Source organism: Lethenteron reissneri, chromosome 7, assembly GCF_015708825.2.
Source record: "Lethenteron reissneri isolate LAM-NWPU_2019-01 chromosome 7, ASM1570882v1, whole genome shotgun sequence".
Taxonomy (NCBI): domain Eukaryota; kingdom Metazoa; phylum Chordata; class Hyperoartia; order Petromyzontiformes; family Petromyzontidae; genus Lethenteron; species Lethenteron reissneri.
Window position 1 is genome coordinate 1,655,876 of NC_083785.1, and position 288,358 is coordinate 1,944,233.

General features: G+C 45.9%; 2 protein-coding genes across 2 annotated transcripts; both read right to left on the reverse strand.

The window, feature by feature from the left end:
- Nucleotides 1-3,951: 3,951 nt before the first annotated feature.
- On the reverse strand, nucleotides 3,952-222,908 carry LOC133355737 (nebulin-like). Its single transcript, XM_061573054.1, is given in 144 exon segments — nucleotides 3,952-5,248; nucleotides 6,123-6,232; nucleotides 9,669-9,818; nucleotides 11,465-11,557; nucleotides 12,274-12,460; nucleotides 14,863-14,970; nucleotides 17,406-17,498; nucleotides 19,237-19,329; nucleotides 25,543-25,635; nucleotides 26,647-26,739; nucleotides 28,012-28,104; nucleotides 30,311-30,415; nucleotides 35,016-35,120; nucleotides 36,081-36,176; nucleotides 37,752-37,865; nucleotides 39,036-39,146; nucleotides 41,303-41,413; nucleotides 42,530-42,634; nucleotides 45,315-45,419; nucleotides 53,865-53,963; nucleotides 54,202-54,315; nucleotides 54,654-54,752; nucleotides 55,651-55,755; nucleotides 56,433-56,534; nucleotides 57,788-57,898; nucleotides 58,176-58,286; nucleotides 58,917-59,024; nucleotides 61,643-61,747; nucleotides 62,592-62,696; nucleotides 64,042-64,146; nucleotides 67,904-68,011; nucleotides 69,267-69,371; nucleotides 72,295-72,399; nucleotides 75,692-75,796; nucleotides 76,965-77,069; nucleotides 78,692-78,796; nucleotides 79,674-79,778; nucleotides 80,433-80,537; nucleotides 82,190-82,294; nucleotides 84,937-85,041; nucleotides 87,393-87,497; nucleotides 89,294-89,392; nucleotides 90,614-90,718; nucleotides 92,724-92,828; nucleotides 93,264-93,371; nucleotides 94,712-94,819; nucleotides 95,905-96,012; nucleotides 96,618-96,722; nucleotides 97,732-97,836; nucleotides 99,108-99,305; nucleotides 100,293-100,406; nucleotides 100,903-101,007; nucleotides 102,283-102,387; nucleotides 103,543-103,647; nucleotides 104,787-104,891; nucleotides 106,153-106,350; nucleotides 107,041-107,154; nucleotides 108,014-108,118; nucleotides 110,082-110,186; nucleotides 110,480-110,584; nucleotides 110,953-111,057; nucleotides 111,542-111,853; nucleotides 113,852-113,959; nucleotides 115,592-115,693; nucleotides 116,136-116,240; nucleotides 120,485-120,589; nucleotides 121,867-122,178; nucleotides 122,394-122,501; nucleotides 122,633-122,737; nucleotides 123,344-123,547; nucleotides 123,822-124,133; nucleotides 124,261-124,368; nucleotides 125,845-125,949; nucleotides 126,370-126,573; nucleotides 127,546-127,746; nucleotides 127,748-127,858; nucleotides 127,959-128,066; nucleotides 129,385-129,489; nucleotides 130,907-131,110; nucleotides 131,226-131,537; nucleotides 131,634-131,741; nucleotides 132,132-132,236; nucleotides 132,358-132,561; nucleotides 132,747-133,058; nucleotides 133,167-133,274; nucleotides 134,847-134,951; nucleotides 135,076-135,279; nucleotides 136,872-137,183; nucleotides 138,619-138,660; nucleotides 138,662-138,727; nucleotides 138,831-138,935; nucleotides 139,182-139,385; nucleotides 139,798-140,109; nucleotides 140,225-140,332; nucleotides 141,281-141,385; nucleotides 143,540-143,743; nucleotides 144,147-144,458; nucleotides 145,169-145,276; nucleotides 146,805-146,909; nucleotides 147,297-147,500; nucleotides 147,867-148,178; nucleotides 148,448-148,555; nucleotides 148,909-149,013; nucleotides 152,712-152,915; nucleotides 153,425-153,736; nucleotides 154,040-154,147; nucleotides 155,134-155,238; nucleotides 157,809-158,012; nucleotides 158,415-158,726; nucleotides 160,614-160,721; nucleotides 162,701-162,805; nucleotides 163,487-163,690; nucleotides 164,315-164,626; nucleotides 165,467-165,574; nucleotides 166,110-166,214; nucleotides 166,823-167,026; nucleotides 168,911-169,222; nucleotides 169,673-169,780; nucleotides 170,780-170,884; nucleotides 173,130-173,336; nucleotides 174,648-174,959; nucleotides 176,111-176,218; nucleotides 177,814-177,918; nucleotides 178,298-178,396; nucleotides 180,074-180,181; nucleotides 181,547-181,744; nucleotides 183,405-183,518; nucleotides 185,308-185,415; nucleotides 186,759-186,863; nucleotides 187,183-187,281; nucleotides 188,830-188,934; nucleotides 189,382-189,486; nucleotides 193,675-193,779; nucleotides 194,317-194,433; nucleotides 195,681-195,788; nucleotides 196,592-196,696; nucleotides 197,930-198,034; nucleotides 198,573-198,677; nucleotides 199,487-199,591; nucleotides 204,904-205,008; nucleotides 211,457-211,564; nucleotides 212,951-213,079; nucleotides 221,774-221,983; nucleotides 222,688-222,908. Coding segments are annotated over 143 exon segments (19,812 nt in total). The 5' UTR covers nucleotides 221,948-221,983; nucleotides 222,688-222,908; the 3' UTR covers nucleotides 3,952-5,074.
- Nucleotides 222,909-261,111: 38,203 nt separating this feature from the next.
- Nucleotides 261,112-279,667, reverse strand: LOC133355747 (tumor necrosis factor-inducible gene 6 protein-like). Its single transcript, XM_061573066.1, has 7 exons — nucleotides 279,557-279,667; nucleotides 275,466-275,636; nucleotides 274,640-274,777; nucleotides 273,823-273,984; nucleotides 271,021-271,246; nucleotides 270,137-270,177; nucleotides 261,112-264,509 (listed from the first exon to the last, which is right to left on the reverse strand). The coding sequence occupies exons 2-7, from the start codon at nucleotides 275,599-275,601 to the stop codon at nucleotides 264,328-264,330; spliced, it is 885 nt and encodes a 294-aa protein (XP_061429050.1). The 5' UTR covers nucleotides 275,602-275,636; nucleotides 279,557-279,667; the 3' UTR covers nucleotides 261,112-264,327.
- Between the last annotated feature and the right edge of the window lie 8,691 nt (nucleotides 279,668-288,358).

Consider the following 288,358-nt stretch of genomic DNA (forward strand, 5'->3'; position numbering starts at 1 on the left):
TAGCAGGCATCGGGGTTGGGATCGAACCCACGACCTTTTGTATACCAGGCGAGTGTAATTAAAATCTCACCACCATTCCCACCAGAGCCGTCCTAACAGCACATCTGCCTGGTCAGTCCTCTGGTAGGGCGAGCTCCATCATCTCTGTGCTGGCGAGCCCGTGGTGCCACGCTGCCACGTGTTGGAGCAGTAAGAGGCTGCTGCAGGCATGGTTTTTGGCAGCTGATGGAGAATAAGATCTTATTTTGTATGGCTGATGTAGATGCAGAGCAACAACTACCATTTCATATGCAGGTGGTCAAGACGGATGACATTTTTTTTACAGTAGCGTCATTCTTGTCAACATCATCCCATAAGGCTGTACATTCACTATTTATGAGGACCAAATCCCATTTCTCGGTTGGCTATGCACAGCGCGAAAGATGCCCAACACCACACACACAGACCAAGCGAACGAAAACCTCTACTAGAGATAACTGCGTCACGAGCAGCGGAGTCTATCGCTGTAATGAAATTCCAGAGAATGAAATGTCTACTGCGATGAACTCCATTGCTGATGGTTCGGCGTGGAGGTGCCTGCAAATCACTTTCTCATGCTGCTGCTGCTGCTGCTGCTGCCTCCGCTTTATGGAGTGCGAGAGGACCCCTTCAGAGGTGTGATTTGGCCTACTCTTCCACACTGGCCAGATGTTTTATATATGTAAAAAATTTTAACAATTTTAACCCACGACAAATGAAAGCTGACAAAAGAAGCGCAAATACAATCGAATTAAATTATCGGAGTACGCGTGCCTTCTTCTCTGCACAGCCTTTGTTTGACTGGGTGTCAGTGCAGATGGGAGATGTGCTGGCCCAAGAGTGTAGTTTAGTCCTGCGGGAGTTTAACCTTTTTATCTGGATCCGTGACTCGCTGACCCGACCCTGACCCAAATTAACACCGCTATCTTACCCGCAACCTGACCTGATCCGACCTGGTTTAATCTCACCTGACCCTCAACCCAACACCGAACCGCAAAATGTGTTTGCAATAACATCATTCTTCTTTGTATGCAATCGTGAATTCGTATTCTCGCAGTGTCGCGTATGGTACATTGAAAGAGAACGATGGTCCTGTGGTGGCCACGTTACCCCCCCTGGGGGTTCCCCATGCTTCCGAGAGTCCGGCGAGGGAGGCGTGAGGGAGAACGATCGAGACACGAGGTGTGGCAGAAACCCACGTGGGAGAAGGTGTCTCCTCCCTCTGTGCTACTCTCACGACCCTGCACCACTCAATGCCAGTTTTCTGCTGAGTGTGCCCTTGGGGAGCCTAGGATGTGTGCAATTTAAATGTCTAATATCTCCTATTGAGGTGTGGCACTGTGGGGGGGGGGGGGGATCTTTTTGAGTGCTCTGTTGTAGAAAATTGTTCAGTGACGCAGGGTCTAGTATGTTGTTCTCGCTGTGTTGTTTCAAGGCTGTTGACACAAAGGCCTGGGACACTGCGATAGAGACACGGGGACAGCGAGGCCGAGACCACGTGAGACCGAGAAACTCCGAGACAGGCATGGAGAGTAAGACGGAAAGGGTCAGATACTGGGAGACACGGGTCGACACAAAAGCACTGAGGGACACCTAGAGACCCAGGGAGCCACACAGACTCTTGGGGTAAGAGCTGTTCACGAGCACCTATGAAGGTTCGCATGGTGGGTTCCCAGCACCACGCCCGGCCGCCTTTGTCTCCCTAGTGGCAATGTTTACACACCGCATCAGGTACTCCTTTGAGGGCGAGTCGACCTAGGGGAGGTCCAGGACCGGTTCCGCTAATCATCATTGTTGGCCGTGAGCGGGAATCGAATTCTGGTCACAGGGTTTGTAGCACAGTGCGCGAACCACTTCATGACTGCAGTGGTTTGCGCACAGGGAGTCGCAGAGACGCAGGGAAACAAGTGAGCCCAAGGATTTCAAGTCCATCTCGACATAACCGTGACAACGATCCAGAGTCCCAGTGTGAAAACGAAGCTGAGTAACCGTGTGCAGTGCTCGCATGATACGTATCGGTCCAACTCTGCTTATCTTGCAACCGTGGTCAAGTGCGACAGGGAGCAAGCAATGCCAGGAATATAAATACAAAGCGGCCTATCGGTTTGGTTTCATTTTTGGCTTAATGGTAGACCCGAGGCTGGGACATCAGGTTGGCACGCACTGTTAGCCACTGCATGCTGCCCATGGCTCTCAGTCGTGTGCGCGGACGACAGCTCGACTCAACTTTTGACAGTGATCGTCAGCTTTGGCACGCGTGACCCCTGGTGTCTGGCTCAGCTCAATGCTGACTCCAATGCGCCGGTGGCAACGCGACTCACCTTGGCGGAGTTCCTCCACCCCCTGCTTCCAAGCATCCGTGACCTCGTCCCTGGAGTGGAGGTCACGGCCATTGTGCACCGAGGGCCTTTTCTGGATCGGCCGTGCTAACCCAAAACTATTTATTTTACCAGGTAAAGGTCCACAGCTCGTGTGGAATATATTTGTATTTTATTTTATTATTGCCATGAATGCACCAGGCCAATCAGGGATTATGAATTTCCCCATTGATACTCGAAAAATGTAGTTGTGGAGGTTTTGGTGTTTAGCCGTTTCCCGTTCTGAGACACCTGCAAGTTGCAGGGTTTGTATCCCTCGTTCACCGCTGAATCTCGAGCGGTTCTGCGTCAATTTTATCCAAAGAGACTTGGCGCTGCCGTTTTTAAAGATGTTGCTATCACCGCAGAGAACCGTAGCGATACAACCGCAATCTACGACAGTTGGCGCCAAACATTTCCGCACACGCACTCCCACATGGCCTTTTACTTCCGATACCGTACATCATCAGATCTGATGACGTACGTGTATGTCATCAGAATGGGAAAGGGCTAATATTAAAGAGATGTCTTTTGCAGCCGAGCTTGGTCTCTGTATCTCGTGGTCCAGGGGTGAGCGCTGTGAAGGCCGTGTGCATGGATGTAGCGGAATAGGTGACCTACGCCCCTGCTACAGGTTTATTGTCGGTCATCCGCGATGAGCATTTCCCAACCCGCACCCAAAACATAAAGACCCCTTCATTCCAACCTGTAGCGTAACAAGCGTGGGGGCAGGCAGAGGGCACCTTGGCTCCCCCCCACTGGTGGCCGAGTTGGGGCCCCCTTGACAACCACCATGAGATGTTTTCAACAACGGTGTAAAAGAACAAAACACTTATTTTACGACGTTGGAGCACCCCTACTGCGTTCCGTGTTGGAGGCCGTGAGCGTCACGACGATGCGATTAGGCAAGGGAAGCCGCGATATACAGGGTGCTTCAAAAAAATGTAAACACTTCCGAGAATTTGCAACAATACCACAAGAAATGCCTCCGGGCTGTGGAGACCACCTGGAGAAGATTCCATACATCTGTTGACAATGATGGCGAACAAGTGGAGACTCTGACTTTTTGAAGCTATTAACATACATTTGTTATCATGTTAAAGTGTATTATCAGTTCTTATTCAATTAAAATGTGTTAACATTTTTTGAAGCACCTAGGTGAGACTGTGCAAGAACAAGTCAAATACTGAGGCCCCACCTGACCCGATTGCCGCACCCCCCCCCCCCCCCCCCCCCCCGAGCTGATGTCGTTACGACGCCACTGGGTACCCGCCACTGGACAGGCCGAGCCAACCAGGTCCTGGTGGGATCAGTGGACCTTTGTACGTTTATCAAACAAAACTATGGCGGGTCTCCAATATAATGAGGGCGGCTATAGCATATCTCCCGCTTCACCTCTGCCTGATAACTCACCGCTTGTCATAAAAATTCAATTCTTTATTTCCAGGGTCCCATGATTCAGTCACACGTACACTATATAATATCAGCGTTGAATACTAAAATAAATGGACAAAAAATAATGCTCCATTTGATTGCGCGTGGAAACGTACGCAAAGAGTACAGATGACGACCAACATAAGCTTCATTTTTTAGCTTTATTATATGTGGCAGCAATGTGCAACTATGTGTTCACACTTTAGCCTTACAGAACTCCATATTTCCACAGCATTCGAATGGACAACACGTGGCTATTGATGGCGTCAAACGGGCAGGGTGTGTGCTGTGTTTCTTGTGCTCAACCACGTCAGCAGTGAATCTGAAAAAATACGTCTCCCCATTTTTCTGCACGTGTAGCAAGTATAAATGTGAAATGTTCCACAGAGTAACCAGAATCAAATGTAGTGTTGCAGTGATGCATTTTTAGAAACAGGATGGTAAGATGGAATGGCATTGTATTGAAATGGCTCGATACATTGGGTTGAGACATGTTACTTTCATAGCCACGGTTGCTTTGGCATCATCGTTTTAATGTTGAACTAAAACAACGCCTTTTAATTAAGGTTTCTTGCGAAGTGTATCATTGCTCAGGTATTGCATAGGCACTTTTGGCAAAAGGCGTATTGTGTATGTAAGGCATGTAATACTCTTTTATGGCAGTCTAAAGTAAACCCTAGTGTTTCTGTTCGAGGCCACCTGGAACCGATCTTTATTTTGTTAGGGAGCGCTTTAAATTTTAAGCTGATTTTTGGAAGTCGTGCTTGCACATGTGATACTCTCTGGTGCTCATTTCCGAGTGGCTTCTCTGATTAGATTCTGGGTTTGGAATAGAATCCTTAACATGACCCCCAAATAGCTTATTCTAGAATCAATAAAGACCAAAAATTGTACCGGTGTAAACAGGTACCACTGCTTCCAGTTGTCAACGCCTCCGCTGCACAGCTTGTACGCACAATGTCGCTCGATGTTTATCCCACGGATTCCGCAACCAACCTCCCACATGTCAGTTATGCACGTTCATGAGCAATGCAATGGCTGTTCCGCGGTGCTTCAGTAACGCACCACCCAATTTAACTTTAGTCTGAACAAAAGAGACTGGATCGAGAGCATCGCGGTTCACATGTCATGAGGTGGATGGGGAAGAAACCAACGGAGGAGGAGGCGGGCGTCCCGATGCCAGATCAGGGGGCGGAGGTCACGGTGGTGGCGATGTGGGTTAAACTACGAGCTGTGCAGCGTGGGGGGCGGGAAGGTGGCACCGATCAGATGGCCTCCACGTAGTTGGCAGGCAGCATGCCGGTCTTGCCAGAGCGCTGCACGGTGCCGTACATCCAGCCCTCGTCGATGGGCTGCACGTTGATGATGACGTCGCCATCCTTGAAGGTCACCTCATCGTCGTCGGCGCCCGTGTAGTCGTAGAGGGCTCGGTAGGAGCGCTGGAGGTGCACACACGTGTGTGTGTGTGCGCGTGTGTGTGTGTAAATGCGTGCGTGTGTGCGTGCGTGCGTGTTCCAGCACATGTTTCACAATTACTGATTTTGCCTTGCAGGGAAATTTTGCACTGTACGTGCATCGTATGGCAACGATTACATTCTGTATGGGAAGGATTACATTTTTTATTTTTCCTGAAATTATTTCAAATTCCAAGTAAGATTCTACAAAACCAGCTCATAATATGTCCTACTGTAACTGCTTATACGCTGTCGTATTGCACATGCTCTTACATCGTGCATTATATGGGAAAACATGTGCCTTTACTTTTGTAATTTCGGATACCATTTAACTCAAATAATCATCGGGCATGTTTGTGACTGAAGATAAATTACTACATATACAACATCATCATTTACATCCACAGTGCACAGCGGGAATATTACAAAATCAATGTATTCAATGAATGCATTTAATCCATCTTTATAACTGGAGCTCAATTTAAGGACAATGGCCATGCAAAGTAACATTTCCTTGTCACACGTACCTTCAATCAGAACATCAAATCAAAAACCTTACCAGTGTACATGAGCTTGGCCGTCTTTGCGCTCGGGAAATAACCGACTACTGTACACGAGATTTAAACTTTTCATAAAGCGGTGATATGTATTCAGAGTCCCGCTTAGCACTGCTTAGTCGGCCACGCGGTCGACACGATTCTGTTCTGAGGCAGTAGCGATAATGATGAGGATAGTGGTGACGCGCATGACTCACGCTTGTGTTTAAACGCCACCGCCAATGCGCTCCCCTTACACTTCATTACGAACGGAGCGGAACATTTGCGGACTTCGCGACATCGCGAGTTTGGGGGCAACTTACGCCGGTGGTGGACGGGTGGGACGGGATGGAGGAGACGGTGGTCTGCTGGGTGACCACGGAAGACGACCTCTGCTGTGGAATTACCACTGTCTTCACCTGCTGGTAGCAAGCTGCAGAAACAAAACCCAAAGAGCTTAAAAACGAACCGCCTGCCACGTGCACTGCCCCAAAATTACGACTGGCACCGCCTTCATCCAGCAATTTTTATGAAACTATAATAATTGTTAAATTTCGATTTAAAGCTTTCGTGACTGCAGGGATTCATCTTCTTGGTTCTTTCGGTAAAGTCACGTAGAAGGGAAGTAATAAAATAATAAAAATAAAACATAATAAAACAATTCTCACGACGTTTCGGCCACAACGCAAGCAGCCGTCCTCAGGTGAAAACCAGGTAAGGCTCACTGATCTATATAGAGCTGTTTTTCAGAAGCAACCTGGCTATCACAAGTGATACCTCAACGAAGTGGCTCATCCCATAGAAATGTATCGCAGCCAAATACTCTAAATGCGTGTTAATTCTAAATGTGGAGAGAGAAAACCAGAGGACCTGGAGAAAAATCCACGTGACTACAGGGATAGAGACATGCAAACTCCAAATATTCAGGCTTCAGGGTCGGGATCGAACCGTGACCTCCAATAATGTCATCATTGTCATCGAAATCAATAGCGTGTCCAGGCGAAACAGCCGACTCATGAGGTTACATAATTTGCCAAGTAAAGCCCCTTTGATTCACGACTGTGTACAACGTCCCCTGCAAGCGACTGCAGCCTGTTTTAAACAAAATGCTCCCATTAGGCCTTGCTGCCGCTGTGGCAAGGACGATTCAGTAAGTACACTCTGTATTACCGCTTCATTGAATGGCGGGAACATCAGCAATGTACTTATAAAGTACGAAGCTTTCACGCTACTATCAATCCTGGAACGCAGACTATGTCATACATTTTGTAAATTATTGTGCACCTCCGCATAAAAGAAATATATTGTTCTATAGATGTTCTGACATAATTTTTCTGCTGTGGAATAACGATGTCGAGTCTTTTGAAATGCTCTGAATATGTGCACAGAATCAGCATAGAAAAGTCGGGGTTTTTTTCAGGGGGAATGCGGAGTAAATATGCACAGGCCAGGTGCAATATATGAGAATTTGTGTAACTGGCGGTGCCATCTTAACACATGTGCAACACGGTACCCGTACAGAGGGCCCCAGCATCATGGCCCACTTTCCCCTATCCACAGAGGGCCCCACAGTGTTTTAGATGGGTCAGCAGCTGAGCACGTGATCAAAGTTAAACCTTTGAATCGGCCAAGCAGAGCAGACCTAAATAATCATAATAATCTGAACTCAATTGGTCATGCATGCCATGTCCAATATGGCGAATCCATGATGAATCTCTCTCTCTACTTGTCTCTCCTTCGAGACGCGTCCCTGGGGTGGCAGCAAAGCGTTGTTGTGAATGATTCCAAATGGTGAGGGGAAGAGTAAACGTTCTAATCCCCTCACTTCCTTGCTGCCATTATGGAAACCACTCCATTCAAACTCCCACAGAACCTGGCATTGTTGACGAAGAAGGCAACAACGTCTGGTCACCTCCACCAGTCCTGGAGCAAGAGCCGTCCAGTGCTGTTGACTTACCACATAATTGTGGCACTTTTCTCATCGACCCCATAGGAATTATGGGCAGATGTGATCCCAGAGAGGATTTGAACCCACAAACTTCTGATTCCGATCCACGCATTGCACCGGCAGTGAAACCTCGCTGGCTTATACATCACTTGACAAGATAGCTTGTTGGTATTTATCATTTTCCAGACCCTGTCCTCCCCTGATAGTCAAGCTTTCTTTACTTTTAGAGATGAAAGACTCTGGTGTATCTGTGTAATTTTGGTCCAGGCAAGGGTAAATGGTAAGTGTGTAATGGGGGGGGAGTGGGGCTGCAGCTGGAATTATGATCATGCAGAATTTAAATATTGCATTACAGGGGAATTCAACATACATATAAAATGTTCGCTGTTACAGAAGCTATGTACAGTATGTTGAACTTCTTTTGCAACTTACGTAGCCAACCGTGCTAATCGGAGGTGCGGGGGCAGGACAACAAACTAAACACAAAAAGTAGTTCAAGAAATTAGTTTTAAAACTAACTTATTTGAAAGTGCTAGCTCCCAATGGCTTCCTAATTTCGGAAGGAAGAGCGTTCCAGACGGTCGCAGAAGTGCATCTGAAAGCGCGCGATGCGGTGACCGTCTTTATTCGATGGCCAGCCAAAAGCCGCTGCGAGGATGATCAGAGTTCGCTTGATGGTTTATGCTCCTTGACAAGGTATTGTGGTTCATTTGTGGCAAGCACTTTGTGAGTAAGCAGTGCGACCATATATATTATATCAATTGTTACTGACAAACATTTCTACTCACTGACGTATTTTTAGGAACGTCGTGCTTTAGAAATAAACGGACGTGTTAAAGATGTTGCTGAAGATGAGTGAGATTTTATTACTGTACTACTAAATGCGTGCATGCTACAGGGATCGAATGGTAATGATGGTGATGCAGGGTTATGTGTGGGTGGCGACGTTATCAATACTTCGAGTCTTCAGTGTGCGGTATGTACGTATGTATGTATTAGTTGAACTTCTTTCGAGCCGTACGTAGCCAACGATGCTCATCAGAGGTGCAGTGTGGGTGGGATTCACACGGAATCCCGGGAACCCACCAGGCCTACCCAGCACGAGGCGCCACGTTGGTTTCTCAAGCGCAGAAGCCGAGCCGTGCAACTGACGTCACGTGGAATGAACGAGTCGGGACGCGTGTCGAAGGGCAACATTTGAGAAATTAGCAGCAAATTACTCAATTGTAATACTGTATGTGTGTTGAACTTATTTTGCACCGTACGAAGCCAAATGTGTGAATCGGAGGTGCGGGATGTATGCTTGTTTGCCGAGGCTTTCCTGGGCAAACAAGCAAAATAATAGATGATGCTGTTTTCTCCCCATGTACAGACTGACATCGCACTCAATGATAAAAATGAATAATCCTGGCCCTGCTTGGCCCCAATCCAGATTCAAATCTCGCCACTGTGGGTGCAACGGTGGTAAGATGTTAACTACCTCACCTGGCATACAGGATGCCTGAATATTTGGAGTTTTCGGTGTCTCTCTCCCTGTGGTGGCATGTATTTTTCTCCTGGTCCTCTGGGTTTACCCTCCACATTTAAAAACATGTATTTCGAGTATATGGCTGCTTTAAATTTCCACGTGATAAGCCACTTTGCTGAGCTATCATTTGTGGCCAGTTCGCTTCTCAAAAAGAGCTACGCAGCTCAGTGGGCCTTAACTGGTAAAATAAAACATAGTTTAGTTTGTATCGTTTCGTTTTCGATGCGCCTCAAGAGGTGGTTTTCGGTATGCGGTACGGTTCCGGCTCGGTAAATATCCAGGGGAAGCCAACGCGTGCCGCGAGGGCTTCTGGCGCCGACGGCTCTGCCCGCAGGTACCGGTGGGGAAAGGGGGCAGCCCGCGGGCCGCGTGCGTGTGCAGTGGGGCCGGTACCGCTGGCGCTGGCGCTGGCGTAGAAGGCGTTGTTGCTGTAGTAGGAGTAGTTGCGTTCCAGCTCGGAGCCCTCAGAGCGCTCGTCGCCTGTGCTGATGCTCAGGGCGCTAGCGGAGCGAGAATGCTCGCGGCTCCGGCGCTGCGCTTGCACTGTTGCAGAGAAGGGGGGGGGGGGGGGGGGGAATGAATAGTCATTGGCAGACAAATAACAAGGAGCGCTGCATGTGAGAATTCGTGTCAATGATTCTGGTTGTTGCCCGGTAAGCTGGGCCATGGGCTTCAAGGGTTCTGACGCGGCAGTGCTGAGATCCTGGGATTTAAAAAAAATCGTGTTTCGGCCACCCGCCCGTGAAAGAAAAAACAGATTTCCAACTGTCGTCATTGTTGATGATCTCGGCTCAATCACCGATGGCACCGATGAACGCACAAATCATTTTCAGTTTGATTGCCATAGGACAGGGGTCGGCAACCAAAATAACAAGAAGAGCCATTTCTTTCCAATTCGGTACAAAATTCAGTATTTCAAGAGCCGCAATGCATCTGAGTACATACTGTACATACGTACATATCGTCAAGAAGCAGCCCGTAAAGAGCCGCATGCGGCTCCGGAGCCGTAGGTTGCCGACCCCTGCCATAGGACAAGGACTCTCTGTAGGGTATTTGAAAGGTGTGACGCCCCAATGTAGTCAAGAGCCCAATTGAAGTCACTTTATAAAGTAGTTCCATCACATCACCTTCCACAGACCATTGCCTGACTCAAGCCGGTACAATACCAGCTGTAAGTGTTCTGAACATGAATGACTGCAACTGATAACATGACGCCACTGAGCTTAAGCTGATGAAATAAAAAAAGTTTCGTTTAAGGTAAAACATTTTATTTTAGTGATTTTCTTACCTTTCCTATACTATTGTGTTTTTTTGTATTGTTTGTTGTGGTAACTTTCTGACCTGCCCCTGCTGGACATCTGTGAAAAGAGCATCATAGCTCATCAGATTTCTCGACAATAAAGATTATAATTCTGATGAAGGGAAAGAGCAGAGAGGTGTCTGCGGGCAGTACAACAAGTAGGTTGCTGAGCTATCTGTGCAGAGCGTGAGTGTTATTCAGGCGCGCCAGCTTTGTGGCACGTGCAAAGGGAATTGGCCGATCATTCCAAACAGATTCATCCCTAAGGAATTTGAGATTCAGTAGGGCTTCATGTGATAAATAAATCGTCTTATTACTAAAAGTAAATACGTGGACAATGGTCAGGATAGACACATTAGTTGAACAAACCTAATAAAGGTAGCAATACCATGCTAATAAACTGACCGAGCATTTATAATGGTTTATACTGTGGTGTGCATGTCATATAATTTTATAGTTGTGAAACAATAACAAGCTACAATGTGTCTCATAAGTGCGTTCTGATCATAACACAGACTGACCATAGTTCTTATTCATGTTAAAGTCGTTTCACAAGCTTTGGAAAGCCATAAATGCAAAAGAATATGGGCACATCCAGAACCACAGTGCCTTTAAAAGTATTATTTGTGACGTCTCAAATGTGCTTGTCATAACCGATTTCGAGCCACTGTGGTTGCACAGTTGGGCCACACATGGGCATATGCAACAAACTCAGAGAAATGGAATGGCGGTGACCATTCAAGCGTTACAGAGTGCGTACAAAGCGTGTGTACGCGACGTACGTGGGGCGTGCGCGCAGAGACGGGCAGCTGTGGGTTTGAGAGCAGAGGAGGAGGGAGGGGTGGTGTGGGTAGTGAACGGTGATGGGCAAAGAGAAGGGGTAGCTCACCATTCATCAGATACAGGCTCTTGGACTGGATGTTGTCCTCCGCAGGGTCGTAGTCAAAAATGGATCCAGGGTTGGTCCGCCACACACGCAGGTCTGAGGGCACGGAGGCAAACGTCGGAGGCGGAGAGACCACGGGGCGCAGGTGAAGCGTGGCAACGCGGCCAAGGCGCGACTCAAGACGTCATCGGCCGCGTCTAAATAATTTTAATACTGTGGCTTTTTGTTTACGGTCTCCTGCAAGTATGCACATTAATTGTGGCACCTAAACTCGGGAACTCCTTGCCCTTTGAGGTCAGGACTTCCAAGGCACTACAAATCTCGACTAAAAACACATCTGTTTAAAGTGGCTTTCTCTCTCTTTAGTTTTCAAACGTCTTTCTCACTTCTTCCTTTGTTTGGTTGACGTTAAACTATTTCCGCCTTTTCAGCCATAGCGCCCTGAGGAAAACGGTTGATTAAGGGTGCGTTATACATTTTTATTATTACGGTACTTTTATTGTACACAACCGTGCTCATGGACACAAAGACCCCCTGTTGGGGCAAGTGCTGTTAGCGCACAACACTGAAGGCCGGCACGGCACACGAGGGGGTGGGTGGCTAACACCACGCCCGGCCACCTTTATATCTCTAGTGGCGATGCTCACAAATCACACCAGGTACTCATTTGAGGCCGAGTCGACCGAGGGGACAGCCCAGGACCGCTGCAGATAATCGTTACCGGTGTTGGCCGTGAGCGGGAATCGAACCCGGGTCGCCAGGCTCGTAGCGCTACACTACCACTGCCCACACGCACGCGCGCACACACGAACCGGCAGTGGTCTCCTGCTCGGCCTCAAGGCGCCGCTGCTCGATCTCCACGGTGCGCCGCTGGATGCCGCGGTAGCTGATGTCGCTCACGTCACGCGTGTTGCGCTTGACGCGCTCCATGATGGGGTCGTCCACCACGGCCGTGAAGCCCTTGGCCTTGATGCGCTCAAAGTCCTCGTGGTACTTGACCTGCGCGGCGTGACAGTGGGCGACGCGGGGTCAGGGAACGCAGTGCGAGACGCAACGGACGGCCGTGGCGCCTCCAACCACGGTATCTGCAGTACGAGTCATGGAGGAAACAACTTTGTAGTTAAGCATCCCAGTAGCGAAGGTGAAGGCAGCAGGGGCAGCCCTGCAATTCCTTACTCGCGCCACTGCTGGCGGAAAGGGCTTCACTCCCCCCGCCACCACACGCGGCCTGCCCATCAACTCGCTGCGGTTGAGCCAATTTACACTGCGGGGCGGGGGGAATTCAAGGAGCTTGTGCCATCGTTTCAACCGCCACGGCAAGTAGATCCACCCGGTGACCTGTGGACTCATTCTAAGAGTGATTTAACAAAGTGTAATTTTAATGGGGAATGTGTATAAAATTTAAATTTAGCAAATTTCTGAATAATGACCACTGAATGTAATTGGAATTAAAAAAACGGTTGCCAAAGGGAACTATTGAATAAATGTACCCTGGTTGTGAAGTTATTATTAAGATTAAGACTGCTGAGTTTCAATTTTAACTGATTAACCCCAATAAACCAGTCAAATTACAAAAATAATTAACACCGGTGTTTATCCAACGAACAATGATGGTTGCTGCATTTGTGTTGATATCACCAAATAACCCAGATTTCTGAACACCTTCAGACAACTCGGAAATTGCAAAAAAATAATAAATACAGGACAACAGGACCTCTTCTTAAGATGCGCTGCGAAAGTAAAACGAACGGTGTAAATTCATTACTTAATTATATTACTTCCCCAGGGATATGCCCGGTGAAAGAAAATACATCTTAAAATTTCCCACTGGGATCCCAGTGTGGTCTCCAAATCTACGCCAGTCAAGTCTTTCTCCACTCTGCTTTCATTATAAGGCAGTATTGAGGATGCCTGTGGTGAGTTTTTATTGTCATCACTGTGCAGCAGAGTGCTTGTTTAGGTGACACGCAACGGCACTGTTGAACGCGTTTCTCCATTGGTCCGATGTTAACCACATATTAACCATCAGCAGATGCAAGCTTCTGTAACAAGCGATCATAAAACTTTAATCAGGAGTTCCATTGTCAAACCTTGCTGTTATTCTTGAAGCTTGGTGCCAAGTGGGCCCCGATAATGAACGCACAGCAACCACAGAAAGACTAAAACTAGACTAAACTTTTTATTTTACCAGGTAAGACCCACTGAGCTTTATAGCTCTTTTCGAGAAGCGACCTGGCCACAATAGCTCAACAAAGTGGCTTATCATGTGGAAGTTTATAGCAGCCAAATATTCTAAACGCATGTTTCTAAATTGTGGAGGGAAAAACCGGAGGGCCCAGATAAAAATCCGATTGACCACGGGGAGAACACGCAAACTCAAAATATACAGCAGGCGTCAGGGTTGGGATCGAACCCACGACCTGTAGACCAGGCGAGGAAGTTAACATCTCGCCACTGCGACAGTACATATGTTGAACTAGTTTCGCACCATATGTAGGCAACCATAATAGAGGTTTTTTGGTTAGATCGTGTAAATATATTGTGCAAAACTAGCTACTACTGGCCAAGATTAATTAGAGAATCTATCGAAATTGAAAGAAATCTAAATTACTTTAACCGTTCGGATAGCTACCGTCTTAGTGCTGCGTGGAAGCGAATCATCAAATGATACATTATTTAAATGCATGCCTACAAACGGCAGCGTACTTCAATAGGGATTACCGTTGGTAGGGCTATTTTAATAAACACAATAGACAGGAAGGACAAGTTCAAAGGGCCCCCCATAATACACATGCATAATGTACGATGCCTCAGTAACCCCCCCCCCCCCACATTGTGCAAGAGCGCAGAAGGGTGGTCACGATATCTACGCCTCTATATAAGGAACGAAACAGGAAGACTTCTCCACAAATCTGGCTGTCGCCTGATGAAGCTAGTTGTAATTACTGGCGAAACGTCGTACTCAGATTGTAAATGTTGTGGCTTGGCTCTCCAACACAATGGCGTGCTGTACTAGTGACGAATTGGCATGTTCTGTTTACGTGACAACCCTTACTAGTTGGCTGTGTAGGGTGGTGGTGGGTTTTAACGACACATTTATATATTTACGCGATCTAACCCAAAAATCTCTATTATGGATGATATTGGTCGCGAAAGCCTACGTGTTAAACATATGTAGCCTACCACGCTAATGAGAGGTGTGGGGGAAGGACAACAGAATGAACACAAAAAAGCAGCTCTAAAGAAATACGTTTTTAATCTCTGTGTTACTGCCCGTGTGCTGGTCTAGCTAGTCAAATATCACAAGGCGAGGCTATGTAACAAATGGTGAGGAGACCCATGGTCCAGTCCTTCACCAGGCCGCACCAGGGTGTTACCGCGTGTGGGGCCGTGCTCATTACCAGGGAGAAGTTGCGCTGGTTCTCGCGCACGCGCCGCATCTCAGGCGTGTCGAGCAGGCAGCTGGCGCGGCCCTGCATCTCCCTCCTGGAGCGGTCGGCGTACAAAACCTGGCGGGAGCGAGGGGTCGGGGGAGACAGAATGGTGACGTGGCCGCTAAAGTCTCACAACGCCTATCGACGTACCGCTTACACGTTATGGCACGAAGGCCATTTCACTTCAGAATCAGGATATTTATGTATACTGGAGGAATCCGATCATGTCCAGTAGGTTTCACAGATGTTCAGTGGGCATCACGTGGTCCGTGGGCCAGAGCAGAAATTTGGTGTCACCAAATGTTCGTCGTGCCGACGTGTTTATACGGCCAATAAGAGTGGATCTTTGTAAACTCACTCAACTCAAATGGTAATCGCACAATCCGCCCTGTTGTTTGGCGATGTATAGAAATTGGAAACGCTGAAGAAGATGCCACCCCAGGTGGTACCGATAAAATAGAAATTTTCTCTATGCTCATGGACTAATTGGGAGCAGTGGTGGCCCCCTGTAGTCGAACACGCTGAGGCAAGGGTTCACGGATCAGGGACATTTGTGGTATATCCCATTATGGGATACTGGGAGGTGGGCGGGAGACGGCTGCACAGGAAATTATTCCATGAGCCCATCTGTGCTCACAATTAAATAAGCAGACGACACATCCTCCTTCCCATATTTGTCCCTCGACATAAAACAAAGTATTATTTACACATCCTATCAGCCACCACGGTGGTCTTCTGCTAGTGCACTATTTCAGAAGCCTTGATTCAACACAATCATGCTCTGGACCGGTTTTGACATGCAGTACCTCATCAGCAGAGTCAGGCTTGCCTGAACCAAATGCTGGTGAGCTGCCAGATGTTGTTAATAAGCAATGTTAGATAATGGGTCCTTATCCGACGCATAAACCTGTATAATACATAACAAAAAAAAAGTCTCATCTTAACGTAATTTATAGAGTGCCTTAACTAAGGCGCTTTACAGATAATTCAGAACGATACAACGTGTGAATGTGATGGTGGAGATGAGGTGAATTAAATCGATGAGAGGAAGCAATGGGGGGCAAATCAGTGATGCGTGAGTTCGGTGAAAGTGAAATTGATGACGGTAAATTACGATGATGAATGGATTCAATGGATGGGGTTAATGAGTGACAGTCAGTGACTCATAATATGAAGATGGAAAAGTAATGGTGGCGCTTATGAGGGGGAGATTAAAGGGGGGCGGGGGGTCATGACTTCGGGAATAATAAGTGAGTTTTGAGCGAGGAGCCGAAAGTCGTTCATACAACACAACACAAAACTAGGCAGCGGAGTCCGTATTGCAGTGTGGAATTCAGAGAAACCTTCGAGGAAAGAGATAACTTGGAGCGGTTTCAGGTTCACAAGATGGTGCCACAGGGTGGAGCCCCGTGTTATAGCACGCTGCTCCTGCCAAGCGTCACGCTGTCTCTAGAGCATGTGCTTGGCATCTTCTGGCCCAGGGAGAAATTGAACACTGCCAGTGTTACGTTCAAAACGGTATCAATTTACGAGTGCATTGCCCCTTCTGAATGCGTTACACTAAAACCTAGTCGAGGCTTTTGTTATTCATGGCCAATCCACTAATATTCTTTCGTGGGCCAAAATTAAATTGGCTGCTTTATATAATATATAATGTATAATTTTCCAAAATATACCACTTTAATGATCTGTAAATGGTAACAGGAAGAATAGCCGGGAGCGGTGCCAGATGAAGGGGAGTTGGAACCCTTTGTACATTAATTTATATGTACGTACAGCCCTTCTGTCAATCCACTGCTGGATGAGGGCCTCTCCATGCTGTGCGAGTCATGGGGATCGTTCGACCATACTTCACCACTCTGGTCGGTGTTGGCTGGTGAAGGTGGGGAGCACAGACGCGGGCACATGGAAGTGCAGTGTAACAACGAGTGCTGCTGCACTGCCCCCTGCTGCCCACCATGTAACTCTATTACAACTTGTGCGTGATGGCCGCCCATTTCAGGTGGTATCCAGGCTCAACACCTGCTGAGTTTCTCTGAGATCTAACGAAATGGGGCACATTCCAGGTGATTTTAGTCCTACAAGGTGGGGCCCTTTTAACCTGGCACTTAAAAGGATCTACATCTATGTATATAGCGATGTCTAGGAACTACCGCCACCCCACACCCAAACTAGTGGGGGAGTGCTAGGCACACACTTTTTGAGAGCCTCTATCAGCGCAGGAACCCCTGCAAATTTTTGCCAGAAATGCCATTGGGTTAATGTGGCCCATTATGACGCAAGTCACGGTAGGTGCCCCCGCACTGTTCCCGTTTTGGTGTAACGTGCACCGATGCCTACAAGATTGAGGGCGACGTTGGCACGAAAAATAAAGATTGACCGATCGATTGAGGTGTGCGTCACCAATGACACGGCCCCGTCGGACCTCTCTCGAGAAGTCGCGATGCCGAGACGGGGGGAGCAGCGCCCCGCCCCCCCCCCCCCCCCGGCACACACACACCCGGGCGTACCGCGCTGACGTTTCCCTGAGCGCGCTTCACGCGCTCCGTGTCCATGGTGGCGTTGATCGGGGTCATTTTCGCGAGCTGCTCCTTGTATTTCACCTGCAAGGCAAGCGAGGCATGCGGATTACAAACACCTAGCTTTAATTATAGTCAGGCAATGCTTTCACATTTTGAGTAGATGCTTTAAGGTGACTCTGTACTGTAATGGACCTATAATTAACAAGGATGAGTTTTGCACAATGTGCTGCCCTCTTGAGTTAAAAGAGAGGGAATGTTGAAGAGCAGTACAAACCAAGAGACGTAGCGCTAAGTAAACCATGGGTACAGGCAGTGGCCAATACCTACAGCGACTCTCAGGGAAGCAAGCATGCACAGTTGTCGACGATTTTCCTAAACCACAGCTAGCATGAATGGCCAACAAGATGGAACCAATATGAAAGCAATCGTATGTAAAACAATCAATAAAAATACATCATCATTGTAGCTCGGTTCATTTATCAGTGTTTGCTTTAGTTTAACACAATTGTCAATGTTGTGGGTGTGCTGAAGAAGTAACTAATTGGCATATTTTGTTGACGTGTCAAACCTTACTAATTGGATGTGTCGGGTGGTGGTGGGTTAACGACAAATTTATATTTACGTGATCGAACCCAAATACCTTTATTATGAGTATTTTTCTTGTGAAAGTTTTCAATGGGTAGTACTCCAGACTGATTGATTAACGTGAAAACGCCGCATGTTTGTGAGGTGTTCTGACGCCACCGACTTCTAGATCTGGACTCCAGAGAGCACTAGGGGTTGTGAACGATCCGAGGAAAAGTCATCTCCACGGAGATCACGTGGAGACATTTACAGACGTTTACAGACCCACGACGAAAGCGATTTCTGATAAGAGCCTTCGCCCGTCATCGCTTTGCTGCTCTGCGGCTCGCTAGGATCCATCATATTATCGATGCAAGATCCTCCTCTATGAAAATGACCCTCGGATGCGAACCGCCGGTTCGAATGAATGACGACACAATCGAGAATCGCTGTCATTCCACACGGGAGCGAACTTCGCTGAGCGACGTTTTATAAAAAGTGGCGTCTGAAAATCAAAACACCACCGCGATGTTTGCAGAATAATATAAAGAATACATATACATAAAATTTCACCTTTTAACGCGCAGCGCCACATTCGCTCGCTCTCGTAGAGAGAGAAGGACCCAGCGGCGCGAGGAACCACGGACGAGGGTGAAGGCAGTCACATGGTGAGCCGGCACCAACAATTGCACAAGCTCTGCCGTCCTCTATATATTAAGGTGCTCTTGGTCGATTAATACGTGTTTACATGTGGGAGGAAACCGGAGCACCCAGATAAAACCCACGCGTTCGAGGGGACAACGCTCGATCCCATAAGGACGGAACCGGCGGAGTCCAAATTTTTCCTGTGCTGCCTTCTCCTGGCGAGCCAGGGTATGGGACCTCCTCGACGCGCACAGGAAGGGAGTTTCGTCATATTTGTACGGTGATCCACCAATCCTCGCTACTGCCTCCACAGTGTTGAGTTACGGGCGACGTCAATAATCACCTTTCCCTCTCATTGGTGGTTAAAGTAACGCGAGCCTTTGGTTGTATCTATGTAGTTGAACTTCTTTAGCAACGTACGTAGCCAACCGCGCTAATATACGTATGTACGTTGCACTTCTTTCGCACCGTACGTAGCCAAACCGCGCTCATCGGAGGTGTGGGGGGGGGAAGAACAACAAACGCCTACTGAAACCGTCGCGTGACCGCGAGTGAAAGCGCGTCACGTGGGTGGTGTGTGGGTGCACGCGGAGCGGGCTTGAGGACTCACCATGCTGATCAGCTTTTGGTTCTCTCGTGCGCGCTGGTACTCGGGCGAGTCCGCCACCACCGTGGCTGTGCCGATTTGTTCCTTGTATTTAATCTGTGCGGGGCGGCAGGGCGTGCGAGCGGTTACAGAGCGATCGACTATAAACACGGGCACTCGTGTGCGGGCAGGCATGACGTCAATAACACTCTTCAGTGGCAGATGGGCGAAACGACGTACTCGAATTATAAATGTTGTGGGTTTACTCTCCAACACACCGGTGTGCTGTACTAGGAACGAATTGGCATGTTTCGTTTACGTGTCAAACCTTACTCAGTGGCTGTGGTGCTGGCGACGGTGGGAAGAGTGGTGCTTGTTGGTGTTTGTGGTGGCGACGGTGGAAAGAGTGGTGGTTGTTGGTGTTTGTGGTGGCGACGGTGGGAAGAATGATGGTTGTTGGTGTTTGTGGTGGCGACGGTGTGAAGAGTGGTGGTTGTTGGTGTTTGTGGTGGCGACGGTGGGATGAGTGGTGGTTGTTGGTGTTTGTGGTGGCGATGGTGGGAAGAGTGGTGGTTGTTGGTGTTTGTGGTGGCGATGGTGGGAAGAGTGGTGGTTGTTGGTGTTTGCGTGGCGATGGTGGGAAGAGTGGTGGTTGTTGGTGTTTGCGGTGGCGGAGGTGGGATGAGTGGTGGTTGTTGGTGTTTGTGGTGGCGATGGTGGGAAGAGTGGTGGTTGTTGGTGTTTGCGTGGCGATGGTGGGATGAGTGGTGGTTGTTGGTGTTTGTGGTGTCGACGGTGGGAAGAGTGGTGGTTCTTGGTGTTTGCGTGGCGATGGTGGGATGAGTGGTGGTTGTTGGTGTTTGCGTGGCGATGGTGGGATGAGTGGTGGTTCTTGGTGTTTGCGTGGCGATGGTGGGAAGAGTGGTGGTTGTTGGTATTTGCGTGGCGATGGTGGGATGAGTGGTGGTTGTTGGTGTTTGTGGTGGCGACGGTGGGAAGAGTGGTGGTTGTTGGTGTTTGCGGTGGCGGAGGTGGGATGAGTGGTGGTTCTTGGTGTTTGTGTTGGCGATGGTGGGAAGAGTGGTGGTTGTTGGTGTTTGCGGTGGCGGAGGTGGGATGAGTGGTGGTTCTTGGTGTTTGTGGTGGCGATGGTGGGAAGAGTGGTGGTTGTTGGTGTTTGTGGTGGCGATGGTGGGAAGAGTGGTGGTTCTTGGTGTTTGCGTGGCGATGGTGGGAAGAGTGGTGGTTGTTGGTGTGTGTGGTGGCGACGGTGGGAAGAGTGGTGGTTGTTGGTGTTTGCGTGGCGAAGGTGGGAAGAGTGGTGGTTGTTGGTGTTTGTGGTGGCGATGGTGGGAAGAGTGGTGGTTGTTGGTGTTTGTGGTGGCGACGGTGGGAAGAGTGGTGGTTGTTGGTGTTTGTGGTGGCGATGGTGGGAAGAGTGGTGGTTGTTGGTGTGTGTGGCGGCGATGGTGGGAAGAGTGGTGGTTGTTGGTGTTTGTGGTGGCGATGGTGGGAAGAGTGGTGGTTGTTGGTGTTTGTGGTGGCGATGGTGGGAAGAGTGGTGGTTGTTGGTGTTTGCGTGGCGATGGTGGGAAGAGTGGTGGTTGTTGGTGTTTGTGGTGGCGATGGTGGGAAGAGTGGTGGTTGTTGGTGTTTGTGGTGGCGATGGTGGGAAGAGTGGTGGTTCTTGGTGTTTGTGGTGGCGATGGTGGGAAGAGTGGTGGTTGTTGGTGTTTGTGGTGGCGATGGTGGGAAGAGTGGTGGTTCTTGGTGTTTGTGGTGGCGATGGTGGGATGAGTGGTGGTTGTTGGTGTTTGTGGTGGCGACGGTGGGAAGAGTGGTGGTTGTTGGTGTTTGTGGTGGGAAGAGTGGTGGTTGTTGGTGTTTGTGGTGGGAAAAGTGGTGGTTGTTGGTGTTTGTGGTGGGAAGAGTGGTGGTTGTTGGTGTTTGTGGTGGCGGAGGTGGGAAGAGTGGTGGTTGTTGGTGTTTGTGGTGGGAAGAGTGGTGGTTGTTGGTGTTTGTGGTGGCGGAGGTGGGAAGAGTGGTGGTTGTTGGTGTTTGCGGTGGCGGAGGTGGGAAGAGTGGTGGTTGTTGGTGTTTGCGTGGCGATGGTGGGATGAGTGGTGGTTGTTGGTGTTTGTGGTGGCGACGGTGGGAAGAGTGGTGGTTGTTGGTGTTTGCGGTGGCGGAGGTGGGATGAGTGGTGGTTCTTGGTGTTTGTGGTGGCGATGGTGGGAAGAGTGGTGGTTGTTGGTGTTTGCGGTGGCGGAGGTGGGATGAGTGGTGGTTCTTGGTGTTTGTGGTGGCGATGGTGGGAAGAGTGGTGGTTGTTGGTGTTTGTGGTGGCGATGGTGGGAAGAGTGGTGGTTCTTGGTGTTTGCGTGGCGATGGTGGGAAGAGTGGTGGTTGTTGGTGTGTGTGGTGGCGACGGTGGGAAGAGTGGTGGTTGTTGGTGTTTGCGTGGCGAAGGTGGGAAGAGTGGTGGTTGTTGGTGTTTGTGGTGGCGATGGTGGGAAGAGTGGTGGTTGTTGGTGTTTGTGGTGGCGACGGTGGGAAGAGTGGTGGTTGTTGGTGTTTGTGGTGGCGATGGTGGGAAGAGTGGTGGTTGTTGGTGTGTGTGGCGGCGATGGTGGGAAGAGTGGTGGTTGTTGGTGTTTGTGGTGGCGATGGTGGGAAGAGTGGTGGTTGTTGGTGTTTGTGGTGGCGATGGTGGGAAGAGTGGTGGTTGTTGGTGTTTGCGTGGCGATGGTGGGAAGAGTGGTGGTTGTTGGTGTTTGTGGTGGCGATGGTGGGAAGAGTGGTGGTTGTTGGTGTTTGTGGTGGCGATGGTGGGAAGAGTGGTGGTTCTTGGTGTTTGTGGTGGCGATGGTGGGAAGAGTGGTGGTTGTTGGTGTGTGTGGTGGCGATGGTGGGAAGAGTGGTGGTTGTTGGTGTTTGTGGTGGCGATGGTGGGAAGAGTGGTGGTTGTTGGTGTTTGCGGGGCGATGGTGGGAAGAGTGGTGGTTGTTGGTGTTTGTGGTGGCGATGGTGGGAAGAGTGGTGGTTGTTGGTGTTTGTGGTGGCGATGGTGGGAAGAGTGGTGGTTCTTGGTGTTTGTGGTGGCGATGGTGGGAAGAGTGGTGGTTGTTGGTGTTTGTGGTGGCGATGGTGGGAAGAGTGGTGGTTCTTGGTGTTTGTGGTGGCGATGGTGGGATGAGTGATGGTTGTTGGTGTTTGTGGTGGCGACGGTGGGAAGAGTGGTGGTTGTTGGTGTTTGTGGTGGGAAGAGTGGTGGTTGTTGGTGTTTGTGGTGGGAAGAGTGGTGGTTGTTGGTGTTTGTGGTGGGAAGAGTGGTGGTTGTTGGTGTTTGTGGTGGCGGAGGTGGGAAGAGTGGTGGTTGTTGGTGTTTGTGGTGGGAAGAGTGGTGGTTGTTGGTGTTTGTGGTGGCGGAGGTGAGAAGAGTGGTGGTTGTTGGTGTTTGCGGTGGCGGAGGTGGGAAGAGTGGTGGTTGTTGGTGTTTGCGTGGCGATGGTGGGAAGAGTGGTGGTTGTTGGTGTTTGTGGTGGCGGAGGTGGGAAGAGTGGTGGTTGTTGGTGTTTTTGGTGGCGATGGTGGGATGAGTGGTGGTTGTTGGTGTTTGTGGTGGCGATGGTGGGAAGAGTGGTGGTTGTTGGTGTGTGTGGCGGCGATGGTGGGAAGAGTGGTGGTTGTTGGTGTTTGTGGTGGCGATGGTGGGAAGAGTGGTGGTTGTTGGTGTTTGTGGTGGCGATGGTGGGAAGAGTGGTGGTTGTTGGTGTTTGTGGTGGCGATGGTGGGAAGAGTGGTGGTTGTTGGTGTTTGCGTGGCGATGGTGGGAAGAGTGGTGGTTGTTGGTGTTTGTGGTGGCGATGGTGGGAAGAGTGGTGGTTGTTGGTGTTTGTGGTGGCGATGGTGGGAAGAGTGGTGGTTCTTGGTGTTTGTGGTGGCGATGGTGGGAAGAGTGGTGGTTGTTGGTGTTTGTGGTGGCGATGGTGGGAAGAGTGGTGGTTCTTGGTGTTTGTGGTGGCGATGGTGGGATGAGTGGTGGTTGTTGGTGTTTGTGGTGGCGATGGTGGGAAGAGTGGTGGTTGTTGGTGTTTGTGGTGGGAAGAGTGGTGGTTGTTGGTGTTTGTGGTGGGAAGAGTGGTGGTTGTTGGTGTTTGTGGTGGGAAGAGTGGTGGTTGTTGGTGTTTGTGGTGGCGGAGGTGGGAAGAGTGGTGGTTGTTGGTGTTTGTGGTGGGAAGAGTGGTGGTTGTTGGTGTTTGTGGTGGCGGAGGTGGGAAGAGTGGTGGTTGTTGGTGTTTGCGGTGGCGGAGGTGGGAAGAGTGGTGGTTGTTGGTGTTTGCGTGGCGATGGTGGGAAGAGTGGTGGTTGTTGGTGTTTGTGGTGGCGGAGGTGGGAAGAGTGGTGGTTGTTGGTGTTTTTGGTGGCGATGGTAGGATGAGTGGTGGTTGTTGGTGTTTGTGGTGGCGGAGGTGGGATGAGTGGTGGTTGTTGGTGTTTGTGGTGGCGATGGTGGGAAGAGTGGTGGTTGTTGGTGTTTGTGGTGGCGATGGTGGGATGAGTAGTGGTTGTTGGTGTTTGTGGTGGCGGAGGTGGGATGAGTGGTGGTTGTTGGTGTTTGTGGTGGCGATGGTGGGAAGAGTGGTGGTTGTTGGTGTTTGTGGTGGCGATGGTGGGAAGAGTGGTGGTTGTTGGTGTTTGCGGTGGCGGAGGTGGGAAGAGTGGTGGTTGTTGGTGTTTGTGGTGGCGATGGTGGGAAGAGTGGTGGTTGTTGGTGTTTGTGGTGGCGATGGTGGGAAGAGTGGTGGTTGTTGGTGTTTGTGGTGGTGGAGGTGGGAAGAGTGGTGGTTGTTGGTGTTTGTGGTGGCGATGGTGGGAAGAGTGGTGGTTGTTGGTGTTTGTGGTGGCGATGGTGGGAAGAGTGGTGGTTGTTGGTGTTTGTGGTGGCGGAGGTGGGAAGAGTGGTGGTTGTTGGTGTTTGTGGTGGCGATGGTGGGAAGAGTGGTGGTTGTTGGTGTTTGCGGTGGCGGAGGTGGGATGAGTGGTGGTTGTTGGTGTTTGTGGTGGTGGAGGTGGGAAGAGTGGTGGTTGTTGGTGTTTGTGGTGGCGATGGTGGGAAGAGTGGTGGTTGTTGGTGTTTGTGGTGGCGATGGTGGGAAGAGTGGTGGTTGTTGGTGTTTGTGGTGGCGATGGTGGGAAGAGTGGTGGTTGTTGGTGTTTGTGGTGGCAATGGTGGGAAGAGTGGTGGTTGTTGGTGTTTGTGGTGGTGGAGGTGGGAAGAGTGGTGGTTGTTGGTGTTTGTGGTGGTGGAGGTGGGAAGAGTGGTGGTTGTTGGTGTTTGCGGTGGGAAGAGTGGTGGTTGTTGGTGGTTTGTGGTGGTGGAGGTGGGAAGAGTGGTGGTTGTTGGTTTTTGTGGTGGCGGAGGTGGGAAGAGTGGTGGTTGTTGGTGTTTGTGGTGGCGATGGTGGGAAGAATGGTGGTTGTTGGTGTTTGTGGTGGCGACGGTGGGAATAGTGGTGGTTGTTGGTGTTTGTGGTGGCGATGGTGGGAAGAGTGGTGGTTGTTGGTGTTTGTGGTGGCGGAGGTGGGAAGAGTGGTGGTTGTTGGTGTTTGTGGTGGCGATGGTGGCAAGAGTGGTGGTTGTTGGTGTTTGTGGTGGCGATGGTGGGAAGAGTGGTGGTTGTTGGTGTTTGTGGTGGCAATGGTGGGAAGAGTGGTGGTTCTTGGTGTTTGCGTGGCGATGGTGGGAAGAGTGGTGGTTGTTGGTGTTTGTGGTGGCGGCGGTGGCAAGAGTGGTGGTTCTTGGTGTTTGCGTGGCGATAGTGGGAAGAGTGGTGGTTGTTGGTTTTTGTGATGGCGATGGTGGGATGAGTGGTGGTTGTTGGTGTTTGTGGTGGCGGGGTTGGCGCAGCGGTTCGTGCTACACTGCGCTACGATTCTGGCCACCCAAGTGCGATTCCCGCTCACAATCAATAACAGTGGTGAATATTAGAACTGCTTCTGAGCCTTCCCGAGGTTGACTCAGCCTCCGTGCCCGTTATCTCCCTATTCCCTTCACTCCCCGTTGTGTAAACATCACCGCCAGGGAGACAAAGGCAGCCCGGCGTGGTGCTGGCCAACCACCCTCTCGTGTGTCATGCTGGCCTTCATCGGTGCTACTCGCTAACAACATTTGCCTCAACAGTCTGTTACAGGCTACACGGGGGGAGGGGGGGGCTGGAATCTTTGTTCTTCATTTGTGGGTGGCGATGAAACGGGAGGCGGTGGAAGATGTCGGTGTTGGGGCCTCGGTGGGGGGTGAGTGGAGCGGCGCTGGGCGGACGGTCTTACCGAGCTGATGTGATCCTGAGTTTGCTTCACACGGCGGATCTCCGGCGTGTCTTTGAGTGAGGTGCCGGCCTTAATATGGTCCTTGTACAAAACCTTGAAACACAAAGCACTTATGTAAACTTGCGCACGCACACACACACAATGCACAAACAATTGCATATTTAATTACCTTCAATATAACCATGAAATCAACCCGAGGGCGAAATAATACTGCAATTGTAAATAATGTCATTCCAAGACCCAAAGAATATGAATATAATATAATTCCATTATAGAAGCGCACATGAAGGGCAAACACCTGAAGGTAAGTAAGACATTAGATAAAGTGATTCGTATGTCGATTAAAAACAGGATTTGGGAAATATGTTCCTCCTCGACGGTGCAGAAAGATGCGATGCAGCCAGTGTAATTATGAAGTCTACTCCTGCAGCGGTGCATCATTTGAATACACCAGCTCTACGTGACTCTGTGTGTCGTAATGCCAGCCCTGGTTTAGCCAGGGTGTGCGTGAATAAATGTGCTCTTTAAAATCCCAATTAATAACCCATAACTAAAAAAGCACAACATCATGGTAACCTGTACTCTATAAATAATAAATTCGTAACATGCAATACATTGACAAAGTGTGAAATCTGACACGGGAGTTTAACGAACAAAAATAAATGATCCAACTTTATTTTGTAAATTAGGACAGTGGATGTATGAATAGATTATTTTCACGCGGCCTATTATACAAGAAAACATGGTCGACGCCATAAGTTGCTTCATGGGTAATGTTGTTGGTGTTTTTTTTGATAAGCAATTTTTATATTTTTTCAAGAGCTCAGGACACAGGAGGAATATCAGAAGGTTGGGGCGAGACGGCGAATAACAAGACGTGGGATTGCCGCAGCGCGTCACTGCACCATCGCGATTAGGGAATGGGCGAGAGCACCTGGGCTCGCCGCTCTGCCATGTCAAGGGAAACGCTCGGGGGACAAAGTATGTCAAAGGGGAGTGAAGGGAATAGGGGGATCACGGGCAGGAGGGAGGAGAAATGTCGTTTTTTTTAATAATCACAGAGTGTGGACTGGGGGTGATTTGGAAGTGGGTGTGGATGGGTACCGAGCTGATGTTCTTCTGAGTGGCCCGGACGCGCTGCAACTCCGGCGTGTCGTTCACAGCGGTGCCCGATTTGATGCCTTCCTTGTACAAAACCTGTGATTGTTTACAACGGGCACACAGACACACACAACGGGCACACAGACACACGCAACGGGCACACGGACACACGCAACGGGCACATGGACACACGCAACGGGCACACAGACACACGCAACGGGCACACAGACACACGCAACGGGCACACGGACACACGCAACGGGCACACGGACACACGCAACGGGCACACAGACACACGCATCGGGCACACAGACACACGCAACGGGCACACAGACACACGCAACGGGCACACGCACGCAACAGGCACGCACCCACGAACGCGTACGGAAAAGAGCACATCCGGAGCACGTGCGCATTCATTCAAACACGTCAATACCAACACACAACAACGCACACCAACGCACATATACAGACACACAGACGCACGCACCAACGCACATGCAAAAGCACGTCACGTGCATATATATGTGCACGTGATGACACAGACACCAACACGTCACGTGTATGAATACATTCATACCAACACAGACAGGCACACACACCAAAAAAGACAGACACCGACCAAGATACACAAACACAGGTGCACAAATAGGAAGACACATACACACAAACACCAGCACATCACGTATACACATAAACACATACCCATACAGACAGACACACACACCAACACGGCCTCACACACGTGCATGCGCACACAACCATGCAGGCACATTCAAAAAGCAACAATTTTACAAACACAAAGGTATCACAAACGAAGAGAGACACATATACAGTACATCGATACACATACCAAACACACACACACAGAAACATAGAGTCAGTATCATTGGCAATGTTTTTATATTAATCTAAACATTGAATGGGTAACATAAATATTGTTAAACAAAATAACTGTCATCAGTGATGTGAAGCAGTGTGAATTGAACACGAGGCATCGAGCAGGATTACTAAACACGGTGAGTAGAAATACAAACAGAATAAAAACGCGTGGCAGATCGCTCGTATTGAAAGCCGAAAGCTGCAAGAGGAACAGAAGACGCTGGCGTGGAACGGTGTGAGCAAACGTCGGGGGGACAGAGAGAAAGAGTGGGAAACAAACGCAAAGAGACTGACTGGCAGCGGAGTAGAGAGAGGTTGTTAGAGCGTGGAGAGAAATGCGAGGTAGCGACCTGCTGTATAGGAGGTAGGTGCCGAAGGGAAAGCTGTTAGGAGACTCGCAAAGGGGATGGTGAATAAGGACACGAGCGGAGGAGCGAACTGTGCGGTGCAGAGGTGGCCCACGCTCCCGTGGGCCAGGGCGAGTACCGAGCTGATGTTCTTTGTGTTTTCCTTAACGCGTCGCAGCTCGGGCGTCGCGTTCACCGAGGTGCCAGCTTTTACGTCGTCCTTGTACAAAACCTTGCGATGGAACCGCGCACATGCACAGGCGTGAGTGTACACACACACACGGCCACAAACGCACGCACGTGCAAGCAACCACGCACGTGAAACGAGTCAATTCGGGCCTGTCCCCACACCAGAACAAAGTCAATATCCGTTCCTTGTTAAAAAGAGGTTAAAAAGTGTGCACACCTTGGCGGATTAAACTCAGAGCAGGGAATTACTTGTACCCCTATTCCACTCGCACGTCCGAGCCGTGCCAGCACGTGACCAGCATGGGCATGGGTGGTTTCTCATTGGAATGTTACCGAGCCGAGCCGGAACAGAGCCGTGCTGCGCCGCCCTCAGCAAGACGTGAATCTGGCTCGGGTCCGAGCCGTGCTAGGGTTGGAGCTAATCTTCTTCTTATCCTTGTCGTGTGGCTGCTGATGTAGATGCAGAGCAACAACTACAATGTCACATTCAGCCGCTCAAGCCAGATCACAACCGCGTCAAGTGGAGCTAATGACGGGTGCTAATGACGGTCTCGTGGCAGTCGGTACAATGCAAACACTGCATCAACGTGTCATCGCATCATTTAGCGTGCATCTTGACATCACGAATTCCACGTCAAAGCATGGCTCGGCTCGTGCAGTGGAAAAGGAAACCCGTGCTTTCTGAGCCATTGCCGTGCTGGTTCGGCTCGGTCCCAGTATGGCTCAAGATGCGCAAGTGGAAAATAAGTAAAATAGGCAGTGGGAAACACCACGCAAGGTCAGGGAACTTCAGTTATCCTAGTCCAGGGTTCACACATTCTTCACAACAGGTGTGGCAAACACAGGTACAGGTACATAAAGAGTTTACAAGTTATTACGTGAAGACAAGGGAAAGTGTTACTCTACTAGGGTACCTGTGCTGGCGACATGTTTGCACACCTGTGTGGCTCTATTCGAGCCAGGTGATGCAACCAGTTTAGTGTTAATATGACATCACACAAGGTTGATTTATGTCGCGCCTAAATGTGTCCGCATCTCAAGACACCGTCCAGGAGCGGAGGGTTTATTTGTGTTGTAGAGTCAGTCCTAATATTGTGCTAGAGCACGGTGTTGAATGCAGCTGCGTCCAGAGCCCAACGTAACCTAAAAAACTAGAAGAGAACAGATGTAACGATGCATTGATTCATCTATTTAGCTCGCAATACATGCCTAAATCACGTGTGTGGAGTAATGATGTGTTGTACGTGTGTGTGTTGTATGTAATTGGCTAAGGCGTAGACTGCAGCCACTAGAGTCCGCGATATTTATCACAATTTTAAAACATTATAATAAATTCTTGAGTCTAGTTGCAATAATTTATTGAGTTGTTAATCGTTCAAATCCACGCCAAAATAAGTACGTTTGCACTTGGACTATCATGTAACAACGCTCGCATCACGTGAATAATAAGATAACCGCGATGTTATAGGATGCCTGATGGTTCATGATCGAGCATGTATTAATGTTACCTATGATGTAGCAGTTACAGCTGTCATGATGAAACCTAATATTTAGGGAAGCACTTCGAATTTCGATTTAAAACTTTCGTGACTGCAGGGATTCATCTTCTTGGTTCTTTCGGTAAAGTCACGTAGAAGGGAAATAATAAATCAATAAAAATAAAACATAATAAAATAATTCTGTGAGAATTATTATATTATGGTTTATTTGTGAGAATTATTTTATTATGTTTTATTTGTATTATTTTATTATTTCCCTTCTACGTGACTTTACCGAAAGAACCAAGGAGAAGCACTTCGAAGTTAGCACGAAATCGGTGTTGCATTGTATTGCTCCTTGAACAGAAAGAAAAATCACCAGTGACACACAGCCACGGTCAGTTAATGTGAACCCCCCCCACCGCCAACACGCCCGCAGCGGTTTAGCTGTCCAGAGTTAAGAGCTATTCATCAGCCTCACAAATTCAAACAACAATCCACTCCAACCGCACACACACACGCGCACGCAAGCTCGTTAGGAGTCGTGAGCTGCAAATTGGAAGGTTAGCGCGCGCCAACAGTGCACGAGGAAGCAATTAAAGTTGCGCGAAAAAAACCGAGTACAGCGAGGGGGAGAGGTGGTTGAGGAAAACAAAGGCGGCATCATTGGAGGAAAACTGTTAAGGATCACAAGGGGGGGGGGGGGGGGCAACAAACGGACAGACAAGACAGCGCGTTTTGCGCTTTCGGCAAAGGGTTTTTGGAAAGTACCGAGCTAAAGTTCTTCTGGTTTTCCTTGACGCGCTGGATCTCCGGGGTGTTGGACACGGTCGTGACCTTGCCCTTCTGACTATCGGCATCTGCTTTGTACTGCAGCTGTTCAGGTGGTCAACCGTGGCAGAGGAGAGAGAGAAATCGCGCGCCAGGAAGTGTTTAGCGATTGTCCCCAAAAACAAAGTCGCGTTACAGACACAACAATCTAAAACTTTCAACGTCATTCACACGGGCGGGCTTGGATATGCGATGTGATGGCGGTGTATCAACTAAAGTAGTCCCTTGGTTAACGTTTTTTAAAACTACTGTTAATCGATTGTAGGAATTATACATTAAAAAGCATTTATCCGTTCCAAGATGATCCGAAGTTGACCTTTTTGACCCTAAAACATAGTTTATAACATTTAAACACTCAATGTTAATAATAAACATTATAAGACCGTATTGAAGGATTAATATTAATAGAAACACTTACAAAGCGTACGGTTTGGCCAAAATTTGCACCCCCACGTGCATAACGTAAACGTGACCGTTGAACAAAATATTTATTTTAGTTGAAATCACGGGGTCCTATGGGAGGCGAAATGTTAGCCGAAAAAAGCGTTAACCTGATGTCACCGTTAACCGAGGGACTGCTGTATAAGGAACGCCATTCTCGAGAAGTGGACTCGTAGTTAGTATGGGTTTTATAAAGATCTCAGCTGTAGGGTAGGGTTTCTACAGCGTTGGGAATTGGGGCCAGCATACTCTGGCTGTTATCCAGGAGTGTGTGGATATTATCCAGCACATATGGACGAGCCATGAGTGAGTTCAGATGTCGGAAACCATTATATAATAGATGGCTCACTCCTGAAGAAACCTCGCACGGTCATCCGATTACTCACTTTTGGCAGGAGATTAAGGTTGATCAAAAGAAATACTCCTTTTGAAAATACATTTTAAAGTGGGGGGATTCTCAAGTGTACGCCGCTCTTTGGGGCCCCTGCAAGAAAAAAGGTGGCGTTTTGCAGGCCCACCATGGGGATTAAATTGGATAGAAATGGCAGTCACACCTCGTCGTGACCCACGCAAGGGGAAGTCAATTAAATTAAAACAAAGTGGTCCGAGACATCCTGCATGTGTTTTCCACATTGCCCATGCCAGGTGTAACAAATTGAGGGTAAATGAGGGTGGAACCCGATATAGAAGAGCGGTTCCCGAGCTCGCCAAGCGAGGCACTTTGCAGAGCCGATGATTCAGAATCAACCGTCGTCTTGGCATCTGTGGGGGGGGAATTACTTTTGCTGCGAGGTAGGTAGCCAACATCCCCAACCGGGTGGGGAATTACCCGCAAAAGTAGGCCCCGCCACCTGTGCGATGGCCCGACTTCCAAAAACAAAACGATTCACTGTCATGTATTTAAATATGAGAATAATAATATATACTTGGAGCACGCACACAGCATTTGCTCGCTCTCGAAGAGGGAGAATGGCTCAGATGCGCGTCGAGCCATAAACAAGTGGGGAAAGGCAGCCAGGTGATGAGCCAGCGCCAACCCACCCCACACTCCCCATCCCCTGCAAGCTCTGCAGCCCTCTATATATTCAGGTGTTATCGGCTACTTCATGAGCATTTACATGTAGGAGGAAACTTGAGTACCCCGAGAAAACCACCGACATGTGTGCAAGGCAGCAACACTCTATCCCGTACAGATGGAAGATGGGTCAGACCACATTTGCCTTCTCCTGGTGAGCCAGGGTTACGGGACCTCGGCACCCGCAGGAAAGGAGTTTCAAGACATTTGTGTGATTCACCAACCCTTGCCTCTACCGTGCTGGATTATAGATGTGTGCGCGCCACGGCTCGGCTATGTCCTTATCCAACTGTAGATTCTTATCATAAATCTGTTCTCATATAACGCAGCAGTTGCGTTCCTGAAGAACATCACGTTATAGTAATCATATATAATATGGGGTGAAGCACTGTCCGGAATAACACATGAGATGCGTACGCAGGCTGGGTAGCATCTAGAAGCATCCAGCAGCATCCCAATGACTTGTGCGATGCTACGCCGAGGCAGCCGTACAACTGCTTATTCCTACTCGCGCGACCTAGTTTCGTTCACTCAATCCCGTTATATCCAGTTCGCATCCGCGTTATAAAAAATGTGTTCCCTGATACATTCATCGCGTTAAATCCAATTCGCATTATGAAATGTACGTTCAAGGGTAAAGTAATAACAAGGCGACTACAGTAAAACCTCTCGTTGTCAATGATCAGTTTTAATCTGTGAGGATCTCTATTGTAGCTGTACAACAAATCTGCGCATCCCGTTGTCTGCACTGCCCATACCTGGCATGTGCACCTTTGATGGTTCGTAAAAGGCCGAACTGTGGAGGTGGCTGGATGGGCTTAGAGGTCAGAGCACTTCACTGGCACGGGTACTGCACTCAGTTTGGGAATAAATAAATCGATTTGATTACGATGCGTTGAACAACGCTCTTAGTGGCCGAGTGGGTGGGACAGTGCTGCAACCCTGCCGTCGAGAACAGGCGGTCCACATGGAGGGATCTCGGAGGTAGCTCTCTGATGTCTGCTTCTACCGGCCGTGATGCCTGCGCTTCCTGCTCTACTGAAAGTTTCCTAATGATACAGAACCCTGGCAGCGTAGTTGGACTTGAAATTGGAAAAAGATTGCGAAACATATTTAAAAATAGCACGCTCTTTCAAAAATAGGCACGCGCCTGGGTATGGGCCCCATATATTCACCCTGCATATATCTGCAAAAAATTCAAGGCAGCATTTTTGAAGACTATAAACGCACAGATTTCCAAATGTGCATTTTAACAAGACGAATATATTTGAACTATTTGAATTCGTCCGGCAACGTTTCTGTTAATCGACTGAAACCCAATTTGTTACGTGTCTGAATGGCTGTAATCCATTTAATTTAAATAATAAACACTCGTCAACAACAGTGCCTGCAAAGAAATATATATGAATAATCGGCGACGATTCGGGAAATTACCCTTATTTATAGCACATAGTTCATTCTTGTGTAAGGAGCATAAACCATCACGCGAACTCCAGTCATCCTGGCAGCAGCGGCTTTTAGCTGACCGTCGAACAAAGACAGCCACCGCATCGCACGCTGTGAGATGCGCTTCTGCGGCCGTCTGGAGCGCTCATCCTTCAGATATTAGGATGCCACTGGGAGCTATGCACTTTTAAGTCTAGGTTGTAAACTCATTTCTTTAGAACTGCTTCTTGTGTTTAGTTTGTTGTTCTTCCCCCGCACCTCCGATGAGCACGGTTGGCTATGTACGGCTCAACGTACAACACGCTGGTGGCATAACCCGGCCAGGTCACATGTTTTAGGTCAATACTGTAACCCGATTAGTACTCAAAAAGAGGACTAAACTGTGAAGCATACACCAGAATGAGCAACCGTAATTCCCGAGCAGAATGTAACAGCCACAACATTTGAGATGTGAGCTGTTAACCTGAGGATGGGGGGTGTAATTATTCTCCAGCGATACGGCGTAGCCATTTAAATGTTGTGAGATTCCTCTTCAACAACAACAACAATACCGCCGCTAGTGCTGCTGGTAAATTTGGCCACGTTTGATTCACGTGACGCTTGTGTTCATTGGCCGTGTCAGGTGGAGGAGGGTTCACGACACACAACATTTTTACACCACGACCTAATCCAAAAACACAATTATTAATTATAACATTGGTCGTAAAAGCTGAACACCAAACGAATGTCAGCGGTAAAACACAAATCACTCGGCATGACTATGCCACAATAATGCACAGGGAATAAGAATTGGGTTACTTATTACCATGACAGAATTCCTGTTGGGCACCCATTCCAGTCAATGGATATTTTAGCACGAGAATCACCCGTAGGTAGACTGCCATTCCTGCAGGAATCATCCGTGGTAGATGTGCGGTATTTGGATCCGATTTTTGCAAGAATGGAGAAGCACTAACGGCCACGTGTACATGACAATGAAGAGGTATCAATCACCTGACCGCGACCACATCTCAAAACACTGTGCAAATAGGGGTGGGGGGATGTGCACCAGGAGGGGGGGGGGGCGTGGAAGAGAAGAGGGATTTGTGTGAAGGTGCAAATGGACGCCCTTCTCAGAGAAGAAACGCTCAGCGCCACGGCCCGGGGAGACTATCGTTGACCCTAAAAGTAAATCGAGGAAAGTCCGGACAGTGAGGACACCAGGGGAAGGGTGTAAGCACGACTCATTGCAATACCATTCATGCTATTACTACCAATTCATATGATTTGATCCTAACACTGTGATATTTGTGTCTATATCTTCGAGGATTTCCACGATATAATTGTTATTATGCTGTCACGTACTCCAAGTACAAATACAGATTCTTAAGAGTTATTCAAATGCATTTCACTCAACATCAGCCTGCCACGGGTCTTCTTATCGCGCCAACTTTACAATCTAAAACTTTACAAACAAAATATTTCCAAAAAACAAAACGAGAATTTTGCAAAACAGACGACACAATTATCGATGGCCTTATACCGAATGTTGTATGACAGGACCGTTGTACCGCGGCACCATGAACACCTACGCGCATTTTTCACCAGTTGCTTGTAGAAGGCTTTAGCTCGATGGGAGGGCCCACGATTATCTACACACACGGGGGGGGGGGGGGGGGTTGTGGAGGGGGTGGAGACACTGACCGAGCTGAAGTGCTTCTGGTTTTCCCTGACACGGTGCAGCTCCGGTGTCTCCATCACAGTTTGGTACTTGGACATGGCTCTCTGCGCATGTTCTTTGTATTGTTTCTGTCGGAGCAGTAAGGCACAACGCACGGTGAGTGCTCCACGCTCGTGTCACTGTGTCCAAGTCAAGTTCCACAGTTTAACACCTAGCAGGAGGCTTTCGCGACAAATATCATCCATAATAAGAGGGATTTTTTGGGCTAGATCGCAGTAAATATAAATGTGTCGTTAAACCCACCACCACCCAACACAGCCAATTAGTAAGGTTTGCCTTACTAATTGGCTGTTACTGGTTCAGTATAGCGGTACGTTGTGGGTTCAACAACACATTTATATTTACGCGATCTAACCCAAAAAAAACTCTATTATGGATAAAGTGCCACACATTTAAATTAATGGGAGGGAAATGAAAAGTGCATAATGACGTCACCTAAGAATAATTACTGCTCTGTATCAAGAAACCCACTCTGTTTCAGGAGGTTCCTGCATTCGGATGATTGGCCAACACCATATGGGAAGGAACCAGAGGACCCAGAGGAAGTGCAGAACAGGGGAAGAACACACGATGTCCGGAGGCACAGGTGTTACCACTGCCCCACACTGTTGTTGCTTTTTGACGTGGCTGAGTTGTAGTTGTGCTGTCCATTAAAAACCTGACGCTTGATTCATGGCAAAAAAAAGGCTGAAAGGTAATGCTCAAGCATGTCATTGCGTCACTCTCGTGACATCACCGTGACATCACTGAGACATCACCACAAACATTTAAACATGAACACAATGTAAACAACGCCGTTATTAAATCACGTGCTGTGGTGGCACGTGTGACCTTGACTCGACGGCCTCCATTCTTATTAACGATAATTTTAACCTGTGACGGACATCCAAGGACACACGGGCATAGGTAAATATCTACATGCTCAGCGCTATTAGTTTTGCGGGTTATGTCTCCCTTGAAGAAATGGAATGATGCTGTCAACCGCTGCGCACGTGCGCGTCATGACGGCGTTGGACTGCGTGGCGCACCTGGCTGGTGATGGTCTTGACCTGCTGAGCGTGCAGGATGTCTGGGGTGTCCACGACGGTGGTGTAGCTCCCATCACCCGTCTGATTGTACTTCGCCTGTGAGCAAGTGAAAGGAAAATGGGCGAGGGTAAACAACTGTAAGTTAACATTGTTAAGCCTACAGAGTATCAGAATCTGAACATTTATTAATCCTGGAATAATCCGATGAGCTATAAAGATATTTTTTTCACAGACGTCCAGTAGGGCGGGGCAGAACGTTACAACAACAAACAATACAAAAACACGATAGGAGTGCAAAGTTTAGGAAAAATAAGCGAGTCACAAAAATAAATAAATGTACATAAAGTATATAAGATAACATTGCAAAAGTCTATCAATTCCTGCCAGTTTTTCAAAAAGTAAATGCAAGCTTGGGAAAGGCAGAAAAACAACAACAGTCCCAAACCACAGCAAGACAACACCACCACAGTCCCTCAATAAAATTGCACATTAATAATAAAATAACTTTGGAGAGGGGACTCCATTGTATTCTTTGCACCAGGGCCAATGCCAACCACGCCACTGATGGCGAAGCCCTTTAGCCAAGATCAACCAAGCGTACGCTGATTAATAATCTTCTCTCAATGCAATAGCGTGTTTTGTTAATACTAATTCGAAATGACCATTGGGGTGGATATCTGTCGTGTGAGAATTGCCTACAGAAACGCTCCTATTTTTTACATATTGTTACCCCGACTTTGTTGATCTCGTCCAAACGATGCATATGTGTTGTCTCAAGCCAGCGTGGGATCTAATTGATACATTTGTTTGTAAGGATTGTTCTTCATCTCATCGGTGAGTTAAAATAGTACTAATTGGCACGTTAAATGCTTTTGCACGGAACTTGCTTGGCTGTGCCGGGTGGTGGATGGGTTCTAGATCATTATGTGGCCGAATGAGATACCATTGGGCCACGTCAATGTTTCTGCAGCTGATAAATACATTTAAAGTTAAAAAGCAAAAAATCCACTCAGTGGAATAAGCAATAAATAATATAAGGCTGATGAATAGTGAGAAGTCACGGGGAAGACACCACTCACTGGGCAATGCTTTATAATCCATGTCCAGCGTGGCCAACATTAACATCGTTAAAGTGACTAATACACTTTATTTTATACCTGAACCTCCTGAGACACGCACGGCACAAATAATAAATGAAGCACAGAGCAGACAGCAGCGTCTGCTCTGCCTGGACCTCGCATGTCTGCTGTCAATTTGTATAAAGACAAAGATCCCCCGTGTAGCCTTAACAGACTGTTGGAGCAAGTGCTGTTAGCGAGGCCCTATGAAGGCCAGCACGGTACTCGAGGGGGTCGGTGGTCGGCACCACACCTGACTGCCTTTGTCTTCCCAGCGGTGATGTTTACACACCACACTAGGTACTCATTTGAGGCCGAGTCGACCTAGGGGATGCCCAGGACCGGTTCAGATATTCGTCACTGGTGTTTGTGGCCGTGACCGGGAATCTAACTCGGAACGCCAGAATCGTAGCGCTAACCACTGCCCCACCGCCTCCACCAACAACCACCACTCCCTGGGTTCATAGTGCAGTGCGCAAACCACTACACTACCACTCCACACTGTGAATTTGTACACACACACGTTTTGAATTTAAACACCAAAGGCACGAACCTGGCTTAAGATATCGGTGGCATTCTTCACACGGTGGAAGTCGGGGGTGTCCAGTCCAGTGGTGGTCATCCCTCTGCCTCTGATCTCCGCCTCCATATCCTTCTTGTACTCGCGCTGTGAAGCCAGGGCAGGGGCGACATGCACAGACCCCACGTACAAAACGTGGCGGTATGGTGACACCGGGTTAAAACCCATGGCCGTATTCCCTCCACATATAAATCGTCGTGTCCCTACGCGTGCTCCCCACTTGGCTGGGGCAGCGAGTCCAAATCCCCCCCCCACCGCCATCGTACGGTCCTGCCGCACCGAATTTAAGTTGCTGCTCACAGAGTTTCTGTTCCCTTCCAATGGCGATTGGCGTATTGTACAGGGCTCACATTGTGTTGCAATAAAAAACTTTTAAAAAAGTAATATTTTAAAAAACTTTTTTTTAAACACGCTTTTATGAAATGTACGAGTAACGGTAGAACTCCACGACTCCAGGAAGTAGCCCCGAAGCTTGCCATAACATAAGGGACCGTGGACAATTACAGCCAACGTCAGTTGACCGTGGACAATTAGACCAAAGCCGAAACATAACATATAATAAAGAATGTTTAAAAATATATATTTTATTTTTCATGATAGAAGATAGTATTTCCATCAGTATGACATAAGTATACCAAGTTTGCAGTCGATAGCACATTGGGAAGTGGGTTAAAATTGAGTTACCAGATTTGAGGCTACAACAACGACAACAACAACAGACAGAGTGAGTTAAAAGAAAGCGTGTAACAATAACTTGACGGCTGTGCATTGTGGTGGGAAACGCCGTGGTCATGGCATCACGGCCATAGCCAGCTATGCGGATAAAGCATCATAGACTTGGGAAGAACTGCTCTGCACGTGAGAGATTTCGGGTGGGTGGGTAGTGAACTCTAGCAAAGCAGCAGCTGAACATTCACCGGTTCAGGCTGGCGTACGAGGAAGTTGGAGCTCTGGCTCCGCGCCTCTCAAGTTCTCGATCGAACAATGTGCCCGTTTAGCAAAATATGTGCCCTTCATGAATAGTGTATTATTATTCGAGATATACAGAACCTGTATCACAGTTCTTGTTGAACTATCTTCAAAAAATTCAGTGTCCAAATCACAGGATAAAAAATTATAATCCACTCATGACCAAAAGTTTTTGTTTTTTTTCAAAAACAGCTGCAAATGGAATCGTTAAGCAACGTGATAACTGGTGAGCTTTAATAAATAGATTTAAGACGAATTGAGGAGTGTCGCTCCACCTCCTTTTCTCACCTGGCTCAGAATATGGGTGGCCGAACGGGCCCTGATCATGTCCGGTGTCACCTCCAGGCCAGTGAGGCCTTTGCCTCTAGTTCCCTCCTCCAGATCCTTCTTGTATTCTTTCTGTCGGGCGAGTGCCACACACGGCGCGATGAGCATGGCCAGAAACAGAGGGCGTCATCGCCAATAACCGACGCCAATTCCCACTGAAACAAATTCATTGGAGACGCTGAGATCCTTATCCGTCAGCGGTTGTCATTCACATTTTTTGCCTGATTTTTTTTTATGTCATTAACAGACTGTTGTTACATTTTTTTTAAATGTCTGGTTTACAATGTTGACTCGAACAGGCTTGAGAAATAGATTCACTATCTCAACCGAAATACCGCCTCACAAATCTAAGAGATGAGATATATATTTTACGAAAAACACTTTCATTTCACAAACTTTTTAACAGCATATAATTATAGAGATCTCTGTATAAGCAGGACCCCCAACTGAGCAATCAGTTGATTTCTCCAGTTGCAGAGACATCCACATATGAGTGAAGTGATTCAGTTTCATGCAACCAAGTTGCCGCAACTACTCGCAAAGAGAATGCTAATAGCACACGGTTGCCATGGCACATGTGTAAATACAGCACAGCAAAACCTCTCAAAGCTGGACTCAATTTTAAATGCTTTCCCCGAATAAAAAAAAAATCAGACCGGAACATCTTGTGCGCGCTAATTAAGCCACAAAACGCATTCGGATGCGGCATTCTCGAGTGATTCCTAGTGCATCGGTCTACCGTACAGCTGAAAGCTAACCATGTGAGAAATTCAACAATAGGAAGTGTCAGACCCATTACCTGGAATATTTACCATTGTAATATATATCACAATGGTCAAGGGAATACATATTATATTCTTGGTTCTTTCGGTAAAGTCACGTAGAAGGGAAATAATAAAAGAAAAAAGAAAACATAATAAGATTCTAACGACGTTTCGGCCACAACGCAAGCAGCCGTCCTCAGGTGAAGAACAGAGCTGTCTTTCCAGCAGCTCCGACAACTCTGTCCTAATGACACTGTCCTTCCAACAGCTCTGTTCTTCACCTGATGACGGCTGCTTGCGTTGTGGCCGAAACGTCGTGAGAATTTTATTATGTTGAATTTTTATTATTTTATTATTTCCCTTCTACGTGACTGTACCGAAAGAACCAAGAATATGAATCCCTGCAGTCACGAACGCTTTAAATAGGAATAAATATTACGTAGCCTACCGATTAGCGTGTTTGGCTATGGTTGGCTACATACGGTGCGAAAGAAGTTCAACATACATACGTGTGACTTACATTTAAGTGGTACACTTATCTGCTCAGTTATCCGAGTGCTCTATTTTTTTATTTGACTATATTTAGCAAAAAACTAAACACTTTAAGTCCATCGGAAAAAAATTTCAGCCGTCATTTGAAACTTTACTGGACATCTGTGGAAAAGAGCTTAATAGCTGATCGGATTTCTCCGGTATAAAGATTTGGATTGTGAGCTCAGCTTTCTTCCTCTGCTTCGAGACGATGGTGAGTGAATCGAATTCAACCGCACAGTAGGCATGTTAAGGTGTTGATAACTTGTAAACCGTGAGATATTTCATCACCTTCATTGAGTGTAATTACATGTTTTAGGTGAGAATTATGTGTAAATGTAATACATTTTAACGATTATGTATTTAATTAAATAATTTTCAGGGTATCACAGAAAAGCCCCCATTAACCAAAAATCACTGCCCCCAACGAGTCCCACTTCGGGAGGTTTTACTGGCATCAGGTTTTCTAGGGAAATGTACTCAGACTTCTTCATACATTGACCATGGGATGGCAAATAACATTAATGAGATTACGGGTAGGCATGTGGTTATTCAACCAAGCACAACACAGGGTAAACATATTAACAGAAAGCGATATCGGGGATACAAATCGCGATCGTCATTCCAATTTATGGAGTTGCCATTCAGCAAAAAACACACGGAGCAAAAAGCGTATATATTGCGAGGTTGAAAAATTCAACAAAAATTACACTTCCCTCCACCAAAAAAAACACTCAAAAAAGCTAAAGAAAAAATTATCGGAAAGCAAAAAACAACTGACATTTGCAACGAAATAAAAAAAAACTGCAAAAAGGGCAGCGAATCAAAAAGGAAGCCAGCGAAAAAGAGAATGAAGCCAGCAAAACGAAAGTACAGCCAGCCAGCGGTAGCAGCGCATAGACCAAGCAGTACAAGAAGCCGCGGTGAATCTACCTCATTGACCAGACCACTAGCGTACTTGGCATGCAAGTACGCTGGCGTGAACTCAAGCTCAGACAGGTTCCTGCCCTTCATGCCTTCCTCATAGCCTCGCTTATACTCTTTCTGGAAGGGAGAGGGTGGGGGGGGGTGAAAAGGGTGGGGGGGACGTGAAAATACGAAGAGTGTGTCGCAGTGACCGTCACGGAGGAGAAGACGGAAAGCAACGATGAAGGAGACTACGTTTTTAAATGAATGAGTAGAAAGTGGTTGAACTTGGGGTGTTAAGTTGTAAGATTCGGTGGTTTTGCGCGAAGGTGGAGATGCGTGTGCAGGGTGTTTGGAGGCTATGAAAGCGTTGCACATCATTCATCTCGTCGTGCGGCAGTGGAAAAAAGGGCAGTGCCGATTATGCGGTACAAGTTGATGGGTACAAAAGCAGACAGTTCAAATTGTATATGTAATTAAAATAACATAATAATAACCTCTATTTTATGAAGTGCCTTTCAATCGGAGTGTCTCAAAAAGCGCCGTATGTAAAAGTTAAGCTTACACTTATGAGCACAGATAAAATCTACACTCGTGAAGACAATCACACAAAAACGGTTTGCAGTGGTTCTCAAAAGATGTGAGCCACCTTAGAAACGTGTCAGAAAATCGACCAAAATATTGCTTTAGTTGAAGAGAAGAGTGTGCATAGAATGTAAATGCGTATACTCTATATGTGACGTTAATATGCAAATAATATAGCAATCAAGAAGAAGAAAAAAACAAGAAACAGTTTTTAGAACACAACAGTAAAGATGTCACGCTCACCCAACGTTCACGTTAGCCTCGTCTTTACGCACTATTCATACAATTTTATAATCAAATAAGTGCACTGAAAGCAAACATTGCTGTTATATGTAATGCTGATGTAATGCAAGTGGCTGGCTGATCCCTAGATGGCTAATGCCCAAAGCAGGGAATGGACTCCACAGCACTGAGAGCCAAATTTCAGGCCTGGGCATGGATCCAAGGCAAAAAGAGTGGTCAGTGACCGCACTGAACACACATCAGACACATTTGATTTTGCAATTAACTCAGCCTATCCCCTCCCTCTTATGAATTAATATCGAGTATGGACATCTCTCAAAAAAACTGGGATGTCCAAGACACTTTTATCAGCTGCTGTGGCACATCAGGTTCACATCATTGACGAGTCTACTTGCAAAAGGTCATGTTGCGGAGAATGGATTTTACCTCGCTCTGCATTTGCTGCGTCTCCTTGTTTGTGACGTACGTAGGCGTCTCAAAGTCCAACATCCCCTTGCCCTTGTTCTTCTCGTACTCCTCCTTGTACTTGTACTGTGAAAGGGAGAGAGAGCGTGAGAAGCGGGCACAACGCACGCGGTGGAGTGATCCTTCCGGCCCTTGGAGAGTGCCACTCCACCGCGGAAGAGGCGGCCATCTTAGCCGCTATGTTGTCGCAAAGATAAACTCCCAGTCAACTCAAGGTCTGGGATTCATTCGAATGAATCAGCACTTGCTTGGCAAGCTTGATGTGAACACCTGCACTCAACAAGAAGAGACGTGGTTCTGTAGGAAAAAAATATGCGAATTAGCCAGCGTGACAAGGATCGGCGTACTTGTGCGAAGCTGGCATCTGCAGCGTTCCCCCCGTTGGTGACTAAATTGTGCAGCTGTTTGGAAGGAAGGACGCGTATTTGTGTGTTCCATGTGAATGCCGCGTATTTGATCCTTTTGGCGGTACCCCGGGGTACCAAATAATACAAAATGGCCGAGGCAATTAAATATTTGATTTCTGGGACACTTTCTTTTCCAGCGGTGTACTTAACTCCGCGACTGGGGTACTAATCAATCCAAAATCAGTGCCACTCCGCGATGTCGAAACGCCAATTAGCATCAAAAATCCGTTATCGAAAAATTCAACTTTGAAGAGTGCACCGTGCACAGCTCGTCGAGATGAGTCGTTTGCCGCATCGCTGACCATCAACTGAATAAAAATGACTGCATCACGGACATTATGCGAGAGCCGGGGTACTGCCATAAGGTTCATTTATCAAACACAAACACTCACTTGGGCAAGAACCGCAGGTATGGCTCACCCCTGAGTAGGATGATGGAGATCAGTTGTCAAAGTGTCAGTAGAGGTACGATGTAGCCATTTTATTAATTGTTTCAACTTTCGGTTACTGTGATTTAAACAACACTCCTGACATCTGGAATTATTTGTGTTGTTTAGGTTTATAGTCTGGAACTTGTTTGATGTATTTATTTAAACCCAGAGATCCCTTGAAACATGGACTCCTGGCCTAAATTGGGTCTTACCTTGTTGTAAAGGTTGTATAAGCATACTTTATAATTTCATGCTAAGTAAAACAATAATTAAAAAAATCAACCTTACCGAAATGTTCTCCTCAGGAAAGAATGTAATACTTTAACTCTCTCTATGACTAAGTACACAGATGTATTCCATGTAGCACACCTATTTTTATGTTTGTCAAAACAATGTGTAATGGAATTGTTGCATCAGGGTCCATCTTGTTGTTGGCACAACAACAAGAGGGACTCTGTGTTACAACTTGTTATCATGGTCCATGTCCCAGAGCAGACACCGGTACCACCGAAAGTAACAAAAGATTAGTAGTGTAGGACTTGAGAAACACGCGTCACGCGTTGGGTTGAGATGCGTGCACGCGGCGGACAGTGAAGGCACTTACTGTTGTTGTTGTACCAATTAAGGTGGCATGGTAGTTAAGGGGGGCCTGCAGGTGGCCGAGGGTAATCGAGGATGCAGGCCGGTGATTGGACGAGAGGTATGGGTGTCTGAAATTGGCACCACGGTGTCTACAACAACAACACCACGTGGGACTGGGGGCGAGTAGCGAAGCTGGGGATGGTCCAATTAATTAAGGGGAATTGGTTCAGGGATAAAGGCGGAGAGCGTGGGGAGAAACGGGAGTTGGTGCCTGGGACGAGTAATGAACGGATGGAGAGACGGAGCAGCGGATAGAGAGAGTATAGTATAAGGTAGCAGTGGACAAAGAGATTATAGTATAAGGTAGCAGTGGACAAAGTGAGAATAGTATAAGGTAGCAGTGGACAAAGAGAATACAGAGTATGGTAGCAGTGGATAGAGAGAATACAGATAGAGTAGCAGTGGAGGGAGCGAGTAAAGCGTAGGATAGCAGCGGAGTAACGGACCTTGGTGGAGAAGCTACGACGGAGTGGGACGGCAGAGAGAACAAAGAGCGACCGAGCTGGAGAGAGCGAGAGAGCAGAGAGGAGGTTCGCTGGAGGAGAGGAGCAGAGGGAGAGCGAGCGAAGCCAACGGAGCGAGCGAGCGGAGGGACATTGAGTGATGTTGATGGAGGAGATGTGAAACTATACGAGTTAATAAAGAACCGAGAAAAACAAAAAAGCTGTCGCGTCAGTACGAGTCCTACAGTAGCACCAATTAATTTTCACTGCCAATACTGGTGAATTATTAAATAACCACACTCATTTCAAATGGTTATCACATAATTCAATGTTATTGACCACGTAAAAAAGTGTTGAACCACGAATTGAACAATCATAACGAATACATTACTTTTATAAGGCGACTTTGTACTCGGTACTCAAGGCAATGGTACAGGGTGGTCCAGATGCCTTGTGACCACCATTCAATCCTCTAAAATGTCATATTTTTGCAAGTAAGGCTTATTTGTGGATCACCAAATCTCTGGACAACCCTGTACACATCATAACAACAAAGTTACGTCGGCTAAGGGGAGGATAAACTGAGGAGAATTGTAAGAAGGTAATTCAGAGAAGCGGGAGCAGGAGAGAAAATACAATGTCACGCTGTATCTGGTGGTACCGACTTCAGATCATAACCTGATCTGGGCTCGTGGACTTAAATGCCACAACAACAAAATTCACACCACACACGCGCACCGTAGGGAACCGCACGCGAACGCGTGGACGCTCACGGGGCAAGGAAGCGAAACGCCGCCGCACGGCACCCGCGCGCACGTGTTACCTGGCTCTGAAGATCAGACGCCTCCTTCAGGTGTATCTGCTCTGGCGAATCGGCCACCAGAATGTAATGTCCTTTATTATCCTCATAGACTTTCTTGTAACAATACTGAGCGGGGGAAGTGGACAATCAGCACATGCACAGCGGTGTCAACCCACGCAGGGTAAATGCCGACTCACTCGCGAAACCGTATTTAATCACCCGACAGGTGACCGATACTTCTCGCTGAAGTAAAACTGCAGGTTTCCCTCCCTTTATAATAGATGCGTTCCAAAAAAAGGGTGCGCAAAGTAAAACCCCACGAGACAGCTTCCTGCTGAGTAGCGGATACAGTACACACAAAGGACTGCGGTGCGGCTCTTGAAATTCGGAAAAAAAAATGGCTCTTCTTGTTATTTTGGTTGCCGACCCCTGACCATAGAAGTCTAGTTCACCATGGAAGTCCAGTTCACCATGAAAGTCACGTTTACCATGGAAGTCCCGTTTACCGTGGAAGTCACGTTTACCATGGAAGTCACGTTTACCATGGAATTCCAGTTTACCATGGAAGTCCAGTTTACCATGGAAGTGCAGTTTTCCATGGAATTCCAGTTCACCATGGAAGTCCAGTTCACTATGGAAGTCCAGTTCACCATGGAAGTCCCGTTTACCATGGAAGTCCAGTTCACCATGGAAGTCCAGTTCATCATGGAAGTACAGTTCACCATGGAAGTCCAGTTCACCATGGAAGTCACGTTTACCATGGAAGTCCAGTTTACCATGGAAGTCACGTTTACCATGGAAGTCCAGTTTACCATGGAAGTCACGTTTACCATGGAAGTCCAGTTTACCATGGAAGTCCAGTTTACCATGGAAGTCACGTTTACCATGGAAGTCCAGTTCACCATGGAAGTCCCGTTTACCATGGAAGTTCAGTTCACCATGGAAGTCCAGTTCACCATGGAAGTCACGTTTACCATGGAAGTCCCGTTTACCATGGATGTCCAGTTTATCATGGAAGTCCAGTTCACCATGAAAGTCCAGTTTACCATTGAATTCCAGTTCACCATGAAAGTCACGTTTACCATGGAAGTCCAGTTCACCATAGAATTCCAGTTCACCATGGAAGTCCAGTTAACCATGGAATTCCAATTTACCATAAAATTCCAGTTTACCATGGAAGTGCAGTTTACCATGGAATTCCAGTTCACCATGGAAGTCCAGTTCACCATGGAAGTCCAGTTCACCATGAAAGTCCCGTTTACCATGGAAGTCCAGTTCACCATGGAAGTCCAGTTCACCATGGAAGTCCCGTTTACCATGGAAGTCCAGTTTACCATGGAATTCCAGTTCACCATGGAAATCCAGTTCACCATGGAAGTCCAGTTTACCATGGAATTCCAGTTCACCATGGAATTCCAGTTTACCATGGAAGTGCAGTTTACCATGGAAGTCCAGTTCACCATAGAATTCCAGTTTACCATGGAAGTCCAGTTCACCATGGAAGTCCCGTTTACCATGGAAGTCCAGTTCACCATAGAATTCCAGTTCACCATGGAATTCCAGTTTACCATGGAATTCCAGTTTACCATGGAAGTCCAGTTTACCATGGAAGTGCAGTTTACCATGGAAGTCCAGTTCACCATGGAAATCCAGTTCACCATGGAAGTCCCGTTTACCATGGAAGTCCAGTTCACCATGGAATTCCAGTTTACCATGGATGTCCAGTTCACCATGGAATTCCAGTTTACCATGGAAGTCCAGTTCACCATGGAAGTCACATTTACCATGGAAGTCCAGTTACCATGGAAGTCCAGTTCACCATAAAGTCCAGTTAACCATGGAAGTCCAGTTCACCATGAAGTCCAGTTTACCATGGAAGTCCAGTTCACCATGGAAGTCACGTTTACCATGGAAGTCCCGTTTACCATGGAAGTCACGTTTACCATGGAAGTCCAGTTCACCATAGAATTCCAGTTCACCATAGAATTCCAGTTTACCATGGAATTCCAGTTTACCATGGAAGTCCAGTTTACCATGGAAGTGCAGTTCACCATGGAATTCCAGTTTACCATGGAAGTGCAGTTTACCATGGAAGTCCAGTTCACCATGGAAGTCCAGTTCACCATGGAAGTCCCGTTTACCATGGAAGTCCAGTTCACCATGGAATTCCAGTTTACCATGGAAGTCCAGTTCACCATGGAAGTCCAGTTCACCATGGAAGTCCCGTTTACCATGGATGTCCAGTTCACCATGGAATTCCAGTTTACCATGGAAGTCCAGTTCACCATGGAAGTCACATTTACCATGGAAGTCCAGTTACCATGGAAGTCCAGTTCACCATGAAGTCCAGTTTACCATGGAAGTCCAGTTCACCATGAAGTCCAGTTTACCATGGAAGTCCAGTTCACCATGGAAGTCACGTTTACCATGGAAGTCCCGTTTACCATGGAAGTCACGTTTACCATGGAAGTCCAGTTCACCATAGAATTCCAGTTCACCATAGAATTCCAGTTTACCATGGAATTCCAGTTTACCATGGAAGTCCAGTTTACCATGGAAGTGCAGTTCACCATGGAATTCCAGTTTACCATGGAATTCCAGTTTACCATGGAAGTGCAGTTTACCATGGAAGTCCAGTTCACCATGGAAGTCCAGTTTACCATGGAAGTCCAGTTCACCATGGAAGTCCAGTTCACCATGGAATTACAGTTTACCATGGAAGTTCAGTTTACCATGGAATTCCAGTTTACCATGGGGCAGGGGTTGGAAACCTGCGGCATTGGAGCCGCATGAGGCGCATTAAGAACTACCTCATGACGTTATTTATTAAGCACCGCCGCCTCGTATTCACCACATGCATTGCAGCTCTTGATTATATTGAGTGTTTTTTTACCGAATTGTAAAAAATGACTTATTGTTATTTTGATTGCCGACCCCTGGCATAGCCACATCTGGGTGAATTCAAACCGCAATAGAGCAAATTTTGGATAGAAATAGATTAGCCGCATATAGGCAAAATTGCGCAAACCAAACCTGCATAAAGCGAAGGAAACCTGTAATGCCATTCAAACAATAAGGTAATTAACCTACTACTGTATTACTCATATTAATAAATACATTACTGTGGTGCACAAGTAAAAATGTCGTCTCTCCAATGACTCAACCTTGAAGCCACATCACTCTGCCCATGTTCACTTTACTGTGGCACAACTTCTTAAAATGTAATTCCTGCAACTCTATTTCCAATGAGCTCTATGAATCCTAAACATTGACAACTTAAGTTCACGTAAAATGTTTCTGTCCAGAAACTTCATTTAGTTTTCACAATTAACCTCATTATACCTCCTCATGGGTGACTCAAACTGGTCTCCCACTGACTTTTCTTACCAACAAAAAATCCTCTCCTTGCTTTAAAATTCCCTCACGGCCTTGCTGAGAATGTGTCAACCGTCACTCTGGTACCATTTCTATTTCACGTTCTCAGCCGACCCCCATCGCTGACTGGTGACTGAGCGGCAGCCAGAGAGGGCTCCACCATGGAGACAGAGCGACGCTCATGGCCACCAACACCAGCGATAATTTATCTGAACAGATCCTGAGCCTCCCCTAGGTTGACTCGGCCTCAAATGAGTACCTGGTGCGGTGTGCAAAACATCGCCACTAGGGAGACAACGGCGGCAGTTCACCTGCTTGTGTGCCGTGCCGGCCTTCATAGGTGCTCGCTAACAGCACTTACCACAAAAGTCTGTTAAGGCTACACAACAGACTTTGATGAATGGTGAAGGCTTTTGGGAGGACTATATCCAGCAGTCGATAGAACGTGGATAATATTCATGACTATCAACAGTGTCAGCATCATCATGAGATGTCTTCTCCTCGGCACACTGAATGGTCTTTTCGTTGCTGCACATATCTCTGACCTGTTAATCTCGACTGAAGTTCTGTCTTGTCTGTATAGAATGGCTGATCCTGTATTCAAGTAAGCCGCTTATTGTGACAATCATATATATACCAGTATGTTTTTTTTTTTATCTTTCTCCTTATGTACCGTGTCCTTTTCCAAAGACGTGGGCGATCATGGCCTACTTCCTTTTAGCTCTGTCCATATTTACTAAAGAGTTTTGCATCAGACACTCACAGTTGCATTAAATTGAACATTTTACTTTTGTAATTGAATTAGACATCTTGCTTATTCAGCCTTATAATTCTATAAGGCGTGGCAACACTGCTTCATCCTCACAACGTGTATCTGTTACTCCTATAGACATGTCTACTGTGATGGTCATGGATTGTAACTGTATATAAAAACCGAGCTGAAAACAATGAAACGGATGAGGACACAAACGCAGAACCTTTTAGAGAGAAAATGTAGGGTTAATGGTTCGTTGTTAAAGTGCACAAGCTGTGACATTAGTCGAATTGAGAAAGTCAGTCAGGAAGTGCAGTTGCCTAGTACGGTAAAAGCAAACTAAGTTATGCAACGTGTGGTGCTTGTTGTTACTGTTGTGACCTTAAACTAAATTATACAAAGATAAAATAGCAAGGTGGAAAACAGCGGTGTGCATGACGGGACAATGTCAGAACAGCGACGTCTGATAAAACTGTGAAGTGGAAAAACGTTGGGGTGAGGTTGCATCCAGAAGGGGGGGTGTATGGGCACACGGGGTTATTTGAGTCCAGAGTCCAGGTATGTGTATGGCACCGTCTCTAATGCACACCCTTCCCAACGCAGCGTTTACAGCGATCGGCTTCGTGCGTTTGGCGGCAGCACCACTGCATGCAGCACAATGAGGTGCACTCCTCGCTGCCTCAGTCTTCATCCACCAAGAATGTGTAACTGTGATATTTTTTGGAAATCAATCAATCAAAACTTTATTTCTTCAAGGGCGCTTTTTCTTAAACCAAGGCCCCTGTACACAAACTATTATTCAAAGCCTCCTTAAACGTGAATCCAGCAACACTTGGTGCAATCGTGAGTAGAGTAATCAGTGGTCTGGCAAATAATGTGAAACAGAGGGGTGCCATGAGGATCAAAAGCTGCTATCAAGATGTAACTTGAGTTATTTTGTTATGTTGCCAATTTTTTCCCCCCAATGTGTGATAATTGTGCCATGACAAAGAGAACGTGCATCCCACATGCCACACGACGGCTCATTGGAAGTGATTTTTCACAGGACTTGCGAAAAATCCTTGACACGTGAGGAGGCGCACCCTCCCACAGGCTCTGCTGTGAGATAATTTATTTAGTGTGACAGAGCTGCAGTGTAGCCATAATCAAGGGCAAGCCAAATGTTACTCTGTGTGTGTGATGGCTTCTGTGCAGTCGTTGGTGACCAGGCCGAGGCCAATTCACCTAATGCACTTGAGAACCCTGTTTTAAACGAGGGTGGCTGAAAGCCAGGCTTCACCCACGGTCTTAGTGGTGCCAGCCTCAACGCTCTGAGCCACCCAGGCACCTCCAACCTACACCGTGAGTTCTACATGATGTGCTGTTTGTTCTTAAGCATTCGGAGTTGATCTCGCAGTTTATGTGAGAGTGCTTTTTTAAAGACACACACCTTTACAAAGGCTCTTTTATTCTCTGCAAATGTATGCTTAATTGTTGAAGCAACAGAAAAGTATTGGTCACGTGCCGTGGCATACCGTTGTTTTAGTGATCATAGCCAGGTGGATTATGTACAACACAACAAAAGCACAAATTATTATTTTCATCTCCGAGAGGAAACCATAGACGTTTCAGCCAGCTAGCCCTCCTCAGGAATAACCATGGAAAACGAGGTTGATCTCACTCTGCAATCGAGGTTACACAGACTATCACAGTTGCTATGGATGTGTGCATTTTGATTAGATTGCCCTCTTGTTTAATGTCAGGCAAGAGCTCTGAACAATCGCCAGTGAAGTGACCTTCGGTTGACGGAGGATAATGGAGCGGTGGGTGAGTTTTGGTCACTAAGACATGGCTTTGTAGATCAGCAAGTACGGTTCACTGTCCTATCGCTTGGAGAGCTTTTTCTCACAACACCAGCTTGGCTCAAGCTGGATGGACACACACTCTTACTGTCTACTAATATGAACATTAATTCTCCTTCAAAACAGTTTCTCACGGGGCATTTACACCCACCAGGCTCCTGAAAAAAATATTGTCAGGCTCGGGAGCAAGAGCACATCACAAGGTCTCGTTGGATTTGCTTATTCAAATCGGTTTGCTCTTTTGTTATCAGAGTCAAAGCAAAGGACTATGAAATAGACATCACGCGTGACATCACATTAGGGAAGAAACCCAGGAAAAGAGACCGCAAATCTACTTTTGGTGTCCCTTCAAAAGGCCTCTTTTCAGCCAATACGCATTGATTTACATTTCTCTCTGCAAGGTAGATGGCCACATGGCTCAGCGGAACAGCGAGCAGCTCACAATCGGAAGATTCTGAGTAAAATTTTGGCTGGGAGTTGACTCAGTCCATCACCCCACTGCAGTCGATAAAATAACTACCAGTTTGTGGGAAAGGAGTTGTCCTATTGATAAACTTTCCCTCACCATAAGAATGTGGAATTTCCATGACTGACTCAGGGCTGTAAACAGGAGATGAGCACTGCCAAAGTACTCATTCGAGCAAGGCGGATTATTAATATTTAGTATCAAATGAGTTTCTACAATAGTATTTGGGCAACAATTGTTAACCGGAATGAGAACTTAAACTCAATAAAGTTTAAATCTTGACTTAAAGCTTTCGTGACTGCAGGAATTTAGATTCTTTGGGTCTTTCGGTAAAGTTACGTAGATAGGTTAAAAAAATTATTTCAACTACGACGTTTCGATCGCAACACAAGTGGTCGTCATCAGGTGAATGACGACCGCTTGTGTTGCGATCGAAACGTCCTAGTTTTTTAATAATTCTTTTGAACCTATCTACGTTACTTTACCGAAAGACCCAAAGAATATCAATAAAGTTTATTTTACCTCTCTCATGCGGCCCACTATGGCTTCACACTCAGAAACTTAACAGATCTGGCCAAGTGCTCTGACACAGGCAATAGCTGACTGCATTCACAAGCTTGAGCACATTCAGCCGTGAGCACCTGGACTGGAACGAACTTGGGCGAGGAATATTTTACTTCAACGGTACTGAGGAGCGTGGTCAGAACCAAACTTGTACGGGACAAAATCTAAGGAAACTTATCTGACCCAAATGTAACGTTGCAACGTAAACAAAATTGTAATGATGCCCACGTTGACAAGTGTAGCTTTTTTTAGTGAATTGGAATGGTCTTGGAAGTTACCAGACATCCATTCTGTCAAAACACGTATATAACGACCATGATTTTAATCATCAGCCTATTGGCTTTTCAAACCAATATTATCTAGCAGTCTTTATGCTAGAAAATTCTGTATGGGTTTTGCCTTTCTGGGTCTCATCAGCAGAGACAGGCTTATTAAACAATAGGCCAATGACTAATAAACATTGTATTTGTATGTGGAGACAGAATGTAAGTCTATTTATAAATGTTATTGCCCACAATGATCTACAGTACTCAATGATGAGTCTCTAAGATAGCAATTGTTTATAACGGTGTTTCACATCCACGTAACCTTTTATACATTTCCTTCGGAAGACCAACCAGCTGAAACATCAATTCTACATTCCCATCTGGGTGAGAAACATAATTCCTTCCCAATTATTGTCCATCAACACGCTCTACATAATAGCAGTGACCATTATGCACAGCCATCTTGTCCGTGAATTCTCCGTGGCTTTGGGGCAAAGCGATCCATGAGTAGCAGTGTTCACCATGGATCCCAACAGATTCACAGTGTAAGATGACCAGAAGGGGAATAAAAACACAACAAAAAATCATCCTGGCTGTGATATCATTGACAGCAAGAAGTCCCAGCGAGCAACATCGGCTGGGCCCTGTGGGGTAATGCACGATGCATATACCACTGGGATGTGATGCGCAAGCAGTCGGTGAGCGATGATGACTGGCTCTGTTAATTCAAGCGCGCACCAAAGGACACTCCTCATAAACTTACTCGGATGTCACCACAAATCATTCACATGCCGGCCAGGTGGCTCGGCGGGAAGAGCGAGCGGCTCGCAATCGTTCATCCGGGGGTTAGTAAAATTAATACCATTTTGTCGGGAAGTCAACTGTGGTTGAGAAACTCGCCCCCCCCCCGCCACTGGGAGCTATGCACTTTTAAATAATCTAAATTAGAAACTCATTTCTTTAGAACTGCTTTTTGTGTCTAGTTTGTTGTCTTTCCCCTGCACCTCCGGTGAGCACGGTTGGCTACGTACAGTGTAAAAGAAGCTCAACATACACACATCCTTGAGAAGGGAATAACTTTCACATATCTCATCCACAGAGTTCCAAGGTTAGAACAAAGACAGTACTAAACGAGTGCTGCGGTCTACAATATCACAGGCAGGAGGATTTCCACTTCACTACGGGAACGACGTTGTTACAAGTGGTTAGGCGTGACGAGTGTAAGACACCCAGCAGAGTCCTGTGACCGCATAGTTGTGGATGTGTACAGCGATTTCTCTAGCGAACAGACAAGACGACGCTTACCTCACTGGCCAGCTTGCTGGTGCCCGTCACGTGCTGAATGAGCAGCGAGTCGGCACAAGCCGGGTTGTGCATCTTCTTCAGGTCCTCCTTGTACTTCACCTGTGGTGTGCGCGGAGTGAACGGCAGCAAGGTTCACGGCAGCGATAACGACAAGAGCAGCAGTAGTGTGGTGGAAATAGAAGAGCGATGGCGCGGCGACTGTCCCGCCGATGAGCGGGTGAACGGATGGTGGTGAATCAGTAAATGGGGGGTCATTAATCAACCTGGCTGATGCACGTTGATTCAACACCGACAGCCATAGTTTGCGTTGGCTAGATGGGTTGCTTTGAGCTCTCACCTCGCTGGCCAGCGATGTGGCGTCTTTGGCTGTCTTGTATGTGGGCATTTCCTTCATGTCTCCAGTCTGTTTCTGTCCCTTCACCTCTTTGTCAAACTTCTCCTTATATTTCAGCTGTGGGGGGAAGACGTTTTGGCAAAGACAGGAAAGTCTGCCTCAAGAAACAACGCTATCAGAGAATATTTATGACCAAGAAAAATCATTTTTTACCAACTAATCTCCTTGCATTTTCTTGCTCTCCAACATATTTACTGACATTGATAACACCGTCTCGATGGCTCACATCCCAGATAATAGCGGCATTTTCAGAGGTAGAATCTAACAAGGCACATTTACGCCCCAGCTGCTGGTTGCGGCTTACGAAGATAGGCCTTAATTGCAATCACAACTAAACGACGCAAAGCTACGAACCAGCACAGCTCAAACAATTAAAACTGGGCAGTGGCGCTCACATCACTGGACAGCGTCACCATCTTCTTGAGGTGCCTCATCATGGGCGTATCGTACGATGCTGCTCCGTGTCCTCTCAGCTTCTGCTTGGTGTACTCCACCTGGTTATCGCCGTATCACGCCCACACACGAACGATGCAATTAAACAGGGGAAGAGAAATGCCACTGTCAGTACAAGCTTTTGGGGCCATGCCGATTGCAGCAACTGCAACCAAAACTACGGGCCACCGAATAAAAATCACTGTAGCATGTGCTGCTTTAACGAAGGAGGAACGACACAATTACATGAACCCTCTCTTGATGTTCTCTTGTGGCCAGCAGAGCTCGACATTGAGCATTTTAACTCAAGAGATAATATTGCCATCGGACGCAAGAATAAAACGGGGCCCACGCTGCGAATGGTGGACAATCACCGGATGAAATCGCTTCACTGCTGTCGTAGTGGAGCTGACGTTTTGGGCATTAGCCCTCCACGGGCAAGTGCTGAGAACAGTTGGACACGTGTTTGTAGGGAGCGGTATTGTGGCGGTTAGCGCGCTGCGCTACGAACCCGGCGACCCAAGTTTGATTCCCGCTCACGGTCAACACCGGTGACAATTATCTGAACCGGTCCTGGACATCTCCTAGGTCGACTTTGCCTCAAATTTATACCTGGCTCAGTGTGTAAACTGAGCCAGAGAGACATATGTGGCCAGGCGTGGTGTTGTAAGTTCACGTACTCCTCCAACTCGCCGGCCTTCAGGCTCGCCAAGCACGCCGGCGACCTCATCACCATGGTCAGTGTGCCTCACAGTTGTGATTGACACGTGTGTAAATATGTGTAAGTGTGTATGTAGAGACAAAGGCGGCCGGGGGTGATGCTGGCCACCCACCCCCTCGTGTGCCGTGCCAGCCTTCATAGCTGCTCGCTAACAGCACTTGCCCCAACCGTCTGTTAAAGCTATCAGGGGGGATCTTTATCTTTGTTTGTGGGTGCCGAGCGTTTTACAGCAGACGGACCTGGCTCGTCAACTTTGACACCTCCTTGGCCAGCTCGATGTCAGGACGTCCCACCATGGCGCTTGGGTGAGCTTTCTCCTCCTTGGCCTTTGCCCTGTACTCGATCTAAAGCAGAAAACAACATACATGACGTCATCGCCGTCGCAAACGTCGGCAATAACAGTCGCACAGCGACGAATGTTGCGCTGACAGGGGCCTACCTAGCTTTGGTGAAGTTCTATTTATTTCTAAACTGTTCGTGAACATTTGACGTATTAGTACATTTAATAAGGTGTATGATGAATGCTTATAAATGCGTCAATGGTGGCATGTGCTCATATGTGGTTGAAAACACCAGCTGTGCGTGGGATTTGTCGTTAGAAAGTAATTTTACGGTTTGGGAAATAAGCCACATGAGGTTCGGTTAGTTTTGTCACAGTTTTTATTTTTAAAAAGAATTCTAGTTTTAGAACCATTTCCAAGAAATGAAGCCTCTGATTTTTTTTTCGAGCCTAAAATATATTCTGCTATGTTTCAACTTACTACAATGCAAACAAGATGTATGTGAATGCAGAAATCTGGTTATTTTACACTGAACAGAAAACCATACTTTAACCTTATACATGAGCTCTTCGTGAACATTAAACTTGCGTGCTTTCCATGACACCACGCATTCTATAATTAATGTTCAGGCTACACACCCATCAATGCGGATACATTGCGTTATATTGTGTCTGCTTTATTAATTGCAATGCACATTTATGCATATACATGTGAATACTGCAGATGTCCACGTGTCTCACATCGCTGATCAGCTTTGCTGCCTGCTTGGCCTTCAGAATGTCAGGACGGTCAGCCACAGATGTGTAGGGCAACTTGGACTTGGCATCTTTCTTGTAGCTCAGCTGTAACCAAGGAGCAGCGCAGCACAAGCATCCTTTAGAACGTCATGTTAACAGGAGGGTGGCATGCCAGAAGGAGGCGCATCCGCTGAGGAAATGTAAGCAATGAAATCAGCTCATGCCCAGGAGCCGGATGGACTGCTGCATCACCCGCGCGGGATGGTGATGATGTGGGAAAACATTCATCCAGCAGCAGATAGATAATGGACGATGGTGAGTCGTACAAAATCGAGTACGTCACATCAGTCGAATATAGAAATCAAATAACGTGCAACACAATGTTTAAAGAAACAATACATATTGTAATACCTGAGGATTTCACAGTGGCAACATTTTTACACATTTGTGCACATTTGTTGATGGACCCAAATATTCGCGGGCATAGTTACCACTCTTAGGCACGCTACCTGTCGCAACACAGGTTTCAAAATCTACGTAAGCCAGCGACTATGTATGTACTGTATGTATTTTTGTCTGCAGAATTCCTCCAAGACCACTCCGCAAAGTTCAACGAATGAGGTGCCATCTGAAAGCGTATCAGATGTAGTTTACGTGAACGAAGTCGATGTTCTGAAGAAGTAACTGACCTTTGCCTGATAAAGTCGGCTAATCCATTATACAATCTACAATGGACTGATCAATGTCACGAGGCCTTGTTTCACAATCACACAATGGATAGGCACGTGCCTTCATGGAAGGGCAAGGGGCTATTTGTGGGAAGCTCCCTCCAAGCAACGTGTCACCATTGAACCTCAATGGGCTTCCCACTGGGTTTCTACGGAGTGCGTGGTCAACATTGGTAGCAGAAGTGAGCCGTCACCAATGCACAAGACACCACCAGAATACAGATGAAATCAAAAGGCAAAAGTGATTTCCTGCAGCAGTGCTCATCTCCCATTTACAGGCCTGAGCCAGCGGTGGAAATTCTACATTACTAATGTGGGGGTGATTCGATCCAAAGGACAACCACTCTTGATTTCCCCCGCAAAGCAGCAGAGTGATCATTTTATCAACCGTGAGGGGACTACATGTCGAGTCAACCCCCCTCCCAGCCAACCATTGCGCCACGTGGCCAGTGGTTGACATCTGCTCTGGTTGTTGCTCTGGTTAGAGCTGCTACAGGTACCGCCAGCTCTCTCGGCGACAAGAGGCACGTGCGCGCTGTGTGCGTGTGTGCGTGTGCGCGCTGTGTGCGTGTGTGCGCGCTGTGTGCGTGTGTGCGGGGCGCAGCGTGTGGGTACAGCGCGACAGCTCACGTTGCTCTGCTTCTTGGCGACGTCCACGGCGTGCGTCACGTCGGGCGGCGCCACCATCATGGCGTAGTTCGACTTCCCCTTCTCCTTCTCAAACTTCTCCTTGTACGTATTCTGTGGCGCGCATACGGAAACGCAAAAGCGAGAGGATCACCACACGCAGCGGCGCTAGCGAGCACAGAAGCGAGTGTGTGCGCACCCACGCCCAAGCAGCGTTGTCTACCCAGTGCTCGGTTTGTGGGCACAGATAACCGAGTCTTGGTCCCACCGAAATCCACATATATACCGGCGTTGACTCTCAAGAAAACGTATTTCCCCTAAGCGCCGTGACAAGGCCACAGCCTACAAACGCGAACGTAGATGCAGCCATAACAACGGCTGTGCCACTCACATGACTCTGCATCTTGGACACCTCCTTGATGTGCGCCGTCTCCCGTGTCTCAGGCATGTGCGTAAACGAAGCCTTCGGCAGGATCTTCGCGCTCAACGCCTTGTATTTATTCTGGTTTCGGAGCAAGAAAAAAAGACACGTACAGATTCGCGCAATTGAACCTCATTATTACAACAAAAGCAACAACAAAATGTTATGAAGTATAAAACGGTAACATTATATTAATTACAGTTTATTTGACTGGAATCACAGTGCATAGCAGTGGATTATAACGAAACACTATTTCATAACCAGGTGAGAGGCCAATGACCTCCAGGATCCTCTTCAAGGCAGATCATGGTAGTTTGAAGTTCGATAACGAGAGTTCTTCACTCTAATATTGAGTTGCTGACTATCATCTGGTGGATGTGCACGAGAACACCAGCATTCAACGTTCCACAGTAAACAGTGATCGATAATATTACATCATACATTTGTTTCCAAACGTATTCATATCGGTTTTGCACCAATCTGATACGAGCGACTGATAGCCAGTGGCCAGGCCTGATTCTGCTGATTTAACAACCTGATGTACGAGGTCAACACCAAGCAGGCTATTGTTATTTCTGTTTCAGTGTTTCAGCATTCTGTGGTGACCACATCAGATGACTAACATCTGCAGAAAGCCTTCTTGCTGTGACTACAGGTGGCAGCTGGCCCACTACTGTCACGTGATGCTGAGGTCAAGGCGGTAAGAGGTACCTGAGACACCATATCAGTGACGCGCTTCATCAGGTTCATCAGAGGAGTCTCGGCGACTTGGATGCATGTCCCCTTGGTCACTTGCTCATACTTCCTTCTGTATTTCACCTGTGGGATGAAAGCAAATGGTTATTTTGAATCACTTAATTTGTATTATTATGTTTTTTTATCTACGTGACTTTACCGAAAGAACCATAGAATATTAATTCCTGCAGTCACGAAAGTTTAACTGCCTCTACAGGGAGGGATTCCACATAACCATCAGATATTTTATCAAACTCCGAGACAAGAAAGCTCATCTGATCGAGTCACTCACATTGCTGAAGAGATGCCGCGACTCTAAGGTAATACGATCTCATTTACACTGACTTCTGCTGCTGTCACATCTTCCAATGCCAAACGAATCTTGTTCAGGGCTCGCTTTGCCCTGATCTCAGAGAGAATTATACTGCTCCGTACTGAACTAGATCATGTAGACAAGACACTCTTGAAATCACACTTAACATTGACAGAAAAAATGTCTACATCTGATTGGGAACATGTAGTTAACATGACTGCTTTATCAGCCGCTATGTCAGCTAAATGTAAAGATAACCTGATTTCCAAGTTCAACCTCCTTTGCAAGAATAAATCAGACCCACACATTAAAAAGTTAGACGTTGACAAGGTTGTTATTAATCTGAGTAATAGCCCAATTTCCGATGGTTTAAAGTCAGTTTTAGCTAAAGGGTTCAACGTTGCAGTCGCCCCCAAACAGATACCAGTGGATGACATCATTGCCCAGGTCGATGTAGCTCTTAAGGGTTTTGGACACATCACTGCAGACGTGACAAGATCTGAAATCGCTGCAACCCTCAAAAGCGCTAAGATACCAGTCAGCAACATCAGTAAGGATGAGCGTTTTGAGTTATCTCAATTGAAAAAAAGGGATGATATCGTCATCCTGTCAGCCGACAAGGACAATGCCAGTGTTATCATGGACAAAACCGTGTAGAATAACAAAATTCAGGACCTACTTAATGATGGTAGCTACACAAAAATTAAAAGAGATCCCACCAACAGCCTCGTTACAAAAACGAATAGTATCATCACTACTTCAGCTTCATTAATTGAACAAACCAAACGGTTTTTCTTAAAACCTTCTGCTGCTAGACCACCCAGACTATATGGCTTACCAAAAATCCATAAAGAAGGTACACCACTCAGTCCTATCGTCTCCACCATTGGCTCACCCACCTACAAACTGGCCCGATATCTGTCTGAGACCTTGCAGCCATTCACTGGTAAGACCACCTCTTATGTACTTAACTCAGCTCACTTGGTATCGTCAATTAAAGACATCTCACTGTCCCCAGGTGATTTGCTCGTTAATTTAGATGTAGTTTCTTTGTTCACCAAAGTTCCTGTGCCCAATAGAATTGCAATTATTGAAAATTTGGTCCAACAAGGATTGAATGCTGATGTACCAATACATACTTCACCTGGAATGGAACATTCTACAAACAAACTGAAGGCACCACAATGGGTTCTCCTTTATCTCCGGTTGAAGCCAATATTTTCATGGCAAAATTTGAGACGGACACCATCCAGGCATCCACTCTACGCCCATCCTTGTGGAAGAGCTACGTGGATTACACGTTTGTCATCTGGCCACATGGCCGACCGGCTCTGAACCAATTCCTCAATCACATCAATTCCATGCACCCAGCCATCAAATTCACCATGGAGGTAGAAACGGATGGCATGCTACCTTTCTTGGATGTCCTAATCAAAAAGATACCAGATGGCTCAATGAGCAATTCTGTCTACAGGAAAGTGACCCATTCTGACACGTACCTAAAACCTGATTCCCACCATCACCCATCCCAGAATAAATCCCTCATCAAAACGCTACACCATAGAGCTAAATGTATCTCCGACTATGAACAGCTAACCAGTGAACTCAAACACGTACACCAAGCTCTCAAGGCGAATGGATACTCTGACTCCAGAATCTGCAAAGCCATCACCCCAACCGTGAGGAAGGAGCCATCTGAGGATCCAATCAAAACCATCACCTTGCCATGCATAGCAGGGGTAACCAAAATATTTCCAAAATCTTGAACAAACAAGATCCAGGTCCGATTTAACACAGTACATAAAATTCGTGATCTGATCCCATCTGTGAAGGAAAAGATTCCTGACATGCAATATCCCGGCGTCTACAAACTAAGCTGTATCTGCGGCAGCAGTTACATTGGGGAAACTAAGCGACATGTCTCGGACCGTGTTCGTGAGCATAAGGCAGATTTGAAACACAGTAGGACCAATACTTCTGCCGTGGCTGATCATTATTGTAATGCAGCTGGCTCACGCGAAATTGATTTCTCTAAGAGCCGACGTATTGAGCCGGCGCTGAATTCCCAAACCCACCTCCGATGTCCTCTATTCATTAAGATGTTATTGGCAAAGAAATGATTGTGGGAGGAAACCGGACCACCGGGAGACTACCCCCACGTGAGAGGGGGCGACACTCTATCCCATATATAAGGGACAGGTGACATTAGTCCGCACATTGCTGTACCACATTCTCCATTGGCATGATGGCACCTCCTCGATACCCACAATAAAGAGAGTTGCACAACGTTTTGTGTGATCCACTGACCCTCGCTGCCTCCACATCGCCGTTCCGCGTGTGCATGCGTGCGCGTCACTGGGTTGCAGAGGCGTGTGGAAATGGCCCTCACCTCGCTGGCCAGCTCATTTCCGTGCAGGGCGTGGGCTACGTTGCGGTCGTCCACCACGGACAGTTTGCAGCCCTTGAGCATCTCCCGGTCGTACTTGTACTCCACCTGCAATCGAATCGTCAGCAAAAAAAAGGTAAAAATGCAACGCGATCCCGTTGGCCACGTAGCCACGCAAAAAACCCATGAAACTCACAGGTGTAGCCGGTGTAGGCTTACCTGTGATGAATTGCACGTGTATAATTGTGCCCTCTGTAGCATATGAGAACCTAAGAAACCAGTTTGCAAAGGCTATGGGTAGCCAGGTGCGTTTAATTAATAATAATTTACACTTATAAAGCGAGTTTCACCCAGAGGTCGCAAGGCGCTGCACAGAGCGAAAAGCAAGTAAGTAAATAATGCTATTCTAAAACCTACTATAAGCATGCAGGCTCATGATTTAATCATGGGCACAATTATTATAATTTAACCTACATGCATGGTAGAGTACGAGGCAGCCCCCCCCCCCCCCCCAAAGTAGATGTGGGGGCCATCTTCTGGACCAAGGAATTCAGCTGCGGTGTTGTGACGTGGAGGGGATCTCCGATCACAAATGCAGGTACTCAATTTGCCCTTCTGAAGAGGACTTTTGAAACAAAGTTTTGCCGTTTCACAACCCGCCCCCCGTCCCCCGGTGTTCAACCGTTGTCGAGTCGCCCACTTCTCCGGAGGACAGAACACAATGCAGAGTCACTGCTCGTCGTCTCCGTACTTTATTATTTTTATTGTTGTTATTGTTGTCAATTTAGCTGACCTCTCCCACCCCCCCTCGAAAGGATTCACGACAGAAGGAGCGGGGGACAAGGCGGACCGGCTACACCGGCGATGAAAGGCCCACGTGCACGCTGCACAATGCACACTGCACGCTGCACACTGCACGATGCACACTGCACGATGCACACTGCACACTCACGTCGCTTTGCTGCAGGGTGGTCTTGACGGCGTGGATAACGTCGGGCCGGTCGGCGATCCAGCCCCACTTGGCCTTCGTCTTTTCATACTGAGTCTTGTATTCCAGCTGGGGGAAGACGATCATTGTCGTTACAGCACCAGGTATACGACTTTTAAATAAACGCCATCGTTTAGCCAGGTAAAGGATTAACTTCTGGGGTTATGTTATTCAGGCGGAGAAGTGACTTAATTGCATAAAAAATTATCTGCTATATATTCGCCATCCCAGAAGGCTGTGGTGCTGTAGGTAGGTATGTATGGTGCACCGTACATAGCCAACCGTTCTAATCGAAGGTGCCTACACCAGAGGCAGCCTTTTTTATGGCCTTGCCTCACCAGTGTTAAGCCGAAAGACGAACAGTACAAAGACAATGCAAGTATTAGATCACTTATAGCTTGGGTCGAGCAGTTATATCTCAAGAAGGCTGTCTCTGGTGTAGGCCAATCAGTTTCAAGGATAATGCATAAATTATCGGAACATGTCTGTTTACATGTTTTGTCACAAGTATGTGTGGTTAATGCAGACGTAATAATGCCTTGCAAAAGGCATGTATTTGGTGTTTGAACATCTTAACACCTGTTTTATTTCCAGAAATGGCAAAAGTGATTATTATTTTTCATCGTTTTTGATACTGGCAAAAAGGTCCCAAAGATATCTACACAAACGTGAGAAAACACTTTAAAAAGCGGCGGAGAAAACCACGATGAACAGAGCACTGCAAGACGACGCCTCTGCAGCGGGGGAATGCCGCCCGGTCGGCGTTTCCCACATCTGCTAACATGTGCGCAACGTACAATGTGTGATGCGGCGCAGATTAAACTGAAACCGTTCTCAAACTTGAGGTATGCTCCAATAAAGTTAGACATTGATGAATTAAACAGCCACTCCAGACCCCCACGCCTCCCCCCTCCAAACCCCCCAGAATACATCCAGCTTCCTGATACATTCCACGAAAGTGATATTAAACCAAATGCACATTTTTTATAGCAAAAAGTTTCATATAAAAACACTGCGCTATTTTATGGATGTTGGTTTTCATGGGGGGGGGGGGGGGTGGGGCGGGGAGAAGTAAAATACATATATACATGCAGCTGAGTGACAGTCACAATCAATTATACATTTATTTGCAACTTACACAAAGTTGACAAGATTCAACGTCAGGGTAAGACCTGGTTTTTGCTAAGGATTATTCCAGCGGAAAAAAATATTGGCAACATTATTCACTTGGGAGTGTGATTTTATAAAGAACACATGTGGCCAGTTATACTCAACACCTTAAGCAAAAATTCCCTTCAGTTTACCATTTCACACAGTGCAAGTTAAGGCGGAAAGCCTGCTTAAAATGTGGTTTAGCTACTGGCCATTGTGTTATTTGTGGTATTAACACAGAACATGATTTCACACAACTCACGTTGCTTATTGCTTTGTACGCCTTCTTAGCAGCGAGGATGTCCCTGTAGTCTTCGGGAATATTGATGTGGGCCTTTTTCTTCTCGTAGTCCTCCTTGTACTTCATCTGCAAGGGAAGAGCCACAAGAACCACGCGATTGTTGGAGCGGACGTCCCAGCACTCGATGTGACCCAACCGCACCCATTCACGCGGAACACCACCTGCTCATCAGCACAATGCCGAGCGGAAGATGGCCACTTTCAGTGGATGCCCTTCCATCCGATATTTGGAAGCCAGTGGAGATATTAACTTTTAAATCTAGATTGAAAGCTAATTTCTTTAGAACTGCTTTTTGTATTTAGTTTGTTGGCCTTCCCCCGCACCTCCGATTAGCATGGTTGGCTACGTACGGTGCGAAAGAAGTGCAGCATACGTGCATACGTACTGTTAAAGTGATTTATCATGTTGAATGCCATCATCAACCCAGTACAACGGACATCGATCAACGATCTCCCAGTCTCCACAGCAAACAACTCAAGCGTAATGCTAGCGCTTCCTCATTGTTGCTGTGGCCTACGCTCACTTTCAGAGTGGCGACGTGTGATTGCGTACGAAAAATAATCATTTGTTGTTCTTCTCAAGCTACAGCCCCTCATTGTTATTGTTTACCATTGCGATTTGACATTCGTTTATACCTGTCCAAAGGCATACCAACCATATTATTAGGACCCTGAGAGAGAACTCGCAATGCAATATTGTTTTTAAGATACAATATTATCACATCTTGTATTTATCCTTATCTGATATGAAGAAGGGCTATTGTCTAAAATATCACCGATTATACGTCGTTTTTCTTTCAGGGCAGTGTTATTGACAAATGTGTTAAATTTGTTATCTTTGTGTGTGCTTGTGCACAACTGCCAATACAGCATCACCAACTAATTTATTTGGATATTTTTGTACAGGCCACTACGAAGTGGTGCACATCAGCACCGGTGCGTGGAGCATTCCTCATTGGCAGGGGTTGTTTGGTGTTGAGTCCTCAAGGCCTCAACGCCTGGGGCCAGGCTACAGCCCAAGGGTTAAGAATGATGGGATTTGTTCTCAGTCTTGGCTCATACTTTGAGGAACTTCAAAACCAGCCCAATTGGGGCAAGTTGCCAGCCCTGTGCATAATAAGCGCCGTGGAAAGCCAAACATGTGCTGCAACAATTTACAATTTGCGCTCTCGGGCAACGTTTCTCAACCTTTATCGTGCTTGGTAAATGATGACTAAAAGCAATATGTCTTTTCCCATTATACATTTTCTAAATGTTTTATTTGCCAAGAATAATTCAAAGATAGATACTGTGCTTTTCTATCCAGTGCTTTTCTGCAGGCAAACAGATTTAATTACTGTCAACTGCACCGGGGAATACACTGAGAGAGTATACATAGATAAGCAGTAGGGCTATAGGAGACACAGATTCCATGAAGGGGATATATTTATATAAAACAAAGCTATGTTTCAGAAATCAAATATTATTTTACCAGGTAAGGCCCACTGAGCTATATGGGTCTTTTTCAGAAACGACCTGGCCACAAATGATAGCTCAGCAAAGTGGATTATCATGCAGAAATGTGTGGCAGCTCAATATTCTCAACGCATGTTGATTCTAAATGTGGAGGGAAACCCGGAGGACCCGGAGAAAAATCCACGTGATCACAGGGAGAACATGCAATCTCCAAATATACAGGTGTCAGGGTTGGGATCGAACCCACAACATTCTCCATACCAATAGATGGAGATAACATCTCACCACCGCGGCGCCCATTATACTGTGCTTTGGATAACATATACTGCAACTCATAACAATATACCATACTTCGAACCATTCATAAATAACCATCTATCTATATGAACAACATGTTGTTGAAACAAAACATCACTTACCTTTATTGAAAGGCCCACCGGAAATGCTGTGGGTATCACGCATTTTGAACCGTTGACGACTCACCCGCCATTGTTGTTCTATGAAGGAGGGCCACTGCCCGAAACTTCCCCTATTATATACAGCTTTCCTTTGGAGGCCACACACTGTTGTTGACTAATGTGTTGAGTTTTTCTTTTAACTATTGTTGCCGAGAGGGTAGAGGGTTGTGTAAGTAGGAATGGCTGCATAGGAGTATTTTATATTTAATTCAGTTTGACAGGGAGATTTTGGACAGTCTCTTAGAATTGTACCGATATTAAACAGCATCAAATGTCTAACAACAAAATATTCCATGGCTTGAGTTGGGTGCCTTCCTGAGACAACGCTTGTAATTATTTCATGATGAGCTTTTGGAAACGATATTTCACATTAGGTGGAAAATCGCGACGTGTGTGAAACACGAGACGTCCACGGCTCTCGAGCAGAGCTTCCACAGCGCGGCACGGACGCTCGTCCATTTCATGGATCGTGATGGTGCATGTCGGAAAATAATCTCGAACTATTCAGTAATATTGGAAAATATTTACACGAAGATACCGATTGGGTGATCTGTTGTGCATCATAGATGGCCAATTTGTCTTCGAGGACATTGCTCTGTAGAGATGTATACACATCTCGCACTTCTGATTAGCACGGTTGACTACGTACAGTGTGAAATACATTCAGGCTGATCCATTTATAGATATCCCAATAAGATAATACAGAGAAATTAAAATCGAAAAACAATGCTTCTACGTGTCTCCCAACAATTTGAATACACGTATTAATCCGTTAGCTCTCTCCAATGTAATATACGAAGCCATCACTGTCCCAATATTTAACAAGCTGTTGCGAAGAAAGCTTGAGGGTCATTCGAATTCCGTGGGGTATCTATAAATGGATCAGCTTGTCTCATGGAAATTAATTAACCAAGTCCCCTGAAATGAAGGGTGAATAGCAAAAAGCATTATAATAACTAGGGTTGCTACACTATCATCTTTCACCATAATATGGAGTAAGAATGTCAAATGTAATGATGCAATGATAGTCTTGATATCAGTTTCGCATAATGTCGTAAATGCGTTCCACGTGTTAACTGTATTGTGTTAGCACTTTGCTGCACTTCTAGTACGAATAAAGTTTACTTAAAATATGTTCAACTGCAATTTCATTCAAATTAAGCCTGCCATAACTATTTCCGATCAGTACAATCAATAATGCTATCTAGGGCAGATGCTGTCCGTTTCACAAAAATAAGTCATTCAATGATCAATACAAATGAGAAAAGTCACATATTTGCTATTGCCATGAATTACTAGAAAATTTTTCAAACCACTACCCTCATGGATAAGAGCTATGTGTTTGCAACGCTCATTAGTGACTTTGCTCTTTCGTATGTATAGTGTCTGGACATAATATATATACGTCTATTTTTAAACCACGGTCTGATGATATTTTGAAAAAAACAGACTATTATACTATTATTGTGGATCTTACATCCTAAGATGCATCGTAGTGTTGCCATGTCACCAACTATTTTTTATTTTACCAGGTAAGGCCCACTGAGCTATATTGCTCTTTTTCAGAAGCGTCCTGACCACAAATGATAGCTCAACAAAGTGGCCTATCACGTGGATATTTAGAGCATCCAAAAACTCAATTTATGTTTCTAAGTGTGGAGGGAAACCTCGGAAGATCCGGAGAAAAATACACGCAACCACGGCAAGAGAGAGCATGCAAACTCTAAATATACAGACTTTAGGGTCAGGATCAAACCCACGACTTTCTGTATACAACGCGAGAAAGCTAACATCTCACCGGCGCCCCACCATCACGTGAACTCACCACCGTCAGGGCAACCCTCATAAAAACAACGTGAATCCAAAGAGTGCAAGCGTGCGCACACACACACACACACGTAATGCGCTTACAATGCTCATTCTGTCTTTGATCTTGCCCAGGTGCATCTGGAACGTGGCGTCGTGGACAGGCGTGAACCAGTGGGCTTTGTTCTTGTTGTACTGTGCCTTGTACACATTCTGAAAGGTAAAATGCAATAGGTAAATCAAGGTCAACGTGTCATCGTGGCCAAAGCCGTGGACGCCACCACCGACGCGTTCTGCCCTCCGCCAGGTCATACAGCAGCAGCTACTGCTGCACAATAACAGCTCAATGGATGGGTGCTTTAGATTAAGCGAATTTGTTATGGTCAGGATAATGAGATTGGATATACAAATTTCGTAAAATTCATCACAGGTGTACAGATGAAGAATGCATGATGAGACACAAATGAACAACTAATGTGTTTAGAAATTGATGGGGAAAATTTCATTTACTTATTTAGGCAAAGTGATAACTGCATGCATAGTACATTTATGGATGTGGTATTAAACGAGACTGAATGGATATTCTGAACACATAAACATGTCTACGTATTATGAAGCGGCTAAGAATACCGGGGGAAAATACTATATACATACGTGAAACATACTGTGTATATGAAATGACCAATATATTTAAGGTGGAAACAAATGAAAAAATGTATTATAAACATGCAATGAGACAGCTCTACCAGTATGAATAATAACAAATGGCCAACGATGTGCAAGGCCGGATGAATTACTGGGTGGATGGATAACTTTGTTGCAATGGTTCTCAACATATATATAGACCAAGGACCACTCACAATCATTGTCAAAATGCCACGGCCCACTATTGCAGTACACAGTGTTGAATCGTTATGAATTTTGGAACGGGGCGGGGGCAGTTGCTGACATGAATATCCACTGGGGACCCACCCAGTGTCGTAGTGACATTAGGAGCTGGGGGGGTGGGGGTGCAGCAATCGGTTAGGTGGGGGCCCCAATATTTTATTTTACTTAAATTAAAATCAAATGTGGTTACAAAAATGAAAGCATTTCATCCAAATAAATTTAAGCCGCGTTTTAAACAAGTGTTTAATTATCTTACACTGTTGTTGAAAACATATCACATGGTCGTTGTCAAGGGGGCCCCGACTCGTAGCTTTGGCCACCAGTGGGGGCCAAGGCACACCCTGCCCCCATGCTCGTTACGTTACTGGGACCACCGCCTTTTGTAGACCCCTTAATGTAAAGCGCGACCATATTGGACGTATGGAAAACAGTGGATTACCATCGCAGATCGTGATACCTTTGAATCTATCTGGTGTCAGTTTATTTCCTCTGCACGTAACTGTGAATTCAAGTATCCCAAACACAAAGTGCAGTGTGATCTATTCTCATACGCATTTGTGTTTAATGGAAAGCCACTCGCCTCGCTGATGAGCTTCTTCATCTTCAGTGCTTGCAAGTTGTACGGGGTTTCCAGCACAGATGTGTACTTGTCTTTGTGCTGCTCGTACTGATGCTTGTAGACCCACTGTGCACATCCAGTGTCCAATGCGTGCAGGAGAAACCAGACACGTGCATTACTGGACATGCCAACAAATCGACAACTTTTCATATTTTAAAAGGTGGATATACATTGCTGTATTCCTTCCTTGTTCATGAACTTGCTATCCACGATTTTGGCTGTCTGCAAATCGCATCTGGAACTCTACACGACTACATTTGAGAGAGATGAAGTGATGAGAGAGAATGTGATTCAAGAGAGTGATGAGAGATAAAATGATGAGAGATAAAGTGATGACAGAGAATGTGATGCGAGAACATGATGAGATAAAGCGATGAGATAACGTGATGAGAATGCTAATGTATTGCAGGTAATTCATAAAAAAGATAGGTTTTCGCACCCCAATATAATTATCCGAGAAATGTGTTATTCACGAGCATCTCCGGAACATGTATCTCGCTAATAACGAGGGAATACTGTAATGAAAATTGGCCTTGCATTGGTCTCGTAGGAGAAAGGGCACTCATGAGTACTGCACTGTTTGAAGGGACTGCTCTCAGCCCTGGGTTTTATCGCCCATGTTAGGTGGAGTTAATCACGAAAGGCAACAGAAAACATAGCCTATCTGCATGCGATCGGACTCCCTCCGATGTTTGAAAAGGTTAAAGTGCCCGCTTTCTCAAAATAAATATCAATCAATATTGTCAGAACGTGCTTACATTTTGGTCACTCAAATACGTACAATAAACTACAATTTATAAAGTGCCTGGATTTGGCTACATCTCGAGACTCTGTAAACATAGGAGAGATACGCAGTATCGAGAAGGCTTGGAGGAGAGGAGGGATAATTGAAAGTGGTTTTTTTTCGTGGGTGGTAGGAGGCAGCAGAGGCAGGGAAGACGGCTTGGTGAAGGTGTGGGTGAAGACTGAGTGGGGATAGTCACAGGCAGAGGAGGGAAAGTCACAGACAGAGGAGACGAGGCACAACAAAGACCAAGGGTGAAAGCCACTGTCTCTCTAACATAAACATCATTCAATATACAGCAGGCTACCCACAATGCAGAAAATCTGTCTCAACACTTAGAACATAATCTATGCAATGTAATATCCACCCTTTAAAATTGGTTTGTAATTTAACTTGAATACACATTTTATTCTCCACCTCAGCAGTAGCCAACAGAGTCTGGGGAATCTAGGCCTCACAGCGACTCTGTCGGCCACACCTGTGGTGAAGAATGCATGAATATCATAAGCACTGAACAGGCCCTAAGAAGTGGCCCTGATGGTCTTATTGAAATTGCAGTGAGTAAAACATGAATGTGTAATAGAAGCACCAACAAGCATGCGGTGTTGGCCAAGTGTTCTATTACACCTGATAAACTGGTTTGGGGTCCGTTACATCGAAGGGAGTGTTGAACCGTTACAATGTATGATTTGACTTAAAATTAGTTTGAGGATGGCAAAGCATACGTATTTTTTATCAGGTCTGTAATTAATTAACTACTTTTTTTTTTTACAGAATAACCCCAAGTCGTTTTCATGTCAATATATACAACGCAGGACATATGCAGACGCCCACATGGGAAGGATTGCATGGCCACAGACTCCGGAGATGGTAAAGCGCATACATGACAGGAATGTGTGTAGTGAGGGCCCAATGCTCTCACTGGGATTGTGTTCTCTGTAATGAGGCTGAATTAAAATACACTGGCACCGGGCAACGGTCACTGATTGAATGGAATTGAAGGAAAATCTGAAAATGCGTCAATGCGTGTATAATGGCCATTGTTTTAGTTTTGTTTGAAGAAAATTACGTCTGATTAAATTACTGCATAGCTCCAGCAGACGGCACATTCCACCTGTGCATCGTTTCAACATCTTCGTTAAAACTATAATCGTGAGCGTCGTTGTGGAGAATATAAATAACACAATTAATAAGCAGGCAATGCGTCTCCTTCATACATCCGTCTCTTCACGTAAAAAAAAAATCCTCCTCTGTTAAGATCGGCAGTTCACCACCTTAAACCAATGCTGCTGAATGTATGCACTCCCAGAAGGCCGTCAGGCAGATGGGTTGTGGAAGAAATAGTTTGATTTTTTTACGTGGAGAGACGGGTATGTGACTGAGATGTATTGTCTGCTTATTTATTTTGTATTGACATTCCATTTTTCACTGACATCTCATCCAGATACAGGTTTTGTTTCTATTAGGAATAACATATTATTTTTAAATACAGCGAATTGTTGGACTTTATATCAATCCTATTGTAACATTGTCTACCTCAAATCTTGACTTAAAGCTTATTGTTATAGATCTAGAGGTAGACTATATATTGTATTACTTCGATATCAGCTATTACATATCCTGAGGAATAATATATTTTATGCATGCTCCACTGTCGGCATTTGTGTATGTAAATACAGTATCTTATATTTCGTAGTGCTTCTTTTCTTCGAAATGTTCATGCGATTCATTAATTTGACAGAACGTAATTTTTGACAGCAGTGACTTTGGTGTTTCTAACATACTTTCCCATAATTCACTGCGCATCTGATCTGTTGCATTTACAGCAATGTGGCCGGAGTGCTCAATAATACTCAACGGCTATAACGCTGCTATTATACCTCTCCATTGCTAAGTAGCATTATCCGCTGTGTAATTGTGCCTGGATGGCAAATGATCACGCAGGTGCGGCGTTAGGCCAGTTTATAAATGCTTTGGTGAGCTGCTGAGCCGGAGTGGGAAGCAGGTCGTCCGATGACAGGTAGCAAGGCTGGTGGCATTTAATGTGACGCGTGGCGCAAGGGTGGGGTTTGTATGCAGTTAGTCACAATTAATCGCGCATATCGGACAAACCAGGAGCCAGCTGCTTGGTGGGTTTGCCTCTGACACTTCTCAGCAGGTTGGATGGGCGAGGATGGGATTGTGGGTAACAGGTGCTGGCCATACCTTATTCGTCAGAAAATCGGCATACTTGGCCTGTCGAATGTCGGGCCGGTGAGCCTCATTGCAGCCGTGGTGCAGGCCTTCCGTCGCGGTGGCCTTGTACTCTCGCTGCGAGCGTTGGCCGTGAAGCCGACGTGGTGCGTGTGCGTGTGTGTGCGTGTACACGTGGTGTGTGTACGTGCGTGTGCGTGTACGTAATGTGTGCGTGTACATGTGTGTGCGTGTACATGTGTGTGCGTGCGGGAAGGGATGGGGCACAGTCGAGTCACACGCAACACACTTGGAAAACCAACTACACATGAGGTCACTTTGGCTGGGACTCTGGAAGGCTTTTAACAACTGTATTGCAATTGTTTTATTGTTCATCATAAATAGACATATTCCCAGGCTGATATGTTCCCGGGCTGGTCAAATTGGCCATATTTCATCGTAATTTGTGTGTGGTCTTGATGGAAATACTGACATTATATTATATGTCACGTAGCAACTTAATACTGTGAAAAGATGTTACAAAGGACATTTTTTCTCAAGAGATTATGATTAAAAATGTAATATGTCTAATAGCTCAGGACCTTTGAGAGTGGTCAAATATTGGTCACGTGCAGCACCTTACTGAAACTAATTCACAGGTGTCGCTGAAAGATTTCGTCACGTGCCTCTGAACGTCCTTTTCAGGTTAAATTTGTGCATGCTACAAACGTGACCGATGAACGACTGAATGAATGAGAACCGCGGGGTGTGACGTAAAGCCATCTGGAGTTGTCAGCCACAAATGCCCCATGTGAGACAGCATTGTCCGGGTGGACAATCGCGACACCACAACTTTGCGCATGATGCTCGAGAGCCCGGCGTTTGCAGCATCATGAATCGCATCATAGACAAAGACAGATGCGGCATCGCCGTGGCGATGCGCATGGCAACGCAATTCCCCACGGTAACGGAGAAATGGATGCCATGCAACACTGCATGCTCTGCGGAGGAGCCCGCACTTTACCTGGCTGTACTGCTCCTTCATGTCTTTGTTCAGAAGATGTCTAGGTTCCTCCAACACTGTATGGTACTTATACTTTTCTTTCTCATAAGTGGCATGGTAAGCTTTCTGTAACCATTCCAACATGTCAGAAGATTCAGCACAACTGGCACAAAAACATTTCACATTTAGCAGCTCATATGTAACGCGTACAGACAGCCACACGAAGGCTCGATGCCTGGTATACATCTAAGCATGACGAGGTAGACTGGAGGTCAACCTGCATGTCTCTATCACATCTTAAAACTTTTCTGAGCTCTTATAGAAAAGGCCCCTGCAAATTAATGTCTTGACCATAAAAAAGTAAGATGGGCACCATCATTCGAACCAAACAGCTTTATCCGGACACGTGTAATTATGTTACGGGAACATATGCCTATGGACCACAAAGTCCCTTTGTCAAATGAATACCAACATAAGAACACGACCATGCCTTGTACATTTGTCAGGCATTGTTAACCAAAGGCACACGTTGCGTCTTGCTCAAGGCTGTCTACAATTATGCGAGTTTTCACCGGCTGCCCAACGGATTAATACCAGGTGAGAAGCGGGCCAATGTTAAATCTCACAATCTAGAGTGTTGTCAAATTCTGCAGAGGAGATGAGTATTCATCACGGTGCCTTTCTAGATTTTTTTTTACCACACTAAGCCTGTCAAATCCTTTGTTTACGGTTACCTCATAGAAACCTTCACGAAGAAAAATGCGTCCCAGCTCAAGAACGAATAAAATGTCCTTCCCGAATGACAAAACAGGCCATAATGGAGACGTTAAAGGCTATATAAAAAGACCAACGGGCCTTTCCTCGTAACGAAATTTCCTCCCAGCAGGACAATGCATATGAACCACAATGGGTCTCTGCGATGCCCAGGTGGAGAATAGAGACGCGTTGTAAACAGAGGCCAAACTGTTCTGATCTCTCTCGAGCAATAATGGGAATTAGTCCAATCGAACTTCGTGTGATTTCTGTTTCTTTAATGCTTAAAAAAATCGACTTTATCCTTGGTTTCAAAACGGCCTTACACTCACGCTCCTCTCAGCTGCTGGGAGTCACGAGTTCTAGAAAACACGGGACGGGACGTCTGACAGCTTGGTACCTGTGGGGAAACAAACTTGGCCCACTTCAGTGGGATAATAACACGTTTATTATTATTATTATTTATTAGCTAACTCGTATATAAGTATCTGCATTCATCATCTGCTTCACAAGCATCTGTCATTTTTCATTATGCTTCTGCAGCTAAGAAAAAGGAAAGGCATTAAAACGTGACGTGTAAACACAAATATAAATATGAAACTTTAATAATAAGCAATGGGCAAAGTAAAACAGATTAAACTAAAAGCTAAATAATGTAAAGAAGATACCAATACTTGCGGTTTGGATTGCGACCCATGTATCCATGACTAACAAAGATCTGTACTGTACAAAATCTGCACTGTCGCGTGACATTGAGCTTATTGGGTCAATGACATCGAGCTTATTGAGCCCTTCCTACTGAAATAATTAAAATCTATCTATCTTAATCTATCTAAAATAATACAGGTGGTTCCACGACTGTTGAGGGAAACCATCAATCACGTGACGTGCGTTTTATACACTCAACAATTAACAGATCTCAATTGAATGAGTTATATTCACGAGATGCTTCACATTTTTTCACCGTACAAACGTGTTCGCCACACACCAACGACGTCCTCACCGAAGCAAAAACTTTTTCCTTCCCCCATGGGGGCAACAAACCCCAGCAATTATACATAACACACAGCTCCAAACGTGCAGAATGCTGCTACGGTCCTCAATATGCTTTCACACCAAAGTTAATGTATTGATGCTTAGCATACATCTGTAATGCATTGAACTACTAAAACCAAAATAGACTTGTTGGGCTGTTAGCGAGTAGCACCTATGAAGGCCGGCACGGCACACGAGGGGGTGCTTGGCCAAAACCACACCCGGCCGCCTTTGTCTTCCTAGTAGCGATATTTACACACCGCATCAGGTACTCATTTCAGGCTGAGTTGACCTCGGGGAGGCCCAGGACCGGTTAAAATATTCACCACTGGTGTTGGGTGGCCATGAGCAATAATTATCGAACTCGGGTCACTGGGTTTGTAGCACAGAGTGCTAACCACTGCGCCACCGCTTCCCACGCTATACATGCACTCAAACACAAAGGCAACGATGCTCCGTATCGCCTTGAAAGACTGTTGGGGCACGTGCTGTTCATGAGGACCTATGAAGGCCGACACAGCACACTGGGGGGTGGGTGGCCAGCATCACCCCCGGCCGCCTTTGCCTCTACATACACACTTACACATATTTATACACACACACACAAACGTATCAATCAAAACTGTGAGGCACACTGACCATGTTGATGAGGTCGCCAGCGTGCTTGGCGAGCCTGAAGGCCGGCGAGTTGGAGGAGTACGTGAACTTATCGCGCATTGCCTCGAACGGCTTCGTGTACTTCACCTGCAATGCACAAGGTACGTACGTTTGTGTGTGTCGAACCTCTTTCGCACCATACGTAGCCAATTGTGCTGATCGGAGGTGCGTCGGTAGCAGGGCTGCAAAGCGGAGCTGTGCTCATGTGAGCAGAAGTTGTGGACTTTGACAATGAGGTAAAAGCTATTTGCTTTTGCGGTTGTATCTTCCTTTTAATTTGACCCATAGCAGCTCCTGGGGCCCTTTCTCTCTCTCTCTCTCTGTGTGCCGCGTCCTTTCTCAAAGACATCGGCGGCGATCATGGCCTTCCTTCCATTTAACTCCGTCCATGGCTCAAGAGTTTTTCAGTAGATTCTCCCAGATGCATCCAATTGTTTAAATTACTTACGCAACTTCATTTGTTATCTTCCACGGCTTCCTGTGGTACTTGTAATTTCCCACTCAAAACAATGTATTGTTTCTTGTTTTCTCATGAAATGTCCTAGATATATAACTCTGCCTTTCTACAATTATTCTTATTAATATGCTTTTTGTACCCTGCTATCCTTAACAAATGTGTTACTCATCTTGTCTGTCTGTGACATTTTTAACATTTTTAACATCTACACTATGGGGACCTCATTTGCCAGTAAAAATATGATAATTGGTTCTTTACCCTTCTATCTGGCAACAAAAAGGTGTCAGTTTTGTTGCCAGATAGAAGGGTAAAGAACCAATTATCATTTTTAACATCCTTTAAAAAAAAACGCATTCTGTTGCTTCTTATTTGCTTTGTAGGGTCTTTGTAACTGTCCAGCATTCACATGCGTATAGGTGGATGGACCATGCACAACACTAGACTACCGTGTTCTAATTCTTGTTGTCATAACAAATGGCTAACACTCGTTGATATGGTGTATTTCTGTACGACCGACATGCGCCACACTGCTCTGAATTCAGCGCGAAGTGGTCGGAGGAGGAGGGGGGGCGCCGTGCCAGGCCGGTGATAGATGCTTGAAGACGCCAACTGGGCCACTGCGGCACGTGTAGCGTCGTCTTTCGTTGACGTTCCCCGGCCACGACGAGCGGCACTACGCCAGCTTCCACGCGGTAGCTTCTTCATCTGGGAGCCCAGCGCGGCTCCGAGTATCGCACTCCGCATGGGCACGGCGGGGGGGGGGGGGGGGGGGCGACCAGACCTCGAGTGCTCACTCACATGGCTGTAGAGGACTCGGTTCTGCTTGGCGTGCGTGAGGTCCGGAGTGTCGTAGGCGTAGCTGCCGATGCCCTTCAGCCAGGTGAGGTCCTCCTTGTACTTCACCTGCAGGGGATCGAGCGCGGAGTGAGACTAACTCGGCGAGCCCGGGCGCGCCATTGTGGTGCGGGGGATTTTATTAAACAAAAAGCCCTCTCGCAACTGGACATCAAAGTTTACAGTTTTTGGACGCAATAATTTGGAATGTCGGCTTGAAATTTTGCACACCGTTACGTATATCCATGTACAGTGTGGAAGAGGCGACCTCTAGAGTTCCCTCTCGTGGAGTCCCTGCCGTCAGCAGTGGAGCGAGCAAGATATTGCAAGGCTGCGCCTTAACCTTCACCCATTAATGTACATATATCGAGATCATTCTTTTGATCCTTTCCCATAAAAATTAAGTTACCAAAAAAAAGAAAATGTACTTAAAAAGATCTGATTGTGGAACGAGTGTGACTTTATCAAATGTTTTACTGTCCCGGATGTATAAATGTAGTTCTGTTCTTGGTTTATTTTGTAGTCAGGCTCCATGAAAAATTCGCAAATAAGCAATGACCTTGGTGCCATTATGACCTGAATCATCCTTAAACTAACAATGTACATTATCTCTCAGGGAGCAATAATACACGTATCATTACGAAGTCGTTTGTAAGCACAGGGTCAATTCTAAATGTTGAGCTTAGAGTCAAACACTTGTGTTATTTTTATCATGACATGTTGGCAAGTCATTTTTGTTTTCGAATGGGCAAATTTGTATAAATGTCTTTGTAGATTTATTCATTTAAAAACAATTGTAAATGTGTTGGTCTTCCAACACACGCTGTAATAACACAATTATAATGACTAAACTGTTATTATTCAACATTTTCTTAATATAATTTGGAGCTATTTTGAGAAGTTATAATAGTTTGGTTAGAATTTAACAATATTCATGTGGAAGCACTGTTGGGAATCAGAGGACCTCGGGTGTTTTCCGATGGACTATGTCATTGGTTGACGAACATGACCTCCGTACCACCTCATAGTAACGATACAAATCATAACAGTGATTTGTTTTTGTGAGAGCGTCCTACACCCTTGAGCATCTCAGAGCACACGTGATAAGCGACTTGGATCAGATTGTTGCTGTATGTAACCCCGATTGGGGAATTTTTTGAAAATGAAAAAATAAACCATGACGCCGGGCACATAATGGCCTCTTCGTTTCGAATAACATCGATGGATATTTAACGTCCATACGCCCGCAGTAATAGCCAGGGTGGTCTACTTGGATTCAATCTGCACAAGCTTTGTAACAAGTGGCGAATGCGCTCAGGCTGGGCCATGTCGCTGACCCACATGGGCGCCACATTGGCGAGATGTTAACTACCTCGCCTGGTATACAGGAGGTGGAGGGTCAATCCCGACCATGACGCTTGTATATTTGGAGTCTGCATGTGTCTTTCCCCGTGGTCGCATGGATTTTTAACCCACATTTAGAATCAACATCACGGGTTTAGAGTATTTGGCTGCTATAAATTTCCACATGATGATAAGCCACTTCGTTGAGCTATCATTTATGACCAGGTCTCTTCTGAAAAAGAGCTATATAGCTCAGTGCGCCTGACCTGGTAAAATAAAAATAGTAGTAGGAGTAAGTGTTAGGTTCTGGTGCCGAGACAGCAGGGTCCATGTGGTGCACCACGTACATCGCTCACGAGCTCCGTAACCAGTCGGTGGTGGAAGTAGTCTGGGCGGTCCGGGATGGCATGCCAGATGCCTAATTGATTCATGTACTTCTGCTTGTATTTGACCTGCACAGAGACACACGACGCATAGCAGAGGACACATACGAACAACTCATTTGGCAGCCGAGGGTACAATCTACAGCTTCACAGATTGTTGTCACAAGTGTTGTTGGCGAGCGCCCATTGGGACCAGTTTGGCGCACGAGGGGTGAGTGTGGCCAGCAGCACGCCTGACCACGTCTGTCTACGTGGTACTGATGTTTGCACATCACACGAGGAGGTACTCAATTGAAGTTAATTCAACCAAAGGGAGGCCAATGACTGGTGCAGATAATTGCCACTGTTATTAGCTGGGGCCGGGAATCAAATTCAGGCCACTGGGTTCTAAAAAAGCAGTGCACTAACTATTGCACCACTGATCTACCAAACACATGGACACACACACATGCATGCTGCACCAATGTTATGTTATGAAAAATATTTTTTAAATTTCCTTCCACATACAAAAAACATCACGCAAACCCATGCACTGAAGAAATGGGATTAATGTAATGTCCAGCTTCGCATCTTGGTGAAATGGCGGAAACCCATCACCTTGGCGAGTTGTCTAATTATGTTTATTGGTGGTAAAGAAATCGGCAAGCTTTTGCCAAAATCAGACAAAAGGAACATTGGCGAATACTTAAATAGGCGTCTCAATTAGTTATCACCAAGCTTATCGATGTATAATGAGTGCCCCCTGGTGTAGACATTTTAAACACTTTCATTTCACCGAACCACCATTCAGCGTTCCGCAATTTGCGATGAACGAACGTAGGTGGGTGATGAATGTCGGGCAACGATAAATAACCACGTATGCATATATGCTGAACTTCTTTCGCACTGTACATAGCCAACCGCGCTAATGGGAGGTGCGGGGGGTTTGTGTAACGACGGCGCTCACGTCACTGATCTTGTCGGTGACTTTGCGGTGGTGCACGATGTCGCGAGCGTCCTTCACGGTGTGGTACTTCCCGCGCAAGTGCTGGTAGGCCTCCTTGTAGCGCAGCTGCCGTGGTAAATAAACACAACATCGCGGTTTGTCAAATAATACACTGGCAGGCGAATACGAGGCTGCACGTCCCAGCTTCATAAAGGTCTACATTTCCTCAAATATCCCTCGCGCACGCCACCACTACTCTATTCATAACATTTTTTTAAGCGTTTACTAAATTAGATTTTAATCATTCACCTCTTGATTTCACTGTTCACTTTATAAGAAACTTTATTTCAGTGGTTAAGACAATTCCCCATGTCGTAAACATTTATATTGCAGTTCAAGAAAATCACATTTTACCATCGTGTCATCGTGTGATTAAAATCACGATGACATATTTACATCATGTTTGTTCATGAGACCGGTCATATTAGGTTATGTGCAATGTTTAGTGTGACTAATATTGATCAACATATAAAATATTGTAACAAAAATTGGGAAACAGCAAAATCTAACATACTATTTCCTGAGGTATATATGTCATATACATGTATAATGGTGCTCCAATTTCCACAGATTTTAAAGTCTTATCATCTGTTGATATCTATGGTAAAACATATTCTAATTTTTCATCATCATCATCTGTTGAGTATCCACGGTGAGTCGCCACAGTCATCTCTTGTTGTGCCTGCGGAAGTGAAACGGCATGAGGCTTGTGGCACGTACATCGCTCGCATTCTCGTAGGCCTTCTTGGAGATCTTGTGGAAGGGCGAGTCTGGGACGAGCGTGTACTTGGCTTTGTTTTGATTATACTCGTGCTGGTACACAATCTGCATCCATCAGGACGGGGGATAAATAACACGCAACAGCATAAGATTTTAAATTTTGATGATTTGCTCTCCAACACACGGGTGTGCTGTACTAGTAACGAATTGGCATGTTCTGTGTACATGACAAACCTTACTAATTGGCTGTGTGGGGTGGTGGCGGGTTGAACGACACATTTATATTTACGCGATATAACTCAAATAACCTCTATTATGGGGCATAAGACCGCTTGACATTTGTGTAAGGTGTGAGGTGTTGCTATGGTTAGAGCGGTGTTTCCCAAACTTGTTTGGCCTATGGACCATATAGTCGATTTCCATGGACCATCCAGCCCCCTCACCCCTGGTGACAAAACGCATTCACTTTTCTATCTGAATACCAATCATACGAAATGATTCATATCACTGGAACATAATTTATTTTCTTAAACGCAGCTATAATATTTTTTTTTAGGGGAGCCATTTAAATCTTAGGCTTAGGGTTGTTTAATCAGGGTAGTTTACTTAACTTCATTTAAACATGAAATATCATGAGTTAAATATAAATGAATGTCCGAAACAAAAGGTATAAACGTTGTTATTATTGGCCTGGTAAATTTGCTTTGCATCACAGCCCGTCACGGACCACACCGGTGGTACCGGGGACCACACGCCGAGAACCCGCTGGGTTAGAGCAGTTGACTCGGAGTCACCAAGACCAGTTGCTCGACCCTCCACGAACTCGTCTGAGATCCCGGAAACCAATATGGGATCGCCATGTGAGACAACTGAATGAGTTCTGCTTCCGAGCATCAAAACAAAATACTTATGGAGGGCCCTGCCACTGCTCCGCATGGCTTTGCTCTGCCAAGATTACTGTGGTGGCTCCATTGTCAACTGCTTCCGATCAATGAGCGGTCACTACGAGCGCCTCTTCTACAAGCAGGAAATTGATTCAAGTGCAGCGACTGCGGCCGCCGGAACGAAACAACGGGCCACATCGCGAACGACTGCACTCCACGCCCGGTGGACTGGAAATCATTAGTTGCACCACTCTAGAAGCCATCATCACGTGTCTCACAAACTTAAATCTGGACGTATACTTTACACATACTTGCCATATGCTAGAACAGGGGTCGTAAACAAAGATAACAAGAAAAAAAACACAACATTTCAAGATATGAACAAAGTCATGAAGCAGTCCTTAAAGAGCAGCATGTGGCTCCGGAGCCATTACAAATGCAATACGGATCTGATAATATAAAAAAACGGTTTCAAACTGTTTTGCTCAGTTTGCCGAACGGATAAAAAACCACAAAGAGAGGGTGATCATGCTCGCTGGCTAATGACTCCTGAAGCATGCGTTCCTGGGTTTGTATACGTCCCCATGAAAATTATATGAATTAAATTCATCAACACGTGCCCTGTAATAACACCAACGTTGGGCCAACGTCGGCATGCGGCTGGAGCGTCTGGCCCAACATTCCCATGTGGACTGGGTGTTAACAGCACGTGTCAAGCAACGGCCATGGCAACATTATTAATGATTCATTATTTAATCCACGCTTCTGACCCCCTTCTGTCCTTCCGATGGGAGCCAAGCGTGCATGCGTGTGCGCACGTGCACGTAAGCAGCACATGGGAAACACGAGCGCGCGCAAGCAAGGTGCCCTCACGTCGCTGTTGAGGTGCTTGACGCTCTTGGCGTGCTTCAGCAGCGGGGTGTCCACCACCGAGTGGATGTGGGGCAGCTCACGGTGGGCCGTCTCCTTGTACAGGTACTACGGAAACCACCACACACACACACAAGAAAGAGAGCCCGCTTCACACAGGTCCCGCAGTGTACAAAAAAGCACACTCAAACACCGCCGCGAAGAATGACATCCGCCCCGTTATCGCACGTGTACAACACGATGTAGACAGGATTGCATAAAGTGGCGTAATAATAATAATAATGATATAGTTTAATTTAACTCTCACAGAGAGAGAGATCATTATTCAGAGACGTGGAAAACCACAGACAAGCGGGAAGGCAGCCGGAACCGGTGGCAACAATTGCCAAAGCTCTGTGGCCCTATATTTGGGTGTTTGGCCAACTCCATTAATGAGTTATTCTTTGGTTCTTTCGGTAAAGTCACGTATAAAGATAAAATAATAAATTAAATAATAGTTTCGATTGCAACACAAGCAATCATCATCAGGTATAATGAAATAGCGACATAAAATATAACCAGAAAACTATAGACAGACATATAAGCAGACAGATATCACCAAGATACATAGAGAGAGCAACACAGGTACAGAGAGGGGTGATCGTCTCTGTGGGGTGGCCTTAAATAGACAGGGGGGCGGAGGCAGAGAGAGGGAGGGGGTAGGGAAAAAATTAATGAGTGTTTATACATGCTGGTGGACGTCTGAGTAAACCCTCATGTGCTCGGGCCTCCGATTACAGATGGAATAAGCATGTAATTAAATCACTTGCTGTACTGCGATACCTTGGCAAACCAGGAGATGGCGACCTCTATGCATGTCAGTAACTTGTTTTTTCACAGTATAAGGGGATACCTATGCAGTCTGTTCTCCTTTTAACGCGGTAGTTGTGTTCCTGAAGAACACCGCGTTGTGGAAAAATCGCGTTATCATAACCACCATTGATTGAATGGGAACTAAGGGGTTAGAGGGTAGGAGATTTAGAAAACGCCAACATGACTGACATTTTTTTATGACAATTTGTTAGACCATTGTTGATTTTTACATGTTCTTTAATAATTATTTCAAAGCGAGACAAATCATACAGGGTAAAGCACAGTCCGCGATAACACGTGAGATGCGTACGCAGGCTGAACAAAGGCCAAGGCGCGTGGATACCATCTAGAAGCATCCAGCAGCATCCCAATGTTTTGTGCGAGGCAGGCATACAACGGCTTATTCCTACTTGTGCGACTTAGTTCCGTTTGCTCAATCGCGCTATATCCAATTCGCATCCGCGTTATAAAAAAATATGCGTCCCTAATACATTCATCACGCGATATCCAATTCGCTTCATGAAAACAACACACGTTACAGGAGAACAGGCTGTATCGCATGTATCGCATTTTAAAGCGGTGGCAGGGTGGCTCATGGGACAGTGCTGAGCTGTGGTCGCAGAGATCCTGGGTTCGAACGTTTGTAGTAGCCACGAGTTATTTAATCGGGTTTTCCAAGCATAGGGAGTCATTGTTCTTAGCCTGGTCACCAACATTCATTCAAATTAAATACGACTTTTGAATACGTTTTGTTTACACAGGAAAGCCTCACCGAATTTCATGACTCTTTTACAGGAGGGTCCTGCGGAAGTGTTTCGCAGTTAGGCGGAGCAATGTCTGCCATGCATGAATAATTTGTGGGCAATGTTTCACATTTGGAAAATATGGACAATAACGCCGGCACACAATAGACTGCTCTCGCGAATGACGTCACGGGATCTTTAACGTCCACACTGAAGCGAACGGCGCGTCAATTTTTGTTTATGGATTATACACTTGCAGTAATAATATAACCAAGGTGGCCACTGAATTTGAACCGTGAACTTCTTCCACAAGCAGTGAACGTGCGACTTGTCGGGCCATCGTAACACATTTGTTTTTGCAGTTAATTTGACTGAATTCGGGTGCAAATTGTTGAATTAAATATCGGGTTGGCTGTCATTCGAAGGACATTACTGTGTAGCAGGGCGGCTGAGGAATTGATGGCGCTGTGTGCGTATATGGGATGACTGGAAGGGAACTCAGAAGTAATTCTGTGATATTTGCTTCTTCTGAATATTTTCGAACACATCATTCACTGCTCTATGCGAGTTCGAAATTAATTCGGTTTCATCAATAGGCGCAGATAGCACAATCAGGATAACGCTGTGGGAGGTAAATTACGCTTTAGGTTGCATTATCAGTGTCGCAGAAGCAACCGGTTAAAATGTGTCATTGTAATGAGCATTTAGAGTTGCCGAGCTTACATCATTTATTAAGTATAATAAATCAACCAACTGTATTTATCATTACCTGTAGTTATAACTCTTTCACATAATTTTTACAGTTATAAATATCAATGGTCAGTTGCATAAATAAACTCAAGCAAATACTACTGTCCCTTGCTTTGTCATCGCCATCAACAAAAGCTATGGGGGATCAACTCAAGTTGTTTCATGCAACAAATAAAACACGAAACAAACATTCCTGAAATACCATTTGATACCATTCACGTGCCATTTCCTTTACTTCATTGCCATACCTTGTGTTTGTTTGATTTAGCTTTTGTCATTTTGGTGAACCAGATCACACTCTCGCGCACGACACTCATCCTGATCTCGGGGCCTCACTCGGTTAAACAAAATAAAATGTAACCTGGACTCAAACCATTGGACACATGTGCACTCATCTATCCTTACCTGGCTCTGCATTTCCTGCGAGTTCTTGGCCAGCATGTGTGCTGGGGTGTCCACCACGGGTGTGAACTTGGTCTTCACCTCATTCCCGATTGCGCGATAAGCCACCTGCAGTTGTTACAGCCACAAAACGAGCCACATTACCCACACATTCAGATACACCGAGGTGGTGCTGAGAACAGGGCGGTTGCTTGGAGCCCACCATTTAAAAATGGCTGACAATACATCTATTATAGAATACAGCAAATTAATGACGTTTTTTCTATAATAAATTCATCGGTGTAATCGTTTCAGCACTATGAAGCAGTCGTCGACAAAGTCCGCGTCATATTTTATTGTGCGTGTTATATGTAAACAAAAAAGGCTATGATTGACCTGTAGATGGTGGTGCGGCAGGAAACTATTGCCAATGGAGCAGAAAAAAACAAGAGACTTAGAGAGGTTCATGGAGCCAGAGACCTCCTAACGCAAGAAGGTTTTCTTTTCTTTAGTGGCAATGTGAAGGGAGAATTTGCTATACGCTCGGAGCCAGGTGTAACTGCAAACAACGGTGGTCAGAGTAACGAGTATTGAGAGAGGACAGAGATGGTGTACCACCATGTGGCAGGCAGCAGTTTTACCTGAGGGGGTCACAATGCTGTGCCTTTAATATATGAATGTTGACCTTCTTTCGCACCATACGTAGCCAACCATGCTAATTGGACGTGCGGGGGTAGGACAACAAACTAAAACGCATACGTGTCCCCTGAGAAACATCCACAAAATAAAAAATATTTTTGAATTGAAATAAATAAATTCACCTCATTCCAAAGTAACTGTACGCGCTATCTCACTATTATATTCTTGTGTGTGGCAATATATTCAGGATCTGTGGTAATGTCGAGGTCTGCTACCTATGACGAGAGGGCTTCGGGAAAGAGTTTGTGTAGTTTTGTTATTCCTCTTCCAATGAAGGAGTTTCAGACTACAGTGGTTTACAATATGGTCCAGTTTCGGTTGCATGGCTACAGTCGCATGACTGGTGCTGGTTTTTAATTTTCCACTCATGAATAAGATATATGCATCGGCCTGTTTATGTTCTGATGCGATTGATGGTTCCATCACCAGTGTCTTTGAGGCGGAGGAATGTCAAAGTCAGAGGGTGCAGAGACATTCTCCCACAAACAGAAAACATCTCCACAATCTCCAAACAATGTTTGACTAATGCTCATGGTAGGAGAGCCAAAGGCTCGTTGCCACAATGTGGCTACACTAACGACTGGGGATTCATTGAGCAATGCTCGTTTTTAGTTGATTCCCACAAAATGTTGCTTGCAGTGTAAGCTGTGCTGGTAATTGTGTGCTGGTATTTGTTTTTGTACTGGCTGGACAATGTTGCTCAGCTGGACTGGGAATGCCTGGAAATTCCCCAAGAAGAGCTAGAATCTGTCGCCAGGGAAAGGGAGGTCTGGACCGCACTACTCAACATGCTGCCGCCGGGACCCTAATCAGGACAAGCGGACTGAGAAACGAACGAACGAATATTACTTATTATAGTTTTCTTTTATAAGGTATTGCTTAATTTAAATATTTTTGTCTGAATGTATTCTCGAGTCTCCCAACCAGTGACTACGGCTAAATATTGCAAAGCTTCTTGTAGAACAATGTTTATTACAATTTAGAAAACAAAACACAAAAATGCACGATTACAATAAAATACTATGTGTGCTCTGAACCTGGAAACCTCAGTGTGATTCCATGCCACGGCGAACATCAGTGGTGCGTTGATATCTGAACCCGTCTTGGGCTCCTCCTTCGCCAACCCGTATTGACCAGTGAGATGAAATGTGGTCAAACAAGTCCCAAAACAGATATGGTGTGGGGAGGCCTAAATCCAGCAGTGAATTCACATCGGGCTGCACATCATTATTATTTTACATATGTTAGGGCTGACGAAAGGCATATCGTATCGTTAAACCGCATTAACTCCGCAGGTCTCGGCAAGTTCAACGACTTAACATTTGAATGCGGGCCCCTTTTGGAATGACGGTGAGTTTGATGCAATAAAAAACAAGGGGATTTAGAAATGCTCATTGAGTTGAGGGTCGGTTAGAACTGCTTTTTGTGTTTCGTTTGTTGTTCTTCCACCATACCTACGATTAGCGTGGTTGGCTACATACGGTGCGAAAGAAGTTCAGCTTACAGTACGTACATAGGGACCGATTGAGAGGATAGACGTGGGATTCGTTGAGTGAAGGGAGTTGGCCGAGACCATTCGAGAAGGTCCGGAGATAGGATAAATGGGGCGCGTAGGGGCAACTCCATGGGCGCCTTTTGAATACAGCTCCCTATGTGTACGTGCTGTGTCGATGATTTTAATATATAGAAGTCCTACCACCACCAACTTCGTCCGAGGCTCGTTTAACAATTATAAAACACGGGCACCGATGAGAAGTCATCAAGAGTACTGTAGCGCTCACCTCGCTCAGGTGATCCTTGAGCTGGACGATTCGCACGTACACCGGGGTATCCAGGACCACGCAGTACTTCTCCTGAGCTTTCTTTGCCGCCAGCCCATAGTTGGACTGTGAACGGGACAATGTGGATAGGCGTGAAGAGGTCGGGTCACTTGGTGTAATGGTGCTCAGGGCAATGCACATTGCAATACACACGGTATTTGGTATGGCAGCAAACTAAAATGGGAATTCAGTGATTTACACCCAGCAACGCTCAACATGAAGTATGTATGAACCTCATTGCAAAAAAAATCACGTTGTTGATTTGCCCAGTAATGAGCAGTGAAGACATTTGGTGCTTTGTTTTCCACAAGAAATCTGACAAATGAATAATCTTTAAGATTGGAAAAAGCATGATGGCACACTGTACACCGTTGTACCTGCCGACTTTAAAATTACACATTTTATGGAAGAGCCAGTTGTTTCATGGCTATTCAACTATGAACTTTTCTTTTTTATTTTGCCAGGTAATGTCAACTGAGCTATATTGCTCTTTTTCATAAGCAACCTGGCCACAAATGATAGCTCAAGGAAGTGGCTTGTCGCGTGGACATTTATAGCAGCCAAATACTCTAAACGTGTGTTGATTCTAAATGTGGAGGGGAAGACCGGAGGACCTGGAGAAAAGTCCACACGACCATAGGGAGAACATACAAACGGCAAATATACAGGCACACAAGGTATCAGTGAACACAACCAATGCAAGTGGTGGCCAGGAGTGTTATGGGGCTAAAGCCTCCATCAATCTGAGCCAGTGCAAACTCCCGGTGTGACTGAGCCAAACACTCAGAAAGCAGAAGAATGGGCACTGCTCAAAACATCACCTTTATTATGAATGTTCCTCTTTAGGGCACTGTAATTGACGGACACGTTGAGTTTTCATTCATTGTGCTTGTGCAGCTTGTGCAGCACTGCTAACGCGTATCGCTGAGATGCCTGGTTTGAATTCAAGTACAGCCTGGCATAAAGCTAGGATTCACAAGCGTAGTAAGTTGATGGTCTGAAACTGGACACCGATGTCAAATCCACTTGGCCTAAGCCCACATGGGACAGCTAACATGTAGCAATATACAGTATTACACGTGAGGTAAACTGAGAACTACTCTCCATGCAGTACTATTGTGCATCCTCTAGCACTGGCTAAGACGGGCCCCTTTTGGAATGGCTTCAAAAGTACTTCTGTGGTGTCGTCTTCTGAGGCTCTTCCCTGAGAAGATGGGATACTGAAGACAATCTGAACTGCTGGCTTGCTTCAACTCAGTGCAGTTGTGAGTATTAACATAAAAAAAAATTAAAATAAGCAGTCAATTATGTTTGGCCGTGATAGTTCAAATTGGCAGACCACCTTGCTCAATTAAATGAGCCCATTTTTTATTATGTGTCAAATAAATAATTACTACCTAGGAAGCTACATTAGTCTAGATACAGGTGAACATTTATTCTTTATTGGCAGACAAGTGTTCTCTTTTTGAAATGTGAACTTTCTGTCATTGGCCCAGGCACAACAATGGTTTTTAGAGTCTCACAAAGTGCATTAAAATACTGACAGCACCTTGACTATTGAAGTTACAAAGTAACTTTTTAAATAACATTGCAGTTAAAATTATTTTTTAATAAAAAAAATTTACTTTGGTCACTGCCTTCAATGTTGTCCTGAGCTAAACTCTGCCACTTTGCGCGTGATTAAACAACGGTTAAAACTGCCGACTCACTCCCTTAATTCATTCATTCACGTATGCTAACATATTGTCATTTTAACAATGAAATGTGATGTATTTGTTTTGATCCAGTAGGTTAAGGAGAGCATGTCTACTTGTGCAATGTCAACCGCAGTGGTCAGGGAGCGGTGACTGGGAGTGACTTACATTGTCCGCAACAATCTTCTTGGCATGTCGCATATTGGGAGTGTCATGCAACAGGCAGCTAATTCCCTTGAGCCACTGCATGTCCTCCTTGTATAGAATCTGAAGGAAAGGTAAAGAGAACGAAGTGTCCAAAGTTATTCCCATTCGCTGTAATGCGGCGGAAAGCCCAAAAAGCAAAGACACACAAGCACGGAGCAACGTGACTCCACATGCATAGTTCACGTTATTCGATGATGAATTGAATATCTAAACAAATCAATGTGCCGGATTTGTTTGTTACAAAAACAGTGCATGTAATTAAGGTCTCAACTAATGCAAAATAACATTAAAAAAATTGTTGCACAATCCAATCACTTTGTTTTTATATCATAGTTTAAGCGACATTTTAGGCAGGCATGTGTAATGAATGTATTGTGAGATCAAATGAAGTGGAGGAGAAGAATAATGATGTATGCCATTCATTATGATGAATCGTGCACGTGTATAACGCAATGCCAGGTCATATCAATTTTCGGATAATAAATATAAAAAATATACTGTACAGTATACAGTATGGTTTGGTATGTTAATAAATCGACCATTATATAGCACACTCCAGATCAATAAAAGCATCTTCAGAGCACTTCAGATAAGATCAAATTTACATGAATGCCCAACATTATATTTATAAAATACATGACATTTAGTTAAAATTACTAAAGCAGCGTTACCTGTGCAAAAAATGCCTTAAAACTCAATTGGCTTCCAGAAGACTATTTGGTGAAGATAGCTTATGGGGCATTGTTGGGGATCAGCTGACAGACAGCACGAGGTGGTGGCGGTGGTGGTGGTGGCGGTGGAGGTGGTGGGAGAGGTGGTGATGATGGTGGCGGTGGTGGTGGTGGAGATGGTGGCGGCGGTGGTGGCGGTGGTGGTGGCGGCGGTGGTGGCGGTGGTGGTGGTGGTGGCGGTGGGAGAGGTGGTGATGGTGGCGGCGGTGGTGGTGGCGGTGGTGGTGGCGGTGGTGGTGGTGGTGGCGGTGGTGGCGGTGGTGGCGGTGGTGGTGGTGGTGGCGGTGACAGTGGTGGCAGTGGCGGTGGTGGCGGCGGTGGTGGTGGTGGTGGTGGTGGTGGCGGTGGTGGTGGCGGTGGTGGTGGCGGTGGTGGTGGCGGTGGCGGTGGTGGTGGCGGTGGTGGTGGCGGTGGTGGCGGTGGTGGTGGTGGTGGCGGTGGGAGAGGTGGTGATGGTGGCGGTGGTGGTGGCGGTGATGGTGGCGGTGGTGGTGGCGGTGGTGGTGGTGGCGGTGGCGGTGACGCTGTGCGCTGGGTTGCATTCACTTACATCGCTCGTGATGTTGCCCACGTGGCGGTGGTGCAGCAGCTCAGGCGAGAACGGCAAGCTGATGTAGTGTCCCTTCAGACGCTCATAATCTGCCTTGTACGCCAGCTGGTGGGGTCATGGGGTCAGGGGAGGAAAGCCGGCAGACGCAAGGATCATAGCACGGTGCGCTAACCATCATAGACACTGCAAGCTGACACAAAAAGCAAAAGATCCCCCCAATAGCCTTAACAGACTATTGGGGCAAAAGTCGTACTCAAATTGTAAATGTTATGGGGTTATTCTCCAACACATCAATTCACATGTTTTGTTAATGTGACAAACATTATTAATTGGGTGGTGACGTCTTAACGACATATTTATATTTACGCGATCTAACCCAAAAACCTTTATTATGGGGCAAATGCTCTTTGCGAGTAGCACCTATGAAGGCCAATACGGCACACGAAGGGGTGGGTGGTCAGGACCACGCCCAGCCGTATTTGTCTCCCCAGTGGCGATGTTTACACATCACACCACTTATTCAATTGAGGCTGAGTCACCAAAGGGGAGGCCCAGGACCGGTTCAGATAATTGTCACTGGCATTGGCGGCCGTGAGCAGGAGTCCAATACAGGTCACTGGGTTTGTAGCACAGCGTGCTAATCACTACACGACTGCTCCCCATATTACCCGACACGCGCATGCACGCGCACTTGCTTACAAACCAAATGGTTTGTGCAAAAAAATATGCACATACCAATTTATTTTTATCACATAAACAAGCTTCAGTGATGAATTATATGCATAGACACACACACACTTATCAACAACTGAATGCAATTAAAACAATATATTGTTAGAATTCTTTAAACCTATGTCTTAGCAAAAATAATACGTGGCATTTATTTAAAATTTTCTCTCATGCAAATCTTAAATAGCTTATAACTAATTTCACATTTAACAATACTTCACAGCTTTTTGTCAAGACAGTGCAGTCCTGGGGTGCCACGGTGGTGAGATGTTAACTACCTCACCTGGTCTACATTCACTACGGTCACTCAGTCACTTTAAATCACTCCTTGACATTGAGTTCCTGCCGAGCTGCCACTGTTGACACTTCTATGGGGCTATCGTTTTTAATGGATAAATGAACGGATAATACACTGTAACATGATAACAAATGTATGTTAATAGCTTCAAAAAGTCAAAGAGTCTCCACTTGTTCGCCATCATTGTCAACACGTGCCTGGATCTTCTCCAGTTGGTCTGCAGGGTCCGGAGGCACATTTTTTGTGGTATTGTTGCAAATTCTCTGAGGTGTTAACATTTTATTGAAGCACCCTGTATAAATAATGAGACGACGTGTGGACATAGTCTGCTTGTAAGTGACCTCTTTTGTCTTCTTGTGCCTTGTCTGCACAACTCTTTTTTTTAACGATGCTGCATTTTGCTCGGTGCAATGTTATTGTTGATTGATGGCGCATTTCTACTTTTTAAAATGTTTATTGGGGATTAAAATTGAGTGTTTCTTGGGAAACGGTGTTTTTTACCACTGGCACTTTTTACGCATAATCTTGCATTTTTTTGATTCCTTAATTGGCTAAAACTTTTAAAAGATACATTTGATATTTTAAATGATATGATTTCTTACCTTTTTTATTATTCATTTATTTTTCTCTAATGTGTTATGTCTGGCACAGAAACGGTCTGTTTTTATTGATGAAGCTTCTTAGCTCAAAGGGTACTTCAAAATAAACTAAACTAAATTGGTATACAAGAAGACCCCTAACGAGACATGTTTCAAAACTGAACTAAAGTTAACTCGACTAAACCTGTTGGTGTAGTGTTGCCACCTTTAACACTGTATACCAAACCCAGACATATTTCTCAGTCAGTGCGAGGTCAATTGTCAAAACTGTGCAGTATCCTTCGATAAAGGTCAACACAATTCCACTAGATCTTGGTACATATCAATTCCTGCTGCCACCCAAAGACAGATGCCATGCCAATCCCCCGACTGTCTGGGTCAGACCCGGACGGAGGTGGCAAAGTTATGTCGGTGAGGTATGAAAGCAGGCCCCACATAGCGTTGTGGTACCGGGACGGCACGGCACTCTCTCCAAGGTACTCACATCGCTGACGGCGTGCTGCGTGATCTTGACTTGACGCAGCTCAGGGGTAATGGCCGACGGATGGATCTTGTCTTTGTTCTTGTGGTAAATCTCACGGTACAAGCGCTGGAGAGATACACCGCATTAATCAATTGCACACCAAACGGGATTACACGCCGGGCAAAAAAAATATCAATGTGTTCATCGAGCTCGCTGTTAAACGATGCATGGCAGCAACAGCTGCGCTTTCAATAAAACAGTCACAAACACTGGAGGTGTATTGACGCATCGATTCATAGATTAATATTACAATTTACAATTTCAAATTGGAACGCACAGTTATCAATCGCTCTCGAAGAGAGAGAACGGCTCAGAGGGGCGAGGAACCGATGGCTCAAATATTTCAGTGCTGGCACATGCACCTTTCCCCAGGGCGCCAAGACGTCCAGCTACGGGGCTCTGTCATTCTTTCGCAAACAGCATCCCGCGTGTGAGCATCCCAAAGGCAAGCGTAGAGAGGAGTGTTTGTGGGGCCCGAGTCGGCCAGGGTTTTGGCGATACCTCATTCTGCACATTCTCAGCCCTCTGCACGCTGCGGAAGAACCACGCGTCGGGGATGAGGTGGTACATCTTGGCTTTGTTTTTCTCGTAGGTCTCCTTGTACTTGCGCTGTGGGTACATAGGAACTGCGGTGAGTAACGGAGAAACCCGACGGGATTTTCACTTGGTAACGCGACCGCGGTGGCAAATGCGGACGTTTTGACGCTAGAGCTTTTGCTCTCATTGTGGATTGGTGGTACTCTTGGCGAGGTTAACGCTGTTGTACAGAGATGCATCCGTTTTTGTTCAAATTTTCAGTAAATGAAACTGTGGCTGTTGTGGAATTGGTTATATCTGGTACACTTGTTGTCAGTGGTGGTCTTATTAAGGCCAGCGGTGCTGTGGTTTCTGCTGAAAGACTATAGATATCGCTGCTGTGTTTGTTTTTTGCAAGTACATTGCCGTGAAGGTTGAAACAACACACAGACACGTGTAAACAGCGCCCAGGCTTATGGTGCATTAGGCAAAAAACCATCAGCATTTCCTGAAGAAATGCATTGTGGTCGTCTTGTCTTTGGTCACCATAAAAATAATGTGACCGACTCACAGGCGACAGCGATACAGAGATAGACAACTGTTTACCGGCTTCGTCTTTTATGTGGCTCATCAGCACAGTATCGTCACCGATGCTCACTGCTGCCTCTGGGTACCATACACGTGGAGTGGCCACATTCACACTACTCCTGTTATAGTGGCTCTTTCTCGTAATTTACAGATCTGATCATTTGCTTTTGTTGCGTTAGTTTTATGAACAGCACCGCATGTTGCGATGGTCGATAACTTTTGTGGTCATTGTCCATTTATACATTTTACAGACATGGCCGCTGCAGCTGATTCTTTTGCTATGTGTGCAGCTGCAGGAGCAATTGCTGATGCTTTAATCTGTGCTTGCTGAGAACAGGTCCAAAACGCCACAACACGCCCAGTGGCCAGCAACAAACAGCACATGATTGAAGGTGTCGTAGATAAGAGAAAAATGCACTCCTTGAATTGAGCGAGGCTATGAGAGCTTTGCGAATGAGAGAGACGATGACATTGCAAAGATTTGCAGTGCGAGGAGCTCCTGTGAGTGTGTGTGTTGCGGTAATTGTTATTAAAGGTATTGTGCGTGTTGTGGTATGTGTGTGTTACGGTAGTTGTTATTGTGTGTGTGTGTGCTGCGGTCGTTGTGTGTATTGCGGTGGTTGTTGACAGTGTTGTGTGTGTGTGTATTGCGGTGGTTGTTGTTGAAAGTGTTGTGTGTGTGTGCTGTAGCAGTTGTTATTGTGTGTGTGTATTGCGGTCGTTGTTGTTGAAGGTGTTGTGTGTGTGCTGTGGTAGTTGTTGTTGAAAGTGTTGTGTGTATTGCGGTGGTTGTTGTTGAAGGTGTTGTGTGTGTGCTGCGGTAGTTGAGAGGCTGTGGCCCTCACATCGCTGAGGATGTTGCCGGCCTTCTTGGCTTGCACGTAGAGAGGCATGTCCACGGGGATTTTGTAGCCAGAGGGCAGGGCCTTGCGACTGGCGTTCCGATACAGAAACTGGGGCACACGGCACGCGGCGGTTAGAGCACAGTAAGGACAACAATAACAATAATATCAATTTATTATATTTACCTCGTGTAGAAAACTTGCGCGTGACATCAACAGGGGTGTGGAGGGGGGCAATTGAGATACGGTTGTTGTTGTTGCTGAAAGGCTGTGTTTGTTTGCCGCTCGTGAAGTTTTGAGTAAGGTGCCGAGGAAGAAATATAGACAACAGAAGGAACGCCTCCTCACTGTGTGCCAGGACTCCTTGTCAGGAAGGCCCAACATTGGGACGTTTGGCATTACTGTTCTGCACGTGGAAGGGAATCTGGAGTACCCGGGAGAAAACCTCCCCCTGCAAGTGAGGGTATACAACTGAAATGACTGCACAGATGGGATCGCTAAACCATTCGGATGTTCTGCGATCTCGTTGGCCACCTCACCGCCCAACGGGTTGGTGGGGTTCAAAAGTCGACATGATGCACCCACTCCTGCCTCCAAGGTACTGCATTACAGGTGTGTGCGCCATCGAAACCTGGCCTATTAGTAGAAGAGTAATAATAGTTGACAGTTTGTAACGCACACAATTTACGTTCACTCTCTGAGAGAAAGAGAATAATCCAGTGGCATGGAAACCACACACTAGAGGGAATTCAGTCACATCCGGTGTCAACAATAATCCAAGCTCTGTGGTACTATATTGAGATGTTTGGCCAACTGCATGAATGAGTGTGTTTAGTGTGTTGCTCTTCCCCCGCAACGATTAGCGCGGTTCGCTACGTACGGTGTGAAAGAAGTTCAACATACATACGTGAGAAGAAACCAAAGTACCCGGAGAAAAACCAGATGCGCGAAAGGGGATAACTCTTATTCGCTGGTCGAATGGTATACAGCAGTAAATTAATCCTGCAGCTAAACTGCCAGAAAGTTTTTCACGAATTTGTGCGATCCACCAACCCTCCCCCCTGCCGCCAGCGACGGTGCTGCTCGAGAGGCCGCGTGCGGCGTAGCCTGGCTAAGGGCAGCCAACGGCGGCGCTGCCTCCTGCCGAGCAGCACTAGTCCGTGCCGCTCCAAACGACAGGCGGTGTAGGGCCTCACCTCGTTCTGTATGAGGGCTGCGTTGCGCGCACGGTCCAACTCCACCGTGTTCTTGACCGACGTGACGTGGCCCCGGATGTGGTTCACGTAGCTGTGGCGATAGTTCAGCTGCAGGGATTAGAGGGAGATGAGAAAATAATGTTAAAATGCAGGCAAGCGTCACCGGTCTTCCGCACGTGCCTGCTGGCCATGATGCTAAGGACAAGCAACGTGAGTACTGGCAAAAGGGATGTAGGACATACAATCTAATTTTGGCGTTTAGCTTAGCGGTGGCTTTTGGCTGGCCATCGAACAAAAAGGGCCACCGCATCGCGCGCTTTCGGATGCGCTTCTGCGGCCGTCTGGAACGCTCTTCCTTCCGATATTAGGAAGCCGCTGGGAGCTATGCACTTTTAAATATAGATTGAAAACTCAGTACTTTAAAACTGCTTTTTGTGTTTAGTTTGTTGTCCTTCCCCCGCAACGCCGATGAGCACGGTCGGCTACATATGGTGCGAAAGAAGTTCAACATACATACAAACATCTTGCAAAGTAGCATTAAAACGATCCACTCAGAAACAAGGGAAGAATCTATCATATAAATAATGTGTCAAGAGCGAATAATATTAATTAAAGTATTTGGAATACACATCTGGGGTGCCTATAATGGGATGTCGGGGGGGCGGGCGGGAAATCAAAGCTGAGTGCCAAGGAGTCTGCGTATGTGTACTCACGTCACTCAGCTGCTTGGCGTTGATAATTGCCTGCTTGATTTCAGGAGCATCGTCCACCTGCGTGTAATTAGACATTGTCTCCCACGCCTTAGCCTTGTATTGGTTCTGTGGCACCAGGCACAAAGGGGGTGAAAGGATGGAGAACAAAACAAACGTCAATTTCAAAAGAGTCATCGCAGCCATCGCCATTGATGACACCGCAATGTTGTCGTCACTTATTTTCTTCCGCTCGATTCTACAAGGTGCTGAAAGCTGCTACACGTTCAGCGGTTACAGTCACACCACCGCCGTCTGGCTGTAGGTCAGCCCCGTTGACCTCTGACCTCTGGGCATCACTCAAAAATGGCTGTCTCAGTAAATCTCTCCTCCTCCATCCTGCGCACCGTCCCAACGTCACAGGAGACCCTTATATATCTTGGGCTTATCCGCGAGCTATCTACTCAGTATTTACATGACTATTTATTGTCTTGGAATGTTTTTTGTAACGGGTTTTTAGATTTTCTTTCAATTATTTAGTATTTAGTTTTATTTTGGCATTTCGTACGGTTCGACATTTCCATTGTGATGTTGTCTATTTTTGGTTGCCGTGTATCTAACCCCATTATTTAGGTAAGGCTTAAGTATTCAATGTCACTGTTTCCAAGAACGTAAACCCCTAAAATATGCGCGCAGTTGATTGTAGACAGTGGCGTCAGAGCAACCTAAGAACACATGTTACACCGTAAGCACTCTTAGAGGACCAAGGTTTATTCTAAATATTTTGAAAATGATACATCTGATCAACTCATATCACGTAGCCATATTCACAGAATACCGCCATGTTAGCAATAGCTATAAATAGTCTACGTCTGTTGAAGTTTGAAAGTAATTTCCCTTTACATTAGCTTCAAAGGTGCAGATTCATGTATCTGAATTTCAAGTATGTTACATTAGTCACAATGGTGCCAGAAATGATGAACCAAAATATATATTTTTAAACCAATCTCATACGAGCTAACACATTTTCGTATGAGTGGGCATTTACCAGTTTCTCACAGATTCTTTAAAATAAATAATATTTTAAAAAGTGATGAATGTGTTTACGTGACCACATGTTTCTGGAGGTGGACCTTACATCGCTGCGGTTGTTGTAGGATTCCTTGGCGAGTTTGATCTCTGGTGTGTCCCACAATGCCACACCGACCCCCCTGATCCAGCTGAGGTCGTCTTTGTAATACACCTGAAAATAGAATGTCACGCGAACGGTTAGCAAAGTAAGGATGAGGATTTAAATGCCGCAGCATCACAAGGCCCCTTACAACACATCTCATTAAAAACATTCCAATGCTCAGCTATAGTTTTTTCCTTTTTTTAGCGTAGGGGACCCGCTGAAAACAGTTGTCCCTGTGCGGTACAAGGTGACAAGGCACAGGCCACGCAAATGGGCATCACTCTGCCCATACCGGGGCGATGTTGCTGTTAGTTATTCCAAACGTACAGTCACCACTGACCACCGGATACATTAGTTTCAATGAAGTTGGAATTAATTCATTTGTTTTTAGGCATCATTTGCTTGTGGACATCCAGCTTATGCACATTTATACATCTATCTATTACACATTTTTACCACCTTAACACACCTATACGTGAACAATGCCTCGAACAACAGCTGCAATTTGCCACTTCACGCTATCTACGCGAGGCTAGGTGGGTTCACTCTTGAGGCCACGTGGATTGGACTTGTGCAAGCTCATCGACAAGAGGAAATAAGCATTATTAGCACGGTTGGCTACGTACGGTGTGAAAGAAGTTCAACATATATTGTGGGTTAACAGACTAGGGTCACTGACAATACATGACAAGAGTGGTACAGCGAGCACTGGGTTAGATTGTCTTTGGCTATCCAGGGATAATGTGGACCTTACGCCACTATTTTCGACTGAGTCAACCTAGAGGAGGCTCACACCTGGTAGGTACAAATTGCCACCAGAGTTGTGCATCACCAGGTAAAAAAAAAAGAATGCTTCTCGGATCTGTAAAAATTCAGTTTTAACCACAATTATTTACCTTGCTGATCTCATCAAGGAGCATAGACCGTCAAGCAAACTCTGGTTATCCTCACAGCGATGTTTAGTTAGCCATCAAAGAAAGACGGTCACTACATCTCGCGCGTTCACATGCGCTTCTGCGGCCATCTGGAACTCTCTTCCTTCCGATATAAGGAAGTCACTGGGAGCTATACATTTTAAAATCTAGATTGAAAACTAATTTCTTTAGAATTATTTTTTTGTGATTAGTTTGTTGTCCTTCCACCGCACCTTCGATTAGCATGGTTGGCTACGTACAGTGCGAAAGAAGTGCAACATGTATACGTACATACGATTCTAAACTAAAGTTACACACAAATTCACGCATACGCTCCCTCATTCTTCAACAGGGCATAAAAAAAGCAAATGAACGCCATGCACGTGTGTGCACGCACGCGTGTGCTAAAAACACACATAGACTCACGTCGCTCAGCTGCTCGTTGACCTTACGCGCGTGGCTGAAGACTGCCAGGTCTGGCTTGCACACCCAGTGGTGGAGGTACGTGCGGTAGTCCATGCCGCTGACCATGCGCTGTGTGGCCTTGGCGCCCACCATCTCGAACATGTCAGGCGTGATGTGCACGCGCGCCTTGTTCTTCTCATACGTGTCTCTGTAAAGGATCTGCACGCCAACAAAGACAAAACATCCCCACTCCCGTATAGCCTTAATAGATTAACGTCCATTGGCTGTAGAAGCCACGCTTGTTCATAATGTCCATTTCTCGGATGAGCAGGATACCTTCAATAGCTCTCTCTGCCACCGTGGGGGGCAGGTTAACGTTTTATGCCGGCACAAAAATATCACGAATACTGCGACGTATAAATTGCGTATCTGCTACCACGTGCCATGACGGGAGGTTCCATGTTACAGGCAAGGTGTACAATAACGTGTACGTAAAATATATTTTTAAAATATCTACTTTAATGATTAAACTGTATCTCTGATACCATCTGTCACTACAGTTAAAGGTAACGAAGCATTCTGTTGCATACGACTGATTTTGTAAACACTCCCATTGCTCTGATTGTGTAATTGAAATACTTATCCTGCGTTTGTATGTTTCTGTGTCAACGTAACCGTAAAACTCATTTTGGCTACACAGCACCTCTACGTGTACGCGTGTGTGTGTTTATTTGGACATTGAAATCAAGCTCTTCTGTATGTTTGACCTTTCAAAATAAACTGACAGGTCCCGGTGTGGCCGATACCCGTTAAACGTGGAAACGCTTGGCCAACGTTGGGCCGAAGTTGGTCTAACGGTTCCAACATCACTATGGGGACCTCATTTGCCAGTAAAAATATGATAATTGGTTCTTTACCCTTCTATCTGGCAACAAAACTGACACCTTTTTGCAAGGAGTCATGTTTGCATAGACCGCAATACCTGCAGCCAATGGACGTTAATCTATTAAGGCTATCACGCTAATGTTAGTCCAATGTTGGGCTAACATTGGACTAACATTGGCTCAACGTTTATGAACGTTAGTCCAACGTTGGGTTAACACTGGCCCAACGATTCCAACACCCACGCCAACGTTGGCCCAGCGTTGCAAAATGTATTTGATGTTCAACACGCGGGCGAGTGAAATGGTGAAAATGCTTGCGTACGTTGCTGCGGATCTGGTAGGCCTTGAGGGCTTGCATAGCCTTGGGGTCCTCCTGTAGAGAGCGCGGCAGGCAGTAGCGGGCCTTCATCCGTTCGTACTCCTCCCGATACTTGCGCTGCAGAGAGGCACGAGTGGGCGAGGGGTTTACGCACGCGCGGGACTTGAGCCTGGCGGCTGCGCTTAGCTTGAAGGTGCACAGGGTGACGCTGTTTGTGCAGCTCGACAAAACCCAGGGTGAGAAATGCTGCACTTTCAGTTACAGTAAAACTCCTCTTAATGACTATATTTAAACAACGGATATTAATATATAAAAGACACAAACATCATTATCAACACATCATATTAAACAAAAAATGGGTAATCAATGCATTAATTCATATTCACTGTAGCTACAACAGCCCGTCGTTAACAGGGGAATGGTCGGTAAGCGAACACATTGGACTCTATGGAGGCACTCCACCACTATACACTACACTACTCTACATTATACACAAAATCAGCTCTGACACTGAAACAAAACGGTGAAGCCGGTACTGCGCTGGCAAGGGCGCTGGCCTCTTGTCAGGTGATGCGCCGTGTCCATCTCGCTCGGCAGTGGCAGCTCCACTCACGTCACTGTGCTCCTTCTGGTCCTTGGCACTGACGAAGGCCCACGAGTCGCTGGGGATGCTGTAGCTGGAGGCCTTCACCTGATCCCACGCCTCCTTGTACAGGTTCTGCATCATCCCGTGGCGCACGGTCAACAGTGACGACAATATCCGCGGCATTGTAAGATGGCGAGCCCCGTTACACGGGCGCACACACGCTAACCATCGAACCTCTGGCTAACCATCGAACAAAGACTTCTGCGGCCGTTTGGAACGCTCTAACTTCCGATATTAGGAAGCCCCTGGAGCTTTGCACTTTTAAATCTAGATTGAAAACTCATCGTGATGACAATATTCACGGCATTGTAACATGGCGAGCCGCATTACGCGGGCGCACACACACTATCAAACCCATACCTGCCAACCCCTAATCAGTGTCTACCTTATTAGACCAATTCAGACCTTATTGGTCACTCCATGCCCTTATAAATCTCAAAGTTCACCACCCTACAAAGTCCCATCACAAGAGAAACACAAACAAATGGACAACATTTTTTTTTTTTGCCCGTATGGACCTGTAAACTCAATTTCCCTGCACAAAAATACTGGTAAACTGTATGGGTTGACAGGTATGCAAACCTTTGGAAAACCATCGAACAAAAACGTATGCGGCCGTCTGGAACGCTCTTCCCTTCGATATTAGGAAGCCACCGGGGCTATGCACTTTTAAATCTGGATTAAAATGCATTTCTTTAGAACTGCTTTTATGTTTAGTTTGTTGTCCTTCCCCCGCACCTCCGATCAGCGCGGTTGGCTACGTACGGTGCGAAAGAACTTCAACATATATACATACAGACGACATGGCGCAATATTAAGAGCAGCGAACAGGTGGTCAGGTGGACAATCAAGATAGTCACGTGGGAAAAGGAATGGAAAAACACATTCAGATTGGACAATAGATCGAACGTAACAATACATGCAAAAATATATGCACTTTTCAACGAATGTATGCTGGTATAGGTTAATACAGTTAATTGACAAACCATCTTCAATTTAACGTACAATACTGGATAATTGATCATCAGGGTGAATTTATGGAGTGTCCAGTTACATGGGCAGAAAGTGACACGGTCGCACGTATGACTGAATAAAGAGAAAAAGCAATGATGCTTAAGTTACGGTATATGATGGATTATAGCGTCACATCCGCATAAGTGTCTTAAACGTGACGAATATCCCATGGACTCTTGGAGCTTTGGGAAGTGTCGTTCATGATCCTGTTGTAAAAGTTTGAAAAAAGTAAAAAGAAAACTGTCGGCGTTGAGGTGCTGCGGCAACGACTACTCGTGCGACTACCAGCACGCGTGTGCGCACGCGTGTGCGCACGCATGCGGTTAACCTCACATTGCTGAAGAGCTTTTGAACGTCCGACGAGTGCACGTTGGCCAATGTATCCGAGGGTATGACACACTTCCCGCGCTCACGGATGAACGCTTGTTTGTACTTGTTCTGTGGGAGGAAGCAAGACGGTGGGGAGGCATCAGGAACACAGCCACTTCTCGTGGGCTACTCTAATGTTGCGTTCATGCATTGCGATGACCTGACATCAACATTGGTAAACCTCTTTAACCCTAATACTCTGTTGTGTGCGTTATCCCGAGGTACATCGAAGCAAGCTGGTACAATACTCACGATACAACCTTTTTGGGTTTTAAACTGCCGCTGCAACAATAATTATCACGAGTTTCTAAGGGTGTGAGCAAATCCCAACTTACTTGCAAAGTCACCCCGCCTTAGAAACACTCCAGCGTGGTTAATAACCACACCACAGTACAGTGGCTGTTCTTGTTAAGATTTTACCATGCACTGCGTGTTACTTGATTACAGAGCGTTTGACACATTCACCATAACATAGCTTTGGCTCGCCATTCCAGTCTAGGAGTATCTACCATGGTACATCAATGGATATCATCATATATTTTCCAATGAGTCTGTTAGCGTCTCTCTGCGAATGCAGTTCCTGACCGACTGCAACGAGTGCCATATCGTTTTCTTCTAAACCATTCTCCCCGTACGTGCTATGTGTGCATCTTGGGTAATTGAACAATAACGCATTATCGATATCTTCACTTGCATGTAGATGACTGACAAACCGACTCCTGAACGGCTCTTCTCTTGAACGGATGCCTGAATTATTTTCAGCCGAACTCTTAAAAACACTGACCTAATTCGCATTCGGTTGTGAGGATTCTACATGATTCACTGAACATCACAATTGTCGTATAGTGATATATACCCACGGACGAAATCAACTGCTCCAGCGTGAAAATTACGAATGAGGTAATACATTCCAATTTCAAAGTATATTTGAGAAATCAACTAATGTAACTCCTTTGTAAGATAACTCTCAACAACATCTTCATTCTTAGGAGCTAGGGAAAGAGATACTGCACTACTTGTGCGGGGCAGTTTACGTGATATCTACGACTCCCATAATATTCCAGTGGTTTTTTTTGCAGGCCGATTTGACCGCGCCTAATGATGGCCACTGGCCACGGGCTGGGATCACCACCATTTCCTCCGGACCGACGGCACGGGGCAGCTCAGTACGGTGGTACGAAGCGGCTGGCGGCGACACGGGCGGCGACGAGCGCGGTGACTCACGTCACTCAGCTGGTGGCCGCAACGTAGGGCGGTGATGTAGGCCGGCGTGTCGGTCACCACGCTGTACTCCTTCGTGGCTTCGATGGCGGCCGCCTTGTACTTGTTCTGCAGAAGCATGAAGGCAGACGCACACACAAACAAAACCGTGGCTCGGAGGCTGGCGTCTAGTACGTTGTTCACGAGCAGCATTCGATAATCCTCGCGCACGCGTGTGCGACTCTTAGTCAGTGGACGCTTCTCCAAAGTGAATTTAACAAACGTTGTTTGTGAAAAATAAATGTTTCAAAACATTTCTTACAATCAGGATTTCCAATCTACATGTTAGCCTGCTTCATCAGGCCTGAAGACGACCGCTTGTGTTGCGATCCAAACGTCGTGATTTGTTTTATTTGATTTTATTTCTAACTATGTGACTTTACCGAAAGAACCAAAGAGCATGGATTCCTGCAGTCACGAAAGCTTCAAATTTGCTTCATACCTGTCAACCCATACGGTTACCCATATTCTTGTACAGGGAGTACAAATTTTGTGTTGTCTATTTGTTTGTGTTTCTCCCTTGTGATGGGTCTTTGTAGAATGAACGTTGAGCTCTATAAGGGCACAGAGTGACCAATAAGGTCTGAATTGGTCTGTAATAAGGTAGGCACTGATAAGGAGTTGACAGGTATGCTGCTTTGATAACAGAGGGTTTAGTACCTGGTTATAGTTATATGTTTCGCAGACATATACGTGCAGTGTATGAGTATATGTTTGAGTGACAAAGGAAGCAGGCGGGTGGCTCAAAACTCCAAGCGCTGAGCTGGTATCCAGGCAGCTGCCTGTGATTAAACTAAGTTCTCAATGGTAGTGAGTTGATGGTGTCAGCCCGGCCCCCAAGAGCCCTATTCAAAATCCACCAAGAAAAAAATAGCTTTTGCACTTCATATGGCTAAGTTCCAGCTCTTGAGAATTACAAATATTGGTTCTGACTGTCATGCAAGGAACATCAGTCCATCTAGCAGTACTGCCCCTTGTACGGTGTCGCTTGAAGGGATCCCAGAAGCATTTCTGGGATCTCAGAAGCAGTTCTGTGATATCTGCTTCAGTGGACTGTTCTCGACCAAGGGGGAGGGAGGGGGTTGCACTGCTCTGTGACAGTTATGAAATGATTCATAACCTCGAGAAGTGACTGCAATAGCACAAGAGGGTTAATATCGGAAGCAAATACGATCCATTAGAAAGTACGAGTCACAAAGGGTACTCACGGAACTGATGAGGTCACAGGCGTTCTTGGCCCTCATGATGTCGGGTGTTTCATAGACATTGCAGCCAATTCCCTTCAGCCAAGTCAGGTCGTCTTTGTACAGAATCTGTAAAAAAAGGAAACGTAAAGGACACAAGTATTATAGGATAGGTATTGTTTTCTGTTGTGGTGGGGTTTTCTCGTCATTTAAAGATTTTAGCATTATACAATGTTTAACTGACTATTTGTTAAATATTGTACAATACCACCATTGGAACCTCATTTGCCAGTAAAAAATATGATAATTGGTTTTTTACCCTTCTATCTGGCAACAAAACTGACACCTTTTTCAAGGACAGTGCATATATTATCAGAGTTATGTTTTTTGTTTGCATTATGGCTGCAGGTATTGTGGTCTTTGCAAACATGACTCCTTGTAAAAAAGGTGTCAGTTTTGTTGCCAGATAGAAAGATAAAAAACCAATTATCATATTGTACAATACTCCGTAAACATGTTTCATGACCACAGAAATAATAAGCTGCTTCTTTAACATAAAATAATATTAATAATAATAAAGAATCAAAGAGTACGGTGTAATAAATTAAGATATGAATAAATACTTCACACACAAAAACAAACATCCACTTTAAAAACAAATGACCACATGGAAAGAAAAGTGTTGGCCTTCGAGGCCTAGGGTATGCACAAGGCAATGCCTTGGATTGGTAGATGTTCTTTGAGTGATGTAATAGACGTAAAGATGAGGAGGATAAGTGGAAGAGAGAGAAATTAAGGGTAGAGACACAGAGAGAATATACCTGTAAGTATCACTGTTCGAAGTTGGGAAGCATGTAGCAACTCAGACACTGTTTGGACACTCATCAAGAATACCCTTGAAGAGGCTTTGCCCTGTTGTGTGGCTATCTGGCTGAGGCTATCAACAAGTGCGTTCGTTTTTTTTGTATTTAAAGTCACTGACAACATTTGGAAGCCTCTTTCGAATCCCAATCACCATCAGTGCTGCAGAACTGAGAGCGAAAATTGGTTGGCATTAGACTTGTTAATGGATGGACACAGAGTTTAAGTAACAAGTGTGAGACTGGCACGGCTGCATTTGAGAAATCGTGCGGGAGATGGGAAGAAGTTCCTGTCGCCTTTGCCGTTATCGCGCCTCCCTCATCGTAAACAATTTCAGTTGTACCTCTGAGCAGATATTTCTGCTGCGAAGTTAAAGTGAGTTTCGATGTTGCTTTTAAATTTAACCAGGCGAGAGCTCAAGTGGTACCCGTCGTTGTTGCTGACCACTCCGTGTTCACAAGACCCGGGATCCCCCGTTTAGCAAGCGCGATGGTGTAAAAGGCGTTGATGCAGGCACGGCGCCACTCACGTCGCTCTGCATGTCGTAGGCCTTGCGCGCCTGCAGCACTTCATTCTGCTCGGGGTGACACGTCCACTGGTGCAGGTGACGGCGGTACTCCAGTTCGCTGAGGATCTGCTGGCACTTCTTTGCCTGCAGGTTGCTCAGCATGTCCGCCGGGATGTGGACCTTGGATTTTGCCTTCTCGTAGCCCTTCGTGTACTCCAGCTGAAAGCGAGAGGCATTGCACGGCGAGGTTGCCTTGGTCTTAAAATCGCGGGCGCGTCATTCGAATTTCAGTTGAAAGCTTGCAGCTGAATTGGGTTTGCTGACGGCAAATGTTGAGGGAATTACAAAAAGATGTTTAAAGAAATTCTTACTGTCCCCTTCATCGATCCTGACAGTTAACACTGACTTTAGTTATATGTTGTACTAAAATTGTACATGCTGTGGGTTTACTCTCTAACACACTTGTGTGCTGAAGTAGTACCGAATTGGCACATTTTGTTAACGTGACAGACCTTACTAATTAGTGGTGTCGGATGGTGGCGGGTTTAACGACACATGTATATTCACACGATCTAACCCAAAAAAAACCCTTGCGTTGTTTCAAGAGAAAATTTTAATATACTAAAAAGGCAAGAAAATTACATGTGGTCATATGAACCTGGTATCTGTGAATCTGACTGATGGTGTTCAAACAAAACCATTCAAGAATGCGCCCATCTCTACATACAAAACATCACTTTGTCACACTTCTATAATACATCTCAATTACACTGCATTGCAATAGATGTGTTGAATATGTTTTGTTGAAGGATAATGTCCAACAATATTGAGCTCAAAGTTCAGCATGCATTTAGCTGAGTGGCTGAAATATCACCACATATACGACTGCGCCGTGACGTCAACACGAACCTGGCTCCTGTTCTTGGCGAGGTTGAGCAGCAACGCGACCGATGGGAACTCCTTCATGGACTTCATGCCTCGGATGTGCGCCTTGGTCTGCTCGTACTCCTGTTTGTACTTCAGCTGCACAGACGCAAAATAGGGGAGCCGAGGTCATCCGCAAAGTCCCCCGCGCCTGGACCAAGTCCACCAGAACTTAAGACCTGTGCGCCTCTCAACTCACACCTCCCCACCCCCTCAGGCCAAAGTTGATAACTCCAAATGTGCACGTGACCAATAGATTTTTGCGAGGGAGGATGAAAATAAGTCGGGTGGATGGCTCAAGGGTAGTGGCGAAACTCGGTTGTTTCAAGGGTTTCAGTGCCACGAATTAATTGAGGCCCTCTGTCCAATTTCAACCCTCCAGCAAGGACTTTTGAAATAAAAAAAATTATATGGAACAACTCATCAATATATGATTAAGATCATTGAAACTTTGCCTCAATTAACAATGTTATGCAATCATGGTAAATGCTAGACACATAACTATTCAATCCTTCAGCAATTTTATTAATCGTCAGAATCCAATTTTTATTCAAGAATCGATTATATACTTTTCGATTATATTTTTATATTTTCGATTATATTTTGGCTCATCTTACCAACTCGTTTGTATTTTCATAAAGTTTTCTGTCTAAATTTGTACATTCAAGTTCAGTCACTAAAACTTAAATGTTACACTGGCATGCCATTTGCAAAGAGAATGTTGCATACATTTTAATTAATCAGTTCCCATGCACAACATTCGATGGACCTATACATCATGAGCATGAGAATTTATTTTAATTTGGTGAATCAATACAATTGTTACAGGCGCCATGAAATAATGTGCACGTCTGTAAAGCAATAAATAATATTCTCGATGTCGCTTGCATTGGTGTCAATGCCTGCTCTAAACCCGCCTCCCCCTTCCCAGTCCGCCTGTTGAGGGTCCGCGACTCACCAAGCTGTTGTTGCGTATGTTCTTGGCATTGACCAGAGGCAGGTAGTCCACAGGGAGGATGTAGCCCGTCGATTTCGAATTGTCCCAGCTCTCCTTGTACAGCTTCTGTAATGCCAGAGGAACAAAAATACTGCCACTTACTGCCGTGCAACATAAAGATGTAGTGGAGACAGGGAAACAAAACATCAGCAGCATTTTTTATCAACATTGGCTCACAGCAATAAGCGGCATCCGAGGTGGAAGCCACAGCGTCTATGTGGTGTGGTATGTCTCAAGGTTTACTGCAATTGGTGCCAGGAGGTACGGCGCAACGTGGCACATCCGACTGCTCGCTGGGTACCTAGCTTTTTGCGGATATGTGAAAGGGTCGGATATGTAAACGTTGACAGAACATTGGTGCTGCATACACCGCCGTGCTCACAGAGGTCACTGGACAAATGTAAAGTGCAAACTACTGCTTTAACTATGTGAACATGCTAAACTAAACTATTTTTATTTTAGCAGTTAAGGCCCAATGAGCTATATAGCTCTTTTTCAAAAGCGACCTCAAAATAAAAATATTTATTTATTCTGGAGAAATCTGATGAGCTATGAAGCTCTTTTTCACAGACATCCAGTAGAGGCCACGGGGTCAGAACGTTACAACAAAGAAAACAAAAAACCTATAGGAGTGCAAAGTATTAGAAAGGTAAACAATTCACTTTAAAAAGTATACAAATGAAACTAAACAATTGTTTTTATCTTATCAGTTAAAGCCCACTGAGCTATTTGCTTTTTTTTCAGAAGCGACCTGGCCGCAAATTATATCTCGAAGAAGTGGCTTTTCACGTTAAAATGTATAGCAGCCCAAATAATCAGTGTGGTGCTGTGCTTCAGGAGTAAGCGAATGTACGCGAGATCAAGAACATATTGCTGGGTGTGCTGGGTGCGGGCGGTTAATTAGTGAGGGCAGATTTGTGACGGATATGCAACGTTGTGCTGAATTTTTGTTGCGCTCACTCACAGTGCAACCACGTCCGTGATCCCTTTTACCTGGCTTCGTCCTTTGTAATGACTTACCCAGAGACGTTCATGGTCTTTGTATATCCATGAGGGACTTATTTTCTGTAGATTTTGGGCAAATGTGCTGATTGGTAAGATAGAGCTCTAAGCCTCATTTCATGAATTCACATTTGTAATTGTATTACCATAGTATAATGTGTTTACCCAGAAAAACCTCGCCGAGTCTCGTGGCCTTTCAGGAGGGTCCTGCCAGGTTTTTGCAGTATATTACTGCTATGTAGAAGATGATTGCTAAGAAACATGCGTTGGAGAGTATTTGGCTGCAATAAATGTCCACGTGATGATACGTTATTTTGTTGAGCTATCATTTGTGGCCAAAATAGCTCAGTCGGCCTTACCTGGTAAAATACCAAAATAGTGAGTAGTTTTGCGGGTATTTTTTGTTTGTAATTGTCAGCAATGACCTATTCTTGCAAATGACATCACGGAATATTTAACATCCACTCTGAAGAAGATGGCTTAAACATTTTTACGGTTAATGCACTCACAGTAATAACCAGGGCGGCTGCTAGATTTGAACAGTCAAGGTCCAGTATGTACTTATCTAACCTATAGGTCATAAGATGTATAAGAAAAGCTTTATCTTGAACCCTATCTGAACAATAGTTTTTCAACTGCCAAAGTTTATATTTGTTTTAGCTATATATGTAATAATATCATTTTGACTTGATGCATTGCATTACGACTTCCTTGATCTTCTCCTGAAGATGCTCGGCAAAGTTCGAAGCAGAACTCCGTTTAAAATAATTGCCGAATTTCGCTGTGAGGATTGTTCTTCTACTTACGGGCGGGAGAGCTGAGACAGTAAATATTGCCGCGTGCACACGTGACAATTTAACTTGTTTGGCTGTGTCGGGTGGTGAAAAGTCTTACGGTGGTACATTTGTCCAGATCATTCCAGTACCAAACAAATCTATTACGACTAATAATACTAATGTTATGTTTGCATATCCGAGTGTGGAGAGGATGCATGAGCCCTCCGTGTGGATGGCGGCGCTGCAGGGACCTCGCTGCACAGCTTGGAGGCCTCGCGTGACAGGTTGAACTGCGGGGCGTCCGGTGACATGTGGCTGTTCCCTTTCTCCAAGTTGAAGGCCTCCTTGTATTTCACCTGCAAATCAAAGGCATACCGCCCGCATCATCATTGTTCCGAAGCCGCTAGATTTAAAAATAACTTGGTTAACAAGCATCTAATTATGCACACATTCAAAGATCAACGCATTCATTCTAGTCAGTTTAACATATAGGCTTTCATGACCGATATTAGCCATAATAAAGTTATTTTTTTAAACAACACATTTATATTTACGCGATCGAATAAAAAAACGCAATATTGTGGATTAATTTGAACGTCCTCTTCTCACCGCATGGCATTGACTGGTAATGTGTTTACATGGAGCTCACATCGCTGAGCTGGATGCCGCTTTGCAGAGCAGTGAGGTAGGCGGGTGTGTCGGTCACCACGCTGTAATTCCTCGTGCCCTGCAGGGCCGCCGATTTATACTTGTTCTGGAACAAAACAAACGCACAAAGCGTTGGTGCCGTATCAGTGGCGTGCGGGCACATCAGCAACGAAGGATCGGTGTATTACGGTCATCACAGGGTAAGTCTGTGGTGTGAGTGAGTTTAAGGATATTATTGATTGAAATGAATACATTATCCTTATATAAGTATGTTGCCAAGTCATATGCTAATCAAATATGAGTACTAAATACTTACATTTCTCCCATTATAAATTAATCTCGATGACAACGTTATAATAACTATGGTTATAATCATTGGGAAAGTCAAGACGAGGTTGTTAATAATTGATGATGCAACTCTTAACAACGAATGGCCTGAGATGCCAATAAAATTAAATGCAAAAATCAACTCACATCATTGAGTATATTCTGTGCCCTTTTAACTTTCTCCACATCCACAGATCCGGTGGGAAGCCATCCACAACCTCGGAGCCATTCCAGGTCGGCCTTGTACACATACTGCAAAACAACAGCATGAACGCACTCATAAACATGGATAAAAGATACATCTTAGTAAAAGGCAGAAAAACAATAATCCACCCACCCCATGACAACTTTAGACATTCTTCATTGACTCACATCAGGTGATTTCCATTAGAAGTATAAAGAATTTAAACTTATTAATGGATGAAACAGAGTGGAAGTAATTAGCGTGATACTCTGGCACGGCAGCGTATGAGGAATCTTGCGGAAGAAGGGAAGAGTTTCCCATCATATTTGTAGTTATCGCACCTCCCTTATCGTGAACAACTTCAGTTATATCCTTGGGCATATATTTCTGCTGCAAAGTTCAAGTTAGTTTCAAGTTTGCTTTCGTTTTAACCAGGCGAGAGCTCAAGTGGTACCCTTCGTTGTTGTTGACCACTCCGTGTTTATTGGACTCGGCATCCTCCGTTGAGCAATCGCGACGTTGTTAAAGCGTGACACCGGATGGCGCACTCACGTCGCTCTGCAGGTCGTAGGCCTTCCTGGCCTGGATGACGTCGTTCTGGTCGGGCATGCAGGTCCACTGGTGCAGGTAGGTGCGGTAGGGGATGTCGCTGATCATCTCCTGGTACTTCTTGGCGGCGACGACGTTGAGCATGTCGTGCGGCAGGTGGCACTTGGTCTTGGTCTTGTGGAAGTCCTTCTTGTATTCCAGGTCGCTCTGCATCTTGCCCACCTTGGCGCAGTGCTCGAGCATCGGGTCTTCGTGGACGCTGTGGCACCCGATCAGGTGGCCTCTGTCCTTGATGTGTGCGTGCTTGTATTTGATCTGTGCACGCATCGGGCATTTGTTAAAATTACACACGTGCAGCATGGACATCAATGGACATCTGTGAAAAAGAGCTTTATAGATCATCAGATTCCTTCAGTATGAATACATATTCTGTTTCTGGGCATGTATGTGCACAGGGGCTCCACTGCATTAAGAACCTTCACAGTTATGTGTGCCTATCTGCGTCCGTGTCTCTGTGTCTTCCTGTCTATCTCCATGTATCTTACTGCGCCTGACTCTATGTGTCAGTCTTATTGTATCTCTCTCTTCATGTCTCACTCTGTATCTGTCTCTTCTGTGTATTTCTGTGTCTCTCCTGTATGTGCGTGTGTTTCTACGTCTCTCTTTGTCCCTGTGGTTTGACTCTCTCTATCTGTTTATTGCGGCCTTAATGTTGAGATGGATCTGCTTGCACAAGATGATGCCGCCAATAGGGAGGCATGAGTCATTTGCAGATATATTGCACATAGTGCCCCAAGTCATATCTTCATGCAGCTTGGAAACATCATTATGTTATTTTTGTGACTGATTATGATCACTCGTTGTACTGGGAAAAATCTGAATATATTGTACATAGCCGGGCAAGTACTCCTGACTTTCTCTGAGTGGTAATTATGTAACAACATCACTTTAGAAAATAGGGATAATTAGCGAAAAAGGTGATCTCCAAATGAAGATATATGTACGTGTATATATATTTTATGTTCTAAATTTAATATGATGCAAGAGTTTTATCCTTTGAGTGAAGTGCTAGATTTTTTTTCTCAAACGTAATAGTTATTTTACGTTTGCTTATTTAATCAAGTGTTCACGCTGAAGTGGTTGGGAGTAATTTACATATTGACAGAATGTAATATAAACCATCACGCAACTCTGGTCATCCTCGCAGCAGCCGCTTTTGGCAGGCCATCGAACAAAGACGGTCACCGCATTGCGCCCTTTTAGATGCGCTTCTGCGGACGTCTGGAACGCTCTCCCCCTCCGATATTAGGAAGCCACTGGGAGCCCTGTACTTTTAAATCTAGATTGAAAACCCACTTCTTTAGAGCTGCTTTTTGTGTTTAGTTTGTTGTCCTTTCCCCGCACCTCCGATTAGCAAGGTCGGCTACGTACGGTGCGAAAGAAGTCCAACATGCTTACATACATAAGGTTGGTGTCTACGCCATTGCCTCTACGAGCTCCCCCAAGTCGCACCGATCCGCCAGTTCTAAACGGCTCTCCACCAACGTGCAAATCAAATCCCTGAATATCTTGAAGCAGTGTAAATTTCCACACAGTGTGCATGCAGGGCTGTTTTACATAATAGAGGCCCGGATACAACCACGGAGATAATTAAGCAAGATACTATTTACACTGCTACCAGTGACCCAGCACACCAGTAACTTGTAGGCAACTGTCACATCACTTGACATGCTGTGCTATTAGGATTGTGCAACAATGCTACAATTTGGAAACATCGCCTCTTAAAGCTCAAGATACGTACATCGAATCGTGCGTGTAAGAATCTACGTTTTTGTTATTTTCCATTCGTATATCTTGCCAGTGATGGGTTCACATGACCCTTTCAGCCACTCGTGGCCACTACATTCACGACAATATAAAAAAAGACGTATCAATTATTTTCATTCGTATTGTTATGCCGACATGAATTTTCCGGGTGGGAGGGTGAACAGGTAACCCCTACGAACGGCCACACTTTCAACTGTGAAGAAAGGTGGCTGCATCAGCCTGTTTAGAATATGTACGCACTCTGGTGGCTCAAAACGCATTGCGGGTTTACGTGTCTATCGGCCTGAGTTTCAATCACCTGAGCGTGTATTTGGCAATTCTTTTTTTTGTTGCGCATGCATTGGGTGCAGACGATGGCAGAGTCGTGTTTGGTTGTGCCTGCAATGCACCTTCTGGCCCTGCACGTTCTTGTTTATAAACAACGCTCGGCGCTCACACGTGAGTTTTATTGCAAGGTGTCTGAGTCTTGCGTGCACTGTTGCTCACCTCACTGGTGATTTCCTTGAGCAGTTTGGCTTGTTGTAGATCCAAGGAATCTGCTGGGATCTTATAGCCCGTCGCTTTCATGTTTTCCCAGCCCTCCTTGTATATTTTCTAGAAAACAAAAGGAGGTATTATTTTGTGATGGATATACGTTGAGAGAGGGCATTCTTTTATACACATTATTCCATCGTTCTCATCGTAGTCAACTTCATTTCAACTAAACTATTTTTATCTTACCAGATAATGCTCACTGAGCTATATATCTCTTTTTCAGAATCGACATGGCCACAAATAATAGCCCAATGAAGTGGCTTATAATAGAGAGAAGTCAAATACTCTAAACACATGTTTCTAAATGGGGGGGGGGGGGGGGGGACCGGAGGACAAGGAGAGAAATCCACGCAACCACGGGGAGAACCAGCAAACTCCAAATATACAGGCGTCAAGGTCGGGATCGAACCCACAACTTCCTGTATACCAGGCGAGGAATTTAACATCTCGCACCTGCTAAAGCACACCCCACTCTTGCCAATCAACATTCTCACGCTGGTTAATAGCGATAGTTTAGCGGGCAGCAAAGAGGATGAATAAATACGAATGTCAACAATGCTGAAGGTCGCAGGAATACAACTGAAAGGAGAACATTGTAATTGTACAGTAAGATATATGACGCATCTATTCTAAAGACAAACTCCCACACTCGACCAACAATTACGTTAACTTGTAGCATTTGAGCAACAACCAAACGATGCAAGGCCGCGCACATATTTAATGGCATTTCCCCCCCCCACCCATTCGTTACAAGCCGTCACAAGACTGTGAGTGTGTGTGCGAGTTTAATCATCAGTGGAGGTTTGTTTCATTGCTTAATAGTGCAGCAATTTGTCAAGGATCGTAATTGAGAATTTTTCACGAGATTATGCACGACATACAATTTACGCTTCGCCACAGTGCCCTTGATGCACCACGCGTGGTCGCATTCGAGCTGTATTAGAAAGCTGCGCCTTTAAGTTGCGTAGCGTTGCTTTAATATGTTACCATTTACTGCAACGAAATAAAGCAGCGACGTCATTAATAAATGGTTAAATTCACCAGTCACACACTGGGCCCATAATTAACTCACAAACACAAATTTCAGTGTGGCGCATTCCCAATCTCAAAATGTCGCAGGCATTAGACATTTGTGGGGTTCATCGGCCTAAATGACCTAAATCCCAAGTAACCTGTAAGATCACACTCTTCATCTTCAATAACCTCCATGAACTCACCCCTGTTTACCTCTCCCCTCTCATCTCACCCTACTCCCCTTCAGCACTTTCCGACATCTCCCCTCTCATCTCACTCTACTCCCCTCTATGCACTCCCCTGCCTCTCCCCTCTCATCTCAAACTACTCCCCTCCACGTACTCCCCACTCCAGCAACCAAGGTCTTCTTTAGAACCCCAAGTCAACCTTTGCTCGATGGGAGGTCACTCCCTCTCCTATGCTGCCCTTGGGTCTGTATGTCCCTAACCCAGCCATCCATGCTGTCAGCTCCCTGCCCCAGTTTAGGTCGAGGCTTCAGACCTTCCTCTTGTCCTCTGCCTATGACTGACTGCTTCTCTCTCTGTAAATACGTATAGACTCACACAGTCTATATACGCCCCCCTTGGTGTATGTATGTATTTTATGTGTGACACTATTGCACTGTATGTAGATGAAATGTAAGAAAATTCACAGTGCATAGTAGTGCGAGCGACGTACCGAGCTGAGGTTCCGTGCAGCATCGCGGGCTACGTCGTACAGGGGGCAGTCCGACACCGTCACGTGGGACTTGTCCCTGTTCCATGCTTCTTTATACTTGTACTGTAACGGCATTCTGGTCATGACTTTCCGTGCCGCACACTCAAAGCAGTGCGTGTGATTCAAAACTGAGAAAATAACGAAAAGTGCTCTTTAAATGACAACATGTACACAACAATAATTCCATCGACGTTTTGACTCCTTTAATCGAGGAGAATTAGAGTATAACGAAATAAAATCCCCAGACTAAGATTCCACGTGCTGCCAAGTCAAACTAAAACTGCTCAAATTCAAGAAGCCACTCGAGCAATGCACGTGTACATCTATATAAAACTCATTTCTTCAAACTGCTTTTTGTGTTAAGTTTGATATCCTTCCACCGCACCTCCGATTAGCGCGGTTGGCTATGTACGGTGGTGCGAAAGAAGTTCAACGTGCACACGTGCACAAGATCAACGTACGCGCCGAAGAGTCACGAACGGCGAACGAGAGGGGATTCACTCACGTCGCAGAGCTGGTGGGCGCTCAGCACAGCGTTGATGTAGGTCGGCGTGTCGGTCACCACGCTGAAGTCCTTCATGCCCTGGTAAGCCTCGGCCTTGTATTTATTCTGCAACATGAGTTACAACAAGAGTCAAAAACGCTGCACAACAATGCGGGGTTAGGTCTACGTGGGGCAAGCGTGGTGAAAATCGGCACTATTTGAGGTGCTATATGTCAATTAGTCATTCACGTGAAAATGTGTTAAAATGGCTATTTCAATGGGTTAATGATGCTGCAATTTAGACAATGGTGCCGGTTCATTAAATCCCGCCTCCTCTGTCCACCCAGCAGGTAACAGTGGCTACGCCACGGTTGTTGGATCGGCAGGTCGCGTGCGGTGGGGTATAGTGCGGTTACTGCCATGCCTTTCCAAGAAGTCTGCTCAGCATAGAAGAGAAGGCGAAAAACCCTCTGGAGAGGCTCTTCTAGAGCTTCCACCAGTAGAGGCCCTTCCGCTCGCAGTGGTGCGAGCGAGTCACCACTCCTGCACCTTTTACCGTCGATAACTGAAGGTGTGCTGTGATTACCATTAGAGGCTTATACCATTGACCGAAGTTTCCCCAACGCCCGCGCTCACTTATATACCCGAGCCCTTTTCACAGAGTTTGTACGCTTTTTCTATTTTTACCAATCTTCTCCGTTCACGTGCAAATGTGCTTATTGTACCTTCGGCTCATGTGATGACTGTAAACCTGGACTTCATAGGGGAGCAAGGAATGGCGTTTGGTGAAAGATACGTTAACAATGCTTCAGACCTTCTCCTCTGCCCATGACTGACTGCTTCTCCCTCTGTACATACGCTTACACAGTCTATATATGCCTCCTTGCTCTGTATGATGCCAACTGCATCAGATCTGGACGCAATGTAGTGCTACCAATACGCAGATATATGATTACTTAGCCTGTGACCAATTCCCCAGAATAAACCTGATTTTGTGTGAGAGCTCAGAAGCAAGAAGCAGGTTTGAGCCTGGAGAGTGCTTGACTGGGGGGAACCGATGTGCGTGACACAGGTGCTATAGGCTGCTGTGTGGTACCGCAGTGGTCAGCAGCAAAAACCCATTATGGTCACTTTACTCCTCACCTTGACCGACACGCAACAATCGGCACGGTGAAGTACGGTGAAACAACAGCCACGGCCCGCACGACATGCGGGGGTGCCCTCATCCAGCAGTGGATTGACAAAAGGGCTGCACGAGCGTGTATATGTGACTATTCGGTGGTGTAGTGGTTAGCGCGCTGCGCTATAAACCCGGCGACCCAAGTTAGATTCCAGCTCACGGCCAACACCAATGATGCTTGTCTGAACCGGTCCTGGGCATTCCCTAGATCAACTCAGCCTCAAATGAGTACCAGGTGTGGTGCGTAAAAACATTGCCACGAGGAAGACAAAGGCGTGGTGCTGGCCACCCACCCACCCCCTTGTGCCGTGCCGGCCTTCATAGGTGCTCGCTAACCGCACTTGCCCCAACAGTCTGTTGAGGCTATAAGGGGGGTTTTGTCTTTGTGTCTATTCGTATACATGAGCTGGAGAAGTTGATTGAGCAGGTGGTAGTGAGAGGGAATGAGCTGAAGGAGGTGACTGGGCAGGGGGTAGTGAGAGGGAATGAGCTGAAGGAGGTGACTGGGCAGGGGGTAGTGAGAGGGAATGAGCTGAAGGAGGTGACTAGGCAGAGGGTAGTGAGAGAGAATGAGCTGAAGGAGGTGACTGGGCAGGGGGTAGTGAGAGGGAATGAGATGAAGGAGGTGACTGGGCAGGGGGTAGTGAGAGGGAATGAGATGAAGGAGGTGACTGGGCAGGGGGTAGTGAGAGGGAATGAGATGAAGGAGGTGACTAGGCAGGGGGTAGTGAGAGGGAATGAGATGAAGGAAGTGACTAGGCAGGGGGTAGTGAGAGGGAATGATCTGAAGGAGGTGACTGGGCAGGGGGTAGTGAGAGGGAATGAGATGAAGAAAGTGACTAGGCAGGGGGTAGTGAGAGGGAATGAGCTGAAGGAGGTCACTGGGCAGGGGGTAGTGAGAGGGAATGAGCTGAAGGAGGTGACTGGGCAGGGGGTAGTGAGAGGGAATGAGATGAAGGAGGTGACTAGGCAGGGGGTAGTGAGAGGGAATGAGCTGAAGGAGGTGACTGGGCAGGGGGTAGTGAGAGGGAATGAGATGAAGGAAGTGACTAGGCAGGGGGTAGTGAGAGGGAATGAGCTGAAGGAGGTCACTGGGCAGGGGGTAGTGAGAGGGAATGAGCTGAAGGAGGTGACTGGGCAGGGGGTAGTGAGAGGGAATGAGCTGAAGGAGGTGACTGGGCAGGGGGGTAGTGAGAGGGAATGGGATGAAGGAGGTGACTGGGCAGGGGGTAGTGAGAGGGAATGAATGAAGGAAGTGACTGGGCAGGGGGTAGTGAGAGGGAATGAGATGAAGGAGGTGACTGGGCAGGGGGTAGTGAGAGGGAATGAGATGAAGGAGGTGACTAGGCAGGGGGTAGTGAGAGGGAATGAGATGAAGGAGGTAACTAGGCAGGGGGTAGTGAGAGGGAATAAGCTGAGGAGGTGACTGGCTGAAGGAGGTGACTGGGCAGGGGTAGTGAGGAATGAGCTGAAGGAGGTGACTGGGCAGGGGTAGTAGAGGGAATGAGCTGAAGGAGGTGACTGGGCAGGGGGTAGTGAGAGGGAATGAGCTGAAGGAGGTGACTGGCAGGGGTAGTGAGAGGAATGAGCTGAAGGAGGTGACTGGGCGGGGGTAGTGAGAGGGAATGAGATGAAGGAGGTGACTGGGCAGGGGGTAGTGAGAGGGAATGAGATGAAGGAGGTGACTGGGCAGGGGGTAGTGAGAGGGAATGAGATGAAGGAGGTGACTAGGCAGGGGTAGTGAGAGGGAATGAGATGAAGGAAGTGACTAGGCAGGGGTAGTGAGAGGGAATGATCTGAAGGAGGTGACTGGGCAGGGGGTAGTGAGAGGGAATGAGATGAAGAAAGTGACTAGGCAGGGGGTAGTGAGAGGGAATGAGCTGAAGGAGGTCACTGGGCAGGGGGTAGTGAGAGGGAATGAGCTGAAGGAGGTGACTGGGCAGGGGGTAGTGAGAGGGAATGAGATGAAGGAGGTGACTAGGCAGGGGGTAGTGAGAGGGAATGAGCTGAAGGAGGTGACTGGGCAGGGGGTAGTGAGAGGGAATGAGATGAAGGAAGTGACTAGGCAGGGGGTAGTGAGAGGGAATGAGCTGAAGGAGGTCACTGGGCAGGGGGTAGTGAGAGGGAATGAGCTGAAGGAGGTGACTGGGCAGGGGGTAGTGAGAGGGAATGAGCTGAAGGAGGTGACTGGGCAGGGGGTAGTGAGAGGGAATGGGATGAAGGAGGTGACTGGGCAGGGGGTAGTGAGAGGGAATGAGATGAAGGAAGTGACTGGGCAGGGGGTAGTGAGAGGGAATGAGATGAAGGAGGTGACTGGGCAGGGGGTAGTGAGAGGGAATGAGATGAAGGAGGTGACTAGGCAGGGGGTAGTGAGAGGGAATGAGATGAAGGAGGTAACTAGGCAGGGGGTAGTGAGAGGGAATAAGCTGAAGGAGGTGACTGGGCAGGGGGTAGTGAGAGGGAATGAGCTGAAGGAGGTGACTGGGCAGGGGGTAGTGAGAGGGAATGAGCTGAAGGAGGTGACTGGGCAGGGGGTAGTGAGAGGGAATGAGCTGAAGGAGGTGACTGGGCAGGGGGTAGTGAGAGGGAATGAGCTGAAGGAGGTGACTGGGCAGGGGGTAGTGAGAGGGAATGAGCTGAAGGAGGTGACTGGGCAGGTGGTAGTGAGAGGGAATGAGCTGAAGGACGTGACTAGGCAGGGGGTAGTGAGAGGGAATGAGCTGAAGGAGGTGACTGGGCAGGGGGTAGTGAGAGGGAATGAGATGAAGGAGGTGACTGGGCAGGGGGTAGTGAGAGGGAATGAGATGAAGGAAGTGACTAGGCAGGGGGTAGTGAGAGGGAATGAGCTGAAGGAGGTGACTAGGCAGGGGGTAGTGAGAGGGAATGAGCTGAAGGAAGTGACTGGGTAGGGGGTAGTGAGAGGGAATGAGCTGGAGGAGATGATTGAGCAGGGGGTAGTGACAGGAAATGAGCTGAAGGAAGTGACTGGGTAGGGGGTAGTGAGAGGGAATGAGCTGGAGGAGGTGACCAAAGAAATATTCTTTGGGAAAAGACCAAGACCAAGATAGAGAATGGAGATGCGCAACAATGTTCAACAAGGACATGCGGGCAGATGAAGAGATCAGCAGGCGCTGAATGAACGAACACGTTAGCTAGCTGTGCCAAGATCTTCAAGTCAGCTGACACTCACGTTGCTGAGTATATTCTGGGCCTTCTTGGAATGCTCCACGTCCAAAGAGCCAGTGGGCAGCCAGCCACAGCCACGGATCCATTCCAGGTCCGCCTTGTAGATGATCTGCAAGGCACCACACGACAGCGTTCCCAAACCGCCCGTCAACTAGGCAATCCGTACCGTGTTCAACCACCGCACTGCCGGTCACCTCACCGCTCTTGTCCACTTCTTCCCTCGCACCGCTCCACTTTGGAACCCCCTCTGCCATCGTCTCCATTCCCTCCAAACCCTGTTCAATTCAAGAGACGTGCTACGACGCTGTTCTCGGCCGCAACTTCAACAGTGCTTCATGGGACCTCCTTTGCCAGTACCAAAATATGATAATAGGTTTCTCCCCTTTTTTCTGGCAACAAAACAGCTGTGTTAAGATGTTAAAATACCAAACTGAAACCTTTTACCAGGAATCATGTCTGCATTAAGCACAATACTTGTGGTCAGAATGCAAACAAAAAACGTACTCTGATAATTATCAGATAATGCAAACAAAAAACGTACTCTGATAATTATCAGAGTACTTTTTTGTTTGCATTCTGACCACAAGTATTGTGGTTAATGCAGACATGATTCCTGGTAAAAGGTTTCAGTTTGGTGTTTTAACATCTTAACACCTGTTTTGTTGCCAGAAAAAAGGGTAAAACCTATTTTCAATAGTGCTGTTTGTTGCTGCCCGCTTGTATCTATGTATGCTGAACTTCTTTTGCGCCCTATTTAGCCAACCGCGCCAGTCGGAGGTGCGATTGACATTTCGGGCCCTTGGGCCTACTGTGCTCAGCAATTGTGCAGAGAGAAAATACAAACCGAAGATTCGGAGGGGCTGGATGGGACTGCAGGGGAATAATGCCCTGCCCCTCCGCCCTACTGAAATCAATGCCCCCCCTCCCACATTCTTACCTTCTTCTTCCATACAGCTGCTGATGTAAATGCAGAGCAAACGACTACAATTTCACATTCAGGTGGGTCAAGCCAGATAACCGCATCAGGAGCAGCGGAGTGTATCATCATCGCTGTGCCGTCTCCTTCGTATTTGTGCATTGTGGCATTGCATCGTTAAATGCTGTATGGTCTGCTCTGTTCATCAGGTCAAATATGCTGGTACAGGGTACAGCTTCTCCTCATATACTCAGGGAGTGAGAGATAGAGTCGGATGCACCACAGACAAAAGCAGATCGCATCGTCACTCATGCTGCTTAGAGTTGGTTTAAAATTTATTTTACACTGACTTAGTGTGGCTCCATGCTCAACGGAGTGTGACTCTATGTTGAATTACCTCTGCATCACCTGAGATAAAGAGGACCTGACTTTCGCAAAGGACGCATTCGTCCAAGGGAACCGCAACTCACGTCGCTCTGCAGGTCGTAGGCCTTCCTGGCCTGGATGACGTCGTTCTGGTCGGGCATGCAGGTCCACTGGTGCAGGTAGGTGCGGTAGGGGATGTCGCTGATCATCTCCTGGTACTTCTTGGCGGCGACGACGTTGAGCATGTCGTGCGGCAGGTGGCACTTGGTCTTGGTCTTGTGGAAGTCCTTCTTGTACTCCAGGTCGCTCTGCATCTTGCCCACCTTGGCGCAGTGCTCGAGCATCGGGTCTTCGTGGACGCTGTGGCACCCGATCAGGTGGCCTCTTCCCAGCTCGTAGGCGTGCTTGTACTTGTACTACAGGATCGAACAGATGGGGGGCAATGAGCAAAGGTAATTACGGTGGTTGTTGGTTGTAGTAAAAAAAAAAATCCGTTACTCTCTTCCAGCAAGAATATTGTAACATCCGATTTAATATCGTGAAAATAAACATCGCAGCTGCACGATCGACAGTCAGACGGAAACAAGTGCATATGAAATACAACAGAAAGTGATCTTCTCAAGGTACGCACGTCACTGATGATATCTCTGGAGGCCTTGGCAGCTTTGATGGCAATAGCATCCGTCTTTAAGTGGTAGCCATTTTGAAGCGCGTCCTCCCAGCCCTGCCTGTATTGTTTCTGTTGAGAACAAGGCGCACAAACGTTCGAGTAAGGCACAGACGTTTACAAATGTAAATGATAAAAATGGTAAAACCAAAAAAAGTGAATATTTTATTTTTAATATAAAACTGAGGAGAAACTTCACTCACCCTGCTGACGTTGACCGCGTTGGCACGCGAGAGGTTAATCTCTGGAGTGTCCGGCATGATGTGAATCGAGGTTTTGTTTAACTCCCAGTCTTTCTTGTACTTCCACTGCAATCAAACAACACGGACAGAAATGGGGTCTTAATCTTGATTTGAAGCTTTCGTGACTGCAGGAATCCATAGTCTTTGGTTCTTTTGGTAACATCACGTAGGTAGAAAAAAAAAATCACGACGCTTTGATCGCAACACAAGCGGTCGTCCTCAGGCGGAAACAATAATCCAGCATTGTCCACAATAAATATTAGAAGCATATTTTCAGTGCTCGGCTTAATGAGCAGGCAAACGACAATAGCGCGATACTGAAACTGGTGATTTTTGTTACTCACAGATGCTAATGAGTTAATGAGGCAATATGCTCTTGACTCGTTCAATAATAGTTAGTCTTATGTTCAATACGAATAAGTAAAAAAAGAAAAGTAGGCCTATAGGTGGATTCTCCCAAAAAGCAGACTTTAAAGTACATACCCACGATACAAAGAGTGTAACTTATCTTAGCTTCTCCCCTGTGCATAGTCACTTAATCCCAGGAGGCACAAGCCTCCAAAATCCCAGAGAAGTGGTTGGTGGAGGGTGTGGTGGTCAAATAAAAATAGGGCCGCAAGCATGCAATCAAGCTGGACACACCCACAGCAAAAGGGGTGGGGGGGGTCTTACTCCGCTGATCTGGTCCGCGTTGGTCTTGGCCAGGAGATATTCGGGGGAGTCGATGACGCTGGTGAACTTCAGAGAGGAGGCAGGTTGCCGGTACATTCTGTCGTTGAGGATCTCCTGGGCCTTCTTGGCCTTTAACACGTCCAAGGAGCCCTCCGGCAACCAGCCACACCCACGGAGCCACTCCAGGTCCGCCTTGTACACCCACTGCCCGTGTGGGGAAACAGAAAAACGCATTGGACGCATGCTTATACCAAATGGGCTTTTTTAATCGCATAACTCGGGGTGGTAGCAAGACACCGAAATCCATGGAACATGTGACCACTTCGCCCCACATTGTGATCAACATCTCCCAACCACTACCACCATCATTTGCCTTTTTTTTATTGGTCACATACGTCCACGTGGTGTTCATGTACTGGCAATAATATCAACGATGAAAACCATTTTGACGTAATTACACCGTGGGGCATGTGCTCACGTCGCTCTGCAGCTCGTAAGCCTTCTTGGCCTGGATGACGTCATTCTGGTCGGGCATGCAGGTCCACTGGTGCAGGAAGGTCCTGTAGTTGAAGTCGTTGACCTGCTTCTGACAATGTTTGGCGGCCACCACGCTGATCATGTCTACGGGGCTGTGGAACTTGGTCTTGGACTTCTCGAAACCCTTCTTGTACTCGCGCTCACTCTGCATCTTTGCCACGTGCATGGACCAGACGAGCTTGGGGTCGTCCTGTATGTTCCTGCACCCGACGTGGTGTCCCCTCCCCTTCTCGTATGCCATCTTGTACTTGATCTGTGCGCGCAAAGTGATCATCGCGAAAGGTCAAAAAAAGCACGAGAACTAGTTCGTTAAACGAGCGTTTGTAATCGAAGCCCCGAACGGGAGAAAGGTGGCACGGGCGTTGACGACGTGAACTCACGTCGCTGGCGATGTCTCTGGCTTTCCTGGCGGCCAGGACAGAGATGGCATCTTTATCCACGTGGTACCCTTTCACCTTCGCCTCATCCCAGCTCTTCCGGTAAAGTTTCTGCATTCCACACCCAGGGATGCGCACATTATATAACATTCGAGGAAGCGGCGTCTATTTCCTTACATTCCACGTGGAAGTTACATTCCATTGATTACTGCGATACATTCGTAGAGTAATGTATTTTATAATATACATTTGTTGTCCTTCCCCCGGACCCCCCACGAACGCGGTTGGCTAAGTACGGTGCAAAAAAAGTTCAACATACAACATAGATGTGTCATTTGCGCACCACTGAGGATGTGGAATTAAAAAAATATGCAATATTTCGGGGGATTTTCCCCCATGAAAGGGAGAAACACAATATTGGTTAACAATGGTTCAACATGAGCTCAAATATTAAACAGAGATATTTAAACTACCTTTTTATGTCGTTTTTAAGAAGTAGGATTGTTATTGTGGTATTGTCAAAACTTGTCCTGTGGCGCTGCTGTGGCACTTCCTGCGCTTTATAAAGGGACTCTGTGAATGATGTAGAATTCATATTGTGCAGCACTCCCAACCTGCCAGGTTGCAAGGTAGCCAGCAGAGGGCAGTACGGCAAGTATGTTGATGACCTATCTGTACGCATTATAACTTCTCATGAATATTCTTGATTTGAAGCTTTCGTGACTGCAGGAATCCATAAGTAGGTATAAAATAAAATAAATCACGACGTTTCGGGCGCAACACAAGCGTCCATCATCTCATGAATAGGATTTTATTCCTGACACTAAAGTTCCTGCTTCTTAAATAAATAAAAATGTAATATACTCGTTTTTAAATTAAATTACTAAATGCAAAAACCTGAAACGCTTAACTGGCTAAAGGATTACAGGGCGCCAAGGTGGCGAGATGTTAACTACCTCGCATAGTAGACTGGTCATGGGTTCAATCCTGACTCTGATGACTGCTGTATATTTGGAACTTGCATGTCTCTTTGCCTGCAGTCGCGTGGATTTTTCTTTGGATCCCCTGGTTTTCCCTCCACATCTACAAACATGCGTTTAAGAGTATTTGGCTACTATACATTTCCACGTGATGATATTCCACTTCGTTGGGTCATCATTTGTGGCCAGGTCACTTCTGAAAAAGAGCTACGGTAGCTCAGCGGGTCTTTCCTCGTAAAATAAAATAAAACTGTTTAGTTTTTAGTTTTATCAACATGGTCATAGCTTTCTTTTGCAGATTCGCAGGTAGTGGCTTCCTTATTGTTTCCAAAATACTTAATGGTCTTATAGGAATAGGGGAGAAAGAGAAGCATTTTTTTAAAGAGCTATATACGTTCAATGGGCCTTACCTTGGAAAAATAAAAATAGTTTAGAGTTTAGTTTGATATTAGGAGTTTCCATGGGTGTGTAAATAGAGGCTTTGTTTGAAACGACCCAATAATATAATTGTCCTTTTTAAGCAACAATGAAGAAAGGTCTAATCTGAGAGATAGCCTCGTCCAGTCGCCCGTTGTAACAGCACAAGGAAGACAGACGGGGTGCTCACGTCGCTGATGTTGATGGAGTTGACCTTCGACAGCTCGTACAACGGAGTGTCTGGTGGGATGTGGCACAACGTCTTCTGAGTCTGCCACGCTTCTTTATATACTTTCTGTGGATGCCAGCACAACATACCCAGATGTTATCAATTCAAAATACATCCTCGGCCCCAAGATATGTACAAAGCTATCCATGCACCCGTCCTTCATTATACATTTTATTGGAGCTATTGTAGTTATTATTACAATTACTGCCAAGTTATTCTGCATTATAGACATTATTCAAACCCCCACACTTGTATTTTTTTACTCGTATTATTGAAGTGACAATACTAATTTTGATACAAATGCATTGACACTAAATCGTATCTTGTTACGTCAATCAAGATGTTAAACGTTTCCTTTACCGAGTTTCGAGAGGCCATGGTGCAGTCAGACTAGCAATTGAATCCAAAAGTACATGGCATAGAAACGGTGTGTACATAGCACATGGACAGCATGTGAACAGCATGTAGGTGTCATGAAGAACGCACTTCGCTGATGAGGGCAGAGTTTGTTTTGGCCAGAAGGAAGATGGGGAGGTCGGTGATGCTGGTGAACTTCTGGTTGCATATCGGTTGCCGGTATTTTCTTTCGTTGATAATCTCCTGAGCCTTCTTGACCTTTTCCACGTCGACGGAGCCATCAGGCTGCCAGCCACAACCACGGAGCCACTCCAAATCTGATTTGTACAGCCACTGATGGTGATAGATAAAAACAAACAAAAACAAACTTATTCTCTGGCGAGAGTGGCGAATTTCCCTTAAATTAAATGACACGAGGAACGGACGTCCTGGTCAGCCAATACGAACCCCTGTTGTGCTATCATTGGTGAACCCGATGACTGAACAACAGTGGCTAAAATGCGCTCCAGAAAAGCTCAACATTCACAAGTTAAATTCACCATCGTCATCATCATCTCATATATTCAGTGGCTGTCAGCGTACGTGAGCATTTGCGATAGTGTAAAGTTAGCGGTGTGCATTCGTAGTGAGGTTATACTAATTGGGTTACGAGCTTACTCGGCGTTGACCCTACAGGGCGAGGGCATGGGGAAGCAGGAGCGCATGTGCCGCCCGTTTCACAGGTTGGCGGTTGAAACCCCATGGCCACTCTGGTTAATACTGCGAGATTCTTTATTTGTTTTTTTTGCATGATCACCACAAGTACGTGTGGTTAATGCAGACTGGATTCCTTGAATAAGGATTCTGTTCGGTGTTTTAACATGTTGACACAACTGTTTTATTTCCAGAAAGGGTAAAACCTATTGTTATATTTTAATACTGGAAAGAAAGGTTCCATATTAAGATTATTCACCGTTAGAATGCTCGATGTCTGCTTCACTGTGGACGTTAAAGATCCCATGAAATTATTCCAACAAAAAAATTCTAACGACTGCAATTTGTATTGACACTGCTTAATTTTACTAACTATTTACAGTTTGAACTTTCGCAAAACAGCAAGTTGCACAACACGTATTTAAGGGGAAAATGCAATGGAAGAGAATAACTTAATTCTTTCTTACAGTATTGTTTCTTGAATTACAAAAAATAAAAGAGAAAATGAATTCTGATCGTAAAATACTGGATGTGAACGGGATAAAAAGTATACATATAGCCTTGCATTGTAATTGCCAAATATTCTATTGCTGAATTATCATCGATACTCACGTCGCTCTGCAGCTCGTAAGCCTTCTTGGCCTGGATGACGTCGTTCTGGTCGGGCATGCAGGTCCACTGGTGCAGGTAGGTCCTGTAGTTGACGTCGTTGACCTGCTTCTGACAATGCTTGGCGGCCACCACACTGATCATGTCTACAGGACTGTGGAACTTGGTCTTGGACTTCTCGAAGCCCTTCTTGTACTCGCGATCAGCTCTGCATCTTGGCCACGTTCATGCAGTGCACGAGCTTGGGGTCGTCCTGCAGGTTCCTGCATCCGACCATGTGACCTTTGCCCTTCTCGTACGCCAGCTTGTACTTGTACTGTGTAACACAACGAAGAAGCCGGTGTTATTGATTAGCTCGAGCAATGGGATTACTTGGAAACAGAATGGCAGCGAATTTGGGAAAACTATTGACTCACGTCGCTGGCGATGTCTCTGGAGGCCTTGGCAGCCTTGATGGCGATGGCGTCTGATCGTGAGGCGTAGCCCTTTTGAATAGTGTCCTCCCAACCTTGTCTGTACAGTTTCTGAAAGTAAAAAAATCATTGATGAAATATGTATAGCAGAAGCCACAGTGAGAGCAAGCAGGAAAAATATTACGTTTGGTATAACATACATAATGCAATTAAAATAATAACGTAGGAAAATACAGGAAGTCCTCAACTTACGAACACCCAAATAACGAATATCCACACTTACGAACCAACTTTCATAAGATAAGCATGTTTTTAACATCCACTTGAGAACTCACACTTGCAAACTGAATTGCGGAACTATTTTGTTCAGTGGAGCGATCCTCCAAGAGCCGTAATGAGTCCGAGCATCTCGCTGGGAGTGACTGCTTGTGTATGTGTGTGCGCGCACACGTGTGTGTGTGTGTGTGTGAAACTGAGTGTGCATGTGTGTGCACGCAAGTGTGCGTGCGTGCGGGAGCCCATGTGTGTTTGTGAGGTGTGGTAGTGCAATGGTTAACACGCTGCGCCAACAACCCGGCGAACCGAGTTCAATTCCCACTCACAGCCAACACAAGTGACAATTATGTGAATGGGTCCTGGGCCTCCCCTAGGGCGACTCAGCCTCGAGTGAGTACCTGTGGCGGTGTGTAAACATCGCCACTGAGGAGGCAAAGGTGGCCGGGCACGGTGCTAGCCACCCACCCCTCGTGTCGTATTGGCCTTCATAGGTGTTCCTCGCTGCCAGCACTTGCCGAACAGTCTGTTTAGGCTACACGGGGGATCGTTGTCGTTGGTGTGTGTGTGTGTGCACGCGTGCCCTGTGTGTGTAATCGTGGTGACTCATACGGCCAATTCCGACAAGCAAGCCTGCATTACGACTCAAGGGAAGTGAATATAAAAGATGTATTTTTTTATATTTATGTTCCTTTACTTAATGTTTTATTTACTATTCCGTATTACATGCGAATATACAATATTTCTCCTTTTTTATGAGTTTAACAATGCTTCCCCTTTTCGTTGAAGTGTGACACATTTCATAACACTGACTATATACGCATTTAAATACGGTGCATTATTGTGTCCCGACTTACGAACGGTTCGATTCGCGAACGGGTCTCAGGAACTGAACCAGTTCGTAAGTCGGGGACTACCCGTGCTGCACCAAAAAAAAAAAAAGATTTTTAGTTTACAAACTATAATTATAGTTTACATTATAGTTATTGAACATATATTGCCTTTAACGTTAGAACCAGGAGGAAGCCGTCGCTCACAAAAGTCCCCAGGTTTATTGACGGACTCCGTGATGCAGTGCGCAACTGCGGCAATGTTGTGAACGTCTTTCACAGTGTAAGAGAAAACTGCAACATCAAAGGCCAAAAAAACTACTTACGCCACTGATGTTCATACTGTTCAGTTTAGACAGCATAATCTCAGGAGTGTCGGGCATGACATGAATTGAGGTCTTGGCATTTTCCCACGCTTCTTTGTATAGTTTCTGTGAGAGAAAAAAAACGTTCAGGCATTAGCATTTGAATAACACACAGATCTGCAATCACAATAGTAATAAGTATCCCGCTCACAACATCACGTGAGAAGGTGCTGCTTGTGCAAACATGGATATGAATAACTTATTAAAATCCACGCTTTTATTCCCAGCAAACGTGATCAGTAATCCCAACCATAAAGGTTAGTTTTTATAGTTTTGACAGTTAAAGGATCTTTGTTATCTTTTTGTATTCGTTTTAATTGTCTTATTAAAAGCTCTCTGTAAACCATTGGAACCTCCTTTGCCAGCAGCAGCAAAATATGATAATTGTTTTTTTACCCTTTTATCTGGCAACAAAACTGACACCTGTCTTCTATACCCGTTACAAATATTTGGCCATATCATGTGGCTTTGAAAAAAGAAAATCTATTTCGAATAATTTTCAGCGGCTGTGAAACTAACGTGTGGCGTGAAGCGAGCGCGCACGGTGACCGGGGCATTCTCGACACGTGCCGTGAGCCCGTGTCCAAGTTACCCTCCCGACGGTCACGTAAACCCAATGAACGACCTTCCAGTGCCATGCACGTTAGAGGTCTTATTTCATGCTTTCCTGCTCCCATTGCCTGCTGAGATACTTTCAATCATCACTATGCGGTGTTCTCTGAATCAGTTTCTCGTTTTTTTTCCCAATGGTTGTACAAAGTCCTTCGTAAATAATTTTTTTTGCCTTTTCTCATTCTTCGCACCTCCCCGTTTACCCATCATGTTCATTTGCGATTCTGCACAGCATGCTCTCTGCTTCCTTCTTATGTTGTCATTGCATTGGCGATTCCCATGGTGGTTAAGTCTTTATTTAAAGTGGGAACACCCGTTTTATTATTTTACACCTCGAGCCATTTACATTTCCTGAAGTATACGTTGATGGTAACTATCTTTCTTGTGCCTATAATTACCATTGTCCCTTCTGTGGTCATGTTGTAATTCAACTTACAACGCACCAGCCTGCGATCATCTCTTGCACTGAACTTGCGAAGGATAGAGACATTTCAGACATTATCGGGTTTGCCCATGGTTACTAAGCCAAATTCATATCTAATTTCTCGATTTATGATCCACCAAATAAATTTCATAGATCCCTTGTCATTGCGATAATCTAAATATATATATAACTGTATAAATATATAAACTATATTTGTTTGTAGTTAATGATTGTTGAGGTGGCTAACATAGGTTTCTGACTTATCTGAATGGATTATAGAGCCATCCCCTCATATTTATGCGAGTTCTCTGGTTTCCTGTCACGCGAAAAACACTTATTTAAAAAAATTACCGACCATACAATAGTAGGATCCACTTGAAACGATGATGAATTGACATTTGTTTTTATTACGTTTTTTACACAACTAGATGTCTGATTGCAACTCACATTGCTGAGCTGCTTTGCGTTGACCTGGGCCTGCACCATGACAGGGTCGTCCACGATAGAAGTGAACTTGAGGCTGTCGGGATTCTGGCGGTAAAACTTATTACTCAGGATCCTGCCAGCGTGCTTCACTTTCATGTGCTCCAGAGATCCATCGGGTGACCACCCGGTGCCACGGAGCCAGTTCAGATCATCCTTGTAGATATTCTGCAAGAGTTTGTCGAGGATAAACATTCAATGAGAAAACAAACACCGTACATGGGAAATAAGTTAATACAACATATATTCATAGCTCGTGATATATATTTTAAATATATCTTACGTCGCTCTGCAGCTCGTAGGCCTTCCTGGCCTGGATGACGTCGTTCTGGTCGGGCATGCAGGTCCACTGGTGCAGGAAGGTCCTGTAGTTGAAGTCGTTGACCTGCTTCTGACAATGTTTGGCGGCCACCACACTGATCATGTCTACTGGGCTGTGGTACTTGGTCTTGGTCTTCTCGAAGCCCTTCTTGTACTCGCGGTCGCTCTGCATCTTCGCCACGTGCATGGACCAGACGAGTTTGGGGTCGTCCTGTATGTTCCTGCACCCGACCATGTGCCCTTTGCCCTTCTCATACGCCAGCTTGTACTTGTACTGTGGACACAATAGGTAAACGATGATAACCATTACATCTGCAGAAATGTGGATATACAGATTTCAGTGGGTTCCAGTATTCCTTCATAAACTCACGTCACTGGCGATGTCTCTGGAGGCCTTGGCAGCCTTGATGGCGATGGCGTCTGATCTTGAAGCGTAGCCCTTTTGAATAGTGTCCTCCCAGCCTTGCCTGTATAATTTCTATTTCGTAACAGAGGAAATAAAACAACAGACCGTGCCATTATTGGGACCATTAAACGTATGATTTTTGTTTTGTTCGAGATGCTTTTGTTTTACTGGTTTAAAGACCTAATTCATTATGCCCGTGTTGGAGTAATAACATTTTAAAATATTTAATTGTGCAAGCAAAATTTAAAACATTCACATTCCATACTTCACGCCACACACCATTTTACTTTCTAATGTGTGACAGAGCATACTTTATTTTTTGACCAACTTGAAGTGTCGCCAGAATGACAACGACATTCAACCATAGAACCAGATAATTGAACACTCGAGAATGCTGTTTTTAGGAATCTACTCAACTGGCACAGTGCTGTCGGACAAAGTGACTGGGTGTGGGGGACTCACGTTGCTCATTTGAACTGCATTTTGCTTTGCCAGATTGAACTCTGGCGTGTCAGGCATCACGTGGATATTGAGCTTGTCCCTGTCCCAGGCATCTCTGTACAGCCACTGTGTACACAAACAGGGTGGGGAGGGGGAGTCACAAACATGTGATGTCATACGTGTCGCGACATCGTCCAATATGGGTCACAAAAATCTCCATTGAGTGGAAAGCAGTTTGAAAAGTCACCTTGCTGTTCTGCCTGGCATTGGCTTGTGCCAACACCATGACGGGATCGTCCACGATGGAGGTGAACTTAAAGGTTTCTGGGCTTTGCCGGTAATGTCTTTCACTCAGGATCTGCCCGGCTTTCTTCACTTTCTCGTGCTCCAGGGAGCCCATTGGGACCCAGCCGGTGCCACGCAGCCAGTTCAGGTCTTCCTTGTAAATATTCTGTAAATGATGACAATGTTATCAATTAATATTCACAATTACGAAACAGACTCTAATTAATATGTTTCAAAATTAACTCGTGGGCAGAATCTGTAAGACCAAAAGGAAAAAAACAAAGTAAATGGAAAATAAATTAATACAACGCATATTCATAGCACGTGATATATATTTTAAATATATCTCACGTCGCTTTGCAGCTCGTAAGCCTTCTTGGCCTGGATGACATCGTTCTGGTCGGGCATGCAGGTCCACTTGTGCAGGTAGGTCCTGTAGTTGACGTCGTTGACCTGCTTCTGACAATGCTTGGCGGCCACCACGCTGATCATGTCTACGGGGCTGTGGTACTTGGTCTTGGTCTTCTCGAAGCCCTTCTTGTACTCGCGCTCACTCTGGATTTTGCCCACGTGCATTGACCAAACAAGCTTGGGGTCGTCCTGTATGTTCCTGCACCCGACCATGTGCCCTCTGCCCTTCTCGTACGCCAGCTTGTACTTGTACTGTGGATGTAACGAACGCGTGATTATTACAGCAGCCCAGAAGAACGCTAAAACACAACAGACAAATCGTAATCGTTGTGAGCGTATATAAAGAGACAGAGTTCTCACATCACTGGCGATGTCCCTGGACGCCTTGGCGGCCTTGATGGCAATGGAATCTGCCCTCGAGTCGTAGCCCTTGCTGATGGTCTCCTCCCAGCCTTGTCTGTAGAGTTTCTGGAAATCAAAGCACAGAGTCCACATCGAGTGTGCCAAGAGGCAGGACTTGCGCTTACAGCCGTACAGTACCGTATTAATGGCGGGGTGGGGAAATCTAACTTGAATACTCGTTTCTAAAACCTGATTACTGTGTATATTCAAATGCGTGATGTTACACAATAAAAGTGTAATTGGAAATTATCAAAGCGTTGTATAAATAAGTTCATCTATTTCACTTACACGCAACATATGCCTAATTCCTTAAATGTCTATTCAACTTCATACAGGGATAATAGGTTGGTCTTAGACAACGACCCATCAATATTTCTGCATTTACAGATGTCCTGGGTTCGAATACAAAACTAACGCCAAAATAAACAACAAAATATAGAACATAGTCGTGTCTGCTCAAACAAAAATGGTGTGGAACTCATCCCCATTCAGGGCAATGACACGCTCGTGAAAACGACACATTCTCTTGGTAGGAACCAGTCTCCATCACAGGACCAACAAAATAGTGGCTCCCTGCAAAGTAGTAATAGTTTTATTGACCCATTGTTGGTAGTCAATAAAAAAAAGAGTACAGGGACTCCTCTACTGGCGAACGAGTTAGGTTCCCATGGTATGTCCGTAAGTCGATTTGTTCGTAAGTCTAAATTTACTCCTGTCGATTCCAAACATGTCGTACGGCATGTACACTAAACACGGGGAATGTGCTTTAAAAGTTGTATAATCTCCTGTAGATGTAGATGCCACTGGTTCTTCGTGTTCTGCAGATGTAGATGCCACCACCGCCATCTATTTTGCACAGCGGTTGAACTTATGCTTCTCGGTCTGAACAGGCAACTGCACATACGGACAGGTTTGTTCGTATCTCTGAAAGTTTGTAAGTTGAATGTTCATAAGTAGAGGAGTCCCTGTGCCACTTTGGGATTCAAACTTGTAGCGTGATTGTCAACCGCTGTGATCGCACTGTCACCCATCTGGACGTCTTTGGTTTCGTTTTTTTGTTACCACATTCTCAGTGCTCTAGGGGTGTCAAAAGGGGACGATGCATTCTCACTTTGTCTACTAAGATATTGATATTAGTAAGAATGCAATTTTAGCTGAAGGAAATTAAAAAAATGTGATTAACACTTGTTTTGTAAAGTCACAAAAACATCACGACACTATAGAAGCTGGTTTGATCGTGGGCAGCTGAAACGCAATTTAAACCCAGGATCTCAGGGGTTCTGGGGTTTGGCCACCGTAACGACCTGGCCAAACCACCACAACCTGACAAGTATAAGCGTTAAACATGTGGATCGTTATCGTTCCAGCACACTGGTTGAGCTGTCAAACAAATCTCACAACAAAATAAATATATATCAATTAGATATTCGACTTTCCGCTTGAAACTGCAGAACAACTGAGTCACCTGACCCGGCTTCTTAAATCGGTCTCATGACATCACAGGAACAATCAATCAAATTTAAGCATTACAATTTGATTAGTTACAATTTTTACTCTAATTTATTCGAGTCAATGGTTAACATTAAAGGTTTTTTTTCCCCATACAACAAAAAAGCTGCGAAATAAATGACGTGGTACCTGGCTAATGTTAGCGCTGTTGAGCTTGGCCAGTGTGATCTCAGGCGTGTCGGGCATCACGTGGATGCTGCACTTGTCCCTGTCCCAGGCATCTCTGTACAGCCACTGTGAATACATTAAAAGCGTGGGGGAGGAGGTGTCACAGACATGTGATATCATACGTGTCGCGACATCGTCCAACGTGGGTCACAAAAATCTCCATTGAGTGAAAAGCAGTTTGAAAAGTCACCTTGCTGTTCTGCTTGGCATTGGTTTGTGCCAACACCATGACGGGATCGTCCACGATGGAGGTGAACTTAAAGGTGTCTGGGCTTTGCCGGTAATGTCTTTCACTCAGGATCTGCCCAGCTTTCTTCACTTTCTCGTGCTCCAGGGAGCCCATTGGGACCCAGCCGGTGCCACGCAGCCAGTTCAGGTCTTCCTTGTAAATATTCTGTAAACGGTGGCCCATACAGAATGAGTGGCTCACAAACGTATAATTACGTGAAATTAACAAATTAGTGTATTTACCACTCAGTTGCATTGTGAATCCATAAAAAGAAAACAATATTCATCACTTGCACCAGAACACACCGAGTTTTATATTTGCTCTTAAATAATCTACATATAATAATTGTGGACGCTTGGTTTTTCATTACTTTATAGTAAATGGGTTTAGTTTACATGTTTGGGAGAATGTGATCTTAATATCAGCCTTATCATGTCATGTGCATTGAGGTCCCTACAGAAATATGCTTCACATTACCTCTTCCCAAGAGGTTTACATTTGAGTGCTGACTATTCGTCTCGGCCCAGTGCAGTGTTAATAATCTGGCCATTAATTAGATCTGCCCCTCTCATTGCCGTCGCTCTCAGCACGAGGTTCATGCATCCGGAGAGATTTCTCACACACTTTTGAGCGTGGCAATTGGATTCTAAAAACGCGATGCTGTACAGCCATATACGCACTGTAAACACTATTACTCCTTCTCCCCTGATGACAAAGAACACCCTTGAAGGCCCGTATCTGTTGACGCTGATGCACGCTGAGGGATTGCATATCACACCCCATAGCTGACTGGTCTCACGCATAATCTCGTCCACGTTCAGTGGCACGGAGTGAAGGATGCTCACGCTTATTACTTTTCAAAAATAAATTTCGATTCATCTTCTTGGTTCTTTCAGTAAAGTCACGTAGAAGGGAAATAATAAAATAATAAAACATCATAAAATACAATTCTCATGACGTTTCGGCCACAACGCAAGCAGGCGTCCTCAGGTGAAGAACAGGTCTGTCTGAAAGACAGCTCATTCAGACGTTGTCTTTCCGACAGACCTGTTCTTCACCTGAGAACGGCTGCTTGCGTTGTGGCCGAAACGTCGTGAGAATTGTATTTAATTATGTTTAATTTTCATTATTTTATTATTTCCCTTCAACATGACTTTACCTAAAGAACCAAAAAGAGTTTTCAAAAATACATCACGTGGCAAAAACCTTTTGCACTTGGAAGCGTCGCTGCTGGAACTGTTGTATACACGTTCGCATTTTACACGTTGCAGCACATGTTTTCGTTGTTTTAATGCTACTTTGTTGAATCGTTGCAATGTTATTTCTGTTTTGCTGTTCCTGTAACCCCCCTCCCCCAATCCTGGGGTTGCCTTTGAAAAATAACTCACTAGCTCAAATCAGCCTTTCCCCAGGACACCGCTAATAAATACAATTAGAAATATCGACCCTCTCCAAAACACGAGTGTTCTGCACAGCTCCGAGTATCGGCTACGGTAGACACGAACTCAGTTAGAGCATGGGATCCTTGCATGAATAAGTATCCCTCCTGGATAAACTATGAGGAGTAGCTCTGTGATATTGTTTTCCAGGGAAATTATCCGCGACAAAGAGACAGAAAAATTGAAATAAAGTAGGAAGAAGAAAAATCTGCCAGGCTCGTGACCGTAAACAATAACCGTGCAAGTAATAAAGTCAGGGTTGTAGCCATCCGTGATTTGTAGCCGGTTCACATCAACTTTAATGCGGCTATGACTCACATCGCTCTGCAGCTCGTAGGCTTTCTTGGCCTGGATGACGTCGTTCTGGTCGGGCATGCAGGTCCACTGGTGCAGGTAGGTCCTGTAGTTGAAGTCGTTGACCTGCTTCTGACAATGTTTGGCGGCCACCACGCTGATCATGTCTACTGGGCTGTGGTACTTGGTCTTGGTCTTCTCGAAACCCTTCTTGTACTCGCGCTCACTCTGCATCTTGGCCACGTGCATGAACCAGACGAGCTTGGGGTCGTCCTGTATGTTCCTGCACCCGACCATGTGCCCTCTGCTCTTTTCGTACGCCAGCTTGTACTTGTACTGTTAAAAAAAAACACAGCAATTGCACAACAGTGATTTATTGAGACACTCTTGTGATTCCGTGACAACAATAAACACAACAACGTCAAAAGTCGTACCTACTTATAACTTAATCAGAGGTAATAATAACAATTATCGAACATGAAATACCCCATTATTCAGGTCACATTGTACAAAACAGTAAAACAATACCAAGTCAGATCCCAGGTAACCGGATTCGTGTCACAAGGATTTATTATGAGTATTGCTTTATCAGTAACTAGCTTTACTACCTGGCTTCGCCCGGGTGCATTGTGTACAGTCTGGAAGCAACCCACATGCCAAATTTCAAGTTTGTTGCATATCGGGAAGTATGCTAAACATTTTGAACAGGTACACATATTCACAAATTTCCCTTTTATATCAGTAATGAATAACCTTACGCAACATACTTTTGCCACTTAGCCAATGCGAAATATACTGTGAATATATCCATTCCCTTGACCATCCAATAAAATATTCCTAGATGCTATTACCAAAGCATTCCACTTGACTTTGCCCCCTGACCCCATCCCCCACACACACATTCACTCGTACATCCTGATCTCTGGACTGCACATTGCACTACATCGCACTACCACACTGGTTTAAATATCTTATTTCTTTAAATACTTTATTTAAATAATATTTTACATTTTAAAAATTCTTGACTGTTGTTTATTTTAAGTTTATTACATTTTTGATTATTTATCTTGTGTTGATCGCCGATTGTTTAGTTATGTCTGTTAATTGTGATTAATTTTTTAATTGCTTTGTTGCACCGTGGGACCAAGAGAGAGGACTGTAATTTCATCTGTGTTGTATGTCATGCATGTAACACACTTGACAATAAAGTGACTTTAAGACTTTAAGACATAGCAGACTCTGCGATGCAATTCTCAAGCCTGGGTATACAGTGGCTACAATAAAAATGTATAGTTAAAACGAAGTCATAAAAAATTAATTACCAATTATATGTAACTATGGTTATACAGCTCAGTAAGTGTGATCTGAAATGGTCCTGGGCCCAGAACACTGGCAAATGTGCCCTTGAACGTACAATGCCATGTGTTTGAGTTTTGTAGAAAAACTAAACTATTTATTCAACTAAACTATTTACATTTTGCAGGTAAGGCCCACTGACCTACATAGCTCTTTTTCAGAAGCGACCTAGCCACAAATTATAGCGAAGTGTCTTATCATGTGGACATTTACAACAACCAAATACCCGCATGTTTCTAAATTTGAAGGGAAACACTGGAGGACCCGGAGAAAACTCAACGCGACCATGGGGAGAGAGACACCACAAACTTTAAATATACAGCAGGTGTAAAGATTGGGATCGAAACCGCGACCTCCTGTACACCGATGCGAGGCAGTTAACATCTCGCCAAGAAAAGGGAAATGTATTTCTCACATCGCTGGCGATGTCCCGAGAGGCCTTGGCGGCCTTGATGGCTGATGGAATCTGCCCTCGAGTCGTAGCCCTTGCTGATGGTCTCCTCCCAGCCTTGTCTGTACAGTTTCTATCAGCGCAAAATCAACGAGCAAATTTAGAACAAAACGACGAAGTAACAATAATTACGAATGACAATTAGAACGTGCGGCAATGTAATACGAGCGATGTACCTGACTCATGTTGGCAGTGTTGAGTTTGGACAACACTATCTGTGGCGTATCTGGCATGATGTGAATGTTGGTCTTGCAGCCCTCCCAGGCTGCCCTGTACAGTTTCTGTTGGCAGAGACCACAATTAACAAAGGCTCAAAATTTGCACGATGACATCACACTTCAAAAATGCAATTAGAACATGAAAAGAGGAAAGTCTTAAAGTGACCGCGTGGCATATGTAAGAAGGAAACACTCCGTGTACCGTGTTTTTCATTCAAACAATAAAAAAGCTTTGACATTTTTTCGTGCGCACATTGGAAAAGATTGGGTGTCTGGAAGAAGAATGAGAAAAAACCTTTCACTGCTTACGTCGTTGATTTGCTTGGCGTTGATCTGTGCCTGCACCATCACCGGGTCATCGGTGATGGACGTAAACTTGAAGGTGTCCGGGCGCTGACGGTATTTGGCCTCGCTCAGGATCTCCCCGGCTTTCTTCACCTTCTCGCTCTCCAGCGAGCCCACTGGGACCCAGCCGATGCCACGCAGCCACGACAGGTCACCCTTGTACAGGTACTGAAACGAACAGCGCCAACGCTCAAACCACAAATGGCAATCTGCGTACGTTTGTGAATCGAGTGTTAAACATAGCTGAGATTTAAGTAACAATCACATTAAGAATCAGCATATTTATTTACACTTGAGGAGTCCGATGATCTATGAAAAACTTTTTCAATGTTATGTTACTACATAATATTAAACTCTTGAGTTCCATCAATTGTTTATATTGCAAATTTTTAAAGAGTAACAAAACACGAAGCTGAGAGTTTCATCATCATTAAGAGAACACATGTTAATTACAGAACTAAGTTTATATTTAACAAAGACACACTCAATAAAGGTGTGCAATTAATCACACTCTCTATGGAAACGTTTCACAGAAATAGCAGATTTATAATCAAATAAACCTCCAAGGTGTTGTACTCACGTCGCTCTGCAGGTCGTAGGCCTTCCTGGCCTGGATGACGTCGTTCTGGTCGGGCATGCAGGTCCACTGGTGCAGGTAGGTCCTGTAGTTGACGTCGTTGACCTGCTTCTGACAATGCTTGGCGGCCACCACACTGATCATGTCTACGGGGCTGTGGTACTTTGTCTTGGTCTTCTCGAAGCTCTTCTTGTACTCGCGCTCGCTCTGCATCTTGGCCACGTTCATGCAGTGCACGAGCTTGGGGTCGTCCTGCAGGTTCCTGCACCCGACCATGTGCCCTCTGCCCTTCTCGTACGCCAGCTTGTACTTGTACTGAAGTCAAATACAGGATCACAACTTTGCTTTTAAAAGTGGCAGAGTTGGTACACGCATTAATAAACATGACTAAAGTTCTCAACACCTTTACAATAATGCACGATGAGCTTACATCACTGGCGATGTCTCTGGAAGCTTTTGCAGCCCTGATGGGGATGGCATCAGCTCTCGAGTCATAGCCCTTTCTGATGGTCTCCTCCCAGCCTTGTCGGTAGAGTTTCTGCATTAAAAAAACAAACAAACAAAACGTGGATAAATAGAAACATGGAAATATGTTAAACAATGAGAAGTTTTAGTCATTGATAAGAATTTTTTTTGTTTGATTGATTGTATTTGTTTAAGTGAGTAAGAAACATTCAGCTTAAGCTGTTTTAGAAGAATGACCCACGAAGTACCTTGGTGAAAAAAAAGTGAGTTTACAGCAGCAAATAAACAAATAACAATGCTGTAGACACTGAGTAGCACACACGATCAAATAACATTCAGGTCATGCACCACTCGAGTAACACTGATGGCGGGTAACACAGAACTAGATAACAGCAACTTTCACGGGGTTCGCCAACCACACCCGCAAGAAAAAGGGAAATCTTATAGATCGAAAGAAATAATTTTAAAAGGTCAGGGATGGGAGGGATTTGACACAAAACCACGAAGCGAGCTCCTTCCTAAAGCGAGGGGGGTTGGGGCATCGACGCGAGATGATTTTCCTACCTGTAGCCGGATCTCACGCCGGGTTACATGAAGGAGAAACAGAGAGGAGCTTCGGCAAGGCGACATGATGAGAAGAGGCGATGACGGGAGGTGGGGGCGGAGGGGTAATTAGCCAATTTGTTTCGGAGTATTTAGAGGATGAACAATGCCCAATGACGGCTGGCTGCCACAGAGTATCGGTGATAAACCACATAAGGGTTGGAGTCCCAGCCAAGAAGGTTTGGTTACATTGTTGAGTAAAGGATAATGCGGTTGCCTGGATCAAAGGTTAAATGAGGTGGTTCATGGGATTAACGTAATATCGCATTGACTTCTACGCTTACTAGTATAAAGTACCAGGCAATGCTCTGTGCTTACGAAGATGTAAAATAACGATCGATTACGTATTTATACCGCAAACCTATTAATACATGTTATTTTTTGACCTTATCGATTGACAACTGTGTGCAGGCCTTACCTGGCTGACATTGGCGCTGTTAGTTTTGGACAAGAGGAACTCTGGAGCGTCCGGCATGATGTGAATCTTGGTCTTGGCATTCTCCCAGGCATCCTTGTATAGTTTCTGTATGTTTACAAAAGAGTGGTGGAGGTTTTAGGGTGCGACACAAGAGCTCAGATCACTCGCATGCAAAGAGCATCATGATCGATCAACATTTAAAAAAGAACATTTAAGCTCTGCAGACGTAAATTATGGCAATTATGCTTTTAAGATGATGACTATGAAAATGTAAAAATCTATACCATCTGAAAAAGTACCAGATATATGATCAGTATGAGAAATAGCAATGCAGCATAAACACACGAGGATATGCATTACCAGGACTAGATTATAGCATGTGTCGTTCGCTGTTGTGTTTTTTCCATTGATCAGAAGAGGATTTGTGGCAGTGTAATCGTCACAACTGTTTACATAAAGATGTGCCGATGAATGCGTAGATGTATTTTACCATTCGGGGGTGCTCATTATTATTTCTATTACACGCTTTTATATTTAACTCACTTCGTCTGTTGTATCCTCAAAAGAGAAATCTTGTAACCCAATTTTTACACACTTCCAATGTGCTATCGACTGCAAACTTGGTATAGCTATGTCACACTGATGACAACACGATATTCTATCATAAAATCCAAAACATCTATTTTAAAACTTTTTACACGCTTTTATTTAACTTACTGTATGTGTTGTATTCAAAAATCTTGTAACTCAATTTCAACCGTATTCCCAATGTCGCATCGACTGCAAGCTTGGTATAGGTATGTCATACTGATGACAATACTATATTCTATCATTAATCTTTTTTACGGCTCTAATTGTCTACGCTCAACTGACGTTGCCTGTAAATCACCACGTGGTCCCTTACGTCACAGCAAGCCTCGGGGAGCCACGCCCAGGGGCGGGGGATGTGGAAGGAGGGGAGGGGCGGTGGGGGAAGGGGGCAGGGGGAGGGGCAGCTCGGACAGTACATTTCATTAAAACGTGTTTTAAAAAAAGTATTTTTGAATATTTTATTCCATATTACGAACAAATTGCAGTGTTAGGAACGCCTGTCCGTTTGTGTTTAGCCTTCAGTTGGCCATTATTCAGATATAGTTAATCAAAAGTTTGGATAGAAATTCTTCTTCACTTAAACCTCCAAATTGTAAAGGTGTGTGTAATGATTGTCAATTAAACTCACCTTTCTCGTCACAGTTGGCTCATCTGTAAATCCACCACTGCTGAAACCATCAATAAAATATATAATTGCTCGATTACTGCAACTCTCTTTATTATTGGCTCGTTTAAATCCATAATTGTGATAATTTTCCACTTTATTAAAATAATACTGATAGGCAGGTGAATAGCTTTCCATTCTCAATTTTAATTCCCAACATGCATCTTTTTACAGGCTTTCGCTGTAACTTAAGATTTGAAAAACAATGTTGTTGCCTCATTGGATTACTCTGCAATTATTATTGTTCGTCTTTATCATAGTTGTTCATTTTATTTGAATTTCCAGAGTAGTCATTGATACGGTTACCTTCAGCTTTCTGTTTCACTTAGATTGTATCTATACTGCAGTCTTATTTGTATGCAGTGCTTTGAAATACTACAATATGAAAGGCACTTTATAAAGTAGAAGTTATTATTGTTATTTTAATGCCTTGTTGCTGTACATTTTAGTTTTTTCTTCCATTTTCTCTGCCAGTTTCCATGTTTCTAATTCACGTCATTGTAGCCAGTATGTAATGATGAAACACTGTCCTCTTTCCATAATTAAATGCCTTTTTCCAAAAAGCACTCTATTCTGCTCTTGCTCACCTGTTTCTTTGATCACTTTGATCTACTCTGCCTTCAGTAAATGTTATAGATATATCCTCCTCCGTCCATATTTGCCAGTGGAATCCCACCAACGATGGCTCCGTTCACCGACCGTGTAACAGGCACGGTATTCGCTCGTAATCGAAGAGAACGACTCGGAGGTGTGAGAAACCACTGGCTCGCGGGAAAGCCAGCCAGGCAGTGAGCCAGTGCCAAATTCCCCACCCCACAGCTTTGCGATCCTGAAGGTGTTTCAGCCATTTGAATGAGTATGATATATATGTGTGGGACAAATCCACGCATGTGCAGCTGCGACACTCTCCCCTGTGGAGATGGAACAGGTGGAAATAAGTAATCGTGATCATGTAGTATTACTGTGTAAGAACAATGTTACATGTCACTTTTCTTTGAACTCACATTGCTGTTCTGCTTGGCGTTGATCTGCGCCTGCACCATCACCGGGTCGTCGGTGATGGACGTGAACTTGAAGGTGTCCGGGCGCTGACGGTATTTGGCCTCGCTCAGGATCTCCCCGGCTTTCTTCACCTTCTCGCTCTCCAGCGAGCCCACTGGGACCCAGCCGATGCCACGCAGCCACGACAGGTCACCCTTGTACAGGTACTGAAACGAACAGCGCCAACGCTCAAATCACAAATGGCAATCTGCGTACGTTTGTGAATCGTGTGTAAAACATAGCTGAGATTGAAGTAACAATCACATTAAGAATCAGCATATTTATTTATACTTGAGAAGTCCGATGATCTATGAAAATCTTTTTCAATGTTATGTTACTACATAATATTTAACTCTGAGTTCCATCAATTGTTTTATATTACCAAGAACAACAAAAGACTAAGCTGATAGTTTCATCATTAATAAGAGAGCCAATGTGAAGTACAGATTTAAGTTTCATTTTAACAAAGACACACCAAATAAGGTGTGCAATTAATCACGCTCTCTATGTAAACGTTTCACAGAAATAGCAGATTTATAATCAAATAAACCTCCAAGGTGTTGTACTCACGTCGCTCTGCAGGTCGTAGGCCTTCCTGGCCTGAATAACGTCGTTCTGGTCGGGCATGCAGGTCCACTGGTGCAGGTAGGTCCTATAGTTGACGTCGTTGACCTGCTTCTGACAATGCTTGGCGGCCACCACGCTGATCATGTCTACGGGGCTGTGGTACTTGGTCTTGGTCTTCTCGAAGCTCTTCTTGTACTCGCGCTCACTCTGCATCTTGGCCACGTTCATGCAGTGCACGAGCTTGGGGTCGTCCTGCAGGTTCCTGCACCCGACCATGTGCCCTCTGCCCTTCTCGTACGCCAGCTTGTACTTGTACTGAAATAAAATATATATCATGAATCAAATAAAAGCTGAATGTTCGCGTTACAAAAGCAGTCATGGTCAAATGTCATAGCATTTGCCTGTGCAATAAGCATTGAGGAGCTGCTCATCTCCGGTTTACGGAATGGTGGATATTCCATATTCCAATGGCAGTGGTCAGTTTATCCTATCGGACAACAGCGATTGACTTTCCCACAAATTGGTATACATTTTATTGATCCCAGAGGGGTGATGGGCTGAGTCAACCTCCAACCAGGATTTGAACTTGCATCCTTCATATTGCGAGCCGCTTGCTCCACCACTGAGCCAATGGCCAGTGAAGCCATTCATGCGGTTGAGGATAACTTGAAACTACGAACGAAACTTTTTTTTACTTTTTACCAAGTAAGCCCCACTGAACTACATAGTTCTTTTTCAGAAGTGACCTGGCCATAAATGATAGCTTAACGAAGTGGCTTATCACGTGGAAATTTGTAGCAGCCAAATACTCTTAAACGCATGTTGATTCTAAATCTGGAGGGAAAAACCAGAGGACCCGAAAGAAAAAATCCACGCAATCACGGGCAGAGAGAACGTGCAATTCCCAACTATACAGGCGTCAGGATCGAACGCACGACCTCCTGTATACCAGCCGAGGCAGTGAACATCCCGCCACCGTGACGCCCCACTGACAATTGTAAACGGCATAAGAATAAAACACTCACGTCACTGGCGATGTCTCTGGAAGCCTTGGCAGCCTTGATGGAGATGGCGTCCAGTCTCAAGTCATAGCCCTTCTTGATGGTATCAAGCCACCCTTGTTTGTAGTGTTTCTGTTTGACAATGTATTGCGACAATATTGTTTATGACATTAATATAATGTACGGCAGATTTCATGATTACCCGAAGCTAAATATAAATGTATCAATGCATTGAAATAACTTACTGCCATTTTTTAGAACAACTTCATTCTTAATAATTAAATATATATTTAAGTTAACATTTTGGTTGCCCCGTGATGGTAGGAAAGGCTTATTACTAATGACGGGGAAACATTTCCAAAGCACATCCCCTCAAAATGATATGGGACTCTTTTCTACGGCGGCGTTCATCAACAATAACAGTGGCAATATGTGATAAGCTGGAAGATAATATTCGAAGATTAACATCGTAGTAGTCTTTCAGAATTACTAATTGTGTGACACATGCCTTGTAATAAACAGGACGGCTCACATGATTGTTGACGGCTCACCGGACTTCCCCAACTGCGTCGAGTGTCCTTCGATTCTGTGGTCTGTGCAAGACTCACCTATTCAGACTAGCCCTCTCATAAAATCTAAAATTTGAAAATATAAACCGTCTCTTTACTTTTCATTAATTTGTATTTACAACTCAGCTTTCTTATGCTATTCGTTGTGCAAGGTTGCAATTTTCTTTGCTCAGTCAGTGTTATCTGCTTCCTGTTGCTCTGTACCCCATGTAACGTTCCTGTATGCCTGTAATGTGCAATGACGCCTACTTTATGTAGGCCAATATTGGCACGTAAAATAAAGATTAATTGATTAATTGAAGAGTGGCCCTTCCAAAATTCGATGAGGAATAAACTTTTGTCATCCACGAGTCAAATGTCGATTTAAAGCTTCTTCGTGACTGCAGGGATTCATATTCTTGGTTCTTTCGATAAAGTTACGTAGAAGGGAAATAATAAAATAATGCAAATATAAAACAATACAAATTCTCACGACGTTTCGACTGCAACACAAGCAATCATCACGAGGTGTATTTGTATTATTTTATTATTTCCCTTCTACGTGACTTTACCGAAAGAACCAAGAATATCCACGAGTAATTTAAGCAAAATACAATCAATGTGTAAACATCTGCCACTGAAGCTTTTTCACCTAATAACTAGTCAACTTGATCTGAGGATCTTCTAAAATGGGCCCCCTTGATGAATCACTGGCGAGATGAATATATTAAAAGATGACATTTGTACAGTGAATTTTACTTCTCTACATCCATCAGTGCTTGGCAAAATCAATGAAAGGGATTTTTAAATCTCTAAGCCAACAACATCTGTTATGTCATTTGAAGCCTGACTCAAGGGCGAAAGAAAGATTGCTTGAAATGAGAAAAATCCCAGCATATACTTTGGATTATATATGTACACATGTACAAATGCTTATTTCGGTTAAAAACTGTCAAGTGGTTATTCGTTTTGATAATAAATGAATGTGATGATTTAGGCTTCATTAAATTCTTACACTTGAAAACACAAGCGACAATAAGTCAGAGAGGTGCTATCAGGATGCTGATAGACCACGTGTCAGGGATAGCGTGAGGCCTCATCGAGTTCGGTACCTCACTGACGTTCACTTTGTTGAGTTTGGCAAGAAGGAACTCTGGGGCATCGGGCATGATGTGAATGCTGGTCTTGGCCTTCTCCCACGCCTCCTTGTAACGTTTCTATTTTCGACACAAAAACAAAGCAGATACGACGATACACTGGTGAGACATGAAGCCGCCGCCCTTCTTTTCAGCGAATTTAACATTCTCCATTCCCTTTAAAGCCAGCACAATCGATCTGTTTTCCATTTGTTCAATTGGAAATGCAATTTTTAAAAAGTCTGAATGTAAATATGTGATTGTTCCTTTCATTGAAACCAAAATCAATTTTCAGCAAAATCATAACTCAGGATCATACTCCTTTTCACACTCTAAGGGCCAAAGATGTCAGTATGAAGAAATAATAGGAAGTTGAATATGCAATATCACTATATTTTTTCCAAATAACATTTTACTTTCCATTCAGCATCTTCAAATAGTCTCTCAGTCCAGATTAGCGTCACTTACTGCGTCCAATTGCTTGGCGTTGATCTGCGCCTGCACCATCACCGGGTCGTCGGTGATGGACGTGAACTTGATGGTGTCCGGGTGCTGACGGTATTTGGCCTCACTCAGGATCTGCCCGGCTTTCTTCACCTTCTCGCTCTCCAGCGAGCCGATGGGAACCCAGCCGATGCCACGCAGCCATGACAGGTCACCCTTGTACAGGTACTGAAATGAACAACGCCAACGCTCAAACCGATATGGCAACCTCCGTACGTTTGTGAATCGAGTGTAAAACATAGCTGGGATGTACGTAACAATCACATTTAAATGCCGAATTCCATCAATAGTTTCAGAGTAACAAAACACTCAATGGAGAGTTTCATTATGAATGAGAAAATTTACGTTAATTAGAGCACTCACTTAATTTTGTATGTATGCTGAACATCTTTCACACTGTACCTAGCCAACCGCGCTAATCGGAGGTGTAAACACACTCAATAAAGATGTGCAATTAATCGCACACTTTATGGAAACGTTTCCGATAAATATCATGTTTATAATCAAATAAACCTCCCAAGGTGTTGTACTCACGTCGCTCTGTAGTTCGTAAGCCTTCCTGGCCTGGATGACGTCGTTCTGGTCGGGCATGCAGGTCCACTGGTGCAGGTAGGTCCTGTAGTTGAAGTCGTTGACCTGCTTCTGACAATGTTTGGCGGCCACCACGCTGATCATGTCTACGGGGCTGTGGTACTTGGTCTTGGTCTTCTCGAAGCTCTTCTTGTACTCGCGCTCGCTCTGCATCTTGGCCACGTTCATGCAGTGCACGAGCTTGGGGTCGTCCTGCAGGTTCCTGCACCCGACCATGTGCCCTCTGCCCTTCTCGTACGCCAGCTTGTACTTGTACTGCGTGTAGGAAGATTGCATGAAAACATGTGTGAGTGGTTGGTTAGCGTGATTGGTAATAAAGTGTGAAAATGTACATCATAATAATAATCCAACACTGCCCGCATGAGTAATATTACCAACATCAACCAAGCCTCGATAGAGGCTATTAAATGGCTTAATAACCTCGATATTCACACGGATAATCTTGCAAGTTTACCTTGCCATATGAACGGAGAAGTGGGGAATTTTTTTCTTAACCATGCTTGTATTGTTTTAATATCACTCACATCACTGGCGATGTCTCTGGAGGCCTTGGCAGCTTTGATAGCGATGGCGTCTGATCGTGAATCATAGCCCTTGTTAAGATGTTCCTTCCAGCCCAGCTTGTAGAGTTTCTGTATGGAAATAAGTCACTTGGATCACTGTGGGTAAGAGTCTCTGTGTGCGTGTAAACATTTAAAAACAAAAAACCATTGCTAAATGCAACATATTACGCGTGCAAATAAGTCACGTTCACATCTATTAATGTGGGAATACTTTACTAATTGTGTGCATGTGCTTTAACTACACGAAAAGCGCTTACACATGTTATATGTAGTTGAAAAGCTAAGGGAAAGATACCCAATACATATGGAACGTTGGACCAACGTTGGGGCAACGATGCACGCCTACTGGCATTATTTTACACAAGTAACATTTCCACATACATATTTCAGTTGAAATAAATGTCTTGCAATGGCTGCTTTACCTCACTGGCGTTCGCACTGTTGGTCTTGGCCAAGAGGAATTCTGGAGCATCGGGCATCACGTGGATCTTGTTCTTATCATTTTCCCAGGCTCCTCTGTACAATTTCTGTCAATCAACCACACACGCTGCACGTTAGCGTTCTACACGTGAGAGAAACATACGGGGCGCTACAGTCCAGTCCTCGTTACAACGTTTTACACGTAAATAAATCACGTATGAGTCGATCCCCCATATGGCAACTGTATTTCTGTAATTGCGATGTTACATCGGACTTTTAGCAGTTGCTTCCAAGAACGCGTTTCATTCTTTAAAAAAAAATTACCATGAAACCGCTCGTTGTTCTACCTCTTAGCAAGGTCACACCAAAAGCTGGCCACTCTCTCACAGGAATAAGGGAGATAAATGACACACATACATATAGTCCAATAAAGCAACTGAATTCTAGCAGGTAACAGACGACTAATTTATAGAGGAACCTACAGTAGAGGGTTTCCCAAACTCCATGACGTGTTTGGGTCACGTGGAATACGTACACACACACAGAAAACGTACACACGGAACATGTACACTCACACGCAACACGTGCACACACACACAGAACACACGCACACACACACAACACGTGCACACACACACACAGAACACACGCACACACACACAACACGTACACACACACACACGGAACACGCACACGCAACACGTGCACACACACACGGAACACATGCACACGCACCGAACAAGTGCGCACACACGCAACATGTGCACACATGCAACACGTGCACACACAGAGACGGAACACGTGTACACATACAGAACACGTGTACACACACAGAATACGTGCACACACACGGAACACGTTTATATATACACACACACATAAGAATACGTGCACATACACGATCACATTGAGATCTTGATGAGTTAGAATCGGCTCTATTAACGCAGACAGCGTGAACGGCTCAGCCCGTCATTGGGGTGTGTGTTTAACAATCATCGGCCACGTGCAGCGTGGAACGAGTTAACTTGTATTTGAATCGAGAGTAAATTAGTAAACGCGAAGAGACGGAGCGTGGCAGTGGGTCACAAAGGAGTTTGGCAAACCCTGCTGTCGTGTTTATTTTGTTGGAGATAAAGACTGCTCTACAATACGATGTTTCATTTGAGAAAAAAATGCAAATCAGGAGGGTATTAAGGTGGGATATTAAATATTAGATTCCTCTGCTCACGAAGAATGGGTTTACATTGAATTGCGACTTCTCTGAATAGAGAGGTCACAATCACAATGCATTTTGGTGGAACACAAATGGACAAAATTGGAAATATGACTTCCCGTACGGGGCAAACATGAAGGTGTCCCAGAATCCTATATCAAAAGTACATTAAATGAACTGCAAAGCCAAAAATAAAAAGTTCCGTTTAAAAGTGTCCAAAATGCTCAACCTTTTGAGCATAACGACTGCAGAAGGTACCAAATCTATAAACAAAATGCAAAGGGTTTATTGTAAACGCTGTAAAAAAATCTATAAAACATTTCACAGAGTTGTGATCCGGCACTGTGATAACACCGGTCAACACACTTTTTTCTGGCATAAGGTATTCCAACGGTTTTAAGGTAATTTTGGGGTGCTGATTCCAAATCTGGCATCAGTTTTTGTCTATCACATCAGGTTTTGTGAGATATCAAATATTGAATTTTCAATAAAAACTGCAGAAGAAAAATATTAAATAAATGTGGATATCTACATAAAATTATATTATAAACAAACTATCCTAAAAATACAGCACCATATTTTAACACTAAAGCAGCCACTGACTCGCAACAACTTGCAATCATAAGTGACAGAGTTAATTTCGGATAAAATCAATGAAAATGGGGTATGCCGATAGCATAAAAATGAGATGTGATAGAGCAAATCTGAGATCAAATTTGGAATCAGCACCCTGAAATTAGTCTAAAACAGCTGCAAAAGTCCAGGCCAGAAATTTTTTTTTTTTTGACCAGTGTAATTAACCATGGGTTATTCAATGAGATGTACTTCAAAGATGATTTGGCAAACTAAAATCATCCACAGTATAAAACAAATACAGTAGCTAACGTCTGAAAGCAGACACTTACGGATGGAGGAAATGTAGAAATAACTCTATATCAACTTATTAAGATACTCACACAAAAGCAAATTCCCTTGTAGTTTGACAGTAGATATCATCAATCTGCTGCCAACTTTTAGGAAGCTACTGAGAGCTATACAATTTTAAATCTAGATTTTGATAACTAATTTCTTTAGAACTGCTCTTTGTGTTTAGTTTGCTGTCCTTCCCCAGCACCTCCGATTAGCTCGGTTGGCTACGTACGGTGCGAAAGAAGTTCAACATAGCCATTCCTATCAACCCATTATCAGTGCCTGCCTTATTACAGACCAATTCAGACCTTATTGGTCACCACGTGCCCTTATAAATCTCAACTTTCATCCTACAAAGTGCCATCACAAGGGAGAAACACAAAGACATTTTTTTGCCTGTATTGAAACAGCTGTAAGCCGTATGGACCTGAAAGCTCAATTTCCCTGTACAAGAATACGGATTAACCGTGTGGGTTGACAAGTATGGCATACATACAGGAGTGAGTGTGTAGCAATGTGTAGTAGTGAATATGTACTGAGTGAGTATTGAGTGTGTAATAGTGGGTGTGTACTCAGTGTGTAGTAGATTGAAAACGAATTTCTTTAAACCTGCTTTTTGTGTTTAGTTTGTTTAGCCTTCTCCCGCACCCCAGATTAGCGTAGTTGGGTGCGTATGGTACGAAATAAGTTCTACAGCAAAGTACACAAATCTCTCACAAATCCTGCGATTAAATAATCCGTGCTGGCAACCTGAAACAGGCGCTAATTCCGTTGAGTCCATCCACGCGGTGACCAGCGCGTCGTCTAATCTCGATCGCATTCATTTTTTCCTTGTCGCGAAGTAACGAGAATTAAATGCTTCATCACAGCCGTGGCCGCCACGCTCCCGTGAGAACGTGGCACGCGAGAGAGGGCCACACAAATGATCGCGTTGGCGCAGCACGCTACCGACCACCACGTATATGTGGGGAGGGCCACGAGTGGACTTGCGCGTCAATAATAACAGCGCTCGACGCATTTACACAACGCGAGCGGTAGTTGTTGTTCTTCGTTCTGTTAACAAGGCAAATACAAAATGACACATTTATGTATAGGAGATCATAGATTATCCGGTGGCTTTAGGAGGGGGGGGAGGGGGCGACCAGAATTTCAAAACGTCGGATAATAATCGCCAAGCATTATTTAACGTTGCGTTTATAGGTTTTGTGTATATGTTTTTTGTGTGCTTTTAAATGTGTTTACTACGTGAAATTGGCATGAATAAACGTACAAATAGACAAAAATCTATATCCTGTAAAACGTTGCTGTGTTTACCGTCCTGTATATTACTCGCTAACGCAACTGAACACATTGCTGTTCATGAGCCTCCTGTACGTAGCACTGCTACGCTCTTGTTTCAACAAAAAACTTGTGTTTGTTTGAAGATCGCCTTTAGACCGGTGTTCCGGCGAACGCAGAAATGACACAACGCACTTTCCGCCTGATCATGCCGTACATTTTCTGTTTTCGTTCGTTATTAAGTCGTAACAACATGTATATGTAGTGTTTTCATTGTTTAAGTTGTTGCATGTAGTATGTAATGCACTTTGATAATCGACTGTATATATGTTAAAACGTTAGGTAAGAGGGCAACAGTATACGCATTAGCCACAGTACAAACTTCAAAGCGGCATGGTTACTCACTTCACTGAGTTGCTTGGCGTTGATCTGCGCCTGCACCATCACCGGGTCGTCCGTGATGGACGTGAACTTGAAGGTGTCCGGGTGCTGCCGGTATTTGGCCTCGCTCAGGATCTGCCCGGCTTTCTTCACCTTGTCCTGCTCCAGCGAGCCGATGGGGATCCAGCCCGTGCCACGGATCCAATCCAGGTCCGCCTTGTACAGATTCTGAATGAAAAAATAACGATAATAAAAATGCTATTTCCAAATATTTTCCCACTGAGTCTCTAGGGTATTTCAGCAGTGCCCTGCATCGGGCTGTTTGTCCAATATTCATTGATACGTGTTCAACATATCGGAGACAATTGGAGCGCCCGGAGGAAACCCACACGTGTGAGGGAGCAACACTGTTGGATAGATATAAATTAGTCCACAGGAAGGGAGTTTTGCAATCTTAGTGTGATCCACTAACCCTAGCTGCCTCCAACAGTGGTGGATTACAGGCCACGTGCATAGCCACCACCACTGTCAATGTTCTGAAGCTGCACATTATAACGTAACTATTTCACTCAGCTACAACTCACAGTGTTGAAACTATTATTCAATTGTATGATTTAGCTCGTGTATTATAGAGAGTTGGACTATTTTAACACTTGCAGGGGCATCGTGAACAGTCCCGTTTTAAAGGGGACTCTCTTGCGTAAAACAAACAATTAATCGTGGCAAAGGCCTCTTACGTCGCTCTGCAGTTGGTTCATGTGCTTTGCCAGCTGCACGCTCATGGCGTCCGGCATCACGTTGGTGTTGTGGATGAGCGTCTTGTAGTCGTAGTTGCGAGCGATGGCCTGAGCTTGTTTGGCGGCCACCACGCTGACCATGTCTACTGGGCTGTGGAACTTGGTCTTGGACTTTTCGAAGCCCTTCTTGTACTCGCGCTCGCTCTGCATCTTGGCCACTTTCATAGAGTGCACGAGCTTGGGGTCGTCCTGTATGTCCCTGCACCCGACCATGTGACCACGGGCCTTCTCGTACGCCTGCTTATACTTGTACTGTGGACACAAAAACCGTTCGGTGGGACGAAAGTTAGAGTGTTAATGTTGACACATCATTATCGCACATTTTGTTTTGTTAAATCTTAAATCATTCTTCACTTTACTTTAAAGTTCAAAATGTACATGCCCTCTGCCCTTCTCGAAACGGAGCTTGTAGTACTTGTACTGACACCAGACGCAATATGAATAATGCACATGTATCTCTTTTTCTACATAGCATAAATGTTTAATGCAAAATAAACAATTACAATGCGTAAAGGTGTACAGATTGTGTGTTTTAGTTTTAAGAATGTCCATTACGTCGCTGGCGATGTCCCTGGAGGCCCTGGCAGCCTTGATGGGGATGGCGTCCGCTCTTGAGTCGTAGCCCTTCCTGATGGTCTCCCCCCACGCCGATTTGTAGGTATTCTACGGTACACACAGTGCAAGAAATACAGCGGGAAATTATGTCAAGAGTTTTCAAACCCCCGATTCGCACGCTATTACCAGCTGCACGCTCACGGCGTCCGGCGTCACGTTGGTGTTGTGGATGAGAGATGCTTTGTCGTCGTAGTTGCGAGCGATGGCCGTGGCAGAGTGCTTGACTCACCGCTGGAAGGCTCACATTGTGCAATGTCCCTTCGGAGAGATGATTAAGCACATACCTCCTTCTAGGGTCGATCAAATGAGTTCCGTGTTGTCAAAAGGCTGACCCCTTTAAGATAAGTCTATAATTCATACACCTTGCTCGGGACCCATCATTGGAGATGAGCAACGCCTAACCTTCATTTGATCAGTATTTTTTTATACTTTGAAGTTGTTTGCTTGTGTTATCTATACCGTCAATAAATATTAACAAACTCAATATCCCAGTAGGCCTGGTATAGGGACAAATGGTACCTTTCCAGTGTCTGATGGACTTCACATATATCCCTGTATGAAATGTAACATTCTGCCTGGATACTATAATTATTGTAACACAGACGTGGGGATCTCTGAATAAAGAGTGCATATATTTGCATGGTGCTCATCAGTGACTAACATAAGACTATGAAATGAAAACCATTGTTATTTTCCATGTGGCCCAGTTGCATTCAAGACGGTCACTGCATCGCACACTTTCAGGTGCGCTTCTGTGGCCGTCTAAAATGCTCTTCCTTCCGTTACTAGGAAGCCACTGCATCTATGCACTTTTAAACCTAGATTGAAAATGTATTTCTTTACAGCTGCTTTTTGTGCTTAGTTTGTTGTCCTACCCCCGCACCTCTGATTAGCACGGTTGGCTACACACAGTGCCAAAAAAGTTCAACATACGTACAAATAAAAAAGAAAATGATCATCTCAGAGGCACTGGCTCAGCATCCTGGCATGGACCCCTTTCTCCTTGTGGAGTGTTTGGCAGCATCTCATCTCACCACACTGAAGTTGTAGGCGTTGAGTCTGGCCTGCAGGAATCCAGGGGAGTCTGCAGGGATTGAATACTTTTGCAGCGTCTTTGCCGCACCAGCTCGGTACAGTTTCTGGAAAAAAGAAGTCCAAAATGTTAACTTCAGTTGTACACCATCCATGAAACGTTACCAAATGCACACTTTTCATCTTTAAATGAACAAATTATGTCGGCGATGCTGCATTGGCAGTGGTACAAAAGTACAATTCATGAACAAAAAAGTAACCGAATACGTCCTCAGATCACACTGCGTGACCTTGAAAGAAAAAATATATAACAGGCGACGCTTTGCGCAATGGGTCCTTCTTCATAGCACGTAACTAGACAGGCCAGAGAGACAGAGTGGATAATGAGTTCAATTGCAGCAGACTCTAGATTATCCACGCTAATGACGGGGAGGACGGCCGCAGGTAATTCAAAATCGCGGATAATCCAAAAATATAAATTTTATGCGGATCTTTATGCAAAAAAACATGAATATAGGTTTCCATTATGGTTAAGTAAAGATTTTTTTCTCTCTACGTGGCTTTACCGAAAGACCCAAACAATAGGAATCCCTGCAGTCACGAAAGCTTTAAGTCAAGATTTAAGTAAAGAAAATAGATTTTGTTAATGAACATAACAAAAGTTTGAAAAAAGAATGAAGTGATCTTGTTTTATTACAAAAGTCCATGCAAAAACAAACTTAATTAAACGGGTTTGAAAAATTCAGATTTAAAGTTATAACAACACGCTTCCGTTTCTCTGCCATCACAGAGGTTCGTAAATTAAAACTCACAAAATCAATTATAAGATAAATCACCAAGATGAAGCACAATTGACGGTTTTGATTGAAGATTTCGAACGAATACTAACGATCGAACAATCGATGCGCGTGCTCAGTGTTCCCGCTCAGAAGACTCGGCCCACTAAGTGGACAGCAGCAGAGCCACGCCAATCAACAACAAACTCCGCCCATTGTTGTAAATATATGTAACTACTGTACTGTAGTGGCAATCACGTGGATTTCGAATTAACCGGAACAACATATTTGTTCGGTTTAAGCACGTGACTTGTAATAAACTTCTCCGATAATAACAATGTATAACTGTCTTTAGATGATTAATTTGGGCTTAAAGGGAAATCCACGAGTTATTAATTTATGTAAAAATCTCAGGTGTGCGGTTTATCCAGAAATCGGATAAACTGCGCGCGGATAATCGAGAGTCTACTGTATTAGTCAACAACAAAACGAAAATTTATTTGTCGACAGGCATTACAATGAAGAGTTTCCATAGGCAATTATTTCACATATTTAGCACTGATCAGAAAGTCACAGCTTGCTCCAACATTTCAAAATAAGGTTCCTGGCCACAGTCATTAAGGGCCAACATAACTAATGTCAGACCCACTTAAGAATACTACTCCCACATAGTTTTTTTCTTCCATTTTCTGTTGCACAAGTCTTGATGGTATTCTTGTTATTTATTACCAGTAATATACAAAGAAAACATAACCTGTATTTTATTTCACAGGTCTTACTTCAGTGGAAAAACACGTATTGGGAATGCAAATGTCACAACTGCTCTGCAGATTGTTGATAAAAGAGCGGTTTTCTTAACAGCTGCGTGCATTTTACGTAACAATATGATGCGTAAAACATATTTTTTTTTCTGTGAAGGGACAGATTTGTGAAGGAGGTGTATTGTCCACTCACTTATTGTGTTACTCATATTCTCCACAACAATACCAAGTATAATGTTGTGTTGTGTGTTGTATACTATTGAGTCAAACTAGGACCCAGACCGAACAGAGAGGATCCTTGCGTATAAACAGTTCACCGGCATTGGTTCAAGCAAGCCTGACTGCTGGTAAGTCAATAAATGTCAAGAGTTTGTTTGTGTTGACCCAATAGTAGTGGCGGTTAAATTTCGATTTAAAGCTTTCGTGACTGCAGGGATTCATCTTCTCCCTTTATTAGTGCTACCCCTATCCCCTCCCTTGGATGCTGCTAATCCTGCATAATGCACGGGCATAATATGACTTTGAAACCCCTGCCCACCTCCTATGCATTTCACAAGTAGTACTAATCACATACCTGCATTTCCCATAAATATGCTAAATTCCTCTTGATATGCAAATTCTTTTGTCAAGGCGCCCTTCCCCCCTTCCAACCCAGCTTAAATATACGCTCCAAGCGTGGTGGTGTTTCATTCAGACGCTGTCTCCCCGACAGACCTGGTCTTCACCTGAGGACGGCTGCTTGCGTTGTGGCCAAAACGTCGTGAGAATTATTTTATTATGTTTAATTTTTATTATTTTATTACTTCCTTTCTACGTCACTTTACCGAAAGAACCAAATATTGTTTAGTTATTTAAAAATAAACTCCAATGGGGCAGGTCTTCAGGTACTGGAAACAAGCCTCAATTCGTTGTGCTCAAGTAAGTTCAGGCTGGAAGTGACTTGGCCAGAACAAATTTGCCCAAGTGTAACTGTAGATCGAGCGATCAACACCGAACATTGAATTTCAACCAATGGCTAATGGGGGTGAGCACCAACTCATTTCCTTGTCGACTTGGACATCGGGCTAGGGCTTAAATAATTTCGAGAGACTACACAGAAAGGTACATTTGATGCAAACGTATTATTTTTGGGACACTCACCTCACTGTTCTGCTTGGCGTTGATCTGTGACTGCACCATCACCGGGTCGTCGGTGATGGACGTGAACTTGAAGGTGTCCGGGTGCTGCCGGTATTTGGCCTCGCTCAGGATCTGCCCGGCTTTCTTCACCTTTTCCTGCTCCAGTGAGCCGATGGGGACCCAGCCAATGCCACGGATCCAATCCATGTCTGCCTTGTACAGATTCTGCAACAAATAAACATTGCGTGAAGCATGACTCAAAGTGGTAACTCATATATGGACCGCTAAGTCTTAAATATCAATTGCATTACACAGCCATTTTGTTTTTGTTACATGTAAAGTTAAAGCAGACATTATGGTCACTGCAGACTTAAAAATGCAACTAGAATTCTCAGGGTTATGTTCTGGTGGGACCAATGTTCATGGTCATATGCATATAACGTAATAACACTGTGAGCAAGAACATGCGGATTTGCATTATTTTACGTATTTTTAAAAAATTCTATTATGGTTCTTCAAATGCCTGCAAGATGACAAAAATGATCAGCATTACTATTCAGAATGGGCAACTCATCACGATGTAATACATCTCGTTCACTTTGACGTCATGAAGCTCGCCGCCCTTACGTCGCTCTGCAGTTGGTTCATGTGCTTTGCCAGCTGCACGCTCATGGCGTCCGGCATGACGTTGGTGTTGTGGATGAGCTGCTTGTAGTCATAGTTGCGAGCGATGGCCTGAGCTTGTTTGGCGGCCACCACGCTGACCATGTCTACAGGGCTGTGGAACTTGGTCTTGGACTTCTCAAAGCCCTTCTTGTACTCGCGCTCGCTCTGCATCTTGGCCACGTTCATGGAGTGCACGAGCTTGGGGTCGTCCTGCAGGTTTCTGCACCCGACCATGTGACCACGGGCCTTCTCGTACGCCTGCTTGTACTTGTACTGTGGACAGAGAAGAACCGTTCAGTTTATTTTTGTTTTAGCAGGTAAGGCCCACTGAGCCGAAGCAAAGTGGCTTATAGTAGCCAAGTACTCTAACCACATGTTGATTCTAAATGTGGAGGGAAAAACCGGAGTACCCAGAGAAACATCCATTTGATCACGGGGAGAACATGCAAACTCCAAATATACCTGCGTCAGGGTCGGGATTGAACCCACGATCTACCCACGAGGTAGTTAACATCTCGCCACCGTTCAGTGGTTAGAGAGTGTGAATGTTGATCAATTCTTATCTCAAATGCTTAGTTTTAACTTTATGCACCAGTTACCTTTATTGTAAATTAAGTGATAACTATACGTCCATATAAGTGATAACTATACGTCCATTTGAGAAATACATCTCGACGGTATTGCTTGGCAAACCACAATGTGCCGACGGAAACGATTCCATAATAGAGGTTTTTAGGTTAGACCGCGTAAATATATAAATGTGTCGTTAAAACCCGCCACCACCCGACACAGCCAATTAGTAAGATTTGTCACGTAAACAGAACGTGCCAATTCGTCACTAGTACAGCACACCGGTGTGTTGGAGAGCAAAGCCACAACATTTACAATCTGAGTACGACGTTTCGCCAGTAATTATAACTAGCTTCATCGCGACAGCCAGATTTGTGGAGAAGTCCACCTGTTTCATTCCTTATATAGAGGCGTCAATGTGGTGACCACACTTCTGCGCTCTTGCACAAAGTGGGGGGGATTAATGAGCCAATGTACATTATGCTTGCGCATTATTCGAGTCCTTTGATCGTGTCCTTCCTGTCCATTGTGTGTATTAAAATAGCCGTACCAACGGTAATCCCTATTGAAGTATGGTGCCCTGTATAGGCATGCATTTAAACAATGTGTAGAGGAGTACTGTGAGTAACCGTGAGGGGGCGAACAGAAGGAGGTGCGAAGCGGGTTGACAGTCAAGGATGCCGTTATGTCACGGGTGGTGTAAGAGGGACCTTCGGGAACAAATGCGGGTACAAGCTAGGAGGAGGAGCCGCCAAAGGGGAACTTAAGGGGGACCCCGTGACGAAGGCGTGGTCGTTGTGGGGAGCCAGGGCAAGGATCGTCTAGGAGGTGTCTCTCCCTCCTCATCGTGGAGAAGTGTTGGATGAGCACTAAGTCGGTAGCTATCCGAACGGTTACAATAATTTTTCTTTCTTTAAATTTCGATAGATTCTCTAATTAGTCTTGGCCAGTAGTAGCTAGTTTTGCCAAAACTTCAACATTATTAAAATCAATTGAGTGTCCTTGTTGGCATGCGTGTTCTGCTACTGCTGGCAGTTGTATTTGGGAGTATTTAATATTTCTCTGATGTTAATTTATTATGGATGAGTAGGGCTTTCGCGACCAATATTATCCATGATAGAGGTTTTTGGGTTAGATCGAATCGTGTCAATCGTTTTAGTTCATCAGCCACAAAGGTTATGTTGATCCTATACAACGAGACTTTGTAACCTGGTAATAAAATGCACACTTGATGAGCTCTTCCTCTGCCAGTCTTTCACGAATGGCAGCAGGTCAACCTCGGCATATTTACCACCGCAGATAAATGACACAAAAAATTGGCGTAGTGGTGTAAATTTGCATATCCGCACTACAAAGGGGAATCTACCAAGTGATGAGAAAAAAAAACTGTGTTTTCATATCACGCTGAAACTAATATGGCCACACCGATTGGTTTCCCCAATACCACAGCATTCGAAATGACTGCCCTAGAAGAGACCGAAATTTAAATGTAGTGAACAGATCTCACAGGGGAAGGAAATACCGATGTCTCATTCTGCCGAAGAGGAGGTCTAAATGTTCGTTTTAGCGATGCAGGATTTTAAAACTCACGTCGCTGACGATGTCTCTGGAAGCCTTGGCGGCCTTGATGGGGATGGCGTCCAGTTTAGAGTCATAGCCCTTACTGATTGTCTCCTCCCAGCCTTGCCTGTACAGTTTCTGCATTCACGACACACAACACGGATGGGGGAATCACAACGCATGTCATGTTACGCGGCGTGAATCCTTGTGAACATTTACAGAGCATCACCTGTGCCAGCAGAAATAAAAATGCCCTCCAGCTTTCTTTGGATGGGTATTTTGAAACGTTCTGCAATACAAGTCGGAATATCCAGAGAATAATAGTAAAATTTATGACGCACGCAAATTTGCGGACGTAATGGCCGCAACTCAGAGGCGCGGAGCCCAACTCAGAGTCGCTCGAAAGCACGTGGTTATAGAGGTGAATTTTTAAGTGTCTCTTGAAGGAGGCGATTGAGGTGATGCTGCGAATGTGCAGAGGGACAGCGTTCCAGACTGTTGGGGCTGCCACCGAGAAGCGGCGCATAGACACGATGACCATCCTGGATCTTGGTATCAAGAGGAGGTCGTGAGTCGCGCTGCGCAGGCATCTGCCGTGTGCTGAGCTGCAAGTCGTCAATAATGAAGAACGGTACGGCGGGCAGGCAGATGTGAAGGCGTGGTGGCAGAGGCAGGCGATCTTGTATGTGACCCTGCTGGCGATGGGTAGCCAATTGAGGGCACGGAGACAGGCGAGTGAGTCGAGACGGGGATGAGTGTGGCCAATGACAACGCGTGCTAGGTTGTTTTATAGTCTTTGAAGTTCATTTTTTCCTGTAGTTTCCTCTGGTGAACATTCCCCTGGCTCCAGCTTCATAGTCAGATGAAGAGGCAGCAAATGCTGCCCCTTCGTCTGCATAACTCCACCACTGCTTACCCGAAGTGGCCTACAACAGAAAACTCTTCAAACATCCCTGGAAAGTTTATCTTATTATTTGGTATTTATTATTGATTAACATGTGTGTCAACTCATAAACATAAACATTTTTATACACTTCATCACATTTAGTAACACATTGTTTTACAGAAATATAGGCTAGGAATGCAACACCTGATGTAAACATTATGTCTATGGGAAATTAGAGTTTGCTTTAAGTGATTTGAGTTAAGTGGCATTTCCCAGAGGGTGATTCCTGTATAGTATTGTCTACATGGCAATGCTTTGTCATTTCCACACCATTTAGTCTATCCTTCACCGTAGATTAAGTTCCACCACAGGGACCTGAAGACGACACAAATACCTCATATCCATAGACGGCCGACTGCAGTTGACTCGAGTGCCCTTGAGCTGGCCTGAACTCGAGTTGGTTAAAAAAAGTGGCATTGCTACGATTGTCCAAGTTACTTGAATTCTCACAAGAGTTGAGCATATCTTCCCAAAAATACTTCCAAGTAAGACAGCTTCATATGTACTGTCGTGTTGAGGCTGCATTGTGAACAGCATTTAATGTTTAAAGTTCAATTTAATATACAATTAAATGTTCCACAACCTGCTACTTGTTTTGATTGTAACGAGGTTTGTTGGTTGTGTATTTCTACTCAGCCTGAAATCTGACGCCTGGTACTGCGAACAGACAACAGGAAACATCAGCTCATAGAATTCAGGTTGCCTCATCCAAAATGGCTGCCAACTTGAGTTCACCAAAAACCACGGAAAGACCGTGCTGGGCAGGTGGGTAGTGGGGCAGCTCGAGTAAGTACTCAAGTTGTGTTTAGTTTGTTGTCCTTTCCTTCGCACCCCTGATTAGCACGGTTGGATAAGTGCGACGCGAAAGAAGTTCAAAGTACGTACGTACATATGTAGCAAATTCTCTGGTTCATGGAAGAGTGGTGTGGATGCCTGCAGATGAGGTGAGGCTCCACTGGCATGGGGGCACAGACTCACTTAGGGCCAGCCGCCAGGTGAGTGCTGGGGTGCGTCCTGCACCTCTGCAAATGTCCCTTTGAACTCACCAAAGCTCACGCTCCGTCGCGGTATTTCTCTGTTATGGTGCCCCCCCCCCCACACACACAACGACTTTGCTGCCCCCCCCCTCCCCCACCATTTGAGAGGATCTGTAGCCCGGCCGGGGACTCACTTTGCTCATGTTGACGGCGTTGGCCTTGGCAAGCACCAGCAATGGGTCGTCCACGTTCATGGTGTACTTGTGCTTGGCTGCCTCTCCGCCGGCCTTGTACAATTTCTGTCGCGTGCGAGGGATGACACAGAGACCGTGGTGAGTACTCCCTCAAGATGTTGCCATTCGTTACAGAAAGAGGGACCGCCCTCACTCCGCCGGACTCTCAGTGGTGGCATCCACCTAAGAGTGGTTCTCAAAGTATTGTCTGAAAATATGTAACACACTTAGGCATGTGTCATTCACTGCGTCTGGAACGCTCTTCTTTCTGATATTCAGAAGTCACTGGAGCTATGCACTTTTTACACGCTTTCTATTAACTCACTCTGTTGTTGTTGTCGTTGTATCCTCAAATCTTGTAACTCAATTTTAACCCACTTCCCAATGTGGTATCGACTGCAAACTTGGTATACTTATGTCATACTGATGACAATACTATTTTCTATCTTTCGGCTTGGATCTAATTGTCCACAGTAAACTCACGTTGGCTGTAATTGACCACGGCCCCTTACGTTATGGCAAGCTTTGGGGCCACTTCCTGGATTTCGTGGAGTTCTTACATTACTAGTAGGGTACATTTCATTAAAGCGTGTTTAAAAAAAATTTTGTTTAATGTTACTTATTAAATCTATACTGAAAACACATTTATTTAGAGCTGATTTTTGTGTTTAGCTTTTTGTCCATCCCCCGCACCTCCGATTAGCATGGTTGGCTACGTACGGTACGAAAGAAGTTCAGCATACTCACTTCACTGTTCTGCTTGGCGTTGATCTGCGACTGCACCATCACCGGGTCGTCGGTGATGGACGTGAACTTGATGGTGTCTGGGTGCTGCCGGTATTTGGCCTCGCTCAGGATCTGCCCGGCTTTCTTCACTTTGTCCTGCTCCAGCGAGCCGATGGGGATCCAGCCCGTACCGCGGATCCAATCCAGGTCCGCCTTGTACAGATTCTGGAACAGAGACAATTTATAGGGTCAAGCTAAACGTTCCACTGTGATCGAAACGTCACACTGAACCGAATCTTACGAGCAAATGGTGAATGTGACAGAAAATGGCATTTGAGGCATGATTATTACTGTATGGATCAGAGTGTTGGATGTTAACTTGAGATAGATGCCAGGCAAGACAGCACAAGCAATGCAGACGTTCAGAAGTGAACATGGCAGGTGTTGTGTTGTGGATATTAGTAGGCTAAAACAGCTGTTCTGGGACTTGTGTGAGGATCAGGGGAGGGCCGATTGCCGAGACATTGGAGTCCGGTGAGAAAACATGGTCGTGAATAAAGTAAGTGTGCTTGGGACGGGACACATTGCGGGAAGGACTGAAGAGACGAAAGTCAAGAATAGTCACAGCGTGGCATCCAAGGTGCAGACTACGTCCAGGAGGCCAGCATGGAGCGACGAAATCAGTTCGTACGTGCAGGTGCTGGGTGGATTGCTGCATTGCAAGATCACGAGAGGTGGCCGACGGATTGGGAAAACCTTCATCCAGCAGTGGATTTGCCATGGCTGATGATGATGACTCACATGATGGTTATTGTGATGTGTAATGTCTGAAAACGCGCCCGCCCTTACGTCACTCTGCAGTTGGTTCATGTGCTTTGCCAGCTGCACGCTCATGGCGTCCGGCATGACGTTGGTGTTGTGGATGAGCTGCTTGTAGTCGTAGTTGCGAGCGATGGCCTGAGCTTGTTTGGCGGCCACCACGCTGACCATGTCTACTGGGCTGTGGTACTTGGTCTTGGACTTCTCAAAGCCCTTCTTGTACTCGCGTTCGCTCTGCATCTTGGCCACGTTCATGGAGTGCACGAGCTTGGGGTCATCCTGCAGGTTTCTGCACCCGACCATGTGACCACGGGCCTTCTCATACGCCTGCTTGTACTTGTACTGAAATCCGATACAAACAGAGTGCAAATGCATTTCATGTGTGAATGGCAATTTAATTGCAGACTGTGACCAAAAATCAATACTTGCTATAACACATACATACAGGGTGTCCATGAAGGTAAGATCCATTATTAAAAATAATCATAATCAAATGCCAAATTGAACTGCATTGTTGAAATGTTGGCCAATATTTCTAGGTAATTCAAGATTATTATTTTTTAATAAGTGCTCAGATGAACGCCCTCCAACAAAATATTCTCATTACAAGAGAACGCAAAATGCCTCATTTTGTCTGCAAGGTTTGAGATTGTTATCCGGATGAACTGAGAATTCCATGCAATTTATTGGCAAAAAATCCACCTGCATTGCAGAGTATTTTGCAACAGTATCAAACTTTTAAAAATAGTGGGCGCAATGATAATAAATAACATGGTGGCAGGCAGCACCCGCCGAGAGAGACAGTCCACAAAGTTCGACGTCACACAGCTTCAGCGGAACTTGCTGTCTCTTGCAGTAGAGTTGACAAAAGTTGTGCGTACACATTTCAAAGTGCGCGTCTGCAATAAGGCCGAGTGTGAGGAAGCATGTGATATGGCTACACCATGGTGGGCGAGCGGAGGTTCAGAGGGATGAAACTCACGCTGTAAAATCTGGGTTTGTGTATACAGCAGTGACATCAAGTGAGCTTAAAGTGCTGTCTAGTTATAAATAACCTTGATAGATTATGCATTCACCTCAGTGGGTTTGTTTCTTTAGGATCATCGAGCGAAGGAAGCTCTTTTTGAATGGCGACCCGATATGTTTATTGGACATGTTTTAGAATGTAAAATATGAACTCACGTCACTGGCAATGTCTCGCGAGGCCTTGGCTGCCTTGATGGAAATGGCGTCCAGTCTTGAGTCATAGCCCTTCCTGATGGTCTCCTCCCAGCTTTTCTTATACTTGCTCTAGAACAGCAACAACAAGACAACAAGCATTACGCGCATGCATTTGACACCGATGTGACGTGCAGATGATATTGGGCAATGTTCCTGGTTTTGATGGGAATGCCTTCTTTCCGTAGCAGGCTTTTCCTTGCTTTGTGTGTTTCTAACGCCGTGCAATGGAATGCATGAGCACATGTCACGGAACATACGAAGACATTGTTGAATGGCGCCTCTACACAAAGCAAGACAAAAACACCACTAACATCGTTTTTCCTTTGTCCATTTAAAGGCAATTTCTGACAAACGCAATCACGTGGGCCTTTAGATTAAATTGCTTATGGTAAACCCCGATGCAGTAAATCCACTCGCGTAGTTTCACTTGTGTCTTCTTTATACTGCACGAGCTTTGTTGCACCAACATAGCACAGTATTTTATTTGCATCGACAAGAACGTATGAAGCCAGGCAGAGATGCACTCTTCTCGATTAAATGACTGTCAGGCTGCACTGCCTCTGTCTGCTGCAACAAACTCAGGTGTTCACTGGAATAGAGATACCTCACTGATGTTGATGGCGTTGGCTTTGGCCTGCTGGAACTGTGGTAGGTCCATGGGCAGCGTATACTTGTGCTTTGCTGCCTCACCAGACGCCTTGTAATTCATCTGAAAACACATTTAAAAAATACCAAGCACTGTGATTGACGTTTCAAGTCACAATAACAACGATAATCATCGTTTCGTATTTGTGCTCGAAACCGAAAGATAATAGGGATATTATTTTTAAACTGAAGGTTTTTTTCCCATGACATCATATCAGAATTTTATCCATGCAGAATAAATGAATGTGAAAATTAAAATATTTTTCAAAAAAATCCCTCTGTGTTGATGTTTCACACTTATTTTGATTCTCATCATGTAACGATACAGTTCACCACAAATAATTTATACGGTGTTATTTTTAAGCTGTGTACGAAATATTGTTTTGCCTATTCTGCACTCTGACCTCTGAGCCACCCCATCACCTCTGGGCCCGCATATTTCAACATATTCTATGCTCCATGACAAACCACATCCGTAGATATTGTACCAATTCTTTGAAATCATAAATGCATATGGCACAACCTTTCACCTTTAGCCCAATCAAATTAAAATAAAATGTGGGCTTATATATTTTGCATGCATTCAAATTATTTGCCGGAATATTCCTTGAGCTGGAAGATCTCCTTTTCAAGTGTGTCCAGGGAATAGGTACTCCTCATTTAGGAACTCACGTCGCTGAGCTGCTTGGCGTTGATCTGCGACTGCACCATCACCGGGTCGTCGGTGATGGACGTGAACTTGATGGTGTCCGGGTGCTGACGGTATTTGGCCTCACTGAGGATCTGCCCGGCTTTCTTCACCTTGTCCTGCTCCAGCGAACCGATGGGGATCCAGCCCGTGCCACGGATCCAATCCAAGTCTGCCTTGTACAGATTCTGCACGAGCGACAGTACCACCAAGTGAATAATAATATTACACATGAAGATGATTGTGGTGTGGTAGGTCTATGAGAGATGGGAATGGATTTCAGGAGGCTTCCATGTAGCAGTGGCTTAATCATGGCTGCTGCTGATAAAACATTGTTATATAGTGTCCTGTATGCCGGAGCATCATCACATGTCAACAAATTTTGGAGATATACCCCAGCCGCAGCTGTTTGCGGGTGACACAAGGTGACACAATGTGCATAAGTCTGCTCCTAGCAGGGGGCAATAATTCCTGGCGATCTAACTCGTTGTGGCAAAAACGACAGGCAAGCTGAGAGGTAGCCATAAACTGGCACTAACCCTTGCCCAAACTCTGTGGTCTGTCAGTAGGAGTGGGGGGATACTTGCTACGTATAATTCCAATTTAAATAATTTTCAGGTAGTTTTCAAATTTGCCAAATTTAGGACCCTGATAACAGCCTCCTCTCTTGGGAATTACATCGGGGGGATGTTTAACGTCCACCATGAAGTGGCACGGTTTGTGTCGCGCCAATTATTATTCCCGCGTTAATAACCGGGGGCGGCCGCTACATTCGAACTGCGAACCTCTGCTACAAGCGGCAAGCGCGCTACTGCTGGGCCATGGATCGTGAATAGTTTTCATGGCCTGTGAAAAACCGTTGAGATATCCCGTTTGGAAATTTGTAGAAACAGAATGAGCAGCATGTAATGATAAGTATTCAAGACAATATTGGCGTGGAAAAATCGGTGACATTACTTATCAGTGGCAAATGTAGCCAAACAATGTTGACTCATTATAGATTGCTTGCAAGTTAATAAATAAACTATCCTTACTTAATGCGATATTATTTGCACCAATAAGTCGTTGTTATTCTTGGATATAAACTCACAAATGTAGCAATTTGTAATAAATATTGTAAAAATTATTTAACGTACTCGCCAAGTGAAACAATAATTGACGTGTTAAACCCATTTAAACACGTCGGCTTTCGCGACTAATATTATCCATAATAGAGGTTTTTGGGTTAGATCGCATAAACATATATGTGTCGTTAATCCCGCCAATACCGGACAGCCAATTAGTAAGGTTTGTCATGTAAACAAAACGTGCCAATAGGTTACTAGTTCAGCACAGCGGTTGTGTGTTGGAGAGTGAACCCACAACGTTTACAATTCGAGTACCATGACTTTTCGCCGGTAATTACAACCAACATCATCAGGCGACAGCCAGAATTGGGGAAAATCCTTATCCTGTTTCGGTCTAAAATAGAGGAGGGATAAACGTGATGTGAGCCAGATGGGGATCTCAAACAATTAAATGTGAAATAAATCAATAACGCAAATGGCAAAGTGTGCCAACAGCCTTCGGCAACACATTCCGTAATACCCACAACAGTAAGGTTGCCACTCGATACGCGTCTGGCAAGTGAAGTACCAATTTTACGGGATCACATTCTGCTCTCAATTAACTACTTTTGGGTGTAAATGTCAACAGCTGAGTATCTTATGTCTGCTCTGTTCACATTTACAGGTTGCTCAGGTTCCTCTCCCCTTCTCCTCTGCATGCACGCCCACACGACGAGTCTGTACGTATCGACTGCAGTGGATTTAGCCGTCTCCGTTGACATACCATAAAATATCATTGACCTGCCCCTACTGGAGATCTGAAAAGGAGCTTTATAGCTCCTCGAATACCTCCAGTATGAATAAATATTCTGATTCTGATTACGGGATTGTCTGTAACCTCGCAGTGCCTTCAGTTTAACGGGGAAATTAATAGAACATGGAATTAATCTTGAATTTGGATTGGCACCCTAACCCACGGTGACGCGTTTGGCTGAGGTGCGTGGCTCATTGTCTTGCCGCACTTACGTCGCTCTGCAGTTGGTTCATGTGCTTTGCCAGCTGCACGCTCATGGCGTCCGGCATCACGTTGGTGTTGTGGATGAGATGCTTGTAGTCGTAGTTGCTCGCGATGGCCTGCGACTTCTTGGCCGTGGCCACGCTGACCATGTCTACTGGGGTGTGGTACTTGGTCTTGGACTTCTCAAAGTCCTTCTTGTACTCGCGCTCGCTCTGCATCTTGGCCACGTGCATGGAGTGCACGAGTTTGGGGTCATCCTGCAGGTTTCTGCACCCGACCATGTGACCCCGGGCTTTCTCGTACGCCTGCTTGTACTTGTACTGTGGAGGAGACAGGTGATAGGGTATTTGAATGGTCAATAACACTCACAATGAACAATCATGGAATCCAAGCTGTGTTTATTTCAAAACCTATTGTCTGTGCACCCTCTGTACAGATTTGTTTATAACAGTGTACACTGTTGTAACGAAGTTATCCATGTTGTGGATTTGTACAGTGTGTTGAAGAGCAAATCCATGTTATGGTGTGCTGTACCAGTAACAAATTGGCACGTTCTGTTTACGTGACAAACCTTACTAACTGGCTGTGTCGGGTGGTGGCGGGTTTAACGACACATTTATATTTATGAGACCTAACCCAAAACATTTGGATTATGGATAAACATCGTTCGTGTGCCAGCTTGAAGTGGCAGGCCCCGACGCGATGGGCCACATGAAAGGAAGTTGCGGGCACAGACGCTCTCCAAAGGAGGCACGCACGCGCTAACTCACGTCGCTGGCGATGTCCCTGGAGGCCCTGGCAGCCTTGATTGGGATGGCGTCCGCTCTCGAGACGTAGCCCTTGTTCTTGTCCTCAACCCAAGCGTGCCTGTAGGAGTTCTGGACGCCGACGACAAATATTCATTACTTTCACGAGAACTGCCTGCGTTTGTGTGTGTGTTTGTCGGGGAGGGTGGGGTGGATCCGGATGTAAAACACTCAAGAACCTTGTAGAGTCTGTTTCATATCGCGGTAGTTGCATTCCTGAAGAACACCACGTTATGGAGAAATCGCGTAATAATAAATAATATATAATGTATGGTAACTCAGAGTCCGGGATAACACGTGAGATGCGTACGCAGGCTGAACAAAGACCGAGGCGCGTGGGTAGCATCTAGAAGCATCCAGCAGCATCCCAATGCCTCGTGCGCGCTTATTCCTACTCGCGTGACGTAGTTCTGCTCGCTTAATCGCGTTGTATTCAGTTCGCTTCCGCGTTATAAAAATGTCTTCGACAATACATTTATCGCATTATATCCAATTTGCGTTATGAAAACACACGGCATTATAGGAGAACAGACTGAATGCGTGTATTATTGTTGAACTTCTGTCGCACCGTACGGAGCCAACCATGCTAGTCGGAGGTGCGGTGGAACGGACAATAAACTAAACAACAACTGCCATTCGCCACTAAGTGGTGGTGATGTCACCACGGCCAGGCTATGCGTACTTTAAGGCCGCATGAAGTGTCAAACGCCCACTGGTAGGAGGTAACGGGGACAGACCCAGGTGCCATGAGATGACTGGCCGATGCACCACCTGTGCCCCCTACTGTGCAAACTTGCTGTGTTTTAGCCACCCGGCGCTCCTCTCATTGGTGTGAGCAACGAACTAAACACCTGACAACGCAGGCCACGCGTTCGTTGGCAAGCGCCCCTTCTCCTCCAGCCCCACGGGAATCCGTCTAATTGACTGCCACACAGAAACTGGCCAATGTCACGCCCTCCCCCACTGGCCGGCTTCACACATTTCCAGTCTCATAACTTGAGAGCTCCGTGTATGACAATTATCTGATGAAATTATCTGATTGCACACGATGGGGATGGGGGACGAACTTACTTCGCTGAAGTTGACGGAGTTGATTTTGCTCTGCAGGAACTGGGGGATGTCGTGGGGCATGGAGAACTGCTTCTGGCTCTTTTTCCCTGCCGACTTGTACAAATTCTGTAAGGAAAAAAACAAAGATCCGCCGCGTGGCCTTAACAGACTGTTTGGGGCAAGTGATGATAGCGAGCACCAATGATCGACAGAATGGCACACGAGGGGGTGGGTGGCCAGCACTATGCACGGCCGCCTTTGTCTCCCCCGTGGCGATGTTTACACACCACCGCACCAAGTACTCATTTGAGGCTGAGTAGTCCTAGAGGAGGCCCATAACTGGTTCAATTAATCGTCACTGGTGTTAGCCGTGAGCGGGAAACGAACTCGGGGTCGCCCGGTTCATAGCAGTGTGGCACTAACCGCTGCACCACCGCTCTGCACCTATTCTGCAACACTGTCCTCTACCGGTGGCAAGTTGAAGGAGGGGAGGGGGTGGTGATAGGGGGGGGTCATCGCCCTCCCAAACTTGAGACCCCTAAAATCGGTATCTGATTGAGATTCACTCAGAAAATATGTTGAATTTTTTTTGTCTTTGTATTTTTAATACAAGGCCCTATTTAAAGAGCTTGAAATGTCAATACTGAACCCCGCTTCCACCTTGGCCGCCACCCCCACTTTGGGAAGTTAAAAAATCTGCCTCTGTGCTCTACACTAGAGGCCGAAACTGAATTTCTGGTTTCGGCCAAAACCGAAAGTAAAAAATTGACTTTTGGCCGAAACCGAAAGTAAACTTTTTGGCTTCGGCCGAAAGAGGCCATCTGCCAACTTTCGGCGCCGAAACCGAAACCGGATTTCGGTCGGCCTCTACTCTACACACAAATTGACGAACAGATAGCACCAAAAGCATGTAAGCATACGTGAATAACAAATAAGTAGCAGAAATTAATGCTCACATTTTACACCGTATCACCGTTGGTGTTGACATATCCAAAAAGTCATGCCGAACAACAACTGACATGTAAACTGGTCATGCATCAAGTATTTTGAGTATACAAAAATATTAAATGTGTATTCATGAATATTAACTCCTGGGGTAATTAACTTCTGAAGTCTTCTGACTTCTGATTGACTTTCTGGAAAATCACATTCTTCTTCTTTGCTGAAGTGTTAATTTAACAGATAAGATTTGTTTAATTTACAAATAGTCTGGAGATGCACAGTAAATATGACATTCAACATTGATCAAGCTGATACAAGGTGTATGTGGTATATGAGTGACATTCAATGTTATATACCATATGCGGTGTACTGCTATAAAGGAAAACGTCAGAACATGAGAAAGATCAGTAATGAGAGGGGGCAATTAGATCCATCGAACTCGTTGGGGAAAAAACGAGAGGCAAGCTGAGAGGTAGCCACAAACTTGCACCAACCTAAGCTCTATGGTATGCCAGTCGGGAGGGGGAAAACTTGCTCTGTATAATCCCAATTGCATAATTCTTGGGTAATTTTTCAAATGTGGCAAATTTAGACCGTGAAAATTAATTTAAACAAAAACAATTTCAACTATTTTCATTTTTCCAGGTAAGGCCCACTGAGCTATACAGCACTTTTTCAGAAGCGACCTGCCTATCACAAATGATAGCTCTATACAGTGGCTTGTCACATGGAAATGTATAGCAGCCAAATACTCTAAACGCGTGATGTTGATTCTAAATGTGGAGGGAAAAACCGGAGGACCCTGAGAAAAATCCATGTGACCACAGGGAGAGAGACACGCAGACTCCAAATATACAGCAGGCGTCAGGGACAGGATCGAACCCATGACCTCCTGTACACCAGATGAGGAAGTTAACATCTCGCCACCGCGGCACCCATGACCCTGGCACACAGTTGCTTACTCTTGCTCAAGATGTTATGAGATCTTTAACGTCCACTGTGAAGCAGACGGCATGTATTTTTGCAAAAATGGTTATTACAGTAACGCAGTATTTATCAAGGCAGCCACTGGATTAAAACCATGAACCACTGCAACAGGTTGCAGATAGGCTACCATGAGTGGTATGCGATGGTGTTCCACACAGTGTGCATAGGCAGGTATGTGGTATAAGTCATGTGCAGTGTGTGGCATATGCGGATGCGTGGAATATGCTTTGCGGGCATCAATTGTGTGATGTACGTTTGGTGGGGTGGTGAAATTTCATGCATGGTACAATCACTTAATATTTAAAACACACCCACAACAGAAAGTTGATCAAACTCATTAGGTGCACGTGTGCACTGCAAAATATACCCATAAACATGCAAACATTTTGATCGATACAGAATGACAAATCAGCCACTGTTATTTAAATTTTGCCCGACTTACATCGCTGAGCTGCTTGGCGTTGATCTGCGACTGCACCATCACCGGGTCGTCCGTGATGGACGTGAACTTGAAGGTGTCCGGGTGCTGCCGGTATTTGGCCTCGCTCAGGATCTGCCCGGCTTTCTTCACCTTGTCCTGCTCCAGCGAGCCGATGGGGATCCAGCCACACCCTTGGATGATGTTCACGAAATCTGACCTGTACAGGTTCTGGGAGAGAAAACACAAGAGTAAATAAAAGAAATGTAAAAAAAAAGTTGCACCAATCACACACGTTAACGTCACAAGATCATCACAGCCAATACCACAGCCAATACAGTTGATGACGCTCCACCTGATCAATTCCTTTATTTTGACACATTCCAACGTTAACATGAGACCTCTAAGTTCTGCTGCTACAGTATCCTGCTTTTTGTGTTTAGTTTATTGTTCTTCCAACTCCCCCGCACCTCCAATTAGCACGGTTGGCTCGGTACAGTGCGAACAAAGTTAAACGTACATACATACATCCTACGATCTGACTTGAGGTCTTCCCCTTGGCCACTGTCCCCTGGGAGCCCACTCAAGTGCCCTGCCCCATCCTGCACACGTGTTCACCCCACTATCCCCATTGGGATCTGCCTTTCCTAATGTCATCCAAAACGCTTTTTTGTTGGTACATTTTCTCTTCCTAACTACAAAGTTTCCCACCTCACATCTTCCATATACAGCCCTGGCAGAATGTCAGAAGCATTATTCTTAGTTTCACATTCAGTTTTGGTTTTTCATTTGAATCACAGATACATTCTAAAAAACCCCTTCACCTTTTCTTGTCGCTGTCTCATTATCTATTTGGATGCACATTACTTTTGCGCTTGGCAGTTTAACATCAGTAATAATTTAGCATCTTAGCCAGTCAGTGAATCACATAGATAATGGCATTATTTATAAACATGGTGTGATATGTTCTTGTAAAGTATTCTACAGGTATCAACCCCGATGTTCTATCTACAAGCAGAAGCGTTGTGGTCTTGTTAACGTGACCAGCTGGTGATGATGTGGCAGAGAAGTCAACTCGCCATCAAGAACCTCTGAATGGCAACCCCAAGTGAGGGTTGATAATCAGTGAATCTAGATTCAGAGAACGTTCCTTCATCGATGATGCTTCTTGAACCTGGAACAATCTCCTCATGACCAATGTTAATGTTCCAAACGCATGTTGCAGGCTCACCTCTGACACAAACTGCAGTACCAGAGTATTGATGTGCTGTCTAATCGTTGTCTCGCTGTGTTCTTCATTCCCATCGCTCGTTTATTTATTTTGTAATATATGAGGTAAATGGCTTTTGTGTCCACCCTCCTCGTCCATGAGACCCTCACATACCCCGTGCTGTGAATGAACTCTACCCGCATCTCTGTGTGACTCTGTGTCTCTACGTAACTCCGTGCAACTGCGGTGCTCCGTCCAACCGCCGCCACCGCAGCAAGAATAGCGCGCGTCACCGAGGCGAACGCTTACGTCGCCGAGGCGATAGCACTTACGTCGCTCTGTATCTCATTAGCCTTCTTGGCGAGTTCAAGGAGGACGCTGTCCGGCATCATGGAGTAGCGATGGTGGCGCTTTATGTAGCCGTAGTTGCTCGCGATGCCCTGCGACTTCTTCGCCGAGACCACGCTGACCATGTCTACTGGGCTGTGGAACTTGGTCTTGGACTTCTCAAAGTCCTTCTTGTACTCGCGCTCGCTCTGCATCTTGGCCACGTGCATGGAGTGCACGAGCTTGGGGTCGTCCTGCAGGTTCCTGCACCCGACCATGTGACCGCGGGCTTTCTCGTACGCCAGCTTGTAATGAACCTGTGGGAAGAGTTTACGGTAGTACACATGTTAAAAGAATTTTGTTAAGGTATGCTCCATTTTTTTTTCAAATTGTGGGGTTTTTTTGCTCTGAGAGAAAACCGGAGAACCTGAAGGGATGTACAGTAGATTCTCGATTATCCACACTAATGATGGGGAGGATGGCCGTGGATAATTCAAAAATATCTATTTTCCACGGATCTCTATGCTAATAACCAGTAATAAAGATATAAATAAGAACGAATACTAACGATCAACCGATCAATGCGCATGCTCAGTGATAGCACTTTCCTGCTCCCGCACAGAAGACTCGGCCCACTAAGTGGACAGCAGCTGAGCCACGCCAATCAACATCAAACTCCGCCCATTGTTGTAAATATATGCAACTACTGTACTGTAGGGGCAATCGCGTGGATTTTGGATTAACCAGAGCACATATCTGCTTGGTTTCATCACGTGACTTGGAATAAACATTTCCAGGAATAACAATATATAACTATTTTTAGATTACTAATTTGTCTTAATGAAAAATCCATGAGTTATTCATTCATGTCAAAATTTCACGTGAGCAGTTATCCGCAAATCAGATAAACCGAGAGTCTAATGTATGTTGAACTTCTTTCGCACCTTACGTAGCCAACCGTGCTAATCGGAGAACCAGAGGGAGAACATACAGACTCCGCGTAAAATGGCGCCCAAGACGCTAGTCGATAGCAGGCCCTTCTTGCTTTGAATCACGGGGGGCCACGAATAATGATTTCTCCTGCATTGAACTTGGTTTGTGTGTACACTTGGGTGAGTGGGTGGGAGCAGGTCTGTGGGGATGGTGCTGCAGTGGGTTGCGTACTGCAGGTTTGGATATGTACAGTGAGAAAAAGTTCTACATACATACATGCACAGTAATTTATGTTCAACCCTTAGCCACGCACAATTGAAAAGTAGCATTTGAACCTGTCCTGGGCATTCTCTATGTTGTGTAAACATCATCATTGTGGAGATAAAGTCAGCCATGTCTTGTGTCTGCCATAGTGTCTACGGCGAGACGTTGGGATCTTTGTTGTTGTGTGTGACCAGATATTTTTGCGTGTGCAGTGGAGGTTATAATTCCGGAACATATGGCAGTTAGAAACGAACATTGGTTGCACACTCACGTCGCTGGCGTCCTTCCGGGCCTTTTTAGCAGCGATGATGGGGATGGCGTCCAACTTCAGGTCATAGCCCTTGCTGATGAGCTCGTGCCAGCCCGCCTTGTAGGAATTCTGTGGGATCCCAACAGATCAGCGACAACACGTACCGCCACCCAAACATGCAATGGTCACATATTCATCAAGCACAGCAAATACATGCAAATACACGGGCACAGTCACATCTTGAGGAAAGGCCTGGTAAATGCACCATTTTGTCAACTTTCCCCATGACTGGTGGTGCAGACATGAGCATTTTTTTTTGTAAAAATAATTGTATGAAAACATGAATTCACTGAGCCCTATGACCTTACTGGTGCATGTAGATAACCCAGCATGTTGAGAAAACTATTCCTTAAGAAACTCACCAATTGATTAAAACCAGTAAGAAATAGACTATGATGCCAATCTTCTGGCTTCGATAAGCCCAGGCAAACATTGGGACTTCCTGACGAGGTCGACTGGGCACGGGGCCTGTTTTATTATTGGGGTGCCGCAGTGGCGAGATGTTAACAACCTCGCCTGGTATACAGATCATGGGTTCGATCCCGATTCTGGCGCCTGTATATTTTAAGTTATTGTGTTGTCAACGTGGTCGCGTGGATTTTTCTCCAGCTCCTCCGGTGTTTCCCTCCACAAGTAGAATCAACAGACAGTCCCAGGGTTACGGAAGGGTTAGGTTCCCCAGAACGATTCGTAACCCGAATTTTCCATATTTCAGAAACGGAACAATTTTCATCCAAAATCAACGATAAAATCCCATAGCCGGAAATAGTTGTACCTCCCCTACCCGATTACTAGTTGGGTTTCTCTCAGTACTGTGTCGCGCTGTCGTCCGTTTTATCTCGCGACCTTAATCGTATCGCTGTACATACGCTCTGCACTTCCTACTCTTCTTTAATTTCATTGACTATCTTCCCTAACACTATCCATAATGAAACTAATGGAACATTTCCTGTATCCAATTGTTTATGAATACCACGAAACATTTTTAAGTTAATTGTTAACGGAAAGCAGTCACTTCCGAATCTTAGGCTAGGCCTAGGCTTCACCGATCGCTGTTGGCTGAGACCATAAGCAATGGAAGTGTATTTGTGTTAAATAAGATACACACAGTAAATAACTCATTAAATAAACTCAAAATGAAGAAAACTAGCAATAGAAACATGGTGAAAAAGTGGATGTTCTAAGCATAGAAAACAAACAATTACTTAATGCTACGAAAGGAAAAGAATTACGTAACGCAACGAAAAAATCCATTTACCTTAATCCTAGTGATGCTCGAGCGAGGCATAAGGCAGCCCGCCGTACGCCACGCTCCACGGTATTCATCTGCAACCTCACCGTGCTGCACTATTTGCGTTTAGGTAACTGACGCAAATATTTCCGCAAATTGCATTTTTTTTACATGATGTATGGGAGTATTTCTGTAAGATCGGAATTCCATACGTCGGGTCTTCCGCAACCCGGGGACTGTCTGTATTTGGCTGCTACAACATTTACACGTGATAAGCCACTTCAATGGGCTATCATTTGTGGCCAGGTTGCTTGTGAAAAAGAGCTACATAGCTCAGTGGGCCTTACCTGGTAAAATAAAAATTAAAAATTCCCTTTCCCATGGAGGCCTACGCCGATTCCCAGCGAGTCCCTCTTTTGTGCGGGGTACTCGCCTTGCTGATGTTGTAGGCGTTGGCTCGAGACTGCAGGAACTCTGGGGCATCGTGTGGGAGTGTGTACTTGTGGAGAACATCCTCACTGGCTGCCTTGTACTTCCACTGCCATTAGACAAGAGCAGATAAAAAGAGAAATTACACAGAGTCATTAATTAATGTGATAAGTTTTCATAGGCCTGTATCATTATCCCCAAAATTCGCTATTCATGAGCATCTCCAGAACGTATCCCTCGCGAATAACGAGAGAAACATGGTTTACAAATGGGATTAGTCGATCAGCAAAGTCACATGCCGTGGAACAATGCGTGGGGTACCCCCCCCCCCCCCCACCTCTTCGAAACACATCCGGTCAGCGCGAAAGGGTAGGCCAAAAACTTCCAGAACTGTCCTCTCGCGGAGGCCCTTCCGCAAGCAGTGGCATGAGCGAAGCAATTGCAGGGGCTGCGCTTTCGCCCTTTCTCACGAGCGGCGAGGTACTCACGTCACTCTGCTGGTCCTGGCTCACTTTGGCCATCTGCTGCACAAGGGAGTCGGTCACCTGCGTGAACGGGATCGTGTCTGGGTGCTGACGGTATTTTTTCTGTGAATGAGACATTCAACGAGATGCGCGCACACACACACGCGTACAATAAAATGTCAGTTCTCACACGGTCACGTGATTTACGTCTATCTTATTCTTCTTGGTAATCACTCGTCTGTGAAGATGATGGCCACTGCAGTGGACTGTGCAGTTTCCAAGACCGACGATAGATGGACGGTGGATGTGAAGGTCACCGCTGGCTCCTGTACCGATGATCGAGCCCAATCCTCCAAATTGTTTTTCTCTGTTTATATTCAAAAAGCGAAAGAAATGATTGCTTCATTATATGCAGATGACGACCGTTGCATTCATATTTTACATGAATGGTTAATGTGAAGTCCTTGCGCAAGAGCCATTCATTCCGTTGGGATAAACCAAATTGCTTTCTGAAAGCCTTGAAAATGGTTATACATCTCATAAATGAAGTTTGTGATTTTGAGATGATTTGATTTCATGCTCACACGGAAACAATGTTATTTTGTTCATAAAAAAACCTGTTTAAATGTACAAAGTAATACAATTATCTCCATCAAATTGACTTGTTTTTTTATTGTTTTTGGAGGAATTCATAGCAATGTAATGTCAATGTTGAATCTACACGTTACTGGTCTCGTCAGGGAGTATAAACCACCATGCAAACTCCGGTCATACTCGCAGCAGCGGCTTTCGGCTAACCATTGAACAAAAACGGTCATCGCACGCTTTCCAATGCGATTCTGCGGCGGTCTGGAACGCTCTTTCTTCCAATATTAGGAAGCCACTGGAGCTATGCACTGTTAAATCTAGATTAAAAACTGCTTGTTATTGTGTTGAGTTTTTTGTCCTTTCCCCGCACCTCTGATTGTCATGGTTGGCTACGTACGGTGCGAAAGACGTTCAACATACAGTACATACATAAACACACAACCTTTCATGAGTATAGTTATGCTCTTGCATCTGTTTTGTTAAGCCAACAAAAGCTAGGTGAAACATCATAAGGATAGGTCAGGAAAAGTGATAGAATAAAATGTCCACATTCAAATTATCACTTGAAACAATCCGTTTTTTTCTATGTTAATAAATGTAAACCTGCAGCCCGACACATCAGTTAGGTTTTAAAGACTGGAGTACAACTGTAAAACAAAAGGCAGGGCAAGTGAAAAAAGATAAGATACGCTGGCACAGATCTGCCAGTGATGGAGAAAAATATCCGCGGGCGACTGCGAGGTGCGGTGGGACGTAGCCATCAAGTGCTTAGGCTGTGCTATTGCACCAGGGCCCGTGGGTCGGAATGGCCCAGGCGTGAGGCTACAGAGAGGTAGAAAGGTGGGTGGGTGGAGGGGGGTAGCAGGCGAGTGAGCACTGGACAGGGGGCCATAATTTCATTCCTTCCATTGCACCAGGGCCCAAGCCAATCCGAAAATAGACCACCGGTAACGTGGATTTGCATGTGGCGCTAGAGCGTTGTTCTTCATTGCAAGGCCCGTGGGACACTGGCGGCCTTTAGTGTGGCTCCCCCGACAATACACAAATGTGAAAACACCCCCCACCATCATCGTGCTGTCACAAACCCCCAATGGTTTCAAATGCGTGGCGGCCCTCACACTGACGATGTCTTATCGGCGAAAGTGGCACCCCCTCTCAGAATTAGTGAAGAGCGCTGCACTGAATTGTTCACGTGGCTACCGCTGGACTCACCTCACTCAGGATAGTGCTGGCCTTCTTGGCAGAAACCTGCTCCACCGACTCGAATGGCTGCCAGCCAATGCCCTTGAACCAGTTGTTGTAGTCGGCCCTGTAGTCATTCTGCACGGGGAGAAGGGGCGACTGTCAACACACCGTGCAACGTAACAAACACCTTCGGTGAGAGGTAGGCGACGGTCCACAAAGGCTACATCTCACGAGGGTCCCACCATCTTCGGTCGGATAACAGCATGGGGATGAGCAGGTCAAGCCAACGCGACGTTGTGCTCGGATGCGAACTGAGGTGGTGCTCATCTCCTGCTTACGGTCCTGAGACAGTGGTGGAATTACCACATTCCTATGGCGGCGGCGGGGGGGGGGGGGGGTCCATCTAAGCGTGCAAAAGGAGCTTTACATCTCATCGGATTCCTCCAGTATTAATATTCAATTCATGTTGACTTTCCCACACAAGTGGTAACTATTTTGTCCACCCCAGAGGGATGATGGTCTGAGTCAACCCCCAAACCAGGAATTGAACTCGCAGCCTTTCAATTGCGAGCCGCACGCTCTACCGCTGAATGTACTTGAGTACACCTGGGTGCAATGTCATGTATGGATTAATGAAACATGATTATTACAGCTTAATTAATATTTAAAGTCCATACATGAAGTCGGAGGGCACAACGGTGGCAAGATGTGAACTACTTTGCCTGGCATTCAGGACGGTCGTGGGTTCGATCCCGACCCTGACGCCTGTAATATTTGGAGTTTGCGTGTCTCTCTCCTCGTGTTGCATGGATTTTTCTCCGGGTCCTCTGGTTTTTCCCTCCATGTTCAGAAACATGCATTTAGAGCATTTAGCTGTTGTAAATTTCCACTCAATAAGCCACTTCGTTGAGATATCATTTGTGATAGCCAGGTCATTTATCAAAAATAGCTATACAGCTCTGTGGGCCTTACCTGGTAAAATACAAATATATAGTTTATATCATAGTATAGTATAGTAATGAATATATACACAATGTATATGATCGTACGAATGTAACAGTAATGCTCAATGGAGCAGGAAATCACTGACTTTTTTGATACTTGGCAAGATTGCTGCTCAGATTCGACCAGGGGTTGGCAATCTGTGGCTCCAGAGCCGTGGCTAATGACCGTTCTTTTTAAAGGACCCACTGTCTCGTATTCACTCACACGCATTGCAGCTGTTGAAATATTGAGGGGGGGTTTTTGGACAAAATGAAAAAAAACTTTTATTGTTATTTTGGGTTGCCGACCCCCTGGATCAGACGCTTCGGCGCTACACCCGGTGGGGGGTGGGGGGAGTGGGGGGGTGGGGGGTGGGGGAAGTGGGGGGGGTGGGAAGGGTGGGGGGAGGGTGAAGGGTGGGGGGAGGGTGAAGGGTGGGGAGGAACCAATGTGGGCTCAAAAAGCTGCTGTTCAGTGGTAGGCCGCGGTGCGAGCTCAAGAGGCCAGTACGCTCACGTTGCTGTAGAGCTGGTTCCCCTGCTTGGCCAGCACCACGGACATGGCGTCGGGAGGCATGAAGTAGCTGTGGACGGGCTGCTTGTAGCTGTAGTTGCTCGCGATGGCCTGTGACTTCTTAGCCAACGTCACGTTCATCATGTCCAGGGGACTGTGGTACTTGGTCTTGGCCTTCTCGTAGTCCTTTTTGTACCCGCGCTACACAGGGGAGAGATCGCGTGTTGAGAAACAGAACATCGGCCTTCAACTGCACTTGCCGAAACCATTCACACCTACCGGAATATGCCTGATGCCTCGCCGGTGCATAGGATACTTTGCTCACATTTCATCGACCCTACTACCTCATTCAAGACCCAAACAACCAATGGCGGAGCCAGGATTTTCAGGTAGGGGGGGCAACCCCTCCAGCAATGAAAAATGATAGGAGTTGTTAGTGAGTAAGGACTTGTCCCTTGCTTTTTATTCGACGCGTGTGCGGCGATGGCGCAGCCATCGATCGGAGATCAAATTCGAACCGCGTTGTGTGATCGGCATTGCGCTCGCTGAAGGTGTTGATGCTTTCAGGGAAGTCGTGTGCTGTATACGCAACTGCGCACAATTCTGAGTCACTTATAACTGCTTTGCCGTTACTTATTGCCAATTATGGACTCGGACTATTGTCCTATCATCTCATAGAGTCCCTGGCACATAATAATATGCTACACAGTGGCAGTGGGGGTCGCAAAATGCCGTTTTATTACTAATAAACCCCAATGATCCTATCAAAATTAGGGATTTCGATCGGATCATTGGGGGGGCACGTGCCAAACCCCCCCCCCCGCCCCCCCACTGGCTCCGCCAGTGCAAACAACCACACCGTCTGGCTTTGACATTCCCCGAAGGCACTCGTAGAAACATAATCCGCATCAGAACATTAGGAAGCCAATGCGCACATCTACTTCATAAGTGTAAATTAAAGGCACAATTCAGTGGAGTGCAATTGTGACCATGCCACCGAAACGATGCATAATGGTTATATCTCATGTTATAATTGACAGACAACTTGGAGTGGTTGGCGAGGGCGACCAACTGGGCCAAGTTCACAGCCACCACCAGCCTTGGTGTCATCCACACTGTGTGTAATAGCCCTCTACCCCAGAGTGAACAAATGGGCACGCACAGATACAAGAGCCCTTTCATCAAATCCCACGAACTCCGTTCATTTTCGCAGCAGCGGCTTTTGGCTGGCCATCGAACAAAGACGGTCACCACTTCGCGCGCTTTCAGATTCGCTTCTGCGGCCATCTGGAATGCTCTTCCTTCCGATATTAGGAAGCCACTGGAGCTATGCACTTTTAAATCCAGATTTTAAAACTAATTCCTTTAGAGCTGCTTTTTGTGTTTAGTTTGTTGTCTTTCCCCCGCACCTCTGATGAGCACGGTTGGCTACGTACAGTGTTAAATAAGTTAAACATACATACAAACTATGGGCCATATAGTAAACCACCGGAGTCTGCGCTCTTTCAACAGAGGAAGAACCAAACGACACGAACTCTCTCCTGAAGCCCTTCGTGGCAAGCAGCCATCGACATTGGAATTCAACTCCTGAACACATTGCCATGTGCAAGAAGAGAAATCGCCCTCTACTGGCAGACGAATGTCCACTTGCAGGCCAGTGCCGTGGACACCTTATGCCACATAGGGACAGCTTCCACTGGGGGTTCCCTTGGCTAGGCTACAGAAGGGCACTGTAATGGTTTAGAGAAAATATGTGATGTAAGCCGCTTTGAGTTGCTTAGGAATTTAATCAGCCATCCATATGTGAATCCTTATCCCGTCATGCTACGTTCGTGTAATTTGCGTATCCCGACCAACGTACATCGCTTTGAATTTTTGCCACATGTATCGAGTGGCGGAGCTTCGGGTCGTCTTCGATGCTCAGGGCTCCGATCATTTTGCCACGGCTCTTCTCATAATCCTTCTTGTACTTGACCTGCCGCATCACAAGTCAGGGTCACGCGTGTAAGAGCCATGCATGGTTATGTATATATATACACAGTTTTTCTGACTCGTTTCTTTGTGTATCCAGTCACCGGTGCACAGCTAGCTACACAAATGCATATACAGTTTTAGTCTTTTTGAATTTCTAATAACTTACTCAAAGATCGCCCACCGTGTGTTCATTTAGCCGTCCAGCCCCAACCGACAATTATAATAAAAATTAGAATTATTCAAATTTATAACGCGCATTCCATACAAGGATCCCAATCCACTGCTGGACAAGGGACTCCCCACGCTGTGTGGCCCATCGATATTAATTTCACCGTACTTCACCGCACTGCTCAATGCCGGCTGTTGAAGGTGGGGACAGTGGGAGCACAAAAGCACAGTACAGTGAAAGATTTTGCTGCACTATCTCGTGCTGTCGCGAGCACAGCTGGGTAGACAGCTGTGACACCTGTTTTACCCATAACAGGTTTTTGATTTAGATGGCATGAATATAAATGTGTCGTTAAACCCGCCACCACCCGACGCAGCCAATTAATTTATTACTAGTACTGCATACCGGTTGTGTGTTGGAGAATAAACCCACAACATTTACAATTCAAGTACCGTGACGTTTCGCCAGTAATTACCACAAGCATCATCAGGCGACAAGCCAGAGTTGTGGAGAAATCCTGCTGTTTCAGTCTCAACGAGAGGGATAAATGTGATGTCGTCACTGGTGAGGCAACCTGTTTTACACATGGGGGTAACCCATCCAAGCACTATCCAGGCTCGGTCCTGCTTCGCCTCGAATGAGACTGCGTGCATCTCAGGTAATTTGATCATGGGCACTGTGTGTGTTATAATATTTTCGGATGCATATGGATTTGTCAAAATTATAACCTTAAGTGTTTCTTATTTCTTCATGCCGTGGCCACAAAACTTCGCCCTTATATAATCGACTCTACCCCAATTTGCGTTGTACGCACTCCCTTCGTTTTGACTTTAAAAACTAACGATTTGTTACATAAAGTTACAAATAAAAAAAATATTTTATTTGTCAAAGTGCAATTATTTGTTATAAGCGGAATAACTCAAAGGAAAATCGCGGAATGATAAACGTAAAAAAAATCCTGAAAAAAATGTTTGATCATCCAGCATAAAGTTTAATCTTATTAAATGTTACCTTCATGAATACTACTCCAGAGTACGTAGAAGATAAGTTTGTAATCACACTAAAATGACTGTACTTATAAAACTAACGAATTGGTGATGCTGCATTGGCTGTGGTGCACAAGCACAAAAAACCTACATATTTAAAAACGCATTTTTGTGCACCTTTAAATTTTGTTCTAATCGTTTGTCAATGACCGTGTTTATGAACCACGTGTTACAGCAGGTGGCAAGCACCGATGACATACTTTCTTCTTCAGACGCACTCTTTTGGGAGGATCTTGCATTGGGTTATCTGACTAAATGCCTATATGACTAGTTTTATTGCATGTGACAACAGTAGCAGGTAATTGGGATTATACAGAGCAAGTTTTCCCCCCTCTAGACTGGCAGACGACAGGGCTTGGATAATAAGTTGATGCCAGTTTCTGGCTACCTCTCAGCTTACCTCTCGTTTTGGCCCAATGCGTTTGAGAGTATTTGACTGCGATCAATTTTCACACTTCATTGAGCTTGGAAAAAAATAGCTCTATATCTCAGTATTAGGCCTCACCTGGTAAAATACAAACATGTTTATTTTAATTTTTAAGAGCAGGTGAGGGGGCAGCCGACTAGGGACTTACTTCGCTGGCATCATTGCTGTGCTTCTTGGCGGCCACGATGGGAATGGAGTCGAGTTTGATTTCAAATTTCTTGTCTTTGGTCTCTTCCCAGTCCATCTTGTAGGCATTCTAAAGTAGAGAAGGCAGCAGCAGCAGTCAGTCAGTCGCACAAGGGTTAGGCAGGGAAAGGAAAAAATTAACGTCGTAAAAACAAAGTTTTTCACTCTAAATCCTTTATATGCGTGGCGGCTAGAGTCCTCTCGTCCTCTGGCGTCAGATGGCTGCCACCTATGGGTCAGATGATTGTCTGCCAGCATTAAGCAATTGGTAATTAAATATTTTTTTTTAAAATTCCCTAAACAGTGTAAAATTTTGGGAAAAAAATTTCACGAAAATTAATTGTCCCGCACAACGAGTCTGTGTGGAAAATGTCAGCTCGATTGGATCATGGGAAGTGGGTTAAAAAACGACCGAAAGATTTGCACGGTCGTAAGCAAGCAAGCAAGCACGCAAGCACGCAAGCGAACTTAATATAAAGGATTTAAAAACAAGAGACAACTGAAATTTGATGCAGAGGCTTTTGAAATGTTTCCTCAATAGGGGGTGATAAAATGTCACACTCACTTTTATAATGTTCTAAAACCAATTATAATTCATGCGATTCGTGACTAACGTGTTATAGTAATGTAACAATTCCACCACTGGCTCAAAGGTTGCCAAGAGTGATGAGCACTGCCCAAGCGTTTATTTAAGCTGTGTTATGGAATTTAGTTTGTATGCTATCATATGTTTTAAACATGTACATATACACATTGTGGAAACCATCCTCACAATCACATCATAAACATGAATCCCATAACATTTATCCATCACAAACATGTGGCAATGTAATAATTCGCTTTTATTTCGAATGTATTACTTCTTTTATTTGAAGTGACATGTTGTAATGATAAATTGGGTAATTATAGGACCTTCATGTCATCCACATGATCTCAGTAATTATTTATGGCTTACATCTTTGGTGGCAGACACATTTCCACAGTTTCTAAGACTGAGACTGACTCAAAGGCCCTCAACTTTAAGCTCTGAACCTTTCATTAATTACCAACAATTTGCTTTTACCAAATTCTAGACTCAATATTTATCATCATCATCATAATACAAACAAAAATCTAAAAGGTCAAAAACCGTGTTTGAATATTCATGACAAGGGGGAAATATGCACGCAAGGTCTCCGAATGGACGCTCGGGTTGCACCAGGGTTTTGTCCGATGTTTCCCTCCACGCGCTGAGTTTCTTCAGGAAAGAAAAAGTTCCCAAGGAAGCTGTCGGCGCGAGGAGCGAAACGCCTCGGTGTGATGCCGACCAACACGGGGCGAGAGAGAGCTTTAGAGCACAGCCACGAAAACCTAGCGAGCAGAGCCGCACGAGGTCTTTCATTCAACCAGGCACGTCTCCCCGCACGGACTCACTTCGCTCAGGTTGTAGGCGTTGGCGCGGGCCTGCACCAGGGGAGGGTAGTCCGCCGGGAGGTTGCACTTGAATTTGTCTTTTTCGTACGCCTGTTTGTAGTTCACCTGTTTGCGGCAGACCGACGTAGAATCAAGAAAGTCCCATTGGTTAGTGAAGCTCTCCAGTGATAAACGGATGTAAAAGAAATAGCATTTCTTTTTTTGCTCAGATGCTAAGCAAACTTACGTTCATGAAAGATAGGAAACATTTTTGAGAGAAAGATGTTGACAAAAAAATCAAACAACATTTATTTCGCACACTTCCACGAAATTTGCACGGACAGGTAAATCATAAAAAAACGATGACGCCAACAATACGCGTTATTTCCCATCAGGACGAAAACGCTGTTCACCGTCGGGGAAAAAAAACGAGCGTGGAACGTACATCGCTGAGTTGTTGGGCGTTGACTTTGGCCTGCAGCATCACCGGGGTGTCCATGGACTGCGTGAAGGGCACGGTGTCTGGGTGCTTCTTGTAGACCAGCTGCAAAGACAACCACAGCACATCGCTCGCTGGCACCGCCACTGCCCACACGGTTCCGTCACACACTTTCACTTGTTTATTGAAAGATGCGTATGTATGTATGTACGCTGAACTTCTTTCGCACCGTACGTAGCTTACCGTGCCTAATCGGTGGTGCGGGATATAGGCAATGCATGCAGATAACTCCTTCATCAAGCATGAAAGGGCAAGCGATTGTGTGCGTTTTATATAATACATGTGAAAAACACACGGGAAGCTAAAGGTTGTTTAGATGCGCAATATTAGTTTAAAAATTCTGCCGATGGTTCTCAAAAGCTTATCAGGTTTGAGTCTGAGCCTGGATGGTGCTTGGATGGCAACAACCATGCATTAACAGGTGTTATAGGCTGCTGCGGGTCTGTATTATGGGCAGCAGAGGGCAGTGTAGAAAAACCCAACTAAACTCTTCTTATTTTACGAGGTAAGGACCACTTGAACTATGTAGCTCTTTTTCAGAAGTGACCTGGCCACAAATGATAGCTCAACGAAGTGGCTAATCACGTGTAAATGTACGACAGCCAAATAATCTAAAGGAATGTTTCTAAATGTGAAGGGAAAAATCGGAGGACCCAGAGAAAAATCCATGCGACCACGGGGAGAGAGACACGCAAACTCCAAATATACAGGCGTTAGGGTCGGGATCGAACCCACGACCTCCTGAATGCCAGGCGACGTAGTTCACATCTCACCACCGTTTTGCTCAAAAATCCATTGCATTCCACTTCACTGCTCCCCACCTTCGCCAAACCGCATTGACCATCATGGTGGAGCATTGTCAAACAACCCCAATAGCCACACAGTGTGGAGAGGGCCTTATCTCGCAAATGTACACAGTGCTGTACATGTTACGTACGTTACACAAACTGAATTAATCAAATAAACGTTGCGTGTTCCCTGCTCTATCTGTACATCAAATATATAGTCAAATGATGATGGCTGCTCCAGAATCTGCAGCGCATATTACAACGTAAGATTTTCACCATAAATATCATCTCTTACTTGAAATAAAAATGTGAAATAATAATTTACAGTCCCCTGTCAATCCACTGAGAGACACAGGCCTCAACCACACTGTGTCATTCGTTATCGTTGTTTGACCATACTTCACCATGCTGGTTATCTTGCAGGTTTGTGAAGAGGGCGTTCAAGATATATCACCTGCCACCAATATTAAGCCATGACCAGGAATTTAACTCGGGTAACCAGGTTTATAGGCACAGAGTGCTAAGCACTGCACCACCTCGATATTCCTACTTAAAAAATGTTTTATGTATAAACAAGATGGCTGTCATTCGCTATTTAAACCCTGCTAAAGGCCACATGGCCAAACATTGGTATGAACTCACTCACTAATTGCAATTGGCAAGTTCTACGTATTGGTGGATGTTTTCTCGCAGCTTCGTAAGGGTATCTCATTGCGTATTTTCAACGTTTAAACAGCATGTACGCGGAATGCACTTTTTTGTTTCCAGAGTCCGGGGGGGGGGGGGGTGGGGGGGCAGCACTCACATCCTTGAATTGAGCCACCTTCTTCATGGCTTCGTACTCAGCTGTCATGGTCATCGGGAAGTAGCACATGGTCTTGTCCGCCTCATAATCGGCCTTGTAGAGTTTCTGCAAAACAAAGCAGCATAAAGAACGGCAGTGTCTCAGCGGCTGTAATGGCTTTAACTTTTCTCAACATAACCTGATCTAGAAAACGATAAAACTAAACTATTGTTTTTTACTTCACCAGGTGAGGCCCACTGAGCTATACAGCTCTTTTTCAGAAGCGACCTGACCATCAAAAATGATAGCTCAACGAATTGACTGATGATCATGTGGAAGTTTATGGCAGTCCAATACTCTAAACGTATGTTTCGAAATATGGATGGAAAAACCGGAAGAGCCGGAGAAAAATCAACCAGACCACGGGGAGAACATGCAAACTCCAAATATACAGTAGGCATCAGGTTCAGGATCAAACCCACAACCTCCTGCATACCAGGCGATGGAGTTAAGATCTCACCATTTTATGTCGCATCGTGAGAAATTATAGGGGCGGCGGGCGACGCTACTCACGGCGTTCTGAATTTCTGCCACGCGACGGGAGTTGGCCATGTGAGGGTCGTCCGGGCTGCCGATGTAGTGACCCCTGTTCCGTTCGTAGGCCTCCTTGTAGCGCACCTGCAGGCCACAAACATCGCACACGGACAGGACATGCAAAGTGTTCAGTTGCTTTGTTTGTGAATCGCGTGGCGAGGTGTGGAACAGCCGATCTGCAAATCTACACAGCAATTCCTCGCCAAGTTGCGGGGGTTATGTCCCTGGAAAGCCCCAGTGGTTGGCAAAACCGTCGTTGGCAAGACTGAAGGCTTATGGAAAGTAGGGGGTTAGGTTCTGTGGACGCGGTTAACATTCTCATCGAAGCCTACCTACGCATCCTATGCATTCAGTACACATGAGAAATATGTACAGTACCTTATAATATACAGTACACCCTGTACGAACAAAACAATTCCTTTAATATTAATAGTGAACACAAATACGTTCAATTACCTTTAACATGTGGGGCCGTCCATAAATGACATCACGCGATTTTGGACGATTTTTGACCGCCCCCCCCCCCCCCTCGTCACACGGCGTCGCAAAAAGTCAGACCCCCCCTCAAATATGACGTCACAAAGCTCTGCCCCCCCCCCCCAAAAAAAATAAAACATGCTTCAAATCGCTTTAAACTATTGTCATTGGAGTGCGTATTTAATGTGGCGCTGCACTCTGATGTGGTAGGAGAAAACATTTATTAAAAAGTCTATTTAATTAAGTAGAACGTGTTGTCTATATTTATTTAAAGTTGCGCATTTTGATGTGACGTCACATTTCTTAACCCCCCCCCCTCGTCACACATAGTCACAAATGTCTGACCTCCCCCCCCCAGGTGCGTGACGTAATTTATGGACGGCCCCTGTATACTATAGTGAAGTCCAGATAACGATGAGAGTAACGATGATGACGATGTTGGTGATGTTATGGAGGGGGGGGGGGGGAGGTTGGTTTTAGAGATGAGAGTAACGATGATGACGATGTTGGTGATGTTATGGGGGGGGGGGGTTGGTTTTAGATATGAGAGTGACGATGATGACGATGTTGGTGATGTTATGGGGGGGGGGGTTGGTTTTAGAGATGAGAGTGACGATGATGACGATGTTGGTGATGTTATGGGGGGGGGGGGTTGGTTTTAGAGATGAGAGTGACGATGATGACGATGTTGGTGATGTTATGGGGGGGGGGTTGGTTTTAGAGATGAGAGTGACGATGATGACGATGTTGGTGATGTTATGGGGGGGGGTTAGTTTTAGAGATGAGAGTGACGATGATGACGATGTTGGTGATGTTATGGGGGGGGGTTGGTTTTAGAGATGAGAGTGACGATGATGACGATGTTGGTGATGTTATGGAGGGGGGGGGGGGTTGGTTTTAGAGATGAGAGTGACGATGATGACGATGTTGGTGATGTTATGGGGGGGGGGGGGGAGGTTGGTTTTAGAGATGAGAGTGACGATGATGACGATGTTGGTGATGTTATGGGGGGGGGGGGTTGGTTTTAGAGATGAGAGTGACGATGATGACGATGTTGGTGATGTTATGGAGGGGGGGGGAGGTTGGTTTTAGAGATGAGAGTGACGATGATGACGATGTTGGTGATGTTATGGGGGGGGGGGTTGGTTTTAGAGATGAGAGTGACGATGATGACGATGTTGGTGATGTTATGGAGGGGGGGAGGTTGGTTTTAGAGATGAGAGTGACGATGATGACGATGTTGGTGATGTTATGGGGGGGGGAGGTTGGTTTTATAGATGAGAGTGACGATGATGACGATGTTGGTGATGTTATGGAGGGGGGGGAGGTTGGTTTTAGAGATGAGAGTGACGATGATGACGATGTTGGTGATGTTATGGAGGGGGGGGGTTGGTTTTAGAGATGAGAGTGACGATGATGACGATGTTGGTGATGTTATGGGGGGGGGGGGTTGGTTTTAGAGATGAGAGTGACGATGATGACGATGTTGGTGATGTTATGGAGGGGGGGGGGGGTTGGTTTTAGAGATGAGAGTGACGATGATGACGATGTTGGTGATGTTATGGAGGGGGGGGGAGGTTGGTTTTAGAGATGAGAGTGACGATGATGACGATGTTGGTGATGTTATGGGGGGGGGGGTTGGTTTTAGAGATGAGAGTGACGATGATGACGATGTTGGTGATGTTATGGAGGGGGGGGAGGTTGGTTTTAGAGATGAGAGTGACGATGATGACGATGTTGGTGATGTTATGGAGGGGGGGGAGGTTGGTTTTAGAGATGAGAGTGACGATGATGACGATGTTGGTGATGTTATGGGGGGGGGAGGTTGGTTTTATAGATGAGAGTGACGATGATGACGATGTTGGTGATGTTATGGAGGGGGGGGAGGTTGGTTTTAGAGATGAGAGTGACGATGATGACGATGTTGGTGATGTTATGGAGGGGGGGGGTTGGTTTTAGAGATGAGAGTGACGATGATGACGATGTTGGTGATGTTATGGGGGGGGGGGGTTGGTTTTAGAGATGAGAGTGACGATGATGACGATGTTGGTGATGTTATGGGGGGGTGATGCTTAACTGTCCATGCAGCATTTGCAGCTCCGTTCGACTCAATCGTTAAACAAAGTATAATGTTAATAAAAACGTAAGTTTGATTAAACTTGGGCGCCCGTGCTTAATTTGTGTTTTCGATTATTTGTCTTCTAAAAAAATCTGTCCGTGTCTCGCACACACCCAGGCAAGGCATCACGCACGGGGTGCGGTAAGCAGAACCACACCGATCTATAGAGACGCGCCACCACTCGTCTCGACCTCTTTACACTACACTCACCCTCACCACCAGCTCGTCGCTTAGGAGGTCATGATTAAGGGCGAAATTTCGTGGTATTAGTCCAGTAATTACAGTACACTTTCACGAGGTATACATTACGGCACTTACGACGTATTTGGCGACTGCTGCACAACACTGCTGATACCACTCGGATAAGTACGCCTGTTGGCGTCCTCTGGTCTAACACCGTTTTCAGACGAGGCTCAAAAGAAAGATGTCTCTGGTGTGAACCAATCAGTTTCAAGGACAATGCATGTATTATCAGAGTATGTTTTTTGTTTGCATTCTGACCACAAGTATTGTGGTTACTGCAGACATGATTCAGTTTGGTGTTTTAACATCTTAACACCTGTTTTGTTGCCAGAAAAAAGGGGAAACCCTACGATCATATTTTGGTACTGGCAAAGGAGATCCCATGATGATTGTAAATTTCTTAAATTGTAAAAGAAATAAACGAAAAAAATGGGACTCAATGTTATTGCAGACATTTGCACATTTTTTTCTCTCAATTTTTTGGAAATCACATAAAAGTGTATCCTGCCATAAATAATAACTTTTATGTAATCGTCGTTATTTGGGAAGAGTAAAATCAAGAAATTAACTGTGTGTGCACTTTAAACAACAATAATAACAACCAACAATCGCTGCTACCATCGCACATATTAAGGATCCCTCGGGCTACCGAACACCAGTGAGGTGCAACAGCTCACGTGGAACAAGTTAATTTATGTCATGAGCTATTATATTGCATTGGACATTATAGTAACAAATATCAGCCTTTGCGCATTTGTTCAAATCCTATTTTCAGCATTGGAGAAGAACCTAAACTTGTGGACAATGTGAACTGGTGATGACATCAGGTGGAGGAATTAACTTGTCATGGGCATCAACCCTCAATTATGAAGATGACAACTGGACAGATGTTAAAATAATAAAAATACAACATTTTATTATTATGTTTAATTTTTATTATTTTATTATTTCCCTTCTACGTGACTTTACCGAAAGAACCAAGAAGATGAATCCCTGCAGTCACGAAAGCTTTAAATCGAAATTTGGACAGATGTTCAACGTGTATTGAGGACAGCATATGTTGCTGTTAAATTATCTGCTTTATACGGAGCACGATATTTTCGCTGTATGAAATACAATTATTGCTGTCATTGTTCCCTGGACGTTCTTGGATATCGGGAGCCTGAGTGCTTCCTGGTTGATGTTATCCCACGCACTCCATGCTCTGTTCGCCTCCGAGCTCCGAGTTGCGTTTTGCTTTGTTTTTCTGTGGTGGTCTTGGATCTTGTTTTTTTATGATGCTCATTTTTTGAGATGTTAAAATGTCAAGCGTTTCGAGATGAATTTTTGCACGAATTACACTACAAAAACATTATTACTACGAGCGTGTTTTCCCGTGAGTTGGGGGATGCAGTGGCATGAGCCGGGTGCGTGAGGTTGGACTGCGACCTCACGTTGCTGGTGAATTTCTTGAGTACGGTGTCCATTTTGAACTGGGGGGTGTCGCACACGTTGATGCTGTGGCCACGGTTGTTGTGATATGACTTTTTGTATTCGTGCTGTCGGGAGGGAAACAAACGCAAGAGAAACACAGACAGTGATCCATGCTCAGACCTTCGCCTTGTTAACGGCCTGTCGAACTTAGGAGCCCGTTCTAGGCACAGTTTTGCTCAGTTTGTGAGTGTCACATCAAGAGGTCTGTTAACAGTCCGACAGAAAAATTCATATTTTTCAGGTGGATGATACGGTCGGCACAGCACTTGACTCACAAAAATCTAGTCCGTGGTCGACTCAGCCCATCAGGCCTCGAGGGCTGATAAAACGAATTATTCGCATTTTCTGGGAGGCCCCGCTATGCAAGACACACTCTTGCGGGGCATATACAAATTCCATTAACCTCATGAGGATCAGAGGTCTACCAAGGTGATGTTAGTCATTCTGTAAAACACACTTCCAGGTTCCATTCACCGCACAAGGTGATTCACTGCTCAGCTGGCAGAGTGCCAACTGCTTTGTCTGAGCGATGGGACTTTTGAAAAAAAATTGCAATGAAGCGCAACTAAAAAGCTCGTTTGTGTTTCGTCCTCGATACTCACGTCGCTGAGGTTCTTAGAGACGTGGCGTGCTTGCTTCATGGCGGGGTTCTCCGTGGCTGGCAGCGTATTGTAGCCGGCCACGTCTTTCGTCTTTTCATAGGCAGCTCTGTACTTCACCTGCGGGTGGCACGAATACACGCCCGGTCATCGTCCTCCCCTCCCTGATCTAAACACTTCCCTCAACAAGTAGTTAGGCGTTGTAATCGACGTTTGGGTCACGTCACCACGTGAGTGAAAGGACAATGTGTGTTGTACCACCCTCATCCACCCAGCGTAATGTTGTCACGTGATTCAAAACGTGCCAATGCATTACTGGCTCAGCTCGCCGGTGTGTTGAAGCGCAATCCAGTGGGTTGTGTGGATTACTCTTCAACACAGCGGTGAGCTGAAGCAGTTTGCAGTTAACTCAAAAATCGATTATAAATCATAACGTTGGCCACAGGAGCCTCAGCATTAACAAATATGTTGACAATTTTATTTGGGCATCTTTACAACGCTGACGTTGGCTATATATATATACCTATGCCTAAGTAATTGTCAATTATTAAGACATTGGAGTTATTACATTTACCGCATAATAATATATTATCCGCTGTGTTTTGATGGCAATGTCTTTCCTAATGTCACAACAGCTGGGATTATATATGAATTACAACACACATAATCCATGGTGTAAAGTTAATAAAGAATACTGTGCATGAAGAAAGCTCCTAACAGATGGAACTTAATTCCTAAAGAGGCCTCACTACACCTCCCAGCACTGAAGAACCACCTTGAGCCAAAATCAAGGGGTGACTCTTTGGCGACCATCGGCCTCACGCCCAGTGTCAAAGATGCAGAGCCATTTACATTCCATGGGATAAAGACTTTCCCCTTTTAAAACAACAACAACAACAATAATAACAACAACGTCAACTTGTCACGAGCCTCATGGCATTCGTTTACTCTCGGTGAGAGAGAACGACTCGGAGGCGCGCGAGGCAGAACCACGGTGAGGTGGGGATGGCAGCAGCCACGTGCTGATCTGGCGCCAAATTCTCCCGCAAGCTCTGCAGTCCTCTGTATACCAAGGTGCTATCCTCTGTATACCAAGGTGCTATCAGCCAATTAGTGAGCGTTTTACACGTGGGAGGAAATCGAAGCGCCCAGATAAAACCCCACCTGCGTGTGAGCGGGGAAACACTCTATCCCATCCAGATGGAACAGGTGGAGTTCACATTTTCTGTACCGCTGTCTACCGGCAAGCCCCCCATGAACCATTCCCGTTCCCGCTGCAATGCGCACTGTGATCCCCGCTACTTTATTGGGGCATTATTGGTGCGTAAAATAAAGACCGATCGATGGATCGATTGACAGGGCCTCACCTTACTCGCATTGACACCCGCCTTCTTAACCATCTCATACTCGGGGGTGTCCGTGGAATCCACAAAGAGCTTGTCTTTGCTCTCGTTGAAGGCCTTCTTGTACTTGTTCTGAAAGATGAAGAGAAATGCGGACACCGCTCGGCATGCTGGCTGGATGGCTGGCCGGTGATGCAATGCAGAGATAATGACAGCTGTGATTTAGGTGCAGACAGTTGTCGTAAACACAAAAAGGTACATTCTCTGAGTACTAAATTGTTGTTATTATTATTGCAATGTGTACACAGCCACACCGATTTAATTATATTATTATATATTGTAATATATGACTCATATTGTAATATATATTGTAATATAATATGCTGACCACTGATATATGCACAGATTTTCTGCAAAAACAGCTTTAAAATTATTTGGTGATGTCACAAATTATGCGGTGATGCTGCTGCTTCTGCTGCCTTAGCACTGGTGCACAAAGGACAATTAATAAACACTTGGGAACACATTCGTCAAGAAGGGACCATTGCCCCTGAAATGTAATTTATCACATATTTTCTATACGTGTCCTTTTAAGGAAGTGCTATTGATGAGTGTGTTGAAACTTTCAACGATGCTCTTGTAACAAAACTAAACGTAGCCGCTGTTCATTCGTCGATGATTACATTTCTGACAATTAAAAACAAAATCTCGAAGGCCCGACGTTAATTCCTTTTCATTACGCTTATACACGTTTGTTTTCTATTATATGACTGTGTTGTCCTTCCCCTGCACCTACGATGAGCACAGTTGGCTACGTGCGGCGCGATAGAAATTAAACGTACATACATCTTATCGTAACTTTTCAAAGTCGCACACGAATCTAATTTTGATGGCACCTATCCTGTCTCTAAAAATGACCGTTGTTCAACACTCACGATGCTGATGTTGTCGGAGTTCATTTTGGCCACGGCGACGTCATAGCAGGGGGCCTGACTCCACTTGCCCTTGACAGACTTATCGTAGTCATTGTGGTAGTTCATCTGTAGTCGGGGAGAGCGAGCAGGGTGGTCGGGGGAGCGCCCCCGGTCAAATATCACAACATCGTTTTAATGACAATTGCAGAAGCCACTCTAAGAGAGGATAGCAAGTAAGAGGAGAACAGGAGAGAAAAACATCGATTTAAAAAATGTTTACTTTACACTTGTAAATATTTGAATAATTCCGTTCTGTAAATGAGCATTGATAAGTACTGAAGGGTGGCTACATAACCTGTGATTAATGTTGCACTTTAACACTTTAAGTCCCCTACATGGGGGCTATTTGTGAGTGACAGCGAGGGTACAAGAGCGAGAGAGAGAGAGTGCGAGAGAATGAGAGAGAGAAGAGAACACAGAACGAGTGTGTACGTGCAGTGGTTAGCGCGCTGCACTGCGAACCCGGAGAGCCGAGTTCGATTCCCGCTCACGACCAACATTTAGTGACAAACATCTGAACCGGTTCTGGGCCTCCCGTAGCTCGATTCAGCTTTAAATGAGTACCTGGTGCGGTGCGTAAACACCAGCACTGGGGTGGCAAAGGTGGCCGGGCATGGCGTTGGCCACCCACCGCCTCGTGTACTCACAGCAGCTCACGAAATAAACTTGCCCCAACAGTCTATGGCACTAGCCCCACAATATCTACAGGAACTGACCCATCGTTAGACACCAACGAAGTCCCTGAGATTTTAGGATCGTCTTCTTCTAAATATTTCGAGGTCAAGGCTCCTTTGCTGGGGTGACGGGGCTTTTGCCAGAGCAGCTCCCACACGTTGCAATGCTTTGCAAATAAGGCAATAACAATCGTGAGATATATTTATGTACTGTCTTGAAAACTCACGTCTGTAAACTGGCCTTTACATCCTAGTCCTGTCCATTTACCATAGTTCTGTTAATTTCCTGGTTTCCATACATGATGCATTGGAATCTACAGATGAAATGTGCTTCACAAATGTCAATTACATTTTTTGGCTGGCCATCGAACAAAGGCGGTCACTGCATCGCAGGCTTTCAGATGAGCTTCTGCGGCCGTCTGGAACGCTCTTCCTTCCAATATTAGGAAGCCACTGGAGCTATGCACTTTAAATCTAGATTGAAAGCTCATTTGTTTAGATCTACTTTTTGTGTTTAGTTTGTTGTCCTTACCCCACGCCTCGGATTCGCGTGGTTGGCTATGTACGGTGCAAAAGAAGTTCAAGAAGCATGCGTACATACGGGTGATCATTATGCAGGACTTACATCGCTGAGTTGTTCGCCCGTTTTCTTCGCCTGCACCATGTCGGGTGCGTCCACCACCTGAGTGTAATGCAGGAGGTGCTCCTCGTGCCCCTTCTTGTACACCACCTGCGCGTCCGGGCACACAGCCACACGTCGTCAACGTCGATCGGCACAGCGCGATGCACAACGTGTATCGAAACGCTTGCATGCAACAACAAATATAATTAAAAGTCGAATACGTTTTAGGGGGCGATTGGCTTAACCGACGCAATTCAAATTCGGGACTTATCCCGCGTGCACACGCAGCCACCCGTTATCTCCAACTGGAGCGATCGTCTCTCTGGCACCGGCTCGCTCGTGTGCCTCCAAGTATGCTCACTTTTGTTCCCCCCCCACAACACTACCGATTAGCACGGTTGGCGTAGGGAGGAGGGCAGGGGGGAGGCGCCCCCACCAGCTATCAGGGTGATGTTTCAACTAAATATGCTCCCTACCTTCATCAACACGAACTGACCAGCATGGTGAAGTAGGGGTAAACAATCCCGCGTAGTATTAACACATCATTAGGAGACATTCTTCATCCAGCAGTGGCTTGACAAGGGGCTGTGTGTGTGCATGAGAAGACCCAAGTGGGGAGAGGTTGTGGCCCAGATGAGCTTCTTACATCGCTGAGGGCCTTCTGAGCCTTGGCCACACGCCTGAGCTCAGGGCTGTCAAAGTAGGGGATGCAGCAGCCTCGGTCGAACTCGTAGTCGGCGTGGTAGACTTTCTGTTTGGAGATAACAACGGCGATCATCATGTTTAGTTCATTATCCTTCCCCCGCACCTCCGATTAGCACGGTTGGCTACGTACGGTGTGAAAGAAGTTCAGCATACAAAGACGTGCACCAATTCCACATCCAATGTACACGCTCGTTAAATTGAGTCTACGCTATTCCAGAACTCTTAACACTGCGCAGATATTGTACGCCCACATATACTTAGCTAATTTATTAAAATGCAACAAAGATGAGAGGGCAAGAAAACTTGGCTGTCTTATAAAGTCTAAGGGTGCTTCCGCGATGGATTTGCGCGATACATTTAAAAATATAAATCTGATCAATAGTGTGACATTTCAACATTAGGCTTACAAATTCTGTCACTGGAATTGTGGCGCCTCAACTCTAGAACTGGTTGCCCTTACTTACACATCTTCAAATCTCGACTAAAAAGATATCTGTTTAAAATGTCATTTTCTTTCTTTAATTACTTTCAAGCGTCTTTCTCACTTCTTCTTTCCTCGGTTGATGCTAAACTGATTCCGCCTTTCCATGAGTAGCGCCCAAGAGAACGATTGTTCAAATGCCGCTTTATAAATCGAAATTAATATTTTGGTTATTAACGCACTCCTTTCAGAGACGGTGGCGTAGCACGCTGCCACGCCCCCAACAAAGCCCCTACCCCCCTTGGCTTCTCTACGCTCCCCGTATGCCCTCTGACGCACCCCGACCCAGATTTTATTTGTTTTTGTCTCCGGTGAGGTGTAGCCCAACGATGTCCCCGTGAGCCCGTACACCTGGGCTGGGTACACTGCAGCACCTGGCTTAAGTTGGCGGCGTTCTTGAGGGCCTGCACCATCTCTGGGCAGTCGGAAGGCAGCAGGTAGCGATCTTTCACGTCCTCCCAGCTCTTCTTGTAGAGAACCTGCAGGGCGGTTGGCGAGATTAACGAATAACCCCTCAAGAGTAGCAGCAAGCTGCGGTGCCGGCGTCGAACACGTGCCTCGTTGCAACTCCTGAACCCTCGTCAATTCCGGTTCGGTTGTTGCGGCCTCCTGTATCAATTATAACTCCAGTTTAAATAAATATTCTGATGAAATATTCTGATGATACCGACTGGAAACCTGCTCTTTTAACAGGGTCAGGGGGTGCCGGGGGGATTTGAAAAAGGCTGTCTCTGGTGTTTGAACATCTTAACACCTATTTTATTGCCAGAAAGTAATGAAGCCTATTGTTATGTTTAGATGATGTGAGGTGGCACCACAGACGGCCAATTGGTGGGTGGGGGGATTTTTTTTTAATGAGGAACAGCGAATGGGGGCCAAAGGATGGCAGGACAACACGTTGCTGTGGTTGCTACAGAGGGGACAGCGGTTGTGGTTTGTTTAGGGCAGGGGTCCTCAAACTACGGCCCGCGGGCCACATGCGGCCCGCCGAGGACATTTATCCGGCCCGCCGGGTGTTTTTGCCGCCGCTGCCTGTCTTACTTTTTTTCTGCATGAGAAGGACGGTCATTGGTGGAAGAGGGAGAGGGGGCGGAGTTCCCCCCAATCAGACTGCATTGATGGACAGTGCAGTCTGTATGTCTCTGTGTGGGCAAAGTTATTGCTGGTATATTGTTTTTGTAGCGCTGTATATATATTGGTATTTTACTAATAGCAATTTTGACTCCCTAGGAAACAATGATGTCAAGAAAGAGAAAAATTGACTCGGAGTGTAGGATATTCAAAGAACAGTGGACTTATGATTACTTTTTCATGCAGTACAAGGAAAGAGCTGTGTGTCTGATATGCCAGAATATAGTGTCTGTGTTCAAAGAATACAATTTACGTCGACACTATGAAACTCAACATAAAGATAAATATGCTTGTTTGGTCGGAGAAGTGAGAAAAGATAAAATATTAAAACTGAAAAATACATTAACAACTCAGCAAAATACTTTTGTGAAGCAGAAGCAGCTAAATATTTCATCACTGCGAGCAAGTTTTCAAGTTGCCAAGCTAATAGCGTGCACTGGCAGACCATTCGTGGAGAGAGAATTTGTTAAAGAATGCCTTCTTTCTGTTGCCAAAGAGATGTGTCCAGAGAAGGTCGATTTATTTAGTACAGTGAGTCTTTTAGGACCTACAATTACACGGAGGATTGATGAAATGGGAGACAATTTACATCAGCATTTGCAAAACTCCACAAAAAAACTTTCCTATTTTTCCTTGGCACTCGACGAAAGCAATGATGTTCGTGATTCTGCACAACTTCAAATTTTTATTCGTGGGACGAATGACTATTTCGAAGTCACAGAAGAGCTTGCTGCACTGCAAAGCATCAAAGGAACAACTACAGGAGAGGGTATCTTTCGATTTAAAGCTTTCGTGACTGCAGGGATTCATCTTCTTGGTTCTTTCGGTAAAGTCACATAGAAGGGAAGTAATAAAATAATTCTCACGACGTTTCGGCCACAACGCAAGCAGCCGTTCTCAGGTGAAAACCAGGTCTGTTGGGGAGACGGCGTCTGAATGAAACAGCACACGAGCTTGGAGCATATATAAGCTGGGTTGGAAGCAAGGGAAAGAGCGCCTTGACAAAATAATTTGCATATCAAGAGGAATTTAGCATATTGGGAAATGCAGGAATGTGATTAGTACTACATATGCCCGTGCTGCATATGTAGTGCTAATAACATTCCTGCATTTCCTATAAATATGCTAAATTCCTTTTGATATGCAAATTCCTTTGTCAATGCGCCCAGCTTATATATATGTTCCAAGCTCGTGTGCTGTTTCATTCAGACTCTGTCGCCTCGACGGACCTGGTTTTCACCTGAGGACGGCTGCTTGCGTTGTGGCCGAAACGTCGTGAGAATTATTTTATTATGTTTTATTTTTATTATTTTATTACTTCCCTTCTACGTGACTTTACCGAAAGAACCAAGAAGAGAGGATATCTATGAAAAGGTTTGCCAAACTGTGAATGGTTTGGAGCTGAACTGGGCTAAACTAGCCAGTGTGACAACTGATAGTGCTCCTAGCATGGTGGGGTCTAAGAAAGGAGTAATTGCTCGCATTAACCAAGAGATGGACAAACATAACCATTCTCATCCAATAGCCATACATTGCCTCATCCACCAACAAGCGCTGTGTAGTAAATCACTGAAGTGGGACTCGGTTATGAAATTTGTGGTATCTTGTGTTAACTTCATTAGAGCTCATGCACTAAACCAAAGACAATTTCAGGCATTTCTGTCTGAGCTAAATGTTGACTATGAAGATGTTCTGTATCACACAGAAGTCCGTTGGCTGAGTCGAGGGAGAGTTTTGAAACGTTTCTATGACTTACTTCCACAGATTACAGCTTTTCTGCTTTAAAAAAACAAAGAAGTACCAGAGCTCAATGATGCAGAATGGAAATGGCACCTTGCCTTTCTGACAGATGTAACAGAGCTACTCAACAGTTTCAATGTGCAACTTCAAGGAAAGGGGAAGCTCATCTGTGATATGCAATCACATGTCAAAGCATTTGAAGTAAAATTAGGCCTCCTCATCAAACAAGTGAAGGAGGAAAACTTCTGCCATCTCCCCACAAGTCAAAATCTGTTAGCGGAAAAACCATTGGTTGCATTCCCAAACAAAACGTGTGGATTCACTGGAAAAATTGCAAAAGGAGTTCCAATTTGGATTTAAAGAGCTTCATCTCCATGAACAGGACATACAGCTTTTCCGTAACCCATTTTCTATTGACATTGAAAATGTGGATACAATTTACCAAACGGAACTGGCTGAACTGCAGAATTGTGACTCTGAAAGACGCATTCAAGTCAAGCAGCCTTCATAATTTCTATGCATCTCTCCCCTCTGAGACATATCCTCATCTCAGGAACCATGCACTCAAAATGGCAACCATCTTTGGCAGCACTTATGTCTGTGAACAGAATTTTTCCAGAATGAAACATTTGAAAACTCCAACCAGATCTAGACTAATGGATGCACACTTGCATCACTTGTTACGACTAGCAGTGACAAATATGGAACCGGACATTGACCATCTCATTAGCCAAAAGCAGGCCCATAGTTCCCATTGAAATACTGGCAAGTTTGTTGATTTAACTTTACTTCTTCATTTTAAATATTGTATTTGTTCCCGTTTTGTTTCTTCACTTCAAAATAAGATATATGCAGTGTGCATAGGAATTTGTTCATAGTTTTTTTTAACTATAGTCCGGCCCTCCAACGGTCTGAGGGACAGTGAACTGGCCCCCTGTTTAAAAAGTTTGAGGACCCCTGGTTTAGGGGGTTCTATAGCGGCCCTGACGCCTGTATATTTCGATCGAGATTTGACGTTTTCGTGACTGCAGGGATCCATACTCTTCGGTTATTTCGGTAAAGTCACGTCGGTAGAAAATAATGATAAATTGTTTCTTGCTGTGGTTGTCCCACCTGATGACGGACGCTTGTGTTGCGCCTGAAACGTCGTGATTAAATTTTTTTTACGTGACTTTACCGAAAGAACCAAAGAGTATGTATATTTAGAGTTTGCATGTCTCTCTCCCCGTGGTCGCGTGGTTTTTTTCTCCGGGTCCTTCGGTTTTTCCCTCCACATTTAGAGACATTCATTGAGATTATTTTGGTGCCATAAATGTCCAAATGATGGGCCACTTTGTTGAGCTGTCCTTTGTGCTCAGCTCGCTTCTGAAAAACAAGTTAATAGCTCAGTGGGCTTTGCCTGCTGGATGGGGATGGTCTAGTTTCATTTGTGTGTGTTCGAGTGATTTGTTTACCTTTCTTGTACTTTGCGCTACTAGCGTGTTTTTATACTGTTTGCTGTTGTAACATCCTCACCCACCCCTACAGGATACCTGTGAAAAAGAGCTTTATAGCTCATCGGATTCCTCCGGTATAAATAAATATTCTGATTCTGACATTGAGTGAGTTTAAATGTACGCAGTAGTTAAAATGAACAGTCGAATTCCCTCCTCCACCTCAGCGAGTAGCTCGGTCTACCTTACAAAGCCTGACTTTAATTCTAGATTTGAAGCTTTCGTGACTGCAAGGATTCATATTCTTAGGTTTTTTTCGGTAAAGTCACGTAGGTAAAAACATCAAAATTAATTTTAAAAAAAATAAATAAAAAATCACGACGTTTCGGAGGCAACACCTCCGAACGTCGTGATTTTTTGTTTTATTTTATTTTCATTAATTTTGATGTTTTTACCTACGTGACTTTACCGAAAAAACCTAAGAATATAAAGCCTGACTTCATTCCGACTTCCTGGATTTTGCCCTCATGATGATTGGCACAGTTGCATGGCAAATGCCGTATCGAGTTGCTATAAATGTGGTTGTGAGAATTCTTATTTCAACTTACCGTGTGAGTGGAAACAATGATAACTGAAAAACTAAAACGCATGTACACATCGTGACGATTTCATGTTTTTTTTTATCTTTTGTCCGGCGGTGGAGGATTTTGCGACGTAATATTTGGCCAGATGTATCACGTGGCTTCATTATTTTTATTGAGATGCAGCGGCTTCGGGAGGGTGGGGAAGATTTTCTAAAACGTTGGATAATCACTAAATCATTATTTAAAATCTCTTATTTTTGTACATTCTTACATAACGTTACGTATTTAGGTTTTGTGTATATGTTTCTTTTCACTTTTTAATCTGTTAACCACATGAAATTGGCATAAATAAACATAAATTGACTAAAATAAGCATCCTACTTTAAAAAGTTGCTGTATTTATTGGACCGTACTTACCGCTCCAGTCTCGAATACTTTGCATGGGTTGATGTATGTGCGTGCAGTATTTTCATTGTGTAAATGTAGTGTGTAATGTAGTGTATATAATATTTGACACTGAAACCAAGTTGTGTGTAGAGTTTGTATGTAGTAAGTTGTATGTAGTGTGTAATGTAGTGTATATAATATTTGACACTGAAACCAAGTTGTATGTAGAGTTTGTATGTAGTAAGTTGTATGTAGTGTGTAATGTAGTGTATATAATATTTGACACTGAAATCAAACAGAGCTACTTTCTATCACACACACACGGTGCCAATAGCCGGACTAGGTTACAGCCTTTGGAGCGGTTTTCGCCGGATCGGTCCCGGACTGCCGTATAATATTGTAAGCAGCAGCCGGAATAATCGATGATCGGCTGTAATTACTTTCTGAAGTAAAGCTGACACTTCCACCGACTGGCTGATTGCGCCATGTCAGATGGCGGTCGGCGAGTTCTCTCACCTTGCTGACCATGACACTGATCTTCTTCGAATGCTCAATGTCCCACGCCTTCTCGTCCACGTGGCAGTTGCTGATGGTTTTTCTCCCAGCGTCGCGGTATTTCACCTTGCAGCCCCACGTTGAATTGGGAGAGAGGGGTGACAGTTAGGAAGCCGTGACATTAAACATTAACAACAAAACATAGCCCCTTTCAGTAAGCAGTGGTGGAGTACCTCCCCTTGGACGTGGACCTTGTCGGGCAAAGGACGTGCAAGGTTGACTATGGATACACACTTTCATTTGCTTCCCTTGGCAGTCATGACGCCGCAATGGAGTGCGACAGAGTGGGTAGGAGAAGGCTTTATTAATTTAAAGAGGTGATGGTGATCATCAGACTAAATAAAATGTGGCCGGTTGGCTGCGTATGGTGCGAAAGAAGTTCTACATACATACATGCCCAGAACAAGTACATTTTAATACATATATTCAATATCAAATGTATGAAATACACCATTTCTATTCGAATATTTATGTTTTATTTTGAAGTAATGTGGCGCGTTTTAATTCGTCTCGTTCTGAGGGGAATAAACACCGGTAATATAAATAAAGTAGCCAGAAAATTTGAGAGCGCTGTGCAACTTTACCTTCGTGTTGTCATTCTTATTTGGAGATGTATTTTTCAGGACGATATTTTGAAATTGTAGTTCGATTTAATGCAGCGCTCACTGTGTGTTGCTTTTCTCTATGGAAGTGCAGCGTGCAGCCACAAATTCGGGATTGCTACTAAATGTTAAACATACAAACCTGTCAACCCATACGGTTTATCCCCTTTCTTGTACAGGGACATTGAGTTTTCAGGTCCACACGGCATACAGCCGTTTCAATACGGGCAGAAAAAAGTGTCTAAATGTTGGTGTTTCTCCCTTGTGATGGGACTTTGTAGGAAGAACTTTGAGATTCATAAGGGCGCGGGTTGACCAATAAGGTCCGAGTTGGTCTGTAATAAGGTATGGCACTGATAATGGGTTGACAGGTATAAACATCACACTCCAAAAAATAAACTGGGACAGGGTGTCATTGTATAATAATTGTGTAAATGTAGTAAAACCAGTTACCATGAGAGGCACAGGCACATTCTGTCCTGTGGGGTTTCCGATTTTCAGTGCTGTATTATAATTACATTTACCAAATTATACAAATTAATTTTACCAGGTAAGGCCCACTGAGCCATACAGCTTTGTCAGAAGCGACCTGGCTACAATTGACAGCTCAACGAAGTGGCTTATCGCGTGGAATTTTAAAGCAGCCAAATACTTTAAACGCATGTTTCTAAATGCGGAGGGAAAGATGTGTTATGCACTGGATATTAACAGAGCCTATTCACAATTGGTCACGGGTTCATGGCTGATCGTCTTTTGTTTTAAAAATGCATTTGCCTCACTGGTAGTGCTATATAACTATTATTTTTTCTATAATTATTCCGCTTGTTCACCCTGAGTCACGATGATCCATCTCTGGAGGGTTCTGCCAAATATTCCACAGTAGAGGGCGATGTTGCTATGTTTATCGAGTAATTTGCAGGCAAAGTTTCACCATTGGTTTGTTTGTCTAATACCAGTTAGATGGTGCTCTTTAGGCTATGGGAGTAAACCAGAAAACCCCGAAGACACCCATGCAGAACACGGGGAGAACACACGAACTCTACATACACACAGTCTGCAGAACACGGGGAGAACACACAAACTCCACACTCCACACAGTCTGCATAACACGGGGAGAACACGCAAACTCTACATACACACAGTCTGCAGAACAGGGGGAGAACACACAAACTCCACACACTCACAGTCTGCAGAACAGGGGGGAGAACACACAAACTCTACATACATACACTCACAGTCTGCAGAACAGGGGAGAACACACAAACTCTACACACACACTCACAGTCTGCAGAACAGGGGGGAGAACATACAAACTCCACACACTCACAGTCTGCAGAACAGGGGGAGAACACACAAACTCCACACACTCACAGTCTGCAGAACAGGGGGAGAACACACAAACTCCACACACTCACTCACAGTCTGCAGAACACGGGGAGAACACACAAACTCCACACTCCACACAGTCTGCATAACACGGGGAGAACACGCAAACTCTACATACACACAGTCTGCAGAACAGGGGGAGAACACACAAACTCTACATACACACTCACAGTCTGCAGAACAGGGGGAGAACACACAAACTCTACACACACACACTCACAGTCTGCAGAACAGGGGGAGAACACACAAACTCTACATACACACTCACAGTCTGCAGAACAGGGGGAGAACACACAAACTCTACACACACACACTCAGTCTGCAGAACAGGGGGAGAACACACAAACTCTACATACATACACTCACAGTCTGCAGAACAGGGGGAGAACACACAAACTCTACATACATACACTCACAGTCTGCAGAACAGGGGGAGAACACACAAACTCTACACACACACACTCACAGTCTGCAGAACAGGGGGAGAACATACAAACTCTACATACATACACTCACAGTCTGCAGAACAGGGGGGAGAACATACAAACTCCACACAGACACACTCACAGTCTGCAAAACAGGGGGAGAACACACAAACTCTACACACACACTCACAGTCTGCAGAACAGGGGGGAGAACACACAAACTCTACACACACACTCACAGTCTGCAGAACAGGGGGGAGAACACACAAACTCTACATACATACACTCACAGTCTGCAGAACAGGGGGAGAACACACAAACTCTACACACACACTCACAGTCTGCAGAACAGGGGGGAGAACACACAAACTCCACACACTCACAGTCTGCAGAACAGGGGGAGAACACACAAACTCTACACACACACTCACAGTCTGCAGAACAGGGGGGAGAACATACAAACTCCACACACACACTCACAGTCTGCAGAACAGGGGGGAGAACACACAAACTCTACATACATACACTCACAGTCTGCAGAACAGGGGGAGAACACACAAACTCTACACACACACTCACAGTCTGCAGAACAGGGGGGAGAACATACAAACTCCACACACTCACAGTCTGCAGAACAGGGGGAGAACACACAAACTCTACACACACACTCACAGTCTGCAGAACAGGGGGGAGAACATACAAACTCCACACACTCACTCACAGTCTGCAGAACAGGGGGGAGAACATACAAACTCCACACACACACTCACAGTCTGCAGAACAGGGGGGAGAACACACAAACTCTACACACACACTCACAGTCTGCAGAACAGGGGGAGAACACACAAACTCTACACACACACTCACAGTCTGCAGAACAGGGGGGAGAACACACAAACTCTACACACACACTCACAGTCTGCAGAACAGGGGGGAGAACATACAAACTCCACACACTCACTCACAGTCTGCAGAACAGGGGGGAGAACATACAAACTCCACACACACACTCACAGTCTGCAGAACAGGGGGGAGAACACACAAACTCTACACACACACTCACAGTCTGCAGAACAGGGGGGAGAACACACAAACTCTACACACACACTCACAGTCTGCAGAACAGGGGGGAGAACACACAAACTCTACACACACACTCACAGTCTGCAGAACAGGGGGGAGAACATACAAACTCCACACACTCACTCAAAGTCTGCAGAACAGGGGGGAGAACATACAAACTCCACACACACACTCACAGTCTGCAGAACAGGGGGGAGAACACACAAACTCTACACACACACTCACAGTCTGCAGAACAGGGGGGAGAACACACAAACTCTACACACACACTCACAGTCTGCAGAACAGGGGGGAGAACACACAAACTCTACACACACACAGTCTGCAGAACAGGGGGGAGAACACACAAACTCTACACACACACTCACAGTCTGCAGAACAGGGGGGAGAACACACAAACTCTACACACACACTCACAGTCTGCAGAACAGGGGGGAGAACACACAAACTCTACACACACACTCACAGTCTGCAGAACAGGGGGGAGAACACACAAACTCCACACACACACTCACAGTCTGCAGAACAGGGGGAGAACACACAAACTCTACACACACACTCACAGTCTGCAGAACAGGGGGGAGAACATACAAACTCCACACACTCACTCACAGTCTGCAGAACAGGGGGGAGAACACACAAACTCCACACACACACTCACAGTCTGCAGAACAGGGGGAGAACACACAAACTCCACACACTCACTCACAGTCTGCAGAACAGGGGGAGAACACACAAACTCCACACACACACTCACAGTCTGCAGAACAGGGGGAGAACACACAAACTCCACACACTCACTCACAGTCTGCAGAACAGGGGGAGAACACACAAACTCCACACACTCACTCACAGTCTGCAGAACAGGGGGAGAACACACAAACTCCACACACACACTCACAGTCTGCAGAACAGGGGGAGAACACACAAACTCCACACACTCACTCACAGTCTGCAGAACAGGGGGAGAACACACAAACTCCACACACACACTCACAGTCTGCAGAACAGGGGGAGAACACACAAACTCCACACACACTCACAGTCTGCAGAACAGGGGGAGAACACACAAACTCCACACACTCACTCACAGTCTGCAGAACAGGGGGAGAACACACAAACTCCATACACACACTCACAGTCTGCAGAACAGGGGGAGAACACACAAACTCCACACACTCACTCACAGTCTGCAGAACAGGGGGAGAACACACAAACTCCACACACACACTCACAGTCTGCAGAACAGGGGGAGAACACACAAACTCCACACACTCACTCACAGTCTGCAGAACAGGGGGGAGAACACACAAACTCCACACACTCACTCACAGTCTGCAGAACAGGGGGAGAACATACAAACTCCACACACTCACAGTCTGCAGAACAGGGGGAGAACACACAAACTCTACACACACACTCACAGTCTGCAGAACAGGGGGAGAACACACAAACTCCACTCACTCACTCACAGTCTGCAGAACAGGGGGGATAACATACAAACTCCACACACTCACTCACAGTCTGCAGAACAGGGGGAGAACATACAAACTCCACACACTCACAGTCTGCAGAACAGGGGGAGAACACACAAACTCTACACACACACTCACAGTCTGCAGAACAGGGGGAGAACACACAAACTCCACTCACTCACTCACAGTCTGCAGAACAGGGGGGATAACATACAAACTCCACACACTCACAGTCTGCAGAACAGGGGGAGAACACACAAACTCTACACACACACTCACAGTCTGCAGAACAGGGGGAGAACATACAAACTCCACACACTCACAGTCTGCAGAACAGAGGGGAGAACATACAAACTCCACACACTCACAGTCTGCAGAACAGGGGGAGAACACACAAACTCTACACACACACTCACAGTCTGCAGAACAGGGGGAGAACACACAAACTCCACACACTCACAGTCTGCAGAACAGGGGGGAGAACATACAAACTCCACACACACACACTCACAGTCTGCAGAACAGGGGGAGAACATACAAACTCCACACTCACACACTCACAGTCTGCAGAACAGGGGGAGAACACACAAACTCCACACACACACTCACAGTCTGCAGAACAGGGGGAGAACACACAAACTCTACACACACACTCACAGTCTGCAGAACAGGGGGGAGAACACACAAACTCTACACACACACTCACAGTCTGCAGAACAGGGGGAGAACATACAAACTCCACACACACACACTCACAGTCTGCAGAACAGGGGGAGAACACACAAACTCCACACACTCACAGTCTGCAGAACAGGGGGGAGAACATACAAACTCCACACACACACACTCACAGTCTGCAGAACAGGGGGAGAACATACAAACTCCACACACACACACTCACAGTCTGCAGAACAGGGGGAGAACACACAAACTCCACACACTCACAGTCTGCAGAACAGGGGGGAGAACTTACAAACTCCACACACACACTCACAGTCTGCAGAACAGGGGGGAGAACACACAAACTCTACACACACACTCACAGTCTGCAGAACAGGGGGGAGAACACACAAACTCCACACACTCACTCACTCACAGTCTGCAGAACTGGGGAGAACATACAAACTCCACACACACACTCACAGTCTGCAGAACAGGGGGGAGAACACACAAACTCCACACACTCACTCACTCACAATCTTCAGAACTGGGGAGAACATACAAACTCCACACACTCACAGTCTGCAGAACAGGGGGAGAACACACAAACTCCACACACTCACAGTCTGCAGAACAGGGGGAGAACACACAAACTCCACACACTCACTCACTCACAATCTTCAGAACTGGGGAGAACACACAAACTCCACATTGCAAGGTGCCGAGGGTCAGGAATCAAACTCAGGCACTTTTGGCCGTGATGCACAAGTGTCCCCAATGCACCACCTTTCCGCCCAACTCCTTCCACATTTTCTTTTGAATTGCGTCTCTTCGCTGCGCCGCTCACGTTTCCATCGTGTCGCGCTGCGTTCGCGCCACGTACCTCGCTCAAAATGTCCTGCGCCTTCTTGCAGATGTTCTGCCTCGGTGTTTCCGACATCGTGGTGTAGCCCTTGGGCTGGTGATTCTTCAGCGCCTCCTTGTATTTCACCTGCGCCAGGCAAACACCCACCGAAGAAACCGGCACTCCGTGGTGATTGTGGGAGCGTGTTATTGCGCATTATCGTCCAGCACCTACCGATTGGCACAGTCTGGCTACATACGGCGCGAAAGAAGTTCAACGTACAGACGTACGTACATTGTCAGAACCACGTGTGGTAACATGGAGCATCGCACTCTCACAATGCACACCAACTAATTTCTTTGGAACAGTTTTTTTGCGCTTAGTTGGCTGTCCTTCCCCCACACCTCTGATTAGCGCGTTTGCCTACATACGGTGGCGGCGGTGCGAAAGAAGTTCAATGTACATATCGTACTGTACCCGTGACTGATTTCATCGCTCCATCTCTGTGGTGCACGTCCCCTTGGCTGTGCTCTCTCCTTTGTTTGGAATTCCGTCGTTCAGACTTCACCATGAGCCATCACCCCCTTGTTTGCGACGTTGTATACTCAGTTAAAACGATGTCATCCCAACGTGTCCCTCTTTCTGTCTCTCTAATTCTAAGCGTGCGTCTCTCTGTGTGATTCAGTGACAATATTCGCTAACGTAACATCAACTAAAGAATAATGGACTAACTTGTTAAAGTTGCGTTCATTACGAAATACATTGCAATTAATACAAGGAAGTCAGCTTGAGAAATGCCTCCGTAAAAATATAATTATTTTTATATGAATTATCCAAATTAGTGCCATAGTAAGGCAGCGGAAAGTTTTCTTTAAAAAAAATCGGTATCCGTTAGTTTATCTATTCATGGACCTCGAGGCCTCGTTTTGGAAAATAACTGAACCACTGTTGAAACTTCTCGCGGTTAAAAACATAGCAGCATAATTATAGGCTGAAATAATACGTTTCTGATAGCATTTATAACACTCAAAATTACTTTTGTGATAACGAAGTTTTGCAAATCAATGGTAAACTTTCTTAAAACACCCATTTTTTAATACCCCCTTTATTCATCTTCAGGAGAAAAGGCGCTTTATTGGTTGGTAGACTTATAAAATGTGTTAATTAACGTATTTTATTCTATGTTGAGGTCTGCTATAGCCACGAGAAGGCTTCAGGAGAGAGTTGGTGGAGTTGTCCTCTTGCTACACGTGCAGACTACAGTGGTTTACTACGCGGTGCACAGTTTGTTTCTACATGGCCACAATCGCAACGACTGCGGCTTGCATTTTTCACTTTCTATCCATAAAGGGGACGTGCGCATCGACCCGTTGTTGTTCCGATGTGGTTGATGGTTCCACCGGTGTCTCCGAGGATTGTCGAAGCGTGGGGCGTCTAATAAAATTCAAGGAACACCGCTATGTTCCCTTTGCTTCAGCGTATACGCCTGTCACCGTGGCCATCAGCCGTGGTTACGCGGGCACGCGGTGTTACCTCGCTGAAGAGGTCCAACATCTTCTTGCTGTGAGCCAGGTAGGGCGTCATGAACTTGCTGGTGTCCACCTTGTGCTTCTTCCTCACCTTACGGTGGACTAGGCCGGAGGGGTGAAGCTGAGGTATGCTCTGCAGAGACGACAACAACAACGCACGCACAGGACGGTTCAGTGTTAGCAATCACCGCATACAGTGCTCGTGTAGTAATTTAAGTTGTAATATATTTGACGGTAATTCAAATAAGGAAAGCTTCCGATGTGTGAAGACTCATTTTCGGGAAGTACTCAGGTCCATTTGGTGGCCCTGAGCGAGTGGTGAGGAGATGTTCACTACCTCGCCTGCTATACAGGAGGTCGTGGAGTTGATCCCGACCCTGACGCCTGCTGTATATTTGGAGTTTGCATGTCTCTCTCGCAGTGGTGGCGTGGATTTTTTTGTCCAGGTCCTCCGGTTTTTCCCTTCACATTATAATCAGCAACGCGTTTAAAGTATTTAGCTGCGAGACATTTCCACACGATGAGCCACTTCGTTGAGTTATCCTTTGTGATAGTCAGGTCGCTTATGAAAAATAGCTATATAGCTCAGTGGGCCTTACCTTGTAAAAATAAATAATAAATGTCGTTTATGTAGGTTAGCGTAAATTCAACATTCTTGTGGCAGGAGACAGTCTCTTCATAGAGAAACAATCGTTGATAATACAGATAGTTGTTGGGGGCTAGATCGCATATCTAACCCGATTTGACAAAAAAACCTGTATTATGGATGATATTGGTCGCGAAAGCCTACGCGTTTAACAAACTACCGTTTTCTTCACAACAGTGGTCATCAGTTTCTCAATTGACATGGAACGAAGAGTCATCGAGTCAACGCCAAGCAGGATTGTTCTTCAGGACCTGCAGGATCTGAGTTGTGCGATGTACTTCCACGTGACTTACCTTGATAATGTACAGGCGATTAATTGTTCCATGTCAACGTGTAACAATAACGATTATAATAATGTGTTGTGAATATTATAGCACTATACACCGGGGCATCTCAGAGCGCTTTAAGGAGCATTTCATCTCAACTCATTTTGAAAGTAATAAAGGTTATTTTAATTTTCTGACAATTTTGGCAAATTGGCTGAATGAAGCTGGTTGTAATAACCAAGGAAACATCGTAATCAAATTGCCAATGTAGTGGGTTTACTCTTCTACACACCGGTGTTTTGTTTACGTGACAAACCTAACTCAAAGGCTGTGCTGGGTGGCTGTGGGTTGCTGATAGGTAAAAAAGCAGCAAAATAAATATAACAAAACATTCCCTCCGCATTTCCCTACAGCTCCTATCCTCCAGCTTTGCGTCAGTCCCGTCCACTTTTTTCAATCCTCCGCGGTGTGCCGTGGATTATAGGAGCAGACCGCCAATAGTCTGTGAATTTCAGGGATTTGCGGATTATTGGATTGCGGATGATTGGAATTCTGCTGTTGATTATCCAACAGTTGATTGAGTCAGTCGTTGAAAGGCTGGGTGAATGTGTGTCAACAGGTCTGCCTGCCACACTCGAGGTCGATGGCCGCTCACGGCCAACAAACAGTGACGTTAACTGAACTGGTCTTGGGTCTCCCCTACGCCGACTCAGCCTCAAATGAGTACCTTGTACAGTGTGTAAACATCGCCACTCGAGAGACAAAGACGGCCGGGCGTGGAGCTGGCCACCCACCCCGTCGTGTGACGCTCCGGCCTTCATAGGTGATCGCTAACAACACTTGCCCCTACAATCTATTAACACCGCACGGGGGATATGTGTATTTGCCTTGATAATTGGTTCTTTACCCTTCTATCTGGCAACAAAACTGACACCTTTTTACAAGGAGTCATGTTTGCATAGACCGCAATACCTGCAGTCATAAATACAAACAAAAGACATAACTCTGATAATGTGCACTGTCCTTGGTGTCAGTTTTGTTGCCAGATAGAAGGGTAAAGAACCAATTATCATATTTTTACTGGCAAATGAGGTCCCCATAGTGTAGATGCTTGCCCCGAGCTCTCATACTCTGATGGTGCATTGTCCTTGAGTTGTGCGCCTTTTGGCGTCTTCTGGTCCAACCCATGTGAGACTAGGCTCGAAGGAAAGCTGTCTCGGGTGTGGACCAATCAACTTCAAGGACAGTGCACATTATCAGAGTTATGTCTTTTGTTTGTATTTATGACTGCAGGTATTGCGGTCTATGCAAACATGACTCCTTGTAAAAAGGTGTCAGTTTTGTTGCCAGATAGAAGGGTAAAGAACCAATTATCATATTTTTACTGGCAAATGAGGTCCCCATAGTGTATTTGCCTTGTCTGCCACACGATCTCGAGATCAGTCAACAGGTGTATCGAGAGGGAACGATAATACTGAATGTACAGGTGCTCAGGCCAGCCAGCTGGTGCACATGCCAGCGAGTAAGGCGTGCAAGTCAAGTGGTGCGTCGGTCAGTATTGCTGAAAATAGCTTTGTCAAAATCACCGCGGGCAGCGGGGGTCCATATCAGCAGAGCACACTCCGTCTCCATTAACCCGCCAGCCCCATGGTTGCACGCTTGGTACAACGGTTTAATAATATATCCCATTCAACAATATTTGGCACAGACGTAAAGGACTGTATACAATAGTGCAGCGAAGGACGATATCAGCGCAATGTGCTTCTCCGCTGTTAAATCACTATATTGCACTCGATATTTCACATAATGGGAAGATGATATTCTGGTATAAATACGTGAATTCTCAAAAAGTGAGGTTACCTCTGATGTAGTAAACGTTATGGTTATTTAGCCTTACGAGGGGATTATAAAGCAGTCATGTGACTTACAACTTATGACCCATCCATCCTGGACGTCTGTAAAAAAGAGCTTCATAGCTCATTGGATTTCTCCTGCAGTCTAAATACAGATTCTGGTGATACTGAACTTCACTCTCAGTGATTAAGTTTCAGGTCACGCAGTGGACACGGCTGTGAGGTGTGTTGCTCCATCCCCAGAGTACTGGGTGAGATTGGTGTGTACCTGCAGTTCACAGTAGTAACGTGTGGCGGCATTCACGTGCTTGCTGTAATAACAACATATACATAATTTGAGCCTGCTGATTAAATCAGTTTCATTCATTGCCATTGGGATGTCTTAGATTGCAATGACGATCTGTAAAACTTGATAGCAAAAAATGTAAAACTTATGCGATTGAGTCAAATTGTGCTTCCAATTTTCAGATAAATAATAATAAACTTGATGTGACTGCATTCTTCGGTTAGATGAGCACGTGACCTTTCTTAAAAACAATGCGCTTACTTGAAAGCATTAATGCATTATCTCTGCCCATCCTTTCTGTCTGTAACATTGGGTCGTGGCAACTCTCACAAAGAGAGTCCAACGTCAATGCCAGTCGAGGCGTAGGGTAGACAAATCCGAACAAATTGATTAAAGGGTTCACCAACTCCTGTCAATAGAATTAAACGAGAATGGGTAAGACTTATTGGCTAATGTGATGAGATCACATGCCATGCACGCAGCCATGACGTAATCAAGAACCGGAGGACCCTGAGAAAAACCCACTCGACCGCAGGGAGAACACGCAAACTCCAGATATACAGCAGGCGTCAGGGTCAGGATGGAACCCACGACCTCCTGTTTACCAGGCGAGGTTGTTAACATCTCGCCACCACGGCGCCCCGCCCACGTGATATCGCTGGTTAGCTTAAACCGCTTTCTTGTTGCCATTAAGTTAGCGGGAGGGCCACGATAACTCGAGTCAAGACGTTCCACCAATATGAATAAAATGTCAGGATAAAGTTGCGTTGCTAATTATTACTAATAAGTATACCCTTGGTTCCAATTCTTCGAATCGTTTTGCATTAAATTTCGATTTAAAGCTTTGGTGACTGCAGGGATTCATATTCTTGGTTCTTTGGGTATTGTTTAATTTTTTATTATTTCTCTTCTACGTGACTTTACCGAAATAACCCAGAATACGTTTTGCATTAGTCTATACTCGCAGGAATATGTCTATAATCTCGGTGTTAAAATAAATGGAGAGTTCCTCAACTCTCTCTCCTAACTTTGCAGGATGCCTTACATCAATCTGTGAGCGGTATATTTCTGTGATCTGCAATCTTCCTTCCCTATTCTGTTCTTCTATTCTGTTCTTCTGTGACTTCTTTGTTTTGCCGGATGTAACTCTCCTGCATTACCTCCCCACCATAAAACAACAGTCTAATTTGCCACTGCCAGACTTGTCACGCTCCCTCAAACAAGATCACATCTCACCAAATATGAAAAATCCCGTCATGGCTCCCAGATCCATTTTACTAGCAGTAGCATTCGTCACAATATTGCTCGTACTGCTTTTAAAGTCTTAAACAGGCTGACCTTTCTCATATTATCCTGTTAGGGGACACTGCTCTAGCTACCAATGCCTATAGGCAAATGTTCAAGGTCACCCTTGTACATCGACAGTGTGAGATCGCTTTTCTCGCTCCGTTGGCTTCCAATTCCTGGACAAACCGCGCTTCAGCCGCTTCAGGTGGTCTCCCCTCATAGTCACGGCCTCAGCCACGCCACAACTCCCACAGACATGGGCAGGCAAACCCACAAAGAGTCACTCACTTCGTCGTTACACAGCTGCTGAGGGTGTCCCCCCCCCCCCCCCCCCCACAGTGTCATGCTACCCTGTGGGGTCTACCGCTACTCACGGTTGGCCACGTACGGTGCGAAAGAAGTTCAACATACACTACAGACAAATGCTGGCATAACCCGAACCCTGCCAGGGGCACTGAAGTGTTATCTGAAGAGGACCTGGGAGGTCAGGAGGTCGGCACAACTCTCCCGCCTGCACGGCTCCAGGTGCCGAGGGGGGAAGACAACTTTCAACTAGAAATCCCGGCCACCAACGCGGCTAAGAGCCTGCTCTGGATCTATCCGCACACACTTGTAGTCTCATTATGAGCCGCAGCTCAAGATAATACACAGTGGGAGATACGGTATGTGTATGTATATATTTATAATTAATGACGATGACCTTCAGTGAATTTTGAGATCGCCATGACCAACACTTGATGCCACTATTACCTCATTGCTGTGATAATGATTTCACTCAAGGTAATACGATTGTGGTAAATGTATTCTCGGCTGTGCGTTTTTTTTACTTCCAGATCCAGCAGAGACCTCGTAATTAGCGGCACTCGCTGAGTTCATCACTGTGAAGCCCCTAGACAGAGTGAGCACATCGGTTTCCAGGGGAGAAATATATTCAAACAATTGCCACTAGCAGTTAATTATGATCATTCCCTGTAGTCGTGCCATTAATTAGCCTGCGTTTATTTTGCCACTTGCAAATCGTGTGAACAAAACGCAATCAACCGTCTGCGAGATCTTAACTGCGGAAAAAAACCCGAGCAATTTCGCCCAATCTTAATGCACTCTCTCGGGCACACGACTGGGCCATGGGGGACTTTGCAAGTGGCAGCGGCGCGGCGTGATCTATCTCGAGCCTTCCGTAACATTCCCGGAATGCTGAGGCATGGCGTGACATCGGGCAAGCGCTCGGCTGGCTCCAAGTGCTGCCGATGTCAGCAGCCACGGACAACCTGGCCTGCTCCCAACATGTACAAGACAAGCAGCCACCCACTCCCGTACCTTTTTTCTTTACCTCCCACCCACCCCACCACCATTCCCCGTCTCCAACTCCTCCAATTTTAGTCGGTGAGACATTTATCTCAGGCCGCACACAGTCCTGACAACAAGGCGGGCATGGCCAGGGGGGGTACAAGCAGCGCGGCCGCTCTGGGCGATCGCGACATCCACTCGCAGGACTCGATTGCCGAGTGCGCTGTTGAGCAACACCAAGCCAAGTGTCAGCACAGCCCCCAGCTCTTGCCCTGTTTCTAGGGCTCGCGGAGTGCGAGCTGTAACGGGATAATATGAATCCGGCGACAGAATGAATGAGAAGTTACGTGAATGTTTTAGGCCCATATACGTAAGCAATTGCGCGTGGCTTTGCCCGTAATTATGAGGCATAATGGGAAACCCACGTGTTTTTAACGATGCAATTGCTCGATTAAACGGGAATCGACTGATTTTTTTACGATGCAAAGCTTGATCCATGCTCGAACACATAGGCACATGTTTTCAAAATATCATAGCCATGTTTGATTCATGTTTGGACGTATGTGTTCAGGTATTGATCAAGCATGTGTAAAGCTGGTGTTCGAGCATGCATCAATCATTGATCAAGCTGTGGTATTTTGAATACCTGTATGTATGTGTTCGAGCATTGGTCAAGCCGTGATATTTTTAATAAAAACATTTTTATAATCCTTTATATTAAGTTCACTTGCTTGCTTGCTTAGGACCGTGCAAATCTTTCGGTTGTTTTTTAACCCACTTCCCGTGATGCAATCGAGCTGAAATTTTCCACACAGACTCGTTGTGCGTGACGATTAATGTTCGTGAAAAAAAAATCCAAAATTTTACACTTTTTAGGACAAAAATATTATATTTAATTACCAATTGCTTAATGCTGCCATGCAATCATCTGACCCATAGGTGGCAGCCATCTCAAGCCAGAGGACGAGAGGACTCTAGCCGCCACGCATATAAAGGATTTATAGTGAAAAACTTTGTTTTTACGGGTTATACTTGTTTTATCGTTAAAGTGATTCTTGTCACCCGATTTCTGGATAAAAAACACAATTTGTGGATCGAAAAAGCCCTATATTAGGCCACAACCTTGAGGCTGAGTTTCCTCCCTCCTCATTAACATAATTGATAATTCATTCTGTCGCGGATGAATTTTATCCTGTAACAGCCGCGAGCTTCATGAATAATGCGGCTTCCAGCAAGTGCCGGGGGGTTTGTTTTGCATGCCAGTGGTCACGAGTCCTGCTGGAGGCACACAGTTGATGCTCTCCGTGACCCCCAAAGTTTCCATTCGACCATGAATGTGACAATTGTATTGGCCAATGGCAATTCACATGAGTTCTCAAGAACATTTCTCGAATGGCCGTACACTAACAAAGCCACGTCTGCCACGCGATAGTTAATGTGTGTAATTAAACAACGCACGGTTAGCGGTTACAATGTTGTGGATGTCTGTAAAATATATATAAATACGGTACAATGTTGTAAACTATCATTCTAAATGCCGTTAAACGTCTTCAAATGCAGTGGCGGCTCCTGCAAAATCTCTCAGGGGGGGCAAATGTCTGGATGATTGATAAGAATAAGGTCCACCCATGCAATGGATAAATTAACAGCTTAAGCATGTAAAGACAACTTCACTTCTTTAATATTAATGAAAAATAAAGTGACTCTTACAATACATCTTGTTTGTTTTTATACTCACTATTATTACAATCCACTCATTTTCTTTTATTAAAGATTCCACTAGGTGGCGACAAATAATATTGTTGACTGAAACGTGCTTACGTATGATGACGTAAGCACGTTAGTGCGAGCCCTCCCGGAAGCCATAGAGAATGCATTGGAGCGCCCGCCGTTCGAAAAAAAACATCTTTGAATGTAAGTCTATGGGAACACTCTGGGCGATTCTCAGCCAGAGTGAAATCGCCCAAAAAGAGGCGGTACTCCACAGAACGTGACATGACGCTGATTGGACTACTGTATATCCAGAGGCACAATAACGGCTAGCGTAACTCTGTGGTTGAATGACATTGGTGGTGCGTCGCCCAATCGCCCTAATGAAGAAACCGCCCCTGTTCAAATGTCCTTTGAAGAAACGCCCAGGAAATGGTGTCTACTTTTCTCGAGTGCTTGCCTGCTGTGGGACATGTGTCCAAGGTGGCACTTTATGTAAACAAAAGAGAGTAAAAAAAAACCAGTACAGTACATAATCACTACCAGCAGGAGCATCACCTTGATCATCATTTTAAGTGGCAGTCATTTTCATCACCTTCCCAGTTTTCAACCGAACCCAACATCCATCTGGGCTCCGTAAAAATACACGGCCTACTTTGTGGCAAGTAAGAATATGGTGACGGTTTTTTTTCTTCCAAGAATAGAATGCCTCCACTTTAGATATATTTGGAATTTTTACCATCGGCTCCGGGCCACCAATGTGAAAATCACCCCCAGTGCAGGGAGCAGATGCTTTGACTTTGATTTATTAGAGCTGAAGCATAGACGTATGTATAGGCATGTATGTTGAACTTCTTCCGCACCGTACGTAGCCAACTGTGCCAATCGGATGGATGCACCTGGGCTATCAGTACAGAGGCAACTGATTCCGTAACGCATGTAGCGACATAAATAGTGGCGACTCACGACAATCCTCTGTGTGTAGTTTATTTGAGTGGTGCATTGGTTGGTGTGCACTGCACTATCCACCCAGTGACCTGAATTGGATTCCTTGCCACGGCTAAAATCAGTGGTATGTGATATCTGAACGGGCCCTGCCCCCTCCAACCAGCCCCCCCCCCCACCTCTTTGCCAACTCGCATGGTGAAGTATGGTCAAACAACCCCCTCGACGGCCATGGCGTGGGAAGGTCTTCATGGAGCAGAAGATTTGCTCAAAAGTTAAAGACGTAAATATATGTTCGTGTAACTGCAGACCTGCTACGTATTTAAACTTTGAATTTGGCGCGGTATAAATCGTGTTTTCAGCATTGACCTTGACTTTTTTTGATATACGGTAGTTTTAAATGTTTAGGTTTGTTTACGTGCAAGTCTGTGTCCATTAATACATCTCTTCTTTTTGGCTAAACCTCATATATGTCATGAATGTTGTTCAAAATACAGCAGAGTAATAATATTTTTTTCTGCTAAATACAGGTTATACTGACACTCACCACTTTTCTCACTTGATGTGTCACCGGATCTTCAACAATCACCTCCACCACCTCTTCCACCACCTCTTCCTCTTCCTCCTCCTCTTCCTCCTCCTCCTCTTCTTCCTCTTCTACCTCCTCCTCGTACTCTTCATATTCCACCACCTCTTCGTACACCACCGTGGTGGACGTCATGGCCACACGGGCCCGAGGGCACGAACAATGCCCTGCCTCAAAGAGATGGCAAAGCGTGCACACCACCGCCGCAGCGCTGCGTGAGGTCTCTCTGCAACCGATGCGAAAGCCGCTCACGGGGATTTGCCCCGTGTGACATTTACACACAACCGCGTCGAGTTCCGTCAACCGTTTTTCAAGCACGATATGCCTGAAATTTGCCATTAAATTCCATGTAATCAATGTAGAATTCACGTGTACATTTCGACCAATTTTATCTCCAAACAATAACCAATCACTCCCAAAGATATTGGAGGGCATCTGGGCGCACACTTTAGGGGCATTTACAAAACTGAATAAGTTGCCATTTTACAATGCCAAGGGCGTTCTTACGCGAAACATATAACGGAAAGTGCAAAACTGGCACCTCATATATCCAAACACAGTATTTTCAAACCCTCAAAATACTTTAACACAACCGAACGCGTGTAAGCTATTGCACGCACGCTATTGCACACAAATACCGCGTCAACATTGTACACCCACCTCACAAGGGCAGTGGATTTTAATGAACACAGAGAGCGTGGAGATTTTAAGGAAACACCGGCCGTTACGAACAGCTGCAATCGCCGGGAAATATTACAAGAGACAATTGCACTCTCTGATTTTTAAAGAGAACATAAATAGAACACAACGGACCGCATGCGTCTGCGCTGCGAGGATATCGCTCTGGAAAGAATGGAGGGTGGAGAATACCTTACCCTAAAATAGGGCGCGATTGGCACCCTGCAACGGTCGCAACCGCCTCTCGTCCCCCTTCAGCCACCAAATATCCGCCTCTGTGGTTTTAATACAACAAAAATTGACCTTGAATAGGACAACGGCAACAGCAACACATCGTTTTTTTTTCTTTTCGTAACTGAAATGCGTTAGCGTTGACAAGGTTTTTTTTCTCTCTCTTTGCCTCCCACTAGCGCGAGAGGAGGAGGTGGTAAGAAGTAGATGGTCCCCCGGTCAACCCTGGGGGGAGAGAGTCGGGGTGGGTGGGTGGGTGGGGTGAGGGTGGGTGGGTGGGTGAGGGACGTGCATTTTGTCCGAAGGGACGTCACCCCTTCCCCTATGCGGGCATCGCAGCTGTCCCTGCTGACTCAAGCGCGTCTATTTTGTTTGACCTGAGCGGGGCGTCGCGTCCCCATTGGTGCACGCCGGCTGGGAGGGCCTCCCAAGGCCTTGTCGGGAGAGCGTGACGGCACCCCTGGCCCTCCGCGTATAAATAGATTGTGAAGTCTCACCAGATTTTTTTTTCGCTCTCCCACATTTATTCGAAGGATTAAAATTAGGCGTCGGTGAAGGCGCGACTCAGCGGTCCTACTTTTCTGTTACGGGAGAAACTCGTTCATCGAGGAACGTTGACAAATCTATATTATTTTGCATCGTCAAAGTATCAAGGACAAGCCGTGTTCTCTTCGCAGAGCATTGCCCGATAAAATGTTTTTAAAAAAATGGAATCGGTTTTCAAAACGCAGATGATAAAAAGTACATTAATCAATTTACTCATTGACTACATCAACATCGCAACCACCGTGTGAGGAAGGAGGCATTTAAAGAAAACAGACTTACCTTTGTGCAGAACAAGAGCCGCCTGGTTTCCAAACTCCCGACAGAGAGAACCCCGGAGACTGCGTCTACCACAGACCCATGTCTCTCCGTCCGCAGGGAGGAGGGGGGGAGACACGCGTCTCAGCCACACGAATACCGCGCTCTCGTTACGCGGTCCTATTTATAAAAAACCACTCTGATTGGTCAGCAGCGAGCCCAGGGGAAAATGTTAAGTGGTGTAGAGGCGAGTGTTGGAAGATTAATCTATATTGGGGACATGAGGCGGGTGGCTGGGTGGGCAGTTGGGTGGATGGGTGGTGATGGTGGTGGGGGGGTGTTGGAGAAAGGACGACCGTGTACCCAGTTCTGAAAGCAGCCGTTAAGCCACCGGAGGAGGCTGGGATCGGAAAACACGAGGTTCCGACAAACCCCAACAGCACAGAGGGGCTTCCAAGCATCAACGCGAGTAGCCCTCTGTGCCCGTGAGCATTCTCGAATGAACACGGCTGCTGATGTTTGGGAGAGCGCCTCCGTCAACTGCGGGGTACCGTCACGGGACAAAGTTTAACGCGACGCCAAATTGTTCACTCAGCGCTCGCGTGAGACTTCTCTCCAGAGGTTGTCCGCTTTCTCAAAACACTCTCAGCGCTGACAAGCGAGATGTTCGGCGGCGAGGAGAGCGTCTCGCTAACAAAACGTGCTGTGTTTGAGCGATGTGCGATGGGGGTTTTCTTTCCCCCAGTCAAAATAAAACTTCAACCGCAATTAAATGCACCCCAAGCTGACGTCGACGACGAGGGATGTGGCACGAAACCTTCGTTTCCAACGAATCGCCCTCGTGGTGGCGCAAGGGCAATCAGAGTGTTTTCGAAGCTGAGCTATTTTTATAAGGGGGCTTGTGCGCAAGTGGAGAGCTGCGTGCTTGGAATTACATTGTGATAAAGGAAGTGGAAAACATGGATTAGAGAACATACACAAGTTGGATCCATCATATTGACCGTACCCGAAAAAAATGTGGAGGGTTGGCATGATAAGTGGTTTGAAGTCTGATGACTGGTACGTTTGTATGTATATGTTAACCTCTTTCGCACCGTACGTCGCCAACCATGCCAATCGGGTGGTGGTCGAGACTAATGACGGGGAGTGGAAGCCAAAGGAGGAAAATGTGCCCAAGAGTAGCCTCCCTGCGGAGATGAAGTGATGAGATCAGCTCGCTTGCAGCTGGTAGGTGCCCTGTTGTTTCGCAACAACGCATGATGTGGTGATGGCTTGGGGAGACCTTCATCCAGCTGTGAATAGATCATGGCTGCTGCTGCTGCTGATGATGATGCACGAGTCATTCATTGATGTTCAGGGCGAGAGATGGAAATATTCCACGTCTGTAACATTCCATCGAGAGCGCGTTTTGACTTCCTATTGTGCACTGCAGTTTAAGCAGAGTGAGGAGGGAGGTGAAGGATTAATTCCATCTTGTGTTTTACTGAGGCTAGTGTTGTACATTTTATTTGCTTTATTACATGCAAGAAATAAGTATGTTCTCCTGTAACGGTGGTAGTTGCATTCCTGAAGAATACTACGTTGTGGAAAAATCGCGTTATAATAAATCATATAGAATAAAGGGTAAAGCGCAGTCCGCGATAAAACGAGAGATACGCACACACGCTGAAAAAATACCGAGGCGCGTGGGTAGCATCTAGAAGCATCCAGCAGCATCCCAATGCCTTGTGTGATGCTACGCCGAGGCAGCCGTACAACCACTTATTCCTACTCCCGCGACGTAGTTCTGTTCACTCAATCGCGTTATATCCAATTTGCATCCGCGTTATAAAAAATGTGTGTCCCTAATACATTTATCACGTTCCATCCAATTCATGTTATGAAAACACGCAGCGTTATCGGAGGACAGACTGTACTTTATAAGAATTTTAATCCATAGAAAGAGATGGGGATTGCGGAAAAACTCAATTGTGATGGTAAAAGTTTAGAGATATTGCAGAAATAAACACATTTTAAAACTACTTTTTGTGGAGAGTTTGCTGCCCTTCTCCCGCACCTCCGATAAGCACGGCTGATGACAAAGGATGGAAAAAGAGTTCAACATACAGTGAGTGTTCCTTTCGTTTGCGATGCATCGATGAATGATGTTTCGATTAACGATTCCGCCTCCCGTAGGGGTCCCATTGTTTCTATTAACGAAACATTTTCGATTAACGGTATGTGTGTGTGCGATATCACGCGGCCGCCAATGTCGGCCAATCGGAGCGCTCCCTAAGTGGACACGGCACACCTCAGCCAATCAGCGACTCCCTTTTATGAGAGTCTTGAGAGCAACTGGCTGATCGCTTTTCAATGTTTGATGTGCGTTGCTTGTGGACAAATAGCACTTTTGCATACTAAGTGAGGTTTTTTACTTAAAGGTTAAAGACAGTAAAACCTCGTTATTTCGGTATTTGGTCATTCGTAAATGGGGATATTTCAGCACGGCTGCGCTTTCGGCATATATAGGGTATATTAGTAAGGTATATTAGTAATTCGCCGTGAGCCGAATTACCCTACCGAATGGTCCAATTCTGGCATACACGTGGGGCGACGCCACGCGCCACGACCAAAACAACGACTCAGTCTGGTGGTCGCGCGCGTCAGTGCAGACCTGTCACTTTGGACTTTACCTTGTTAATGCACTCTGTGCAAGCCAACTCTCTCAGAAATGTCGTCTACACCCACATCAAGAAGTAATAGAATAGGACTGAAGTATACATCCCTTAGTCTGCGAGATAAATCCGAAGTTTTGGATAGAATTGATGCAGATGTGCCAATGCGTATGGTGTGTGAAGAGTTTTACATAAAATCAAGCACTTTTGACGACATCAAGAAAGGCCGGCAGAAGATAGAAAGCATGCCTTAACCTTGGATGATCCTAGCAGCTCCAAAAAGGTACATAAGAGGATCAAGGCTGCACAGTTTGCTGACTTGAATAGTGCAGTGTATAAGTGGTACAAACAGGAGCGTGCAGCTGGCGTCAAAGTCCGTGGTGTGGGCATCCAACACGCTGCAGTACGCCTGGTGCAACATCTGCATATTCAAGTGGTGGCTGGCTGTTCAACTTTCGAAGTCGTCACTGCTTGGGAAACCCCAAAGTTGTTGGAGAGTCTGCAAGTGCTGATCAGGCCATTGTTGATACCTTGAGGAAGCACCTGGTCGCGATAATTGAAGAATCTCAACTCTGCATGGCCCAGGTATACAACGTTGATGAAACAGGGCAGGAAGCACTGGGGAATACTATTGTACATAATTCGGAATATTGGATAATTTGGCAAGGCCAGAGCCCATACTATATGTGTCGAATTACCAGGGATTTACTGTAAGATCAATAACACGAAATTGTTCCAACGTGAACTATGTTTTTAGGTTGAGTGAAAAGGATGAACTTACGATCGTCTTGGAACAAATGAAGCCTTTAACATATATTCCCTATATTCGATTAACTATAATTTCAATTAACGATGGTATTCGTAGAACCAATTAACATCGTTAACCAAGGGACCACTGTGCATACATAGATCCTGACAGAAAGTGGCCTTTCGCAAACACAGTTCCACAGTGAATGTACACCGGTATCGCACTCGGTGAGAACAAAAGATGTTCACCATCACATAAAATCCACTGCACTTGTGGGAAACAGATACTGTAAATATGTCAATATAGTACAGCCCATGTTTAGGCTGCATTACTGCGAGGCCGTAAACTTCGGAGATGGAGCGATGAAATCAGCTCTTGTCCAGGTGGATTACTACATTGCAGGATCATGAGGGATGGCAATGACTTCGGGGATGTCTTCATCCAGCAGTGGATTTGTCTTGGCTGATAATGACCCATTTAAGACGCACTGAAACATTCCAGAATGAAATATTTCTTGATTAGGCCACATTTGCTGTACAGTGTTGTGACATGTATTTTTTATTCTGTTGTCATAAAAAAAAATACTTTTTTAAAACAATGAAGGTCATGTATTGGAAAAAATATTTCAGAGTGGGAAGTTGGTACATTTTAAACATTGCAGAAGGCATCGTGGGACCTTTATGCGAGTTTATATAAGAATAGGTGTTACCCTTTTTGCCAATTAAACAAGTGTTTAAGATCACCATTGGTACCTCATTTGCCAGTAAAAAATATGATAATTGTTTTTTTACCCTTCTATCTGGCAACAAAACTGACACCTTTTTTTACAAGGAGTCATGTTTGCATAGACCACAATACCTGCAGTCATAATGCAAACAAAAAACACAACTCTGATAATGTATTCACTGTCCTTGAAGTTGATTGGTCCACACCCGAGACAGCTTTCCTTAGAGCCTAGTCTCACATGGGTTGGACCAGATGACGCCAAAAGGCGCACAACTCAAAGACAATGCACCATCAGAGTATGAGAGCTCGGGGTAAGCATTTACACCATTGGTACCTCGGGTGTGGACCAATCAACTTCAAGGACAGTGCATACATTATCAGAGTTATGTTTTTTGTTTGCATTATGACTGCAGGTATTGTCGTCTATGCAACATGACTCCTTGTAAAAAAGGTGTCAGTTTTGTTGCCAGATAAAAGGGTAAAAAAACAATTATCAAGTGTTAAGATGTTTAAACACCAAATAGATTCCATTTTGCAAGGAATCAAGTCTGTATTAACCACACGTACTTGTGGTGAACATGCAAACAAACGTGCTCATAATATATGGGCATTGTCTTTGAAACTGATTGGCCTACACCAGAGACAGCCTTCTTTATGGTCTGACACTGGTGGGACTAGGCCATAACTAACAGAGGTGGGACAAAGTCATTGTTATGCAAGTCCAAGTCGAGTCTGAAGTCATCAAATTCATGACTCGAGTCTGACTCGAGTCCAAGTCACATGACTCGAGTCCACACCTCAGAGGTGGGACAAAGTCATTGTTATGCAAGTCCAAGTCGAGTCTGAAGTCATCAAATTCATGACTCGAGTCTGACTCGAGTCCAAGTCACATGACTCGAGTCCACACCTCTGATAACTAATATATTCAATTCAGTGTTAAAAGGAATCTAGTTGTGCCGTTGAATCAAAAAGTGACCGCAAATCGCGACAATGCATCGGACCACACTGAGGGGGGCCATTCTATATACTGTACTCCTTCTGGACAATTTATAAAAATCTCAACGTCATGAAAAAGGTTAATCGCCAAGTGGAAATGCAGATGCCACATTCCTGTTATTTTCCCCTCAACTGTACAATGAGGGACTTAAATTATCCTATTAGCACTGACGTGACGAGATAAAACCAAAAATACATCCGCAACTCTTTCACCGCGTGACGGAAGAAGGCTCTGGCAAATGAAGTCACGGAATTACTTTCTCAAGACCCCTTACACACACCGAGTGGCACGCCTCCTTTAATTTTTTTTTAGTCCTCCAAAAAAATCACTCGCGGCATAAGCCATCGACGCAGAATCGTTTAGTCGTCGGCAGTCGGTTACGCCAAACGCATGCGCCAAACTAGGTTCGACGTATTACTTTGACACGTGTTGGGAATATTCTCGTGGCAAAACAGGTTAAGTGATGGAGAAGTACGCGACATAGACATGGCAGATGATCGATGCAGATATGATGAGGCCAATTGGTCGCGCTGTGTCGGTCGTGTGCAGGCTCGGGGTTAGGGCCGACATTGTACGTACGTATGCATGTTGAATTTCTTTTGCACCGTACGCAGCCAACCGTGCTAATTGGGAGTGGTCTCCACGAGTCCGGTGGCCAAGGGGAAGAGAAGACCTATCGTCAAGCAGATGGTGGGAGGCTGTCAGAGCAAGATTGTGGAGGTCGCGCGTCTACTCTGTAGCAGCTGCAGTATCTGGCATAATGCAGAAAGCGTTGGAAGCGAGGCGTTATGGTGGCCAGTGCCGGATAATTATCCTAGTAGCAAAAGTAGCTACATATGCTACGGGCCCCGCACTTTCAAAGGCCCCGCGCTAAATGATTTCAAGCTATCAATTCCGGTTCAGTGATTCTGCATTTGCTCTATTACTATAGTACTATACCGCCTTCAACTTTTATGAACGACTGGGTGTTTAAGGTTAGCGATTTGTCGTAATATATGGCTGTATAGCAAATGAGAAAATACAATTACTTTACTATGCAAGTTAAACATTTGTGTTTTAACATTTATGTGTTTTTCTATTTAAGGCCCCTTTATAACATATGCTACAGGTCCCGCACTAGCTTAATCCGGCACTGGTGGTGGCATCAATGACTTTGGCCATGATGATCTCTTGATCTCGAATTTTTAATTTATTGTGTTCTGTATAATTGGGCACTGGTGACGGGCCTGAGCCCATCGATTCACTGCCTCTGAAAGGCCCGTTTTAATCACAGAAAACTGCCCACATTTAAACCCAGTGCATCAGCATTGCTGGGTTGGTGCTCTGACATGGCTGAGTCTCGTGGTCACATGAAGGACATATGTCCTTTGACATTGGTGACTTCCATTGTTGAGTCCATGCCGGCAATAATTTTGCTTCAAAAACACGTTGATGGCGATGACACAAATTCGCACGTGGTATCTTTCCGTGTGCACTGAGCGCGTACGTTGCATGTGTCTCTGTCTGTGCAAAGGGGTGATGGAAGCGCTCAATATTCAAGCAAATAATACGATTCGGGAATCAGATGCCAGACAAGTTAGAGAGCCAGAAGTCAAAGGCTATTGGCGCGCTGCTGACCATTGATCATGCCCCATATACTCCGTCACCCCTGTTTGTAGGTGCACGCGTGCATGCGTGTGTGTGCGCGTGTGAATGCAACCTTGGCTCCAACACAGGTGTCTGGTTGCCGCTATGAACCGAGCACATAAAAGAGTGTGATCAAGGCCAACGGAATGTGTGAGTAAGTTATATATACACGACAGCAGATGCAGTTGTTGGGGGGGGGGGGGGTGTTGAACAGCCGGAGGAACAGTTTTAATATCAGAGTGCTTTGTTGTTCATCCAATGGTTTAACATTTATAATGGGACCCGAGTAAATACGAAGCCAATGAGCCTCGGTAACACATTCATGGCCTCAATATATTTGAAAGCATGCCCCCCGGCCCCCGCAACGACAAATTATACACCTTAGGGTACATATACATGGAGACATTCTGCAAATATCTCTCTTTAGCGATTATATCAAATAAATTATTTTTTTTAACCCAAAAAACCTTGGGGGACACCATTGGCAGTGGACAATGGTTTTTGTTTGCCCTACTTTAAAATGAACAACAGTCATAGGCTGATGTTAAAGACGAAGGCCCTTTGAACGATGTTAATTAAAACAATCGTAGGTTCATAATAAAGCTTTGTGGGTTAGATCACGTAAGTATAAATTTGTCGTAACCCTCCACCACCCGACACAGCCAGTAAGGTTTCGTCACTTCAGCCCACCGGTGTGTTGGAGAGTAAATCCACAATATTTGCAATGACTGTGTTGTCAATCTGTGCGTAAAAGCGAATCATTTTTTTTTCACAAAATTGCGAGATGCAATAGTTTAACTCCGATTATGCCCAATATTGCACGTGTTAAAGCGTGTTAAGCCACCCACAGCGCCACTTGTCCACGTCATCAAAACATGTAAGGCTAGGTTCGTGCTTACCTCTCAATACAACACATTCGCATTCAAGATGAGATGAATTAGTACTGCACACGATTTTCCTCTAGGAATGCTTTCAAGGCTCAAATTGCTTAAGCCGATGATTCTTCGCAGTCCTAAAATCCCAAAAGTCCAGCGCACAATTGCCTTTGCACCTTCACGTGAACCCAGCGTAAGGCCAAGACGTACTGCCTGATCTGTGTTTCCTTGCTCCGATGCTATTTATGTTTTGTGCTCTCATTACTTATATTCATTTCACGTGGCATGTCCATGTCTATCCTTATTATAAAAGTTAATTCGCGCCTGAAGGTTCTTTCTCTTTATATCTCGGGAAGGAGTAATTGGCAAGACAATCCAAGTTGTGAATCTGGAATGAGATCATGCAAGGGTTCATGGGGGTTTCAGCTGTTTTTGGAAGTGTGCCATGGGACTCATCCAAAATTAAGAACTCAAAGAGCACAATGGGTTTAGCAGCATGCTTTTGGAAATAATGGGGATCGTGCCTTCTCCAAATTAAAGTAGAACCCCTCTTAAAGACGGTAATTAGTTGCACGAAACCGGTCGGTAAGTGATTTGGTCGTTAAGTGAGCATAGTAATACACGTTAAAGGTTTCATTCGTTCCGATAGCATCGAATGTTACCCCTTTTCACCCAAAAGACAGGTAATAATAGGCTACATTCTGTCCAAAGGTTTTGCAGAAGCAACTGTAGACATTGCATTTTCCCTTTTAGCAAGCAGATACTTATAATATATCCATTCATATTATATAAATATATAACAGTGACTCGATCTTCATCGACACTCGACAGTATCTACAGACGCAGAGTTGCTATCAAGCTGAAGCGCTTGCCAGGTCGTTTTGTGCCATGCGAGGAATTAAATTTGCGATAAATTGCAGGTTTCAAAAAACCAAAACACAAAGTGCCTCGCGAACGTGGGAAAAGTCGACTAAGCGAAGCTGCATGTTTGTGGTGGTGGTGCGGGAGGGGGGGCGACCAGTGGTCTTGACTGGGGGGGGGGGTGACCAGTGGTCTTGACTGGGGGGGGGGTGACCAGTGGTCTTGACTGGGGGGGGGGGGGTGACCAGTGGTCTTGACTGGGGGGGGGGGGGTGACCAGTGGTCTTGACTGGGGGGGGGGGTGACCAGTGGTCTTGACTGGGGGGGGGTGACCAGTGGTCTTGACTGGGGGGGGGGGGTGACCAGTGGTCTTGACTGGGGGGGGGGGGTGACCAGTGGTCTTGACTGGGGGGGGGGGGGTGACCAGTGGTCTTGACTGGGGGGAGGGTGACCAGTGGTCTTGACTGGGGGGGGGGGGGGTTACCAGTGGTCTTGACTGGGGGGGGGGGTGACCAGTGGTCTTGACTGGGGGGGGGGGTGACCAGTGGTCTTGACTGGGGGGGGGGGGTGACCAGTGGTCTTGACTGGGGGGGGGGGGTGACCAGTGGTCTTGACTGGGGGGGGGGGCGACCAGTGGTGTTGACTGGGGGGGGGGGGGGCGACCTGCTGCCCCACAGCAGCAGGAGACAGAAGAGAATAATACCCCTTCAGCCATCTTTGAAACTGGACACTAAAAACTATTTTTATTTTGCCAGGTAAGGCCTACGGCCTACTTGAGCTGTATAGCGACCTGGCTATCACAAATGATAGCTCAACAAAGTGGCTTATCATCACGTGCAAATGTATCGCAGCCAAATATTCTAAACGCGTGACGTTGATTCTGCTTGTGGAGGGAAAAACGGGAAGACCCGGAAAAATAAATCACTCGACCACAGGGAGAGAGAGAGACGCGCAAACTCCAAATATGCAGCAGGCGTCAGAGTTGGGATCGAACCCACAAACGTTTATAGACCAGGCGAGGTAGTTAACATCTCCTAGCCACCGTGGCGCCCACTCTTATTTAAAAGAGTGACGATGATGATGAACAACCCTTGACAGACTACAGAATACACTGCCCATCATCGCTATGAAAAATGCCATATCAGCAGGTGTAGGCGTGCTCACACTGATCAACCCTTCACTTTTATGACACGTAAAAATTAGTTATCACAATACAATTATGGATGTCATGGAAATGAACCGCCAATCTGACCATAAATAATTGTCTCAATTTAGAACTTTTATTTTTCTCCTTTGGTAATTGCAGATTTTTTTTTTGCTAAATAAATAAAAGTTATTACGCACGTGCAGTTAAAATACATTTCAGAGTCACGTAGATAGAACAAATAAAAGTAAATTAAAAACAAAAACTACGACGTTTCGATCTAACCCAACAAACAAAACCTGTATTATGAATAATATTGGTCGCGAAAGCCAACGGGTCAAACTTCGTTTTAGTTTATTTCATTTGATAATTGGTTCTTTACCCTTCTATCTGGCAACAAAACTGACACCTTTTTACAAGGGGTCATGTTTGCATAGACCGCAATACCTGCAGTCATAATACAAACAAAAGAACATAACTCTGATAATGTGCACTGTCCTTGAAGTTGATTGGTCCACACTCGAGACAGCTTTCCTTAGAGCCTAGTCTCATATAGGTTGGACCAGATGACGCCAAAAGGCGCACAACTCAAGGACAATGCACCATCAGAGTATGAGAGTTGTGCGCCTTTTGGCGTCATCTGGTCCAACCTATATGAGACTAGGCTCTAAGGAAAGCTGTCTCGGGTGTGGACCAATCAACTTCAAGGACAGTGCACATTATCAGAGTTATGTTCTTTTGTTTGTATTATGACTGCAGGTATTGCGGTCTATGCAAACATGACCCCTTGTAAAAAGGTGTCAGTTTTGTTGCCAGATAGAAGGGTAAAGAACCAATTATCATATTTTTACTGGCAAATGAGGTTCCCATAGTGTAGATGCTTGCCCCGAGCTCTCATACTCTGATGGTGCATTGTCCTTGAGTTGTGCGCCTTTTGGCGTCATCTGGTCCAACCTATATGAGACTAGGCTCTAAGGAAAGCTGTCTCGGGTGTGGACCAATCAACTTCAAGGACAGTGCACATTATCAGAGTTATGTTCTTTTGTTTGTTTTATGACTGCAGGTATTGCGGTCTATGCAAACATGACCCCTTGTAAAAAGGTGTCAGTTTTGTTGCCAGATAGAAGGGTAAAGAACCAATTATCATATTTTTACTGGCAAATGAGGTTCCCATAGTGTAGATGCTTGCCCCGAGCTCTCATACTCTGATGGTGCATTGTCCTTGAGTTGTGCGCCTTTTGGCGTCATCTGGTCCAACCTATATGAGACTAGGCTCTAAGGAAAGCTGTCTCGAGTGTGGACCAATCAACTTCAAGGACAGTGCACATTATCAGAGTTATGTTCTTTTATTTCATTTGTTACACAGACCGTCCCGCTCAGCCAGTTTCCCGGCTATTTTACAAGGGAGGTCCGTGCTGCGTGAAGACGGCAGCAGAAGCAACGAAAAACAAAACGAAAACATCAACCTTTGCAGAGAACGAGTACACGGGGTACTCAAGCATATTACACAACCAACAAAAACTGGGTGTTTAATGGTTAGGCCGTGTGTTAATACTCTGGGCATCTTCAACAAGTGGCCGGGAAAACCAACGCGCTGCATTTTCTGGCACTACAGTACTGCGTTTCACGTCTGCTGTAGGGAGCTTCAAATGTAAAATATAATGCCTCACTTTGTGTTTCTCATGGAGACTAGGTTCATTGTTTTTACCTGCCGCTCCAGAGGATCTTATCGAAAGAGTGACCTCTGCATTGCAGTCCAGCCTGCTGACCATTGCACCGTGGCAGCCTCTCAATCACGAATCGGAGATTGCACATTCTTAATTGTTATTTTGTCAAATAGAATGCTTAGTAAGTGTGTGGCACACGTCTGCATTCACTCACATGTGTACAACACTTCAAATAGCCCTCTTGTGGGTAATTCAAAAGTTTAGAGTGTACGCAGCCCAACTCCCAAGTCGGCTAAACCCTGCGCCGACAGAATAACCCAACACACCATCCCCATGTTTACAGCTAATTTGCACACCCATGCCTAAGCGTCCTCGCCTTACACTGCAAGAGGATATTTATAGGGAGCACAGAGGGATGGCAACAGGTGGTTATTGCTTGCGTGTGTGTGCTCGTGTGTGTGGGGGACAGAGACGGCAGAGTGGCGGTCAGCGCGCTGCGCTACGAACCCGGCGACCCGAGTTCGATTCCCGCTCACGGCCAACGCCAGTGACGATCATCTGAACCGGTCCTGGACCTCCCGAAGGTCGACTCAGCCTCAAAATCAGTGCCTGCTGTGATGTGTAAACATCGCCACTGGGGAGACAAAGGCGGACGGGCGTGGTTTTGGCCACCCACCCCCCCTCGTGTACAGTGCTGGCCCTACATAGGTGTTCGCTAACAGCACTTGCCCCAACAGTTTGTTAAGGCTATACGGGGGAGCTTTGTCTTTCGGACAGAGACGGGGTTAGACCCTTCTGTCCCTGCATGCAGCAGCAGCAGCGCACCCCGTAACCTGGTGTGCATCCTGGAAAAGTCCCCTTTTTAAAATCGTTCACTCTTCCGGGACATAATGAAGAGTAACTCAGCCCATGTAACACAAGGAGGTTGGAAACAGCCCGGCTTGCCACTTTTCCAACAGACCAGACGCATTTTCTCATAGTCAGCCTATGTCTGTGAAGAACCGTGCAAGTGTTCTGTCATAGAGAGCCTAGGTGGAGCTGTATATATAAAACATTTCTTTTATTTTACCAGGTTAGCGTCCATTGAACTATGCAGCTCTTTTTACTGAAGTGACCCGGCTGTCACAAATGACGGCTCAACGAAGTGGCTTATTATCAGGTGGACATTTATTGCAGCCAAATACTCTAAACGCGTGATGTTGATTCTAAATTATGGAGGGAATAATGGGAGGACCCGGAGAAAAATCCAAACAACCACGGGGAGAGAGAGACACGCAAACTCCAAATATACAGCAGCAGGCGTCAGGTTCGGGATCGAATCCACGACCTCCTGTCTACCAGGCGAGGTAGTTAACAATCTCGCCAGTGCTATGAATCCAGTGGTCGAAGTTTTGATTCCCAGCCATGTCTAACATCGGTGGCGAGTGACATCCGAACCGGTCTAGGGTCCCCCCTAGGCCTTCACCAGCCTGCGCTGACAAAGGTGATTCATTATGGTCAGGCAGTCACCACGTGGCAGGGGCGGCCTGTCCATGTAGGCGTCCTAGGCGGTCGCCTCGGACGCCAAGTTAAGTGGGGACGGAAAAATTCGAGGGAAAAAAAACAAATAAATACAAATAAAATGTCGAAGATGTAATTTTTTCAATTCCCCGTGCGCGCACAGAGGGAATATGAATTATAATTCGTTTCTCAAACTTTCAGAGAATGTACTGGTTAGACAGGCTGACGGACAACCCGAATAATTTTTTCCTCTTGTTTAAAAAAAAATCCGCTTAAAAAACATTAAACGCAAAATAGGGGCGCAAAGTTTCCCATTTTACCAAAAAAGACCTCATGCCGAGATCTGCCCTTGGGGGTTTGGGGCGCCGGATGCGTGATTCGCCCTCGGGCGCTGCCTGTGGCTGCGAGCGGCTCGTCTCGGGCCGCCCCTGCCCACGTGACCGACACGGCGACACGGGGGAAGATTTCATTCAGCAGCGAATTGACAAAGGGCTCTCAATAGTGAATTATTATTTTACTGGATGGTATATTATGAGACCACCTTTGACTGCACTACCGTTGGGAAAATAAAACAATATTCACAGGTTTACTAATACAAACAAATAATTGAACTCATATGGTTTTGTATCGCAGATGCTGCACCTCTCTATGATGTATGCACATTTTCAATGCTTATGTAAATTCTGTTCTCTAATGATACATCAAATACAGTACAAGCATTCATTGATAAGGAAGACATAATCATGATCGTGAGGGCTAAACAGTGAATTTACAATACCTTAGCATTTGTCTGAAGCGGTTATTTCAAGAGGAAATGCAATTCATGGGACCTGCTTTTGCCAGTACCAAAATATGATAATAAGTTTTCCCCTTTTTTCTGGCAACAAACAGGTGTTAAGATGTTAAAACATCAAACTGAAACCTTTTACAAGGAATCATATCTGCATTAACCACAATACTTGTGGTCAGTGCAAACAAAAAACATACTCTGTTAGACGCCAAAAGGCTTTTTGGCGTCCTCTGGTCTAACACCGTTTGAGACGAGGCTCAAAAGAAAGCTGTCTCTGGTGTGGACCAATCAGTTTCAAAGACAATGCATATACTATCAGAGTACGTTGACAAGGCATAATTAGATTGTGTACATCTTAGTCATGAAATAAGAATGCAGTCGTTGCCTAACAACTAATTATTGAAGGATGTCGAAGAGAAGCGGAAAAGACAGGATGGTGACATAATAAATTAATGTCACGTGCTAAATTTCCTTTGATATTCCCCGTGACTCTGAGCTGATTAACGTTGCTTATGTTCTAAACTTTAAGAATGGAGCCAAGAGTAAGTCATTTAAGGATACTATTTAAACCGCAAAGCAATGCTTCTGCCCATACCCGTGAAAGCTCACATCGTGTGCTCTCATCGCCGCATGAAGTAGAAAGGCACAATTCCACACATTCACAAATTTGTATTAGCGCAGGATCCAGATTGTGTTGACTAAAATCATGTCCAGTACGTGTTTATTTGTTCCTGTAAAAGCAAGGGCTTGAAATGTACACTCCTGAGCCCTACATTCTATACATCACATCAGCGTTCTGGATGTGCTGCGGCTTACACTCATCACCGAAGCGTCTCATATAATGCGTTACACGAGACATTCCAGAGCCCTACATTTTATATAATAGGATCATCGATTATATAATACGATAATCGATAATAAAGTATCCTATTTAAAAAAGTGACTGTATTTACTGTACCGTACTTACCGCTCCAATCTCGAAGACTCTGCATAGGGTGATGTATATGCGTGCAGTATTTTTATTATTTAAGTTGTATGTGGTGTATAATCTACTGTATATTATATTTAACACAGAAATCAAGAATAGCTACTTTTTTTGACAAGCACGTGGTGCTGATAGACGGACTTTGTTGCGGGTAATGCCTTAAGAAGCCAGGTAATTGATCAGACTATTTATTTATATTGGAGGAATCCAATGAGCGAAAAAGCTCTTTTTCACAAACGTCCAGTCGGGGCGGGTAAGAATGTTACAACAACAAACAATACAAACACATGATAGTAGTGCAAATCAGAAGAAAGGCAAAAAAAGACGCAATCACATAAAACTAAACCATCCCCATCCTACCAAGCCAAGGGTTATGACACCGCCGGCACTCACAGGGAGTTTCGCCACAGGCGTGGGCTGTGGTTGTTCGGTTGGACGCCCTTTTCACGACGATACGTTTCTGTACTTGGCAGAGGTGGGACAAAGTCATTGTTATGCAAGTCCAAGTCGAGTCTGAAGTCATCAAATTCATGACTCGAGTCTGACTCGAGTCCAAGTCACATGACTCGAGTCCACACCTCTGGTATTTGGTCACGTGTCTGACGGTCAACGTGCGAACGAAAGCCGTTTGTATTGAGGAGGAAGAAGAAGAAGGGGAAGAAAGGAGAGGGAGCCATCTTCTGACGTCTACGTCAAGGGGAAAGTTTGTGTGCTGACCTCAGGGTCTCAACGCTGTGAGGGCCACGAAAGGAGAAGCTCCAATTACCCACTCACTTTTCCAACGCTGTACCATTTCATCCACATCTGTTTTATAAGGTGGCACTCATCAAAGTGCGTGCCACGAAGGGACCACAATACCTTGCCGACCTCGTCCAGGAGCTATAAACCATCACGCGAACTCCGGTCACCCTCGCAGCAGCAGCAGCAGCAGCATTTGGCTCAACCGTCGAACAAAGACGGTGGTCGTCTGGAACGCTCTTCCTTCCGATATTAGGAAGCCACTGGAGCAATGCACTTTTAAATCATCCAGATTGAAAACTCATCTCTTCAGAACAGATTTTTCTGTGTAGATTGTTGTCTTCCCCCCGCACCTCTGATTAGCGTGGTTGACTATGTACGGTGTGAAAGAAGTTCAACATACATACATATAGTTCCCACAGTACCATTCATATTCATCCTCCCCTCCCTCTTGCCATTTTTCTTTAATTTTAAAGCTCCAAAACCCTGCTTGTGCATCTGTGTTATCTGGAAGAGTAATGGATACTTCAAGTTTTCAAAAAAGGAGAAAGATTTACATTCAACGTAATGCTTAAAGCAAAAAGTGTTTCAAAACAATGGCACTAACAGCACTCGGATACAGTAATATAATTCAGCACAATGTGTAAAGTTGATGTAATGTAATTCATTTTAATGTAGGTTTAGGTTTAGACCCACTGTTGTTGAATATAAACACTCGACTGTGCTCTGCTTACAAACAAAGAATCACATTTTTTATTAAATATTTCACGCCATTGGTGATTCTCACGGTGGTCTCTTCCGTTGTTAAACTTACTGACAGCACGACAACCAGAAGGTTTATAACGTTTGCTTTAATGTCGCAAATCCACGTGAAGACACATTCATGGCATTTCAAGATGCTGCAAATGTGCACGTGAAAGCGAGCGCTGGGAATGCTTCAGCAATCAAACCAAGGCCTGCGGAGGAAGGAATCCGCACCTCAAAAAACCGGGGACTTCACATCTCGACTTCAGATGAATTCACTTTAAAATATCTTAATTTTATTGTTTTGCTGTAAATAAAGGGCCATTGCCTTAGACATTACTTATTTTATATGTTTGTTTTCCTTCAAACGCCAGCACTATTGAGAAACGTGTCGAGTTAATTTCGTTTGTTTATGTTTGTGTTTACATTTGTGCTCGCCACCACTGCCAATACAGCACCAGCATCACCACCAACCACATAGTCTCATTCAAAAGATCTAGAACTTTTGCCACGTGTAGTTTAAGCATTGTGTCAATATTTTTGTGTGAAGACGTGGGAGTTTCTCAGGGGGTTTACTGCCTGGAAATCGAATCCGTCTAACAGAATTCGACCCGTAATGGGTTTTTTCTTCTACAGGCATTCCAGAGCCCCCTATACTGTGAGCTCCCATGGCCTCTCTGTATCACAGTGCTATAGTTTTACACTTTCATATCTTCCTGTGAAGTGTCCACTCCAAATTCCCAAATAGGAGGCCCAAAAGGGCTGAGAGGTCATAGGGGTGCAGGCAATGAGCGCCATACCAGATGACTGATCATTCGATGTCTATAATAGTTTATTTTATTAGATCGTGTAAATATAAATGTGTTGTTAAACCCGCCACCACCCGACAGCCAATTAGTAAGGTTTGTCACCTAAACAAAACATTCCAATTCGTTATGAATACAGCACACCAGTGTGTTGGAGAGTAAACCCACAATATTTACTCGAATGGTAAATGCTGTGGGTTGTGTCGGGTGGTGGCGGGTTTAACAACATTTATATTTACTCGATCTAACCCAAAAAACCTCTATTATGGATAATATTGATGTCTAACCTTGATTTTAAGCTTTCGTGACTGCAGGAATCCATACTCTTTGATTCTTTCGGTAAAGTCACGTAGGTAGAAAAATAATAGATCACGACGTTTCGATCGCAACACAAGCAACCGTCATCAGGTGGGACAACCAGCAGTTTTTTCTTGCTGTGGTTGTCCCACCTGATGACGATTGCTTGTATTGCGATCGAAACGTGGTGATCTATTATTTTTCTACCTACGTGACTTTACCGAAAGAACCAAAGAGTATTAGATGTCTACTCGAAATCAATCTTCCCCAGGCTTCTGAAAACAAACTTACGAGATAGGTGACATTAACTCGCTCTGTTATGGGTTCGCTCCCGATACACACAAGCCTTGCATGACCACACGGCTAAATGCAGCAATAGCAGCATCAGTTCACCGCGCATACTGCGGCGTGGTTTCGCACGCACCACGCCTCGGTATTCACGGTGAACCGATCTGGACACGGAGGCCTTCGCAAACCTTTCAGCCCAGTGGTGAGCTTCGTAGCAGAACAGTGAGGATTATTTTTAAAGCGTGACCGTTTCACTTGCTTACAAGGCTTCCCCAACTGCTGCTTAAAATAAATGCTGCTTTGGCAAGGATCATATTTAAGAGCGTACATTTTACATCCCGAGTACATATGTAAGTACGTACGTTCAACTTCTTTCGCACCGTGCACAACCAACCGTGCTAATCGGAGGTACGGGGGGAACGACAACAAACTAACCTTAAAAGTCAAAGTTTCCCCATTCGAACATACGTGCTTCACGCCCTTAATTGGACGGCATTTGGATCCCAGGCACTTGAGAAGACTCCCCACTCGCGGCACCTTTCTTGACATTTCCTTAACACCCTTCACCTTGCATTTAATTGCCTGCGAGAACCTCCTTCAATCTCCCTGGGCCGGTAAAAAAAACCACACACACCCAGCACCATGCCATCAGCCTCTCAGACAGATCACCCACGGTCATCATCATCAGCGTCATTCCCCAATATCATCATCATCATCATCATCTCCATCACCGTCAAAGCCACAGCCTCGAACTCGGTTGCAACATCAGGACCAACTGGTAAATCGATTTTGCAAAGTCAAAACAAGTCACCTAATTAATAACATAATAACATAATTACTATTAACATTAATAATGAAACTTCATACCCCATCATCAACATCTAGGGTGGGTATCTAGGGCAGCAACCGTGGAGGATGGAGAGATGAAATCATACTACTTAACACGTAGTAGGCTTTCACGAGCAATAGGCATAATAAAGTTTTTGGGTTCAATTGCGTAAGTATAAATGTGTCTATATTCTTTGTGTCTTTCGGTAAAGTCACGTTAGATAGGTTCGAAGAAAATAACAAAAAACAACGACGTTTCGATCGCACTGCAAGCGGTCGTCAACATAATGAGCGCTTTTGTTATTTTCTTTTAACCTATCTACGTGACTTTACCGAAAGACCCCAAAAAATATGAATTCCTGCTGTCACGAAACCTTTAAGTCAAGATATAAATGTGTTGCTAACCCACCTGCACCCGGCACAGCCATTTAGTAAGGTTTGTCAAGTGAACAAAACGTGCCAGTTAGTTAGTACTTCAGCACACCGGTGTGTTGGAGAGTACATTCACAATGTTTACAATTTGTGTTCGACGTTTCGCTGGTGATTACAACCAGCACCATCAGGCGATTTTCCAGAATTGTGAAGAAGTCTTCCTGTTTCTAAATAGAGCAAGGTGACGTCATCACTGTTCGCCTACAAGTGTAAATATCCCAGGGGGTATATTGTATCATATACATTATCATGGATTGTTAACCTAAAAATATGCAGTACACATCACCGGTTGGGTTATTCATAGTTAAATATACGATGACAAGAACATGCATATAATTAAATGGTTAATTACTTAATAATACGCCTCCAGGCCGCACTAAGCCTGTAGATGTCAGAGCGGTGAAAATTATTTGTACTTCTCTGAATTTCAATGGATTCTCGAATTAGTCTCGGCCAGTAATAATTAGTTTTACACAAAACACCAACGTTATCAAGATCAATTGGATGTCCTTGTTGACAAGCATTTTCTGCAACCGACAACAGTTGTGTTTGTATTTGATATGTATTTGGTGTTCTTTTAATCTTGTGCGAATCGTTCATCCCATCTGATCAATATAGTATTGGCCACAGGAGCAAGTACTCCGGTACACACCTTCTGTTGATAGCTTCGGAAGTTCATGTTTGGGTTAACGCCACAATTATCCATAATACAGGTTTTTTTGGGTTAGATCGTGTAAATATATAAATGCGTCGTTAATCCCGCATCCACCCGACACAGCCAATTAGTAAGGTTTGTCACGTAAACAGAACGTGCCAATTCGTTACTAACATTTACAATCTGAGTACGAAGTTTCGCCAGTAATTGCAACTAGCTTCATCAGGAAACAGCCAGATTTGTGGAGAAATCCTCCTTTTCGTTCCTTAAATAGAGGGGTAGATGTGATGGTATCACTTGTGAGCAGTTCTTGAGCGATGTGGGGGGGGGGGGATTAATGAATGCATATTATTATATTTGAAGACAAAAACCTTTAATATGAATAAATCATATTTCGATGTAAAGCTTTCGTGACTGCAGGGATTCATCTTATTGGTTCTTTTGGTAAAGTCACGTAGAAGGAAAATAATAAAATAAAAAGAAAAGATAATAAAATAAAATTAAAATAAAATAATGGTTTATTTTTATTATTTTATTATTTCCTTTCTACGTGACTTTACCGAAAGAACCAAGAAGATAAATAAATCATACTACATTAGAACAAAAAGGTTTGCTGGCTGGCTTCCTGCCTGGATTCCCCGCTAACTGGCACGCAAGTGTCCGTGCGCAGTAGTGACGTCACTGAGCATATCTGCGTGATGACGTTACCAGCAATCAGAAAAAAATGGCGAGATGTTAACTACCTCGCCTGGTATGGAAGAAGTCATGTGTTTAATCCTGACCCTGACGCCTGCTGTATATTTGCAGTCTGCATGTCTCTCTCCCCGTGGCAACGTGGATTTTTCTGGGTCCTCCGTTCTTTCCCCATCCACTTTTAGAAACATGCGAGTAGAGTGTTTTGCTGCTATAAATGTCCACGTGATAAGCCACTTCATTGGGCTATCATTTGTGATGGCCAGAGCTACACAGCTCAGTGGGCCCTACCTGCTTAAACATATATATTGTTTAGGTCGTATGGGGTTGGGACCGTCCATAAATGACGCCACGCGATTTTTTACGATTTTTGACCCCCCCCCCCCCCCTAGTCACACGGCGTCACAAAAAGTCAGACCCCCCCTCAAAAATGACGTCACAAAGCTCTGCCCCCCCCCAAACAAAACATGCTTCAAATCGCTTTAAACTATCGCCCTTGTAGTGCGTATTTAATGTGGCGCTGCACTCTGATGTTGTAGGAGAAAACATTTATTAAAAAGTATTTTTAATTAAGTAGAACGTGTTGTCTATATTTACTTAAAGTTGCGCATTTTGATGTGGCGTCACATTTCTCACCCCCCCCCCCCCCTTCGTCACACATCGTCACAAATGTCTGATCCCCCCCCCCTAGATGCGTGACGTCAATTATGGACGGCCCCTTTACCGAATTTCGTGCTGGTCAGTAGGGGCTGCTGGAGGCTGCGGGGAGGATAGTCATGGGAGCATAGAATTACACTTAGACTGCGCTTAGCGCTCCAGTTACATTCCTGGAGAAGTGAGCGCGAATCTAATCTGCGCGAGAAGGGGTGATTGTGCTGGTGTATGTATAGGTATCCCTCGATTTACGAAGAGATGCGTTATTCAAATAAAATCGCGTAAAATAAAATGTCGTGAATCGGAATGGTTTTTACCATTAATTGAATTGCAAAAAATCAGGGATGTGTTTCGGACACATCGCGAAAAAATAAATAAACACCTAAATCACTTCTTCACAATTAGTTTTACCCGTTATGACAATAAAGCAGGTGTTAAGATGTTAAAGCACCAAACAGAAACCTTTTTTGCAAGGAATCATGTCTGTGTAGGGCTGTTATCGAGGGGCTGTTTGTACATAGGATCAAACGGCGAACAAACACAGTGGGCGGAGCTCCGGGAGTACACGGGGGGGGGTGCCCGCAACGACGTCCGCATCGGGCAGCCTGGGGGTAGGGCTGCCCGGGGTTGTGATCCTGGAGGGGATATAAAAGGGGATGACAGAGAGAGCTCGGGGCTCAGTATTAGAACAAAGGAGGGAAGATTGAAGACCTGGGTAGCTAGAGCCCTGGACTCCCCTGAGACGCCGCCCTTGTCAGGGCCGCGCAGGACCGAGCCAGCGGCGTGGTCCCGTGAACCAGAGTCAGCACTCTGGGACTCCGGGTACCGTAGCCCGACTCACCAGTGTCGGGCCAGACAGCCTCCCCTAGCCCATTAGTGGAGGACTCGGGGTAGGTCAGGGATAGCTAGCGGTGTATCCCCAGTATACGGGTGAGGGGGCCGATACCCCCTCTAGTACTGTCCTGTCGTGACGACTTGTAAAATAAATACACGTGTGCCTCAACCTCGGTGTCAAGCGTCCTCACCGGTACTTCAACTGGAGTCAGAAGTACTACGAACATGGAAACGCGCAATACAGCTCGGGCCAGAGTACCGCAGGAGGAAGACACTGCTGAGATCGTCGAGCCCGAGACGGCTCCACAAGACATGGTGCAGCCGGGGCCTGACGCCTTCTTACCGGGGCATCGGAATGAAGAGGGGCCGCAGCCAGACGCGTTATGGCTGGCTCGCGAAAGGCTGGCGGAGCTGCTGTATGCCGCTGCCGCCACGCTGGAGACCATCACGCGATTGGGGGCTGGTGGTCCACCACGGGGCGAGGGGAGCCGACGACCGGGGCGCCTTCCCGCCATTTCAGAAGAGTCGAAATTTGAATTTCCCGCCATCGACGCCGCGGCTGCTCAGGGCGTGGCCAGCTTGAACATCGGCTCCGACATCGGCCTCGCTGGAGCTGCCGCGTCATCACCGGCGGAGGGTGCGTCATCGCAGCTGCGACAGGCGATTCCATCGGCCGTTCGCGCCGAGCCACAGCCGAGTCGTGGTGACAACAACCTGCGGGGTTCTACAACAACCGCTGCGCTACACCAGAGACTGCCCCCGCTTAAGGAGTTTGTCGGCGCGGAGGGAGACTGGGGCGGCTTTCGGCGACGCTTCCTCGCCCACCAAGAAATGGCAAACTGGTCGGACGATTAGGCTCTCTGCGCGCTGCCGGCGCTCCTCGACGGCGACGCGCTCGCCGCCCTCACATCGGCGCCGAGGGAGAAGCGTTCTACGCTGCCGATGGCGCTACAGCTGCTGGGCGGGGTCTATGGACCTTCAGCTGAATGCCGACAGCAGTTTTACGATCGCAAGCGGGGTGAAAAGGAGTCGCCCCTGGCATACCGGACGAGCCTCCTGGCGATGGCGAAGACGGCCTTTCCTCGTATGGACGACGACGGCGTGGACGCGATGGTCACGGAAAAAATCCTCCTCCTGGCAGACGACCTCGACATCGCTGTCGTCGCACAGGAGGACGCGGAGATGACTTCTCTCCAGGCTGCGCGGCTCCTCCACGCCAACCTTCTGTCACTGCGGCGGAAAGCCAGCAGGGCATCGGCCGGGCGTGCGGTGGCTGCAGCCATCCTTCCGACGGAAGAGCTCTACGCCGTCGACCACCGACGGCAACAGGCGACAGGAGCACGGTCGGGCCGGGACGGGTCGAGCCGCTTCGACCGTCCATCATCTCCGACGGCGCTCCCGCGTTGTTTCAACTGCGGCGTCCGGGGCCACGTCGCCTCGGGGTGCCGCTCTCCTCGACAGCGCGGGACGACGCCTCGTCAGGACGCCGGCCCTCCTCCTCCCAAGTTCCAGCAACATGATCCGGCGAGTCGCGGCACCACACATGTTTGGCCAAAGCACTCACCTGTCGCACACTCTCGCACCACAACGAACGGGGGGCCGATGTTGCGCTGCGACGGGCCAACACGGATCACTGCGGGGACTCAAATCGAGCCCGGGCAGTGGTCCGTGTTAGCCCATCGCGTGGTGGCCGCGTCGTCGGGGTCGTCGGCCGTGGTCGGACACATTGACGGGGTAGAAGTACGCATCCTAGTCGATACGGGGGCATCGGCGACAATCATTTCGGAGCTAATTTACAATATTCTACCTGTACAGAGCCGTCCTTTACTGCCGGTTAATGTCCCATTCTATGCCGCTAACGGGGGCTCTCTCGGCATCATGGGACAGATTCGAGCGCAAATTTCTATCGGGGACATCAAATTGTCGGGGCCGATTTTTGTTTCCTCCTCGCTGGCGGTTCCGTGCCTGCTGGGGACGGACTTCTTAGGCAAAATGCCGATTCGAATTTTGATCGACCAAGGATGCATTGAGCTTCCGTCGGGGCGACGCATGGCGTTCCTGCCTTCCCCTGCTGCGGCTCGGACGGCGTTCGCAACAGTACCGGCGTTCGTCGTTAAAACAGTTCGTGTGCCGCCGGGAGCTCAAATGTTAGTGCCTTTGAAACTTCGTAGGCCCTTCGCTAAGGGCGTTGGGGATCAGGGTGTTATGCTGGGACCGTCTAGGGCCGGGGTTAATGGACCTCATTTAATTCCGGCCCAGACCGTCGTAAGAGGGGACGAGGACCCTTTCATCGCGGTCCTCAATGTGGGGTCGCAGACAGTAGTGGTTCCTCAAGGGACGGTGCTCGCTCACGTGACGCCGGTGCCCTGCGTGGTACCTGTCGCGAACCACGTTGGCACTGCTTCCCGGACGCACCCGCATTCGGACAGCGATGAAGGGTGGCTCGACGTGCTTTGTGCGGGATCGACGGACCTGTCAAATTCAGAGCGCCAACAGCTTAGATCACTACTGAGGGAATTTTCCGACGTTTTCAGTCGGAATAAATACGATTTGGATTGTACTCACCTGCTGCGTCACCATATTGACACGGGTGACAGCGCGCCATTTCGCCAAAATCCGTTTCGGTTGAGTCCCGCCGAAAAGGAGCATGTCAAATCGGCTGTCGATGACATGTTAGCCGCCGACATCATTTCTCCCTCCACCAGCCCTTGGGGAGCGCCGATTGTCCTGGTTAAAAAGCAGGACGGCTCGTTGCGGTTTTGCGTGGATTTTCGGCGCCTTAATAAAATTTCGGTTGCCGACGCATACCCGCTCCCACGGATGGACGAATCGCTGGACGCCTTGGCGGGAGCGCGATTCTTCTCCACACTAGATTTACTTTCGGGATTCTGGCAGCTTCCTCTGGACGATGATTCAAAGCCTAAAACTGCTTTCCGTACACCGCACGGCCTGTTCCAATTCAACCGGTTGCCGATGGGCTTACACTCAGCGCCGGCAACTTTCCAGCGGTTGATGGAATTGGTTTTGGCTGGATTACAATGGGAGTCGTGCCTGATTTATTTGGATGACGTTATTGTCTTTGGAAAAACTTTTGACGAACATCTCCAGAGGTTGCGGGCGGTTTTCCAAAAGATGCGGGCTGCTAATTTGAAATTTAAGCCACAAAAATGCCATTTGTTACGCGAGTCGGTGCGTTATTTGGGGCACATCGTGGGGCGCTCGGGTATTGCTACCGATCCCGCCAAAACGCAGTGTGTCAGCTCCTGGCCGACTCCCACCTCGGTGGGAGAGGTGAGGAGTTTTATTGGCTTCGCGTCGTATTACCGACGCTTCGTCGCTAATTTTGCGACGATTGCCAAACCCCTACACGCTTTAACATCTAAAGGGGTTCGGTTCCACTGGGGTCGGGATGAGGAAGCTGCTTTCTGCTCCCTTCGGGACGCCCTGGTGAAAGCTCCTCCCTTGATTTACCCAGATTTTTCGACGCCGTTTTTGCTCGACACTGACGCGAGCAACACGGGTATTGGAGGTGTGCTTTCCCAGGTGGTTGACGGCGTGGAACGGGTGGTTGCGTACGGCAGTCGGGTGTTGTCTCCAGCGGAGCAAAGATATTGTGTCACCCGTAGGGAACTGTTGGCAATTGTCTATTTCATCCAACAGTATCGCCCATATCTGTACGGTCAGCATTTCACCGTCCGTACAGATCATGCGGCACTGCAGTACGCCCTGAAGGTTCAACAGCCATCGGGACAATTGTCCCGATGGTTGGAGGTCCTCCAGGATTTCGATTTCGAAACCACCTACCGTAAGGGCGTTCGCCACACCAACGCGGACGCTCTGTCGCGCATGCCAACCGCCTCCGAATGTGCATGCCTCCTGGGGTCGGGGCGTTGCAGGCCAGCAGAGGACATGCCGGTTCCAGTCCTGGCGGCCGCCGCCGATGATGAAACATTGCTCCCCGATGATATCGCGGAACAGGGAAGAGATTCCCTGCTTGGGTTGCCCGTTAACGAATGGGGGCGCCTCCAGATGGAGGATACCTCCCTCCTCGCGTTGCGTCGTCGCGCCGGGGAGAGGGGGCGTGGGACAGGTGATGCCGACGCATTGGAAATGCACGCGGGGTTGCTTATGCATTGGGACGGGAAATCCCACCGTCACCGGCTGGTGGTCCCTTCTGGGTTACGGGGTAAGGTGGTGTGGGCTGCTCATGAGCGCCTCCTCCACCTGGGTACCCAAAAGACCCTCGCCTTGCTCCAGCTTGACTTTTTTTGGCCGGGCATGACGCGGGATGTCACGGATCTGTTGGCAGCATGCCCTCGGTGTGCGCAGCGCAAACCACCAGCACGGGAGTCGAACCCGCCGTTGCAGTCCATCACAGTCTCCAGGGTGAACGAACTTGTAGCGCTGGATATCCTGGGCCCATTTCCCGCCACCCCTAGGGGCAATAGATATTTATTAACAGGGGTTGAGTACTTTACGCGCTGGCCTATGGCCTGGCCCCTGGCCAATCAGTCGGCAGCAGCCATCGTGGACACCTTTGTCCAAGGCTATGTCATGGACAAAGGTGCTCCGGAGCGGCTGCTGACCGACCAGGGTAAAAAATTTTCCGGGAAACTCCTCAAACAGGTCTGTGATCTCCTGGGAACGAAGAAAATTCGTACCTCTCCCTATCACCCGCAAACTGACGGGATGGTCGAGCGTCTGCATCGCACCATAACGTCTATGTTGTCGCACCAGGTTTCGGAGTCACAGACCAATTGGGACTTGCAAATTCAAGGGGTCCTGGCAGCATACAGATTGGCCCCCCATGCTGCGACGGGATTTTCACCCTTCTTTCTCATGTATGGCCGCGAACATGACCCACCTGTTCGGGCACAGCTGCAGATCCCCGCGCCGCTGGGTAAGACTAAATTGGACGAACACGTTAAATTTAACCTTGAAAAACTGACTGAGGCACGGGATGCTGCCATGCTAAATTCCGACAGGCGTCAAAAGGCGAATGAGCGCCTCAGACTGGCACGCGCGCACGTGCTGCAGTGGAAGCCAGGGGACAGGGCATGGCTGCACTGTCCCCAGGTACCACTCGCGACCTCCTCGAAGCTGGTGCGGCCGTGGCGGGGCCCCGTCGAAGTGGTCGAGGTTTTGCGACCTCAATGCGTGCGTATCAAGTGGGAGAAGCGCCGGTGGTTCGTTCACCCCTCTAGGCTGAAACCCTTCGTTGCAGGTGCGAGGCCCCACTCCACACACGCAGGGCCAAACATGTGGGGGGTCGACCGACTCGGAGGGTCCGTCTCTGTTGCTCTCGCCTGACGTCTTGCCGGCTGTTCCGCCCCCAGGTACATCAGGAATGACGGGCTCGCGCCCATCAACCCACACGGGGGATGCCGAGGGTCTCGCCACTTCAATCGCGGACTCACCTCGAAAGGGACAGCTGCCATCGGATGGTCCGCCATCTGGGGTTGGCCCATGTGACGGGCCTGCGGCAAGGACGCGCGCAAGAATGTGCAGACTCTTGTAATGCACAGGAAGACGAAGAAAAACATTTTTTAGTTTTTTTTGAAAAATTTTCACGTGTTATGGTTACTGGGCGCTGCGTTGGTGGGGTGCTCCTGGCACGTTGTTGTTGTGGCTGTGTGTGTTGTGTGTGTTGTGTGTGTCTTGTGTGTGTGTTGTGTGTGTGTTGTGTGTGTGTTGTGTGTGTGTTGTGTGTGCGCTGGGGGTTCCTGGCGAATGTATATACTTTGCTTTTACGGATTTCGTATTTATTCGGGGGGGGGGGGGGGGGCGCGTCGGTTTATTCTCCCTTCGGGGGTATGGTTATTGTTGTTGTTCAATTCGCGTTTTGTTGAAAAAAAATGAGGCACACACGAGGGTCAAGGGGTAAAGGTACCTTTATTGGAATTGTTGCAGCCGGGACGGCTGCGAGCTGTGCAGGGGGGAGTGATGTAGGGCTGTTATCGAGGGGCTGTTTGTACATAGGATCAAACGGCGAACAAACACAGTGGGCGGAGCTCCGGGAGTACACGGGGGGGGGGTGCCCGCAACGACGTCCGCATCGGGCAGCCTGGGGGTAGGGCTGCCCGGGGTTGTGATCCTGGAGGGGATATAAAAGGGGATGACAGAGAGAGCTCGGGGCTCAGTATTAGAACAAAGGAGGGAAGATTGAAGACCTGGGTAGCTAGAGCCCTGGACTCCCCTGAGACGCCGCCCTTGTCAGGGCCGCGCAGGACCGAGCCAGCGGCGTGGTCCCGTGAACCAGAGTCAGCACTCTGGGACTCCGGGTACCGTAGCCCGACTCACCAGTGTCGGGCCAGACAGCCTCCCCTAGCCCATTAGTGGAGGACTCGGGGTAGGTCAGGGATAGCTAGCGGTGTATCCCCAGTATACGGGTGAGGGGGCCGATACCCCCTCTAGTACTGTCCTGTCGTGACGACTTGTAAAATAAATACACGTGTGCCTCAACCTCGGTGTCAAGCGTCCTCACCGGTACTTCATCTGCATTAACCACGCATATTTGTGGTGAACTTGCAAACAAAAACATGCTCTGGGAGACGGGGTTGGAGACAAGGTTGTAGACGAGATTGGAGACGAGGTGGGAGACGAGGTTGGATACGAGGTTGGAGAAGGGGTGGAAGACGTGGTGGATGACAGGATGGGAGTCGAGGTTGGAGACAGGGTGGGAGGCGAGGTTGGAGACGGGGTGAGAGATGAGGTAGAAGACGAGGTTGGAGACAGGGTGGGAGGAGCGACTACTCTCCCAGAACCTCTGTGATCTGAGTGATGCCCTCAAGAAAATTAGTTTTCGCCTGATGAAGCTGGTTGTAATCACCAGAGAAACCTCGTACCGTACTCAATTGTAAATGTTATGGGTTTACTCGCCATCACACCGATGTGCTGAAATTCTAGCTAAATGGCACGTTATGTTCACGTGACAAACCTTACTCATGTTCTGTGTCCAGTGGTGGCGGTTTAAAGACACATTTATATATACGCGATCCAACCCAAACACCTTTATTGTGAAGTGTCCTTGAGGTGGAGCGCAAGACGCTATCTTAACCTCGTGAGTTATTTACCTGGCGAAACAAATACTCTACTGTAATAACATTGAGATGAACAAAAACATGTTTTTTTAAATTTTCCGCCGTAAGATTACGTAGAGTATAGCCCGCCAGTCTGCAGCTGCGCCTAGAGCAACGCTCTTGACTTTTTCGTTCATTTTCTTCAAATCTTGAAACATTTTCGCATTTCGCTATGTCTGAGAAGAGGAAAAGTACTTAAGCATTTCTAAACATAAGTGTTTGTTTTTATTCAATGTTTGTAAAAAGTTGTGTTAAGTTACAATCAATATTTGTTAGGTTTATTTTCAATTATTTTAGTGGTTAATTTTGATATTTTTAAATCCTTTATATGAAGTTCACTTGCTTGCTTGCGCGCTTACGACCGTGCAAATATTTCGGTCGTTTTTTAACCCACTTCCAGTGATCCAATCTAGCTGATATTTTGCACACAGACTCGTTGTGCGTGACAATTTATTTTCGTGAATTTTTTTTTCCAAAATTTGACACTTTTTAGGTAAATTTTTTTTATATTTAATTACCAATTGCTTAATGGTGGCAGGCAATCATCTGACCCATAGGTGGCAGCCATCTCAAGCCAGAGGACGAGAGGACTCTAGCCGCCACGCATATAAAGGATTTATAGTGAAAAACTTTGTTTTTACGGGTAAATTTTTTATGGTATGTAAATGGGGTTCCAGGAACGGAACCCCAATATACAACATTGCACCCTATGGGATATAAGGGTTCTACTGTTCTACTTACGACCGCTCGACTTCTGGCCGCTACCTAGGAACCAATTAGGTGGTACGTGCGGGAGTCGCCTGTACTCGTGACCACAAATCGTGATTCATCGATTCGCTGCTCGCCAGAGATGTTTCTGCCACTGCCCTCTGCTGTCCCGCACAGTGGGAGCGTAGCTTCGGGGCAGCCTCAAGCAACGCCCATCACCCATGCTAGTTCCTCTGGCAGGCTCAATATACCAACCCTGCTTTGCTTCTGAGACCTGAGCAGATGGATGGAAGCAGGTTCCGTGCGATTTGGTCACAGGCAACGACTTTCTTTCCTCGTTATGGCGGACAGTGACCAGGTATTATCGCAGCACGTTCAGTTTGCACCTTTTGCCACAAGTACGTGTGGTTAATGTAGACGCTGTTCCTTGTAAAACAAAATGTATATATAGTTGGTGTTTGAACATCTAAACACAACTCCTGTTTTATTGCCAGGAATGGTAAAACCTGTGCATATTTTTCATACTTTGATTTGATACTGGCAAAAAAGGTCAAATAGACATTGTGGCCACGCGGTGTGCTCTTTCCCAATTAACAGAACAGCAGCAAGAAAATGGTTAATTGGTAAATTAAACCGTAGAAAAGCTTTTATTGTAAAAAATAAATTAGCACTGACGTAGCAAGTCACAAACGAAATAAATTGGCTCAGGGCTTTTGAGCAGTAGACGAGGTGCCCATTCCACGCTGTCGTTGTTGGGTGTGAAGACGCTTTTAATTCACTAAAAAACTTGTCTCTCTTTAAGTGGTGGCTTGCGATGCCCTAATTGGCCCCACTTGCTGTCTGTCACCTTTGATTGCGTGGCGTGCGGTCTGCGTGAACTGGAAACGGGCAAAAAGCCCCCGAAGGAGAGAAAATACATCTCCTTAAACCGCAAATCAGAATCCCCCTACAGGCGTAATCGTTTTGTATGGGCGTTTAAGACAAAGTGAATATTGACTCGTGGAATGGATGCGTTTAAGTTTTTTTTGGTAAAATTTAGTCCAACCATACAGTAGAGCAGTATATTATCATATGTTTATAAAGATCAGAGCTATATGTTTCTACGTGTTTTCTTGTAGCAGTGAGATTTATTTTTTATTTTATAGTATTTACACATCACAGCTCATTTGTCGATCCACTGCTGGATAAAAACAGACCGCGTGGTCTTTGCACCATTCTTAGACCACAAAGGCGCCAACGGTTGTGTTTTTCAAGCATCAGAGAACAATTCCATCTTAAGTCTATGACTGCCCAACCGGCTGATGGTGATAAATCCTGGACAGTGACCTGCAATGATTCCCACAGAGATTGGCCAGACAGCGGAAAATTGACAGCCCTCTTCCCCACCGTCTTGGTGCTTGGCCATGCCTGGGCATTCCATCCAATCCAAGGTTTAGAAAGCGCCATATTCAGCAAGAAACTGAGACGGAAGCACGGATGGCAATGCTAATTTTTTACTAAATGAAACTTAACAGGAAGAGAAAATTACATGCTTTTAGTCCGGTCTTAAAAACACCGATTGTCACGGCTAACTGGACTTCAGTTGGCAGAGACCGTTCCAGACCACTGGGACCGCAGATGAAAAGGCCTCGTTATAGTGCCCAAGCCGGCCAGATTTCACACTCGGAATTTTGGATTTATTTACACATTGGGATCATTAACATAGCTGCTGTTGCTTCATGATTTTTGGACAAAAAATATTGAGATTTTTTTTTTAAGTGATCGCTTTCACCCATACTGTTTAGACTAGAGTCCTTCACTAAAAACCCCCATCACTCTCTCCAAATCACCGTCATGTCGCATTAAAACATTGAATTTATTTCCCACTGTACGTAGCCAACCGTGCCAATCGGAGGTGATATCGAGAGGGCCATATAACAGTGTGCTAACGGATTACAAGAGACAATTCCATAAAGACCACAAAAAAGCCGATTACAGAACAAGCACAAACACGTGATGGGTGGAAAAATAAATCCGAAATAAATTCTCAAATTAATTAGGTTATTTTCCAAATGGTGCTAATCTGCCATATGGGTCTATGTTAAAGGATTTATTTTTTTTACACCTGATATCTAAGTCGAAACAACATTTCTAAAATAATTTCGACTAAACAAACCACGTGAGCACAGCTCGTCTGTGCTGATGCAAAACTAAAGTTACCATTTTACCTTGGCATCTCCCTGCAGGTCCACGTTATCCCTGCTCACTTCTATTGGATTTATATTATTGGATTTCTACTGTTGCACATTAAAAGCCTCCTCCGTAGATCCTAATCATCTCGCCATGTCCGATGTGTTTTCTACCCATGTAGAAAACTAAACGATTTGCATTTTTCTTCATAGCTCAGAGTGCTAACCTCTAGAACTCATCATCATTATCCTCCCTTGTCTTCCCACCTCATTATAACATGCAGTCTTTCAAACCTGATGTCAATTGCTCACCACTCCTAGGGTCTTGCGTTACGAGAAGGCGATTAGGGTTCACTGGTATGCCTTGACCTTGTCAGCAAATTCTTTTTAAAGCAGTGATCATTTACAATCGTTGACAGACACAAAGTTGTAATCATTACGTGTTAAACTGATATAATTTGCAATTTATTAAATATGACATGGGAATGGGTCACTATGAAATGTCTTGGTGACGATAAAATGTCCGGTTGTATTCAAGAATATCTAAGCGGGACAAAAACTAAATAGACGCAGTTTATTCCGTAACCTATTTAATTTGAGTCAGCATGTGTGTTGTTGTTGTCATCTGCTGTATACCTGCTGCTGCTGTTGTGTTTGTGTACAAGTCGCTGCGCGTGTGATGCGGCTCTCGAACTATTTTGGCCAAAGACAAATACAAAAAAATCTAAATTGTTCTGCTTTTAAAGGTTGCCGACCCTCTGGGCGAAATGCACCACAGCGTTTTTTACTGCTTGGCAGCAGCGACCAAGCATCCTTTAACCATGTTGCTGTCCATGCCGACTTGTTGTGAACACCCCCAACCACTACGCCACCTTGTGGTCAGTAAACTTACGGTGGAACAAAATTTAAATAAATACTTTTAACGTACAATATGTAAGAAGTGATCTAAGATGTCACAGCAAGGGCATAGGAAGTCACATACACCGAGGCACTTCGTGGTGGTGCCACTGATGTGTTGTGGATTTGCTCTCCAACACACCGGTGTGCTGTACGAGTAACGTATTGATTACGTGACAACCCTTACCAATTGGCTGTGTCGGGTGGTGGCGGGTTTGACAACACGTTTATATTTAGGAGATCTAACCCAAAACACCTACATTGTGGATTCGATGTTGGCTTGTCAGCTGACGCTGTTGGAGGCAGCGGAGGGTTGGTGCCTGGTGGATCGTGGGCATCGAAGTTCAATCCCGGACTCGCCGGCAGAATGCAGTACAGCAGAGTGTGGACTGATATCGCGTGGCACTTCTGTATGGGGACCCAACGTGGTTATCTGAGAAATAAATGTAGGAATTAATGAAGATCAATATTTTAACCAATTGTTCATTTTGTGAGGTTTCCTAACTAGCGAGTGACTGCAAATGAATAACAAAAAAAAATTCAACGGACATGCGTGAAGTCAATTGTTCGCGCTCGCTGGTGACTCTTGTAAGGGGCCGTCCATAAATGACGTCACGCGATGTTGGAGGATTTTTGACCTTCCCCCGCTTCGTCACACGGCGTCACATAAAGTCAGACCCCCCCCCTCAAATATGACGTCACAAAGCTCTGCCCCCCCCAAATGAAACATGCTTCAAATCGCTTTAAACTATTGTCATTGTAGTGCGTATTTAATGTGGCGCTGCACTCTGATGTTGTAGGAGAAAACATTTATTATAAAGTCTATTTAATTAAGTAGAACGTGTTGTCTATATTTAAATAAATATAGACAACACGTTATATATTTATTTAAAGTTGCGCATGTTGATGTGACGTCACATTTCTCAACCCCCCCCCCCCCTCGTCACACATCGTCACAAATGTCTGACCCCCCCCCCCTCCCAATAGGTGAGTGACGTCATTTATGAATGGCCCCTAAACCCGCATTGCTCACGACCAATGAGTTGAGAAAGGTCTTTTATATCGCTCAAGGTTACCATATAGATTTTAAATGTAGCGTCGTAATTTTATATTGGCATACTCATACATGATTATTCACCAATGACTCTCATGCATCATTTCACACATTTTCCATCACCTCACGTACCCCGAGGGGTCAACGTACCCCCGGCTGAGAACCACTGGGATAGAGTGTTGTCCCCTCGCACGCGTGGGGTTTCTCTGGGTGCTCCGGTTTGCCTCCCACATGTAACAATAAACCCTAACTGGCTGAAAACATCTCACAATAACGATAACTGCAGAGCAATTGTTTACAACGACTCACCACCTGCCAACCTTCCAGCTTGTCTGTGCTTCCTCAGGTGAAATGCAATTTGCATGGACGACGACGCAATACACAAAATCTATATATTTTTAATCTTGATCTATGTATTTTTTTTATCTATAATTTTTGTACAATTTGATTTTGGCTTGTCAGTTCGCACTTGTGGTATTTCAAAGGCGGCGCATCTTAGTCATAAAGAAAACCCGCCATGATATATTTACATGTTATACTTTTGCTGCTCTATATACGAAGCGAATATACCCTGCATACCGATTCGATATAAAATTGATCAACTTGTGTACACTGGCTCAGCAACAAGCACGCTAATCACTAAGCTGCCAGACTCTCCAATCACCCTGAGATGTCTCCAATTAACTCCCCCCCCCCCATACGCTGACACCGCTGTCCTCCAGTGAAACGTCGTTTTAAAATATTAATGTGTGTATGCTGACCTTCTTTTGCACTGTATATAGCCAACCGTGCTAATTGGAGGTGCGGGGGTGGATAACAAACTAAACACACACAGAAGTTTTCCAATAAATGAGTTTTCAATCGAGATGATTTAAAAGTGCATAGCTCCCAGTGGCTCCTTAATATCGTAAGGAAGAGAGCGTTCCAGACGGTTACAGAAGCGTATCTGAAAGTGCGAGATGGGGTGATCATCTTTGTTTCTTGCCGAGATCAGCAAAGGTATTATGGTTCATTTGTGGCAGGCACTTTGGGGCCGTCCATAAATGACGTTACGCGATTTTGGACGCTATTTGACCCCCCCCCCCCTTCGTCACACGACGTCACAAAAAGTCAGACCCCCCCCCCTCAAATATGACGTCACAAAGCTCTGCCCCCCCCCCCCCCACCAAAAAAAACATGCTTCAAAGCGCTTTAAACTATTGTCATTGTAGTGCGTATTTAATGTGGCGCTGCACTCTGATGTTGTAGTAGAAAACATTTATTAAAAAGTATATTTCATTAAGTAGAACGTGTTGTCTATATTTATTTAAGTTGCGCATTTTGATGTGACGTCACATTTCTCACCCCCCCCCCCTCGTCACACATCGTCACAAATGTCTGACCCCCCCCCCCCCCCAGGTGCTTGACGTCATTTATGGACGGCCCCAAAGGCTTTGAAGTTTCAACCCCAACAGGGACGCTTGGACACTGTGGATTCGTCACAAGAACCACCGGTTTCCTGCGCTGGCTGTGAAAGTAAAACATCAGGCACGTGGTGACGAGTTTTACAATTGAACACGTGGTAGTAGTAGGCTTTCGCGACCAAGATTATCCATAACAGTGGGGGGGGGGGGTTAGATTGCGTAAATGTGTCGTTAAACCCGTCACCACGCTCTCCAATACACCGGTGCGCTGGACGAGTAACTAATTGGCATGTTTTGTTTGGCTATGTCGGGTGGTGGCGGGTTTAAAGATGCATTTCGCCCGCGAAGGTCACTCTGTTGAACAAGCGAAGAGACATTTGTGCTACCACGAGCTGCTGCGCCACAGGAACAGCTACCGGCGGCCCCTCTGGGTACCGGGCGTGACACCAGACGCATTCCCCCAGCGAAGCAGCGGATCTTGCCCTGGACCCTGCCCAGGACCCGACCACCCTGCATCTGCAACATTACTTTAGCTCCCAGCATTGCACCCCCTTCCATCTATGCAATTTGTAAAAGATGGTAATGTCCATGGCAGTTCTGACAACCATAACTGCTTATGCGAACCCCTAACTCTTAACCCCCAACACTAACCTCTAACCCGTAACAGCTAACTTTAACCCCTTACTCTGACCCCAATCTCGAACCGCTAATCCAAATCCTAAACCATCAACCTTACCCTACCCTAACCCCGAACTCTAACCCCTAACTTAGCCTCGCGTGCCGAAGGAGTTCACCCGTGGAACTGTGGCCCATTGTTCAACTATGTCCCATTGCCCCTCACACCCTTCCCAAATGGATATTACCTCATACAGAGTGGGTTGTCCTTCTGCTTTAATACTTACACCCGTTAAGAAAGGTTTAGGACAGGGGTCGGCAACCAAAATAACAAGAAGAGCCATTTCTTTCCAATTCGGTACAAAATTCAGTATTTCAAGAGCCGCAATGCATCTATTTCGTACGTACATATCGTCAAGAAGCAGCCCGTAAAGAGCCGCATGCGGCTCCGGAGCCGTAGGTTGCCGACCCCTGGTTTAGGAGTTTATCCTATGGATCTTACGATCAGTCTGCTCTCTGCAGTAGAGTCCTACGTCGGGGTCTCTATCCGGCGGTGCGGGCCGGAATGCCGTCACTGTTGCCGCTTGCGGTTTCGGGTTTTGGGTCAGGCCATGCTCTCATCGTGCGTCATCCGTGGGTGACCCGCGTGTCGAGAACTTTCGAGAAATTGTGCGGTGCTACATGTTGTACCGTTTATTGACGGTGTGGGTAGAACCACAGCGTGACCGCATGTGGAATGCTCGCGTCCCATCGCGTGTGCTCTGAGCCGAGGGCGTGGAGCTGGCCACCCACACCCTCATGTGCCGTTCCAGCCTTCACAGGTGCTACTCTGCTAACAACACTTGCCCCAACAGTCAAAATGGAAATATGGTTTGGGGGGGGGGGCAGAGCTTTGTGACGTCATATTTGAGGGGGGGTCTGATTTTTTGTGACGCCGTGTGACGAGGGGGTGGGGGGTCAAAAATCGTCAAAAATCGCGTGACGTCATTTGTGGACGGCCCCATATCGTGTGGAGGACAATAGTGTGAAAGGTAAATTTGAAATCTGCAATTATTTTGGAATAATCGTGTGAGCGAGAGATGAACGTATCTTGTAAAACCTGTCGTCAGGTATGTGTATGACAGGCCATACCACTGGTACATCATCTCCGCGGAACAACAAGTCTTTTGCAACTTGTGTGAAAGTAATCCGAAAAATATTTTGAAACCAAAAATTGAACCAAAGATACACTGCAAACAAGACAATCAATAACAAAATTAGCAGCATCAGCTGAAACAGCGGATGACATCCTGTGTCTCCGCAGCAATGTGACAACAGATGTGAAACACGGTTGCTCACATGTTGTACGACGGTCACGTCATCGCTTGGTGGTGACGTCACCACCTTGTGAGCCAATCAGCAGGCACCATGAATCCCGTCCAAATCAGGAGGGACAGGAGAGCATGACTGCACTTATAATATAGACATTGCTACGGGATTAATTAATTGTACTAATTAGTGTTGGTGTGTCCTTAGACGCCAGTTACGCGCCAGGAGATGAATTGGTCGTGTAATTAAGTCCATATTCACGGGAGTGTGTGCCGCATGGGGATTCTTGATTACTGCATTTAATGTATACATTTTGCAAGAGGCGTAACGCTGTTGTTTGGTAACTGTGCGGGGTGGAAGTATTTAGAGGGAGTTTCGTGCCAGCAAGTGTAGCACAGGGTGTGAAATAGGGGTCTGAAATAAGCCCCCCCCCCCCTCCCAATTTAAAGAGTCAAATCAGAGTGAAATAAATTGCATCTCTAGGTTATATGGCTGGTCAGAGGATAAGTACGACCACTGGAAAGATAAAAAAAAACACTTTCTTGAGAGTTAGAAAAGGGTGGAATGTTTGGAACAACATTACATTTTGTGGGGGAGAGTGTGGCACAGGGTGTAATTAGGGGTCTGAGATCAGTCCCCCCCCCCCCCCTCATTAATAAGTCAAATGAGGGTGCAATTAATTGCATCCCTCGGTAAGATGGCTGGTTAGGAGTGTAATTATTTGACGTTGATGGGCAATGCACTGCTGAGGCTTTGCCCCCCCCCCCCCCCCGCACACATAAGCGTAATCTGTAGCGTCGCATCCTGCGCTGATGTGAAACTCAGTTTCAGAGGGAGTTATGGAGATTTAACACGTAGCCTTTCCCGACCGATATTATTAAAGTTTTTTTGTACGGCTAGATCGCGTAAATATGTGTCGTTAAACCCACCACCACCCGACACAGCCAATTAGTCAGGTTCTGTCAAGTGAACAAAATCTGCCAACTCGTGGTGGTGGGTTAACACATTTATATTTACGTACTTCAAAATAAACTGAACTGATGTGAGGGGAGGTGTTACATGGTTCAATTAAAAACATATGCTAAAATATAAAAGCCACAAATATAGGTAAGATTTCAAGACTTAGTTGAGAGTGGAGTGATGTAAAAATGCTGGTAAAATACAGTGTGGAGGGTGTGGACCACATTTGAGCGAGGCGGTTGGTGAACTAGCACAGGAAGGGCAAGTGAATAATTAATTTAGCTTTATGCAAGTGGCTGATTCAGTGGCACAGCATACACTTAGTTTATTAGTTTATTAATTAGCAGTAAAACCACGTGCACTGAGCGTTAATTCAAACATATGTAGAACAGCTTGGGCAGTATTATATTCCAAATAGGTGTAGGGCTTAAATTATATTAAGACATTAAGCAAGCCCAGCCCAGATTTCATATAAAGAACTCACTCAAACACATAATTGAGATGCTTGGAGAAACGACAGCAGAAGGATACCGACCGCAAGCAGCTCTCCCCAACAGCCAGCCAGCAGTGGAGAGAGGAGCTGATGAGGGAGAACTGCCAAGCTTGATTGCTTGGGTCAGGAGCAGGGATAAGCAAGGACACTTCAGCAAAGGGGGGTGGGGGGCGGAGCACAAGGAGGCGGCCTCTAGCACCACCCTACAGTGGTAAAGGAGCCAGTGGTGCAAATATCGCAGCCAAATCCACAGAAGCCAAGGATCTTCTGTTATTCGGACCCATGTCTCCAATATTGTGAGCACCAAAGTCTAAATACTGTAGTGTAGGGGGGGTGTCAAGACTAAACGAGTGTTGGAAACCACAAAGTCATCACAACAATCCCCAGAACTGAGGAAGAACCGAGATCAGAGAACTCAGGAAAGTACGACACCCCATGCGACTCACCATACTTTTGTAGATAATAGGAATATCCCCAGGCTAGGCTAATGTTGCCTTATCTAAGAGTGTGTTTCCAGCCAAAACAATCCCCTACCTAATCGATGGTGCCGGACGGTAACAGTGGTGGATGTGCCATGGGAGGAAGGCCAATTCAAATCAGCTTTTCCCCTTATGGTGCTCATAGCCACCGCAGCAGCCAATGGGGGCTCTAGATGGGTACAAGGGGCTGGTAACTCCTCCACCTTCAACCTAATTACCACTAAAACGCGTGTTAAGAATCTAATTAAGCTTGTGCCAGAGGTCCCAGGGGGACAGGCATCTATGAAGTCTCCTGGCCAAACCCCATTTGGCAGAGCCAGGAGACTGAACCTAAGCCCTCGGGGTTCCTCCAGAAATGGCAAATAAAACACTTTGAGTGACAACACGGAATGTTAAAACGCTCAATGTAGAGAGGCTGCCACTCTTTTGGGAGCTGAACCGGTTCCCGTCAGGATCTCTGCGTTATGCAGGAGGGCCGGTGGACTGGCTCTGATTCCAGTCAGCACGAGGGGTGGACAGTACTCTACTCTACTCGGGGCAAGATACTGCCAAACAATGGAGTGACCTTTTCCTATGAACATAAGAATGTGGGGGGTGTGGGAGAATGGCGGTGAGGTGTGGGAAATTGTGAGCCCCAGGCTACTGCGGGTTTACCTTCCCATCAACCAGAGCTGAGTGGTGGTCGTTGTTACTTATGCCCCCATCAAAGATAAACATCAGTGGAGAGATGCATGCAAGGCGGATGAGTCGGATGCCTTCGATGACCTCCTGTCACAGGTGCTAGCTAAAGTACCCCCTCAGGATAGTCATCCTGTTGAGTGACTTTAATGCCCGAGTGGGTCATGATGCTGGCACTTGGGCTGGGGTGACTGGAAGACATGGGTCAGATCAGCTCAAAAACAACAGTAGGCGGTTGTAAGACTCGTGCAGCCCATGGGCTTGTAATTACCAACATGCTGTTCTGGCATCGGCACATCCACACATGTGTAGTGACAGGGTGCCACCTGTCGGCCAGGAGGGGTAATCACGGGTATGGGCGAGTTATATAATAACCAAATAGAAGGGGGGCGTAACGGGGTTAAAGATAAAAGGTGGGGTCAGTCGGGAAGCTCCGGGAATCTGCTCGAAGGTTCTAGAAGGGGCCTTGGCTGGAGGCGGAATCTGGCCACGCCGGGAAGTGTATAGGGGGGACGTGACCGAAGGTTTGGGGCTGTCGCAGGGTCCCAGGTCCTGGCTGCATCGCTGCTCGCCGTCATCTCTTCGTCGTCCGGCCGCATGGCCGATCCTCTGCACGGCTCCGATCATCGTAATCACTACATTAGTCAGCCAGCTATGTCGTTAGACGCCGACGATGGGGCTATGTAGAAAGGTTGGCTGTGTGTAGCTATGTAGATACGTTTCTCTATATTGCCCAGTGTTTGTGCCCAAGTGTAAAAAATAAATGAGAAGCCTTCTACACGTTGTGTCTCGGAAGTCGCTCATTACACTTTGATACTGACAAGAAAGGTCCCAAGTTAGGTAGATATACACTGGGCTTTTTTTAATTAACAAAGTTCTTAAATCCAAATCAGCATGGGATTTAACTGATATTCTTAGTTTTAAAAATGCAAGAATCCTTGTATGGACCTTTTTGACTGCTGACTATTTCTAGATCAAGAACTCACACTGGGGTCCAAGGCCTGCTCTTGCACAGCATTCAAATTTTGTAATTTCCTCAACCAATATTAATATTCCAAATTTACTTTCTGTACCATGTTAAGGCCATCCTGCAGAATTACTTGTTAGAAATGTGAATGGTATAACTAAGCTCCGTCTATAGCATACGTCTGAAATAATTTTTTACACCGTTTTTTACGTGTTAATTATCCTGTTCACAATAAATTTTGGCATGGATTTTGTATAAACAATTGTTGTTTTGCTGTGGTTAGTTTAAATATTCCCACGCTGCAATGCAATATAGCTGCCGTCACTGCCGACGGTATTGGACTGTGGTCGTTCTATTTTTAAAAAGGAGCCGCTTATTAGCTCAATGGCTGAAATAAATTCCCGATTGCAGTCGGCCAAAGACACACAGAGCTTCTCGCGCAAGTGACCACGATGTTACAGGTGCGGGAATGCAGAGGGGTTGACGGTGGTCGCATTGGTCGGAGGAACAGGGGGGTCAACACGGGAGTCCTGGAGGCTGCTGAGGGTCGTTGGCGGGTCGACAGCTTCGTAGTAAGCCAGGAACCCCCGGCCGCCCACCGACGCGTCCGAGTGGAACTTCAGCGTCATCACGTTAGCTAGGAGATGCGCAATAAAGATATTTTAAAACCATGTTTAAATACGCATGTCACCGAAGGCAATCTCTCCCCAGTGGGCACACTGGTCAAGGTGGATCCCATGAACGATAACAAAGTCACAAACCTATAATACCTTAAATGAGCAAAGTTAACATAGAGGTAATGAGACGAGTGGTGGTGCAGTGATTAACGTGGCGATCAGAGTTACATTTCCAGTCATGGCTAATGTAAATTAATTGAAAACTCTTGATTTAAAAAATAATTCCTTTAGAACTGCTTTTTTATTTTAGTTTGTTGTCCTTCTGCACCTCCGATTAGTACGGTTGACTGTGTACAGTGCGAAACAAGTTCAATATACGTACAACATAGAATTAGTGAGGGATATCTGAACCAGTCCAGGGCTGCTACCTTCCCTACACCAACCGACAGCAACCAGCTTGTTGACAGTCAAACACTCCTCCAATTATTTGGCAAATTTACATTATTCAGGATAAATTTTGACTTAAAACTTTCGTGAATGCAGGAATTAATATTCTTTGGTTCTTTCGGTAAAGTCACGTAGATAAAAAAAATAACTAAATAAAGTGAATATTTTTTTAAATTATATACTTAAAAAAACACACTAATGTAGACTGTAGCCTGGTTATTAAGTTTGGTGAGTGTACTGGCACTCTATAATGTAGATTGTAGCCTGGTTCTTAACTTGAGTAAGTGCACTGGCAGTCTATAATGTAGACTTATTCTTGGTTCTTTCGGAAATAAAAATAAAATAAAAACAAAAACCACGACGTTTTGATCGCAACACAAGCGGTCGTCATCAGGAAAATGGGGGTTAGCCTCTAAAGGCAAACTGTTTACAAAGGTTTAGAGATGGGCGTAGCCCAAGTGTGTCAGCAGCATGGGAGGGGCAGCTAATGTTAATGTCGGAGAAAGCAACGACACAGGCCGTGGGTCTACACCAGGGGTCCTCAAACTACGGCCCGCGGGCCACATGCGGCCCGCTGAGGACATTTATCCGGCCCATGGTCTCTAATTGGGCTGCGCTGGTGAGCACTCATTGGGATGCGGTGGTGGGCACTGATTGGGCTGCGGTGGTGATAACTGATTGAGCTGCGGCGGTGGGCACTGATTGAGCTGCGGCGGTGGGCACTCATTGGGCTGCGCTGGTGAATGGTTCAATGGGCCAATTGACTGGACTTGCCCCCCAGGCCTAAGGCTGCCAGCCCTCCCCTGGCTGCGCTTGACTGGCTTTCCCTCCCTCAGCTCCCTCACTTGCCCCTCGACTCCACTCCCAATGATATTCTTGTGTGCTGGGGATGTACTGCGATCTGTGAACAAAACTGCAGGTGTAATTAACTTTTTAATGGCACCCGCACCAGTGTGAGCCTGGGGTAAAAGCGGAGTTCCCCCAATCAGACTGCATTGATGGGCAGTGCAGTCTGTATGTCTCTGTGTGGGCAAAGTTATTGCTGGTATATTGTTTTTGTAGCGCTGTATATATATTGGTATTTTACTAATAGCAATTTTGACTCCCTAGGAAACAATGTTGTCAAGAAAGAGAAAACTTGACTCGGAGTGTAGGATATTCAAAGAACAGTGGACTTATGATTACTTTTTCATGCAGTACAAGAAAAGAGCTGTGTGTCTGATATGCCAGAATATAGTGTTTGTGTTCAAAGAATACAATTTACGTCGACACTATGAGACTCAACATGAAGATAAATATGATTGTTTGGTCGGAGAAGTGAGAAAAGATAAAATATTAAAACTGAAAAATACATTAACAACTCAGCAAAATACTTTTGTGAAGCAGAAGCAGCTAAATATTTCATCACTGCGAGCAAGTTTTCAAGTTGCCAAGCTAATAGCGTGCACTGGCAGACCATTCGTGGAGGGAGAATTTGTTAAAGAATGCCTTCTTTCTGTTGCCAAAGAGATGTGTCCAGAGAAGGCCGATTTATTTAGTACAGTGAGTCTTTCAGGACCTACAATTACACGGAGGATTGAAGAAATGGGAGACAATTTACATCAGCATTTACAAAACTCCACAAAAAAACTTTCCTATTTTTCCTTGGCACTCGACGAAAGCAATGATGTTCGTGATTCTGCACAACTTCTATTTTTTATTCGTGGGACGAATGACTATTTTGAAGTCACAGAAGAGCTTGCTGCACTGCAAAGGAACAACTACAGGAGAGGATATCTATGAAAAAGTTTGCCAAACTGTGAATGGTTTGGAGCTGAACTGGGCTAAACTAGCCAGTGTGACAACTGATGGTGCTCCTAGCATGGTGGGGTCTAAGAAAGGAGTAATTGCTCGCATTAACCAAGAGATGGACAAACATAACCATTCTCATCCAATAGCCATACACTGCCTCATCCACCAACAAGCGCTGTGTAGTAAATCACTGAAGTGGGACTCTGTTATGAAAATTGTGGAATCTTGTGTTAACTTCATTAGAGCTCATGCACTAAACCACAGACAATTTCAGGAATTTCTGTCTGAACTAAATGTTGACTATGAAGATGTTCTGTACCACACAGAAGTCCGTTGGCTGAGTCGAGGGAGAGTTTTGAAACGTTTCTATGACTTACTTCCGCAGATTACAGCTTTTCTGCTTTCAAAAAACAAAGAAGTACCAGAGCTCAACGATGCAGAATGGAAATGGCACCTTGCCTTTCTGACAGATGTAACAGAGCTACTCAACAGTTTAAATGTGCAACTTCAAGGAAAGGGGAAGCTCATCTGTGATATGCAATCACATGTCAAAGCATTTGAAGTAAAATTAGGCCTCCTCATCAAACAAGTTAAGGAGAAAAACTTCTGCCATCTCCCCACAACTCAAAATCTGTTAGCGGAAAAACCATTGGTTGCAATTCCCAAACAAAACATGTGTGGATTTACTGGAAAAATTGCAAAAGGAGTTCCAATTTAGATTTAAAGAGCTTCATCTCCATGAACAGGACATACAGCTTTTCCGTAACCCATTTTCTATTGACATTGAAAATGTGGATACAATTTACCAAATGGAACTGGCTGAACTGCAGAATTGTGACTCTCTGTAAGACGCATTCAAGTCAAGCAGCCTTCATAATTTCTATGCATCTCTCCCCTCTGAGACATATCCTCATCTCAGGAACCATGCACTCAAAATGGCAACCATCTTTGGCAGCACTTATGTCTGTGAACAGACTTTTTCCAGAATGAAATATTTGAAATCTCCAACCAGATCTAGACTAACGGATGCATACTTGCATCACTTGTTACGACTAGCAGTGACAAATATGGAACCGGACATTGACCATCTCATTGGCCAAAAGCAGGCCCATAGTTCCCATTGAAATACTGGCAAGTTTGTTGATTTAACTTTACTTGTTCTTCATTATAAATATTGTATTTGTTCCCGTTTTGTTTCTTCACTTCAAAATAAGATATATGCAGTGTGCATAGGAATTTGTTCATAGTTTTTTTTAAACTATAGTCCGGCCCTCCAACGGTCTGAGGGACAGTGAACTGGCCCCCTGTTTAAAAAGTTTGAGGACCCCTGGTCTACACCAATGAAAGGGCCGCCAGGCAATCATTGCACATGTCGCTTAGTTTCCCCAATGTAACTGCTGCCGCAGACACAGCTTAGTTTGTAGACACCGGGATATTGCTTTTGGTCGTGACTTGATTTGTATTTTCTTGTCAACTTCCACCGTCAGCAGTGTGGGTGTGTGGAGCGAGGTGCAATGTTTGCCTGGCGGCCATTTGATTGGTGGAGACCCGCTGCGTTGGTGTTGCTTTCTCCCACATTAACATGAGCAGCTCCTCCCATGCTGCTGACACACTTGGGCTGCGCCCATCTCTAAACCTTTATAAACAATTTGCCTTTAGAGGCTAAACCCCTCTTTTCCTGATGATGACCGCTTGTGTTGCGATCGAAACGTCGTGGTTTTTGAAAGAACAAAGAATAAGTCTACATTATAGACTGCCAATACGCTCACCAGCTTAAAAAACAGGCTACAGTCTACATTATAGACTGCCAGTACACTCAACAAGGTCAAGAACCAGGCTACAGTCTACATTATAGACTGCCAGTACGCTCACCGAGGTTAAGAACCAGGCAACAATCTACATTATATACTGCCAGTACACTCACCAAACTTAATAACCAGGCTACAGTCTACAATATATACTGCCAGTACACTCACTCCGATTAAGAACCAGGCTACAGTCTAAATTTGTGTTTTTTATTATTTGTATTTTATTTTTATTATTTTTATTCACTTTTATTTTTGTATTATTATTATTTTCTATCTACGTGACTTTACCGAAATAACCAAAGAATATTATTCAGGGTCACGATTCAATTTAAGAAACCATGATTTCTCATAGATACGATTTCTAGTTTTACTGCATTTTTGTACAGTATTTGCGACATCAGCTAAAATGTAAGATTGGACAAATTACAAATTGACTGTATGACCGTTATTGAATGCATTATCACACGCATATGAATCCATTTTTGTCAATACATAAATGCATTACTACATGCCTAATGACTGATAGTGGGCAATGAGTGAAACAGGTCAATAAAACAGGAACTGCATTCTGCCACTGACACGTATAGGTCAAGGTCAAGAAGTCACTAGTCATAATTTAATAAAGTCATGAGATTTCTATGGAAGACAGTTTTAAAGAGCCCATAAGTCTGTTAGCTCCTTTGCACAACACTGAGCAAATAAATTGCTGCTCTTTTGCGAAACATGAGAATATAATTCCGCATTGTGATTACAATTAAAATGAAACCCACGTAATGTACTTATGTTGTAGTGGTCGTTTTGTTTTCATGCACGAATCACTTGTGTTTGGGTTCTTTAGCAAAGCTACGGGTGCCAGGGTGGTGAAATGTTATCTCCCTCACCTCGTATACAGGAGGCCGTGGGTTTGATTCTGACCCTTGATGTCTGTATATTTGGAGTTTGCATGTTGTCACCGTGGTTGCGTGGATTTTTCTCCGGGTCCTCCGGTTTTTGCCTCCACGTTTAGAAACATGCGCTTAGAGTAATTGGCTGCTATAAATGTCTACATTATAAGCAACTTCGTTGAGTCATTGTTTGTGGCCAGGTCACGTCTGAAAAAGAGCTATATATCTCAGGTGGGCCTGACCTGGTCATTTTTTCTCAAAGCAAATGAATCAAATCCTCAACCCGATTGGAATTTTGTGACTTACTGATGCACAGAAATTAACTGTGAAGGTGATGCATTGTATTTAATGCGATGCATCGAGTTGAAATGTTTAGGTTGCCTGCATGCGGACTACAGGAGTAATTTAGTTTAATGTTCAGAGACAAACAAAGGTCTATTTACTGCACCACAACCACACGTAATGAGATTGGATGCGTTGTAGATGGTTCTTTATCTAGCCAAGTCTCACCGAATAAACGTGGGTCACCACGGGTCATGGAAATTACCGTCAAATGTGTAAATGTGAAGAATAATGGAGACGCTAAAACTGGAGATTAGAAAGTCGTGAATGATAGTGTAAAGTATATATTTTTAATAAATATATAATTAATCAACCCTTGATACTTCAACAGTAGTGTGTTTGTCGGTGAAAATGACAAAAGCCGAAGATACTCACTTGTGCTCACTATCACAGGAGGAAGAGCATCTCCACAGAATCTAAAAAAACACAAAACACAAATTTCAAGCGTCCCCGAACAACCACAGCCTGCGGCGGAGGAACTGGGGCAAGGGTCATGGCAGACCTCGTGTGGAAGCCCCTGGAACCCTCTGGAGGGTTCGAGAAGGGAGGCGCGGCTAGGGTGGAGCCAAGCCACGCCAAGGGGAATATAATCAGCGGAAAGCGAGAGCTCCGGGCTGACGGTTCTGGCATTAGACTTGTCCCGTCATCGCTGTCGTCGTCGCCGCCCTCGTCACTACCGCCTTCGCCCGATCATTGTGCGGCCGGACATTAGTTGGCTGTCGTTGGTGCAACGCGGACAGGGTCGTGTCTGGGACGGGTCGTGCGGCAGCGGGGTCGTGTAAGAGAGAGGGGGGGCCCAAGTGGTGGCGTGAGCTCGGCAACAACAATAAAAGAGGAGGACGGTGCCTCCTGCGACCACCTCATCTCCGACTGACTGCGTGTTGGACGCTCCCCACCTGCACGCACAGACGACACTACACATACAGACAACTACCTCGCTTGGTATACAGAGATTGTGGTTTCAATCCTGACCAAGACGCCTGTACATTGAGTCTGCATGCTCTCCCCATGGTGGCGTACATTTTTTCCTTGGGTCCTCTGGTTTTTCCCCTCCACATTTAGAAGCAACGTGCATTTAGAGTATTTGGCTGCTATAAATGTCCACATAAGCCGCTTCGTTGAGCTATGATTTGTGATCGCCAGGTCGCTTATGAAAAACAGCTATAAAATAGCACGTGGGTTTTACCTGGTAAAAAAAAAACAATATTGAAGTTAATTTTTTTAAATAAGCAGTGGGGGGAGCACGTCTCCAGCTGTACCTGTCGACGAGTCCGGACACGTCCTCGTAGCTGTCATAGACCTCCAAGAAGTCGGCGAGACACCCTCCGTCTCGCTCAAGGTCGAAGTCCAGGAAGGAGAGGCGGACACGCTTGCTGACCGGCACGCGTACGGTCCACACGCAGCTCCTGAGCGCCGCGTAGCCCGGGTAGTCTGGTGAGCTGAGGTTCAGCGCCGTCTCCATGTGCCTGCCTCCGCACGTCCCCACTGTCATTCATGGCGGACGCATTCGTTTGTGAATTAAGGGACCCGCAATTGGAAGGCTTCGTCATTAGCGCCGCTTGGTAAAAATCGGGGATGCAGGTCTCCCTTAATATTCTACTGAATGCTGCCAGGCCTGGCTTTGAGAAGGGATTATCAGTGTAAGGCACTACAACTAGAGGATGTGGTATGCGTATCTGTAATAATCACACGTTCACGTCAATAACACTGCCAAGTAAATATGTATAATAGGTGACGTTTTAGGTGATGGACCTTCTTCAAAGCTCATTAATTTGCTACATCATGGGACCTCCTTTGCTGTTCGCCTTTTGGCGTCCTCTGGTCTAACACTGTTTGAGACTAGGCTCTAAAGAAAGCTGTCTCTGGTGTGGACCAATCCGTTTCAAAGACAATGCATATGTAACGCGATAAACGGGGTACTTACCTGCACTAGCAGACATCCACCAGTAGGGTGTGATGTGTAGGCCACCAAGGTTCCCCAGACCCCAAGAGGGGGGCTGGGGGAAGATTCCAGGTCCCTCTGGAACTCTCTGGAAGAGGGGCGTGATGAGGGACGTGGAAACCCTGGCAGGTGTATAAAAGCCGGACCCCTGACCCGGGTTCAGCAGTGTTCCTCCATTCTAGATTTGAAGTTTTCGTGACTGCAAGGGTCCATACTCTTTGGTATTTTCGGTAAAGTCACGTAGGTAAAAAATAAAATGAATCACGACGTTTCGGAGGCAACACAAGCTTCCGTCTTCAGATGGAACCGTCACAGCAAAATTACTGTATCAAGTGAAGAGAGCTCTAAGAGACACGAGAATATATACAGGTTAAGGGGGGGGAGGAGCCAGGATGGGCCGTGTGGGGGGGCTAAGTTAAGCCGCCTTTTGTTATGCTGCAGGGGATTAGGAGTATGGATGAGCGGATGGGCGGAGAGAAGTGTGCCGTGGTTGAAAAAATTGCACACAGGAACACAGTTAAAAAATGGAGGCAGTATTTAAGCTGACAAACTGGTTGCCTTGCAGTATACTGCAGTAAACCATAAGGCTGCTAAAATTAAACTTGGTTTAACTTGGTTAAAAAGGGGATAATCAAGCTGGGAATAGAAAACAACTGGATGAAATGGAAATGGCTGTACAATTATAAGGCAGCTAAAGTTTTACTTGGTTGATGACATCTTTCAATTGATTGCTTAATTTAAAACCATCCTCTCGGTTGAAGTTGTGTCTATGTTTGTATATCTGGATGGCTTCATGGACAAATCTTTGGTAGTATCTGGGAGGTTTGCGGAGTACTTTGGTATCGGAGAAAACAATATCATGAGAACTCGCTGTGTTGAAACAATGATCAGCTACGGTCGAAGAATTCGTTCTACCGTGTTTCAAATCTGATTTGTGCTCGCGAATTCGGTCAGAAAGATGTCGTTTCGTCTCCCCGATATAGCAGTCACCGCAGGTATAACTCAATTTGTAAACACCGGGGTACTGTAAGTCAGCAATGACATCCTTTACAGATGAGATCAGATCACGGATTTTGTGTACTGTATTGAATCGGACCTGGATCTTGTGTTTGTTTAGAATTTTGGAAATCTTTTTGGTAACACCTGCTATGTATGGCAACATGATGGTTTTGATCGGAGTTTCAGGTGGTTGTTTCTGTATGGTGGGAGAAACAGCTTGGCGGATAGTATGGTCAGAGTATCCGTTCATCTTGAGGGCCAGATGTACATGTTTTAATTCACTGGCCAGGTGGTGTTGGTCAGAGATGCAATGAGCCCTATGGTATAGTGTTTTGATGAGGGAATTATTTTGAGCCGGGTGGTGGTGGATATCAGGCTTCAAGTAGGAATCTGTGTGGGTGGCCTTCCTGTAAACAGAATGTCCCAAGGAGCCATCAGGCCTCCTCTCAAACAGAACATCCAAGAATGGCAGCTTGCCATCTTTCTCCACTTCCATGGTAAATTTGATGGATGGGTGTCTGGAATTGATGTCGTCTAGGAAATGGTTCAATGCTGGGAGGCAATGTGGCCAAATGACAAAAGTGTTATCCACATATCTCTTCCACAGGGAAGAACGAAGGGTGGATGTCTGGATGGCATCTGATTAAAATTTCTCCATGAAAACATTGGCTATGTCCATGTTTTCATGGAGAAATTTGAATCCTTGGGCTCACTACACATATACTATCAGGGCATGTTTTTGTTTGTATTTTCACCACAAGCATATGTGGTTAATGCAGACATGATGCCTTGCAAAATGATTCAGTTTAATGTTTTAACATCTTAACACCTGTTTTGTTGCCAGAAAAAAGGGGAAAACCTATTCTTATCTCATTTTATTTTGTCTTGTGGTAAGCATGCAAACCCAGTACGAGAAGGTGGTTTCAGGGTAGGAAAAAGGACTTTCGGCGCTTGCTCATTTGATTTTTAGATTGTTTTTGGGGCAGTGTTATGGACACATTTGTTGAGTTAGTGTAATTTGCACGTACGCACCAACACAGCGTATTACAAAAACGTCGTTCAATTTTCTATTTTGACAGGCAGAGCAGCGGCACTTAGAGGGGGGAGGGGGTGGCACTACCTTTCTTCCTGTAGCAGTAGGCGTCCCAGCGCTCTGAGCGGTTGAGTCGCACGCCGTAGTCTACGACGCCGACTTTGCCGAACCCGCACTGTTGGCTCGCCTTGGTGACGGGGTAGGCGACCCGCGCGTCCGCCAGCCAGCCGGCCACACAGTTGTGCAGGCCTGGACACATGGACACACGCATGCCGTCACTCCATCTAGGCTCGAGGACATTATCCCAGCTCAGCTCTATTCCTTCACCTGAGCCGCAGGTCCTGGACCAGGCTTTAAGGTATGTGGTTTCACAGACGAATGATGGGGGGTGGGGGGAGTTAGGAATTTTTTTTATTAATATTTGGTGGTTTGAACAAAGGTTTGGAACCACTGGACTAGATCTGGTTTTGACTGGCCTGGAGGAAGCTGGCCTCAACCTAAGTCTTGTAGCTCCTGGCCTTAAATCCAAGAAAATATCGAATACACAAAATGCTCAGTGATTGTGCCATGAAGATATGTTTTTTCTTTGGCAGTATTAAGATAAAAAAACATATAACTCTAGCGGAGTTAAATACATATTTAATTACAATTTTCCATGTAAATAGACCAACGGAAATGGTTTGTTTTAAAGTGACAGCCGAGATGTGCCGCCATCAGGTGAGGCGATTGATCGTTTTGTCCTAGTGAGCTGCTATTGAGGCCCCCCCCCCCCCCCTCACAGCCACCTGGCCACATCTCTTGAATATCCGAGGAGAAAAAACCCCCATAATTTCCCTTGGGTGGTTTCAAACTGGAATGCACATCGGTGGAGAACAGCAGATGTGTGGGGTTGGTATTGGCAGACCAGCGCGTTGAGCCTTCCGCAGTTGCGCGATGGTGGCCAGGGCCCCGCCCTCGTAGGCGCAAATGGCCCGGGCCTCCCGCAGGGTGAGGAGATAGCGGCCATGCCGGGAGTGGATGTGGAAGACGTCCGCCGCCTCCTCTGTACGCAACAAAACACACACGCATGCGTCTGTGTGTTTTTATCTTTGTGTACCCCCACAGGCGCATGTGGGGGTGGGGAGCGGTAGTGTAGCGGTTATCGCACTGCACTTAAGAACCCGCCAACCTGAGTTCAATTCTCACTCACGGCTAACACCAGTGACGATTATCTGAACTGGTCATGGGCCTCCGCTAGGTCGACTCAAATGAGTACCGAGTGCGGTGTGTAAACGTCGCCACTCGGGAAAGAAAGGCGGCCCGATGTGGTGCTGACCACCTCGTGCGCCGTGTTGGCCTTCATGGGCTCTACCTCACTAACAGCTCTTGCCCAAGAGCCTGCTTAGGCTATACGGGGAATGTTCGTCTTGGTATGGAGCACGGTTCTCGATTGAGTGCAGTAATAGTGACTTACTGTCGTGAGAGATTGAACCGGTTAATACGGTAACTGATTCATGGGTTCCCCCCCCCCATCTCCTCCCAGAACCGCGCGATTCTAAATTTGGGAAATTCCATCAATGAATGCTAACTTGGCTTCGACTTTTTCAGCTTCAGTTTTAGTTCCAGAAAATGAAACGGTTTGTAGCAATTTTTTTCCGTTTCAGAGTTAATTTTCCATTTACCGTGTCTATGAACTCGTGAGTGCAGTTACTTCGACACCGCCGACGCCCGGGGTATACCCGTTATCGTACCCAGCAACACGGAGTTATGCCACACGTCGTCTCTGAAGGCCCATCCGTGGGCCTCACCAATCCAGCCCAACAGGGCGCACGCCAGCCACATCGCCATCCGCACGTCCAGCCACGCCAACGTCCGCACCGTCCGCATGGTCCAGCAAATGTCCCACGAGGCAGTCCCGCCACCTGCGTATACACAGATTGAACACTCGTTTCTTTACGACTGCATGTTGTTAGGTTTGTTGTCCCACCTCCCGTACCTCCGATAAGCACGATTGGCTATGTACGGCGCAAAAGAAGTTCAACGTATAGCACACAGAGGCACCTGCGTACATATGTAGTGGGTTCCAGGAGACCGGAGACGGAGTACTTGAGGCAACACGTTTATTTACTAATTGTGGAATGCACGGTCCCTAACACAGAGGGGTAACGGCCCCTCCACCCAATACCTAGAGAAGTATGGCCTCCGGGCTAGCGTGTCCTATCACTGGAACCACACTCACAATCCCTGTCGCTAAGGGGACCTAAGGGGAGGCTCCCTGACTCGACCCAGCCAAGGTCCTCAGGTCTCGACCACTGGCCCACTCGGTCCCAGCCCTTACAAGGACGTCGGGTCCCGGGGGTTCCCAGAGTCCGACCACTGGCCCTCTGCAGTCTCGGCCTTTACAAGGACGTCGGGACTGGGGGTTCTCAGGCTCCTAGCCTAAGCTGGTCTTCTTGCTTCAGCTTCACGGAGACTGCCGGACTCGTCCAAAGGTCCGGCTTTTATACCCGTGCCAGGATCTCTCTGCTCCTGGCCACGCCCTCCTTCTGGAACTCTCTAGGGGGCTCTGGAATATCCCCCCCAACCCCTCTCTTGGGGCTGGGAGAGCCTAGTTTCCCAACGGCCCGGCTCATCCTGCTCATCTCGGGTTACCAGCCCCTATGGACACGTGTCTGCTACTACAGGTAAGTGTGCATAACAATGCTATATACAATGCCTGACAACGACGCTACACATATGACATGTGCAAGTGTATATACAGATGCGTGTATATACAGGGGGTCCGGAAAGTTGCGACTTACGACTTACTTTCCCCTCATAGGAACACTACCTGTTAATGGGGGAGGAGGGGAGGATTAGGGACTTGCAACGGAGTAAACATTGCCTACGCGACGCAAAGTGGGTCAATTTCTCCCAAAAGAAACAATGGCATAAGGTAGGGGATAGGGACCGTAACTTTGGTAAATGCTGTTTCATACCTAGCAACAAAAGACGTACTTTAAATGTAGAGAAATGCAGGTACCATACTATATTGTATAGTACACGAGCTTTACTACACAGCTTCGCCCGGGACTTGGATTCACCACGCCTGGCCGTCTTTGTCTGCTCAGTGGCGATGTTCACACACCAGACCAATTACTCGTTTGAGGCTGAGTCGATCTAGGGGAGGCCCAGGACCGGTTCAAATAATCGTCACTGGTGGTGGCCGTGAGCGGTGGTGGCCATGAGCGGGAATCGAACTCGGGTCGCCGGGTTCATAGCGCAGCACGCGAATCGCTACGCTTTCGCTGCCCCCCCCCCCCCCCCCCCCCCCCGCAAATATGCCCGACTGTGAGGGCGGGCAAAAGCCGGCGTGGGTAGGTTAAACGTTGAGTTTTATAAGGGCACCACGGGGTGTCCAGCCCCTTCCCACCCAGCCCCACCCCTCCCACCCCACACCCAGCCCCACTCTCCCCACGCAGCCCCTCCCTGCACGACGGACGGACACAATAATCCCCTGTGGGCTGGTGTAACCAGGAGGTTCCTACCAGTATAAGAGATGCTCACTGAACAACTTCTATTGAAAGACTGAACGAAAAATATGGCGCGTGGCGCGAACGCCGTGGAAGGTTTGGGATGAAATCGCACGAAAGAGGAAAGCCACGTGGACGAAATTTGAAATGTGGTTATAGTTGAAAACGGCCGAAAGAGCGAATCGACGAAAGTCAAGTGGACGAAAGTGAAGGTATCGCTGTACAAGAATACGGGGTAAGCCGTATGGGTTGACAGATATACGTCAAAGGTACGGTTCAACTTCCAACCCCCACTACGCTATCGCCATTTTAACATCGAGCCGAAATCATCCCCGCCCTTCTTTCCTACGCGTCACCACCTGCACGTGTCGTCACAAGACACCAACGCTTGCTGGTTGCTGCCCCACCCCCCCCCCACCCCACCTGTCGAAAATTTCGCTAAGATATTTTCTTGCGATGGAGGGGGAGCGGGGAGTCTACGTCGACCTCTACAATGGAGCACTCTCGCCACGCACGCCGGAAAGCAAACCACGTGCTGGGACCGAGGAGATGGGCGGCGCGTGCGCAAGTTGTACATTACCTCTATGCACCCTACCCAGCCCCCCACCTCTCCCCGAAAGAGCCGAGTCGAGTCGAAAATTATTAATTGAAAAAGACAATCGTCACTGGTGTTGTTGTTCAATGTTTCTGATCCAGATGTCCCAACAGGTAATATAAACAGTTTAACATTTTTTAACGGCATACCCCAAGTATATACGTGAAAGGGATTCCACCCGAATCGTCATGATCAGTAATGTACACTGAGTAACAAAGACAAAAATCCCCCGTATAGCCTTTAACAGGCCGGCACACGAGGTGGTGGGTGGTAAGCACCACGCCCGGCCCGCCTTTGTCTCCCTCACAACAATGTTTACACACCGCACCGGGTACTCATTTGAGGCCGAGTCGACCTACGGGAGTGTCCAGAACCGGTTCAGATTAATCGTCATCTGGTGTTGGCACCAAGTGCTAAGCACAATATTTTCGACTCGGCTCAGCTGAACAGTCAAAAAACTATGTCATAAAAAAAACATGACTTTTTCGCCAGTATTAAAGTATGAAAAAATAAGCATAGGTTTCGTAGCTGCTCACCCCGAGTTAGAAATGCTCTGATAGTGCATTGTCTTTGTGCTGTTCGCATTTTGGCGTTCTCTGGTCTGACACTAGTGAGACAATGCCCTAAAGAAGGCTGTCTCTGGTGTAGGCCAATCAGTTTAAAAGACAATGCGTATATTGTCATCCGAGCATGTTTGCGTTGCATGATTTGCCACAAGTGTGGTTAACGCAAACTTGATACCTTACAAAAGGTTTCTATTTACTGTGTTGAACATCTTAACACCTCCTGTTCTATTGCCAGAAAGGGGTAAAACCCATTCTTGTTTTTTTCATACGACGTAATTATAAGCGGGGAAGTGTTACGTTGTGTTGCTAAAAAGGACGGCGACGTAGGTGTTAGACAACGTATATCAAGACTGCCCCCCCCCCGTACTTTTGTGATGTGTGTCGTGCATCGGCAAGTGCGCTGCACTACGAAACCCACCCAGCGTCCATGAGTTCGATTCCCGCTCACCGTCAACACCAGTGACGATGATCTTAACCGTGCCTGGGATTTCCCCTAGGTCAACTCGGCCTCAAAAGGGGTACAGTACCTGTTGCGGTGTGTAAATATCGCCACCAGGGAGACAAAGGCGGGCGGCGTGGTGGTGGCCACCTACCCCTCACTTGCCGTGCCGACCTTTATAAGTTCTCGGTAACAACACTTGCTACAAGTCTGTTAAACGCTATACGGGGAATCTTTGTAACTGTGTACATGTGTACATGTGTGTGTCCGTGTACCTGTGTGTTTGTGTGTGTACCCATGTGTATATGTGTACTTGTGTGTATCCGTGTACCTGTGTGTCTGTGTACCTGTGTGTCTGTGTACCTGTGTGTCTGTGTACCTGTGTGTCTGTGTATACCTGTGTGTGTCTGTGTACCTGTGTGTATCCGTGTACCTGTGTGTATCCGTATACCTGTGTCTGTGTACCTGTGTGTCTGTGTACCTGTGTGTGTGTACCTGTGTGTATCCGTGTACCTGTGTGTATCCGTATACCTGTGTGTATCCGTATACCTGTGTGTATGTGTACCTGAGTGTGTCTGTGTACCTTTGTGTATACATGTTTGTACCTAAGCGACGTGTGTCTGTGAACATGTTTGTCTTTGTATACGGAAACCTGCGTACTGTACATGTGAAATTATGGTGTGTACCCGCGTACGTATGTGCATGTGTGTACCTATGTGTGTATACGTACCTGTAAGTGTGCGTGACAGGCGCGCACGAGTGCGGACACGATCTGTGTAATGTTTGCTGTGTGCGCGGCAGTGCACGATGGAGACTGGAGAGAGAGAGAGGGGTGTTTGTGTGCCGGGTACACGGGATGTGCGCATTTCCATTCTCAAATCAGCCATGGGGGCGATAGTGGGGGGAGGAGGGTTGATAGTGGGGGGAGGAGGGGGGGGAGTGGGTGGAGGAGGGTGGGGAGTGGGTGGAGGAGGGTGGGGAGTGGGGGGAGGAGGGGGGATAGTGGGTGGAGGAGGGGGGTAGTGGGGGAGGAGGGGGGTAGTGGGGGGAGGAGGGGGGATAGTGGGGGGAGGAGGGGGGATAGTGGGGGGAGGAGGGTTGATAGTGGGGGGAGGAGGGTTGATAGTGGGGGGAGGAGGGTTGATAGTGGGGGGAGGAGGGGGGGTAGTGGGGGGAGGAGGGTGGATAGTGGGGGGAGGAGGGGGGATAGTGGGGGGAGGAGGGTTGATAGTGGGGGAGGAGGGTTGATAGTGGGGGGAGGAGGGTTGATAGTGGGGGGAGGAGGGTTGATAGTGGGGGGAGGAGGGTTGATAGTGGGGAGAGGAGGGTTGATAGTGGGGGGAGGAGGGTTGATAGTGGGGGGAGGAGGGTTGATAGTGGGGGGAGGAGGGTTGATAGTGGGGGGAGGAGGGTTGATAGTGGGGGAGGAGGGGGGATAGTGGGGGGAGGAGGGGGGATAGTGGAGGGAGGAGGTATCCGTGTACCTTTGTGTATGCACGTTCGTACCTAAGCAACTGTGGCTCATGCAGCTGCAATGGCTGCTTTGGGTACACGGTCCAGACCTCCCCAGAGATCCTGGCTGACAGAGGAGGTGTTCAAGCTGCCTGAGAAAAAGCGACAGGCCCACTCTCATCGACTACAGCATCCCACGTTGGAGAATAAGGAGGCTTACTGCAGCCTTCGCTTGGAGGTTCGGAGAGCCGTGAGGCGTTGCAAGAATGGGTGGTGGTCGCGGGTTGCTGAGGAGATGGAGTCTGCCTCAATGGCCCGCGATCACAAATCGCTATTTAATTCCATAAAAAAGCAGCCTGCAGCACCACACCTATTACCATCATTAGGGGAAAGAACGGTGATCCAATCTCCGACCCCCAGGAACAGGTTTGCAGATTTGCTGAGCATTTCTGTGAGGTCCTGGGGAAGGGGAAATCCCTCAGCCAGGAAAACATCATGACACAAAGTGGGGATGACCCTGCTGAGGCTGCGGTGCCTCAAATATTGGAGGTCACCCCCTGTGAGTGGCTGGCTGAGGTGCCATCTGTTGAGGAAGTACTGAAGGAAATCCAGAGACTGAGACCAGGAAAGGCACCGGGCAGAGATGATCTTCCAAGCCAAATGCTCAGGGAGGGTGGCGTTTGTGCACAGACTGCCCTATATGACATCATAACAACAGTCTGGACCACTGGACGGGTTCCGCAGGACTGGTAGGATGCCCTGGTGGTCCCGCTATTTAAAAACAGGGGGACCACCAGGGGGACCGGACAGACTGTAACAACTACAGGGGCATCTCACTCCTCAGTGTGCCGGGAAAGGTCCTGGCAAGAAGTATTCAACATCACCTTGCTAGGTACGCTGAGGAGAGGCTTGTGGAGCCCCAATGCGATTTCAGGATAGGGCGGTCCTGCACAAATGCCATATTTTCTGTCCGTCTGCTACAGCAGAAGTGTAGGGAATTCCAACAAGACCTCCATCTCTGCTTTATTGACCTGGTCAAGGCCTATGATACCATTAGTAGGCCTGGGCTCTGGGTAATTCTTCGTGCTTTCGGAGTCCCTGACCCTCTGTTCACGATCATTAAGGATCTTCATGATGGTGAGTAGGCCCGGGTAAAACTACGTGGCCGGGAGTCGGAGCCATTCCCTGTACACCTTGGGTGCGACAAGGATGTCCTCTGGCTCCCACATTATCTAACATCTATTTCGACCACGTAGTTCGTGAAGCCTTCAATAGCTGTACCGGAGGAATTTCTATCTGGTACAGATACAATGGGAGGCTGATCGATGCCCGGGTGCAGTTAAGAGATTGCTCCCTATTGCTCAACCATGTTATGTATGCCGATTATCTGATAATTGCTGCTCACCCAGAGCAGGAGTTGGAGGCGCTGCTGCTGAACCTGGAGCTTGCCACTAAGAGGTGGTGGGTTGCCTTACCATCAGCCCCACCAAAACTAAGCACCTGCCTAGGTATTTTGTACCATCGGACACTCCACCCCTACAACTCCCAATTGGTGGTAGGGCAGTTGTGGAGAGAGTGGAGAGTTTCCCATACCTGGGCAGTGTGCTCATGACCGGCTCCAGTTTAACAGCCTAGATATCACTCCGAATCAGTCGAGCGGCATTATCTTTTCATCGGTTGCGCAACTCTGTGTGGAAGCTACCTGGTCTGTCGCTCCGCACGAAGCTTCAGGTCTTCTCGATATTGGTAATTCCCTCCCTTCTTTACGCTTGCAAAACGTGGACCCCCCTAATGGAACATCTTAGAAACATTTAGGCTGGCCTGCCTACGATCCAACCTGGGTTTAACCAGGCTGGATTGTGTGAGGAGCACACAAATCCTTGAAAGATCTGGACAAAGTCCCATCGGTGAGCTCCTCCGGCAGGCAAGGCTGTGTTGGCTGGGCCATGTAGCCCGCATGTCCAGCTACCGCATGCCTAAGCAGCTTTTGTTCGGCCGGATCGAGGGGGCGAAACGGGCGCGGCACGGGCTGTAGAAGAGATGGAGTGATGTGGTACAGGAGGACGTGGAGCTGAGTGGACTTGCCGATGACTGGTACCAATGGTGTCAAGATCGGCCTCTGTGGAGGAGGCTCGTGATGGACGCTACTTCGGCAGTTGGAGGCAGTCGCCCTCCAGCAACAACGGAGGGCGGAGAAGCGACGCTCACAACAACGAGCGGAGCGCCGGGTGGCTAAAGCACAGTAAGTTGGCACAGTAGGGGGCACAGGTGGTGCATCAGCCAGTAGTTTCAGTCAGTCGACCTGTGGCATCTGGGTCTGCCCCGTGACCGTCTGCCAGCGGGCGTTCGACACTTCACGTGGCCTCAAGGTGCACATAGCCTGGCACAAGCGTCGTGGTGACATCACCGCCACTTAGTGGTGAATGGCGGTTGTTGTTGTATCCGTGTACCTTTGTGTATGCATGTTTGTACCTAAGCGACGTGTGTCTGTGAACATGTTTGTCGTTGTATACGGAAACCTGTGTACTGTACATGTGAAATTATGGTGTGTACCCGCGTACGTATGTGCATGTGTGTACCTATGTGTGTGTGTATAGTACCTGACAGGCGCACGAGTGCGGACAAGATCTATGTAATGTTTGCTGTGTGCGCGGCAGTGCACGATGGAGGCTGGAGAGAGAGAGAGGGGTGTTTGTGTGTGCCGGGTACACGGGATGTGCGCATTTCCGTTCCTAAATCAGCCTTGGGGGCGATAGTCGGGGGAGGAGGGGGGGGCGATAGTAGGGGGTGGGGGAGGGTGGGGGGCGAATAGTGGGGAGAGTGGGGTAGCGATAGTGGGGGGGATGGGGGCCAATAGTGGGGTGGGGGAGGTTGGAGGGCGAGTGGGGGGCGATAGTGGGGAGTGGTGGGGGACGAGTGGGGGGCGATAGTGGGGGGAGGGTGGGGGAGGCGATAGTGGGGGAGGGTGGGAAGACGATAGTGGGGGGAGGGTGGGGGGCTCAAATTATTTTGTAATCATTTATTTGCATGGACACACGATACAGGATGGTCCAGATGTCTTGACCCCGAATTAATGAACCGTATGGAAATGAACTTTGCATATTGCGTTGCGTTTTTTCCCTTCCCCCTCACACCTCCGTTTGGCTACGTACGGTGCGAAAGAAGTACAACGTACATCTTAATGAATCGTGTGTTCAAGGTGTTCCATCTCTTATATAAACCGTACTTAAACAATATTAAGTTTGACAATATAAATGGGGTGGGAGCGGGGTAACAGGCCACAATACATCTCGACCACGTGATATACAGAACGGTGCACTTCCATCACTTCCTACATTTAAAAACGAGATAATTGTTTTGTTTACACATTTCACGAGCCACACAGGCCTCTAATGATTGCATCATTTCAGCAGCATTAGTTCAACACACGCAAACTCGATCTGCCTCGATGTCCAGTGTCTCGTGAGCAGAGTTAGGCTTCCTTGAACTCGGTCTTACAGAACATTGTGTGAAGATGCAGAATGTCCATCAGAGTGGACTTTCCTCCTTTTTTAATTCTGGTTTTGATCTTCCACGAAGCACATGGTCAACCCTAAACCGCATTCGTACAAACCGTGGCAGCAAGTGCGGATACACGGATGCACAAAATGAAAAATCTCCAATAGCGTGTGACTATGGGTATCCAAAACAAACGCCGTACAACGTATTAGGGACGCAATGATGACCCGATCCACAAATACGAAGGCGACATCACAGCGATGATGATACCCTCTGCTCGCTACTCCTTGACGCGGCCAACTGCTGGCTTGATCCACATGAATGTGAAATTGTCGTCGTTCTGCATTTACAGCAGCCATATGAAACAAGAAGTCGAATTTTAAAAGCCAATGGTTATTGAAAACATGGCAGAGCATGCCAGGCTGGGTAGCGCAGCCTCTGCTCAACGAGTGTTCCGATCTTCTGCCTCTACCGTGCCCACTCCCCCGAGTCTGCGCCACCCGTCTAACAATGCAGCTGCGGAGATAATCAGTCCAATTAACGCATCCCCAGAACAATGGTAACAATTACTGATTTACCCCCGACTGTATATCACCCCCGCACCCACCCTGACTAAGGGGCCGTACATAAAAGACGTCACGCACCTAGGGGGGGGGGGGGGGGTCAGACATTTGTGACGATGTGTGACGAGGGGGGGGGTTTGAGAAATGTGACGTCAATAAATATATAATTGTCTTAACAACACTAATTGTTATAACATTCCTACAACATCAGAGTGCAGCGCCACATTAAATACGCACTACAATGACAATAGTTTAAAGCGATTTGAAGCATGTTTTATTTTCAAAATGGAAATATGGTTTTGGGGGGGGGGACAAAGCTTTGTGACGTCATATTTGAGGGGGGGGGGTCTGACTTTTTGGAACGCCGTGTGACGAGGGGGGGGGTCGAAAATCGTCCAAAATCGCAGATGATCAATGTGTGCGCGTGTCTCTCGCAAAGTAAATGTGTTACTGAATCTCCACCGCAGCCCGTGATTTTTGTGCGCGTGCACAGTCTACACACGTGGCAGCAAATACATCAAACTTTTACAACCTTGTTATCATTACACAGACACGCGGTGCTCAAAAACTCAACACATTCGTTAATAACACTGCCATAAAAGGAATACACTGTATAAGAGACGTTTCAAGGCAGTGATCCTGCATCGTAGAAATGCATCGCTATACTAAGGCAGTGTTACATATACATTTATAACTACTCAACCCGAGCTCTTTCAAGCTTTGATATTTGCATCGCCTTGGTACTGTTGGCCTTTTGGCGTTGTACTCTAACACCGGTACAAGGCCGTAGTATGGAGGGTCTCTCTGGTGTAGGCCAATCCGTTTCAAAGACAATGCTTATGTAGCCAGGAGGGATAATCACGAGTACGGGCACGTTATATAATAACCAACTAGAAGGGAGGCGTGTCTGGGTTAAAGGTAAAAGGCGGGGTCAGTCGGGAAGCGCCAAGAACCTGCTCGAAGGTTCTAGAAGGAGGCGTGGCCAGAGGCGGGGCCTGGCCACGCTGGGAAGGATATAAGGGGGGACGTGAGCGAAGGTTCGGGGCTGTCGTGGGGTCTGGGTCCTGGCTGCCGTCGCTGTCTTCGCCGTCATCTCTCTTCGTCGTCTGGCCGCATGGCCGATCCTCTGCACGGCTCCCATCGTCGTCGTCGCTATATTAGTCAGCCAGCGATGTGGTTAGACGCCGACGATGGGGCTGTGTAGATGGGTCAGCAATGCGTAGCCGTGTCTATATACATATACTAGCTGTACTACCCGGCTTCGCCCGGGTCTTGGATACACGACGCCAGGCCGCCTTTGTCTCCCCAGTGGCGATGTTCATACGCCACACCAGTTACTCGTTTTGAGGCTGAGTGGACCTAGGGTAGGCCCACGACCGGTTCAAATAATCGTCACCGGTGGTGGCCGTGAGCGGGAATGGAACTTGGGTGGCCGGGTTCGTAGCGCGGCGCGCTAACCACGACACTGCAATGCGTTACGCTTACACATGCGTGGGTCACATGACATATTTGACGTCACAGGTCAATTGGTGTACCAAAATATATGCATTATTGAGCTCACCCCCTCCCCTAAAAAAAGTGTATTTTCAGAATGTTTGCATGGTGTACAGTCTGCAAAGTAGCCCCATGCGAAATTTGCTGTTTGTTGCATGTCGGGAAATACGGTTAACATGTTGAACAGACACATATTGACAACTTTGGCAATTCGCAGTAAAACCCGCCGTTGCACGGGTCCTCACGTGTTGTCTGAGTTGGAGGCTTTGTATTTTGTGGTTTGCATGTGCACGCGTTGCGCTTGTGGCGGGTACATAAGTGGGGACAGAGAAAGATGTTAAAGTGTATCGAATAATTTATTACGGAGTGTTAGAAAAAGGTAAGTAAAGAGTGTGTTTAAGTGAAGTGTTTAAAGATAATTGATTACGGAAGTTTAGAAACTAATCAATGAGAACTTGTGGGTACACAATGTTTTTCGTGATACCGCCAGGTGCGTAGACAAATAAGTTTTTGGCGGATCCGACGCGAGAGCAGGCCACGTATAGTTGGCCGTGGGCAAAGCAAGGCGTTTGTAGATTGATCCCAGCAATTAGGAATGTTTGACCTTGAGATTTGTTAATGGTCATTGCATAAGCCAAACGAATGGGGAATTGCGTTCGCTTGAAGGGAAATGGGACATCTTCGGCAATAATGGGGATCCGTGGCAATAGCACTTCAACCCCTTTGTGACTGCCAGTCAACACAACTGCTTCAATTAAGTTTGGAAACAAAGACTTGACACAAAGTCTTGTACCATTGCAGAGTTTTGGAGCATTGAGATTTCGCAACAAAAGTATAGGTGCGCCAACCTTCAGCGTGAGTTTGTGTTGAGGCATGCCTGGCAATTCTTGAGAGTCAAGAAATTCAGTGGGAAAGCGTACTGCATCGTCATTTTCAAGTGTCTTGTTGAACGACTTGTACGTCACAGCAGGCTGTGGCAGCAACCCCAAAATATGAGCATTGATTGCATTGACATCATCGTTCCGGGGTGCCAGTATAGCTCGTGCACATAGCCAAGTGCACAAATCATCTCCCATAGGTTTGGTGGCGATATCAGGATAGACTTTGTCTTTTAAGTCGCTAGGAGACGACAACATATGACAAAAGTCGATAGGGAGTGTAATGTCATCGTTATGGATTGGCTGCATAGTCCCATTTCCAATGTGGAGTAATGTGTCGGCAAAACGTTGAGCCGACAAATCCCCACTGGTCAATAGGCGCATGTTAGTAGTCAACTTTAGCTTATCGACCTGGGTCCAAAGGCGGCTTTTCTTCAAGCACGCATGGACCTCATCCGCCATGGTTCCCCGGGTAATGATAGGCAGTGTCTGACGAAAGTCCCCTGATAAAATGACACAGACTCCTCCCATGACTTGACGGGGTTCGCGGATATCGCGTAAAGTGTCATCGAGGAGTTCTACAGCTCTTTTGTGTGCCATTGTACATTCATCCCAAACAATGACTTTGCAAGCACGTAACAATTTGGCAGTACCACTTTGGTTGGAGATATTGCAAGTGGCATCTTCACGTGTCAAATTCAGTGGTAGCTTGAATGTGGAATGAGCTGTGCGTCCCCCATCCATAAGAGTAGCAGCAATGCCAGAAGAAGCTGTTGCTAACGCAATATCTCCTTTGCACCGGACAGAGGCTAATATGGTGTTGATGAGGAACGTCTTCCCAGTGCCAGCAGGTGCGTCGAGGAAGGTGACGGAACCTTGTTCGGAGTAGATCTTCTCTATCAATGATACATATGCCGTATGTTGCGCAGGCACATTCTGCAATAGAGGCAGATTGTGGTCCACTAAATGTGAGAGAGCAATAGTATCGTAGTTCTGCTCCCGAACAATTTCAGCACAAAGGGGCACTGGAAGGTCTCGTCGAGGTGTATCCAGACCAAAGTGTTCCAACGGGCGGCCCGCCATAGACAAAGTGATGTTCTCTATCAAGATCAAAGCCTCATTAGTCATAGCATCGGACAATTTAAGTCCTTGGTCGTTGGACTCATTTTGATAGCGAAATAGAATGTCTTCAGCCATGTGATCTTTGTAAGCATCCCACAGGTCTCTCGCATTAGCTGGAGTATACGTAGTCAAAATAATAGCGAATAGATCGCGGATTTTTGACGGTCCTCGACAGTCTACTGCTTCTTGCATGGCCTGGTGCAAATGATGTTCGCTTTCCAGAAGGTGCAAACCTTGGCACGCTTGTTTAAACGTATCACAAAGTTGTCCATCGACCGTTTTAATGGAGTCAAAGGATGTTGGGCCTCTGACGTTAATCAAAAGCAAACGGAGATAATAGCATTCCGTTTGGGACATATGAACGGTATAGAGGCGACCCAATGCGTGGTCCTTGCAAACGCCAGGCCAGCCTTCCACTGGTAGGCCCTTGAGACGACGGTTCCAAGTGTAGTTCTTCCAAGTGTAATACGACGGAATGTCAGAGTACAGTAGCGTACGCGCAAACTCATCGCTTTCGCAAAGTTT

What these genes read in the sequence shown, in the direction of transcription:
- LOC133355747 (XM_061573066.1), bottom strand. Translation starts at nt 275,601, where the DNA reads ATGCGGACGGTGCGGACGTTGGCGTGGCTGGACGTGCGGATGGCGATG. An exon ending in GCGGAAGGCTCAACGCGCTG is followed by an intron (nt 273,985 to 274,639) that starts GTCTGCCAATAC and finishes CCATGTGTCCAG; the next exon opens with GCCTGCACAACTGTGTGGCC. An exon ending in CTACTGCTACAGGAAGAAAG is followed by an intron (nt 271,247 to 273,822) that starts GTAGTGCCACCC and finishes CATGAATGACAG; the next exon opens with TGGGGACGTGCGGAGGCAGG.